General features: G+C 41.7%; 3 protein-coding genes and 1 long non-coding RNA gene across 6 annotated transcripts; 2 read left to right on the top strand and 2 right to left on the bottom strand.

Annotated features, from left to right (window-relative positions):
* Positions 1-49,818: 49,818 nt before the first annotated feature.
* On the bottom strand, positions 49,819-143,841 carry C8H8orf34 (chromosome 8 C8orf34 homolog). 2 transcript variants are annotated; one of them, XM_035125357.3, is made up of 14 exons: positions 143,345-143,841; positions 122,901-123,048; positions 120,300-120,431; positions 117,172-117,300; positions 111,611-111,639; positions 110,185-110,354; positions 107,143-107,309; positions 98,193-98,328; positions 80,963-81,048; positions 77,518-77,591; positions 64,464-64,584; positions 60,766-61,262; positions 57,420-57,510; positions 49,819-50,806 (listed from the first exon to the last, which is right to left on the bottom strand). In XM_035125357.3, the coding sequence occupies exons 1-14, from the start codon at positions 143,411-143,413 to the stop codon at positions 50,799-50,801; spliced, it is 1,857 nt and encodes a 618-aa protein (XP_034981248.1). In that variant the 5' UTR covers positions 143,414-143,841; the 3' UTR covers positions 49,819-50,798. The 2 variants fall into 2 exon arrangements, with proteins under 2 accessions (XP_034981248.1, XP_060133746.1); XM_060277763.2 differs by lacking the exon at positions 49,819-50,806 and having other exon boundaries at positions 57,382-57,510.
* On the top strand, positions 143,211-175,859 carry LOC148684856 (uncharacterized). Its single transcript, XR_015951510.1, has 3 exons — positions 143,211-143,377; positions 149,491-149,550; positions 175,699-175,859. It is a non-coding gene; the product is annotated as an uncharacterized LOC148684856 (long non-coding RNA).
* LOC148684857 (uncharacterized) lies at positions 153,143-170,734 on the top strand. Its single transcript, XM_088675993.1, has 2 exons — positions 153,143-154,325; positions 170,727-170,734. The coding sequence occupies exons 1-2, from the start codon at positions 153,287-153,289 to the stop codon at positions 170,732-170,734; spliced, it is 1,047 nt and encodes a 348-aa protein (XP_088532119.1). The 5' UTR covers positions 153,143-153,286.
* Positions 169,386-272,209, bottom strand: PREX2 (phosphatidylinositol-3,4,5-trisphosphate dependent Rac exchange factor 2). Of its 2 annotated transcripts, none has more exons than XM_035125053.3 (40): positions 271,519-272,209; positions 244,594-244,665; positions 244,374-244,496; positions 243,512-243,616; positions 240,867-240,968; positions 239,540-239,701; positions 229,856-229,989; positions 229,351-229,454; positions 227,614-227,763; positions 224,294-224,438; positions 222,018-222,118; positions 220,020-220,123; positions 219,577-219,626; positions 219,258-219,333; positions 218,353-218,425; positions 217,520-217,662; positions 216,981-217,073; positions 216,174-216,322; positions 215,407-215,492; positions 213,972-214,117; positions 211,986-212,103; positions 211,238-211,422; positions 209,124-209,285; positions 205,107-205,329; positions 203,682-203,889; positions 199,335-199,514; positions 198,626-198,720; positions 197,600-197,682; positions 196,949-197,039; positions 195,390-195,518; positions 191,924-191,965; positions 190,759-190,976; positions 189,537-189,639; positions 188,449-188,592; positions 186,021-186,135; positions 179,469-179,535; positions 176,850-177,040; positions 174,239-174,341; positions 173,172-173,239; positions 169,386-171,938 (listed from the first exon to the last, which is right to left on the bottom strand). In XM_035125053.3, exons 1-40 carry the CDS (start codon positions 271,657-271,659, stop codon positions 171,893-171,895), a joined length of 4,830 nt encoding a protein of 1,609 aa, XP_034980944.3. In that variant the 5' UTR covers positions 271,660-272,209; the 3' UTR covers positions 169,386-171,892. The 2 variants fall into 2 exon arrangements, with proteins under 2 accessions (XP_034980944.3, XP_034980945.3); XM_035125054.3 differs by having other exon boundaries at positions 213,981-214,117.
* Positions 272,210-288,358: the final 16,149 nt, after the last annotated feature.

Raw genomic sequence — 288,358 nt, 5'->3', positions numbered from 1 at the left:
ATTAGATTTAGGATTAGGAATTAATGGGGGTCCTTGTCACAATAGCGGCTCGATGAGGGGTCCTCGAGAAAATTTTGTTGGGAACCCCTGCCTTAGCCTATTGTACACCTGACCTTTCACAGTTCCTAAGACTACCATGGCTCCTTGGTATAGTTATACAAACTGTCGACCATATAGAACAAAATGAAAATATCCCCAAGTATTACTGCAGTCTTTCTCAGAGAAAGGCAGGGAGAATAGCAAAGGTCAAGGATGGGTTGGGGAAAATATGACATGGTATGATCAGACCACCGTGGGGAAATGTTGTGCAATGTTTTTAGAGTCATGTTTGCATTACTTTCGGACGTTCCACTGGTTTTCTTTAGTCACTTTATTTTCAATGCTGATGAAGTCTTCCCAGAAGTGACAGTGGTTGGGTGGGTTTTTTTACCCTTCAAATGTATCCGGTTATAACCATTCTTGCCAGTGACCACACTTTCCATTTTGTTTTGCAGGAAAATGAGATTTACGATTAAATTTGGTTTTTCCAAATGCTCATTGTCTGACAGACTGTAAACTGAAGAAAATGTGTACTTAAATGAAGGTGGAAGGAAGAACATTTTGACGTATTTTTCACAGAAGACCACAGCTTGTTTAGAAGCCCAGTCACATTTCTCCTTTTGGTTGACATTTTTATTTGGATTTATAGCTATACAAATAGTCTGTCTTAATGAAAAGACTTAGCTTGGGTTAACAAAAAATTCCTTTGACCATTTCTGCTCAGAACAACATTGTGAAGTGGTTTGTGGTTATTTCATTGTGAGACATACTGGTAGCAACCTGGTTTTCACAATCAAATCTTAGCCTAAGCACAATCTCTGTGCACCAGCACATGTCCTGTTGCATCAGCAGGCTGAAGACCATAAAGTAGAAGGAGATGGTGGAAGAAACCCGTGAACATCAAAATGAGGGTGTAGAGCAGGCATAGGCAACCTTGGCTCTCCAGATGTTTTGGAACTACAACTCCCATGATCCCTGACCCCTGTTAGCTTGGGATCATGGGAGTTGTAGTTCAAAACATCTGGAGAGCCAAGGTTGCCTATGCCTGGTGCAGAGTAACCATTCTAAAGTTTTTGTGCAGTGTCATAAAAGTTGACCCTGATCATTGCAGTTTTTCATAAGATTTTGGCTAGTTTCGAAAATCTAAGATTTGTGACCAGTAGTTGAAAATGGAACAATGAGCATTCTGATTACAGTGGTACCTCTGGTTAAGAACTTAATTTATTCTGGAGGTCCGTTCTTAACCTGAAACTGTTTTTAACCTGAGACACCACTTCAGCTAATGGGGCCTCCTGCTACCGCCGCGCCGCCAGAGCACGATTTCTGTTCTCATCCTGAAGCAAAGTTCTTAACCTGAGGTACTATTTCTGGGTTAGCAGAGTCTGTAACCTGAAGCGTTTGTAACCTGAAGTGTTTGTAACCCAAGGTACCACTGTAAATTACTTGGATACAGGACTTTTATCCCTTTGGTTCCTAAGTTTGCTTTCTGATCTAAGTGCTAAGATACCTCACTATGCGCCATTCTGCTAAACCAATAGAAGGGCAGAGCCAGTTCTAGTTACTGTGGAGCAGCATTGCCTTCATGCCCTTTTTAAAGGCTTCTGGCTGGCCACAATGGGAAATAGGATGACGAGGGTAGACCTTTAGTCTGATTCAGTAGGCTATTCACAGTAGCTAGGTTCACACACTTGGCCAAAACATTGGACAGAAAAGTATTCCAGGGACACAGGTAGGGACAGACAAATCTGTCAACTTCAGGTTCTCCCCCTTTTTCATTTTTTCCAATGTTAAATTCAGTTCTTCACACTTCCACATCTGTTTGCATTTTTTAAAAAAGAAATTCAACAAATTAATTGTCTTAACATTTAGGATTGCAGTGCAGATTTTGAAAAGATTATGGACAGGGGAATGTAGTGTTATAATAAAAACATTAGAATAACTACACACAGAGCAGTGCAACAGAGAAACTAAATACGGTAACACCCTCCAAAAAAGGTATGTCTGTTGTGAAATGTTTCAGCTGAGCTGAGCTTCTAAACAAAATTCCAGATATTTCTCAATTGCCTCATTGTGTTTACAGTATTAGAGACCACATCATTCCAGCACCCTTCTGTTGTGGAAGGTAATATAGTAGCATATTTAGTGTATGACAAACTGCAGTTGAGATAAACATCAACTCCCTCCAATGAGAGGAAGGAAATAGGTTTATATGTTTAACTTAGATTGCTTTTAGACAACCTGTTTATTGAGTATTCATCCTGATTTGTTTGCAAAGAGATTAGATGATGTTGGCTGCTTAATGAGCATTCATTCATATTTGTTTGCGGAGAAGTTAGACAATGGGCTTGTCAACATTTGAGCATTATTTAGCTATTAAGCCACTTTACCCCCATTCGAATTAGATCATAGTAGTCCACACCCACAGGTACTTGAATCTGTATAAGAGGAGAAATTTCAATCTCCCCCATTTATATCAGTAGGCATTCTCTTTTGTGCTTGTTACAGGTAGGTAGCCGTGTTGGTCTGGATTGAAGTAAAATAAAAAAAATTCCTTCAGTAGCACCTTAAAGACCAACTAAGTTTTTATTTTGGTATGAGCTTTCGTGTGCATGCACACTTCTTCTGAAGAAGTGTGCATGCACACGAAAGCTCATACCAAAATAAAAACTTAGTTGGTCTTTAAGGTGCTACTGAAGGAATTTTCTTTTGTGCTTGTCCCCACCTTCTAATGTGTTTATTCTATTATGCCAATTTAGCACCAACAGGGCATGCAGAGAGATTGCTGCACACACACTGTTGGGCCATAGTAAATTTGCTTGTGCAGTTTCCTGGTTTTGTGCAAATCTGAGGGATCAAAAGAAAGGCCAGAAACGTTACAAGCATAGCCAGAAAAGAAAAGAAAGCACTGAGTAAGTAGTGGGAATGGAAAGGGGAACAGCAGATTGTGACAATTGATCCATGTACCCCAAAACACCAACAAAATTATCTGAAACTCAAGTGGAGAAATTTGGAGCCTGGTTTTCCCCAAATTGCATAAACCCGACTTGTCAGGCAAAGCACTGAGATTTATGTTGTTTGAGGGCAACGTTGTGTGGACTACACAAATTAAATGGGGACTCAAAACAGCTGCAAGCACACAGTAACCTCTGGTGTGGACAACCCCATCAAGCCAGTGTTAACCCACACTTTCCAGTGCATTTTCTTATTACTCTCCTTATCACAAAAAGTACATTCTTTGGGGAAAGAGGGTTTGTTAAATCAATTTTAATTACACAACCTGAATTTGCTGGTATGTGATTGAATCCCATACAGCAACAGTCTGGAAATGTCCACAGCCTTAAGAATAATAATTGATTTCAGGATACACATTCCTCTGTCAGAAATAATTATTTAGAAATAAGAAGTCTTCTCTCTTCTAGGCTATACATAAATAACCAAAAGGAAATTGCCTTTCTTGTTTTCCTGGGGGGAAAGGACATCTTTTTATGATGCTTCAGGTACAACTTGTTCCCTTTTAGAGTGGGAAAGCTTACCCTCCCCCATTGCTTTATGATTCTTTTTCTTTTTCATCAATTGGAAATCTTAAAAAACAAAAACCAGTATCTTCCATTGCATAGCTAGGTTTGCAAAGCAAGCATAGTAAGTATAAAACACCCCCACCCCATTCATGCCACTGATTTCCAAGCAGTGTAAGGGAAAAACAAACACACGCTCATGGCATGGTAGGATTCTGCTACGTAAAATTGGGTTTAAATTGCTAGCTAAACACCATTGCAAGGATCAAAAGCGGCCTCAACAGTAACAGCAGCTCTGTTATTTTGAAATTTCCTTGCTTGTAAACTTCAGACAAAACCTCTTTTTGTTTATTGATCTGAACATTTTAACAGGAAACAGGAGTTCAGGCACTAAAAAGCAACTTTTCCCTCCCCCAACATAAATTTTGCCATTGTGTGGTGATTGACAGCCATCCCACTGTCTATAAACAATCCACAAACCTCCCAAATTGACCATTCAGACCCTGTGCCCAACATTTAAACACTGAGCAGTTTTGCGCTCAATAAAATTCCTTCTCATTTCACCCTGGGTTGCCATGTCTCTTCAAACACAGACAGAAAAGCAGTGCTCTGTGTCCGACAGATTTTAATTTTCAGTCCTCATCCGTTCGTACAATGTAGACACAGTCAAACAAACCCTACCCACAGCCTAGCAACGTGTGGTTTAAACAGTCTATGTGTATGAGCTGCAGGGATCAAGGCCTGGACCTGTTCACACATGAATAAAGAAGATTAAGATTTCCTTTCAAAGACGTGAAGCTTTTTGACAGCCAGTGTCAACAGTGCTGTCTGCCTCTCAATGTGAAACAGTCTTCTATCACAGGTTCCCACAGGGAGGTCCTGCTTATTAGCATGCTTTACACTTCCATTCCTTGTCAGTGTTTAATTTAAGAATAAGGGTGCAAAGTTTTGCAAACTCTTACTTACCCACAAAGAAAGGATAACTTACTAGAAACACTGAAAGGAAATATCAGCTAATACGAACACCTACTGAGTGTATTCTTAGTAGAGGATAATATGAGGGTAGAGAAGGAGGCAGGAGAATGATGGATACAGCAGTGGTTTCTATTACCTAAACTACACCCGCAACTTTAATGATTAAAGCAAATCTTTTCCTGTAGGGCTGGCTCTGTGAAGCACCGGTGATACAGGCAACCAGATCCTAAACGCAATTGTCTGTGTTTATTAAATGTGGTCAGCACTGCAGACAACACTGTATATCTTAGTGGATATACTGCTGTGGCACAGCTAGTGCATGACATATACTAACAAAGAAACGGACAGGATCCGACTCCCCTGCCCTTCTCCTCCTCCCATGCCAGTGTGGTGTAGTGGTTAAGAGCGGTGGACTCGTAATCTGGGGAACCGGGTTCGCGTCCCTGCTCTTCCACATGCAGCTGCTGGGTGACCTTGGGATAGTCACACTTTTGAAGTCTCTCAGCACCACTCACCTCACAGAGTGTTTGTTGTGGGGGAGGAAGGGAAAGGAGAATGTTAGCCGCTTTGAGACTCCTTCGGGTAGTGATAAAGCGGGATATCAAATCCAAACAACTCTTCTTCTTCTTCTTCTTCTTCTTCTTCTTCTTCTTCTTCTTCTTCTTCTTCTTCTTCTTCTTCTTCTTCTTCTTCTTCCCATGCAGAGGCACAAGGCGCTGCCATGTATACGTAGGAAAATATTCCTTAGTGGTATCAGCCCCTTGTACCACATGGGGTGCAGTTCTGAAGTTTTCTGGACTGGGGGACTTTCAGAGGTCGCAAATGACAGCCACGTGAATGGAAGGAGGACCCAAGGAAAGCCCCAAGAATGAGTGGAATATATGACTTATTACAAAACAGAGAAAAACATATAGGGAAGTTGCTGTGCAAGTAAAAGGTTGACCAGACTGTTCAAACTAGACTGGCAACCTACAGGTTAACATCAGAAGGTGGTAAGGAAAGAAGGATCCTGATACCAAATATGGGGAGGGGAATGCAATAGATGCTGAACAGACATGTGTGGGGCTAAATTAGGTTACAGAGATTAGACAAATAAGCAGTGCTGGCAATGAGCAGCGTGGCCAACTTGCCTGAGGATTAGGGAAACTGAAAGCTTAAAGCAGAGAAGAAAAGAGAAGAAGCAGAGCACAGATGTTCCTTCTCCTAGATCTGAGGCGGGAAATGAAACTTATTTTTCAAGGGAAGAGGCTTGTAGGTTGTCTTTAGGTGCCAGGCCTCCAGGGTGGTGATCTGTAATGGGAACTGGGGTGTGGAGGTAGTGGAGCCCTACAGGTCCTCTGAACCCTGTAGACCTCCACATGTTGTTGGACTCCAGCTTTCATCATCCCCAGCCACCCCTGCCTTAAGCAGCAGGAAAGACTTGAAGGGGAGGTTGATGAGCCTTTGTAATCCCTTAGGTCACTTAATAAGCCATGTACAAAATTGCATAAACTGAAGGAGGAAGGGAACACTGGGGGTGATAAGAGCTGGTGCAGTTTGGAGTGGAGCGGTCTAGTTAGTAGGGAATCCACAAGAATTTAACACTGAGGTTTTGGAAAGATAATCCTTGAATTTGGTCACCTAGGCAAGTTGTTTAGCTACAACGAAGGGGGAGAAAGGTTCTGTATTGAAGGGGGGAGAGTCTAAACTTGTGTGCCAGAAAATTGAGGTTTCTTGCCATACATTATGAGATAAGTGCAAAGGGATGTAGTGTGCAGATATCTATTGGAGGTATCTAAGCTTGTTACGCTCAGGAGTGTTAATGTGTCTGCTGGTCATTAAAGTTCTTCAGGAATGCCCTTAGGGCTCTATGTAGATCAAACAAGGACGTCCCAGGGATGACTTAATACAAAACCAGATCTTGGTTCTACGTGCCCAAACTTTTGCTTTGCACCCTTTCCCAGGGAACATGGACATTTATGGAGTCAAGATTCTATGGTTGTACAGAAACCATTTCCTTTGGTACCAAGAATTCAGAACCAATCCATTTGCATCTGGAATTTGGGTTTAGGTCTTAGAGGCTAGGTAGAAGATAGGATGCCTTGGCAGGGTTGAGCACCGCCATCACCCTTTTACGGAATTAAGGATAAAATTCATCCTATCAGGCAATTTTCCATTGGTGTCCCTCATGCATCATCAATAAATATATTTATTTCCAATTTTCAGGAAAGCTTCAATAGTTCAGCTTGAAGTTGTTTTTGTTCCCTTGTGGCAAAAGTGGCCTGCTAACTAACAGAATATTCACTAAACAGGATGAAGGAAAAATTTGAATTATCTATGCTTGCTAGAAGCAAACAAGATAAGGAAGGTTAATTAGGATTACATGGCTCAAAACTGAGAGGTTCAAAGAACTTTAAGTGGAGCTAAATGCTATTGTCTTAGAAATAAAATACCTCAGGGATATGTAATAGATAACTGCCTACTTGAAGTTACAGGTAGGTAGCCGTGTTGGTCTGAGTCGAAACAAAATTAAAAAATTCCTTCAGTAGCACCTTAAAGACCAACTAAGTTTTTATTTTGGTATGAGCTTTCATGTGCATGCACACTTCTTCAGATCCCCATCTGAAGCTCATACCAAAATAAAAACTTATTTGGTCTTTAAGGTGCTACTGAAGGAATTTTTTAATTTTGCCTAATTGAACACACTGAATTGTAGAATAGGTGATTTCATAATCTGAGTAGGATCATTGACTGAAATCAATAAAGTTACATTGAAGTTTTAAAGCTGAAATCCTAAATGCAAGTTTCACAGGTCTCAGCAGACATTTCTTCTGACTAAAGGTATATAGATAGGACTGCACTGTAAATTGTAGAGATTAAATTCATGAAAAGAGAAGATTCTGGTTTGTTTTCTGTTCTTCGAATTAAAAGATATTTTTGCAAAATTAGAGTACGATGAGTCAGTATTTATTTCTGTCAAATATGTGATTGTGCACACTAGAGTTATAATTTATAACATATTTGGTTAAGGTCACAAAGATTCATATTTGCTTAGCAGAAATAAATGTCATCTCGAGTTTTAATCTCCTAATGTTAAGTTTGTCTAGACATCCAGAGAGAAAAAAGTGAGTAAGTCAGAGCAAAGAGAGAAATAAACAGAGAGGGTGTACAAATACAACAGACATATCTGGATTTTATTCTCTCCAGTGTTATTTATAGGTGTTCATTTCAGGCAGAACATTACATTCTAGTTGTGTTGGTGGCAGGCCTATAAATAAAGTGACATTTAAATCATGAAAGCAAAGTGCAAAGAAATCTGCTACTTTATTATTATTACTATGAGGGGGTAAATGATTGTGTAAATAGCAAAACATTGTCTAGAGGGAAGTACTTTCTTAAAAAATATATGTGTTTTTTATTACTTTTCTTTAAAATGTGTTTTTCAAATCTGGAATTAAATCTGTAGCACACCCTTTTGAAGAAAAATATGACCACACTTGTATCTTCCTGCAGTTTTGGTTTTACATGGCTACAATTGTTAAGTCCAAATCAGAGGGGGAAAACCAAAGAAATGTTTGACCAAACTGCGGGAGGCAGTGGAAGACAGGAGTGCCTGGCGTGCTCTGGTTCATGGGGTCAGTAATAGTCGGACACAACTCAACGACTAAACAACAACAATGTTTGGAAGGCTAATAATGTTTAACAACAAGAAACAGGTAGAAAGTATATTTTAGGATGACCAGCACATGGTAATTGCAATGTGCTCTACCTGGGGCTACCTTTGAAGGTGACCCAGAAACTACAATTAATCCAGAATGTGGCTGCTAGACTGGTGACTAGGAGCAACTGCTAGGACCGTATCACACCAGTCCTAAAAGACCTACATTGGCTTCCAGTACGTTTCCGAGCACAATTCAAAGGGTTGGTGCTGACCTTTAAAGCCCTAAATGGCTTCAGCCCTGTATACCCGAAGAAGCATCTCCACTCTCATTGTTCAGCCTGGACACTGAGGTCCAGCTCTGAGGGCATTCTTGTGGTTCCTTCACTGCGAGAAATGAAGTTACATGGAATAAGGCAGAGGGCCTTCTTGGTAGTGGCACCCATCCGCCCGGTGGAACACCCTCCCATCAGATGACAAAGAGATAACCAATTATACATCCTTCCATAGACATCTGAAGGCAGCCCTGCATTGGAAATCTTTTAGTGTCAGATGTGTTGTATGTTTCCTTTATATTCTGTTGGAAGCCGCCCAGAGTGGCTGGGACAGCTCAGATGGGTGGGGTACAAGTAATAAATTATTATTACTATTATGATTATGATCTAGAATCACTACAATTAAAATAACCCCAAATGATGGCCAGTTCATAAACTACCCAAAGAAGTTTATGTGTGGCAGAATACATACAAGGCGTGGGCATAGTATATAATTACTCCAATTCAAGAAAGTGCTCTGTGTCCTTCCAAACAGCTAATACCCCACTGACCAGCTGTCTCTCCACTCCCCTGCACTGGCCTGTGTACACTGAATAGACTTTGTGGACAGGCTCTACATACACATAAAGCTTATCTTGCCTGTGTGCTCCATATAGACATTCCTGTGCCATGGAACACACAGTTCCCCAGACAGGCAAATGCCTGCTGTGTACCTCCATGGTGGCTAGGCACAAGGTCTATTCTATGTGCATAAGTCAGAATAAGAGAAGCAGGTGCAAATTGCTCAGCATGCATTCTGTAAGCATGGCCTGTTGCATGAACAGGAGAGAAAACACCACTTTTTTCAGCTAAGGCCTTGTTAAATGTTAAGGTTTTTTGAGAGAAAAACATTTTGCCAAAGAAAATACTTTTAATGAAGCACTCAGCGTGAAAAGGTAGTGAGGCTTTAAAGACTTTAAGGGCTGAATCTTCAGAGACCTACAAGTTAGCAAAATGACTTCCATATGTAATCTCTTTGAATTAAAAAGAAAACTGTTCTGACCACATGAATAACTCTACTTAAATGTGAGCATCACTCAATTCTGATGGCATAGGCAAAGCTGGTCTACTTTTATCTCCTTCAGACTTTTTCAAGACTGAGATTAGGGATGGGTGGACCCTGTAGTTTCCAATCCCCAAATAATCTGGATCTGCTGCTTTTGCCAGAAACGCACTGTATATCTGGAAATAGGTGTTTTCATTCTGTATTTTGAGGTCAACAAGTTTTTAGGGGACAGAGAAATTCTTGAGCTCCCCTGCTCACTTTTTCAACACCTGTTCACTACTTGTTTACCTAATAACCTGCTGATTTAGTGCCTTCATGAGAATGTGATCCTTAAACATCAGCTATCTGGTATTGAATATAACATAATAGCACTACTTAGCAAATTGAGTCTGAAACATGTCAATGTCATAAGGCCAAATTCAGAATGAGGACATGCTACAGTGATAAACCTTGCCCTCCCTTGAAGAAGTGGACACTCCCAGTACCTTTCAACCTGAATAACCGCAGAACAAAATTTGTGCTTTTATTGGATTCTGAAAGTTTTTGCTAAATGTGCCCCGATTTGGCTCAATTCTGGAAATAATCCAGTTGTTCTTCATCATTTCCAAACTGGGAGCCCTTCACTAGGCTCAGGCTACAGCTTCCACTACCAAATCAGAGGTGGTTGGTGGTTGCAGCGATGGTGTGCTGGATTTCCCAATGTCACTATTCTATTATGTCAGGGGTGGCCAACTCCCAAGTGACTGCAATCTACTCACAGAGTTAAAAACTGGCAGTGATCTACCCCCTTTTGTGGGGGGGGGGGGTTTTCAGGTCAAAGTTGAGCTTTTTTTAGGAACAAAAGCCGTTTTGGGGGTTTCAGATGAAAGAATCGTTGAACTCTTTTTTAGGGAGGGGAAACCCCATTTTGGGGGGGTGTAGGGAGAAAATGTTGAGCTTTTTTTAGCTGAGCCAAAGTTGTTGAGCTTCTATGGGGGGAGCCAGTGATCTACCAGTGATCTACCACAGACGTCCAGTGATCTATCGGTAGATCACGATCTACCTGTTGGACGTGTCTGTATTATGTCATTTAGCAATGTCTGGCACACCATGAGGTTTCCATCCAAACAGAGAGAGAAGGGCTTATCCATCGTCCATCTGATCAGGAGTGACAGCAATGTTGGCAGATTGCATAGGCCTAGGCTGTGAATGTCAGTCATCACTACTACTGCTCTCACCATGTTGGCACTGGTCCCAGGCCTGGCAAGCCAAGATAGGTCTATGATGCCATCAGCCTACATCAGTAAACTAGGTCTCAACCAAGGAAACATAAGGAGACATTCTGGACCCTTTCCAGACCATTTCTGTACTTCAAGCACACTCCCTATGAGTTCTTCCAAAGTCTCTATGGGTGGTCTTCAGAATCCCTTGCCAAAATCCTCCCCCCTTTTTTCTTCCCTTTTCACAAAATCCCTAAATATGAGTATTTAAACCTACATCTTTACTAATACAGTGAGAAACCTACATCCAAATCTGAGTATTCATGAGTCTGCCTAGTGTTGTAAATGCCACATTCATATGACAAGATTAGGTGGGCACAAATGTTGCAGTTCTTCCGAATGGAAACTTCATTATCATTATTAAATAATCTGACTAACATGCTATGGAGAGCAATAGGATATGCACAGGAAAGGATGTACTGGTACTTACAAGTAGCCTTCTAGTTGCTGTTTTTGCTATAAATAGGAATGGGTCAAAATTCAAGGTTGATTGCTGGCATGGTTTCAAATAATGAAGAATGTCATATAGTGGGGGACTATTGAAACTGGTCTTAAAGCATTGTATTGTAAATGAGTAGGATCTGTTATTTGGTAGCAAGTGTTAACATTTACATTATTGTAATTTTATATTGGATATTGGGGTGTGTGGGGTGTTAGGGGAGGAGGGGTAGTACCTCTGGTGGTAGACACGCTGTGCTTCTTCTGGGGTAGTTTGTTCACCTTTGGTCCCCATCCTGCACTCAGCTCTCCCCTGTGGCTCCTAGAAGTTGTCAGCATGTGACAGCAGCCAGACCCCTGTAAATGGCTTTGACTGGCTGGATAAACCAGGTGAGAGTAGCCAATGGGTCTCAACTCTCAGTGAGTTAGGGACTTCCCCTGCATGCGAAGACAGGCTCCAGTGGATTGAGCAGTGGAATGAGTGGGTCCAAGGAGAAAGATAAGATAAGATATCTTTATTGTCATTGTCCCCTTGCGGGAACAACGAAATTACTCGGTTGCTACATCTCTGCATGTGCTGTAGAAGAAAGTGAGGGACAGGTGCGGCCATCAACCTAGGAAGGTAGCCCATCTACAAGAAGGAAAACTCTACACAGTTCAGAGGCAGAGTTCAGTGCCTGATACAGCAGATCTTTCAGCAAAGCTGATGGAATGAGCCCTGCTTCTGATAGAATGGCTGCCCCCAGGTGACACTTGAGGGGCAGGAAGCCTGGCTTCCAACCAGAGAATGACTTACCAGGGGACCTGTTTTTACTTTCCATCAAAGCTTTTAGGGAGGGATAGGGAAAATATAAATCAGAACCTGATCTATGCCTTTTCTGTCTTGCAAAAGCAACTTTCAGGGCCTCTGGTTCCAAGAGTAGCTTGAGAACCATGACTAGCTGGAGATGGTTCCTGTCCATATCCTGAATCAAGCTTTGCCCTCAGCAGCTCTTCCCTGACTCACTTGGAACGCTGGTTGGTGGACAGACACAGGGTGGTCCAGTGATGGTTACTGGCTGAGCAATAAGGACTGGAGATTAGAGATTAGCATGTTATGACTCAATGATAAATCAACTTGTGGCTGCTTCTACAAGGTGTGATGACGTTCCTGAAAAGGGGACATGGGTTTTTGTGACCATTACTGTAATTGTTAAATGCTCGGAGTCCTCCATCACTGAGCCCCTGAAGGTTTTTGTAACTCATTCTGAAACCATTCTGAAAGCCTTGATTCATCTTCCAAACCCAATGTCAAACAGGAAAGCAGAGAGAAATTGTGGGCACATGAACAGGGAGCTTAATTTCAGAACATGATATGTAAGGCTGTACAAAACCTTTACTGCTTAGATGGTGGGGAACTTGAGGCCTGTGTCTTATATGCTCTCTAGAGCATGAGTGAAATTGTAAGTGCCTTAACCCCTCTCTTAAATTAAAGGGGTTTTGATCCTAGTATATATACTGTTAGTAAGTAGAGAAGTTCTCCATAACTACATCATGGTTAAGGAATTACCTTCCTTGGAGTCATGCCAAAGCCCAATCATCTTCTACTGGAAACTGTACAAGAACTTTGTGGTATTGAATAGTTTTAGTAATTTATATTTTGGCATTATTATATTCTACCTAAATTAACTGTTCTGTACCCTCTAGGTAGGCTGACTTATATTAAGAAATTTTTCAGATTCCAAATATTCTGACTCCATACCAGAAAACTCCAGAATGTTTTGCTCTATTTAAGATGTGCCTGAGTTATTTTTAAGGCAACTGAGCTGCAATGGAGGAAAGTATGGGCCGGTTTTTAAAACAACTTCCTGACCATTCATGTATGCCGTGGGCTCAAAAGATTGTCCTGCCTCATCAACATGGTGAATTTTGAGCTACAATCCAATACACATTTAAATGTGTAAACATGTGTAAATGTATAAACTGAGAATTACGGTATACACACTTATCGGGAAGTAAGTGCGACTGAACTTGGGTGTTTTTTTTATAGTAGACTTATGCCCTTGCCCTGTTAGGCCACTTTCTAGTTACACTGATGAGCCAACAATGTGTCCTTTTACAACACTTTATTTTCATGGATTAGATAGCTATTTACCACTAAGGGGTCTGGAGCTAAACTTGTGGTGAGACTGCAAGTGACCGTGGATGTAGGCAAGAGCTCCAGCAATGTTGATTTCATCATGCTATGAATGCAGTATTCCTTGTACAAGCAAGCCTAGTCCCACAAAATTTACATTGCCTAATTTCCTGTAGCAACACTATGATTTCATCAACTCTCTTTTCAAAGTTCCTGAAATGAAAGAGGATTCATAGGCTGGTGACAGAACTTTCACATGAGATGATCCAACACCTGGATCAATGCGTCTGCAAATAGTTAACAACATTCAGTCTGAAGCCTTGTTCCCAGTTTTTAATGTCATGTGTAGCCATTCCAAGGTTCCCTTCGCCTTAATGTGCCTGACTTCAAACATAGCTTACTTTGGCAGCTCTAAAACATCTGCTCAGAATAGTGTGGGAATGCTTTAAACTGAGGTTCCAAAAATTATGTTTAGTTCAGATTTAATAAGGAAATCATTTAAGTTGGTGAAATAATACTCAGACATTGGAAACACATTTCATGAAGATCAACAATTACATTATGGAAATTATTTACTTACTGCATTGTCCCCTTGTCTGCACAAATATGTTTTATAATAAAGTATAGATTTAGTGCATAATAAACATGCCTAACACAACTGGTTCTGCAATGAACCACTTATTGGCATTTTATAGTAATACACTTGAGAAATATCAACGAATGGAAATATAAACAACTGTGAATGCTTTGAATTTATTCATGATTTTGAAAGCTTGCTGCAGAACTGTAGTGGCATTCTCTACCATTCATTCCATCATTTGGCAACTGGACCCAAACATCTGGATAGTGCCTAGCACTGTGTATGTCCCATGCCAAACCACCAGAGGGCTCAGATCTCTGCTCCATTGAATAAACAAGTTCTCACACCCATAACATGGTAAAGAATTGAAAGACTTAAGATATGCCAGCTTTGGAAGAGTCCCGATTCCATTCCAAAGCTGCTCATAAAACATGCTTGTGCTGTTTTGTTAATATTCCCAAAATAGAATGTGAATGTAACAATTAGAACTGCAACATCTTTTTTACTTGTTGAAATAACCCGTTGAGTAAGTCAGCATATGCTGACAGCGCTAAATTAACTAAAATGAGAGATGTTAAACCTGAATTATCTAAAAGCCATTCCCTGACCTCCATGCTATTATCAAAGCTAATCACTGGGGAAGACAGGAAGGTGGGTGGTGTGACCTCCTGTTTCACTTTCAATACATCAACAACAGCTTTAGACACTCTCATAGACTTCTGTCATGGCTCTGGAGTCAGATTACTCATCTTCAGGGGCAAAGGGCAAGGATGCTGAAGCAGAAGTGGAAGGGCATTCAGGGCTACCCAATAAGCACTCTCAGGTGAGGCCAATGCACACACCCCATTCAGATCCGGCACTGCCATCTTCTGACTCAGAGAGCTCCGCTGCAGAAGACCCAGGAAGACATGAGGCTCACCTGCTCCATCACAGTCCAGAAGATTACTGGGCCCTTGCCTCTTGCAACACAGGTGGTTCTAACAATTAGGTGGCTCCTGTTACTACTGCTCAGCGCCTACTTGTTCTTTACTGGAGTAACTTCAGAGCTCTGTGTTCCACACAGAGCAGTTTGAGCCTTTGTCTTAACTCCTGTGTGAACCCTGCCTGAACCTTCTTTGTATCCTGTCTGAGACTCATCCCGCCTTGTCTTGCTGCACAGCTGCCACATTAGGACCTAGTGCTGCAGGGCATGTAGAAAGAGATTGCAGGTGTGTGTGTGTGTGTGTGTGTGTGTGTGTGTGTGTGTCCAGTTCACCTGAACTGAACAGCTGCTATATATCCTCTGACCATCTGCAATAGTAGTACAACAGAGCAGCAAAATTAGCTCAGCAGTGTCCTTTGGTTATAGGTTGAAGTGTTGTTGCAGAGAATGAGGCACTGGGCTGTGCTATCAACATCTTTGGTCCAAAACATTTAGCACCATAGCTAACTAGAAATCATGTTCATAGGATTGCAGCAGAGCAGAAAACATATGCTCAGGGAACAAGGAACTGTTAGGGCCAGACAGAATGGCAGAATGCTACCTTGATTATTTTCATCATACATCAAACTATGTTCCTGTGTGATGGAGCATGAAAGTTGGGGTTATTTCTTACCACCAAAAAACTAACACAACTTTATGCAAAAAGGAAGAAAGACATTGATTTTAAAATCAATGTTATTTAAGATGGTGGCCATAATGCTGAATAGATTTTAAATATTATGCACAATTTGAGCATTCCCAATTTTCATGCATTTCTACCTTTTAAACTTAGGTATAATCATAAATGATTCAAAAAAAATTCTGGGCTGTTATCTAATTTTAATCATATTGTTATGGCAGGTATTAATCCATTCTTTGCAAAGCTGCTTGCTTGCCCGCAAAGGATGATCAGTTGCTGTTTCTTCAAGGGAAGGGAAGGGAAGTTACTCTCAAGGGATATGCTGCCACCTGCAAAAGAGTCTACTTGTATCTAATATGATCTGCTTTTACATTGGCAAATAAAGCAAATATACTGTTGGCCTTTGGAGCACAAACTCTGAAGCACTTGCCCTGGAACTTCCCACTCCCTGGAAGTGGACAGCATATAGCAGTACTGTACTGTTGACACCATTGATTTGAGTGAATACAGTTGTACCTCGGAAGTTGAACAGAATCCGTTCCAGAAGTTCCGTTCGACTCCTGAAACATTCGACTTCCAAAGTGCATCTTCTGATTGGCTGCAGGAAGTTCCTGCAGTAAATCGGAAGCCAGGGAAGCCCCGTTGGACATTCAGCTTCCAAAAGAATGTTCGGAAACAGAAACGCTCACTTCCGGTTTTCGATCGTTCAGGAGCCGGAACGTTCAACTCCCAAGGCATTTGGGGGCCGGGGTACAACTGTATATTGTTCTGTAGAGTTCTCGGTGACAATGTTCTGCCTCAAGTCTTATTTGTGAAAGTTATTTTGATGGTGCATAGTGGCTGGAGAAGGGGACGACAGAGGACGAGATGGTTGGACAGTGTTCTCGAAGCTACAAACATGAGTTTGACCAAACTGCGGGAGGCAGTGCAAGACAGGAGTGCCTGGCGTGCTATGGTCCATGGGGTCACGAAGAGTCGGACACGACTAAACGACTAAACAACAACAACAGTGGCTGGAGAAGTTAATTCACCCACTTTCATTATTTCTTTACTGTAAAACCTGTAGTTAAAAGGACCCATTTCATTTTGTACTAGATATATACCTCTATATCTGCCATGTGATGTACCATGATACAGAGCGTGAGCTCACACCTGCATTGCTGCCACTCAACAACATGAAGTGACGACTTGTACATGTGAAACAGTCACCTCACATAAAACACCACCCAAAGAGGTTTTCATATCAGCGGTCCTTTCTTGAGGCACAGAATTTGGTTGTAATGAGTCCCAAGATGCTTTCCTAAAAGACATGTACGCTGTGAAAAGTGATGTTTGCAAGCAACAAGTAGGTGGTACACTCACAATGAAAGTCTGAAGCAGATGTTTCTGTTTAAAAGGTCAGAAGGTCTAGAGTCCAATAGTAGAAGTGAATATTTCAACTGCTCTGCATTTGGTTTCCCCACACACCAGCAGGCAGACATCATGTCACACGCTGATTTTTATCACCTCTGTGTGCCTATTCGGTATACTTTAGTCATTCACAAGCTTTCTGAGTTTCACCCAGAAAGCTGATGTCATTTTTCCACAGTTTATGGGAGAAAGGCCTGAAATTTCAGACAGCAAAATTATAATGGGTTTATACTTCCCCTGTATCGAGATACAGCAACCCCTTTGAAAAGCTAACACTGTCCCAGTCATTCCTAAATGACCTGCTGCAGCAAACCGTAAATGCTTATGGTGGGGAGGGCTGGAAGGCTACAGCTGCATGACAATAATGTAACTGCTCAAAATGAAAAAAAAAATGAAAATTGGTGTTACAGTAACAGAATCAGGCCTTTCTCTGGGTGTCTCAGCAGGTGAAGTGACGCCGGTAGCTAGTAGAACAGCTTTTCCATGGTGGCCTTCAGAGAGGCTCAAATGATGTCTACTTGGTTATTATTTTGATACTAAACAAATAACTTTTTTCTTTGCTTTCTCAGGCCTTTTACGTCATTTTAAAGGTAAAGGTAAAGGGACCCCTGACCATTAGGTCCAGTCGTGACCGACTCTGGGGTTGCGTGCTCATCTCGCATTATCGGCCGAGGGAGCCGGCGTATAGCTTCCAGGTCATGTGGCCAGCATGACAAAGCCGCTTCTGGAGAACCAGAACAGCACATGGAAACGCCGTTTACCTTCCCGCTGTAGCGGTTCCTATTTATCTACTTGCATTTTGACGTGCTTTCGAACTGCTAGGTTGGCAGGAGCTGGGACCAAGCAACGGGAGCTCACCCCGTCACAGGGATTCGAACTGCCGACCTTCTGATCAGCAAGCCCTAGGCTCAGTGGTTTAACCACAGCGCCACCTGGGTCCATTACGTCATTTTACCCTCTCTTAAATTTGTTTTAGTCTGCTTTTTTTGTTTCTTTTGAGATTTATGCTGCATCATATCTGTATCATTCCAGTGTCTGAAATTCCAAAATATACACTAACCCACCTCAGAACGTTTTATAAGACTGTAGCCTACAAAAGCTGTACATAAATAACTTTTTTTAAAAAGTTTTTTATATATAAAAAAATCACAAGCAGTAGAGATAGGATTTTTTTAAGTACCTTAGAAATTGTCCATGTTCAACAAGTTTGTGTAAATAATTTTGACATTTGAATTGGCACTTTCTTTATTCCACAAATGCCTTTGAAGATGGGCTGTTTGAGAGAAGGTGGCGCTGTGGGTTAAACCACAGAACCTAGGGCTTGCCGATCAGAAGGTCAGTGGTTCGAATCCCCGCGACAGTGTGAGCTCCCGTTGCTCGGTCCCAGCTCCTGCCAACCTAGCAGTTCAAAAGCACGTCAACGTGCAAGTAGATAAATAGGTACCGCTACAGCAGGAAGGTAAACGGCGTTTCCGTGTGCTGCTCTGATTTGCCAGAAGTGGCTTTGTCATGCTGGCCACATGACCTGGAAGCTGTAGCCTCGGCCAATAACACGAGATGTGTGCCACAACCCCAGAGTTGCCTTTACCTATCTACTTCTTCAGGGCCGTCTTAAGCATATCGGGCACCCTGGCGCCGTGGTGCGAAGATCACTCTGCCCCCCCACCCCGTTTCCCACCACAGCTGTCTGGTGGGCGCCGTGCACAGCGCTGCTGCAGCAGGCACAGCCGCGCGGCGCCCCCTGGCGGCCGGTGCCCTGGCGCCCTGCGCCACCCAGCCTTCCCTTAGAGCCGGACCTGTACTTCTTACATTCTTATGTACAAACATAGTGGTGGGATTTACCTAACCAGCCTTGTTAAGACTCCGCAAAGACTTGCTCAGTGTGGCTTTCTCCTCTGAATAGCATCTGGTGATGTGTTTTCCTTTGTGCTGCTGATCAGCTGCCCTGCAACCTTTGGGCTCAACTGCATCTTTACCTGCTCACACATGATGTCAGGTGTAGGATAGGTGGGGGGGGGCTTGGATAAAATGGTCTAGCACAGAGATTTCCAAACAGTCGTGACATGTTAGTGTGTCGCCTGCAGTGTGGAGGTGTGTCATGCAAACGCTCCCCACGCTCCTGCAAAGGGGTTTGTTTAACCTCTGGTTTGCTAGTAAAGTTGAATGTCACAAAATGATGCATGTCTAAAAAGTGTGCCACCGACATGAAAAGTTTGGACAGCTCTGGTCTAGCAGGACAAATGGTGAAGCCTGGCAGGCCTAATTAAACCTGTGGGTCAGAGGGTCCCCACTTATTGGTGTACTAGGATACCAAAATACAAATGCTTTAAATGCAACAGAGCAAAGTATAGCAAAAATGTTGCTTACAGTATAGAAATATGCAGTGTGTTGGTTTATTTGTGCTCTTTTGCCTTGTAGTTGCAATTAGAGTTTTGGTTCCCACATGGTGTTCCCAGCAGAAATCTATTTAGTTGAGGGTACATTTTTCTGTTCATGATATATGATATTGAAGAACAAAACAGAAAGAAAAACGACAATGTAGTTTCTACAGTCATTACAGACACAGGAAATATAAATTAATAGCATTTGGCTTTTGTCCTAACAAAACATTTGGCTAAGACAGATAATAACGTTATGAAAGTCAGCGATTTTAGTGTAACCAGATCTCCCAACTGCAGAAGAAAGACTCTGTTAAGCTCCAAGACCACAATCCTAAATATATGGCAAATCTTACGATCCCATGGGAGCAAATGAGACTTCACTGGAGTAAGTATTCAAATGAGACTGGATGTGGAAAACAAATACATAGGCTAACCTATGGATTCACTACATGAATCACCTTACTTTGGGTGGCCTTCATTGTCCATTTCACATGACAATTATGCATATAGTGGACACCTTCAGGCTTAGATTGTGATCTCACCCACTGTCCCTACCCCATCAAAAGTTGAATAGAGCCTGTGATTAGCTCTGTGTAATCAGGAAACCTGCACAAATTTTCATAGGCTCTTTTCAGACCTTCAGCTCAACATGCAGAGAGGTATTGAGGATAGCAAATTATTCTGCTTCTCTTTTCACACATTCAGGGAAAGGGCTATTAAGACTGCGCATGGAAAAGCAGTTTACAGCATCATTGTATCACATAAAATATGATAAAAGCACTCTGAGCAAAAACAACAACAAAAGAGTGGAGCAAGCTACTGTATTCAAAAGAAGCCACCCAGAAATTAGCCTCTCCATTAGAACATAGATCTGTTATCTATGCAAACCTTTCCTCAAACTGCAGGCCATGGTAAATTTGGGGAGCTATCACTGCGACACAGGAATCCAGAGGGGAAAACACCCACCCTCTTCTCCTGCCGCCTCAAAAATAATCCCCTTTTCCTAATGGGTTTCTAAGTAAGGAGAGCCTTCCAGCCTACGTGGCCTGGTACCTTCAGAAACTCTAGGCTGTCCCCCAGGAATAACCTCTTGCCTCCAGTAAAGGGTCTCCCTCAGTTGGATTCCCCCACTGTAGAAGTTTGCCCTATGCACTCTGGCAACTTCTTGGCACCTCAGGTTACCCTTCTAAGCCTCCTCCATGTAACTCCAGGACACAAACTGCCACCTCCCTGCCTGAGGTGAGTTTTGCCCTCTCTTGAGTCACCACGGCTGTGAGTCCTGGTACCTCGCTGGAAAAATAAAGACGGACCTCTTGTTGGCAAAAACAGAGATGAAGTTTTATTGTGTTAAAAACATAAGTGATTCTTTAACGTGTCATTTATTAATTAGCTTTGTTCCAGTTGTACAAAATAAACTCAGTCAAACATTTAACTTTAAGTTTTCCTATCCTCTTAACTGTCTTCATATAAGCCACCACATAACATCACCTCACACCTTCCTCCCTCTCCCTCCTAACTCACCAAACCGACACTCCCTCCTTTCAAACCGGGCACAGTCCCGCCCCCATCAGAGTTCTATGCCAGTCAGGCTGGAGGTGGGTTAACTCTTTGCCAGCCGGGCAGAAATAAACATTTTAAAAGTGCTTCAATTTGTCACATATCTCCCCCACCACAAAGACATTGCGTCGGCTTGCTCTTAACTAACTAGAGCAATGCCAAAGCAATGGGCTTGGGGTTAAAAATACTTCAATGCATTCTATAACATTCATATTACAAAGTCAACTAAATTAACATCTCATAAACTTGTACACAGATAAACCATGTTTGGCATGTGTCAGACTATAATGCCTAAGCACAAATGTTCTGCTAGGGTTATTACCGTTTCATATAATAATTTGCACCATCCTATACCTCTCAAAAATACCTGGATAAGGCGTCCGCTATGATGTTTTCCTTCCCACTTATGTGTTTGACATCAAAAGTGTAATCCTGTAACTGCATGCTCCACCTGACTAACTTACTGTTGTTACCCTTCATTTGGTTTAACCATTTCAGTGGTGAGTGATCGGTATATAGGGTAAACTTTCGGCCCCACAGGTAAGGCTTCAGTTTACCTACGGACCACAAAATCGCTAGGCATTCGAGTTCTATGGTAGAGAGGTGCTTTTCCCTCTCTAACAGCTTCCGGCTGATATATAACACTGGGTGTAAAAAACCTCCTTCTCCCTCCTGTGCCAGTACTGCACCTAAACCAACACCTGATGCGTCCGTCATTAAATTAAAAGGACAAAAGAAATCAGGTGCTTTTAAAATGGGCTCTGTCATCAGAGCAGCCTTTAAAAGTTCAAAAGCTTGTTGACACTGTGTGGTCCAGATAATCTTGTCCGGGCGACTTTTCTTCGTGCAGTCACTCAACACAGCCGCGTGAGTGCTGAACTGGGGAATAAAACGCCTATAATAACCTATAGCTCCTATAAAGGCACGCACCTGCTTCTTAGTTTTGGGAGCCGGCCAGCTTCTGATGGCTTCCACTTTGTTAGTATCTGGCCTGATCACTCCCCCTCCGAGAACATGGCCTAAGTATTTAACCTGTCTTTTCCCCATCTGACACTTAGCCGCTTTTACAGTTAAACCTGCCGCTTTTATCCTCTGGAAAACCACACTTAGGTGTTGTAAGTGATCTCTCCACGATGGGCTAAATACCGCTATGTCGTCAATGTAAGCAAGGGCGAACGTTTGCAGACCCCTTAGCATCCTATCGATGAGTCGCTGGAACGTGGCTGCCGCGTTCTTTAATCCAAAAGGCAACACTTTAAATTCAAACAACCCATCTCTAGTGATGAAAGCGGTTTTGGGCTTGTCTAAGGGATCCATTTCCACTTGCCAGTACCCTTTTGTTAAGTCAAGTGTAGATATATAATTGGCTTTTCCTATGGTCTCAACCAAGTCGTCCACCCGTGGCATGGGGTAAACGTCCGGCACGGTCACCTGGTTCAACTTTCTGAAGTCTACACAGGGACGAAAGGTATTGTCTGGCTTCCTGACCAAGAGCAGGGGCGATGACCAGGGGCTGTAAGAGGGCTCAATCAATCCCAGTGCAAGCATCTCCCTGATCTCTGAAGAGACCAAGTCGGCGTGCTCCCCCGTCACTCTGTAAGGAGGGGTAGCTATGGGTCTTGCTTCCCCCGTATCTATTTTATGAGTTGCTAGGTTGGTCCTCCCTGGGATGTTTGAGAAGATCTGAGCAAACTGAGCAAGGACTATTTTTAACTGCTCCTTTTGCTCTGGGGTCAGACCTTCGTCGAATGACACCTCTGCTAGAGTTGTGCCCTTACTTAGCTCTCCCCACCCAGTTAAATGAATCCCTTGGGTCACCTTCCCCTTTACTTGTAACACCAACTTATTTCTGTCAAAATAAGGCTTAAGTAAATTTACATGAAAGTTTTTACATCGGTTCCCTTCCCCATCTAACTCTACCAAATAGTTCACCGCAGATATCCTCTCGACCACTTTGAAGGGACCGTCCCACGACATCTCCAACTTCTTTCGACGTCTTGTTCTTAACGCGAGCACACTGTCACCAGGCTGGAAAGTTCTGTCTCTTGCGTCTGCATCATACCACTGCTTCTGTCGACGCTGTGCCTGTTGCAAGTTGTGAGCAGCTTGCTCCCGTAGCTCTTGAAGGTCGCTCTGCAGCTCCTGTAGATACGTCACAACATCAGGGCTGTCGATCTGCTCCTCCCCTGACCACGCTGCTTTCATCAAGTCTAGGGGTCCTCGTGGCTGTCGTCCAAATAGGAGTTCAAAAGGACTGAACCCTGTGCTCTCCTGCGGCACTTCGCGATAACCAAATAGGAAGTGTTGCAGCCTCTCATCCCAGTCGTTAGGATGATTGATGGAATAGGTTTTTAGCATCCGGCTCAGGGTCGAATTAAATTTCTCCGTCAAGCCATTCGACTGTGGATGATAAGCCGTAGTTTTAACATGCTTAATCCCACAAAGAGTTAAAAGCTCTTCCATGGTCTTGGACGTGAAGGATGTCCCTAAATCTGTTATAATTTCTTTGGGGAATCCCAGCCTTAAGAATACCGACATGAGGGCTTTTGCTACAGTCTTGGAATCAATGTCCTTTAGAGGTATTGCTTCTGGATAGCGCGTAGCATAATCCACTAGGCATAAAATAAATTTATTCCCCCTTTTTGTAACTCTGGAGATAGGCCCGAGGATGTCCACTCCTACTCTGGAAAAGGGCTCAGTAATTACAGGAATAGACTGTAACAAGCCTCGCGTTTTGTCCGCTCTTTTGCCTGCTTTTTGGCAGATCACACAGGACTTGCAATACTCTTTGATGTCCTTGCCCATCCCAGGCCAGTAAAATCTTGCTTGGATTCTATCACTAGTCTTTCTAATGCCTAGATGCGCTGCTGAGGGTGCGTTGTGTGCCATTTGTAGCACTTGCAACCGGTAAGCTCTTGGCAACACTAACTGTTTCTTCCTTTCCCAAACAGCAGCAGTTTTCCTCCTCCTAGAAATTCTATACAGTCTTCCCTCAATGGTGGTAAATAAGCAGGGGTTTTCCACAGTTACTTCTGCAGTAGGACTTTGTGCTTTACCCCACAGCTCTTTTATAGTTTCATCCTCTTTTTGATCACTCAAGAATTGGGCACCGTGCTCCTGGACCACTGGCACGCTAATCAGCCCTTCATCCTCACCAGGCTCTATGGGTGACTCTATAACTGCAGGAGGATTACTCTCAGTGACTTGAGACTGTGACCTAGTTATCACTTGAATACGGTGCTTCTGACTAGCTAGGTCATTCCCTATTAAAAAGGGTACCTCCAATTCATTTAGGATTCCTACTCTCCACTTGCCACAAAATCCTTTGTAGGTAATATCAACTTCAGCTAATGGTACTTCAAAATGTGGGCCCCATATGCCTTTTAAACTATAGGACTGACCCTTGAGGTACTGCTCCTTTGGAACAAATTGTGATTTGACAAGTGAGACTTCTGCTCCTGTGTCCCTCAAACCTAAAAAAGACTGACCATTTAATTCAATTGGCTCCATGTAATCTTGGTTGCACTCCTGCTCAGCCCTCCAGACCTGTAAGACCTTAGAAGTAGTCTCAGCTGGACTGTCCGCTTTCTCTGAGCCTTCTGTCTGAGGCGAGCTATTTTCCTGTGACTGCATTACCAGTTTTACTTGTTTAGCTGCAGTAGGTGTAGTTTGCGACTTAACCAGCAGGGGGCACCTGGCACGTACATGGCCCTCACGATTACAGAAAAAACAAGTGATTTTCTTAGACCCTGTCTTGTCAGAAATTGGTTCCCTGACAGGAAAATTTTCTTGTCTGTCTTTATTTTCTCTGTTTCTCCATGGATTACCCTTCTGTGTGTGTTTTGGGAATGCTATTTCATTGAAATCTCCTTGTAGTTCGTCTAAGACCTCAGCAACCCGTGCCACAGTTTTCAGTTTTTTATCCCTCAAGAACCAACGTAAATTGCTAGGGATTTGCTTAAAAAATTGTTCTAAACAAATTAATTGTTTTAACTCATCAAAGTCCTTCACTCCACTCCCTTGAATCCATCTGTCAAGTAATTTATCTAAGCGGCTAGCTAGTTGGGCATAAGTCTCTTTATGTTCCTTTTTTGCCTCACGAAAAGCCTTTCTGCTTTGTTCAGCTGTGAGTCCACATCGAACCCTGACCCTTTGCTTAAATACTTGGTAACTTGACAGCTCTTCTTCCCTCAGGTCAGCATAAATTTCACTTAGTATCCCACAAATTTGAGGCCTTAAATAAAGCATCCAGTTCTCCTCAGGTATTTGAAATTCCACACAAACGCGTTCGAAGGTAAATAGAAACGATTCGACATTATCGTCTTTTCCAAATTTGGGGAACCTTTTTAAATTAATTGAGGTACTATCATTATTAACTGGGCTCTGAGTTAATTCTGATCTCAAACGTATCTCTTCAAGCTTCATTCTGTCCTGTTCTAATTGTACCCTTAACCTCTCTGACTGCATTCTCTCCTCAGCTTCAATTCTAGCTTTTTCCCTCTCACTTTCAGCTTCAATCCTAGCTCTTTCTCTCTCACTTTCAGATGCTATCTTTTCCCTCTCAACTTCAATTCGGGCCATCTCAATTCGTAGTTTCATCAGTTCTACCTCAGAACCTGGGCTTCCCTCAGCCCCTTCCGTTCTTTCATCTCCTTTTGCCTCTCTGGGTTTTCTTACGTGAGTCATTTTCCTCACAGGAAAATCCTGACAGACTCAAACCAAACTAGGCGCGTGAGCTTTTAATTTCGATCACGACGCTGCCACCAAAAATGTGACGACCCTGGTCCCACTCTACCTTACTATCACTGCGACACAGGAATCCAGAGGGGAAAACACCCACCCTCTTCTCCTGCCGCCTCAAAAATAATCCCCTTTTCCTAATGGGTTTCTAAGTAAGGAGAGCCTTCCAGCCTACGTGGCCTGGTACCTTCAGAAACTCTAGGCTGTCCCCCAGGAATAACCTCTTGCCTCCAGTAAAGGGTCTCCCTCAGTTGGATTCCCCCACTGTAGAAGTTTGCCCTATGCACTCTGGCAACTTCTTGGCACCTCAGGTTACCCTTCTAAGCCTCCTCCGTGTAACTTCAGGACACAAACCACCACCTCCCTGCCTGAGGTGAGTTTTGCCCTCTCTTGAGTCACCACGGCTGTGAGTCCTGGTACCTCGCTGGAAAAATAAAGACGGACCTCTTGTTGGCAAAAACAGAGATGAAGTTTTATTGTGTTAAAAACATAAGTGATTCTTTAACGTGTCATTTATTAATTAGCTTTGTTCCAGTTGTACAAAATAAACTCAGTCAAACATTTAACTTTAAGTTTTCCTATCCTCTTAACTGTCTTCATATAAGCCACCACATAACATCACCTCACACCTTCCTCCCTCTCCCTCCTAACTCACCAAACCGACACTCCCTCCTTTCAAACCGGGCACAGTCCCGCCCCCATCAGAGTTCTATGCCAGTCAGGCTGGAGGTGGGTTAACTCTTTGCCAGCCGGGCAGAAATAAACATTTTAAAAGTGCTTCAATTTGTCACACCATGGTAAATTTGGGGAGCTTGCTTCAGAGATGCCCAAAAGCTACTATGGATGGCCATAAACACCTTTCCTAGGTACTGAAGAACATTTGAGCTCTTCCCCAAATTTACAGGAGATTTCTTCTTTGGATAACATCTATCTTGGTTACAGCAAATAACAGGTGGGACTCTGGAATAAGGAATTAACTAGTTATCTGTTTAATCTCCCATGCATTTAAGAGAAAATGGTTTATTTTGGCAGACAAAGGAAAATAAAATACTGACACATAAGTCCACCGCATTAAGGCCACCCAAGATTAGTAATTTTATGCTGGTACTGCATTTTCTATTAATTTAATACTATCTAAGATACAAAGATGAGTTAAGAAGTGTTCAAAATCCTGCAGCAATCCTATTTCAGCATTCTAGATGGTTTAAAGTTAATCATTAAAATCCAATAAAACACATCTGAGACAGAAAACAATCATGATAAGTAATGCTGGCAACATTTCAGAATCTTTTTCTTACAGTCTATTAATAAATAAATTCTAGAGTTTAAAGCTAATGAGTCCTGAATTTCAATAAAACTGTGTGGTCCTATATTGGAAAATCCATGTCTGGCACCCTGACCACGAAGTTTACATAAGCTTTCTGGCAACATCAGTGTAACATCCCTACAATGCTAGTGTGGTTCAACAACTGCTGTATTTGAGATGTTCCATCCCTGCAAATTATTTGCCTATCCAGTAAATCTTAGGACTGAGTTACATATTTCTTGCAGTCCATTACTACAGAATCTGTAAGCAGAGCAGTGGAAGGATCACACAGGTTATAAAACTTAATCCCCTGTTAAGGACAAGTGTCTTTGACATATGGGGTGCTGCAAAGTTCCATCTTGCCTTCAAACATCTATATCAAACTGACGGGGCGTGCAGAAATTGGTGCTGCTCCTTCATGATCACCTCCCCTACAGGGAAGCATATGGTGAAAGAGTAGGAGTCTGCACCTGCAGGATCAAATGCTCTGCTTATCAGTGAATCATGTGCCACCTTCCCTCCAGAGAAGAACCCTCACAAAGCAGCAGCAACCTGCCCTCCGTAGGATGGAACTGCCTGCTTACCAGCTGGTAAGCAGAGCGTTCCATCCAGTGTGGTGCTGATCTTCGGTAAGCACCTTCCTTGCAGGGAAGGCCCTTGTGAAGGAACACCACCATGCATGGTGCTGCTCCAGGGGGCAGAGCATCAGGTGGGTGGGCAGGAAAGCTCGTGCACACCCCACACCCAAGCTCTCATCCAAGCTCTCATCCCTGCATCCAAAGGCATTCATCCATGCCTTGTCCTTGGAAGGCACAGCTAGTCAAGTAGGTCTCCCTTTCACAGTTTCTCCTTCTTCCCACCCAAGACCCACCTCTCCTTCCTGCCTGGCACCCCATCCCCTTACCTGACCTCCTGTCAGGTGAGTCACTGCTGCTTCCCAGGAGGAAGAGGGGCACCACTGAGATAGTTAGCAGGTCAGTGCAGTGCTAACCCCTTTGCCTTCAACCTTGAGTTAATCTCATCTACTCCAACCAAATGTTTGCTTTAAAAAGTTATCATTTACGGATAGTCCACCACATCATACCGGAATCTATTTCAGTGCTCTGCCAGTGCCACCCATTCTTTCAGGAGTCACTGTTTGAGACCCTTCTTTCATGCATTGTACAATGAAAACAGTAACGACCCTACTGCTGTTCACGAGCAATAGACACGTTTGTATACTAAGTGCTGAAAAGAGAAAACACATCTCCCATCTGAAGCTTCAAGAAGTTAAGTGTCTTGGCAGCTGTCTAGTGAGTCTGGCCCAGTTATAATAACCTGCTGCAAACATGTACTAAGTGGCATGAAAATGACCATTATAGGCCCCGGGGAGCTTGTAAAGTTTGCTGATATTCACAGAATTTCCAGTGCATATATTAAATTTCTCCTCCTTGCCTGCCCTCAATATTATAGCCAACCTAAATAAAATAAAATTCTCAAAACCCTAAAGGAAATTCCCAGCAAGATGAACAATTCCATACACTTCTGTACATGTATAACCACTAAGAACTGCAGGTCATCAGATAATGTTGGGCTGCGATGACGTGCAACTCAATTACTCTTAAAGCACAGCAAAAGTTTGAGAGCAAACTTCTTTATCTCAACTATCATTCAAAGACTTTCCCACAGTTTTCTGCACTGAAAACGAACCATCAGAGAGTTCACAGATGTTTCACAGACATTTAAGTTTATTGCCAAGGTCAGCATTTCTGTTCCACATCATATTGAGGAAGGTGGTGCATATATTGCGTTTCTACATGCTCAAGTGATGCAAGGGACTTATATCAGGAATGGCAGAGTTTGTGAAACTGGTAAGTGTCAAGTCAAAGTTGATCAAAACTGCCTTGCCTGTCTCATAAGAGCAGTGAATGGAGCGTCAGTTTTCCCCCTGTGACAGAGTCACATTCAGATGTGTCACATTTATGTTGAACAAATATACTTTTGTGCGATAAGATTTGAAAGAGTTTGTAAGATCTGCCAAACTATTTAATTTCTTTCTTATGAATGTCACATGGTGACAACTAAGGATTTGAGCATGCTTGTTACTTAGCTATGCTGGAGGAAAGATAAGGTGTTAAAAACCTTCCTAAACCCTCCATGGGCAATTACGAAAGGGGTAGTGAAAAAAAAGGGAAGGGAAACTTTATCCAGAGCTTAGCTCCTGCAGAAATAAATTTCTCCTTCAGCGATTTCTGTATTATGCACATATAACAGACAGATAGCTATCCTGATGTGAGAATATCAAACAAGATTTCTCTTACCTCCTGCCTCCATTAGTGTTCCGGGGAGAAGTTCTTGTTTCCATCCAAGCTTCACAAGGGGAAGATGCTCAAGATGCCAGATCACCTGACAGCATGATCTGGAAGACAGGAATCAAAGCTCTTCTACATCTAGAAGCTGTTGCAAGCTGCAAGTTGGGAGTCCATGTAACACCCATCTACTGGATCCTTTTGGAGCCATAGGCTTCCCCAGATTCTCATAATCCAAGTTAGTTGAAATCAGACTGGACTTTATGGTTCCTCCCATCCCTGCAAATAATTAATTAAGCTGCATTATTGTATTATGTAACACACACACACACACACACACACAAACATGGAGAACAACATACAGGTTGTATTGTCAAGCAGGGAATGGCTAATCTGACAGAATACATTGGAAAGTTTGATATATTGCTGGGAAGAGAGAGTACAGTGGTACCTCGGTTTAAGTACACAATTGGTTCTGGAAGTCTGTACTTAACCTGAAGCGTACTTAACCTGAAGCAAACTTTCCCATTGAAAGTAATGGAAAGTGGATTAATCCGTTCCAGACGGGTCCGCGGAGTACTTAAACTGAAAGTACTCAAACCGAAGCGTACTTAAACCGAGGTATGACTATAATGAGACAGCCCATTGCAGCATCGTTATTTTTATTATTCATTAAATTTCTATACCTCCTTTCATTCAAGGATCACAGGGTGGTTTACAGTAATAAAAACACAAAAATACACACCATAGTAACAAACAAAAACAATAACCCTGCCACACACAATTTAAAAGGCCATAGATGGTTTAATTATCCAAATACCTGGGAGAAGAGGAATGTTTTTGTTGGCGTCTAAAGATATGCCCCTTTCCACAGGCGTATAAAGGAGAAAATGGTAAGGTGGGTGTTGAATGGCAATGAGATAGCAAAATACAGTCAGTGATAATTTCAGCTTAAATGTATGTTCAATAAGCATTTTACACAGTAGCAGGCTGGTGGTAATTAAGCACATAGGAAATTGTTTTGGGTGCAAATCAACCATAATTCTTGGGTTTGGCAAAAGTTAGAAATAATGAAGGTTTGACTAAACTCTGCCAAACATGGTAACCTCTGGATTCAGAACAAAATGAAAAAATTCCTTCGAGTAGCACCTTAGAGACCAACTAAGTTTGTCATTAGTTGGTCTCTAAGGTGCTACTCGAAGGATTTTTTTTTTGTTTTTGTTTCGACTATGTCAGACCAACACGGCTACCTACCTGTAACTAGAACTCTAGATTCAGTTTAGGCTTATGAGCCAGGGCAGTTTGGCAGAACTAGCTGAGCATGGCTGGTGATGGCCAGGCATTAGCCCATCAAGGAACCCATTAACAGGGCAGAGAACACAAAGGTTTAGGATTTCAGTCTGAATTATGTAGGCTGGAGGAAATAGTTTTGTAGCAAAATAAATGTCTGGGCTAAAAAGAAAAACTCCAGCAGCGGTGAGAAAACAAAGGGTGTTTATTCTTAGCAATCTCTCACTGTCTCTCACACTCTCATCCTCTGTCATCCCCTTCTCCTTGTGCCCTCCATCTTTCCCAACATCAGGGTCTTTTCTAGGGAGTCTTCTTCTCATGAGGTGGCCAAAGTACTGGAGCCTCAGCTTCACGATCTGTCCTTCTGTTGAGCACTCAGGGCTGATTTCCTTCAGAATGGATAAGTTTGATCTCCTTGCAGTCCATGGGACTCTCAAGAGTCTCCTCCAGCATCATAATTCAAAAGCATCAATTCTTCTGCGATCAGCCTTCTTTATGGTCCAGCTCTCACTTCTATACATCACTACTGGGAAACCCATAGCTTTAACTCTATGGACCTTTGTCGGCAAGGTGATGTCTCTGCTTTTTAAGATGCTGTCTAGGTTTGTCACTGCATTAGTTTCGTGACTGCTGTCACCATCTGCAGTGATCATGGAACTCAAGAAAGTAAAATCTCTCACTGCCTCCATTTCTTCTCCTTATATTTGCCAGTGGCCATGATCTTAGTCTTTTTGGTGTTGAGCTTCAGACTATATTTTGCACTCTCCTCTTTCACCCTCATTAAAAGGTTCCTTAACTCCTCCTCACTTTCTGCCATCAAGGTTGTGTCATCTGCATATCTGAGGTTGTTTATATTTCTTCCGGCAATCCTAATTCTGCTAATATACATAGCTGTTATCTGTTAAAGCAATACATATGCATAAAGCTCCTCCAATCTAAAGTTACAGCACAATACTAATTATACCATGTATGGTCTTTCCTTCATTACCTATTCATTAGGCAAGGAAATAAAGGACTCTCTCTTGTCAAATGTAGACACTTAAGAATGTTGTTTACAACCTTGGGAGTAAAGCTGCTCCTAGCACAAGATAAGGCACAAGGCCTCTAGCCTGGCTAGTTAGCTGAGCTTATAGGTCTCTATGTGCATCAGTTTCACTGGGTTAGCAGCGAGAGGGGGAGGAAGGGGAGGAGAACACCATGTGAGCTGCCTGTGACAGGCTATAACAAAGAGACACAGAGCATGGATGATTTCTCTGCTTTTAGACTCACCCTGCTGCACCTATGGGAAGAGCAAGTGACAGGATGTAATGCTGGGATTTTCCCCCATCTAGACTTGGGTTGTAAAAGGTAAAGGGACATCTCGCATTATTGGCTGAGGGAGCCGGCGTACAGCTCCCAGGTCATGTGGCCAGCATGACTAAACCGCTTCTGGTGAACCAGAGCAGCACACGGAAATGCCGTTTACCTTCCCGCTTGGAAGGTATTTATAAACCATATATCCTAAGAACACCACAGACTCTTCTGTGGCTTGTTTTTCCAAATGGAAACTGACCCTGGGTTTAGAACGTGTGGGACCCATGGAATCTTGGGCTGCTGGGGAGATTGGGAAGGCATGTAACATCATAGAGCATGAGACCATGGGTCCATATAGTTTGGCATTGTCTATACTGTACAAAGTTCCTTGCAGTTGCTATCCAGGGAACCTTGGATCTTCTTCATCCAAAGCAAATACTCTACCAATGAGCATTTTCTGTTTCCCTGAGACAGCTGTCTCTTAAGTTCTAACAGTGCAATCCTGTGTACATGTCTATGCAGAAGCAAGCCCCTTTGAGTTCGGTGGGGCGTACATGAAAGTATGTACAGTATAGGATTGCAGATTAAGTTATACTGTCAAGGCAACTAATGAAATGCTAAAGTTTGTGTTGTGGTTCTTCGGCAATAGGGGATTACCACCTTAGCCAGTGTTTGTTCTAGTTTAAAAAGGTGTAATTTGAGAAGGAAAAGGACAAGGGCTTTCCTGATATCCTGTGTCCAAGGACTCCCGAAAGCCAACCCTGATTGTTATCATGGCTACTAGTAGCTGCTCATAGCCTTATCCTTCATGCCTACTAAAAAAAGATGTTGAAGGGTTCTGCTTTGGAGCCGAAAATCCCTGAGACAGCCCCAATTCCCCTCACCTCCAAGGTAGAGTATTTGGGTATGTGGGTCTTTAATTAGATTTCCTCCAGCCATGATGATGTAATGCAAGCCACAGAATTGTCAGCAATGAAGTGTGCGCAGACTGAAAGGCAACAGTGTACATGACATCATTATAATAAATTAACAGCAACATAAACCAAACCATGCCAGTTTATGAAATGAATGAATGACAGGACTCTTATTTTTGTAGCTCCCGGACTCGTTTCTAATTTACAGCTAATTTCTAAATATAGTTATTAAACTTCAGCAACATGTCTAGCCATACTTCTAAGCACGTTAGTGCAGACATTTCACGCAAATTAACTGAACAATTCCAATAACAATTTTAGTGAAGGGATTAAATGTTGCTTTCAGTAATGGAACAGTGCACTGTTTCGTAGCTGCCTGGTGTAACAGGTTTAACAAAGAAGAACCCTCAATGTACATTTTCAGGGCTGGTCCAACCATTAGGCATAGAGAGAAAGAGAGGCCGCCATCTCAGGCAGCTAAATCCGAGTGTCATGGAAAGGGCCGTACCATCTACCTTATCTCTCTTGGCCCGCTTTTCAGCAGGCAGTAAAAAAAATTTATTAGAGTCAGGGTTTGCAATGCTTGGATAACTTTATATGCGGGCATGCTGAAGAATACTTTGAACTTTTGGGACTTGTGATGTTTTAGATGGTTCTGCATTTTCAAGACGTCTAGTTTTTGCTTTTTAATGAGTTATATTGTGCGATTTTTTTGTAAGCCACTTAATACTTTGATATGTAGCTTGCCCACTTCTGAGAATCTGGTTTTAAAAAAACTTTTTAACTTTGAATTTTATTGACACTTTAAATGCGTATTTTATGTTCTTTGTACACCACTTAGTTTTATTTACAACTGAGTGGTAAACAAATCCTGTCAAATAAATTCAAAGTGCTACCTGCTTTTAGTATCTTTCTTATGTGTTCATTTTGCATATTTCTTTTTTAAAAAATCACCTTCCATTTTTGTTATATGTTTTAATGAAGCTGTGTCTTATAATTCTTAAGTATATAAATATTAATAAATAAACTGACCTGGCATCATTTTAGGAGAAGGATTGGGTATAGTGAAGTGTAGGTGGGTTCAAGCACGACACGAGGCGTAGATTCAGCTCAAAATGACATTGCAGGAACAGAACTGGCAAACAGGGGCACTTGGCCCCAGTATATATACCTTAAGCCAGCCTAGGCAAAACACACACCCCCGCCTGTGAAAGGTCACCTTAATGCTGCAATTAGTGAATCACAGCACTGGCCCTATCTCAGCAGGGATTGGTTGCCTGCCAGCTACTAACAATGTCATTGGAGGGTTTTAGAATCTGCTCTGTCTTTTGTTATGCAGATGCAGCTCCTGAGCTCCAGGCCTCAACCTGCATGGAATGCATGCAGCCTGGCTTCAGCCTACCATTGCCTGCATATGTAACATACAGAAATGCTTTAAACATGACTAAATAAATTATACTGTTGAAATATACAAGTGAGATACAGTAAAGGAGTCTATAAAAACATACCTACCTACATAGCATTCAGAAAATCAGAAAATGCTGGCAAAATTTGATTTTTGTCATCGTAACAAGGGCATAGGTTTTCTTTACAGTGACAGACATACAGTCGTACCTCTAGCCATGAATGCTGCGGGTTGTGTACAACACAGGTTACGAACACGCTGAACTGGAAGTAACGGAATGGGTTACTTCCGGGTTCGATGGTTCGCAGAAGCGTCGAATGACGTCATGCGCAGAAGCACCGAATCGCGACCCACGCGTGCACAGAAGCACAGACATGGGTTGCGTACTGCTCATGTTGCAAATAAGGCTCCGGAACGGATCCTGTTCACAACCAGAGGTACCACTGTAATTTAAAGGTTTGTTTCCCAATGGAATTAATGGTTCTCCGGATTTCATAAACGCTGTAGCCTTCCAGAAGGGAGATCCATGCTCAAATGCAGGCTTCTACCTACAGATTCCCATGTTAGAGCAAGTCACAGTACAGATTAGAATCACAGAACTGTAGAGTTGGGAGGCACCACAAGGATCATCTAGTCCAAGCATCCCCAAACTGCAGCCCTCCAGATGTTTTGGCCTACAACTCCCATGATCCCTAGCTAAGAGGACCAGTGGTCAGGGATGTTGGGAATTGTAGTCCAAAACATCTGGAGGGCCAAAGTTTGGGGGTGCCTGATCTAGTCCAACCCCTGCAATGCAGGAATCTTTTTGCCCAAGGTAGGGTTTGAACACACAACTCTGTGATTAAGAGTCCCTTGCTTTTCCAACTGAGCTACCCCCCTGCACATTCCCCATATATTGCATGTATATCCATCTGAACGTGGAGCGATATTTGTGGATCAAGTTCTGCGCTTGCTGTTGGAACTGAATCCACGTTAGCATTGTATGTTGTGGAAAGAGACATGAAGCTCACTTGTGTGATCTTGGGCATATTAAGAACACAAGAAGAGCCTGCTGCATAAGGTCCATGGTCCATCTAGTCCAGCATCCTGTTCTCACAATGGTCCACCAGAAGCCTATGGGAAACTCACAAGCAAAACCCAAGCACGAGCTCACTCTTCCTTCCTGTGGTTTCCCTCAAGTGGCATTCAGAAGCATTAGTGCTTTTGACTGTGAAGGCACAGCATAGCCACCCTGGCTGGCATTATGCTGCATGAATTTGACTACCCCCTTTTTTTTTTGAAGCCATCCGAGTTGGTGACCCTCACTGCCTCCTTTTATTCTTTTTCTCAGTCTAACCCACCTCAAGAGGCTTGTTGTGAATATAAAATGGTTGGAGGGAGAACCATCTTAATATTTCACAGTTAGAAAATTAAGACATTGCAGAAGCAAAATAGTAAAGTTATTAGTTAAGCCTGTTGATTACAGCCCCCCTTCTCTCCAGGCCAAGCCTAGTCAACCAAGAGGAATAACATTTTGTTTTAAGATGCCAAGTACCAACAAGTTTCTCTACTTACTCCTTTATAACTTTATGAATATCACAGTTTAATTACTTAGTGCTCTTGCCAAGGTTTTCCTCCCTGTGTCAGTTTGCAAAACAACAAAACGAGGGGGGGGGGAAATAGGATGGTTTGTGAAATGCAGCTACTGTCTGTTCTATATTTTTAAGTAAACTTGTGCCAAAAAAAGAAACTCAAGCAGAGCCAGAAAGTCTGTATGAAATCATTTATTACCCTGCAAAATATGTACTGAAGAGAAATTAAATCCTGAACTTTCACTAATCTGTAATGTGGCTCCCTACATGAACAAATTTATTGTTCATGGGCCAGCACTCAAAATGTAATTAATTCCAATTTATAAAATATGCTTTGATCATAATTATTACATATATTAATGCATCATAATCATTTCTTTAGGGAAGTAAGTCATCCACCCCTTCTTTTTCTTCCTAGGTGAGGTTTTAGGTGGGCAGGTTGTTGGAGGGGGGGTGGGCGCTGGAGGGAATCAGGTAGCGTCCAAGTTAGGATGGTGTGACTTTGCAAGTGTGAACATGGAAGGCCATAAATCTTCAGCAACTCAGATCAGGCATTCCCTGCCTTTACCACTGATGAAATTCAGATCTCCAAGGGGTTAAAGCCAGAAAGCCTGGTTTCAATCCACCATTATAAGGCAGGAAAAACATGGATCGCACTAAAGATGATGAGATCAGGCTTCTAAATGCTTTCATGTATTGCACAACATTAAATATTCTAACTATTGTGGTTTTTAAAGATATAAATTCAATGTGTCTGCCTTGGCTTTGAAAGTAACATAGAAGCTTGTTGCAGTTCTGGCGGGTGGAGACAAAATGCTAACACAGCAGCAGCAGCAGAGGAAACACACAAACACACACACATTTTACAGCCTGATCCTAGCCATACTTGGTCAGAGATAAATTCAACTGAGTTCAATGGAGCTTACTTCTTTGGGGTTCAATGCTCTACTGATATGCTTTGGTGGAAGACCCACTGTATTGGTGGAATGTCAGGTATGTTGCTGCCATGACAGATAGGGTGGTAAAATATTCTGCCAGCACAGCTGTTCTGCCAGTGAAGGCATGTCAGCGGATTGACTGCCAAAGGGCAGAATCAAGGATGGGACATGAGCAACACACCAATGCTATATCATATGATGCCCTTAAATCCACAGCTGTGCCCACATTAGTGGCACAACTTTTCATCAACATAACAATTTTACCTCCCACTGGCTTCCATGAGTAGAGGGGAAATAAAAAAATAACCACCCTCACATTGACCGTCAGCCCTATCACCAGGGCAGAGCATGGGATATGGTGTAACTCAGCACCCAATGACAGCACACCACTGCTAGTATGTAAAACACGTACAGGGAGACCAGACATTTGATGACAGAGCCTGCAGCATGAGGCTGTAACTTCCTTGACTCTTGACATTCACCCTTAGATCTCACAAGGTTTGAAATGGAGAAAGTGTGCTTTGCACACAACAGCCTGTTTTGAGAATGCACACAGGGACTTGAGCCTTGCTAACTGTTCTCTGCCTAGAACAGGCATGGCCAAACTTGGCCTTCCAGCTGTTTTGGGACTACAACTCCCATCACTCCTAGCTAACAGAACCAGTGGTCAGGGATGATTGGAATTTTAGTCCCCAAACAGCTGGAAGGCCAGGTTTGGCCATGCCTGGCCTAGAACATCACTGCGGAACTCCAAACACAAATCTGTAGCTTCAAACTCTTCCTCTTCCTCCTGGAAGAGCTCCCAGCTCCATTCCTTCCCCACTGCAGGCACCAAGAAAGGTTCCTAATAGAAATGGGAACCTGGGCTTGTCTGAGCTGTATTATTCTTATCACTGTCCCATCCTTGCCTGCAACAGCTGGGAGCAAGGTTCTACACACAGAGAGTGCACTCATCCTCACATGCAGGTAAGCTGTGTAGTAATAAGATTGCAGCCCATTTAACTTAAAAATTAAAAATTTGTAATATATGAGACATTTTAAAAGTTCAAATAAAAGTACTTTATATTACCATAAAGGCAGTTCAAATAGCCATCAAGTTGCAAGTATGACTGATGGCAAACTTTTCAGCACCCACTTTAAAAAAAATGGCTTCTTTACTTGGGTCTTTGGTAGAAACAATTCATTAAGTACCGTATTGTTGATTGGTCACCCACTGTACTGTAGTTTGTGTGATACTTCCATTAATGTTTACATTTGTTTTAAATTTTACTGTTTTGATGCGTGTAAACCACTCTGGGACCATATCAAATGAAAAGTAGGTTAGAAATTGGATGAATGAATGAATGAATGAATGAATACAGTAAATAATGCATTCCAAATTCCCAGTTCAACCCTGTTGTTTCCTCATTGGCATTTCACACAGCTAAGGCGAATTCCTACAACCTTGGTTTTAACTCACTTGTTTCAATGCTGGTCTCCAAAAGTAGGTGGTGCTCTCTAAAATTCATATAAAATAGGCAGCGTTCACTTTTGAAAAAAGAAAAAGGGAGCAACCATGTGGGAGTGATTCTGGGGTTGATGTCGGCAAGCCGCATCAAGCCTGGCAGGAGAGCTGTCAAATGTAAAAGGTTATCGCGTGCAATGCTGGCAAGCCACATTGTACGTCAGTATAAGCACACACGTATCTATAGGTTGGGTCATTGGGACAGAGCAGGGCAGCAGGTCACCACAGGACTGGGCAGAGGTGGGGGGAACAGGATGAAACTGGTTTGGGCAGGTTATAACAGGGGAAGCAGGTCCAAGCCAGAGAGGTTGAACCCAGGTCGGGAGGAAAACAATGGAATGGGGTGGAGGTTTTGGGAGGCTAGCAGCAGTCACAAGATTGAGGGGAGGGGGATGTGTAAAGAGCGCACATGTGACAGGGAGGTGTTTATGGGATACGTGAGGATCAGGCACTTCCCTTATGGAGGGAAAACTGGGTGTTGGCAGGATGTGACACATGGGGAAGTTCCACCTTTTCTGGGATGTCCTGGCTGTCATTGGAGGAAGACTGCACTGGTTGTTAATGATTTACTTGGTGACAAAATCTCAATAAAAGGGGGCTCCTGCTTTTGCTCTGGGTCACCCCCGGAATATACTACCTTTGTGTTGCGTCTTGTTTGCCACCTCAACACAACCACAGACCTGTTGAGCTAATCTTTACTTTAACTATGAGACTTTGAATCTAACAAAGAAATTCTGCATCTAATTGGGTGGGAAATCAAATAGGAATATATGCCTTTCCTTCTGTCTTGACAAGAGAAGAATCAATTTTGAGGGCGTGGATAAGTTGTATAGAAATAGTTTGGAACAATTAACACTGCCTGACTTCACATGTTCCATTGACAGTGCTTAAAACCAAGGAGCCAGACTTTATAATCTGTTTGCGGAACAGATGAGAGTATAATGTCGGTATCATTTTAATTACTATAAAGACAAGAATTAACTGGAAAGTGTTAAAAAGCCATGTCTGGCTGTGACGATAGCATATGTTAATGCCTTTTCATTTTGGAAGGTGGGGGGTCTCTGCAATATTTTCTGTATTCAGATAGAATGTCTCCTTTTTTCAAGCTATCTGAAGGGTATTTCAAATTCCGGAATCTGCTTGAAATCTATTCCTGCTCCAACCACCTGTGGTTCTGTCATTTGTTCTACCAAAGAAAAGCAGGAGGCCCTAAGTGACCTGATCAAGGTATAAACTGACTGATATATTTAATTCTGACGTGTTGGGGACTATTGGAATTTATCTCAAACTCTACCTGGGCCATGTTTAAGCCTTTGGGGCCAATAAACATTAAATCCATCCTCAAAAGCAATGGCTTATCTGCTTGGCTTTGATATTTATGTAGGCAGTGGCTTGGTACTTGAATCATGAGACATAAAAATTAGGTTTTCTATTTTTATTGGATAAGATTACTTTCTTGAAGAAAGACAAAATAAAGGGTGACCTCCTCAGAAACGTCTACTAAAGTTGACAAAAAACATACAGCATACTGAAATCACTTGATTTTTAAATGCCTGAAATATATTTTACTTGCATATGTTCAAGTACTGTTCGTTCTCTCTCTCACTCTCACTCTCTCTCTCTCACTCTCTCTCTCACACACACACAAAATGTTTGCTATATACAATTCTGTACAACACCACATAGACAAGTATTAATATGAACCTGCAGACATGTACAGCAGAGGGGTAGGAACTACAACTCTCATCAACCCTGACCAAGACTTGTAGTTTCTGTGCCACTTTCAAAGGCAGCTTTATGTACAGTCCTATACACTGAAGAAGTCTAATCAGGAAGTTACCAGCGCACAAACAAATGAAGCCATTATCCCCATCCAGATGTCAAAGTGGCAGGACACCAAGGAAAGGGAAGAGGATTCTGGTGAGGGGTGTTACTGGGACAAGCTGAAAATGAAGGAGAGGTTGGGGACTCAGAAGGTACTCACATCAGAGAATGTCAGTGGGGCAGCTGATGTTTCACAGGAGCCAGAAGTGGACCCATCGCCAGAACCAGAGGTGCCCCAGTCTCCACAAACACAGCAAGCTCTGAGGCATCAGGAACAGCAGGGGGTGCCCTCTAAGAGGCTGAGGCAGGCAAAAGAACACAGCCCAGCTTACTAGTTGACCAGGTGGAGATCATGGGACTCATTAGGACTGGGAGGAGGTTTGTGGCCACTCAGCTTGATTAAGCTCAGGGCAGGTGAGGGTCACATGATTTGTTAAGTGGAGAGACACCAGCTACTCAGCTGAAGCAAGCTCAGGTGCGCCAAACAAGTTTGGGAGGGGGGGAAGGGAAGCAAGCTGTGTCTGCTCAGCTTTCACTGTTGATTGACCACAGCTTGGCTATTTCAGGAACTCCACTGGACTACAATTTTGGAACTGATCCTAGGATTCCAACCTTCTGCAGAGGTTGGGATCTGGCCTTACAGTTTGACTTCAAACCTTTCTCATTGCATTGGACCTGACCTGTATTTGACCATTGGACTGTGTGAGTTTTCTCTAGTGTTGCCCTTGGGGCTGTGTGCACAATCAGAACTTACCTCAGAGTCTGCTGGGGTTGACGACACCTGATGAGCTAACGGATGAAAGTAACAGAAGGCACTTCATGCCATGGATGCCATTTGTGACTCCACTGACCATTTGGAATTCAAGAGTACCCCCAAGATTCATACCTGTCCCTTCATGGAATGTGTAAATTCATCCAGAACAGGGTTCTTTCCTTTCACCTGCACAGAGGAACCACCCACTACAATTGTCTGAGTCTTACCTACATTAAGCTATGGTTTGCTGGCTCTAATCCAGTCCATTGATGAGGCCAGTCATATGAAATTCAATAGCACGTTTTCGTAAAGAAGAGGCAAAGCTGAGGCTTATGTATGCCTTTATTTTATTTCAAGCTGAAAAAGCATCCCTACCCCAATCCACAGGACCCCCCCCCCCGTTCACCTAATGTAGTCCCTGGTGGGTCCATTGACCACAATGAGGTGAAAATCTCTACCCCACAGGTAAAACCTTGCCTCCATTTCTCATGCTGACTGCAGCATGCCAGCAGAGTTTTGATGTCAGGAATGGAGTCAGACGCAGATAAGTCACCGATGCAAGTGCAGTTAACTCTTTATTCAAATAAACCAAAATACAGTTCAGGTGTAGTGGTCTCAGCAAGCCTTCCTGGTAGGCTGATGACATAGTTGTGAGGACTAAAGATTCCTGCCTTCTCATCCCTAAGGAACCTCCGCTCCTGGGTTTCTCACATGCAGTCTCAAAACTACATCTGAGCACAACCAACCTCTGTTCTGCTCTTTCCATTTCTCTGTGTGTTATTAGAGACGGGGCGGGGGGAAGAGGAGAGTTGGTTGCAGCAGGAGGGGGATTCTTCAGCAGCCTGTCTCCACTCTGGTCTTGGTCACCCTCCCCTTCAGCCTCAGAGTCAATCTGAACTGCTCTCTGCCACAGCATCCAGCCAGGCCATTTGGATGAGGTGGTTTCTCTGTTATGGAATCTCCCTACCATTACCACAGAGTTGCTCTCTAACAGTGCCTGCACTGTGCAAGTTATACTGGATGTGGGCCTGCTTTAGCTCTATAACAAAATTAAACAATTAAAATACTTTAGTAATATTTTACAAAGAGGCTTTTAAACAAGATTTTATTCCTGCTACCAGCCAAAGCATGTTTCAAGCAACACGGGGTCAAAACAAGGCTCCATCTCTTATAAGTCAGTATCACGCAATGAGGTTTGAGAACCCAGAGCTCTGTCCTAAAGGACTCCAGAATGATTTAATTACCAGTCCTTTTCATGATCCATCAATATGCCATACTGCAGCATCGCTGGTCTTAGTGAAGCCCCCTGGGAACAAGGTTTACCACTCCGTGTGTGACTGCCATGGATTTTGAACAAAGTAGGGGGTGAGAAGTGCCATATGGTGAATATTAAATGGAGGTTTCTGGGCCATAAATCAAATACAGTGTTTGTTGTCATCGCTAGAGTTATGCAACGGCTTTTTGCAAGGGTCAGAGGCTGCTGCTTGTGTTGTTTCTCCACTGGCCTGAATCACCAGCTCATTTCTCAGCCTCTCATACAAAAATGCAAAGGGGGAAAAATCAGTGGTAGAGAATGCCAGATGAATGATGTTATCATGCTACTTGTCTGCAAAATCCAATGTCATCCCATATGGACCCTTTCAAGATTTCTTTCAAAAGCCTTAGGATTGCCCAAAAATTCTAGACAAAGTATTTACTCGGCAGATAAATCTCTGTTTATTTCAATTAAAGTTCTTGCATGAACACTACTGAATTGCATAAGGCCACCCTCATCAGAAATGCATGGTTCGTCCCTCAGATCTGCTGCTTGCCCCCAACTCCACCCCACTTTTCAGCTTAAGCATGTATGTCAATGATGGGGGGCATTTGGGCTCTGTGGGCAAGATCCTTACCAGGCCACAAATGAAACTGCACCAGTGGACGGGCCTTGCTCCAGAAAATTCAAAATGAAGAACTTACATATATTTATCCACCTATCAAATATATACACATGCACGGACACACACTAAACATTTGCCATCACTATGAGCCACTTACTTGGAAGTCAATTGTATTCTTTCAGAATAAACAGCCTGTGAACTGCAAGTCAGTATGATCTTATAAGCTGAGCATACATATTATTGTCTTTTAGCAGGGTGAAGTATTTGCAGTGTCCATCTTTTCTTGAATTTTTTTGATGATGATGTAATGGGAATTCTTTTTCTCTCTTTTCTACAGTTATCCCTCAATTATTTCTCCCACACAGAGCAGCTAATGGCTGAATCCTTCCGGTGTAGATTTTACGGCATCACCTTTGAGATCCTTTGGGAGCTTAAAAGTCTTGGTACACAATAGGTTTAGAGGAACTGCTTGCAACAGGAACTCATCAGGTCTACCACAAAACCTCATTACTTGAAAGCTTTCAAAAGGGTGACACATCTTGTAATAAAATGTGGAAATGAGCTACCTTTGCATGAACCTGCCAAAAAGCAATTACATGCTTGCATTACCACAATTAAGCATTTATCTTATCCTCTAATTGCTCCAAACCAAACCCATGACCAAAAAATGGGAAGGAAATGTTCAAAAATGTGAGGTGTGCTAGCAGTACCGATCTTCTGTGATTTGCTTGGATATTTGGTATTAGTTATGCACATGAATAATATAGTGGTTCAAGAACAGATCAGATATTTAAGCAAAGACGTATTTTTGGATCTGGGGGTCAACTCATCCAGCTCATCCATTAAGCATAGTGAAGATCTGCCCACCCACTAAAAGGCATATTGCCTCAAACACACAAAAAAGTATTTGGAACAGCACACAGGGCCAAGATAGGATGAAAGAAAATTTAAAGAACTTCAGTAACTTTCTCTCCACTAGATTGAGTGCTTCCCCCATTTGTTATCACTTTGTGTTACAATGCACATGGAGGGTAGTCATGTGTGTTTACCCAATGTATGTTGAGCTGCCTTCCATGAGATGCCCTGAGAAAACTTGGTTTTTATTTGTGATGTATGTGGTAGTGAAGGAATGCACCACATAAGGAGTTGTCTTCTTTGCCCTGTGATGGGAGTCCACACTTTTAAAGTTTCACATGTGATTCCACAAAAAGCACTTGTTTACACAAGCTTCTTCTGTGCTTGACTTTAACACAATGACTAATCGGGGGAAGAGGGTTGCCGCATGCCTCATGGATCATAATTCAGTCATTAGCATCCCTACTGAGGGGTCTGTGGAGCTTTATGACAGGATATAAAGCCCAAAATAATAATAAAAATAGAGGAACACTAGTATCTATCATCTATCAACTATTATTATAATTATTAAAATTTGTATTCCACCCTATACCCGTAGATCTCAGGGCGGTTAACAACAATTAGATCCCTGCTGGATCAGACAAAACAACCATCTAGTCTATCATCCTGTTCTTAACATGGCCAACCAACTGCATTTCCCACTTATGGTCCACAGAAACTGGTAACAGAAGGAAAGAACGTGGCCTTAAAGGAGCTGTGTGAAATGGCCCAAGGCATGCAAAGCTTTCGCCAAATGGATAGTAATTGCTCCTTCAACCTCTTGAGGCCGGAAAGATATAGGATGGTATCCAATTAATATACCTACCATAGTTATGTTTGTGAATTTTAACGGGTCTAATAGAATATAAAGGTAAAGGGTAAAGGGACCCCTGACCATTAGGTCCAGTCGTGACCGACTCTGGGGTTGCGTGCTCATCTCGCATTATTGGCCGAGGGAGCCGGCGTACAGCTTCCAGGTCATGTGGCCAGGATGACAAAGCCGCTTCTGGCAAACCAGAGCAGCACATGGAAACGCCGTTTACCTTCCCGCTGTAGCGGTTCCTATTTATCTACTTGCACTTTGACGTGCTTTCGAACTGCTAGGTTGGCAGGAGCTGGGACCAAGCAACGGGAGCTCACCCCGTCACAGGGATTCGAACCGCCGACCTTCTGATCAGCAAGCCCTAGGCTCAGTGGTTTAACCACAGCGCCACCTGGGTCCCTGTATATAATAGAATCCTATATAATAATGTCCAAGATGTCCCTGCGTCCAAGCTGTCCCGTGTGTCCCTGGGTCACTGCGCATGTGCCCCAGTGATACAGGGATTGGACAGCAGAGACTGCGCGCGCGCGCACTCTCCCCCCACTCTGCCTCCTCCAACCGCCGCTCCCGCCGGACACCGCCTCACTGCAGGGCACGTCAGGAAAGCGAGGGTGGAGGCCGGCGAAGGCCTCCTCACAACCCTCCCTGGCCGTGAGGAGCGGCGGTTGGAGGAGGCGGGGGGGAGAGTGCGCGCGTCCTTCCTGTCGGCGGCTGTGGGAGAGAAACGGAGGAGGAGAAAGCAGCGCTTTCTCCTCCTCCGTTCCTGTCCCCCTGCCGCCGACAGCAAGGACAGGTCCCAGGGTTCGGAGAAGCGCTGCGCAAGCGCTTCTCCGAACCCTGGGATGTCTGCTTCCTGTCGGCGGCTGCGGGAGAGGAACGGAGGAGGAGAAAGCAGCGCTTTCTCCTCCTCCGTTCCTGTCCCCCTGCCGCCGACAGCAAGGACAGGTCCCAGGGTTCGGAGAAGCGCTGCGCAAGCGCTTCTCCGAACCCTGGGATGTCTGCTTCCTGTCGGCGGCTGCGGGAGAGAAACGGAGGAGGAGAAAGCAGCGCTTTCTCCTCCTCCGTTCCTGTCCCCCTGCCGCCGACAGCAAGGACAGGTCCCAGGGTTCGGAGAAGCGCTGCGCAAGCGCTTCTCCGAACCCTGGGATGTCTGCTTCCTGTCGGCGGCTGCGGGAGAGAAACGGAGGAGGAGAAAGCAGCGCTTTCTCCTCCTCCGTTCCTGTCCCCCTGCCGCCGACAGCAAGGACAGGTCCCAGGGTTCGGAGAAGCGCTGCGCAAGCGCTTCTCCGAACCCTGGGATGTCTGCTTCCTGTCGGCGGCTGCGGGAGAGGAACGGAGGAGGAGAAAGCAGCGCTTTCTCCTCCTCCGTTCCTGTCCCCCTGCCGCCGACAGCAAGGACAGGTCCCAGGGTTCGGAGAAGCGCTGCGCAAGCGCTTCTCCGAACCCTGGGATGTCTGCTTCCTGTCGGCGGCTGCGGGAGAGAAACGGAGGAGGAGAAAGCAGCGCTTTCTCCTCCTCCGTTCCTGTCCCCCTGCCGCCGACAGCAAGGACAGGTCCCAGGGTTCGGAGAAGCGCTGCGCAAGCGCTTCTCCGAACCCTGGGATGTCTGCTTCCTGTCGGCGGCTGCGGGAGAGGAACGGAGGAGGAGAAAGCAGCGCTTTCTCCTCCTCCGTTCCTGTCCCCCTGCCGCCGACAGCAAGGACAGGTCCCAGGGTTCGGAGAAGCGCTGCGCAAGCGCTTCTCCGAACCCTGGGATGTCTGCTTCCTGTCGGCGGCTGCGGGAGAGAAACGGAGGAGGAGAAAGCAGCGCTTTCTCCTCCTCCGTTCCTGTCCCCCTGCCGCCGACAGCAAGGACAGGTCCCAGGGTTCGGAGAAGCGCTGCGCAAGCGCTTCTCCGAACCCTGGGATGTCTGCTTCCTGTCGGCGGCTGCGGGAGAGAAACGGAGGAGGAGAAAGCAGCGCTTTCTCCTCCTCCGTTCCTGTCCCCCTGCCGCCGACAGCAAGGACAGGTCCCAGGGTTCGGAGAAGCGCTGCGCAAGCGCTTCTCCGAACCCTGGGATGTCTGCTTCCTGTCGGCGGCTGCGGGAGAGAAACGGAGGAGGAGAAAGCAGCGCTTTCTCCTCCTCCGTTTCTGTCCCCTGCCGCCGACAGCAAGGACAGGTCCCAGGGTTCGGAGAAGCGCTGCGCAAGCGCTTCTCCGAACCCTGGGATGTCTGCTTCCTGTCGGCGGCTGCGGGAGAGAAACGGAGGAGGAGAAAGCAGCGCTTTCTCCTCCTCCGTTCCTGTCCCCCTGCCGCCGACAGCAAGGACAGGTCCCAGGGTTCGGAGAAGCGCTGCGCAAGCGCTTCTCCGAACCCTGGGATGTCTGCTTCCTGTCGGCGGCTGCGGGAGAGGAACGGAGGAGGAGAAAGCAGCGCTTTCTCCTCCTCCGTTCCTGTCCCCCTGCCGCCGACAGCAAGGACAGGTCCCAGGGTTCGGAGAAGCGCTGCGCAAGCGCTTCTCCGAACCCTGGGATGTCTGCTTCCTGTCGGCGGCTGCGGGAGAGAAACGGAGGAGGAGAAAGCAGCGCTTTCTCCTCCTCCGTTCCTGTCCCCCTGCCGCCGACAGCAAGGACAGGTCCCAGGGTTCGGAGAAGCGCTGCGCAAGCGCTTCTCCGAACCCTGGGATGTCTGCTTCCTGTCGGCGGCTGCGGGAGAGAAACGGAGGAGGAGAAAGCAGCGCTTTCTCCTCCTCCGTTCCTGTCCCCCTGCCGCCGACAGCAAGGACAGGTCCCAGGGTTCGGAGAAGCGCTGCGCAAGCGCTTCTCCGAACCCTGGGATGTCTGCTTCCTGTCGGCGGCTGCGGGAGAGAAACGGAGGAGGAGAAAGCAGCGCTTTCTCCTCCTCCGTTTCTGTCCCCTGCCGCCGACAGCAAGGACAGGTCCCAGGGTTCGGAGAAGCGCTGCGCAAGCGCTTCTCCGAACCCTGGGATGTCTGCTTCCTGTCGGCGGCTGCGGGAGAGAAACGGAGGAGGAGAAAGCAGCGCTTTCTCCTCCTCCGTTCCTGTCCCCCTGCCGTCGACAGCAAGGACAGGTCCCAGGGTTCGGAGAAGCGCTGCGCAAGCGCTTCTCTGAACCCTGGGATGTCTGCTTCCTGTCGGCGGCTGCGGGAAAGGAACGGAGCAGGAGAAAGCAGCGCTTTCTCCTCCTCCGTTCCTGTCCCCCTGCCATCGACAGCAAGGACAGGTCCCAGGGTTCGGAGAAGCGCTGTACAAGCGCCTCTCCGAACTCCAGGATGTTCTAGCGCCCGTTATTAAACGGGCTGAAATACACTAGTATACTAATAGAATATACTGTTCTATTATTAAGTATAGCTCCACATGTACAGTTTTTTTTTTTAAAAAAAGGACAAGAGACAATGCCTCGCTGCTTTACCACTTAATGAAAAAAACACATGATATATGGAACTTACTTCTTGCTATAATCTGCTTTGGGAAGGAAAATTACATCACCCTCCGAATAACCCTAAACTGTGAATAGGAAATTATGGCTGAGACCGATGCTAATATATTTCCCCAAGCACTTATATGTTCAGATGCTCCAGGCAATTCCCTCAGCTGTTTTCAACAACAAGATAAGGGTAAGGGAAGGGGATTTAAATTAGATGAGCTGTTTGTCCAGCTGCACTCCTATCGCAGATAACAATGCTCCGGACACTATAAAGCGGCGTCACTAAAGGGAATAGCAACAAGGAACAGCTCTGGAATTTGAGCAAAGGGCCTATACCTGTTAAAACTGAAATTGTGAGCACTTAGGTGTTGGATTACACACATCAACAGGAAGAGAATGATGACCGCAGGCACTTTGGGAGAGATCTGGCGTGTGTATACCAGGCCCCGAGGAGCATTCTTTGGCAACATTTTGAAATTAACTCAGTAATTCCTCAGGTACTCTAGATGCAGTTGTGATGACTGAAGGAAAGAGGCATGATAAGACATTTACCTTATCTGTCATTCCTTCTAATATGTGATAGGTACACAATTTAAAATAAGCATCCTAGAAACTAGAGGAAATTATCACCGGCTGTCATTCAGGGTGATTAGGAATGTCATCCTTTTCCATTATAACCTGCAAGGGTGACTTGACATACACAATGTCTTGCTTTTCCTTAAGGGTAAAGCTGAGTGACATACAGGCCGTATGTGGTTTCGGAAGTATTTTGTGTAGTCTTTGGCCTCCTCTTAGGATCATTGTTTTCGTGTTTTTAGCCCCTGTGGTTGCAGAAATCCATTTACCTGAGAATCAAAAACGAACAAGCAAATAGGTGGCCAAATTCAATGTGTCCTTGAAAGACGCATTACATACTATGAGACAGGCATCCAGCTCTCAGTGGTAGAACTGTAAGAAAGATAAAAAGAAGATGTGAATGAACAGCACAGAGGATATATTGTTTTCAACCTTATGAGGTTGTTGGGTTTTAACAACATGTGATTCTACTGCTCTGAAAGCAGAAATCCTCAATTCAGAAAACTGTTTCTATTTTTACCAGAAGGAGGGTTTGCACTTCTGTCACAGACTGAAGGATCAGGGAGTCACTAAATGTAGGCAAGGCTGGCTGCTTCAGTAGATGTTTCCATCCACAAACACTGGTTGATACTGCGCTTGTTCACGTTACGCACCTTTGGACCTTAGGGTGAAGGGCAGGAAATAAATTAACAATAAAAAAACAACCCCCTTGCAATCCATTAATACTAAGGATAAAAATTGATAGCACTGCATCTCTTGCCTAACAGAAATGTTGGAATTTTATCCTCCTTAACATTCCGTATTGACCCGAATATAAGCCGCACCTGCAAATAAGACACACCTTTAAAAGTTAACAGGGGGGAAGACAATACCCGGGCTGCTTCCTGGGGGGGGGGGGGAGCCGTAAGGTCGCAAATATAAGCCATACTCGAACTTTTCACAGTCAAAATTTGGAGGGAAAAAAGTGAGGCTTATATTTGGGCCAATACGGTACATCCATTGGCATCAGTAAAAATGTGGAAAGGTCAGGAGTGTAGCAGGAAGCATTGTAATGATCTAGAAAGGCATTACTGTCTCTACCAGTATACAGTATTGTATTTTTTTTAAAAAAAAGGTCATAAAGCCCATTATAAAATGCACTCTCCAAGGAAACTCATCCGGTGCCAATATTGCTATACTTTCCCCATCCTCAACAACATTTTTTAATTCACTCAGGCATTTTAAATTTACGTAGTTGCCTGCTATCAATATATCTTAATATGTTATCTGCTGCTGGTAGTTTGGTTGCATGATGTTGCATTGTATGCTTGTCCTAGGCCAGGGGGTAGTTAATGTGCCTTCAGATGTTGTGGGCTACAATTCGCATAAGCCTCAGCCGGCATGACCAACAATCAGTCTAATGACACCTGGGGGGCACCATGTTGGCTGCCCCTAATTTATGCTGTTGTAAACCACCTTGGAATCTAGATAAAATAAATACATTTTATTTGAATGCTCTCTCCATGATTACTAGCTTTCAGAATAAAAACAGAAACGAAACAAAAAGCTCATATTCTCAGTATATTTGTGATAGGAATTTCATTTTATTTCTTCAATAATCTGACAATGTATATCAATTGTAACAGCAGGCAACTTTATTATGTGGTTATGGCTGAGAAACAGAAGGCACTAAACCAAACCCATGCTTAACAGAATAAATAGCTTAAATTAATGCACCAAATGCAATCATTCTGACAGCTCTTTCATTTGAAATCTTCGCAGAAATATCATACCCAGATCCAGAATAGTCAACTTGTTTCACACACAAACACTTATAGTAAACTGTCAAATGCTTAAGCCATTTAGGATATGAGTAAAGAATATTTCATTTGTGCATGCTGCATTCCACATTATTTCACTTAGTAGTCTGTTTATTTTGTAAAGGATTTAATTAGAACTCAGTAAAAGCAATGTGAAACGTTAGGCCTTTGTGAGTACACATGCACACAAACACATGTAAAGAAAACCACACGTGCCCCACAGCCCATTCCTTCCTTCCTTCCTATTGTCTCAGCAAATTTCTACCGTGTTTATGAGTGAAAAGCCAACCATCCGTGACATTTGAATGTTGTATACAGTATACATATCGGCAGATGTGGCTAAATACTTTAAAAGTTTATTGATTTAAAAATGAGGAAAGTTTAGAAAAATATAAGGAGTAGAAAACCTTAGTCAAGTTATATGCATAAAATCTTTTAAGGTAAACCTTCTTTTCATCAGGCAAAGTTTTATATATCAAATTAAGAGGGGTATAAATAAAATACATTATATTACGGACTATGTATTAAAAAGTGACTGTTAACCACCTTTACCTAAGGCCATTGTACAATAAGATAGATGTGAGGTTAGTGCATTTTAGCATACACACATTAAAATAATTCCACTTACGTTCTGTTGAATTTATAAAAATAAGCTTTTATTATACACAATCAGTGAAAAGAACTTTTCACTTGCAGGTTATATAATTATGAGAAACCATTCTTCATTATTTCCACCGAATTTGTTCACAAACCTGGAAAACAATGAAAGAAAGAATAGTTAGAAACAACATACTTGAAAAGAAACAGGAGAAAATTAGTGTGAGCATCTTTTGTAAGGGTATTCTTACTGGTAATGAGTAGTGAGAACATGAAATACATAAATGTAGCTTAAATGAAGTTACACACAGTGATAAGGGATTATTGCCACTTTAAGAAATGTATTGCACAGGAAGATGTTCTAGCCCTGATCAATAACTCTCATGATGAAGCAAGGATCTTCATGGCCAGAACCTAGACAGTATGGAAGTCAGGTCAAATTTCCATGTGCGGGAACAAGCAATCCTTATGTGCTTGTGTAAATCTAAAGTAAGCAGAAGTTTATGTTTTAAGGATTAGGATAGGAATAGGGAAATTGTGGCTCTTCAGATGATGATGAATTTCAACTCCCATCAGCCCTAGCCAGCACAGCCAGTCATGAGGGATGATGGGAGTTGCAGCCTATTATTATTATTATTATTATTATTATTATTATTATTATTATTATTATTTCTATACTCACCTTCATCTGAGGATCATAGGACAGTTTACAATATAAAAACAAAAACAATACAAAAACAGTAACTCTTCTCACACACACTTAAACAGGCCATAGTTTGTTTAATCAGCCAAAGACCTGGGAGAAGAGGGCAAGGTGTTTTCCACTCTGGGCTCAAAGGCTGAGTGCGCACATGTACCAGTGAGGGTGGTTTTAGTATGTTATGTAAAGAGTAACTACAAACCCAATGATGGATAGAAGGAAGATTGGCATGATTTGTCGTTCAATATTCACTTGTTGACTGCCACGCTATTTGAGTGCCAAAGCTAACAAAACAGTTTTTAAAGTAAGAACATATGAACGGTGCAGGTTTACTGAAAATTGGCATCTCATTTGGCTTTGCATTTCTGACACAATCACTTTTATTAAGACTAAGTAAAGACTTCAAAAATGAGTGGTGCAATAATTACTATGTTTTAGACTTAACTCTGCATATTCCTTTTCTGCTAAGTTTATAAATGAGGTCCACAAAAGATTTAAAATTTCACAGTATACAGGAAAGTGTAATCTCTCCTGAATACTCGGAATACCATTGTGAATGTTTATTTGAATGTAAGAGAGTCCTTTTAAGTCTAAACGAGAAGTTAAACATTTATATCCAGCATGGTTTATCTTGGCATTTCCTATGAAGGATATTCAGTGTTGGCATCAGGATAAATTAGGGAATCCCCCTATCATAGCTCCGAAATGGAAAGTCTTGTTTGCATTCACAATTTCACTGCACATTTAGATAAAATAGTTCAGTTAATTTGCTTTTAGCTATATTTGTTTAAATGGAAAAGCACTTATCACCTAACTTTTTATTGCATAGGTTACCAAAACTGAATGATTACACTGCTTATTCGGAGAGCATGACAGTTACAATACCAATGTTAAATGGCCCCAAACCTAAAAACATACCTTTAACAACTTCTATGTTCAGGTTATGCTGACAGTTTGTAAAGTACAGTCCTGCTAAGAAAACCATCCTGTACTTGAAAAGTCTGCAGCTGTGTTTTCCTCCTTTCACAAATGCCATTTATTTCACAGCTGAGCTAAAACTTACAGTTCCACCCCCTCCCCAAATAAATACAAATAAAATAATTGCAACTCAGAATACTTTTTAGGCAATTTTGTGAACTTTTGCAACAATGTCTGTTTATTTACTTTGTCTTCCACTCTTCCCTCAATGATACAACTGCATAGCCAATCTGATTTGTTATGTCGCATTGCTATGCAATCTCATTCACATATTTTCCCTCATTGTGTAGTATCAGCCAATTGACAAATGCAGGCAGGAGGAAGCAGGGGGAAGGGAATGACACCAAAGAAGGAACAGCAATTGCAATTGCAGAGTATTTGAGGCATCTATAATTCTACCTCACTTGTTTTCATAAGTAACGCAAAAAGGTTTATCACAACAAATCATGACAAATACATGATGGAAATAATTTGCAGTTTATAGCTATATTTCAAGCATTAAAATCTTAAGGACCAATTAACATGGTACAGTGGTGCCTCGCAAGACGAATTTAATTCGTTCTGTGAGTCAATTCTATGGGAAACCGCGATTCACTAGACAAATTTTTCACAAAACAAATTCGTCTAGCAAGGCAAGCTCCGCTCGAAAAATCTCTTTGTTAAACGAAAAATTAGTCTTACAGGGCATTCGTCTAGCGAGGCACCACTGCACTTTGTATATGCCAAGATTCATGTTCTTGTTTTCACTGCATTAAGTTTGTGGTGAAACAATACTCTGATGGCTTCAAAATGAGTAGGTCAGCCATCGGCCCTTAATGAGTTGAATCAAGGGACATTTGAGTGCATGTGTCAGAAATGAGAAGAGGTCAGTTTTTCAGGTGGAGATGTAGTGTAGCTATTCATCATTTTATCACATGCCCATTCCAATGGGCCAACCCACATCTCAATATGCACAAAGGTCCTTAATCAAAACACACCTGAAGTCCATATGTATCTGTCTACTGAAAAGGACAAGAGATGTTGTCATCAATGAATGGAGTAAAAAACAACCCTAAATTTGGTATATCCACACTAATTCAGTTTAACTTTCCTGACTTTAATTTGAGTTCACAAAAGGGTCTACAGCCTTGAATTTCATACTAAAATGGAAATAAAAAATTGAAATTCAGATTTTGCCAGCCTGGTTCATGCTATATGATCTGTGGTCCTCATTCTGACAGGAATCTCAGAATTAGGTATGCAAAAATACACCACTGCTAATCATAAAAAAAATCCTTCCAGTAGCACCTTAGAGACCACCTTAGAGGTCTCTAAGGTGCTACTGGAAGGGGAATTTTTTTTTTTGTTTCGACTACGTCAGACCAACACAGCTACATACCTGTAACAATACAAATAAATGTATCTGAATCTGAAAACTCTGAATTCTTTTGAGCAAAAGCTTTCTGGTTTACATATCATGCTCATTTGATAAACCTTTCCACCATGTTGTTTTCCCAATGATGCATACGGTGGTTTAGGCTTCTCTGTGAAACACTGAACAAAACTGCTATTGAATTATTTAAATTTGTAAAAAAAAAAAAAGGTAGGATTTTCAGTTCCACTTGTTCCATTCAGAGCTTCCTATCCCTGGACCATACACACTGACCTGGGAGCAGTGCTTTTTTCAGGGGGTACTCAAGGATACTCAGTATCAGCACCTCTTTTTTTGTTGTAAGTTCCATCGAACTCAATGGGGAATACTTCTAATGAGATATGCATCAGATTGCACTGTAAATTTCCCAGTACAACGTTCATCAAATAATTTTTTGATAAATGAAGTTCTTTCATCTCAGCTGGTCAGGTGATAAAAAACTATCTATAAAAAGCATTAGACTACTGTGATACCCTCTTTCCTAATACCTGTGCAGCTGGTGTAATTTTCTTTCACCATCCAAAATTAGCTTTACACCTGGGCAGTTATTATCTTGAAGAAGTTGAAGAATGTAGTAAATATTAGCTGCATGTAATTTATTAAAAGCTGCGTCAAAGGACACCTGTTGTTGTTGTGAAGATTAATTCTACAGCTCTTCTGCTCACAGTCATAAATTATGAAGTTTCATTCCTCTTGGCACTAAATCACACACAGTGTCCATGAAGATTTCTAATGCATTAACTTTCCTCTCACACAGCCAAATTAAATTAGGCTGGTCTTTACATGGTTGGGCCTTTTACCTGCACTGCACACTGGGAATTGGCACTGTAAACGATGCCAGGCCTTTTACTGGCTCTCCGCTTTACAGACATTTCAACACCTGGGTGTTGGCAGCCTGTTGGCAGCCTGCATTTTCCAGGAGTTGCCCTTCACTTGTAAGATTGGCTACAGCAACTACATTCCAAAACCAGATGGTTGCCATTACCCCATATAATTATTTTTTAAAGACTTATTCCTTTAACCAATTTGCCAGTCTCAGATGTCACATACAGTACAATATTGCTTAGATCAAACATTTTTGTTCTCCTCCAATGGTTAAAATAGTACAAAGAACAACCTACTTCATGCAGCAAAAGATAGGTAACTATGAAAGTTGATATATGGGTTTAGATCAAGATGCTAGTCTGTTGCGCCCTTAGAATATCTGCAAGAAGGTAGCCATTATTTTAATTACAGAGTTTTGACCCCTCTCTGCTTTGCATGTTACAGGTTTAAGCTAAAGTAAACAGTTTTTACTCATGAAAGCAAAAAGCAGATTTTAAAATTACAATTCAGTGGACTGAACTAATTTAGTAACATGGTGTTGGTAGTTGCGTTAGTAACATGAATGTTAGTTCTCTCTCAAAAGCCCAAATTAATTGGTTGCCTTATTATCGTCTCTATTTGTCTTTAACATCTGTTAATTTAACATGTGCAGATTTATTCCAAGAATTCACAATGAAACAAATAAGAATTTTAGATATATAGTGAGCAACAAAATGAGCTGACGCAAAGTTGTAGTTCCTAGTTGTTAAAATTAAAAGGTTCAGGAGATTTTCCTATATTTTAAACTAAATCTAAAATAAAATCTAGACCAGTTTCACGTGGCTTTTCTTCCAGACATGTCCAGGGACTACAGGACTATGGTGATATCTGGGGATGGGTGTTAGCTTCACAAAACTCTAGGAATTCATTTTTCTCAGGTGATGGTTGACAGTGTCTGTCTGCCAGTAACGTGGTTATGAGGTAATTTTAATCTGTTCTAGTAATTTAACTTTTGTACGTTCTAAAGTATGGTTGTCGTTTTTGTGATTTTATTATCTTATCTTTGTGTAAACCACTTAGATGTTGCTACAATTATTGATGAAATAAATTGATTTATGGAATTGGCTTCCACTCCCCCTGCAGCCCTGCACACTCCACAAATCTGCTCTGAATTTTGGGGAGTGTGCTAGGCTAAAGAGAGAGGAGAAAAAAGGGAAGTCCTGCTGGGTAAACGGATGGTTGATAAACGAATAGCTAGACCGACAAACAAACATTTTGTACCCCTTCTATCTGACTCTCAGCAACTAACACCTAGTGATGATCCACTGGTGTGAAATCAACCCTGGAAAGAAAATGTACATCTGTAGCATGTACTCTAATGTAGATTATTCTAACTGCAGGCTGGATTGAAAGGTTCCTTTGATTTCAGAGGAAAACTTTCTCCATCAGGAAGTATTTTGACCTAGCTTAATGTCTGAAATGTACAGCATGACATTCTGAAATGATGTGAACATGCAGGTCCTAACAGATCACACATGTAAATGTTCTATGGATAGTTCTGTGAGTCGATTAGGACTCTATCTAATGTAGTAATCCATTTCACATCTCAGAAAAGTGACAAGGGCAACTCATTTCCAGGTAACTTCCTTGTGTAATAGCACTTTGTGAGCATCAGATTTTGGGTCTGACCTGGCCTCTTGGGCAAGATGTACAGGAAGGGCAAAAGAACTCCAATTCACTATCAGAAATAAGTTAAATATTATTTAGAGCTTGATGTCCTAAATTTACAAAATAAAAAAATTCCTTCAGTAGCACCTTAAAGACCAACTAAGTTTATATTTTGGTATGAGCTTTCGTGCATGCACACGAAAGCTCATACCAAAATATAAACTTAGTTGGTCTTTAAGGTGCTACTGAAGGAATTTTTTTATTTTGCTTCGACTCAGACCAACACGGCTACCTACCTGTAACTAAATTTACAAGTTACGATAAAAAGAATTATATTGTGGTTGTCATATTGATGTAAACAAGTAACAGCTCAATGGTTTTCTCCCCTCTCAATTTTTCCACAAGTCTGATTCTTCTTACTTCAATATGTATTGTTTAAATGGTTTCAGTTCTACGCACAAGGTACTGCAGAGCACCTGGTTAAACAGCCTGCTCCAGTGTAGCCATAAAATCTAAAATAGTTTAGGAAATGACACACATTTTCACCCTGGCAGATTACAAACTACTGTGATCTTTTTAAAAGCAACTGTCAGAGCAATTCACATTTCCAGCAAGATTATTTATGTTTACTTGCCACCATATATAATTTGTTGTAGCCTCAGCATGTGGAGGGAAACTAGCAGATACTACTTGTCTTAACTTCCATTATTTAGGATCCTTAACCCAGTAAGATGTCTATGTCACACCCTTGAGCTGGAGCTGTGAAATATGTTCATGGCACAACAAGAATTATTCAAGCAAGCAAAGTTTTTAAAGCTGGGACTATAGTCTTCTCTCTCTCTCTTTAGGACAGCACTCCAGGATGCTTGGTATCTGGTTGTGTTACTACACTCATTCAACAGAGATTTTGGCTTGGCACAACTTTTTATCCCTGGTTTCTGCATGTAGCACACATTGATAAGAGATGAATTAACATGTTAAGCTTTGTAGTATGGTAAGCAGGGAGCATAACCTACAAGCACTTTCAGCCCTACGGTAATATAGCTGAGATCCCATCAATAAAATCCATCATTCTTCACTCCTATAGGCAAATCATAACTAAACCTGTTAGAAATAAAAAGTAGTTTGCAGAACACCTATTTTGTGAAAATATGGTGCCTACTCCAAGCTGCCAACAATTTATATCAAACAAGGAGCAACCTCTTACGTTTATCTAGATCTGCTTCCACTCCTTCGCTTTCATTGTCGCTTGGTAAAATCCAAGGCTGGTGGGCAAGTTGAAGTTGTAAGAATTCATCCTGTAACAAAAATAATGGTTGGAGAAGGAATAAGAATTAGGGCTGCAATGTTTCTTTCAATTATACACAAACAGATTTAAAAAATTAAAGATGAAATTCAAAAAGTTCTCCTGATTAATTGGGTATCATTTTGGAAGGGGTCTCTTTCTGCCCTTTTTATGTTGTAGTTGTCAATCCCATGAGTTATGTGCTAGAATGGAGGGTCAGAGCTGAGTGTGCTGTAGGCACTGTGGGTTCTAGGCTCCTTGGAAGACCCAACTTCACAAGGAAAAAAAGCTGATGGCTTCAGTCCCAAAACCAAGGCCTAGACATCACACCACTTCTTCCAAGGAAGCTGGAAAGTTGCAATTCTGTGGATTTTCTTGGGAAGAGGTTCTATTGAAGTCAGCGAAGTTAACAAATAGCCAGAAACCGATGATTTTATGCACATGCAAATTTAACCAATCCAAAACTCAGTTGATTCATCTATGATTTCTTTAATCGTGTGACAATTCTAGCAAAACTGACACATAGAAGGATTGTCTCTGTGTAGAAAAGTAGCAAATAAATGAATCTTGATATACAATGAACAGATGTAAGCTGTAATAAAATCCAGACTTCTTGCAGCAAAATAACCCCCCCGTTTTTAAATTGCTTGCAGATCAGGGAGGACATGATTTCACACAGAGAGGCATTGATGTAATTTTAACACAGGATTCATAGGAGGATGGCTTCCTGGACACTTTTGTTTGGAAGTATGTTGTTTGGGCTGCTGTTGCTGTGCTGGAAATTAGCCAACAAGTGAAACCCAGCACATAAGAAAGTTTACTGTGCTGAATAAATATTTGGTCAATAAAAAAGGGTAGTAATGTTTTGAGACTCACAAGGCTCTTCTTTGGAGAAGTCACAAGACAGAGGCTCAGTGTGATCTGCATTTGAAAAGGCAAAGGGCCCAACTCCACGTGACCTCCCAATGTTGGCTATTTTTGAAAGAAAAAGCAACTACTGTATGCAACACCAAATTATGCAAAAAACAAAATCAAAAAATGGGCCAAGTCTTGCGGGAACTTGCAACTAACCTACACCAGGCAAATAAGGTCACTGGAATGTATTAAAGTTGTTTCCCACGGCAGCTGAAGTTGTTTCCCATTGAGTTGAATGGGATCTATTAGTAATGACATAAGTTGGGTTCCAAAGACTTCAATGGGAACTAAGTTCAGCTTATTTAATTAAGACATAACCCACTTCAGAAAGGCTGTTTATAAAGCATCTTGTTGGGAAGTCCCATACAACCTGACAGTCTCTCTGTCCCTCCCAAACATCAACATAAGAGCTATTGCAGACTCCAAGAAATACTGTCCCAAAGAGATTCGGCATTCAGTTGTCACACTTCATAAAGGCTAAGAGTTTGATCCTCAAACCTATTTGTCTCAATTGATAATCCACTTGTAGAAAGGCCTGAAGATCTAAAAGACTAAATGTGTATATATGTGAATGTAGGAAAGGATTTAAAAACTTGATTTATTCATCCTGTAGCAATAATAAAAATATTTATCTACGTTACATTGCTTGGTTTGATTTTGAAATGAGCTGGTAATACAACACACCTGCACATTTGCTACAGCATAATCCCTGCCAATAGAAACGCAGGCATGTGTACAAGAACTAAGATCATCAAGCAACTTATAATTCTTTCAGACAGAACTCCAAAACTAAAATTTTGCACTTTTTACAAAAAGAACTACACAGATGACATGTTAACCGTTGCCAAATTCTTTAAGCCTCTTTGCCTGTTTAGAAAAAAAATGCCTGCTTATAACATGGTCACTCCCGTAAGGACAGGAAGAGCTTTAAAGATATCACTGAACAGAAATGGAACAGAAAATGTTCTAGCATTCATTCTTCGAACACTGCACATTTTATAATTTGGCAAAAAACATTTTTTTAAAAAAATACGGATTTAACATTGAATCTTAGCTACCAAGTATCCCGTTTTTGCGGGAAACCCCCGGATTTTAATCCGTTTCCCGCTGTTCTCCCGAATGGAGAAAAATCCCGGAAATTTCCCCGGATTTCCTACCTGCCAGGGAGCCTCCATTTTGGGTGCCGCTCTTCCCATGTGTGGGCACCGGAATTGGGCAGAGCGGCACCGGAAGTCGTTTCTACGCATGCCCAGTGGCCATCTTGGTGGTGGCTGCATGGCGGTGGCCATCTTGGCGACGGCCGCCGCCATGCGGCCACCACCAAGATGGCCGCCAGGCACACATGGGAAGAGCGGCCCTGGAAGTTGCTTCTATGCAACGTCGGGTGCCGCACTGCTGCTGATCCCGCATTTTTCAGCGGGAGACTTGGCAGGTATGCGTTGAATTACTAAGCAAATTGTGACAGATTCATGGACTGCTGAGGATAAAACTCCTTTACTGAAGCTCCACACCTACCTGAATCAATTAAATAAAGTGCATCCCAGCCATATTCAATCTTTTGTGGGTTATTGGTGCAATAGGGCAATATCCCAGTCTCATACAATGGATGGGAAAGGACAAGTTTGTTTCCCTACTACACAAATGGTACCTGAGATCCACAGACACGCAAATTCACAAAACAAAATTCTCTGTGGAATTCTACTTGTGAGCAAAAAGGAGGTACAGTATGTAAATCCTTCTCCCAATTTGCTTTCCAAGTATGAAATATAAATCTCAATTTTTTTCTTTTAGGAGTGTTAATACCACTCTGAACATGCAACATTTGCCATTAACTCTTGTCATAACATGAAAAGAGCCTGCTCAACTAGGACAGTGGTCCATTGAATTCAGCATCATGTTCTCACAGTGGCTAAGCTGAAGCCTATGGAAGCAGATTTTGCTATCTTCCCTTTCCACACACACCCCAGCTCCTAGTGCCACCTCCCACAGTTATTTCAAAAAAAAAATACCCCAACCCACTGGAGCCGATTTTCAGTGAGTAAGAGGGCTAAAGAAAGAAATCTGCAAAAAATGCCTTCCTTCAATATAAACCTCTGTCAATAGAGAAATAAATACATGCTTATGCACATGTGTGCACACACAGACTAGATATATAATTAAAGCAACTTGAACACCACTATGAACAAGGTGTTGGATCTATTGTCAAACATTATATGATAATATATGGGCAATATACGAATAGTCAACTGATTTCAATAGGTCAGCTCTGAGTATAACTTACCTGGATGTACACAGGATTCAGATTTACTGATAATTTTTGCTTTGCTTTCAAATATATATATATAAAACTTACTTCGGACAAACTGCTTCTTTGAGTGACGTTTCCTAGAGTGTCTCCGCTTGTTTCCAGGAGCCCTGAGGGAGTGGTGATGGTCCTCCCAAGTTGGTTCTTTGATATTAAAGACCGGCTTCTCTGCATACTAACGACTCCTTCCTTGTTTCCTTGGTTGCTAGGGGAAAGAGGTATTTGCAACAAAGCATTTGGGGCTGCAGGCCTGTTTGCTGGAGCTGGGAGCACAGAAGACCTGTTGGTCTGTGGAGATTGAGGCCTACTGTTTGTGACACTGGAGACCTGTAGTCTATTGTTGCTGGATAATGGTGGTGATTTGTTTCTTTGAAGCTGGAGCTGAATATCTTTCCCAGTCAGACTTGGCACTTGTGGTCCTGAATCCTGGCTTGGTGGAACTTTAAAATTTCCTTGGTGATCTAGTGCAAGTAAATTAGTTTGTTGGCTACTGGTATTCCGCAATAGTCTTCCTTCTTCCCACAGCGCAAGGTCCTTTGCGATGTCTGCACAGACACAAAAGTAACACAATATAACAAGAATTGAAATCCCTGTATCCTATTGATCACCATGTTTATTCGAACTTGAGGATATAGTTTATTTATTACTCTAATACTAGGGAACTTGGATTCATATCAGCAAGGGACTTACTAAGCGGTTTCTGGCAAGCCACTTTTTTGGACCCATTCCTCACAATCATTTCTGATACAGTGAAACCTCTACAAGCGGATGTCATATTCTGCCAGGGAAAAAGGTGGATATAACTAAATTAATAAATAATAATAATAATAATAATAATAATAATAATAATAATAATAATACAGTAATAGTAATAGTAATATTCTGATGGTAATCTAAGCAATCTGGTATGGAATAGGATTCTACTGCAGTATATGCTGCCACAACCCACATGATGGGTTGCAATATCACTACGCAAGACAGCATTCATAAAAATTACCATCTTGAAATTTTACAGACATCAGCACATCCCTAAAGAATCTCTTCTTTGTCATGATTTGGTGAGTGCCAGACTTCTCTAAATTCCTAGGTCCAGTAGGTGTTAGAATTTAATCAAGGCTTGGGGAGTTAAACTGGATGCTACACTCTTAATCCCTGGATGCTTCCTGTGTTCAGTGGGAGATGGGCCTTTATGAGAACAAAGGAAAGCCAGACTGAAAACAGGTGGGACCTCTCCTCCAGCTCTGAGATAGTTAGAAGAACTAAAGCCAGAGTTTGGTGTAGAGTTGGCTGTGATGTGACCTGGAGAAAAAAAAGGTTGCAGGCTGGTAAAGACAGCAAGCTGGAGGGAGCGTCAGAGCACAATGATTGATTTCTGTTTGAATCCAAGGCTGCGGCTATGGCAATCACTGGTTTAATGGACATCTGTGCTTAATTTAATAAAAAGGTAAGAACAGGTATTGCTATTGTTGCTATAATATTAAAATAATTGAGTGGAGAAAATGATGCCATCAATGATTTTTTAAAAAAATGATTTTGCTTGCATTAAGCTTTTATTTTTTTTCTTTTCTTTAAAAAAATTAATACATATCACTTCACTTCACAATTTGGAGACTACCTGTTTAAATTGTCTAGGTCAATAGATGACAATGCGAATGCCATAACTTAAACCAAATGTGGAATGAGCTCTCCCACAATTAAATTAACCTGTGTTTTTGCAAATGACTGGGTTCATTGACTTATCTACGGTGAATAAGAAGGTATGTTGGAAAACTGATATATGCTGTTTATGTTTCAATGAGAGTTCAATGAACATCATAACTTTGGCCCAAGATGCTATCTAAAAAAACTGATTGGTTCTGCTGATAAGCAAAGCATTTCAATCATTTCTCCACAGCTAATTTAAAATTTTCCACTACAAAATGGTTTTCATTTATTTAGCATAGAATATATATGTTGATTTTGAACATCAGCTTTTCCCAACGGAAGAAAGGAAGTGTTTTAAAAGAGAATATAGTGCCACCAAATATTTTGATGTATTTGGCATATTAATTTATTTAAGAAAGTTCTTATTAGTGGCATATAAATTGAAATAGACATAGACATAGAATATCAAATGGGACTATGAAAGGTCTCTGCAGGTAATAAGCTTGGGAAGTTGATGGATGCCTCACAATTAACCAGAGCCTAGCACTTGGTGATCTGAAGGATGTCTACCTATTTACCTATCTACCTTTCTGGACTTGATTGCTAGCGGTAGCAGTTGGTGGGATGCTACTGTTCTCCCAGCTTCCATAGATAACACGATTCTGACACTTACTGGGAGAAGATGGGAAAGGCGTGGGGAGCTTGGCATTGCACAGACATGTGATGGCAAGAGTGGTGGATTGGCTCCACCACACTGCACAGCTCAGAGCTCCCCATGCCTCCCCATACAGTGTGGGCCAGTAGCATGCTGTGTTTGGAAGCCAGGAGAGCAGCAGCAGCAGCAGCAGCATCTCCACTGGCCACTACTGGTTACTAAGGTAATGTCTAAACAGCAGAGCTTTCCATCCTGAATATCTTGATGGGCGGAAGCAGGAGGCAAATGGTATTGGTAGGTGACATAGACAAAGCGGGGAGGAGCATCACTAATTAAACCTCATCCTTATATGGTGAACACTGGGGTGAAGTGACGATGAGCAATGAAATTGAATGGGCCAACAAAGACATGTTCAAATAACCAAGTAAACCTTCTTGGGTGCTTCTAGCCACTAGGCAGCTATCCCTCAGATCTGTGCCCTGTGGAGCACTTGAAGTAATAGTGGGACCCCACCCCTCTGCCAGCTTATATACCGTCCCCTGATGGGTTGCGCGCCTGCAACCTGAGACTTCTCCTGCACGGAGGTGTGCCTCCTGCCCACACTCTTGGGAGCCCCACCTGTCCCAGACATCATGCTATTAGTGGATGATTTCAACGCTTATTTTTGCCCCATGCAAAAAGCATCCATAGCTCAGTGGCAGAGCTTTGCAAGCAGAATGTCCCAGGTCCAATCCCCAGCATCTCCAGGTAGGGCTGACAAGGACTCCTGCATGAAACCCTGAAGAACAGCTGCTACGTAGTCAAAACTGAGCTAGGTGAGCCAGTGGTCTGACCTGGTATAAGGCAGCTTCTGGTGTTCCTGTCCAAAGCTTCATGTTTAGAACTGGGATAAAGTTTGACTGTGGAAACTAAGGATGAGGAACTGGGATCAGTTCTCTTCTGGACCTTGGTGGTACTGGATAGTGGAAGACCATCTTTGGACAAGAAGATTCCACTTGGCCTGTTTCCTTGACAATCAAGAGTTTCTTTCCTTTATGGACCTAATCTTGTGACCCTTTCACTGTGACTATTCACTACAAGTAATTACTGAAAGACTAGGCACCTAAGGATTCTTCAGATTGTAGGTACCATGTGATGGATTCTGGAGCCATTTGGGAAGATTTATACAGTGCTGTTTTTAGCAGTAATAACAATAATTCACTAGCACTGAATGTTACTGAGCTATGGAAACAAATGTGTAAGGAAGCTGTCCAGATATATTTTGATTACGATCTACAGGCAAGCCTCAATGTCTGTCTTAAAATGAGTATTTGTTGACTCAAAGTACAGTAACGAAGATTGGGAAAAGAAAAACCACCCCTGTTAACACCTTATTGTTCAATCCACTAAAATCTGTCCTGAAATTTCTTCCCCAAGCAAATGCTAGGGTTTATGCCACTATACCTACCAGCAAGGTGTTTTTCCATGGTTTGAAGTTCTTTTGCAGCCAATGAATCTTTCAATAGCTTCTGGCTTTGGGAGTCTCCACTGCTGGAACTCATAATGTCTAGATCCCAAACTGGTTGATTCTGGCATGAAAGAAAAAAAAAGCAGGGAGAATGCTAAAATGTTTTTGTACACTTATTAAAAATGGTAGTTACCAAGCATCAAAACGGCACATTCTTTTAATTACATAATTGAGACAGTCTGGTACTGCTTACCTGTATAGAGAATGGTACAAACTATGGCAGCATACTGGGCCAAAATTTGAAATGGTTTATACTCTCTGTGATCCCACTGACTTCAGTGAAAGTGCATTTAGTTTAAGTCAGCATCAACTTGGCCTCAATATCTATATAATTCATCACCTCTGGGGACAAAACAGCATTTTTGCTGTTTTGTATCATTGCAACAAAATATAAAAATAAAATATTCCTTTCAGATGGAACTAGTTGTGATGCCCTTACTGTACTTTGGAAGGACTGTTGGCAACAAAAGTCATTTGGTTATTGAACACTGCAGTGTTCAGAATTATATTTTGGGGAAGATTGTCAGCTAACTTTTAAAAGTTGTTTCATGAGAAACCATGAAGTAAACTTGTTAGTTTCTTTTTACATTCAAAGAAGATAACAAAAAACATATGACCAGATGTGGAATACCGTTAAAACAAGAAGCCTATAGGTTAATTAAAGTAGAAATTATCTATCCGTTAGAGCACAATTTATTTTATTTATTACATTCATATCTTTCACTCTCTCCAAAGATATCTTGAGGAAGTGTACATGGTGTCCCATCCATTTTATTCTCAAAACAATCCTATATGGTAGTTCTGGCTGAAAAGTGTCTGACTAGCCCACATGGTCAAATGGCCAAGTAGAATTTGAACCTTGGTCTCCCCATTCTTAGTCAGACACTTTAATCACTGCATCATGCAGAGACTAATAAAAATAATCTTTAAAAAACCTTAGCATGAAAGAAGTAAATACAAGTCACAGATATATTTGTTAATACATTTTTTGGGTTTCTAAGAAATGTGTTCACAACAAATGAACACAATACCATGAAATTATATGCCTATACATAAATCACACTTTCCCCCCCTTAAAGAACCCCAAAGCCTTTTGTTTAGCCATAAACACATAAGCTGCTGTGTTTATGCAAAAACATTTAAACTGTGAAGCTCCACGTTAGCACAGGAAAGAAAATCTGGCTGCATTTAAATATCACATCAATCAACTTTATAAAAGTGGCTGAAGATTATATCTGGCGTATTTCCTTACTAATGCAGAATTTGGGATGAGAGTGTTCCAACTGACTTTGCAAAATGTATCCCTACAGCAGAATGGTTTAACTTCGGAAAGCTCTATTTTTGTCCCCACATTTAGTATTCAGTCCTCAAATCATTAAATCATGCAAACAGAAAAGCTAAAAACATACCCACACACATACAACCCTGTGTATTTCACATACTGTTAGACTCTTGTATCTGCAAACACATGTTGTCATTATAATTTCAGATGTGTAACTAGGTCCACTGACATCTGGTGAGGGAAAGTGTTCCCGAAGAGGAAGTGGGGCATAGGTGGCGCTGTGGTTAAACCACTGAGCCTAGGGCTTGCTGATCAGAAGGTCAGCAGTTCGAATCCCCGCAACAGGGTGAGGTCCTGTTGCTCGGTCCCGGCTCCTGCAAACCTAGCAGTTCAAAAGTGCAAGTAGATAAATAGGTACCGCTCCAGCGGGAAGGTTAACGGTGTTTCCGTGCGCTGGCTGCTCTGGTTTCGGTTTTCCATTGTGCCAGAAGCGGTTTAGTCATGCTGGCCACATGACCCGGAAAAACTGTCTGCAGACAAACACCAGCTCTCTCGGCCTGTAAAGTGAGATGAGTGCCGCAACCCCAGAGTCGTCTGCGACTGGACTTAACTGTCAGGGGTCATTTACTTTTACCTTTGTATGTCTGAAAGCGGTGCCATCTTTACTCCCAACCAAATGGCTTTATATAGTATAGGAAACAAGTAAGACAATGGTTTCTGTCCGATAATTTTGTGTGTCAGCATCCAAACCTACAACCAAGAGGTACATTATCCTTTTCAAGTGTTTTGCTAGCAGCAGCGGCTTACAAGGGGGGCAGTGGCATTATCCCGGCAGCACTGCACTCATTTGCCTAGCAGCAGTGGCTCATGAGCGGGCAGCAGCAGTGGCATCTTCACCCTACCAGCCACCCCTGGATCAATTCTGCTGTAAGGCAATATCCTGCCCAGGCAGGCATCTCACAGGTACAGCCTGTTTCTTTGTTGCTACACTCCTCTGGAAGTTGTGTCCCCATGGGGACTAGAGAATACGAAGTGGCCCTAGTGTTCCTTCTTACTGCTCCCCAGCATGAATGAAAGGGCCCCTTCCTGCAAAGGCTACACTCTGCCCAAACACAGAGTAAATGTCTATCTCCCCCTCTTTTAAGATGGGGCACTGCAGAGTCCTGTTCCAAAGAACTTTCCAGATTCTGTCCTTTGTGGCACCCTCTCAGGGTTTGCCCAACTAGTACAAATAGCCAAGTGACAGCTCAACCTAAAAGTGTGGGCAAAGTTAGCAGGTGCAGCTTCCCTCAAACACCTGAAGGTTAGGAACTGGCTTGCAGAGAGGTAAGAAGCAGGTGCAGAAGTGGCATGTGTGTCTGCTTTTCACACCTGCTGTGCAATATCCAAGGTGGGACTCACATGCAACCCCAACAGTGAGATATGGAAATCGTAAGTGCATCTGCTACTGATGCACATCTGCACTGCATGAGAAACGCAACAGGCAGATACACAAGTATCTGCTTCTTGGAACTGACAGCAGTCTCTCTAAAGACTGGTTTAGAAAGCTATGTAGCAACCTAGGACTTCATGAAGTTCTGTCACTCATTCTAGCTTCAAAGCCTTTTTCTGCTCACCCTCTGAGTTGTCAGTGCACCTAGAAACACTGGTTGTGAGCCTAAAAGGCTTCTTTAACTTTCCTTCCCTGCATTATAGCAGTTTCCCCCACAGATCAGGTAGACTGGGCAGAGCACAATCATTAGTAGGTGCCAGACCACTTAAAAACTGACTCCACAGTGACATCTGGCGATCAGACTGAGGTTCTCCAGCCTCTGCTGATAATAACATTGAAGACAATGAATACTGTAAATAATACACTAAATGACTTGGAGAAACTCTTCGGTACTTGTCAGAGGGCCTGGTATGGCTACTCTAGAGTAACGACTCCAGCATGGTCTTTTAAGGTTTTTATTAAGTGCTGATTATTTACAGTGTTCAGAGCAGTAAAAATGCATCCTTAAGGTGAGGTGTCTGAACTCCCGAATGGCGATTGGCGCGTTTTCTTCCAGCACCACAGCTTTGGCAGACCCAACCTCTTCCCCCTACGTTTGCGTCGCAATTCGGGAGTTGGGGGAATTGGCCTCCCCCCTGTGCGTCCAACTTCCTGTCCCACCTGCGGCCTGGGCTCCACAACCTTGCCTGAGCCTCGGACACCACTTCCTGACTCTCCGCTGGAGGCAGAGCTCTCCTTACTCTCTCCCGCGCTTGGGGATGGGCTGGAACTTAAGATGGGAGGGACTTCCCTGTATCCCTCGTCCCTCACAGTACTGATGGCAGTCAGTTAGGTTTCCTTCCTGTGAAATATTGTCCCGTCTGCAAATGGTGAAATTCCAGAGATGGTAACATGTCAAACAAACTTCTTGGGGAACTGATCAGTGAAGAAATACTAGTTCCTGAAAGATTTCAACGAATATGTCATACACTTAGGACACACGTGATAGCTCTATGTTACTGCCATGTGTGTGTGTGTGTGTGTGTGTGTGTGTGTGTGTGTGTGTGTGTGCAACAAACTCATGTTTCTGCTTCCTACCTCATAAATATGGCCTGTAATACCATAGCTTGTCATTAGTTTTCCAAATGCTTGGGCATGACTGATGACATTTAGCACAACATGCAGCTACAGGAAAACTGTAGCAGTTATTTGTCTGCTTTCTCCATAAAGTCTTGATGTTTGAAAAAACAAAATCTTTAATGGCAGACAAGGCTATCAATGGCTACTAACCATAATGTCTATGTAAGGCTTAACCCTACCTGAGCTTTACCTAGTGCCCTTAATCCACAAATCTTCCCCAGTAGAGGAGACAACAAATATGTCCACAGACTTCCCAGCTACCATATAAGCATTAAGCATGACTTTTGATCATGCAGCCATGAATACACATTGAACAGAAACTCTTGTGAGTTCTGTTTGGGTAGCCAGGTGTGGTTACTGCACTCTTCCCTGACAATGCAAGTATACAGGGCAGTCAAAATGGCACCACTTCTCATATTATGCATGGTTTTTCTTAGTGCAAATATCATCACATTTATTTTCTTGAAATAAAGGCCATAGCCCCACATAGCCCCAATTGATTACTACAGCCCTGCTGCTTTCCAGAGGCTTTGGCACCAAAACCAACAATTGGGAGATGAACCAAGAGAAACAAAACATAGCTGCATGTACAAGCAAACTTAGAATCATAGAATTGTAGAGCTTGAGGGTCATCTTCTTCCATGATGTCTTGTACTTACCATACACCTCAGAATTTTGCAAATCTTTCCCACGAAGTGTGCTTTAATTATACTGTGATGCTACATTAGGTATTCTGGAAATGCATGGGAAGTTTAATATGTTGGGAAGCTTTGCAGCTCTGGCTGCTGCTGCCAGATAAGCCTGCGGACTTGGAAATGGATGGGCAGCATGGATAGGAAAGTTGGTTTTCAATCAGAGAAGTCAAAGTTGGAAACAGAATTGTTAGCACCCAAACCAAAAACACTTTCCAGAATGTATAAATTACTGCTGGAGTGGCATACGAAAGATGAACAAACAAAGAATGTTATGATGTTGTGGACAAAGGATGTGGGTCACAATATTATGATGGAAGATTGGGAAAAATTATGGAAACAGAATTTAAAGTTTACTGCGTGTAGTCTTTTGAGAGAGAATATAATGAAAATGATGTATAGATGGTACCTTACACCAGTAAAACTGGCTAAGATTTATCATAACAAAGATAACAAATGTTGGAAATGTAGGAAAGAGGAAGGCTCATTTTATCACATGTGGTGGACTTGCCCATTAGTAAAAGATTTCTGGGGGGAAAATTATAATGAACTAAAGAGAGTGTTGAAAAACACATTCAGTAAGAAACCAGAATCTTTTCTATTGGGTATAGTCGGGGGAGAGATTCCTAAGAAAAATGTCAACTTTTTTATGTATGCCACAACGGCGGCAAGAGGTTTGCTAGCTAAGAACTGGAAATCTCATGAACTACCAACAGTGGATGAATGGCAAATGAAGATGATGGAGTACATGGAAATGGCTGAGATGACCGGAAGAATTCGTGACCGGGGAGAAGAAGCGACAGAAGAAGAGTGGAAAGATTTTAAAACCTATTTGAAAAAATATGCAAAAATTGTATATTAAGATTAGATTTAGAATTGTATAGAACCTGAGGATTTAGAGTATAAGTGAAGTACATAGAAAGGATAGATGGGAAATTCTAAGAAATTTATATAAAAATGCATTGTAAATTGCTAAAAGATAAAAATGAAATGAAGAGCAGATGGAGGGAACTCGAGGAGGTCCCTATATATAATGTTAAAGAAATTTGGATTTGGATTTAGATGTTTGTTTTTTTCCTTTATTGCTATGTTATTGTATTTTAATGTGTCTTATTGTTTTTTAAGTTGTTGATTTTTCTTCTTTTTCTGTTTGTAAATTAATAAAAATCATTATTAAAAAAAAAGGAAATGGATGGCCTAAGCAAGCACTGGCCGAGGGCCTTTTGGCGGTTACCTTATTGCGAGAAGCAAAGTTATAGGGAATCAGGTAGAGGGCCTTCTCGGTAATGGCTCCCGTCCTGTGGAACACCCTCCCATCAGATGTCAAAGGAATAAACAACTATCTGATGTTTAGAAGACATCTGAAGGCAGCCCTGTTTAGGGAAGTTTTTTTAATGACTGATATTTTAATGTATTTTTAATCTCCGGTTGGAAGCCACGCAGAGTGGCTGGGAAACCCAGCCATATGGGCGGGGTATAAGTATCATCATCATCATCATCATCATTATTACTATCTGTGGACTCTGCCAGGCTGCTTGGGCCCTGGGCATTTCTGACCTTGTTTATATTGTGTTTTTAAAGCGTCCTTTCTCACTTGTTCATAATTCTCTTTGATATTATTGCTATTATTTGCTTTAGTTAGTGAAGCAAAATATAGACCAACCTATATGCAGCACCATATTAACCAAATACCCCAAGATATGGTGGTGGAATTTTATACTACTTACCTAGAAATTCTGTTTGCTGCAGTGTTTTTGTTTCGTTTAAAAATGTTAATAATTCCAATATATAAATCTAGGGCACTTTCGTTCTTAATATTTGGACTATACCAGCATGGCCCTACAGCTTTTTGTATCTCAGACAATGACTTAGTCAAACACAGTTAATATTAAAATCAATTACACATTGGCAGTTCTTTTTTAATTGTGACCTTGATGTTACTGGCATTTTTATTTCATTGTAATGACCTTTGGCTATACACAATAAAACTGTGACCGGCTGAGTCGTAATAATTTTCAGACAAAGGAAATTATTAAAGCGTTCTTGTCCATGTTACTTTTGGAACTGGGTTTCAGCCACTCTTACCTAAGATTGAACTGAGGCAAGGCCCCAGCTATCGCAGCAGTGGAAAACTGTTCTCAAGCAATATATCTAAGATGTATCTGCCAGCAGCTGAGGTCAGCCACATGTCGGTTTAAAAGTTTCCCCCCATGTCTTCATTATTTTTTCACTTACATTATATTTATTTTTGTCTTTACTCAAGTTACTACATATAAATTCTTCCTGGCATGAACATTAACAGAAAGGAAAGACCCAAATTCAATCATTACTTATCTTGTTCTTTACATTTTTGGAAAATACTGTAAGAGGGTAGGGGAAAGGAAACATGCCTGGACACCAGCATATTAAGAAACAAGATCAACTATCACTTGTGTCTAGTTTCAGCATTGCATCTGACCAGACACAAGTGATTTTTTTGATCTTCCATTTAGGAAAGATGCAAAACTGAAACACATTAAAACACATTAAAACTATCACAAATCTCAGGGCCAAAATTTGCATGACTGGTGAGGTTTCTTCAAAGGTGTGCTCAATTAAACAGCATAAGCGATTTCAGTTTTAGTATACCCAAAAGCAAATCGAATGATACTGGCTTTGTTCACTAAAGTAGGTTGTTCCTCAATCAATACATTCCCTTTTATTTTAATGGCTCTTTATTGTAACAAATGCTAGCTATAGCTGAGTTGACTAGTCCTTATTCCCCCAGGACTATAACATAAACTTGAATCTGCCAAATTGGGGAATCTGATGCAGTTGTTCTGGCTTACAAAGCTGTGTTCCCAATAATATATGTCCCATTGGCTTTACCTGGTTTTCCAGAGCTGGGGTTTTGTCACTCAGTACTTCTACAACCCTGATGTTGGGAAAGACTGAGGGCACTGGGAGAAGGGGACGACAGAGGACGAGATGGTTGGACAGTGTTCTCAAAGCTACGAACATGAGTTTGACCAAACTGCGGGAGGCAGTGGAAGACAGGAGTGCCTGGCGTGCTATGGTCCATGGGGTCACGAAGGGTCGGACACGACTAAACGACTAAACAACACCAACTTCTACACCAGAAAGCAACTTCTAGTTCAAGAATAGTCAACTAGGTCCTTTTAACAGTTACTATATCCCAAGGAAAAAACCTGATCACTGGGCTAGTCACTCCTTTAAATAGTGACGTTGCTCTCATCTTTCTTGGGTGATTGTTAATCTTGAAGGTTTAATCTGCTTTCTGGAAACAGAGGTGTTCTAAAGCAAGAGGCTGCAGAAAATTCATGGAAAGGTCTAAGCTCTGTTTCTTCATTTTCCCTGTAGTGTTATATTTTATGTAATTTAACTACTGTACATAAAAGCTAATGCAAACCATTGATGGTGCACAGACTGGTATTAACACAGTAGAATCCTGTGAGATTATGGAGGAGCTAGTTGTGGCGGATTAGTGCCTGATGAGGATTCCGGTGTGTTGGGGGTTAAACTATCCCTCCAATGATAGGCAGTTCTCCAGGAGGCGGAACTAGACTGTGTTTGAAAACAAAAGAGGGATAACGGTTAGTAGGAGTCAGTTGGTGGGAGAGGAGTTGGTTGGGGAAGGTGGAGAGTGAGATAGTGAGGAGTGGGAGGTTAGGTTTTGGAGGGATTAAATGCTCTAAAAAGACTGTGTCCTATAATGAAAGGAATGCACTATAAGTTACCAGTGAAATCCATGTTCTCAAGTTAATAAATAAAGTTAAATGTGCTTAAACATTAATTGACTCCAGCAGTGTGTCAGTTCCTCTAGTTGTGTGACTAAGAAGAGAACCAAGCTTCCCTGGGGTCAGGAAAGGAAGCTAGTTCAAAGTACTTCTGACAAACTAAGGGCTGGTCAGTGAAGCCAAGAAAGCCACAAAGTGGCCCGAGGGAGAGGCTAACCAGAGCAGTAGGGATCCATGAGAGGGAAAACCGCACTGGTAGTAAGGTGGTGAGAGGCTTTGGAAAAAGTGCCCTGAGGTAACCTAGAGCCAAGCCCTATCTTTTGTGAAACTGGAGGTTTAATCCCGTTTTTGCTGAAAGCACAGTGGGAACCACTGTCTGTGTGTTAGAGACTCGTTGACCTTCACACTAGTCTGCTTGCTCTAGCTCACACTGAAACAATAAACTATGGTTTATTGCTGCAGGAATGAGATTCAGATGCCTAGCCAGCTAACATAAGGTTAGCAATGCCAGCTGGGACAATTGGGAAGGCTGACTAGACACATGGGACTAGATTCAGCACTAATCCTTTGGGGGCAGGACCATCAAAACTATTAACAACAGCCATCTGTTAGGTGTTGCACACATGGTTCCAAATGAAGTACCACAAGTCACTGCATAGATACCGAGATGTAGCATGTGAAAACAGCACCATATGGGGACAGGTATTCAAACGTTTTTGCAGCATAGTACTTTTTATAATTCTTATACGAGAACAAGTAACATATTGTGTGCTTTCTGGGGATGATTTTATCCTTAGAACTTCTCTCCCAATGACATTTCAGAGGTGCATAAGCATGCTTTTCATTTCTCAGACAAGGCTAATGTGAAGCTTGCAATGACCAATGTCAGACTGAAAATAACAATTCAGGAAAACAACTAAAAAAGGTGCCAAGATGAAATGTATCTCAGTGATACTGATGCCAGTAAAATCTGGAAATTGCTATTTAGCAATCAGCTCCTGTCAAAATTACATACAAATTAATTTGGCTGAACTTTTCATTTTTCCAGTTTCAGTTTCAACTTTATGAAATGATTCCATGTCAAAAAAAGAATGGATTTCAGAGGTCCCTAGTAAGCAGTTGAACAATCCTCATCTACTCAAGATGAAATGGAAATATTTGTCACAGACTTCAGAACATGGTTAAACATTTCCGTGTTCCTGTGAATCTGTCTCTCTCATTAATCCTGCCTGAGGGGGATATAAGAAGACTGATAACTTTCCAAGCAACTAATGAAATACTCTGCATGCAGGGCTATTCACGTCATTCATTTTCCTCTTAGAGTTCACCAACTGTTCACTCTTTTTGCTCCATGAGCTTTTTCCAGGGACATGTTGCAAACGATTCAAGTTTTTTCATGTAATCTAAAAATAATAATCCTCCTCAGAGCTTTGTTGCAATATTGACAGCTATTTTTAATCCCTATGTCCAACATTAAGGTCCGTTCTACTTGAAATGCCATGTAATTGAAATTACAAGCTTTCTGCTCTGTATAGCAGGCAGCATGCCAGCACATTTTTACGCCAAAATCATACTGAGCTAGTCCTTCCCAAACCATGATTCATGCTGATGCAGACAGGGAAAACCTACACAAATGGCTGCATGTAATAAGACAGAAGCAATGCTTTTGTTTTTAAGAACTGGTAATTCTGAGATTGACAATCTTACGTTATTGCCGAAGATAGCATAGGTTCAAATACAGTGCTGATTTTCATAAAGAGTGGCCCTTTTACTAATAGTGTTGTATACATTTAAGATAGAAAGATACATATTCTATTTGGTATAGAAAAGAAGGCCAGGAATCTAAATAAGAAGTCTTTAGTAGGTTTTTGGGGGGGTTGCCTTAGAGGCATTAGCAAAGCCAATGAACGCTTGTCATAGCTTCCTTTACAAATCCTCATGACACAAAGGGAAATTATATGGTAGAATCATCTAAAAAGTTGTAAATGGTCTATTTTGGTGAAACATAATATTTGCTCTTCATTTCCCAATGCAAATACAGTGGAACCTCGGTTTATGAACACCTCGGTTTACGAATTTTCGGTTTATGAACACTGCGGACCCACCTGGAACAGATTAATTCACTTTCCATTACTTTTAATGGGAAAGTTCGCTTCAGTTTATGAACGCTTCAGTTTATGAACAGACTTCCGGAACCAATTACACCCATGCTTCGGGTTAAGTGCGCTTCAGTTTGAGTACTCCGCGGATCCGTCTGGAATGGATTAATCCACTTTCCATTACTTTCAATGGGAAAGTTTGCTTTAGTTTATGAACGCTTCAGTTTAAGTACTCCGTGGGCAGTCTGGAACGGATTAATTCACTTTCCATTACTTTCAATGGGAAATTTTGCTCCAGTTTATGAACGCTTCAGTTTATGAACAGACTTCTGGAACCAATTGTGTTCATAAACCGAGGTACCACTGTAGTCACTACATTTCCAATTAGTACCACTTCTCTGATTGTCCCATTCTCTGCCATCCTCTGCCCTTTCCAGAGCCACAAAGAACACAACCAGTTTTCATCTTCCCCCCATCCTAAATCCTCATTTTTCCTCAGCTGAGTTTCAAGCAGGCATGATACTCAAAACAATGGAAACTTTAGGAAAAAGAAAAACTATCAAGAGATAAATTGATATTAAATTGTTTTGAAGCGACAGGAAGACACATCATATGCTGTCTTGTAGATGCCACTAGCGTATTTGAAAACCCAGAATGACCCCTTCAACTCTTGACTTCCAGAATTTACAGGATCATTGCACTGCTGAAATCAGCACTTGGCTGAGACTGTACTCTGTGTTCTTTCCAGATGTGAATGTCTGCGGCTGAAGAAATATGAAAGGGTAGAACACAAAAAATTTATCCCAAGATGCTGAAAAAGAAAAGACTTGGTTTGATGTTTCAGAGAAGGTTTTAAAGTAGGTTACTTCACAGATAACATCCTTATTCATACATTAGCAACCCAAGCTAAAAGCAGATATAGAAAACAAAAGCACATGCACCAAATTACAAATAAAGCATAAAAAATAATACAGCTGGTAAACCTAAGGACAGTAAGCTATTTATGTGCCAACAAAGAAAAGACAGTTTGTATAAAGGAAGGAACAGTGCCACCAGGAAAAAGAAATAATAATGGAACTTTGAAACTGTGGGTCAAAACAGACAAATCATGGGAGTTTCATAAATTGGATATCCCAACACTTACATTTCATTTCAGAGGTACCTAGGAACATCCCTTAACTAGACTGGAGATGCAGCACTGGAAGAAGAAAGAGTACAATCTTTCTACCTATGTCATTTCTCTGCTCTGAATTGCCACCCAACAGCAGAAGATACAGAGATTTCCACAGTGTGACTAATAGTAATGGGGTGGGTGATTTAGATCAAGAAAATGACATATGGCAGGGAAAGGGCTTCTGTTTGCCGCTCCCATTTAATTTTGAGAATTCTCCCATGGCTGCTTGTTGAACCAAAAACAGTGGGAATCTGATCATAGTTCTCCTGCATCTCATCTATTGTGGTCTGGTAACAAAAAAACAGAAAACATAAACTTAAGTAACAATGGGAGTTGGGCAGAATAGGAGTTAGAAGTAAATTAAGAGTTATGAACAAAAAACCATGAAGATTTATTTATTTCATTACGGTAGAGCATTTTTACCCTGCTCTTCATCTAAAATGGCACTCAGCACAGCTTATTAAAATCACAAGTGAGGCATATCGTATATATTCCACAAGTGACAAATGCCCCATTTTCTTTTTAACCGATGCGGAACAATATGCTTTGGACTCAAATTTTGCACTACATTGCAAAATAACCTTGACTGAAGTTGCATCGTTCATGGATAAAAGTTCGCAAGCGCTTAAGCTTTTCCGTGATGTTAACAAGTGTGAGGAGGTTATGCTGTTATATAAACTCATTTTAAGAAATGAATGTCAGTACATTTATTTGATTTAGTTTCTGAAAATCAAGGGAGGCTGAAATGAGTACAAGATGTGCCATTAAAACTTGCTTTCTTGGTTGTAATAAAACACCTTATGAAAAACAGTACCTATTTTTGTGGAGAACAAGCCACTGCACACTCTTGCACAAGCCAACAAAAACAGATTATGCGATTTAGTTTGACAGAGGTTAACCCTATCATAGCTATACTTACATCAAAATATAGTATTAAAAATATAGCATATGATCCAGCCAGTTCAGTATTTTTAAGGTGGATTCATTTCAGTTGCAGAGTAAAGCAGGTGCCTAACACGCCTCCTATTACAGGATTTTAAAGTGCTTACCTTTGTCTTGATTCTGCCAATATATCTTTAAAATTACATATTAAAAATTAACTTTAAAAATCCTGAGCTCTTGGAAAACTGAAAGTACATGTTTATACATAAACACTGACATTTATACATGCTGAATATTCTGGTTGACACTGAAAACTTGAACCAACTAATTGGTTAAATGTGATTCATATTCTAGTCCAGCGCTCAGGGAATGTGATATGCAAACCTCCAGTATGCCCTTCAGTTTCATGCCAAATGTATTTAAGTTAATCTAGAAAAACGGAGGGTTTATTTGTGTTTATTTACAGAATTTGTGACCATAAAACTGAAGACAGCATATATAGGGTCCTTATTCTTACCTGCTCTGCTCCTTGGAGTACATCCTCCAATTCATCACTGCTTTCCATTGAAATTTCTGCTCCAGGCACTGATGCTGTTTTAAAAGATGGGGGAAAAACCAATAAAGAATAATGAACATTTTTTATTATTGTGCACTCCCCGCACACCAACTGCAGCTGTGGAGATGAGATCAGAAGCATCTGCTTCTGGGTTTAAACTAATCATAGCTCCCCATTAGGTTTGAACTCAGGGAAGTGTGGCTAGTTTGTGTTTAGTGAAAAGACCAGTATTGTACATTATGGTTTGAAGCTGGCTTGTTTCAATCAACTGAAGCTAAGCCAACCACATTGATTCCAAGTGCTGATATCACAGGGAACTCTGGTTTGTTTAATACTGGAAATGAAAGGTCCGATCTCCCTTTTGCAGCCATGCCAGGAGAGGGGAGGAAAGAGTACACAAAAGAAAGAGTATCCTGTTGTAATAAACCTCAGTTTCAGCTGATCTAGGCTTGGCATGACTTAGTTAAAACTGGGTTGCCAAATAAGTCTCCTCTGTTAATGAAAGCTTCTTTAAATAACTTCATAGCTGTGTGAGTGATTTCTTGACTTCTCAACTAAGAAATAATTCACAGTAGCATTGGAGGTGGCGGCAGGGCACCAACAGTGCCATCCCAATAGCCACAATGCATTGACCCAGACACAGAAGGGATGGGGAGGGAGCTGTGGTAGCATCATCCTCGTTCTGGAAAATGCAGCTCTGCTGCCCTTGCACACTGCTGCTGAATATTTGGGCAAATACCATTGATTTGTGTCAGTTGACCCCAAATCTGCATTTGCTAACCTTTGCATATATTTGTAACTTGCATTCATTGCTCAATGTGGAAAAGTGGCAAATTTCCAATAAAATATCAGACGGCAGAACAGCATTGTGAATGCAAGATTTACTACAATATGGAAGACATTAGGCTTCAAACCTTTTTAAAATATGTGATAAACACTTATCCCACCACATCACGGTGCGCAGTGTTCAGTGATAATGAAAAAATGTTGTGGGAAAGTCATTTTAAAGACCTTTCTGTTTCACGCATAGTTATTTTAACACAGCCTATATATTGCCATCCATGCATTGCCTTATTAACTGGGGCCAGTTTGCTTTGTTTTGCCACATGATGAGCAAATAGCTTTGCTCAGGAGTGGTAACACTGTTAATCCATAAATAATTGCTATTTTCAGAAAATACTGTTGTACTGACTTATGTTCTGATGAAGCAATTATTATCTATGAATAGCAGACTGAAACCATGTAATCCAGAACTAATTATTATGCAAGTATTTATATATATCTACATATAATTTTAATTAAAAAACTGACCCACTGGCTATGTGTTACATTAAACACGTGGACCAACAAATGTTTGCATAACTTGCATTAACTATTGACATAATATATTATGCAGATATTTATTGCAAGTCATAGTTCACATGGTAATAATATACTGGACCCCAAAATTTGTTGATTGGACGCAACATTAATTTTAATGTTAAATTACGAAAGGTGAAACAACACCTTTAATATTTATACTACCTGACACAGAGTCTGCATCATGGCCATTACATCATGGTCCAGTGTTACTCCAAGGCGGACTCTGATTTAGATTACCATAAAGTCACTTATGGTACATTTTGAATTATGGTGCTGGAGGAGACTCTTGAGAGTCTCATGGACTGCAAGAAGATCAAACCTATCCATTCTTAAGGAAATCAGCCCTGAGTGCTCCCTGGAAGGACAGACCGTGAAGCTGAGGCTCCAATACTTTGGCCACCTCATGAGAAGAGAAGAATCCTTGGAAAAGACCCTGATGTTGGGAAAGATTGAGGGCACTAGGAGAAGGGGACGACAGAGGACAAGATGGTTGGACAGTGTTCTCGAAGCTACGAACATGAGTTTGACCAAACTGCGGGAGGCAGTGCAAGACAGGAGTGCCTGGTGTGCTATGGTCCATGGGGTCATGAAGTGTCGGACACGACTAAACGACTAAACAACAACAACAAAGTCACTTAACTCTTTGTGCCCCTTTCTAAACCATCCGGGCCTGAGGAAGTGTTCCCTCATCATCTGAAGACTCCCCTGTAACTTCTCCTGTTTCATAGCTATCTAGGAAAATGTGACCGCAGAATAAGTTACAGGCTTTTTAAGGACTGCATGACAGCTCTCCTAGGGGAGAGGAGGCACTGGAAGGGAAAGCCTCACGAGACTTCTTAAGTCTTCAGATGACCCTGATCCTTTGTTGAGGAAACATCACCATAATGGTTTCTGTTATTGTTAATAATAATTCCCTACCATTCATCAGCAGGTCCCAGGGCAGGTTACAACAATTTAAAATTCAGTATGAAGAACATTTAAAACAATTAAAGTAACAGAAATATCATGAATCCTGGAAACACATGTCTCAGTGTCAGGGTAACATGCATCTCAGGGTAAAGAGATGCATCCTCAGTGTTTACTAAAAGCTGCTTAGTGAGTAGCACCTTTGTGGGGAGAGAATTCCATAGTTGATGGAAGTTTATTAGTTCTGGGCAGCTCCATGTACAGCACATTGCAACAATCCAATCTGGGATTACCAGAGGATGGAGTACTGTGGTCGAGTCCTCTCTGCCCAAAAGGAGACGTATCTGAACAGCTCCAGTTAGAACTGGAAATAGGCAGGCCTATTCTTCCAAACCTTAGTCAGCAAGGTTCACTGGGAGCTGCCCAGGCCAGCACTTCTCCCACAAGCCCCCAGCAGACCAGTTTAGATAGTCGGAACTTCATGGAACTCCCCTCCCTCATAACACTCATTGAGTTGTGAACTCCATAGGAATATTCCTTACACTGAATCAGATCAGCAGCTATCAGGATTTCAGACAGGGTTCTTTCCCAATCCTACCTGGAGAGGCTAGAGACTGAACCTGGAACTTTTGCATGCAAAGCAGATGTTCTGCTCCTACTGAGCTTCAGCACTTCCCAGTTCTGGATTTTTAGCTAATTCATAAAGAACAAACTGCCACAGGAGAGGTTTTTTGAGTGTAATCACATTGTGCCTGCTAACCAAGTTATACATCATTATCCAAACAGCAGAGATAAGCACTTTAATTCTGCAAAGCCTCAGCATTGTGCTGTTGTCTTCAAAAAGCAGAGTTGCATCAGCGTTTTCCACACAGTGTTAAGTCTAATCTCAACAGGGAGTGGAGTGTGAACAGAAGTGAGAGCAAAGAAAACAAACTTAAATAGCAAGGAACAGGGTCTGATGAGCTAAATTTCTTTCCACACATTACTATAATTTGGTAAGTGAAAAAGGAATTTGCCTCCCACCAAAATTGGTCTTAAAAAGTTTCCCAGCAGATATTCTCGAATGTGCTTTTATCAGTATGTATTGAGTCGTTCAGATTATTCCATGCGAGGTAGCATAGCTCTTTCAAGAACTTACCGACAGATTGTGGTACTTCTTGCTCAAGAGTCTGAGACGCAACAGATACATCCTCTGTTCTTTCTGCCAAGTTATCCCCTTGCAGTCTAGGAAGATTGAAATGGAAACAATTTGAAGTTATATGGAACATTCCACTGATTAATGCACAAGACAACTGGACAGCTGCCAGCTTGCACTGCTAAGCACCACTAGGAGGCTGACGCCCTTACAAATGTGTTGAAAGATCCTGGGGCTGGAGGCTGCTGGCTGATAATTTAGTGCCTTACAGGCATGCAGCTGCTAATGGTGCCCAACATGGGCTGCTGATACTTTGGCTTGTATCTGCAGTGGAAACTATTATTTTATTTATTAAATTTATATACCGCCCTTCATCCAAGGATCCAAGATATGAACTGCGGCAGCACTCTCCATACCTCCAGTAAGGGCTCTGGGTCCTCCTTCTCTCACACAGGTGCTCTGTGGTAGAAGCTAGTAGCCACCCAGTAAAACCTCTCAAAGCCACCATCGAGTCTGTACCTTACCACGTAATTCATTGAAAACATTAGTTGCACAAAGTGTATCTTTTAAAACATTAATTATTAATATTCCTATCAAAAATACGTATTTGAGACTAGCTAGCAATTTCTTTCTAAGGACTTTGGGAGGTTTTGTTTGTTTGTTTTTGATAAGCGATAACTTATCAAAGCTGCTCCATCTACAGCTGCTATGGAAATGGCTGGTGTGACTGAGCTCCATTCACAGCCCACCAGAGGTTAGCAGTGGGATGACAGCTTTGGGAGCTGGGCGAGAGATCTGCCTCTTACCAAAGCTGGCCCCAGCATACCAAGCACTGTTAATCTCCTGTGCCTCCTGCCTGGAGCTGATTCAAGTTCTAGGCAAGCGGTACAGATAAAGGTTCTCTTTAACCTCTCCAAGGTATGCGCTGACTAAGCTCTGTTCATCTCTATCTTCATGACTGCTGCACTGAGCAAGACTGGTTGGTTAACGTATTTGTTCAGTCTCAATGATTTTGCTAAACCATTTCTGAGACTAAACTAACATTCCCCAATTCCTCATGGCTTACTGGCTGGGATGTTCCCAGCTAATTTTTAGGTAGCAAACACTCGGTGTATGGGTGCAGATTCATGCTCATGGAAGATAGGGTTAAAGGACTGAAAGCTGGAGTGGATGAGCTGCTGATTTGCAAAGTACTAAAATATCACACATTTAGACCACATAGGAAAGAGAACTTAAGTAGAAAAGATTTCTTATCCACAGTTTTGAAAAGCTTTATTCACAGTCACAGTATTTTCTAAGGCTCAGTAAATATTGAAGTTAGCTGAGCAATAGCAAGCCTGTAGCTTCTTCTTGTTTTTGTGTGTGTGTGTGTGTGTGTGTGTGTGTGTGTGTGTGTATATATATATATATATATATATATATATATATATATATATATATATATATATTCTTGGCATCTGTTCTTTTTTCAAAAAAGCTGTGCTTTTTATAAATGTAGCTGTTAATTACAAATGGAATTCATAGTCTTTAAAAAAATGTATAATGTATTTCAGGAATGCCGGAAATATCCAACCTCATAGGTGGGCTTCTCTCTACAGTGCCAAATTACTTGGCAGTGATTTCAGTAATATAGAATAAGAAAGATTGGTCAAAGACAAATATGCCTTGTTCCCCCCCCCCCCTCACACACACACATGAAATGGAAAAGAGGACATAGAAGACACATATCTACACTGGATGGGTGCAGATACTAACTAAAATCAGGCCCGGTGACACACAGAAACATGAGTTCGGCAGCTGCTGAGAGCCCACAGCCACCTCCTTCCAGTCTCCTCTTCCCCAGATGTGAGTTTTTGTTTCCTCAATTCATGCCACAACTGGCACTAACACATTCTTGGATGTCCAAGACTGTCCAAGACTTCCGGTCTGCCACGCCGGCTAAAGAAGACGCAGGGACTGCGAGCTCCGCAGTCCCCGGCATCGCGGAGGGGGGGGGAATTCCACGGGGCGCGCGGATTCCCCGCAAGAACCTTGGGAAGGGCGTCCCGAGGGCTCAAGGTCCGGCAGGCTCCGTGGGGCGATTCCTCTGCTGCCCGGAGACTCAGTAGAGTCTCCGAGAGCCAGCGGAGTGGAGTCGCGGGAGCCATTTTTGGACGACATCGTTACCTCCGGTTTAGCGAAGCCCTGAGTCTTCTACCGGGCAGCGGCAGATTCTCCCAAGAAAATAAAGGACTTTACAAAGTAAGTGAAATCTTCATTGGGACTTTTTGGATTTTAAAATCAACAATTTGGAAAATTGGAAGAGATTTAAAAACGGGAGCCGATCTCTTCCTAATGGCTAATTAAGAGGCGCATTAAATATTCCAAAGCCAAAGCTGAAAAAGACACTTTGTTCTTAGTACCCGAAAGAAACAAAGACCTTTTACTCCTTCTCAAACCCCGGCGCCGGCACCCCCTGAGGAACAGCAAGTACGTTAAGGGGAAAAATTTTGACAGCTGTCAAAGCTGTCAAAACTGCTAAAAGACAATAAAAATTTGTAAAAATTCGTTGAGAGTTTAACCGGCTGTAAGATCTTATTAAAAGAGAAGCATTTGGACTTAAGAGACGATTTATTGTGGAAAAGTTAAAGACAATGGAAGGAACAGCCAAGATGGAGGAAAGCGTGTGTGAATGGAAATTTCCAGTGTGCTCTGTCTCCTAATCTCCTGCCTGTTTGTGGTTAGAAGGAATGAAAACAAGGTATTCACCAAGCTTCCAAGAGGCTGTTTTGAACTATTTAGAGACTCTGAAGGACATCCATAAGACATTGCAACACTCCAGTCTAATATGTTCAGAGACTTTGGTTCAAGATCAGGACTCAGAGGATAATGTTGAAAGCCAGCTTGAGATTAAAGAACAAGAAGTGAAACTGAGGTGGATTATAAAAAAGATGACTTGGAGGAAGAACAACAAAGACTTGGAAAAGAAAAAGACTGCCGCAAGGAACAACAAGATGAAATAAAAACCCAAGAAAAGAAGGCCTCTGGAGAGACTGAAATTTGGGGATGGGCAATAGAGGGAAAGGAAAGGCAGAAGGAGGGGGGGGACAAAGGCCTGGATTTGGAAGTGGGAAAGAATTGGTGTGGGGTGAGAATTTTAGTTAAAAGGTACTTTCTGAAATGTTGGCCTTTTAAAGGAATGTTGATCCAAGGGGGGGGGGAAGGCACCGGGAGGGGGAAGGAGAGTCAATAGATATAAAATTGAAATTTCTGGAGGGAGGTTGAAGAGTGGTTTTGGAAACAAATTTTAGATTTGTATTAACATTTTTGTGTTTAGATGAGTGTATGGGTAGAGGGCCGACTTCCCTCCTCTCTTTGCTCAGAAGCAGCTAGTGGCAGGGGGTGCTCTGAGGGGGGAGGAGGGGGCGGAGGGAAGCCCAGACACAAAAATGGAACCTTTGAAGTGCTGCGCCCCGCAGGTTCCTCTTGTGGCAGGAGGGGACTTGGGGAGGGGCAGTATGAAGAAGGAGGAGGATTGAGTGAATATTATAAGGATAAGATTTGGAATTGGGGTAGAAAATCCGCCATAATCAATTAGAGAAGTTTAGAAAACCAGGAAGAAGAGAATCGAGGAAGTCATAAAGACAATGTTAAGAAAATAAGAAGTGGGAATTTTTATTTTTGTTTTTTCTTTTTTGTGTGCGTGCTGTGTTTTAAGGGTTGTGTTAAAGGAGCAGCTGGGGGAAAACCAATCCTCAGAACCCCTCCACCCCTGTCCTTTCAGTGGCAGGGAGGGGATGAGGGGGGAGGGGGAGGTCAAACCCAGCCTTACAATGGACCCCTCTGATTCTCAACGCCCACGGGTACTACTGGTGGCAGAAGTGGACTTGTGGGGGGAGGGAAATTGGAGGGACAGATCATATTTTGTGTGTTTTGTTTGTTTTGTTTCTATAAAAAAAACAATAAAAATTATTATATATATAAAAAAAGACTGAACTTCCTATCTTTCCTCCTAAGCCTGATCCCCTTGTACGCTTTCTTTATCCACAGGCACCCTCTTGAACATGCACAGAGCCTTGGCTTTATCTTTGCCTCCTCTCTGCAAATTTCTGTTCTTTGAACTAGATTGTCTCACCTTGGCTTCTTCTAGGGAAGGGCAAGGCTGTCAGTTAAGGTTTCTCTGAGTTGCTTTCTCTCAGTAAAGCAACCAAGCTTTAAAAGAAGATTAAACGAATTCATGAAGATTTCCCACATTATTTTCATTTTTGTATGCATTACTTGGCTGAAAACTGTATTGCAGAATTCAGAGAAGTGTCAATTTCAAAAGCTAGCTGTGTTTTGGTTCTTGTATTGGTTTGGAAAGTGCAAATTAGACAGGTTTGCCTTTCAATGCCAGGTGAACAGAATTTCTCCCCTGCCCCATGTCTCTTCACACCTATCCAACACTCAGCTGCTAAAATAATTTGCCGCTGGACCCTCATTGCTCCACCATGCAAGCATGGAACTAGTGGGATATGAGCATTTTAAACCCCAGTGTGATGCTCCATCTTAAATCCCTACACTGGCTTCCTAAATCCAACACTAGCTCCTTGCCCTTACCTTCAAAAACCATTCATAGCCTTGCACCCATCTGATACATCCACACTTATATCCTGATATATCCCTGCCTGTGATCTTCATTATTCCAGCTCTAAGCACATGCTTCTAGCTCCCACCATTTCACCCTTGCTGCACTGTATGCTTGGAACTACCTTCTCAGGATCAGAGATTTCACCTCTCCAACTTTACTCTTTCTCAAAACCCACTTTTCAGTGAAGCCTATGGCTGGTTCCCATGCCCTACTGTAATTTCTTCTCTTCTTACTCCTTCCTCCCTCAGCAATCAGACTGATGAGTGCTATACCAGCTTCCTCTTCTAAGGCTTCTTCAAAGGTATCTAACCCAGAGATTACCAGAACACAGACAACAATAGGTAGGCTACTATCTGGGCCATCAGTTGAAGTTGATAGAAGGCACTCAATGCCACTGGGGCCAGTTATGTCTCAAGTGACAGGAATAGATCCAGAAGTACCCGCAAGTGATGTACATGCTTCTGGTAAGATAAAAATGTAAAATGAAGAACTGAATCCTTATCTATGTCACACAGGTGGTATCAAGGCCACATTTTCTTTTTTCTTTTCAATTTTAAACATGGTTTTATGTGAACAACAAGTATATAAAAGTGTATCAAATTACTTGTTTTACTTTCTGCAGCCACTCCTAAAAATGTTCATGAAATGACATCAGAGTTGGAAACAGACAATTGTTTTGTGGAATTAACTATAGGCTTTCTTTTTTGTGTGCTTTCTGATAAAACCTCATCAATTTCACTCCTCTGATAACTTTTAATATAGAATACTATCTGGGAACTGTAAGTAATTACTCATTACAGCCTGAAGCTCTAGGGAAGTCAGTTGCTAATTCTATAGCAGATTATCACAATATGAAAGAATGTTCATTTAAAGTTTGGCAATAGTTTCCACATCTTGCAGAGTTTTAGAAATGTGAGACACAATCCATCTGGAACATCTACATAACTTCTTTTTTCCCAGTGCCCATAATCATAAAACATAAATATGTTAGCATAGCGTGAATTTCATATTGTATTTCCTGAAATGGTTTTCAATGTGCTGAGCTCGTTCCTGTACATATTCAATGATAACTAAGAACAACAGCCACTTTTGATTCACCAATGAAGAAGCACAACACATGAGTTTAGTGATGCCCAATGTGTGTAGTCCTTTGAGTTGAAATACAAATTTCTGTGGTTTAAAATTCCCATCTTCAAGTACTTCCAAGTCTAGCTCAGGTTTTAATCTGAGCCAGAGAAGGATGTCTCCTTTTACCACCTCTCTGCTCCTCTCCCCTTCCCTATAGCAATGTCTCAGGCATCTCTGGAACATGTAATTTTCCTAAAGCACCAGCTACTGTTCCCCTCCTCCTCCTCCTCCTCCTCCTCCTCCTCCTCCTCCTCCTCCTCTTAGTTACCCTATTGCATCTTTATTTTCTCATCCCAACCCATTGCCACCTCAAATTCCCTGCTGTCCCTTACATCTCAAGAGAACAAGCAAAAAAAAAAAAAAAAACCCACCTAAGTGGCTTCCTTGATTTTGCTGCAGACCACGGTAGGCATGGGAAAGGTTTGGCCATGGCAGGACCATCACAAAACACTTTTGTCAGCAGCCACACTATCATTTCCAAGACTCCACTCTCTTTACTCCTACCTGTGCTAGTCACAGATCAGTCACCGATTTGAGCACTGGAACCTACTAAGTATACCAAAAGGTGCCCCCCTTCTAGCTCATCCCACTGCATTGAATTGTTGTTGTTTAGTCGTTTAGTCGTGTCTGACTCTTCGTGACCCCATGGACCATAGCACGCCAGGCACTCCTGTCTTGCACTGCCTCCCGCAGTTTGGTCAAAATCATGTTCGTAGCTTCGAGAACACTGTCCAACCATCTCGTCCTCTGTCGTCCCCTTCTACCATCCTTCAAATTTATGCCTATCTTATTTTAGTTTTGTTAATGCAATGTGATGGCCCAAGACTAGGCTCCCCATGCTATCAGAGAAGGGATCCAATGGCAAAGGGTGTGGAAGACTGGGTTTAGGAGCCATCTGAGGAAAAAGCCTCCAAAGCAACCAGCCTATAGGATGCTCCCATGGAGGGGAAGCTCCATCCACTCTGCATGAGGAGGTAGTCTTACTTCCTTCCTGTGACTCAAAAGACTCATTCCTTTGGAAGTGTTCACTCCACCGCTGTAAGACATTCACCTTCCTGGGGGACTATTTGAGGCCATAGTTGATTCTAGAGACTATTGGTGGAGCAACATTTCAAGCACTGTTTCCTTAAATTGCATCTAGTTTAACCTTGAAACCAGCTCCCACAATGTGCTGTCCATGGTCCTGACCACCACAGTCTATCCTAGACTCTTGCTGCAAACTTCTGTAGGCTCCAGCCTATAACAAGACGCTTAGATTAACCTTATACAAAACTACCTGAGAGTAAGCCTCATTGAACTGAACAGGGCTTACTTCTGAATAGACATATATGGGATTGTGCTCCTAAGCACATATTTAGGGAATGCTCAGCCATGCAAGAACTGTACAGTATTGAGCCAGGAGTCACCCAGATTTTGAAGGATATACATATGTGTTGGCTTAGTTTTGGAAGTCTGATTTTTCACATTATACTGGGTTTTAAAATATACATTCCCCACTAGTTTACTTAGAAAAAGGATCATCTATTATTTACAGACTACTTACTATAGTAAATGTTGCTATAGGCCACATACTATAGCAATAGCCACAAATAAAACTTTAAGGCCTCAATATTATCTGAATATGAAATACAGTGGTACATTGGTTCTCAAATTTCATCTGTTCTGGGAGTCCATTCGACTCCGAAGCAGTTTGAAAACCAAGGCACAGCTTCCGATTGGCTACAGGAGCTTCCTGCACTCAATTGGAAGCTGTGGAAGCCACGTTGGACATTTGCTTCCAAAAAATATTCACAAACCGGAACACTCACTTCCAGGTTTGTGGTGTGTGGGACCCGAATTGTTTGGGAGCCAAGCCATTCAACTACCAAGGTACCAGTGTACTAACCTTTCTAGGTTCCAGATGTTGGTACGTACAAAATTTCTACTGAAGACTAAAGATTCTCTTTCATTTGATAGGTTATTCAGCCTAACAAATGTCACTGCTACAAAATACTGTGTCAACAATCCTGTAAACATTTACCTTTGAGTTAAATGAAAATACTTATAAGTAGACATGCATAGGGTTTTACAGCACATTACACTTTTTTCTGTGATTAGTAAAGATAGATAAACATGGAATTACCCTCTAGAAACAAAACAAAACAAAAAAAACCACACGTGGCATAAAGTGACTTAGAAGTGCACTGAATTTTGGCATGGGTGAATTTTCTACCCCAGCTAATGTTAGCAGACTGGGTTAGTAAAAACAACAAACAACAAACTATCGCTTTTCCACAGAAAAACAGTCAGAGACAGGCCACCAAAGAGCACTGGAGTCAAATACTGTAATACAAATGATCATGCTTCTCTTGAGAAGCTTGCTTACTTGTTACAGGCAAATATATAGCCTGGTTAAGGAATTAAGGGTTTTTTGTTGTTGTTTGAAAATAAGTTTCATTTTCTATTTTAGATAGAAAAGAAAAATCTCAGCCTCCTCTGAAACATACCACTAGTGAAAAGTAAACAAAATCTTACTGGAAGTCCTTTATAAATTGCTTCTGATACAAACCAGTGACAGTTGTAATCTGCTATTAAAACAAGCCAATAATAGTAGACTGGTTCTTAGCATTCCAAGCCAGAAAAGTGGGGGCAGATAGAAAACAGCATTTGTATGAGACACATCTCTTCTTTCCCACTGCATCTTTATAAAGCCATGCGGAGGAAGTATCCACACATTCTTCTCTTGTTTCCCCCTCCATCCAATAGCTAGCATTAGTATTAGAATTAACGTCCTATGTAATGGAACTATTCAACCTTTTCTTTAATTCAGCCTGTGTCTGACCTGTCATGTCTGCTGAAAACATATATCAACATTGCCTTAAAATTCCAAAAGGAACATTTTTTTCTTTCTAAACTGCTGTTTAACATCCTTCTAAATTACTGCACACACATGGAGCCAATTCATTTTCTGTTGCTCCAGCAGGTAAGACCTGTACCAAGAGGTTGAAATTACAAGAGAGGGGATTTCAGCTCAACATTAGGAAGAGCTTCCTGTCAGTAGAACGTTCAATAGTGGAAAAGACTGCTGCAGAAGGTGTTGAACTCACCTTCATTAGAGTTTTCTAAGTCACAGGAATGATTGCGAGTCGATGACCCGCCCCCCATGTGGAGTAAATAAGACACAAGGACACGTGATTTTAGGTTAATGGGCAAAAGAGGGTCACAACTTTATTGATTACGGCATGTGAGTGGTATTGGCTTAGGCACTGGATGGGAACACGACACATGACTCCACCCCAACCGGTGTGGAGTCACTTTAGGGTTAACAAACAGTGGGAGGATCTTGTTGATGCAAATACAACTGGAAGCTTCCCCTGACGTCCCCAGGGGTCATGCCATGGCCCTAACCCCATCATGACATCGGACAGGATCCACGGCTGCTGGATCCCTTTAACGGGATACCCAAAGGAAGTAGGTGATGGCCACAACCTGCCCTCCGACACAGAACACAGATACATCACATATTGAATAATCCAATGCCTAACTGCCAATACCAAAAGTTGTGATGAATTGCTATGAGGTAGGCGAAAAAACCAAGAGGCTGGTGCCAATTTGCCACATGGATAAAAAAAAAACTCCTACCAGGCCCCTTGGACAACCAAGGTGACCAACCGAAGTCCATAGCAAGGTCAAAGCAAAGCAAAGCCTAAAGGGAGGGAGGACGGGAGATCTGATGCAAGCAGGAAGCGGGGTACGAAAATTCCCGCAGCCATGGCCGCTTAAATGCAGCCAGACTCCGCCCCCCAGCAAGCCCTATTGACCGGCTGAGGGGCTTAATGCGGCAGCTGGACGGGGCTAATGCAGGGGGTGAACACGCCCCACTGCAAGCGCGGGAAACGGTTCCCGCTCGCAACCCCTCCCCTCCGGGAAGGAGAAGTCTTGTCACCTATTAGCGATGCTTTAGCAGTGAAACTGGACTTTCGAGTCCCTTCCAACTCAATGATTCTATAATCAAGTAGCCTTTTGCTTGGTAAGCAATTTCTCTTTAATTGAGACAATAAAGAAGTTTATTGAAAACTTCTTATATGATGATGGTTTATTAATTTATATATCATTTAATACCAAAGTAGTCTTCTAAGTAGTTTACAAAAAACTGAAATAAACAATTGCACAAGCATTAAAATATAAACATCCATAATTAAGATTGCTGTACCATGTACAGATCGAAAACATAGGAATGGGTTAAATTTCTGAGCAGCTCACAGTCATGACTAGTGTTGGGAACTACAATTTCCAGGGTGCAATATAAGGCACAATAAGCTTGCATATGCTAATGTAAGCCAGAAGATAACTTTTGAAAGCAGCCGACTGGTTTTCTCTAAATATTCAATGAAGTTAGTAATGTGAACACCAAGCTAATTCCACACCGAGCCAAATTACAGCAAAGAAACCTATGTAACTGCAGTGGAACAAATTCCTGTTTTTGCCACTACAGTAACCAAATCAATACAACCAAACTGTAAAGACGCACTGCTAAAAACCGATGCAACACCTGTGTAAACATGTCTCACCTCAAAACTTGTTTTGCTTCCTGTGTTCTCCATCCTTTGTTATTGATAACATAAATCATTCAAAAATGTATCATCTTCAGTTTCATTATATGAATGAGCTGGTGATTTTTCTATGTTAGTATCTTTACCAATACACCTGCTTGCCCATATTTGTTTGTAATTTGCTTTAAACTGTTTTTAATGCTGGATGTCATATTGTTGTAACCCTGGGACCTCATGGCAAAGGGTGGCTATACTGATGATGATTTTTAGTCACTTACAAATTATTTAAGGGCACGTATGCTATCAATTTTGTTTCCGAATCCCTACAACATTTCAATGTATCAGACTACAATGCTTTAATACCTGAGGAAACGTCATACATTGAAATTTTCAGGAGGAAACCTTTTCTGCGAGGGGTTTTTCTTGCATTTTCAAAAGCTATGAAATGTGATTGCTTGTGTATCTAAATTAAAAGACATTGCAACCATTCCTCCAAAGCACCAAAAGTGATAATAATACATTTTCCCAGAGCACAGAATCTGTAAAGAATCATAATTATCAGATGTTTTCCCAAGATCAGGAATTATTCCATTCTAGGGCAATCTTTTATCTGATGCTTGCTTAAAGTCATTATCTCACTTTAGAAAAATAATTTCCTGCAATTGGCTACAATTTCCGACTTTAACAAGACAGGAAAATCAAGTTAGTACAAAAACTGACCTTCTGTCTACTCACAGGTAACAAAATAATTTTGTGTAAATTCACCTTGCTAAGCTGTTATGTTAAGTATACTTTCTACTGAATTAAATGTTAATATTTGGGACTGAAGGATCTATCTGCTAAATTTAAAAGACCTGCAATTATTTGGGAAAAGGGGAAAGGAAAAGAACATATTTAAGATATACATTCATACCTCTGGATACAAATTCTGCGGGTTGCGTACAACATGGGTTACGAACGCGCCGAACCCGGAAGTAACGGAACGGGTTACTTCCGGGTTTGGCGGTTTGCGCATGTGCAGAAGCATCAAATGACATCATGCGCATGCGCAGAAGTGCCAAATCATTACCCGTGCGTGCGCAGAAGCACAGACGCGGGGTGCATACTGCTCATGTTGCAAACAGGGCTCCAGAATGGATCCTGTTCGCAACCAGAGGTACCACTATACCTCTATAAAATATGGTCAGGTACCGACTTCAACATCACAAACATATTAACATGTAAAGAAAGGAATTCAAACTAATTCCTTTTCACGTGTACTTTAAAATAAATTTCTAAACGTTTTCTGTCATACAATTAACTTATCTTTACTGAAGAGTTGTAACCCTCCCTGGGACCTTAGGGTGAAGGTGATAAATAAAATTACAACAACAACAACAACAACAACAACAATGTATTAGATTCTGCTTCAGAAACAGATGCATTGCTTATAAATGGAAGAGAGTGGTAATACTGCATTGAAAACTCCCCCATTTTATCTATGAAGTTCTAAATCTATTCTATCTATTCCCCATTCTATCTATGAAGAATGCCGACAAAGGTCCGTATAGTTAAAGCTATGGTTTTCCCAGTAGTGATGTATGGAAGTGAGAGCTGGACCATAAAGAAGGCTGATCGCCGAAGAATTGATGCTTTTGAATTATGGTGCTGGAGGAGACTCTTGAGAGTCCCATGGACTGCAAGAAGATCAAACCTATCCATTCTTAAGGAAATCAGCCCTGAGTGCTCCCTGGAAGGACAGATCGTGAAGCTCAGGCTCCAATACTTTGGCCACCTCATGAGAAGAGAAGAATCCTTGGAAAAGACCCTGATGTTGGGAAAGATTGAGGGCACTAGGAGAAGGGGACGACAGAGGACAAGATGGTTGGACAGTGTTCTCGAAGCTACGAACATGAGTTTGACCAAATTGCGGGAGGCAGTGCAAGACAGGAGTGCCTGGCGTGCTATGGTCCATGGGGTCACGAAGAGTCGGACACGACTAAACGACTAAACAACAACAACAACATCTATGAAGAATACTATTTGTGTAATACACAGTGCATTAAGTCACAGTCCCATACATAGTTGGTCAATATTAAAGTGTGGTTGTGGTTTAAAAGCACGAAACCAAAAAAATACCAAAGAGGCAACGGAACAAACATTTTGATACTTTCTTTACAAAATTAGGCAAACAGGATTCTTGGATTGTCCTCTTAGCAATAATTGCATGTGTCAAAGCAAACAGAAAACACCTGCAGACATTTGTTTTTTAAAGGACTAGAACAACTTTAAAACAGACTCAGTAGGAAGATATAATCTCTTAATAGATTATGCAACAGAAGGACAATTAAGACTGCAGTTATTCCTCCTTTTCCTTCACAGAGAGAGCAATTCCTTTTGACAGACTCTATAACTCTTTAACAGAGAATGTTTTGATTATCACATCAACTTTTTTTCAATGTTGTTTCTGGATTTACTCAGTGGGAAAATGTGGTCAACTAGGGAAATTCTATGCCCCATGAGATTTTGCTTAAGCTGGAACATAAATCTCCTGTCTTATGTTGTTTGTTTCCCATGACAAAGCTAGGGTTTTGGAAATAATGAGACTTAGCCATTTCTTTCACAAGGGGAAATTCACAGGGAGTTCACCATGAAATTGATTTAGCAGCATGGGATTCAAAACGATAGTAGTTCTTGGTTTATTGCACACATTTTTCATTTAGGCACTATTCAGTAAATAGCACTACTGAAACCTAACGGGTTATAAGTGTAAGTAAGTGTAAGTAACTGTGTGTTATAGATTTACTGTCTACCCTACATTTGATTGAAAATGTGTTCACTAAATTTGATGTACATTTAGGCCATACAGGCGAATCCTCTATTTGTTTTTTCAGAAGTATGCTCCACAGAAGTCAACAGGACTTTTTTTTTTCAGAGAAGGAGGTATTAACAAACCTTTTATTTGCTTCATAATCCACTGAACTCATGAATTCCTTCACATTTTCATGTCACCAGGAGGCTTCCAATAAAGATTTGTGTGACATTTAGCCATCTATTATGAAGCCAAGGTGCAAGTGATGGTAATTATACATGCATCACAGAGTGCTGCTACAAAGATTGCACAGGAAATTATACAGCATGCTAGCTAGCTCAAGAATTTTGTTGTGATTGGATACATCTCATTTCCATAACATGTTTAGTGTTGTTGATTTTTTTTACTTGTGATTTATCTAGTTCCAGATCCAAGTATTTTCAAAGCTTACCAACAAACTTGGCATACATATAGTAGTCTTCTTATAATTTCATTCAGATAATATAATTTGTGACTGTGTGATCTAAGGAATTCTATGCATTTTGAAATTACACATAACTCATACTTTTGTATAAAGTTGCAAGCAGAAATTGTATAAAGTTGCAAGCAGAAATTGTGGGTTCAACAAAAAGTGTTTTGTTCCCAAGTATCTATTGGCAAGAGATGCAAGAAAGAGATTTGCCACAGTGAGAATGCAAGTCAAATTCATAAAAAATTCCCCTAAGACCTTGTAACCCACCTTGAACATGTTGGATGCGATACTCAACTAGACCCATCAAAATTAATAAAACTAGCATAGTCATGTTCATTAATTTCAGTGGATCTGCTCTGAGTAAAACCAATTTAAACATCACTTAGCACTTTATAAATACTCCCAAAATGTAAAACAGAAAATCTGCTCCATGTATTTTTTATAGTTATAGGTAATCTATGGTCATCCTCTCACCTAGGTTGCAGAACTTACCTTAAGATTTATCTGTGAATTGTTATTTATAACCTGCCCTTCATCTATACAGTCATACCTCGGTTTAAGTACGCTTCGGTTTGAGTACTTTCAGTTTAAGTACTCTGCGGACCCGTCTGGAACGGATTAATCCACTTTCCATTACTTACAATGAGAAAGTTTGCTTCAGGTTAAGTACGCTTCAGGTTAAGTACGGACTTCCGGAACCAATTACACTCATACCTCGGGTTAAGTACGCTTCAGGTTGAGTACTCTGTGGACCCGTCTGGAACGGATTAATCCACTTTCCATTACTTTCAATGGGAAAGTTCGCTTCAGGTTAAGTATGCTTCAGGTTAAGTACAGACTTCCGGAACCAATTGTGTACTTAAACCGAGGTACCACTGTACAAGAATGGGATACAACATATAAAAATACACAATAGAATCATAGATTGAAAGGTACCCTGGGGATCATCTAGTCTAATCTCCTGCAATGCAAGACTATGCAGCTGTCCCATATGGGGATCGAACCTGTATCCTTGGTGTTATCAGCACCATGCTCTAACCAACTGAGCTATCACACTACAATAAAACCATAAAATTCATTTTAACCAATAGGAGCAGCTGAAAACACAGGATAAGGTAACCCTAATGCCAATTAACTAACCACTGAGAATGCTTGGGCAAAACAAGTATGTCTTAACTTGATAAAAGTAGCAACATCATCCACAGTTTTGAGGCGGGGACCATAGCTGCCAAGTTATCCCTTATTTTAAGGGATTTTCCCTTATGCTGAATAGGCTTCCTCGCAAGAAAAGGGAAAACTTGGCAGCTATGGCGGGGACAGTCCACAAGTAGGGTGCCACTGTAAAGAAAGCTTTCTCGTGTGACACCACAAAGCACAGCTCACACAATGGTGGAGAAGAAACTCATTCAACAAACTTAAGGCACAGACAGGATGATAGAGGGAATCCTTCAGATATTTGAGTCCCATGACATTTTTCATGTTTTTTTACACTTTTTTCATGTTTTTTACACTTTTTTCCATGTTTTTTTTTACACTTTTCTGTGTTTTTTTTACACTTTTTCATTTTTTTAAACACTTTTTCATGTTTTTTAGTCTGTATTCAACAGATATCCCTCATCTGTTAAGGTCATCTGATGACCTAAACAGGCCATACGGATCTCAGGGCACTGCATTACTCAAAGAGTCGGTGATTACAGAACAGAAGATACTTCAAGTAATTACACTTAGCAATTGCCACCTAACAGTAGCATCATACACATATCGCCACTGTGCAATGGGATGGAGAGTATATATCATATGATCCAAAAAAAAAAGGTTTATAAATAGAGCAAGTTCTAATTCAGTTATAAATTCTGCTTCTTCTGCAGTCAAGTCCCTGACCCACACTGTAAAAAGGACAAATCCTCACCTCATTTAATCAGGGCAAATTCTGGGGCAGCAGTCAAGGCTAGACAAAGCTCAGAGTTTAACAAATAGATAATTCTGCCATCTGAGGGCAGTCAGGTTTTGTCATGCTATTTGGTTGATTGGGCAGATGAGGCTTAGCATTTTGTTCCATTTGATTTAGCAAAAGACGGACAGAATAGTCTTTTGGTGTAATCAAGAGAGGACTAAGTATCAGCGGTGACAGCTATGGGTCAGGGATGTAAAACCGCATCTTGATTTATATTGCAGGGTTTAAATCTTAAATGGTGGGGGAGATTTCTCTAACAATGACAGCACTACATTATGATTCTACACGCAAGGGCATGGGGGTATTTCTGGAAGTGTTTTTCAATCAGCATCTCCAAGCAGGCAGCCGTCAAAAAGTGGCAGCCTCAAATCAAAGAGGATGAAGTTTAAAAACAGGACTGGAACATGCTCAAATTTCATCCTGATGCCATCACAGGTTCCCTTTATTTAAAGGTATTTAACTTTATCTGCACAAGGTATTTAACTTTAAAGGTATTTAACTTTAAAGGTATTTAACTTTATCTGCACAAGGAGGGCACAAGGAGAAGGGGATGACAGAGGACAAGGTGGCTGGACAGTGTTCTTGAAGCTATAAACATGAGTTTGACCAAACTGCAGGAAGCAGTGGAAGACAGGAGTGCCTGGCGTGCTCTGGTCCATGGGGTCACGAAGAGTCGGACGCAACTAAACGACTAAACAACAGCAACTTTATCTGAAGTACCACAATAGAATAGCCAGCAGCAGAAGTCAAGAAGTTGGAACTGTCCCACCCACCCTGCAAATAATGTTCTTGCTAATCACTTAAGTGATTGAGTTGGCTAGTTTTGTCACATGAAATTCCTTTTCAAAAACGAGTCTTCATTTTAAAAAAAATATCAAAGGGCTTGCAGTTATTATTGCCTTCTTAGTTGATTTGGGTGCTTTGCTTTTTTTTGCTCTCATACTGTAGATGGGAAAAAATAACTTCCAAATCCAGAAAGATTCCATATTGATTAGGTTCCTTCCAGAAGGATAGGATTATGAAGTGTTAAAAGGCAACTGTATGAAATCCCCCCCCCCAAACACACATGCAACTGAATCTTAATTTACACAGGTGAATTTTGAAGCCATAAATACCCTGGATCATCTTTGAAAAGCCACAGAAATTCAGGTACGGTAACTAATCAAATTCAGAGAAAGAAAAGTGAAAATAGTTCCAAGCTGCGGCATATAGCTGATAAGTATGTGAAACAATTTGGTACATTGTTAGTGTGAATGGTGTCATGTGCAAAAGAAACTTGAGCAATCCTGTTCAAATCCACAAATCAAGTCAAATGGTAGACAGAAAAATGTGTTAATAGTCCATGCTAAGAGGGAAAGATCTCTGGCTTGCCAAAGGCTCTATTCAACCCCAACTACTCCTTCTTATGAATTTGCCAAGTCCTAAGACCTGATAAAGATTCCACTCAAGATTTAATTTTAATTAAGAAAGCCTCCTCTTTCAACAAAACACCAGACATGACTGTTTCTCAAAGCTGGAGCCAGCAGCTGTGGCTTCTCTGTCTAGAATTTAGGATTATTAAATTAATTTCTAATGTCACTGAAAGTCAGGGATAAAAAGAACGGTCCCCCTATCCAAATTTAAGATTAAAAAATGTATCCTGGGCTTTCTTTTAGATAGCTGGGTGAAACTGTTGCAAATTCCAATCTGCCATAAGCATTTGCCCCTGGGGAAGCACAAAGAAACAAACAAAAATCTTATTATTTACCTGGCACACCTAGCACAGATGTTCAATGTGACCTTGGCTTGTGGTTCAGCTGTATGTGTGCTTCGGGTTTGGTTAAATTTGCTCCCAGAAGAAATGACACTGGTTACCCCTTCCATTCTTAAATCATCAAGATCCTCTGCAAATTAAAAAAAAGCAAGTATATCACTAAGTAAATGTTTGCAATAATATATTTGTTTTAGAAACATATAAATGGCAGCTTCAGCCGTGAAGCTTACTGGGTGACCTTGGGCCAGTCACTTTGTACCAAAAACCTCACAGGGTTGTTGCAAGGATAAACAGAGGAATAACCATGCACACTGCCTTGAGCTCTTTCCAGGGAAGGTGAGAGAAGGTAATAAAATAAAAAATAAATTAAAATTTCCCATTCACCATTAGTTTGTCAGCCTGTTGTGAAAGACAATTATTTAACGTGAGGCAAGGATCAGGTTGGTAGGGAATCTTTAAAACCACAAGCATGGAATGCCCTCCACCCACCCACCAGTCAAAGCAATATGCAATAATGCAGATATATGTGGGTGAAGGAAATAATGCAATGTATGGACAATAATGAAAATATGTATGTTGGGGTTGTCACAAAGGCACCCAACTCCTACATGCATACATGCTGGTAGGTGATTCTTAGGGGTACAGGGCATCTGAAGGGCTCTCTGCCAGGTTAAAGGTTGCAGATTCTCCAAGTATTCTTCTGTCTTTCCCTCCTTTGTATTTATCATCCCTTCCAGGCAACATTCCAGAGGACAGATGCTAGTACAGGGCAAGGCCAGAAGCAAAAGTGGATGGAACAGCAAATGCTTATTTACGCACACATTCTTCTCTATTCTTCGCCAAGGCAAGCAAGAAGCTTTAACAGAGTTAAAGGATACATTCAATACAAGCAAGGACACTTGAGGAGGCTGCAAAGCAGGGCAGGGGTGAGGTGTGGCCAGAGGATAGCCCAGGTGGAGAAGCCAAGTCCCCATTTGGTTGCTGGGGGGCTGAGGTTCCCTATCCATGATCTAGCACATCCTAACGAAGCATTATAGGAGGAAAAGGTACACACTCAGAAGAGTATGCAGATCTATGTGATATTATTTTAGAGGCATCATTTTGGGGTTGGCAAAAAGCATGCCTGTTTTGTAAATTATACTGGTTTCTGAAAAACCAGCCAAAGTTCACAGGAGATTGTTTGTCATATGTTTCTTCAATAAAACTCCACTGTAAACACATTTGTGCTTGCTTTGTGTGTAGGAGGGAAAGGGGGAATCTGTGTGTCATATTCAACTACCATATTTTAAGAAATTGTTGCCGATAAACAAACACTGAATTCATTACGGCTGGCATATTGTTGAGGTAGCCGATTTTTTTTCAGACACATGGCTATATAGTGTAGCTGTTTATATAGTGTTAAATTAAATTTTGGCCTAGCCTTGAATGCCTCACTCGTATTTCTTTATGTCTTCATAGTTTACTCAACTAGTTTCTTGTTGAGTCAACTTTTGCTAGTTTGCCAAAAGTCTGCTGATGCATGCCATTTCCACTCTAAAAATAGCAAGGTAGGGCAAATCTTGAAATTAATCAAACAGTAACCATCTGTAAGATCAACAGTAATTTATACTCAACAATACAGAGGATTGTTTTAAATGATTTCATGCTATTAAATTAGGAGTTATATAGAGGTGCACTTTATAAATCTTAAACTGTAATATTTTAAGGTACTCAAAGCCTAGGAGCCAAAGGGGGTTACCTTAGGTAAGCTCAATAACTTAAATATACATACAGGGATTTTTGGGGGGGAGTGAGGAGGACATAACTAAACAGTAGATCCCTATGCCTCATCACAAATGGCTTTTTAAAATGTTTTCAATTTTGAAAGTGGTTTGTTATGTTGCATGGAGTGATTGTACTCAAGAAAGGTAAGTTAACCTCCTTGAGCACACATAATTACTTGTGCGGTTCTCTAGATCTAAACCACTATGTCGCTGGTAATTTAAATATCACAGAACCTTTCAGAAGGACCAAATTGAAAATAAGAAAATGCTTCTATGAAGAAAATAGAAATGGATATACAGTGGAACTTTGGTTGTCGAACACTTCAGAAGCCAAACAATTTGGAACCTGAACGCTGACAACCCGGAAGTGAATGCTTCCGTTTTTGAATGAAAAACGAGGTGCGTTTTTCATTCCACCCTCACATTGAATTTGCAGCCAGCCCATTGATCCTTGGTTTTCCAACTTTTCGGAAGCCCAACGGTCTTTCAGAATGGATTAAGTTCGAAAACCGAGGTTCCACTATATAACACTTAATACAGTATTCTTCAGTTTGAAGGCTTAAAATCTTAGAGAATGCTAGTGATAAGAAACTCCTTCTATGAACATTTACTGATAATCAGTGAGTCAAAACAAGCATGGTAAAGTCACAGAATACATCTAGCTGAACTTTGCACCCTAAGAACCATTACATCTGTGTATGTTTTGGTCTAGCCACTAGCCTGCTTTGCACTAAGCCAGATTCCTCAGTCTTTCTCTACAGTTGTAAAAAAAAACACTGGCTTAGTATGTCATCCAAACCCAGACTCGTGGTTAAACTTTCTGAATGCTAACCACAAGCAGTAACTAGGAACAAACTTTGGTTGCAGCTCATGGTTAGGCTGTAGGGAAGTTAACCATGAGCCTGGATTCACAGAACACACTAAACCAAACTTGGTCAACACATAGCAGAAACAAATAGGACCAGTGAGGAGCAAAGTAGCATGGTTTGGCTTATCATGACATACAAACAAGGCCAGTGAATTAATTCTATCTCTTCCTTTTTTAAAGCAAAAGCTAACTTGACTAATTTACAAGCTTATGTCAAGCTTATCCTAGCAAATTCAAAGGATGAATAAACCATTTATGTATTGGAAAGATGCATAGATTTGCTTCATGACTGTGAGGGGCAAATGTCAAGGAAATGAGCCAAGAACACATGTGCAGATATATCCATATAGTTAGTAAGACTTAATTCATGAATCAGGATGAGCTCTGTTTATTTTTGGATCTGCCTGCTTTGAACTAACTAAATAAAATGTTAAACTTAAAAGGAATGAGGACAAGAATATTAAAATGAAACTTTACAATTATCAGTGTGTAGTAGCATCAAGGAAACAGATACTTAAAGGGGCTTATTCGTCCATTTCTACAGAACTAACAATAACATTAAGAGCTGCAATTCTACTGTGATTAATAACTATATAAACACATACAGCCCCACATGGCAAAACCATGATTTAAACTATTTCTGTTCACATGGACAAGCTAGTTTTACAAAGTAAATTTGAATCTGAATATTTAATTGCATTGTATATTTATTCCTTGTTTTTGCAATGCACTTTTACATTTTTGAATATACTTTTTGTTATGCACTCCAATTTTTGAGAAAAGTTAAATAAAGTTAATAAACTGGAAAATTATAAAAAAGAAAGAAAAGAAAAGAAATTGCATTGAAAGATACACATTCTGGTTATTCTTCCAAGGCTTGGAAGTGTTTTTGTTTTTGTTTCAATAAAACAACACAGCTTTTTGTTCAAGGAGCTATATCTTATATTTCTTGCACAGAACTAATTTTTAGTAAGATCCTTTTCGCACATCTGTTTGGTTAAGATTTATGGATCTCCATAAAGAGAATACATTAGTGCCCTCAAGTGGCAACAACCTAATGCTGGAAATAAAGCTTCTATAACAAAATGTTAGCCTGTAATAGTATTAAGACACTTGATTGAGTAAAAAATATTTTGAAATACGAATAGTGAACAACAGCCAAAATAAATAAATAAACAAGGATGCAAGGATGCACATTTACCTGGGAGTAAGTCACACTGAACCAGCTTACTTTGCTGTAGACATGTATAGGATTGCTGCCTATTTCCCCCTGGACATTTAAAGAACAAAAGTTGCTACTGATCTTAACATTTCTAAAGGACACAGTGTCTTGACATATAGGTCATTTGCTATAAAGAAAAGACAAATATTGCAAGGTATGAACAACCTATAACCATCAAAATTATTTAATCCTCATTCTCTGAAAAGTATTACAATAGAAGAAACCTTCTGAAAAGCTGATAAATTCCAGTAATTATTCTGAAAGCATAACCATAGGGGAGACTAAAGTCACCACCAGTGGACTCACTAGAGACAAGCATAGCTGTTGCATTTCTTTAGAGAAACTATAATGTTTCTTTGTCATTCGGAGCACTATTTTAGTATTATTATGATGTTTCCATTCAGCCTTCCATGCATTGTTGAAAACCAAGGGAAAGGGACACAATAGTGGGCTTAGATGTCATGGGAGAAAGGGCAGCGCTGTGGTCTAAACCACAGAGCCATGGGCTTGCTGATCAGAAGGTCGGTGGTTCGAATCCCTGCGACGGGGTGAGCTCCCGTTGCTCAGTCCCAGCTCCTGCCAACCTAGTAGTTCAAAAGCACGTCAAAGTGCAAGTAGATAAATAGGTACCGCTACAGCGGAACAATAATCGCTTTAAAAACGCCTCCTAGTTTAAGGATCAAGGAATTTGGGATCCGCAGAGTAATCCCTCATGATTCCAAAGGGTTGTGAGACAAGCTGAACAACAAAAGGAGTTTGGGGAATAAATGTGGCCGCGTCTGCTGAGGGACACAATGGCAGTCCCACCCACTTTTGTGCAGCTGTGGAAACCGCCTGCTCCAGCCAATTCTCAGCTGTGGCCCAAGGAAGCAGAGGATGAACCACGGCCTCTGCAAATCCACCCCACAAAGGCTGCTTGCCAAACGCTTCCCACAAAATGACGGAACCACTGACTGAGACAAATGTCAGAAGCAAGGACAAGTAGACAGAGGAAAAGATAAGCTGAGGAGAACGGAGGACATGACATTTCAAAATGTACACGCTCCCTAGTGGCACATGGGGTTGAAAAGTTGTTGAAACACACAGGCTAACTGAGCACCCAAGTGTCTTTGACTGCAAACAGGGTTGGACTGGAGGGCAGGATGACTCCTCCCCCTGGAGAAGATGTGAAAGGTTTTCTGGAAACTTCCTGTCAGGTCCAGTGGGAGGAGTCATCCCTGCGACCAACTGTATGCCATTGACAACAGGCCTGCAGCCAATGTGAATTTTCTCAGTAAAACTTCACTGTAACAGAACTGGACTACTCTGAATTCAATCTAATTCAAGAATGCAAAGGGCATTTTTAATCCAATTTGTGTTCTGGAAAATGGGCTCCATTTGTTTTCAGAGATTAGTCCCAAATGCAGCCTTCATAAGCATTTTGAAATAGGGCTTACTTTAGAAATGTTAATATATCAGAACCAACTACAGCCAAAACTCCCATTAAGGTAACTGAAAACTCTGTTTCCAGCATTATTATAGAGTTTGCCTTACTAAAACAGTGATCCTCAAAGTGCTACACTGGCACAAGCCCCATTCATTTCTATAAAGCTTCTGCTTCAGTGAGAATTTTTAGAAGTGACAGCAGATTGTCTGCTGTGATTTATAGCTGCCAGGTCTTAACCATTCACTGTGGAATTAGAGAAACATCTGCGGTGAGTTGAGCTTGGGGAAAATGAGGATCTTTTCTGTTCTGTTCAGTGGAAATTTACTCTTTGTTGCCACATTCCAACAGAGAGGACAGCATCTGGATTTTAAACCACCTGGGCAAGCACCATGTTACCTCTAGGCTCCATATTATGCATAGCACCTAGCATTGTGGTACATGATAAATCTATGTGGTGGTACTTGTGGAGCAATTAAGAGCAGGCTTCTTGCGACAATCATAACATGAAAGCTGGCCTTACATTCAGATGGGAATGGCAACACTAAAAGATAGGGCATGATAGAAGAGATGCAAGGAGTGGGTTAGTGGGTGGGAATAACAGGTAGCAAAATGCCCAGAATAGACAAGATGGTGATGGTTTGGAAAGGATTTATGGGCAAAGTGGGTTTTGATTAGGAATTTTAAGAGGCTTAATCCAGACATAAGGAACAGAATGGCAGAAAACACATGTGAAAGTCAGAAATAAAGGTGGCCAACAGCAGATGAGTATGAACAAAGAACAGATAGCTTTTTGGTATAGGACTTACTGCTGTCCTTTGTGGAGGGTGGGGAGGGGGAGGGGAGGGTTATAGAGCCCACAGCTGTCCTCAGGGGGGCAGTGGGATCAGATTCCGATAGCTGGTGCTTCTCTGGTGAGATACTGTTCTATCTCCAACTTCCCCCTTTGGGGGTGGAGATGTGGGACAAGTAGTGCATTACTACCTAACAGACATAACTAGAAAATATTAGACTTACACACCGTGCCATTCTAGAATAGAATAGAATCATAGAGTTCGAAGAGACCACAAGGGCCATCCAGTCCAACCCCCTGCCAAGCAGGAAACACCATATATAATCATAGGATTCTGACTTGAGGCTGGCAGTATTCCTGTGCTTTTAACAGGTGCTTACAGCAGAAATCCAGAAGGGGAAACCTTTTCATCAGAGTTGGAATTGAATTAGAATTTTATTCTGTTTGGAACTAGCTACACCTCCCCCCCCCAACTTCTCTGCTGCATTTTTTGTAAGTTGTGATGGAAATAGTCTGATCTTAGGTACACAACAACCCAGCTTATAGTAATTCATGAATAGTAATAATAAGCAGAGTCTTGTTACCTTTAACCATATTTTGCTTATCAGGGCTAAAAATACAGATTTTCAGTAGTGAATGCCAGTTCTAATAATCTAATTTAAATACTGAGTTTGCTAGTTCAACATTCATATTCACGTGAACTCCTGAATATCTGATTATGTTGCAGCTTTACAACTCCCTCTTCCCTTGGGCCACTTGCTCTTGAATATAATAGGCTGGTTTCTTTCTAATTAGGTTTATCTCCGTGGATTTTGTGCCAGAATAAGACAAGTTGCTAATGTGCGGCAAAATCCTATACAATTTCACTTAGAAGTAAGTCCTTCTGTTCAGAGATCCATGGGATTTACTTCTAGATAAATGCTCACCGCAACCTTACAGCACAACTCTGTACACATTTGCCAGAAGTAAAGCCCAGTGTGTTCAAGAAACTTACCTTTTAAAAAAGTGTATGTAGGATAACAGCCTTAACCTCTTTTCATGTAGCCTTTCTACACAAGAGTACAGAACACTTATTAAGTTGGAGGAACTGGACATGGAGGGATCAATGAAGTGATCAATCTCTCAAAAGGGCAGTGATTCTGATTACAACTTACTTGGTTAACCGTAAAATTGTCTTCTGTATAAACGCAAACCATTCAATCAATCAATCAATCAATCAATCTTGTCATTCCTTCAGTAACTTTTAGTTCTCTCCTCACCCACTCCTACCTTTATTCCTCCTCCTTAGAGAAACCTTTGTGAGGTAGGGATAGGCTGAGAGAGACTGACTAACCCAACGTCACCCAATGGGTTTAATTGGCTGAATGATAATTTGAATCCAGGTCTCCCCTATTCTTGTCTAACACTCTAACCACTGTGGCACACTGGCTCCAACAACAGTATATGAGAAGTGGGGGGGGGGCTTAAAAAAAAAGACTTCAGTTTGTGGTCTAAACTAGCAGCTTCCACATTACACAGAAAAAAGGACTCAACAGATGTCTCACATTAAATCTGGCATCAATGTGCCACAAATACAACAATTACTAAAACTCGTTATAATGTGCTAATTAAAACCATGGCATAAATAACCTTGAATATATCTTCTGAACATATTTAAAATGCACACTTCCAACAAAGTAAAATAAAGGGAGGGGGCAGTGAGAAACCCAAACTATTGTTTTAAAGGAATATTTTTTTAAAAAATTAAATTAAATATTTAAAAATATTTAAAAGGAACAGGATTAAAGAAATGGGAAGGTATCATAGCTCAGTGACAAAACACATGTGTTTGCATACAGATTCAATTTTCTTCCATCTCTAGATAAAAAGGATGAGGTAGGAGGTTATGCAAGAGACATCTACTGTACTGAGACCTTGGAAAGTTGCTGCAAATCAGAGTAGATTGGCAGCCTTCAGCGTTTTCAGGTTCAGGACCCACTTTTAATTCAAACATACATTTGGGGATCTATTTCTTAATCTTTTACCATATATATTCATGGTGCTAGTGCTCCTGTTGTGACCCACCTTGGATCAGGCCATGACTCACTAGTGGTCTCAACTAGTGGAGCAGACAATACTGGGATAGAAGAACAATAGGTCTTAGTATAATGCAATTTCCTGTGCTTCTAAGAGATTCTTCAGCTATGGCTACATACGTTGTTCACTAACTTGTATAATCCAATGTCATTAAAAAATTGTGCGAGACATTCCAGTTAAACTGTATAAATGAAACCACAGGGGGAGGAATGCACATTAATTCAACCAAATACATATTGTTAGAATATTGCCTTTAGGAAGACTAACAGAGCACCATATTCTTTTAGCAGCAGCCAAGGCTAGGCAAGCAGCTGACAGCGTGGAAACAAATCATTTGAACGAGTAAGGGAAGGGCTAAAATTAGTGTGACATTGTAGGAAAATGGGTGACTTCCTAATGATGGAAGGCAACACAGTAACGACAGAGGTGAAAGAAGGAAAATAAAGTCTAGCTCTGGATTCTTTTTTGGGTTACTTTGCTTAAGTCTATCCTTTCGGCCCATATATTTATTTGAAATAGCCCCAACATTTAAAAAAATGAATGTTATGACATCATCTAAAGAGCTGAGGGCAATAATTTCCTGTCTTGTTTTCACACTGGGATTTTTCCAAGAACACAAAGCATGTAGTCATGTCCCCATGTGTGATACAGCCTTATAAAGAAAGTAAGCTTTCAGTGACACTGGGTTTTTTGCACAATAGGCATCAATCATTATATTACAGGAGGGGCAGAGTAAATGCAGCAATGGCAAAAACCACATTTGAACTCGCTCCGTGAGTGAATTAAGCTTTTAAATTACCCAGCAGTTCCATAGCATCATCTTCATTGTCAATATCTTCTTCTGTTACTGAGGGAGCTGTGCTTTGTACAGAATCAAACGAATCCTGAGAGAGCATGGCAGCGAGAAGCTTCTTATGTTGCTGCTGCTGATGTTTCAATCCTTTAGTCTTTGGTTCCATCTTTAAACTAGAAGAAAAAAGAATTGCCTCTTTGATTTGTCAGTCTCTCCATGAGAGCACCTAGGTTGTCCATTGACATCTCGGGAGAATTCATAATTTTATCTTACCAAAACAATTTACCGTGGCCAACATAAGATAATACATATGAAGAAGCCGACTTGCAGGCAGGCTGCTATGTCCACATAGTAGGGAACCACAAGCATAATTTCAATCCATAATTTCATACTTATTCCATAATTTCATATATTGATGATGATGATGATATGAACATTCTATAGCTTTTGAAATGTGTTTGTGGCAGGGAGGGTTATTGGTTTGTTTCTGTTCTTGGTTTCTTTAATGTATTTTCTGTTGTCATTTTGTATTTTTATGTTGTGAACCGGCCAGTGATCTTCAGGTGAAAGGCGGTATACAAATTTAATAAATAATAATATAATAATAATCCAGAATGTAGACAATGTCAGTGTGAGGACTGTGTGAATTTTAGTCTGGTCTTCCCCAACTCAGTGCCCTCCAAACATTGAGACTCCAACTCCTATCAGCTCCAGCTAGTATGGTCGATGGTCAAAGATGATGGGAGACATCAGTTTGGGAAAGGCTACTTAAGTCAGTAGATGGCACTAGACTTAGTTGGATCTGAGATGAGCCAGACTTTTACTTTTCTTGTTGGGGAGAGACCATAAAGTTCTTCTCTGTTTCCTAACCAGCATGCCCTCCAAGTCTTAAGGTAAAGGTAAAGGGACGCCTGGCCATTAGGTCCAGTCGTGACCGACTCTGGGGTTGCGGCGCTCATCTCGCATTATTGGCCGAGGAAGCTGGCGTACAGCTTCCAGGTCATGTGGTCAGCACAACAAAGCCGCTTCTGGCAAACCAGAGCAGCACACGAAAACACCGTTTGCCTTCCCGCCAGAGTGGTACCTATTTATCTACTTGCACTTTGACGTGCTTTCGAACTGCTAGGTTGGCAGGAGCTGGGACCGAGCAACGGGAGCTCACCCCATCGTGGGGATTCGAACCGCCGACCTCCTGATCAGCAAGCCCTAGGCTCTGTGGTTTAACCCACAGCACCACCAGTAAACTCAGATCACTTTTGGGGGGGTGGGGTTGGATAGAGTTGGTATATACAGGTTACCATAAACATAGCTTGAACAGGTTGATCTGCTAAGCATTTTTTAAAAACCTGCTTTTAAATGCCTCTAACTACAAGTTCTGTCTGATTAATTTCTCAAATGAGAAACCTGCATATATACTGTTTGTGTTTTATAGCGCTGCAAACAATGGAACGGAAAGATGGAATCCATATGAACCCTTCCACTCATGGAAAGCCTCCTTATCGTCATATGTGTGAAAGGAAATGTTTGCATCTAACAGAGGAAGTTTTTAAAGGAACAGTAGTTGAAGCGTTTACTTTTGGGACAAAATAACTCCAATATATAACACATAACATGTAACATGTACTCATAATGAGATCCAACAAAAGGGTTCCATGTTGAAATCCACAGGTCCTGCAACAATTTTATCTATTCCACAGAGCTACAATTTAAACCAGCCTTTCTCAACCTTCACTAATAATAATAATAATAATAATAATAATAATAATAATAATAATAATACCGTAATAATAATGTATTTATATGCCACCCATCTGACTGGGTTGCCCCAGACACTTTGGGCAGCTTCTCCAAATGTTCTTGAACTACAGCCCCCAACCCCTGGCCCCACCGGCTAGGAATGATAGGAGTTGTAGTCCAATAACATCTGGGGACTCAAGGTTGAGAAAGGCTGATTTAAACTGTTTCAGGAATGCAGGCCCATGTTAGCAGATAAAACAGAAAAAGTAAAACACTGCTAGGAATAATAGCTTCAGTCTATTTCATTCTTGCATCATCAGACAACTCTTCTTGAAGAAACTATATAGTAAAATTTGTGGGCATATATTCATTTTGCCCTAATATAGTCTTAGGAGGCCAGCTATTTATCTACTCTTCCCCAGAACCCAATTTTTGCACCTTCAGCAGATACCACTGTGCTAATACCAAGTTTCAGCCACATTCAGCCACAATCAAACCATAGCAAATGAAAACCCATTGAGGCAGAGAAGGTTCAGCATCCAAATTGTTGTACACAGTATTCATAAGGAGTTAATAAAATGAACATTCACATTTTTCACTACAGCTGTGTCTTCAACAGCCCTTCAGCTCCCACTCCTGACAAACCACCAAATTGCCTTTTAAGCTCCCAATAATGTACTGTTAAAATTGATGTAAAAACATTCTCCATCACACTTAACATTTAAAATGATCTGACAATGTTAATAAATTAGCACTTTATTAGTACTTGAAAGAAAGATTATTTGCAAGTAGTAGAGTTACTAAACTAAAGGCTAAATAATTAAGTTGAATTAAATAACCATCTAATCAGATGGTATTATATGTTGCAATCATGTAAACACTGTAATTAATTAATACTTTAATAATTAATTAAATTGAATTAACTCCTGGATACATGATGTGTTACTCTGAGATGACATGCATTTAATCAGTTGCTATACAAAGACACCTGTGCAGGTCTAAATAGGTACCTGATTTGAACTATATGCAGAGTTGATAATATTGCTATCTTGGTTCTTCTACAGAATTCCAAACAAAATACGTAAAGTGAAATATTTTTCTGACCTAATTTTAGTGCATGTGGCGAACTGCCTTACATAGAGCTCATTATAAAATGTAAGTTTTATTGACCCTCATGCAACCCATGATTTCATGCAGACACTAGTCTAATTTATGTAGCTAGAGAAGCTAAACTCAAGTTGTTGTATTAAGATAACCAATAAGGGGACCATTTTAGATGTTCAAGTATTCGATAAGACCAGCAAAGTTTACCTTCCTCCAGGACTGCTGCTATCTTCACTATCCCATTGTTCCATTTTGCTTCTTGGTATTGGAGGTTGCAGCATTTCGGCAGCCAATGGGTCTGCATCGTTCTCTTCTCGGCCAACCCATTCTCCAACAACACGGGGGCGTAAAAGGGGAGCATTAAAGGCTGCTGCGTCCTAGATAGGGGAAATGATACTTTGGCTGCTTTTTTATTCTCATTCTCTCCCTAGAACGTTTATATATTGCTTAATGGCAACCGTCTCTTAATGATTGATACACATCAAGCTCAACAAATACAATGGAGAAAAAATTGTTTGAAACTAACTATAAAAAATCTTCAGTATGCACTGAAAGTTCAAAAGCAAGGGAGCCTGTCTGATTTTAGCATTTAAATGCAAGCTTAGAATAATAGAGTTACACTGGAAGGGTAAATAGGCTTCTTCTAATGCCCCTGGAAGAAGAAAAAAGAGTGTCTATGATGTAATTTATATAGGTAAAGGTAAAGGGACCCCTGACCATTAGGTCCAGTCGTGACCGACTCTGGCCGAGGGAGGTGGCGTATAGCTTCCAGGTCATGTGACCAGCATGACAAAGCCGCTTCTGGCGAACCAGAGCAGCACATGGAAACGCCATTTACCTTCCTGCTGTAGCGGTTCCTATTTATCTACTTGCATTTTGACATGCTTTCGAACTGCTAGGTTGGCAGGAGCTGGGACCGAGCAACGGGAGCTCACCCCGTCGCGGGGATTCGAACCGCTGACCTTCTGATCAGCAAGCCCTAGGCTCAGTGGTTTAACCCACAGTGCCACCTGTGTATATATATATATTCTGAGCTCTGGGTGCAGTATTGCACGTAAGATTTCAGATTAAAACTGCAGAGTGGAGGGAAAGGATAACCTTTTTCTGCCTCCCCACTTCCAGCTATTCTCCGAAGACTGGAGAAGAGTCCTTCTTAAGAATATTAGGGGGTGGGCAGGGGAAGGACTAGAGCATGCAAAAAGTGAACATAATCTTTTAGCTGCAGTTCATTCATTTTCAGCTTTGTAATCTTGTCTTGTTAATAAAAAAAGTGTGCCTAGACCAGGCATCCCCAAACTTTGGCCCTCCAGATGTTTTGGACTACAATTCCAATCATCCCTGACCACTGGTCCTATTAGCTAGGGATCATGGGAGTTGTGGGCCAAAACATCTGGAGGGCCGCAATTTGGGGGTGCCTGGCCTAGACATTCCATTGTTGCGACCATAACCTAGATTTAAGGTGTCATTTAGCTCCTAGCTTTCATATCTCAGTTTCTAACACTGCACTAATGGTATGCATGCCTTATCATATCTGTTCCAGATGGTTGTTATTTGTGTGCCTTCATTGCTTCAATGTAAAGACACTCAGAAGCACACACAGAAATTGCATCATTTAACAAGGCAGAGCCCTTACCTTATCAATCTCATCAGAAATGGCAATGCCTACAAATAAAAGAAGAACACAGTTGGAGTGTATTTTAAAAGCAAATTAATAAACCACACTACGTACTATTTTCTTGCATATCTCATGCCCTCTGTGTAAAACTAAGGAGCTGTGGGGAGGGTTTTTTTTGGGGGGGGGATATTTTAAGAAGATAAACAATCATGCAAAAGTGTTTCTCCACTTCTTTCTTTCTTTCTTTCTTTCTTTCTTTCTTTCTTTCTTTCTTTCTTTCTTTCTTTCTTTCTTTGCTGCTGTTTTATTTCAGGAAGATAATGGGCTACAAGTTAAAGCTGCCGGCTCCCTTGAATGTTCCGCAGAGAGAAAGAGAGAGAGAGAGAATGCAGGAAGATATGGGCTGCAAGTTAATGAAAGCAAGACTCTCCAGAGCTCTCCTGAATGTTCTTCAAGTCGCCCCAGAGTGCAATGGCATACTGTCTAGTCAAGTTGTGTGGGATCAATTTCAATCTGTTACCTCCGAGGATGTGGACAGGCTGCTTGGACGAGTGAAACCAACCACCTGTCTCCTTGATCCTTGCCCATCCTGGCTTATAAAAGCTAGCCGGGAAGGGCTGGGCGATGGGCTTCGCGGGTTGGTGAATGCTTCTCTCTGTGAGGGAGCCTTCCCAGACCCGCTGAAAGAGGCGGTTATTAAACCGCTTCTTAAAAAACCATCTTTAGATGCGGCCAACATGGCCAACTATCGCCCAGTCTCAAATCTTCCATTCCTGGGCAAGGTGATTGAGCGAGTGGTTGCTGAACAACTCCAGGAACGCCTGGAAGAAGCGGACCATTTGGATCCCTTCCAGTCGGGATTCATGCATGCTCTAGTTATCTCTCGCATGCTCTAGTTATCTCTCGTTTGGACTACTGCTATGCACTCTATGTGGGGCTACCTTTGAAGGTGACCCGGAAACTACAACTAACCCAGAATGCGGCAGCTAGACTGGTGACTGGGAGCGGCCGCCGAGACCACATAACACCGGTCCTGAAAGACCTACATTGGCTCCCAGTACATTTCCGAGCACAATTCAAAGTGTTGGTGCTGACCTTTAAAGCCCTAAATGGCATCGGTCCAGTATACCTGAAGGAGTGTCTCCACCCCCATCATTCTGCCCAGACACTGAGGTCCAGCGCCGAGGGCCTTCTGGCGGTTCCCTCGCTACGAGAAGCCAAGTTACAGGAAACCAGGCAGAGGGCCTTCTCGGTAGTGGCACCCACCCTGTGGAATGCCCTCCCACCAGACCTTTAGAAGGCATCTCAAGGCAGCCCTGTTTAGGGAAGCTTTTAATGTTTGATGGATTTCTGTATTTTAATACTTTGTTGGAAGCCGCCCAGAGTGGCTGGGGGAACCCGGCCAGATGGGCGGGGCATAAATAATAATTATTATTATTATTATTATTATTATTATTATTATTATTATTATTATTATTATTACCAATGGTTTAACATTACATGTGTGAGCCTCAGGGCTTACATGCCCTCGCTTCCCTTCCCTTTGTTCGTCATGCTCACAAGACTGAGATTGGAAGCTTTTGCTTATTGTTTTCTAACCTCATTTACTCATTATGTCTGAACCTGAACAATCTATATAGTCTCAACTATGGTTTATGGGAACGTGCTTACAATCCTGGCTTGTTTCTCTAAACCAGGGGTTGCCAACCCGGTCCCTACTGCCCACTAGTGGGCGTTTCAGGATTCTACTGCAAAAGCTGAATCCTCCTTCCATCGAGCACTGGTAGGCGGTAAGGAAATTTTACCATCAAGAAAGATGCATTAGTGGGTGGTAGGTATAAAAAGGTTAACTACCCCTGCTCTAAACCATGGTTAACCACTAGCCACAGTTCTCAGCTTGGATCAGAACAGCAACTGCAGTTAGTTGAAAATGGAAGCAAGAGCTTCTAATCTTCTCCACATGGTGCCACCAGAGGAGAAGAGGGTGGGTATAAACTCAAGGTTTATCCAGGTACATTATTGTAGTGCAAACCCCACAGCAGTTACAGTACCTTCCTTCCCTTTCCTTCATAGAAACTTCAGCTAGATAAAAAGTCCTTATGGGATCAAAATAACACATCCTAACATCTTTCCTCTAAACATTAAAAATGCATGCATAGTATCAATACAGTATAAGTTTGTTAAACACACTAGACAAATGTTGGCTTCCTATTTTCTTAAAAGTTTTTCAAAACTGCCAATACATTGACCATTTTTCCTCAGTCTATATGACTTCCTTTTATTGACTTCTGTGTGGAAAAAAGCATAACGTACTGCAGAGTACAGTAATTAACATTTTATGAACACATCAATGTGTGTGTGTGGAAATACTAGCCATTAATGGATTTTTTTCCACTCTGCAGTTACAAAGTACATACATATCGAACAAAATACACTTTGCTTCCAGCAGATAATCTGTTTTTAATCCTGTAGAGATTAATTTAGGAATGAAAGAACATCCCGGCATCTCTAGTTGTGTGGGTGTTTGCAGGAGCTAGAAAACAGAAGCAAGCTCCAAAGACTTAATTTAGCTCACTCTTCACTCAGACAGCTGCTCGCTACAGCTACGAAGAGAGACAAAACCACCCTACTCAATCTTGATTTGGTACATCTACAAATATGATGTACCCCTTGAAAATTTATTTAAGGAATTTATATACCCCCACTTTTCACCATATGTCTCAAAGTGGCTTACAAAAACAAAATTCAAAACATAAGGAAATAAATTGTTAGGACAGAATTCATGGTACAAAGAGCTGCTAAAACAAAACTACTTTAACCTGATGTCTGAAGCTTAGCAGGGATACAGTGCCTGCCTTGAGTTCTAATGCGAGGGAATTCCATAAAGTTGGACCCATTACACTGAAGGCATGTCTCCTCATTGAATAATGCTTCTGGTCCATAGGGTCTAGAGAGCTCCTCCATCTGATCTCATGGAATGGAGTGTCCTAGTACAGGGCACAGCTGACTTGAAACTCTGAACAGGAGCACACTACGCTAAAAGGTTTTGTTGCAGGTCCTATTTGTGCCAATTATTATATTTATCCCTTTCTAATTTGACATGGAATCAGGACTTACAACTAGTTTACTCCTGTGTGGCACCCTTCCTGACAAAATAAAAATCTTATTCCTTCATATCAATTGGATATATGTGATGTCATCACTGAAAGGACCTCAAGTGGCAATTTTAGCTCTTGTGGATCATAAACTGAATATCTGGAATTCAAGACTATTCAACAGATAATAATAATTCCCTATTCTTTTTTATAGGCTTATTTGACAGTTCCCATCCACTCATATTGTAGGCTTGTAGGTTAGATCCACATCACTGTCTGACCAATAAAGTATAAACCACAGAGCCTTTATTTCTTAGTTCGTGATCTTTTACTTGGCTCCCAGACAGCTATTTCTTTCAAATAAGTGCAGGAAGAGTGTGCTACCACAATTTTAATGTAACCCAGGTGACTTCTAATCACAATGGTGGAAAAGAAGGCACTGTTGCCTTTACTGGTTTCCTTTCAGATATCTCAATTAAACAAATTCTCTTGGTGTTTATTGCACTTGAAACAAGAAGTCTATGGCAATGCATTTTTCTGAATTTCCAGCAGATGGCCTTACTAAAGATCCCATGCTTTTAACAGCTGAATTAAATGCCTTTAACTGTTGAATTAAACATGTTGGTTTTGATACACCACAGCTGGTGTATCTTTCAGAGCGAGTTTAGCTTATGTGAGTAAAACGGAACCATGCTCATTCTGCACAGTACAGTTGCACTGACTTTAGAATTGGTTTACTCTACACCCAAATAACAGCAGCATTTACCCAGTTTCTAGAACAGGGCAGCTGGTCATGTCCTTGGAGAAACATATATGTACAAAATAGTGCAATCTACATTTAATGGAAATGCAGGAAGATATAGTGAAGCAGCTCCTTAAGAATGGAGCACAGACCTCATTACCTCTACTGAGATATCTCAGTATCTCTACACTATTGAGTAAAAAGAAACCCCTTTATAAGTAGAAACCCAAGGCAGTATCTGGCAAAAGGACAAATTTGGACACAGTTCGTCTTCTAACAACGTAATTCTTCCTCCTAGTACAGTATTTGAAAGGGACAATAGTGACTCAAATCAATACAAATTTAGGAATTCATATTTCACTATGGAATTTAGGGTTCATTGTGTATGTGTATGCATAAGCACATATATAAATGTCATAAACAAACAAACAAACAAACAAATGTGTGCATAGCTGTCACTAATGATTAATATTATAAACTTTATGGCAACGACAGCTGCAAGGACTAAAAGGTATTGCAGGAAGACACCGAAGAGCAGTAAAATGGTATGGAAAATTATAATACTCTATGTACTCTAAATATTTACATTGTTGATATGTTTGTTACATGAGCTTTCTTTGCCAGGGTAACAGAACGCTGGCATAGAGGCTGGGAGTGGGGTCTTAGAAATATTTGGCCTACGTACCAATTCCCACCCACCATCCATTTCCACCTCTCCAATGAACCATTCTGTCACCATATGTCAGCTGATATGTTGGAATATACTCCACAGTGGTGGCAAATATCCAAGATCCACTGGCACAGGCACTGGTTTGTGTCCTAGCCAGTGGGAATGGGGCAAAGGAATGAACAAAAGAAAACAGATCTCAGGTAAGCATGTTTTTTCATTCCAAATACTGTAAATGTGCTTAGGATCAGGGTGTCAATCTCAGGCAGCATTTTGATTTTGTTCATTATGTAATGGACAAAACAAATTGAATTATTTGATCAAAAATGGTATCACTTAGCAAACACAACACAGATTAGACTTTTTTTAAATAGCTCGCCTTAAAATGTATTGAAACTGTATATTAAAATGTCAGTCACAGAAATTTACACTGAAGGCATACACTTGTGAAATTGACAGAGCGATGAACATAAAGCAAGGAAATTCTAAATAATCTGTTGGCTTACTATATTTCAATTACAGTGTACTACAGGGCCACTCAAGGGTGGGTAACCAACCATTCAGTAAGTCATATTAACTATTTCCGAAAAATATGCAAACATGGAAAACTGAATTACATTTGGCAATCACTTCCTGAGATATGTTCAGGAAGTGATTGCCAATAATTCAGTTGGGTACTATAATCATAAAAATGTGCATTTTATTATCAAATGAAAAGGCATGTCATTGTTTCCTGAAACTGAAATACAAAGCTCTTAGTGCGCTGCATTTTCTGGCATCTGTTCAGGTTTCCAATTTTTAAAAATGAATAAAAGCAAGCAATACATCTTTGAACATTTTCAACTGTGCTTCAAATAGTGCATACGCAACACTTATTCAAACTTAATCCTTCCCTACAGGCACCATAAACTATATTTTAAATGAGTTTTTGAAGATTTGGTTTGAAGAACCTGGGATCATAGGCAAAATGCATTTAGTAGTTATGCCTAATCTGTGCTCTTGCAACCAAGACCAGCCGCGTGCCTATTTCAGGACATGGCTGACACGCACATAACATCAGCATTAATCAACTTACTTCGAGAAAGATTCTCCAGGGCTTTACCCAGCTTCTTACTTTCTTGAAGAATATGGTTCAATTCATCAAAATCATGATGCTCTGATTTTGTCCTCCAGTCCCATTTGGGATGTTCTGCTGATCTTGGCACTAAAGTAAAATAGAGTATATTTTTCTTATTTCATATTAGAAAAAATTGATAATAATGAGCCTGCATGGAAGACACAACTTTCCCAATGCTACCAAAGTCTTCCCCAAACTTGCTTCATCATGATTTTAATTATCACGCAGCTTTATTTCTATCAAAACTGATTTTGCAGTCATCGCTTTTACCTACAGTGCCCTGGTAACAACAGAATGTGATCATTTAGTGTCACTTTCAAGGGACCCACTCTCAGGAAACCGAGTCAATGTTAGCACAGGGAGTAGTAGCAGGCCTATTGCCAGGGATGGGCAGGCTGGGCACTGTCCCTTTCACTGCCTTCCCGGACCTTCAGATGCTTTTGGCAGTGGGCAGCAGTGTCGCTTTTGAACGTAAGCACTACATTCCTATCTGCCCTACCTTGCCATGGATGATGGCCATCACTGGCACTGTGCCAAGGACTTCTGCAAGTCTTGAAGTGGCTCTGAATGGTGGCTCCTTTCAAAAGATTTGGGATTTCTTAAATGACTCCAGTGGTGCAGATAGGGAAAGTGTTTCTGCAGCTCCCTTCCCACCCCGGTGGTAGGGGAGACGGAAAATCAGCCTTCATACAACATTTTAATTATATATTTCCCCCTCCTTCCACAAAGTTCCCCATACATACAAAATAATAATAATCCGCCAGTAAGAACGAGACCAGTTTCATTGTTTATGTCTGCTATCACTATAGGAATTTCTTATGGGAGATAAGAATAAGAATTAGGGAAATTCCTTAGTAATACTCTCGACCTTCACTGGCTTTATAGTCACCATTTATTTTAAATCACAATTTCCATTTAAAATCAGAATAGAAGCTAGCTAAACCCCCTGTCCTATTACCTGAGTTATCATTATCTCCTAATACCCAGCATGCAAAGCAAGTAACTATAAGTACACCAGATTTGTCATGGTTTATGTATAATGTTCTTTTAGATTTCCCCCTCATAACAAAATTGCTCTCAATTTATAACAAAAATGTACTTGCTCATGTTATCCCTTTTTGATTCCCTCCCCTCAAATATTTAAATAGCCATTCAGTAACTCCTATTCCCCTGCCCCAAATTCTGTTGGCATTCATTACACTAAAATGGCAAATGAGCACATTTGTGTTATACAGTGGAGTCGGAAGATACATAAAGGGAGAAAAATGTCAGTGTTGTGAAGCTGATGGTATAATCTTAATTTAACGCAGCCAAACAAATATGTCATGCTCCTAGATACCTCAAAATAGGTACAGAATGTCTGTATGCATAGCAGATGCACAAATGAATCATGTAAGGTGTACTGCAGTGTTACAAGTGTAAAAAGGTAAGGTAAAGGTAGTAAAGGACCCCTGGACGGTTAAGTCCAGTCAAAGGCGACTATGGGGTTATGGTGCTCAATTAGCTTTCAGGCCAAGGAAGCCACTGTTTGTCCACAGACAGCTTTCCGGGTCACGTGGCCAGCATTACTAAACCGCTTCTGGCGCAACGGAACACCGTGACAGAAGCCAGAGTGCACGGAAATGCCATTTACCTTCCTTTTGCTGCAGTACCTATTTATCTACTTGCACTGGTGTGCTTTCGAACTACTAGGCTGGCAGGAGCTGAGACAGATCAATGTGAGCTCAGCCCATCGCAGGGATTTGAACCGCCAACCTTTAGACCACAGCGTCTCTGTGATGCATCACAAGTGTGAAGTACGTCTGCAATACACTTTTTAAAAGCAGCTGCTGAGTTGTGTTGCCTTACACAATTCACTTTTAAACCAGTGTGTCACAGGACACGACACACATTATTATGTTTATCCAACGCCGAGTTGTTCATTGCCAAAATCACATCTACAGCACAAAGTAAGTTTTTTTAAAGGTGATAATGCACTCCTTCTCACAGAGGACCTCAGCAATTACAGTTAAGGGAACACTACAGAGAATTCTGTGGCCAATTCCCAGGGTTCTCTAGCAGAAAAAAACACCATTCTACCAATATCACTATCAGCTTATGATTTAAAAGGAGAATCCAGTTTAGTTTTTTTATGCTGGAGGCAGGACTCAGGATAAAAATGCTGCTCCCATATCCTATATAGTCACAGAATTAGAATCAACTAAGAGATCATGTAATCCTATCCCTATCACCAAAACAGAATTCTATACTTGTGTGTGGGTGTGTATCACACACACACGAGAGAGAGAGAGAGAGAGAGAGAGAGAGAGAGAGAGAGAGAGAGAGAGAGAGAGAGAGTGTAAAGCTGCAAGCGGCCTCTGCCCAATTTTCAATCTGTGTTGCTCCTACCACGGCAGTCACAGATCAGTTTTTTTCTGAGTCTCCTTGGGGAGAATGCAGGTAGCTGCAATGTGGAAAAGAGGGCAGGAAAGTCCTATGGTGAAAACAGACTTCAACTTCCACAACTCTGGACCCAGCCCATGATTTTTCTCAATAGCAATCCAATAGTCCCACAGTCAAACATAGCTATATATTTAGTTATTTTATGTTGCCATATTTATAGGTTTAGTACTGGGTATTTGGAATCTATGCAATGAAAGGAATAACCTTTTACCACCATTCCTACATACTGTAAATCCGGTACTACTTTTACAAACAATTACAAATTTATCTAGCGGCTGTAGAGTAAGATTTCCTCCTAAACATTTTATTTTAAAACTGAATATTTTATCATGCTCATTATTTTCCCTTCTCAAATATACATATTTCTTCAACCATAAATTGTTTCTACACAAGACAATATCATGCAGGAAACAAATGAAATAAAACTGAATATGACACATATAATGTTTTAAAACAAATTATGTACATATGAAATCATAATATTATGACAAGCAACCCATATTTGAAATAAGAGTTTTTCATATTGACACATTTAAACTTAAAAGTGCAAGCCCCAGTTTGGGTCATATTTCATTTCTTAAGAATCAAAAGGTAAAAGTTTGAAGAAATCATTCATTATTAAATATGCTGTACATTTTCCTTACAAGATTTGGACTCTGGTGATGGGGGCGAAATGTTGGATACTGCAAGGTCACTCTTTGATTTTTTAGGCTTCTTTGCATTTGTCTGCCAGGGTTTATCGTAGCTTCTGAAATCTCTTCTTGTTCCTTTATTTTCTATTGGGAGAAGAAATAAGATTGTATTTGCTTAGTAAGTTTTTTTTTCCTTTAGGCAAATATGTAAAATATAGCTTGATAAAAACAAACTCATTCAAAATAAGGTATACTGTAAAATATGCATGTAGATTGTGGCTCAGTTCACTTGTGTTAATGTGTGCACTTCCAGAAAGGAGACTGTGGCCACTTTACTCCTCCTCTGGTCAGCCATGTACTGCACTGCAAAGGAAACACATGAACATTTTGATATATATATATATATATATATATATAGAAAAGTAGCTACAGGAGGCTGTCTGACCGGTCAGAGCAACAACAAAGGAGGGTGCTTCTTAACCTCTTCCCTCTTTTCCAAAATCACCATTCCAAAGGTGTATTTCCTTTTACAGGGGAAAAGACAAGGGTCCCATATCTTTTCACCCAACACACACATAAGCCACTTAGGAGGAGGCAGACAAAGTCTTCAACATCAGTGGTACCTCAGGTTAAGTACTTAACTGGTTCCGGAAGTCCGTACTTAAACTGAAGCGTACTTAAACTGAAGTGAACTTTCCCATTGAAAGTAATGGAAAGTGCATTAATCCATTCCAGGCGATGAAAAACACCCCCTAAAACAGCAATTTAACACGAATTTTACTGTCTAATGAGACGTACTGTACTATAAAAAAAATAAGACAGTATTGTAGATGGAAAAAATTAACATTTACAGTGGTACCTCGGGTTAAGTACTTAATTGGTTCTGCGGTGCCATTCTCATCCCGAAAAGTACTTAATCCAAGTGGCGATAGCGCACGTGCGCGAAGCACCAATAGAGCACTTCTGCGCATGCGTGAAGCACGCAGCTCACTTCTGTGCATGCGCGCGTGGCAGAACCCAGAAGTAAACACTTCCGGGTCCGCAGAGTACTTAAACTGAAAGTACTCAAACTGAAGCATACTTAAACCGAGGTATGACTGTACACCGATTCCACCACTTAAACTAGCAGCTTCCTGTAAAAGAAGACTAGGTGAGAGAAGCAGGAGACCGAGGGTGCTTCCAAACAATTTGCTTATTGACCATTCATCCTGATTTGTTTACAGGGAGATTAGATGATGCTGCATCAAACAAGGGTTAGCCCATACCTTCCAGGGCATTTCCCCATCTTTCGTTATTGGAAGAAGTCCAATGTTTGGGGGGGAAGCATGTTTGTTGCACAGGACCTCCTGATCAACAATAATTGTGCAGCCTGAATTTGCCAATGTGTGACTGAATCCCACCTAAAAAAAATGAGTCTGGAAGCACTCTGGAGTTGGAATGGTGGGAAGTGTCATAGTGAGTGGCAGGTGGGAGGAGTTAGTAGAGAAGGACAGGAAGAAGAGGTAAAAGGTCGTTTGTTAAGACAGTTGGTGGTGAAAAGCAGAGTAGGACGTGTCAAGTGAATTTATCAGGTAGCAAAAAAATTCCCTACTCTTTATTGACCACATGTTCCTGGTTGTTATGATCCCTAAATAAATACAATACCTAGCTGTTCAAATATTTGATATGTTCTGATCCAGGTATATTCCAAAGTAAAATGTCTCACTCCACATTCTTGCCTTCATTTGCACAGTCAAGCAAATTTAAGAAGAGTCCTACCACTTAGTAAGTGGTAGCAATGTTTACCTATACATTTATGATGAGTCTGTATCCAAGGGGCAAGCTGGGCTACCAGACAGCTAGTTACCCTGGCTTACCCAGTGATTTCTAGGGACCAGAGCTCCAGGGATGTCACACTCCCACAGCTGCTTTTCCGTAAAAAGCAAAGCATCAGGCACTGTTCATGAAATGACTGCATACCTAATTTGGTTCTGAATGAAGATAAAATTTTACAGTTGGGAGGACTAGGAATTTCTGGCATCCAAGAATCTCGTCAACAATGCACTATATAAATAAAATATCATTACAGAATAATAATAAATAATAACATGTACTATATAAATGTTTAGCAGTGTTAATCTAGGAAAACATGGATACAAAGCCTAACTCAACAAAAAGCTTACAATGTGACCTGGGCACAATCAGTCATGCACAACCAAATCTACATCCAAAGACTATTGTGATGAGAATATGGGATAACCCCATGCACAAGTCTGAGTTCCCTGTGCATTAAATTAAATTAAATTAAATTAAATTAAATTAAATTAATATATGAGCATTGTTGTACCACAGTCTTCCCCAGCCTGGTGCTGCTGGATTACCATTTCCATCGCTGACCTCTGATCATTGGCTATGCTGACCGGGACTAATGAGAATTGCAGTCTGAAACATCCGGAGGGCACCAGGTTGGGTGGGGAATGACTGTTGGTTGGTACTTACTGAGAATTCCCTAACATAGCTGCCAAGTTTTCCCTTTTCTCGCGAGGAAGCCTATTCAGCATAATGGAATATCCCTTTAAAAAAGAGATAACTTGGCAGCTATGTTCCCTAACATACAATTATTTTTCTACATACCTGAAGTTTCACTTTCTGCCCAGAGAGCAGCAGATCCAGACAGTGTCCTCTGAAGCTGACTACGACTTCCCTGTTTGGACTGGAGGTGGTCAATGAGAAATGGGATTGGATGATCCGGAGTCTCTGTTATCAGCTTGGTCATCAGTTCCTTAAAATCATAAAATCAAAGAAGTATTTTAAAAAATCACCTTGTGATGGCAGGTGATTGAAATATAATTAATAAGCGCACATTAATCAAAGCCTATTTTAGAGGAGATTGTGGGTGATATCCAACACCATTTGTGAAAGGAGCAGAACTTGCTTGTGTAACAGAACTTCCTCTCCATGCAAGTCTGTTCTGTGAGTTCCCCCAACCTTCTAGAGCAAATTGTGGGCGGGGGCCTGTGGTGATATTGCCCCTTTAAGACTGGTTTATGGGAATGGGTTAGAAGCTCAGATTGAGATTGAATCCCGACAAGACAGAAGTACTGTTTGTGGGGGACAGGAGGCGGGCAGGTGTGGAGGACTCCCTGGTCCTGAATGGGGTAACTGTGCCCCTGAAGGACCAGGTGCCCATCCTGGGAGTCATTTTGGACTCACAGCTGTCCATGGAGGCGCAGGTCAATTCTGTGTCCAGGGCAGCTGTTTATCAGCTCCATCTGGTACGCAGGCTGAGACCCTACCTGCCCGCGGACTGTCTCGCCAGAGTGGTGCATGCTCTAGTTATCTCCCGCTTGGAGTACTGCAATGCGCTCTACGTGGGGCTACCTTTGAAGGTGACCCGGAAACTACAGCTAACCCAGAATGCGGCAGCTAGACTGGTGACTGGGAGTGGCCGCCGAGACCACATAACACCGGTCCTGAAAGACCTACATTGGCTCCCAGTACGTTTCCGAGCACAATTCAAAGTGTTGGTGCTGACCTTTACAGCCCTAAACGGCCTTGGTCCAGTATACCTGAAGGAGCATCTCCTCCCCATCGTTCTGCCCGGACACTGAGGTCCAGTGCCGAGGGCCTCCTGGCGGTTCCCTCGCTACGAGAAGCTAAGTTACAGGGAACCAGGCAGAGGGCCTTCTCGGTAGTGGCACCCACCCTGTGGAATGAGCTCCCACCAGAGGTCAAAGAGAACAACAATTACCAGACCTTTAGAAGGCATCTTAAGGCAGCCCTATTTAGGGAAGCTTTTAATGTTTGATGGATTTCTGTATTTTAATGTTTTGTTGGAAGCCGCCCAGAGTGGCTGGGGGAACCCGGCCAGATGGACGGGGTATAAATAATAAATATATTATTATTATTATTATTATTATTATTATTATTATTATTATTAATGAGATCACATATAGCTGTCTCCCATTAAGGCTTCAAGGGAATTGGGTGGAAGAGGTGAACGCCCATGGTCTAAGTTCCCATAAAACCTGGATTGGTGGGAGCTCTCGCCAGCCAGCGGTCAGCGTTTATTTGGGCTTTTGGCAGCATCTTGTTCCATTGCTCAGCCTACGAGATTTAAGTGTAAGCTTTTACGTTAATTAGCTGGATAAGTTAGTGTTTGTTGTTTTCATATTTTCTGAGCTGTTTTAATCCGTGTAATTATTTGGAGTTTTGCACTCTTGTAGGGTTTTGTTTTAGTAAAGTCTGTGTATGGTTTTATGAAGTTTGGTCTGGTCTGAGTTCCTGAACCCTTTAATTTTGACCATGTTTTTTGGAGCAAGGGTCATCCATCACAGGGCCCAAGGAGTTGGGAGAGGTGGGTGGGGAGTTCTGAAGCTTAAGTGTAAGTTCTTGCACAAACAGGATGATTCAGTTGGAGACAACCCATTGGTTTTTGAATATGCTATCTTGTTCATAAAAACCTTTGATGAATTGCATGTGTATAATATGATCTTTACTTTGGACCAAACTACATATTACAAACAGCATCTTTGTGGGTAAAGGCAGTTGTGAGGATACTTGGTGTGGTCCTGATCTGGACCCAAAGTGTGATACAAGACTGCACAGTTCTTTCAAAAGGTGAGCACAGGGCCCGGCCCTACAGCTCCGGCCACCCGCCGCGCTGGGAAACAGGGCAGGGAGGGGGCGCCGGAGGGATCCGTCGCACCACGGCGCCAAATATACTTAAGACTGCCCTGGTGAGCAGACTTTTTTTTATAAAAGAGAGAGAAAGAAGAAGAAGAAGAAGGGTTTGGATTTGATATCCCACTTTATCACTACCCTAAGGAGTCTCAAAGCGGCTAACATTCTCCTTTCCCTTCCTTCCCCACAACAAACACTCTGTGAGGTGAGTGAGGCTGAGAGACTTCAGAGAAGTGTGACTAGCCCAAGGTCACCCAGCAGCTGCATGTGGAGGAGCGGAGACACAAACCCGGTTCCCCAGATTACGGGTCTACTGCTCTTAACCACTACACCACACGTAATCCACGGTTTGGCCCTTAGCCTGCTATCCTTTATGCAATTACCTCTGAGTAAGCCCCATTGAACTCAGAAGAATTTAGAAATAACTTAACATAGGATTGCACCTAGGCAATATATCCCCTGGCTCTTGCAGAGTGTTGTGATTATGAACATATGAACATGAAGTTTAAAATCAAGTGTAAAGTATTCCTTTTTCTTTCCACAAGGCAAATACTACTTCTTTGGTGACCCATTCTTATAAATCATCTCTGAACTACAGATCCTGCACACAGATTTTTGTGTGCACAGAGTTAAAGAAAAGTTTGGACTACAGCCAATAAGTTAATCACACAATTTTGATAATCTGGAAACTGCTGCACTGGATTCAGCAGCTCAGGTGGTGGGAGTGGTGATAATTTACAAGACAGTTTAATATACAGCAATATGAGCCCAAGTAATCAGGGGAATGGCGTGGGCTGATTTTGTGGGCTTTAGATGACAGGCATGTGCGGGTGCAAGATAAATGGCAACAGGAGTGTGTTCATTAATCTTTGCCACCTTCATTGTGCGCAAACGAGCGAATAAGAACCAGTGTGATTGCCATATTGATCTGTAGGCTAACTAGTAACTCATTTACTATTCCTCTCAAGTTTTTATTTTCTATTGCAAGTTGGAAATAAAGCCAGTGCTTACAATCTTTTCTTTAAAAGCGTGACATACATTTCCAGTCACTTTCTAAATGTATTTTTCTCTCACTTCCCGCAACCCACAGTTATGTTGTCTTCTTTCCCACCCACCTCCAAGATTCTCCGTCTTTTTCCTTATGCAAATGTACACTGATAGCACATGATAAAGAATAATATAAAACAAATATAAAAAGTACGTACAGACTGAAATGTTGGTATTCCACTAAAATAAAATAAAAACAACCATTTCACCAAGTTGCAGTAAACAGAGATGTGGAGAGAGTTACCAATTGTCATCTGGCTCCTTTTCTCTTCCTGCGCTGTCATCTATCTATGAGGAGCCATTCTGCCTGACTGCAGCAGAGGGAGAAGTGGTCTCACATCGGCTCAGCTGAGACCAGCTGCCTTTGAGCTCTTTTGCTCCATTACAACTAGTCATTATAATAATATACAAGAAGTGGGGCCCTGCTCCGCTTATGTCTATTAGAGTGTAAGCCTACGGGCAGGGACTGCCTTGTTTTTTAGTCTCTATTCGGCAACTGAAAATTCTATGTACTTCATGAATCAACTAAAATAATATATATTTCAACCATGAAGTAGACATGTTCTCCCTCCCCCGCCACTGCCCCCAAAAGCCAGTATTTAAATGCATGAAGACAAATTAAACTACTGGATTTCTTATAGCATAATTCCACCATAGTGTACAAAAACACTTGATATGGTTTTACATTGAAAAGTGGGATACAGAATGTGTAAGATAAATATAATACACACACACACACACACACACACACACACACACACACTTTACAGGCAACTGGTAATGTACATACATTGTCTACAAATAGGCTGCACCCCGCAATATGGGAATTTAGGGAAAATTTTATTTACTAGGGGTTGCCCCCTGCTCACTCTGCTCACCATAGCTGCCAAGTTATCCCTTTTTTAAAGGGATTTTCCCTTATGCTGAATAGGCTTCCTCACGAGAAAAGGGAAAACTTGGCAGCTATGCTGCTCACCCAAGCAACTCACCCTTTGCTTTTCATCTCACCCAAGCCACCCCTCTGCACTTCCCTTTGACCTCACCAACCATCTTCTCGTTACTCTGGGCCATTGTTGGCTTCAGCCCTGCTGCCTGGCCCCTCCCCCTCTCAGTAACCAGCAGCGACTCAGCTGCCAGGTGGTCAGGGGAGCACCACTGCCCCATCACGCTATCTGTTATTGTTTACTTTGAGAGCTAAGCTTAGTTTTACCTTGTATGGGGGGGGGTAGACAAATCCCACGTCTCTAGCAACTTTATGAACTTTCACAATGTTGTAGGATTTACAGAAAGGGCAATGTCATATTAACAATCAATACTACCATGTAACATCTCATTGGAACGGATCCCCCAAGGTTCCATTGCTGGGGCTTCTCTGTGATGCTACGCTCTCCCAACCACCTCCTTAACATAGCAGTTCAATGTTCCATTACCATTCAGTTGGTTAATGTACCCTTGAAGTTGCATTAAAATTTTACAAAGGTAGTTATATAACTTCCTTCATCTGGGACAGAAAAAAATAATCTACAAATGAAATAACTAACTGGGTATCTTTCAGACTCAATGTACAAAATGTTCAGGGTAATCTTTTTGCCCTCTATCAGCAACAACCCGGCAGCTTCGCTGTACCTGCCCTCATTAAAGCAGAAAGGATTCGCTTCTGAATTCTTTACTTGCCAATTTATTACTCTGAATAGTAACGTAATCTTCATCAGCACTCCTTCTCCCTTGATTTTCCTCATTGGTGTCATTCACATATTTGATTTTTCTTTTCTCAAAACCACCACCCACATGCTTTTTAAAGGGACTGCATTATTCTGCAAATTGGTTTCTGAGTTACCTCCTTTTACTTCTTTCATAAATGTGACATTTTCCAGTACTCTAATCTTGCCTCTTTTGGATGTTTTTCTTTTCCAACATCCATACATAGCTGTGGCACTATTAAGAAACCTACTAAATTCATACCTGCTCACAAAGGCTTTACCTTTGCAAAGGACCTCTTTGCTTACAGGCTATTGAAATAGAGTTCAACATTTCATTTACAGTAGGTCTTTTTTAAAAGCTATAAAATGGTCTACCTCCAGCCCATTTACCATTCCTTTTATTGTTTTCCAGGTAAGCAAATGCAATGATAAAGTGCAGTCTCAGCATTCACTGCATTTCCCCAGCCTAGGAAGCAGAGTTGTGTGTTGTGGATGCTTAGTTCGTGTGCTCTCTCTCTATATATATCTCTCACACACAGCAGGAAAAAAGAGGAAATTATCTCAGACTGGGGCAGCCACAGCACACCAGTATGTTTCTCTGATGAAGAACATAGCAATGTGTTATGCTTGCTGCCTCTCCAGTCTGACCTTCTTTCTCTTATAAAAGAGAAACAGAGAAACAGACAAAGAGCACTTGGGGCCGGGGTTAATCAAATGCTTCTTTCCTTCTTGCTTTAAGAGAAGGGCATCTGTAAAGGTCTCTGCCAGTTCTTATTTCCAGAAGGCAGTGAGCTAGCGCCGCTACAGCAGAAGTACAGCAGAGCATATCATGCCACTAATGGCAGTTGCCAGTTCCATTTCAGAAGTTGTAAACATGCGATCAAGCTTTATTCCCCACTCGCATCTAAGATTTCAGGGTTTTTCTCTCCTCCATAATTAAATCTGTAGGACAATCGTTTGGCAGGTTCTTGAAACGAATCCATGAAAATATGGGTTCTAGACAGCTGCTGTTTCCAGATCATCTTCAAGGCTAGCCCTACATAGAGCACATTATGGTAGTCAAGGTAGGAAGTGACTAAAGTGTGCAAAACTGTGGCCAGCCTATCTCGTTTCAGGAATGGCCATAGCTGGCAAACCAACCACAGCTGGAAATAGGAACTCCTAGTGACAAAGGTCACATGTACCTCAAGTGACGAAGTTGAGTCCAGGAGCACCACTACACTACTATGTATCTGATATTTCAAGTGGAGTACAACTTGCTCTAGAACAGGCCAACTGCCCCACTTGCCAGACATGAGAACTATCCATCAGGAGAGCTTCATTCTTGTCAGGATTCAGTTTCAGTCTACTGGCTTCCATCCAACCCATTACCACTTCCAGGCACTGGTTCAACAAGAACACAGCTTCATCAGGTTCAGGTGGTATATAGAGTGGTAAAGCTGAGCTTCGCCAGCAAAAATTGTACTGAGCTCCAAATCTCCTGATGACTGCATATAGCTTCTTAGATTGCTTCATATACGATAGATGTTGAATAGCATTGGCGATAACATGGGACAAGACCCCCAGCAAAACTGTCATGTGGTCAAGCAGAAGTCTTCCAGTGGTGTTATCTGAAGGTAACCCTACAGTTAGAAGCAGAACCAATGTATCACTGAGCTCCAACCCCAAACACTCTAACAGGATACCATGCTCTTCAAAGGCGTGGTATCCTTATCAGTATCAAAAGGCACTGGATATCAAGAAGAATCAAGAGGATTGCACACCCTATGTCTCTCTCCCAATACAACTCATCAATCATCATGTTTCGATACCAAAATCAGGCCAGAAGCCAGACTGTAATGATTCAAGACCATCTGTTTCATGTAAGTACTTCTGCAATTCACAGCTATCACACTCTTTATAATAGCATTGCACCAAAAGGGGGCATTAGCAATTGGCTGGTAAGTCTTTAAATAAAGACGTATCTACCTTCTCCTGCATTGAGGCATTTGCCATCTCCAGGCCCCTATATCTTTACAAGTCAGGACGGACAGAGATTGAGAGCATGTAGAGCAGTTGACCAACTCCCTACAAGTGTCTTCACTTTACCTTCAAGCCACAGTAAGTGAAACTGATCCCAAAGAACAGGACCAGATGGCTCTCTAGACATGTCATCAGAGACTATATTAATAGTAGTGTCAAGGTCAGAGCAAAGACAAGCAACGTTATCCTTGAAATGCCTTGCAGATTTGTTGCAGTAGGCTCCAGAGGGTTCTGCTGTTACTGGCTGTGATCCAGAACTCACAAGCTTCTTTACCACTCTGAAAAGCTCTGCCAGATGCAAGTACTGCCACCACCGCCACACAGTAGGTACAATTATGTGCTCTTATTTGTGTTTTATCACTGTCAGTGTGAGACTTCTGCCACTTGAGCTTGAGCCATCACCCAACTTGTTTCATTGTTCTAAGCTCACTGGAAAACCAAGGCATACCTTGGGCTGTGCAGTGCAAGAAAGAGCACATAGGGGCAATGGTAGCCCTGGGCCTGCCCATCTCACCATTTTATAGTGGGATCAGAGCTTCATTGGGAATATCAGACATGCCAACCAGTAAGTATTCAGGGATGAACCATCCCTGCAGTCACCTTCAAATCAAACCTCATCTGGAAGTGATCTACCCATGATGACAGTGTTACAATCGCACACATCCAACTACGGAACCATACCCAATCCACTCTGGAAAAGAATCAGAACAGGAATGTAACCTGCAGCACATGTTGAGCTAGTGATGTACGAAAACAGCCACATGATTCTCATTGCAGGCATGAAGTCCCAATTTGATCCTATCAAGACAGCTTCGGAATATATGTCCTACAATAAAATCACTTCACTTGGGGAGTTCTCCTATATATCATCCCTAAAACTGTCTCTGTCAATTCTGACAGGAAGGCATTTAGGCAGTAGGGTGGGTGACACACCAACAAGTTATCTGTTCAGTTTCCCCAGCTAAACACCAGGTACAAACCCCCAGGTGCAGTGGCTTCCTGACAGGAGACATAATTTGTTTTGTATAAATGGCAGCAACTCCCGCAGCCCTTCAGCCTATGTTAGTGCTTCACTAAGTATCCAGAGTCATTGATTTCCTGCAGTATTTTTTTCTGCCTCACAGAAATATTTACTGCTTGATCCTATAACCCATAACACCAGTTTTATACTGACAGCGGGGCCATATCATATAAACAATTGTTATGCTTGCAAGTGGTCTCTCTTACAGATCAACAAGGCAATGTAAAGGCCACCATAATGCAGTACTGTGTTTTTTAAAAAGAAGCATTGTGGGTTGTAGAGGATTTATGTAGCTTCTTCTCAAAAACCATCTTCTCAGAAGTTCTTCAAAAACCAGTAACCTACTTTACTTGGAAGTAAGTCCCACTGAGTTCAATGACGCTGACTTCATTAGTTAAGTGGATTGAGTCTAAGTGGATATAGGATTGAGCCATTTCATAAACAAAAAAGAAATATTAAGCTTATGGCTTCCATATACTAATTAAAAAATTACCACAGACATAGTCCCATCTCTCTCACACATTTTGTTTCCAAAAAATAATCTCAGGTGCAAGTGATAAATCAAGAAAGACTTAAAATGTAAATTGTTTCAGAACTGAATTGCACATTAGAAATAAAACCTCATTAATTCTACAATAAGAAAACCAATAGCAATTCAGGTGAATATTGCAGACTTCTCCTCCTCTTTAAGTGTTTCATTGATTTCCATTTTCATGAGGTTAAAAAAAGCCAACTATCCTTTTAAAAATTCAGGTCCTACTCATTCAGTGAATAGGAGGTTAGGAAGACAAAGAGGCATGGTAAAAATAAGATGTCCTGGATTCTGCCTGCCATCTTCTTGTATCTCAGCCTTAAATACATTTAAATACATTTATTCTTGTATCTCAGCCTTAAATACATTTATTCAAATCCAAAGCTATTATACAATATATGCACAGGACCTACTGCAGCAATAAAACTGCTAGCACATTTGCATAGCTGCCAAGTTTTCCCTTTTCTCGCGAGGAAGCCTATTCAGCATAAGGGAAAAGCCCTTTTAAAAAGGGATAACTTGGCAGCTATGCATTTGCATAGCTAAGCAGGGTCCGATATGGTTTCAAATTGGATGAGAGATTGCATGTTGAGATTCCTGTATTGCAGAGAGCTGGACTTAGATGACCCTAGGGGTCCTTCCAACTCTACAATTCTATTCTATGATTCTATGACCTCTGTGTGAACAGGGCTGCTTCAATTATGGGAACTAAATCCCAGAAAGCTGCCTTATATTGAGTCATACCATTGCTCTATCTAAATCAGTATATTGTGCACACCTAACAGGCTCACACCTAATGCTAAACCATGGTTTAGTGGTATGCACATGATTCTCTGCGACAGTGAGTGAGTGCTGCACCCTCCTCTTACCCCTGGCTGGGAAAAGTTTTGCTTTACATGGTTCCTGGCTTCTTTTTAAACATAAAGCAATACTAGTTTAAAACTAATTTCAGCATCATAACCTATGGTATGAAATTGCCTTAGTTTGCAATTGGTTAGAGAGTGTTTTAAAACAAGATTCCTGGTTAAAATCCAGGAACGGGTTGAAGTGAAACTGAATTGTGGCTTATTTGCCTTCTCAGCAGACTGGGAAGACTAGAAAGGAGAGAGGAGCGTTCAGATATGTTCCTGCACAGAATGCTAAATCAAGGTTTAGTGGCAGAGGCTTTCCAGTGGTTTAGACAGATATCTTTCCTAGCCCTGCTAGGAAATGCCAAGGATTGAACCTAGAACTTGTCATGCAAAGCACAAGCTCTATACTTGCTACAGCTCCTTCCTTTGCTGTGAGTACACAGTACAGCCTTGATACAGAATATTCCTCAATGCTGAAGCGAACACAGCAGCTCTCACCTAAGTGGGACTTTATGCACCAACAACAAAGGTACTGGATCAAAGCTACTGCTTGCAAGAAAGTCCAGATGATTTCTAAAGATTGTTTCCACATAGGTAGAAACCTCAGCCTAAGCTGATACTGTTTTATTTATACATTGGAATGCTTAAGTAATTATTTTAATTTAAAACACACAAATCCCATTATGACTAAAAGCTTGTTCAGATATTCTTGGTTTATTGCAAACTTCATGCAAACTGTATGAAGTTGCAGGGAGCTAAGTTGCAAAGGTAGGAAAGCTTAGCACCCTCACCTTGTTATTTATGCATTATTGGACAAAACAGATAGAGAGAGAGAGAGAGAGAGAGCGCAATATGGGCGGTCTTAAGCATATATCTGCTGGCCTAGCAATGCAAATTCTGTTGTTGGTGAAAAGGTGGATGGCCTGATTTCTATATAGGTGCTGAGTGAGCAGCTCCCTTCAATAATACCCCTAGGTTCATCTTGATTCTAAGTATACTTCAGAAATATGAAATGCACTATACCAGTATTAAAAAAGAGGATTTAGAAGCCTTGCTTCACCCCAATCCAAAGTATATATGAAACAGAAAACAGCAATATCAAATCTCTTCAGCACTAAAAACTGCTGCAGTAGAAAATTTAGCTGTGTGCAGTTTTCTACTGTGATTGCACAAAGCCTTTTTAGATTCTGTCTCGTTTTTCAAAAAACCAACAACTGAAAGCTCTGTTTTTAAGAACGTACACCTTAACACAAAACATGGTAAAAGTTAACACTGTAAAATGCCTTAGTGGTTTTAAATAAATATATTTTTTTGATATTGAACTATAGCAACAGTTCCCCTTTATGCTGGCTCTGGTGAGTTTTTTTTTTTTTTATGTGCCATACAGCCTGTTTTTGTTGTTTTATTCCAATTCCTTTAATTGTTATGATTGTTTTATTTTGTTCTTTGAATGCTTTTAGCTGCTTTGAACACTCTTATATTGGAAAGGCAGCATAGAAGTCATTTTCATTAATAAATAGAATGCTACCTTTCTTAACAAGTCCAAGTAAGCTGCCATAACAGCCTATTGCTAAGGAAAAAATACTGTAATACATGCTTACATATTTCTTAACTATAAAATAAGCCCACAACTTACACACATTTAACTTGTGTGCATTCAGCTTTATGCGTGTGGAAAACAAATTAAAAGGGAGCGGAATTCTGGGGGAAATTACTTTGGCAATCCCCTCCACCTTTGAACCCAATGCTGTACACAATTTTTGCTTTAGGTGCAACCTCCAGAATGTAACCCTTGCATAAATTGTTGGCTTACTGTATCTTAAAATGTTACATAGTTTATTAAGAAGACATTATGCTGCAGCCCTATGCATATTTATTTACACATCAATAAAGCCTACTGGGATTTAGGGCCAAACTAGAAATTATTAGAAATGTGTGCTTATTTCAAAAAAATACAAATAGTAGCCATGGGAAGGTGTGTGTATAAAGGTAAAGGTAAAGGGACCCCTGACCATTAGGTCCAGTCGTGACCGACTCTGGGGTTGCGCGCTCATCTCGCATTATTGGCCGAGGGAGCCGGCGTATAGCTTCCAGGTCATGTGGCCAGCATGACAAAGCCGCTTCTGGCAAACCAGAGCAGCACATGGAAACGCCGTTTACCTTCCCGCTGTAGCGGTTCCTATTTATCTACTTGCATTTTGACGTGCTTTCGAACTGCTAGGTTGGCAGGAGCTGGGACCAAGCAACGGGAGCTCACCCTGTCACAGGTATTCGAACCACCGACCTTCTGATCGGCAAGCCCTAGGCTCAGTGGGATTTAGGGCCAAACTAGAAATTATTAGAAATGTGTGCTTATTTCAAAAAAAAATACAAATAGTAGCCATGGGAAGGTGTGTGCATAATAATTACTGAGGACTCAACTACATTAGTAAAAATACTAAAAATGCATTATAATACTGCGACACCAGATGGCGCTGTAGAGCTGAAATGCAACTCAATTGTATTTTCAATTGTGAGATTTACAACTTTTTTGCAGAGCATTTTCCTAACCCCTCCAAAAATCAAAGAAAAAAGGAGCCAGAAATCTGACTTAACGTCACAGTATTTGGAAATAAACTGCAACCAGATCAGGCTTACTTCTGAGCAGGCATGATTAGGCTCCGACTGCCTCAATAGGATTTTTATACACCACATTTTTGTGTATAGTGTATAGTGTATAAGACGCACTATGCACTATCCGTGTATATGATGACCCCTTATTTTAAACTTCAATAATTTAGGAAAAAAATATAGTCTTATACACGGGAAAATATGGTATACTGTATACATATTTGAATTCCTGACTTTGAGCGTGACTAGAATGCATAGTTTTCATTACCATATGGGGAAACTCTAATATTAGACTGTTACCCAAAAGCCAAAGCCTGTAGTCTTAGAATGACATGGAAATTCATTTTCAGAGAGACGTAAGATACTATTTCCTATTAGCAGAACCTACATTTCATCAAGGATCTATACAGCAGAGAATCTGTAGTCAAAACTAATTATATTGATTTAGCAATCAGGAAAGATCATTGCAGACAAAATTACTGATCTCAGTCATAATTCCCTTTTCCCGCAGGTGAGGAAATCTGCTTTTTCACAGGACGTAATCACAGACATAAATCTGTCAGGTTAACTATTTGACAGCTGTATAGCTTTGTGAAATATTATCCTAAGAACTACTGGAACGAATGTATGTATTTGCATTGCTTCATGTCATTTGGATACACTGTGTTTTGTTATTCCAGCCTTTGACTGAGGGCATCTTACCTTCAAACTAGTACTGTAGCTCTAGTCACCATATGCAAATGCAACATGTGAACCAAATCAGTGACCACAGATATAATCAGGGGAGGGGGGTGTATTTGATACTGTTTTAATCATTCTGCCTCCATGTCACAGTTTTTCCAGCTTCCAGCTGGAGTAAAATGTACAATATGGTTACCCTGACCAGAATAAACATCAGGATATTCTTTGTACTACAGGCAGTTTTGGAGACAGGAAAAAAAAGAATGAAGGGAATCAGATTTTGGAGATTATGCAAATGCAGATAGGCTTGGACTACCGGTATGTTCACTTTCTTTGTAGAAATGATGACACATGAGAAACTGTGGAGCATGGATTTCGAATTGGGGTAGAAACCACAGAGTACTGTACAGTATGTCTCTGTTCCACATTTTGGGTATCAAGGATGCCTTTAAAAAGGCGTTTCACATATCTAAGCATCTGCATGCATATTGGGACCCAGAACCATAGCAGGGGCCCCAAATATATCTTCATGAGTATATGTAGTCAATATGTTACATGTTTGCCATGAGAAACAGTGGTGTACACACATGGAACACATTTGCTGTGTAAAATAAGACCTGCCACCAGAACCCCATGTCTCGGAAACAAGCTGTGCCCATATTGCCCAACTTCCAGTCATCATTACGTACAATGAATGTGCCATGCGATTAATGCTTCATGCTTACTCTCTAAGTGTCCCCACAGATGGTTTTATCCATTCTCCATGGCATACAACATTTCCTCCTGGTAACGGGAACAGGTTCTGATTCTGCAGTTTCCTTGTAGCATGCATGCATCACTTTCATGTTAACTCAAGGAGGAAAATGCAATCTCCTCTCACGCCCCCCCCCCCATAAGGTTTTAAAAGACTATGTGTACGCATGACTATGAGAACCCAAACATTGTGAGGAGACACCCCGGATTGAAGAGATTCAAGAGAAAATAGACAAACAGTGAACCAGAACCATGCCAGGACAAAGTACTGTACAGACCAGACCTCAAAAAAGGGCAAGAAATCAAGGTGTAACACGCATCGTTAAGAACAGAGCATTTTACACAGGTGACAAAACTGTTATAATACAAAATACTGTGGAAAGAACATGTACAGTCTAGAATTCTATTTGTGCCCCCCCCCCAAAAAAATGTAGCTCAAGATGCACACCAGGTTACAGGCATAAGAAAGCCCTCCAAATAACACTTTTGAGCTCACAAACGTTGAAAACAAATTCTTCAACCAGTATAAAAGATTAGGGAAATAGTCTTCATAACATTTTTTAAAGTTTGCACAGATTTGAAAGTCCCTTCGAGTAAGGAAAATGAACCCTGTCACTTTTGTTTAGTCATTCCCGGAATGGTGATCCTAAATGCAGTTGCAGCAAAAGAGACAGTCCAAGAAAGAACTTGATGTCCGAAAGAGCTCATTATGTGATTAGATAATACATAACCAGTAAAAGTGAAGCACAGCAAAAAAAGGAAAAAAGCCTAATTCTAAACATCAATCAAGCCTCTGATTAGGGAATCTAGGTTAGGATGTATGGCCAAAATGCCTAAATCTATAAGGCACATGTAAAAACCAACTGACACATATGCCAGGACACAGCTTTGCTACTGTTTACTTCTCAAAATAAACATTCATTCTGAATTTTTCCTTCCTTAAAAGCCCCTTGTCTTCTTCTACTCCATTTCCCTCTGCTTTTCTTAGTTACAGGTCCTCTATACAGTGGTACCTTGGGTTGCAGACCCAATCCGGGTCTGCAGTTCCCGGGGTGCCATTCACACCCCAAAAAGTCCGCAACCCAAGCGGCGATAGAGCGCATGTGCAAAAGAGCGCTTCTGTGCATGCATGAAGCGTGCAGAACGCTTCTGCGCATGTGCATGCGGCGGAACCTGGAAGTAAACACTTCTGGGTCCACCGCGTTTACAAACTGGAAAAATGTAAGCCACAGCGGACGCAACCCAAGGTATGACTGTACTGCCATTAAGTCAGATTTCTGACTCCTTTTTTTCTTTGATTTTTGGAGGGGTATGGAAGACAATACTTACCAGAGTTCTCCATCAGGTTGGAAACCACACGTGAAGATTTCCCAGAATGCCACCTTCTGAGGCATTCCCCCCCCCCCGAATAATAATAGGGCCATCTACCATCAACTGTGTGAGGAAGATTTCAGGAGAGAGGGAGGCAGGTAAAGACCACTTCAGAGCATGATCCTGCTGGACTTCCCAGCCACAAGATCATTCTAACCAGTGCTACTTTTCCAAGAGCTTTCCTTTTAGTAATGAGATACACTGGAGACTGCAGTGTCTTTAGGATATATGGTTTATTTACACATATATACTTATATCCTGGGACGCGGGTGGCGCTGTGGGTTAAACCACAGAGCCTAGGGCTTGCCGATCAGAAGGTTGGCGGTTCGAATCCCCGCAACGGAGTGAGCTCCCTTTGCTCAGTCCCAGCTCCTGCCAACCTAGCAGTTCAAAAGCACGTCAAAGTGCAAATAGATAAATAGGTACCGCTACAGTGGGAAGGTAAACAGCATTTCCATGCACTGCTCTGGTTCGCCAGAAGTTGCTTAGTCATGCTGGCCACATGACCTGGAAGCTGTACGCCGGCTCCCTCGGCCAATAGAGCGAGATGAGCGCTGCAACCCCAGAGTCGGTCACGACTGGACCTTATGGTCAGGGGTCCCTTTACCCTTTACCTTTTACTTATATCCTTAATACCCTAAGAGAGTCTTGCTTCTCCCATAGCCACAGCCTTGGATACAAACACAAATCAGATAGGTGGGGTTACTGGGTATAAATAATAAGTTGTTGTTGTTGTTGTTGTTAAATCAGGCGTGCCTCTGACCCCCTGGCTTCCTAGCCTGCTGCTTGCTTCCAGCTTCTAGCTCAGGTAACTCTCAACTCTGCCCTTTGTCTTTCTACCAGCAAGTTGAGGGACGGGCACTCATTCATTTGTCATCTGGCACAGAGCTACTTCCTTTCTTACCCATACTTAGAGGACCATTACCAAGATACTTGTCTGGCTATTTCCACAATTAGAATCTTTGCTTAGATTTTACCACTTGCTGGATCCAGGAATTACCTAGAAGGCGCTCAGGCATACAGTACCCAATGTCAGCCTAATGTCAGTAGTGATGGGGTGGAGCTGCTCTCCCAGCACTGGTGTTGCTTCCACTATTATATCCATGCAACCCCAACCTTGCCGCCACCTGAACTCCTTCCAGGTTAGCAGCAGTGACACCACTGTTTGGAGGGTGGCTCCACCCCACTAATGCCTAATGCAACCTTTAAAATGCATAAATAAACACATTGTTCACAAACGATGCCTTATGAGGAACGGCTTAGGGAGCTGGGTATGTTTAGCCTGGAGAAGAGAAGGTTAAGGGGTGATATGATAGCCATGTTCAAATATATGAAAGGATGCCATATGGAGGAGGGAGAAAGATTGTTTTCTGCTGCTCCAGAGAAGCGGACACGGAGCAATCGATTCAAACTACAAGAAAGAAGATTCCACCTAAACATTAGGAATAACTTCCTGACAGTAAGAGCTGTTCGGCAGTGGAATTTGCTACCAAGGAGTGTGGTGGAGTCTCCTTCTTTGGAGATCTTTAAGCAGAGGCTTGACAGGCATATGTCAAGAATGCTTTGATGGTGTTTCCTGCTTGGCAGGGGGTTGGACTGGATGACCCTTTTGGTCTATTCCAACTCTATGATTCTATGATTACCTAGCATTTTCTGACAAAACTAGGCCCAGTCAGTTAGAATAAGAAATTGGGCTTGAGGACAAAAAATCAGAATCGTGTTTGGAACAAACTTTACCACTGCTTTGCAGGTTATGGTATTTTAAAAGAAAAATACCACCCCCATGAAAAATCAATTTCAGCCAATACACTAGTAAAATTAAGAATGTGTTTTACCAGCCATCCAGCTATTTCTTGGGCATATTATGGAAAGAAATTATCCTTAAATACTATATTTTTCATCTTTACTAAAGTGCATTTGTATTGCCCTAATGGCCGGGTTTGTTTGGGGTAGCTTAGCGCAGATTTCCTTTCCAAACCATGCAATTAAATATATATTGTTTGCAGTTTAGAATGTACTTTGTACTTTAATTAGATGCAGGAAAAGCATTGTTAATATAAGCTCACCACCATGAACATTTTGAATAAACTGACACTCATTAATGAGTCAGCTGGCAAACAAGCTTGCACACTACAGTATCCTTGTACATATTAAAAGTAAGAAAAGGCATAAGATTTCCTGTGAAACAAGCACAAGGGGGGGGGCAGAACTAAAAATATGATAATCAAAAATGTATTTTTCTTACCAATGTACTGGGTTTCCTTTCTACAATAATAGCTAATGTTAACTTCTATTAAAATTTTATTATTTCTTAAAATGCTGCCACCTTAACAAATTTGGGGTATTTTGTTTTTAAAAAATCATGCTGCATTGTATTATGCTTAGCCATTTTTAAATATTTCTCTAGAACAGACTGCTGCATTCTGAGTGTCTCAGAGAAAAATTTGCATTCAAAAGCTTGAATCTCAGTTCCATTTCAGTAGGTAAAATCTGAATATATATATTGTCACCTGCAAAAAGAACCTGATCTTTGCCATTTTCAAAACTTGCAATATTTTTAGAACATGTATCTTCAAACACTTTGGGGTATTTGTTCTACATCACAATCCTAGACATACCTACTCAGAAGTAGAACAAATTAAAAAATTAAAAAAATGTCCAGTGGCACCTTTCATGTGCATGTATAAGCTTTCATGTGCTTTCATGTGCATGCACACTTCTTCAGATTGCACCAGACCAACACGGCTACCTACCTGAATCTACTCAGAAGTAAGTTACTTTGAATTAAATGGGATTCACTCCTAGGTAAATGTATTAAAGGAGGGCTGCCTTAAAGTATAGTCCACTTTCCCCGAAGAAATACATGAGACCCTTGCATCATTTTAACCATCCCCATATGCATAAAACCACAATGGTCTTGTTATTTTACTTGATGTCTACACCACTTGAACTTTTCATTCACTAACAGAAGTCAATAACCATATCTGCTCTTTTACAGAAATCAATGGCATTTCCCCTAAACATAACTATATTTCTCATGATGCATTTTTGGCTTAGTCGTCTCCTCAGGAAGACGATAAACACTAGTTTGGTGAGCGGCAGAAACCAAGTAACTAAAAATGTTGTTATTAAGCCAAAGTTGGCAGATTCGAAACTGAAATAAATATGAATCTTGGGGTGGGGAGGCAATAGCTGTACTTTCTAGAGAAGTAGGACATGTTTGAGGGTTCCCACTATACAGCCATCTTATGAGCTCCCTCCTTAATCAGTAGCCCCACCCCAGCAGACTTACCTACTGCTGGACTGGAGGTGGCAGTGCTAATGTTTCAGGCTAAAGTGGGCAGCTGCGAACTGCCTACCATTTTAGTTATCCACAATACCCATGAACTACGGTAGCATCACTCTGGGGCATTTGCAAAATCAAAATCATCACCACCATGTACAATTAAAATGGCTCACATACCCAGCTGCCTGGCCCAGAGGGCCATATTAAAAGTGGTTAACATGTTTGGAGTCTATAAAGGAATATTAGAAGACTGTTCATGATTCTGTGAAACACTTCATAGAGCTGGAATAGTGCACTGGTTACGGATCTGGGCCAGCAACAACCTGGTTAAATCTCAATTCCTAACCCTGTCTACTTAGCACTAACTAAGCCCTTCTGAATTCAATAGGGCTTTGCCAGGTAAGTGGAATTAGGATTGCTGCCTTAACACTGAACATTAAGACTGCTGCAACTAGTGAAGAATGTCTCTGGTTGGACACATACTGTATTACACTGGCCTTGAAAGATCTGAACTGATTGCCAATTAGTTACTGAGTCCAATTTTAGGTGTTTATGTTGACACAGTAAGTCCTAAACAATCAAGAGCCCAGATTTCTGAAGGAGTTTCTCTTGCCATATTGACCTACCCAGTTGTTAAGTTCAGCTGTGGAGACCCTGCTGGTGCTGTTGCCACCCTCAGTTGTGATGGCACATCACGAGAGGCCTTTATCTGTGGTAGCCTTCAGGCTGTGGAATGATCTCCCCTCTGAGGCGCCATCTTGCACCATCAATGTATGCTTTTCAACCCTTTGTCAAGATTCACCTCTTTACCCAGGACTTTGATGGAGTGGATGTCTAAAAGCATATTTGCTTTAAAATGTTACAGGAAAATTTGGCCAGCCCTTTCTTTATAGATGTTTATATCAAAGCAAAACCTATAGAGAAATGCTGCAACCTGTGGAGAACAAACAGAATAATTGCAAATGCAGAAGGACATAAAGAAATAAAGCCTTAAAACGCTCCAATGGGACAGGTCACTTTTTATAACTATCCTCTCTCTTTTTAAAAATCTGCTTTGTGCTTCCAGTAAATCCTGAATTAATCTTTCGCGTGGTATTTTTGTTTCAGATCAGTCAAAAGAAGATAATAGCTCTGGTGTTATCTATGCTGGCGTGCGCAGCATGCTTAAGTCCTCAGCTATCCTCCGGTTTGCTCTCAGAGCACAGCAATACTGCTTTTGCATTATATCCTAAAGCAAACACTCCCATGTGCTGAGTCTGCATGTGGAGCCCTCACCAGTTCTCCTGTCCAGAGAGACTCTAGAACACTCTCCATCCCTCACATTGACATGACAGGGAGGGTGAAGCACAGCAGCCTCGGGCTGCCTTCCGTGCCTGGGCAGTGCAAAGTCACTCTCTGACCCTGTGCCCTGGCAACTAACAGGACACTTTCTGCCCTCAATTTGCTTGCACAGAGCCAGGCAGTAATCCACAAAAGGCTGGACTATGCACAGCCTAAAGGTGACAGATGATTCCAACTCAGTCCAGTTTTGCTGACTCTCAGCAAGCGTAGTGACAGAAAAGAATAATCAAGGAATGCCTTCAATGGAACCAACTGTCTCTCTCTACACACGTGACTGCTCAGTTTTAGTGTATGAAATATCAGACCCATATGAAGAGAAGAGGAAGGAGAGTTGCAAAGAGATATGTGCAAGTGGTAATATATACATACGAAGCACATGCAACAGAGAACATGTATCTAGGCAAAGGAGCTCGGTAAAAAGAAAAAAATAAAACTATGTAGGATGAAAGAATGTGTATCAGTGGGAAAGATAAAAAAAGAGAACAGGTCAAATCCAGAACATGTGGATTAATAGCAAGAGAACAGTAAAAGGCAAGAGAAAGGGCGCACACATATATGGATGCAGTTAAGCAAAGAGATAGCATTAACATCTGAGAAAGACTTGTGTGCCTGCCAGAAAGAGAAAACGTGCAAGAAGGTTGCCTGAGTCGTTGGTGAGCAGGGCTTTTTATCCTTAACAGGTGCACACCAGAAAGAATACTAAATGCAGCAGCACAGTAGGGAGGAGAGAAGTTGCTCTTGGTATGATATAATTCTGTGCAATTCTCAAGAGAACAGGAGCAGGACCCTAAACTGAAAACGGGTGGGGGCGAAGGGAGAGTTTGGAACAGAGGAAAAAGAAGAGCGTGCGTGAGAGAGGGAAACAGGAGGCACAGGTGAATTCTCTGAGGTGAAGCATACCTGCATGCAACCTACAGCGAGGTACACACACACACGCGTAAGCAGGTAGTCCCGCTCGCGGGCGCTCGGCCATCAGATCGGTCACTCACTTGTTCCTGGTGTGCCTTGCAATTTCAATTGAAGGCGAGGCTGAAAGTTAACTCGGCGTGACCCGCGCGCGCATTTGCCCAGGCGGATGGCGCGCGCGCAGGGCGGCTGGTGCTACCGAAAGGAGCCGAGCGCCCCGGGCTCGGTGCAAGCCAAGGGAGCCCAGCCGGTGGCCCGAAGCCGCCCGCCTTACCTCGAATAGGGGCCCGATCTTGTTCTTCTCCAGGTAGGCTTGAATCCTGTTCTGCTGGTGAGACGCCATCAGATTCAGCTGCCGCCCGGGGCGAGGAGCTGGCGTGGCCGTGTTGTTGTTGCTGCTGCTCCTGCTGCTGCTGCTTCAGCGACTCCCGAGGTCCCCTTTTGCTCTGAAGCAAAAAGAGGAGGGAGGGAAGGAGGGAGGAGCCGGCGGGACAGAGACGGAGAGACCGGCGTGGAGAGGTCCGGCGGACGGCGCAAACTCGGCTCCCTAGAAGGCAGCCCGTGCGTCAGAGCCGAGCCGAGCCCAGGCTGCGAGGCGAGAAAAGGCTGGGGTCTTTTCCTCCATGGAGTGTGCCGGGTGCTTGGAGGGAGGCGGCGGGAGCAGCCCTGGTGCGAGCGCTGCCTTGCTGGCTCGACAGACACTCGTTCCTTGGTTACAGGGAGCGGAGCCGCGGCTCCAGCTCAAGACGCCTCGCCAAGCTTCGCCTCCCTAGCGACAGCGCCTCTCGCAAAGCCAATGGCAACGGCGCTGCTCTTTCCCAAGCGCGGCCAGACGAGGGAGCCGCTTCCCTCGCCAAGGAGGAAAACTGTTTCCTAGGCGGCGTGGCGAAAATGTGGGGAAGCCATAGAGGGGATGCGGGAAGGGGGCGCGCGGTGGGATGGCATGCACGGAGGTGGGCGCTTCCGAGTCTACAACACGTGTTCGGTGTCACTTGTGAAAACGCTTTCGGACGCCAGAAACACGCGTGTTGTTTTTTATTCTCTACAGCCCTTTTGGCCGTTGCAGACAACCCCGGGAAAGCTACAAAGCATTGAGGACGAACATTCCTCCTCATATTCAACCTGAATCTCATTCTAAAATATATATTATTATTTACTTATTTTGGAGGTTCTGAGATACTGAAGAGGGGTAGAAATTTTGGAGAACTATGCAAGTGTCGTAACAGTCCGTGAAGAAGCATCTTCGTTAAATAATAATAGTCTTTAACAGATCCATGTTAGCTTATTTTCCATAAATAATCACCTGTCCTCAACCATTTGCGCCACAGGGTCTTTTCAGGAGTACATGGCATTCCCCCCCACACACACACACAACTGAAGCCACACAGCCCCAATAGGAATGTTTAATAGCCCTTCTGGAATATGCTGACATGAGTCCCCTGTCACACCTGAAGGGGCTGCCATCAATCACGCTACTCCATTGGCATCTGAAGAAGTGTGCATGCAAACAAAAGCTCATACCAATAACAAACTTAGTTGGTCTCTAAGGTGCTACTGGAAGGAATTTTTTTAAAATTTGTTTCGACTATGGTAGACCTGTAACTAGAACTACTCCATTAAAAAGTCACTCCCAAGGACTATTCAAGTGTGTGGGCCTAAAACCTATATGGCACGGGCGGGCAAGGTACACAGTCCCTCCTGAAAAATATGATGGGAGCCACGTGTCAGTTATAGGGTGGGGTCAAAGGGAAAAGGGGACAGAACAATGAATGCAACTCTTAACTTGGTAAAGTCAATTCCAGCTATACAATTGTCAGAGGTTTCTATACCCATCCAGGTGAGCAAGAGGCAGTTTCACAGTTTCAGTACAGAATAAGTACTCAAGGAGGGTGCAGAGGAAGGGCATTCAGGAGTGTGGCCTGGAGAGCGGATGTGTGGCCCACATAGTACTGAGGGCTGGATAGAGAGACCCCCTGGGATTCCCCACCCTAGCTTTTAAGGCTGGGGCTTTGGCAGAGGCAGCCAGTAATATTTCGACTTTGCAGAGCTGCAGTTTTTAACCTTGCCGCTTTCCTCACAATAGGACTTGCACAGCACTTATTTAGGAAAGTGCCATTACACAGGTGCAGAGTGCAATTATCTCCTGCTCTTCCTCTTAAAAAGAGAATCAGTTATTATTATTTTCGGCACATCCATGGACAGGAAAAGAGCTTCCATGTAAGAGGGCCTAAATATGGTTTTCAGGCAAGATTGATTATATATCTCTCACTTAGAAATTAAGCCATACCATATCAGTTTTTGAATTCATGTATTGCTCACTGGAAGGACAGATCCTGAAGCTGAGGCTCCAATACTTTGGCCACCTCATGAGAAGAGAAGACTCCCTGGAAAAGACCCTGATGCTGGGAAATACTGAGGGCACAAGGAGAAGGGGACGACAGAGGATGAGATGGTTGGACAGTGTTCTCGAAGCTACGAACATGAGTCTGAGCAAACTGTGGGAGGCAGTGGAAGACAGGAGTGCCTGGCGTGCTCTGGTCCATGGGGTCACGAAGAGTCGGACACAACTGACTAAACAGCATTGTTTATACCTACACATCTATTGCCGAAAAACTAAGCACATAAAGTATGAGGAACACTTGCTTCTAGTTGTATGCAGTTTTCCTCGCACCCATAATCTACTTAACTATTCAATATCCAGAACACTTTTTTCCCTCTGAATTAAAATAACAAAGTATTCCAACAGTAAACCACAAAAAGGAAATAAATGTTGTTTCATTTCAGTCAGGGCACATCAGAGCGCATCAGAAAATATTTGCAATGCATAGCTGCCCTGCAAACGTGCAGTAATAATCTCAGCTCATGAGTAGAGTTCATTACACCAGACTAATCATAATCAACCTTTTCTTGTCTGAGATTTGGGATAATATCTTCCAAATACTAAACTAAACCATAAAAAAGCTCCTCGAAGTAGGGAACTTCTTGTTGCTTTTCTGGCTTTCAGAGAAACATCTCTGAACATTCTCAGAGTCAATGTATGAATCTTATACTAATGCCACCACGTAGAGCTGTTTTTGAAGCAGTTGGTACTCATCCCGTGGCTGTGCTGGACGGGCCTCATAACAACAGATGGAGTAAGAGCTTTCCTAATAGGGCAGACTTTCCAACAACCCACTTTGTCACATCCTTTTTCTGCTTAGAGACACATGAGGGAGATCTCTTTGCATTTTGATTAGGATTGGCTGAGTGGTACAGAGAGCTGATTAGTGAAGAGAACTGAAGGTTGGCGGAAATGCTTCTATAGTCCAAAAGAAGTATATAGTGTGTGTGTGGAACAGGAAAGAGTGTGTGGCTTTGAGATTTTGAGGAGCACCTTTTTTTAATTGCTTGACATTTTTGGGAGGAGGTGTGTGCCCCAGTAGTTCTAGTGGACCAGCACCCACTGGGCAATCGGTATAGGTTTTTAAAAATAAAAATAAAAAACACAACCATGTGGGCCCCCTCAGAAATAAATCTCATTGAGTTCAGTGGGGCTTACTTTCAGATCCATGTCTTTGGGATTGCAGCCTTAAGGTACCATCCAAACCCACATCCTCTGCCCAACTGGCAGAGCCACCTCTACAGCTTACCCATTCACGGGGATAGAAATAGGAGAAGGGGCAGAACCATTTGTCCAGATCCATGTGCCAGTGGATCTGGATCGGGCCTGTTGGCATCAGGCAACAGCAGCAAGATTGGAATGAGATTCAGTGGATCCCAGGCTGACTCATCGCCACGCTTGGAACATGAGTGGAAGAGAGGGATTGGTTCCAATGAAGTGATGCTTGCATCACTCTGTTGGTGGGATTCTGGATCAGCCAGCAGAGCTGAATGGGGCAGCACCTCTGTTCAATCCAAAGCCCCCATAGCCAGGTCTAAGAGGTGTTTGGATTGCTCTGTTAGGGTTGGAACCAGACTTCCAGTGCAGTCCTAACCATGTGTACTCACAAATGAGTCCTGCTGAATTCAGTGGTGCTCACATCAGGGTAAGTGGGATTAGGATTTCATGCTTAGAGTTAGTCCCATTGATTTCAGTTAATAAGATATAAGCATAAAGTCTGTATCCAACTCTTAGTGTATTAAGTTAATTTTAGTTCTTGCAACCTTTGAAGCTTCTAAGTTGATTGAGAGTAGAGTCTTGAGAGTAATCTTGAAAACCCAATATTCTATCTACTGAATTACATGAGCTCTTAAACCCATTTAGTTGTGTTTTCATAAGTTGTGGCTATTCTGATAATGTTTATAGAGTTTCAGAAGTGTCTCGTGCATCTTTGAACTGTATGGTACATTAAAAAATACTGAGGAGTCACCATTTCCGTTTATGGGGCTATAATGAACCCTCAGTCATCACAGGAAAATCAGAACTAGATTTAAAGACTTGAGTGCCTAATAAAATACGTGTTCTGTAGAAAAAAATGATTGTGTAAGCACTGGAAGAAAAAGAAATTGAAGTGATAATTTGGCTTTCTGCAAAGGACACAAATATGAAGTGCCAAGTCATTCTATTCTGATTACAAGTTGATCCATATGCTATGTATAGAACTTCTTTTTCCAGATTCATTTGGGTATCTGAAACATATTTCATTGTATCAAGTTCAATTGCTGTAAGTACTGTAATGTAAACAGACAATAAGGGATGCTAAAAAGAATTTAAGGAGAATGTTGCTAAAAACACAAAGAGAAACAATAAAAAAGTTTCTCAATACAATGGATGTGTGCGACACATTCTTTGCCTTTTATTGAAAATAAATTAAATTCCCTGCAATCTTACAGAACTCTCCTACTTTGCTGTATCTTTAAAGATCAATGTTCTAATACCTCCTAAAATTACTTCAAATTATAGATTGGTGTAAACTCAATACAAAAAAGGTCCTCAAACATAATTCTGAAATGACCATAAATTTCTGTTCCTTTGTCAACGTTGATGTCATGGAGAATTGCCCAGATTAAACCTTAATCAAAGCCCATTCTTTCTCATAGTACTATATATCCAGTCAAATGTGTTCATAAATGAAACATATTGAAGCCTTCCAAACATAACTAAGATAAATGGCTTGACTCCTGCCTCTTATTATTTTCCAAATACAGAGTTGGAAGGATCAGAAAAACATGGTAGAAGTTTTTAGATATGAAAGAAAAAACCCAGTACATTCCAGGGCTGATCCATTGGGTGACATCATTATGAATCAATAAAATGGATGCACATAGCACATTGCATTCAAAGCTATTGGTTGTGGGCAGAGCAAGCCTGCTCCATATTAAATATATATATAGTAGTTTGAGAGAAATTAGAGAAGATATTATGACTCTTTCCAAATTATATAGTTCTTCATAAATTAGTGAGCCTTATTTCCATATTTTTAAAGACCATGATCTTTAGCTTTCATTTCTAGTCTCTCTGGATACCCTTCCAGCAATAAATGGCAGAAATATCAAAGAACAAGAAGATGGGGGCAAGATGGTCCTTTTATTGAAGGTGGAGTAAACTATTGGCTCAAAGGTACATTTCCCATTCAGTTTACTGAATTCACTACAGAATTGAGGATTGGAATAGCTCTGCTAAACTTTATAGGGAGTATTTGCTCTAGCCATTTGGAGATGTTACGAAGTAAGTACCAGAGTTCCAGGTTTCAGCCCCCATTCCCCATGTAGAACTACAAAAGTTCATATTTCATGGTTCTACATGGAGATGGGAGGCTGAAATTTGGACCTTTGGTTTTTACATAGTAGTAACCAAGCCAACTGGATGGAGCAAATTCATACCACCTATTAAGCCACTAGAGGGGGCATGTGTACAGTTACACATTCCTGTCTACAAAATACAGTATTAGAAACTTACCACAATCAAGCATTCTGCCTTGACCAACTTTAGCGCTTGTGTTTCTCCTTACAGCAGGCCACAGTTCAGAACTGCATTGCATAATTGAAACCTGTGATATGAGGGACTTCTTTTGTTTAGTAAGGGAATAGTCTATTTATGCAGAATATATGTAGACATTGATATTTTGGGGTACAGAAGAAAATGAAAATTTTCTGTGCATACATTACCTATGATCATGCTCTAGGTCTACAGAAATAATAACTGACCAGTTTTAGAAATGCTTAATTGTGCACTTAATTGTGCTAGTAGTACACAGCTTTGAAAAACGAATAGTGGTTTTTGAAGGCTCAGCTTGCAGATCATTCAGAAATATATTATTTCAGAGTTTGCTTCCCCCCCCCATCATATCACATTACAATTCTATGTGCTAGCAAATAAGTGTTTTTAATGAAATACTTAATTTGGACACTAGCATATCATTATAACACAGAAGTAATCTGCTAGGATTTTAAACTGGTCTTTGTTCTTTTCACTGATTGATAACTCATTTTATCTCAAAGGTTCAAGAAGAACCCCCCTGCCCCACTTCACGTGCCAATGCAGACCAGAAGTTCCTGCAGGTACTATTTCATATATATTTTTAATGCTACAGTTACTAATTGCATGAATATTCTATACCTGCTTTCCCCCTTAAGAGTGTAAGAATTATTGCCAATGGCTTTTGAAATATACTCGGAGTCGAGAGTGAATTTCATGCTCTTTATTCAGCTCATAGTCATCAAGGAGGAGAAGAGAAGACGAATGGCTCTTTTCCCAAAACCATCTGCTTATATACATTATTTACACAATGGGCCTTGCGTGATTGGCTACTTCAGGGCTACACCTGTGGGCCAATTATATTGTGGATTGACTTCTGCCTGCAGCCTGATTGGCTGCTCCTACAGGCCAATCAGGTAGCAGATTCACTTCTGCCAGCCGCCTGATTGGCTGCTCCAGCAGGCCAATCAGGTTGCGGATTCACTTCCACCTGGAGTTGGATTGGGTAGCTCCCGCTGATTCTGAATCCTATTGTTCTAGGATTCAGCTCAGTACATAACACCCCTCCCCTCTAAGTTCCAGTCCTGCCCGGGAAGTTGCATTCGTAGTCCCCAAGGTCTGCTGGCCGCCTCCGTGTGCGTTGTGGCCTGGGGTGTTCCTTGGTCAGGGGTTCTGGTTCTGGCTCGTGTTCCGAGGCTGCTGGCTGTGCCGGGGCTGTCTGGTCTGGCGCCACTGAACCACTAGGTTGTGACTCTGGTTCCGGTGTCCTTCCAGCCTCGGGGCGCCCCTCTGTGCCTGCTGCTTCTGCTTCCCCTGCCCACCCCTCTCGCTCTACAGGCCTCACTGCCCTGCTGTCCCCTTGGGACCCCTCTGTCCCGCTCTCCTCCTGGGTTCCTCCTGGGAATCGTCGCCGTAGCTGGTCGCAGTGGCGGCGCCAACATTGCCCCCCTTCCGTTAGTACCTCGTACGACACGGGACCGGTCACCTTGGTGACTGTGGCGGGTACCCATGCTGGGCCTGCCCCAAAATTCTTTGCATACATTGGGTCCTGGGCCACAAATGTCCGGGGGTTCCTGCCTTTCCCCACCACTACCTCATCCAAAGTCTCCAAGATGGCGCCGAGGCAAGTTCTCTCTGAGTCCCGCTTATGTGAGTAAGAGCATCTTTTAACAAATACGCCGATAAAGAAGTGCAGGGCAGAAATAATTACCAACCTCCTTCCCTTATCACCAACAAGACTCCGACAAGATCTTTGAAAGACTCTGGGAGTTGTTTGAAGAGCTCGTAAATTCTCCTCCTCCGCAGTTCCATAGCCTCCATAGCTTCCCAGACTAACGCTGGACTCCTTAAATTAGCCTATATCATTCTGAGTCAGCTATGGTTCTAACAAGACAGTGTTATAAGGAACTGGGTATATCACCTCTATATCCTGAGGAAAGCCTTTTAAGAAAAAAGCAGACCAAAATTCCAACTTTTTTTCAATCAAAAGGGGAAGGATTAAAAAACCCAGTAGACCCCCACCCACACGAATGGTCTTTGGATCATGCTTGGAACAGGTGGGAGGAAACACCAAATGATAAAGTGGCTGAAACAGACCTGGCAACGGAGTTGCAACAAGCAGCGTTAGCAAATAAGAGCCTCGTCGCCCACTCAGATCATGAACCACCTCAGGAGCAGGGGCCTTTAAGTGGAAACCCTGATTCTGGACTAAATGTGCCCAGTTCACCTCCCTCACAGGAATGGGATAAACAGCAAGGCAACATCGGATTACAATTCACGCACAGCCACTTTTACCTTCTGTCTGGGATGTATGAAGACTTGTTTAGAAACTATTCTTCACAGATAAATAAAGACCTGAAGCTGATAAAAAACTTTCTATCAGAAAGCCTGAGCCTGCTTGCTACCTTAATTGAACTAATTAAGAGACAAGAAAGGCCTCCACCTCATGAATCAAATAATAATATATCCAATGATAATAAATGCCAGTCAGGCACTGAAGTCACGGAAATTAACTCCTCTACACCTCGACAGAAGGAAAGTCCCCTTGTGGTCAGGAAACTGTCCTTAAAGAGAAAGCGACAGGTACAAAAAAAGAAAAAGCCCAAGAATATCAAAATGGGCCGCCGCTCCGGAAAATTGTACTACCAGACCAGGAAAATGAACTTCCCAAAGCTCTTCAAATTGCTGGAGGACTCAATAACAAACAACCCTTCCACAATAACGAAGAAAACTGTCCAAAAGCCAAGCTCTTCAACAAAACACTCTCTGGCCGTGCTACAAAACAGTATAGAACCTACACTGCTACCAAGCGATGACTCTGAAAAACAAAAGGACCCCTCGACGCTTAAGCAAACAAGTTTACATAAGATGTCCGAAGGAATCATTGCCCATTCAAATCAATCCAAAAAGGTGTGTGATAAATTAATCCAAAATGGCTGGAATTTAATTTTAAACAAGCATAAACTTGTTTTTACAATCCCACACAATAATAGAAACTTCCTAATGTACAACCACAGGGAAAGTAACTTTCGGACGAAAATTGACCTTGCTATTGGGGGCTTTATGAGATTAGACAATATTAGAAAGGTAACATTTCTCTCAAATGATAAGTTATACAGCAGGGCAGTGGTGACTTTTAAAGACTGGATGGCAGTTAAGCAAGTATTATCAAACAGAGATAAATTCCTGAAGTCTGGACTGCGGATAAATCGCCTTTTTGAAAACATTGGAGCTCCCTCACCAGTTTTAGAGAACTACAAGTCTGGCAGATCCAACATTGGTTCTACAGAGTCTAGCAGTATGGCAAATCTTAAGTCTTCACAATCAGACACAGTTATAGCCTACACCCGGGAGGTCAAGCTCCCCAAAACTCAAATATCTATTAACAAGCCCAGCAAGGTGGAAAATCCTAAGCCACCACAGCCAGACATTACAAAAAATGAAACCCGCCTCCAGGATAATCCTAAATCACCACACCCAGTCACTGTTAAAACCCATCTCCATGAGAATAAGCCCCCCAAACCCCAAACATCATTTAGCAAGGAAGGAAATGATTTTATTCTAAAGAATGGGCAATGCCTGATGGCCAATCTAGAGCAACTTCAGCAGTCTCAGGATACACTGATCGATGAACTCTCGGCCCTAAGAAAACATATTTTCCTTCTAGCTCCTCCGGCCCCTTTGGATTATTATTACGCCAATCACAAAACAAAGCCCCTATCTAATGAGGAGTGGTTGGCATGTCAATACCTGACCCCGGAAGAAATGGGCCCCCCAACACTTCCTTCAACACCAAAATTGACAACACACCAAGTTGAACTGGTGCAGCCTAGGCCTGGAAATGGTTCAGTCTTTGTGGACAAACTTGGCACTTTAGAAACCATTCAGGCAGAAGACTGACACAGGAACCCAGGGGACGGGTGCCTTGATGGACAAACTGTGCACTTTAATTTAATCCGGGATGTGGCGGGAGGGGCTATACTTATACCTATTGGAGATGTCTGTCCATCCGATTCTACATATCATCATTATATCCTTCCTATTCAAGAGACTGGGCCTAGGGCAGATCTGTTATTGAAGGGACATCACTCCTTTGGGGAGGACGCTGACACGGGGCTAGGGATCACCACTGTCGATGGGCGAGGGAGGTATGGTGGTGGGGGTAGATTTCACAGACGAAGGGTTTTGAGATGTGGTGATGCTCGAATCCCTTCCAATCTACGCCCCATCCCGAGGGACGAGGGTAGGGTGAGCAGGGATTATCCACCTCCGTCACTGGTGTTGTGCAATGCCAGGTCCATAGGCAATAAAACCGCCACTATGCGAGACTTTTTTATCTCACTGGGGGTTGACCTGGCTTGTGTGACGGAGACCTGGGTACGTGAAGGTGAAGTAGTTGCATTACATGAAATAACACCCCCTGGGTTCTCCATCCTCCACCAGTCACGGACTGTGGGTCGGGGGGGAGGGGTGGCGTTGTTAATCCGGGAGGATTGCTCTTTCAGGGCTCTGCCATCACCATCAATCACCGGCATTGAATGTGTTGGCCTAGTGTGGGGCACCAAGGAGGGCTTGGCTGTCTGGCTGGTGTACCGACCACCCAGCGCACCAGCAGCCACCCTGTCGGACCTGTTGGAGGTGGTGGCCGGCTGGGCCTTGGAGTTCCCTAACTTATTGGTTTTGGGGGACTTCAACATCCATGCTGATGCCACCCCCTCCTCACGGGTTCCGGACCTGGTGTCTTCCATGGCGACATTAGGGCTCTCCCAGTTTGTTTTGGGTCCCACACACCAAGCAGGCCACACGCTGGATTTGATTTTTGGTGCAGGTATAGATGTGATCATGTCCCCAATTATGGAAGTGCCATGGTCTGATCACTACGCTCTGAAAGCCAGGATTGACTTACCGCCTCTGCCCCGCTTGGGTGGTGAGCCGATTTGGGCTCGTCCGCGAAGGCTGATGGATCCTGATAGATTCCGTCAGGCTTTACGGGACCCTGCTCCCCCTGGTGGCTCGTTAAATGAGCTGGTCGAGAACTGGAATAACCGGCTCTTGGCGGCCATTGATGAGATCGCACCTAAGCGCCCTCTGCAACCCCGCCGAAACCGGGCCCCTTGGTTCACCGAGGAACTTCGGAAAATGAAGCGGGACCTCAGACGGCTTGAGCGAGTATGGCGGCATACTCGCGACGGAGCCTCAAGAACATCTTATAGGTCGCTTATGAAAACCTACGAGATGGCGGTGAAAACCACAAAGAAGTCTTACTTCTCAGCTTCCATCGCATCCGCTAGCTCTCGCCCGGCACAACTTTTTCGAACAATCAGGTCTCTAACAACCCTTGAGGATCAGTCAAATTTAGGTACTAATTCGACCCATAGCTGTGAGGCATTTGCGAGCTTTTTTGCGGAGAAAGTCTTGACACTTCGCCGTGACCTTTCTGCCAATTTTGATACAATAGCGGAACTAGAGGCCCCTCGACTGTCTTCGAGTTTAGTATTGGACCATTTCGACCACATACTCCCCGCTGATGTAGACAGATTCCTCCAGGCTGGGAGGCCCACCACTTGCTCCCTAGACCCCTGCCCGTCCTGGCTGATTAGAGCGTGTCCAGACGAGGTACGGGGCCCCCTGGTTGAGATTATCAACTTGTCTCTCAGTTCAGGGACTTTCCCAGAGGAGTTGAAGGAAGCAGTGGTGCGTCCGCTCTTAAAGAAAGCATCGTCAGATCCGCTAGATCTATCCAATTATCGCCCTGTTTCAAATCTTCCATACTTGGGTAAGATAATTGAAAGAGCGGTTGCCGAACAGCTCGGTAGGTTTCTGGATGAAACATTGGCTTTAGATCCATTCCAGTCCGGCTTTCGTCCCGGCCACGGGACCGAGACAGCACTGGTCGCCCTAACAGATGACCTCCGTAAACAGCTGGATCAAGGCGGGTCGGGGCTGCTGATTCTTCTAGATCTGTCAGCCGCCTTCGACATGGTCGATTATGAGCTTTTAGACCACCGCCTTGCCGACGTGGGGATTCAGGGTACAGTCCAACAATGGCTGCGTTCCTTTATCTCAGGTCGGGGACAGAGGGTGGCGCTAGGGAGGGGGTTGTCACCGCGGCACTCCTTGGTGTGTGGAGTCCCGCAAGGTGCAATCCTTTCCCCAATGCTTTTTAATATCTTCATGCGCCCCCTTGCCCAGATTGTCCGGAGTTTTGGGCTGGGTTGTCATCAATATGCTGATGACACCCAGATTTATCTGTTGATGGATGACCGTCCTGCCTCGGCCCCGGACACATTGACCAAGTGCCTGGAAGCTGTTGCTGGATGGCTACGTGGGAGTCGGCTGAAGCTAAATCCTTCGAAGACAGAGGTCCTCTGGCTGGGTCGGGATGACATGGGGCGGGGGGGCCAACTTCCATCTTTCGCTGGGGCCCAATTAGTGTCAGCCCCTTCTGTCAAGAGCTTGGGGGTAACCTTGGATGCCTCCCTTTCCATGGAGGCACAGGTTGCAACCACAGCCAAGGTGGCATTTTTCCATCTCCGCCGCATTAAGCAGTTGGTCCCCTATCTCTCTCAACCTGATCTAGCCACAGTGATCCATGCGATGGTCACCTCTAGGCTTGATTATTGTAATTCGCTCTACGCGGGGCTGCCCTTGAAACTGACCCAGAAACTCCAGCGGGTGCAGAATGCCGCGGCGAGGCTCCTTACGGGGTCCCGGCTGCGGGATCATATTCATCCAGTGCTTTACCAACTGCACTGGCTCCCGGTGGAGTACAGGATCAGGTTCAAGGTGCTGGTTTTGACCTTTAAAGCCTTATGCGGCTTAGGACCCTCGTACCTACGGGACCGCCTCTCCTGGTATGACCCACAGAGGACATTACGGTCCACAAATAATAACATATTGGAGATCCCGAGTCACAAGGTGGCTAGGCTGGCCTCGACCAGGACCAGGGCCTTCTCAGTACTGGCCCCGACCTGGTGGAACGCTCTGTCCCAGGAGACTAGGGCCCTGCGGGATTTGTCATCTTTTCGTAGGGCCTGCAAGACAGAGCTGTTTCGTTTGGCCTTCGGACTGACGCAGTCTGACCCCACGGTTACCCTCCCCTAAGGTTTTATTTATAATGGTTTTATCTTATTCGTAGATTTTTAATTTTAAAATTGAATTTTAACATTGTATTATTCTGTTGTTTTAACTGAAATGTTTCTTTTATATTTGTGTTGATATTATTTGTTGTTAGCCGCCCTGAGCCCGGTCTTGACTGGGAAGGGCGGGGTATAAATAAAAATTATTATTATTATTATTATTATTATCCTGAGCTCTGTCGGGGTGAAGTCGGTCCAGTCTAGTTGCAAGGCGCCGGCCCATGAGTAGTTCAGCTGGGCTCCGGCCCGTCGTTGTGCTTGGGGTGCTGTGCTGTGCTAGAAGAAATGCGGCAAGGTGGTATTCCCAGTCCCCTTGTGTTATGCGGCGGAGGCTGTCCTTGGTGGTCCGCACCATGCGCTCCGCTTGGCCATTGGTGGCAGGGTGGAATGGTGCTGAGCGGATGTGGCGGATGGCGTTCTGCGCTGTGAAGGTCTGGAACTCCTCTGACGTGAATGCGGTTCCATTGTCCGAGACGAGGGTGTCAGGGAGCCCGTGGGTTGCAAACAGCTTACGTAGTACCCGGATGGCTGCCGCCGTAGAAGTGGACGGTACCAGTGCGACCTCCAGCCATTTGGTGTAGGAATCCACCACTATGAAGAATGTTTTTCCCTGGAAGGGGCCAGCGAAGTCCACGTGCAAGCGTGACCATGGATGTCGGGCGGACTCCCAGGGCTGGACTGGGGCCCTTGGGGGATCCGGGCGGGATTCTTGGCAGGTCTGGCAGTGTTGGACCCAGGCCTCTATCTCTCTGTCAATCCCCGGCCACCACACATAACTCCTGGCAAGGGCCTTCATCCTCACTACCCCTGGGTGTGTCTCGTGTAGGGCTGTGAGGACCCTTTTGCGGAGGGGCTGGGGAACAACGACCCTGCTTCCCCATAACAGGCACCCCTTGTGGGCCGACAGTTCATGTTTGCAGTTTGTGTAGCCAGCGAATTCTGGCCCGGGGCTGCTGCTGGGCCATCCTCGCCACACCCAGTCCAGGACCCGGGAGATGACCCTATCTTTTGTGGAATGGTGCGCAACTTCTTGTGCCTGAATGGGTCGGTCGGGGAGCAGCTCCAGGGTCATAACCTCTTGCGCAGGCGCTGGGTCGGGGCCTGTTTCTGGTAGTGGTAGCCTGCTGAGTGCGTCTGCGTGGCCCATCGCCTTCCCAGGGCGGTGGATTAGTGCATACTGGTAGCCGGCAAGGAAAATTGACCACCTGAGGACACGTGGAGACAACACTTGGGGGGTCTGCTTCTCGGGGGCAAACAGGCCAAGCAACGGCTTGTGGTCAGTCACTATGGTAAAGGGCCGCCCGTACAAGAAATCATGGAATTTTTTTACGCCCTTCACGATTGCCAGACCCTCCTTGTCAATCTGTGAGTAGTTTCGTTCGGCTGCAGCAAGCGTCTGGGAGAAGTATGCCACCGGCACCTCTCTTCCATCCGGGAGTTGGTGTCCCAGGACAGCGCCGATGCCATAGGGAGAGGCGTCGCATGCCAGCACCACTGGCAGCCTCTCGTCGAAGTGTGCCAAGACCGAGTTCGAGACGAGCAAGTCCTTGACTGCCTGGAATGCGGCCCTTTGTCGCTGGCCCCACACCCAAGGGGCCCTTTTATCTAGGAGTCTGTGTAGGGGCTCCGCTACCGCTGCCTTATGGGGAAGGAAGGCATGGTAAAAGTTCAATAGTCCCAAGAATGACTGAAGTTCGGGCTTGCTCTTGGGCGCTGGGGCCTCACAAATGGCCCGTACCTTGTCACCGGTTGGATGGACCCCTTCTGCGTCCACCTTAAATCCCAGAAAGTCCACCTGCGGCACTCCCAGTAAACACTTTTCCCGCTTCACCTTGAGGCCCGCCGTCTGGAAACGGTGCAGGACGGAGCGGAGGCGGTCCTCAAATTCCTCTGGTGTGGGCCCGGCGATCAGTACATCATCGAAGAAGGGGGTGACGCCAGGAATCCCTTTAAGGAGAGAGTCCATTAGATTCTGGAATATGCCTGGTGCCACGCTAACGCCAAATTGCAGCCGCTTTACTCTGAATGCCCCTCTGTGCGTCACAATCGTCTGAGCCTCTGCTGTGGCTTCGTCCACAGGCAACTGTTGATACGCTTGGGCCAAGTCCAGTTTGCCAAAGATTTTTGACCCAGCCAGGGTGGCGAGGACATGGCTGACCACTGGCACTGGGTATGCATGGGCCGTGAGAGCCTTGTTTATGGTGCATTTGTAGTCTGCACAGATGCGGACCGAACCGTTAGGCTTGACGGGTGTGACAATTGGAGTTTCCCAGGGGGCGTTGGGCACCGGCTCCAGCACTCCTTGCTCCACGAGCCGGTCCAATTCCTCGTCTATGCGGGGTTTCAGGGCGAACGGGACCCGGCGGGCCTTGTGCCTGATGGGTCGTACAGCGGGGTCTAGCTGTAGGGCAATGGGGGGTCCTGTATATCGTCCCAATGCCCCATCGAAAACCCCTGGAAACTCTTTGCATATGGCGTCCACGTCCACTTGTAAGCTAGTGCGGTTCACCCCGGTAACGGCTAGCCCCAGAGGTCCAAACCATGCCAGTCCCAGTAAGCTAACGTAGGGGCCCTTAACTACCAGCAAGTCCAATTGTTGCTTTCGCCCTCGATATTGCACCCTGAAGGTCCCCACCCCCATTGTAGGGACCTTACGTTTCTGGAAGTCCCGGAGGGTGAATGGGGCCGGCCTTAGTTTGGGACCCCCATTAGGGCACAGTTCCCTTAATGTTCGGGCCGAGATTATGGATAGAGTTGAACCCGTGTCCAGCTCCATGCGGCATGGGGCTCCCTCTATCTGTACCTCTATATAAATTTTCTCTGTGCTGGGATGGGGCAACTGGAATACCTGGTAGTCCGTGATCTCCGTCGAGTTGCCTTGGTGCATGGTGCCGTGTGACCTGGGGCTCCTGGATCGGTCATCTGATGCTTGTCGACGGGTGAGTCGAGCCCGACACACCCGGGCGATGTGTCCCAATTTTCTGCACTGCCTGCACTCTGCGTTGCGGAAACGACAGGTCCTCCTCTCGTGGTTCTCCCCGCAGCTTGCACAGTTCCCTCCTTCTCGTCGAGGCTGCTGTGGTGTGTGTGCTGCTTGAGTGCGCCGCTGTACTCGGTGTACTTCCTCCCTGTCAGATTCGGATTCGTCGGTGAGGTCTTCGTGGTAGACCCTCGGTTGGGATGGCGGGGCCGGTCGTGCCTCTTGCGTTGACCTCTCGGCGGCTTCGGTTGCCAGGGCTTCCTCCAGAGCAATCTGGAACGTGAGGTCTTTTTTGGCGTAGAGGCGTCGTTGCAACATCTCGTCCCTCAGGCCACCGACGAGGCGGTCACGAAGCATGTTCTCCAACTCTGAGAAGTTGCATAACCGGGCGGCTTGGCGGAGGGAGGTCACAAACCCAGTTATGGTTTCCCCTGGGGCTTGCCGCTTTGCGTAGAAGGCATTTCGGCAAGCTACCACCGAGGGCTGTGGTGAAAAGTGCTCCTTCAGCCGTTCCATTATTGTTTTGTAAGAGACGGTAGCGACATCTCTAGGTGCAAGGAGAGCCCGGGCGATTTCAAACGTCTCCTCTCCACAGACGCTGAAGAATGTCGCCCTCTTCATGGCATCGTTGGTGACTTCTTTCGCTTGCAGGAGGAAGTTGAAACGGGCGGCGTACCCTTCCCAGTCTCCTGATGCTGGTTTGAATGGCAAGAAGCTGCTGTCGGTTGCCATTCTGGGTTCCTTGGGTCCTGGAGCTGAAGCCTGGATGCACGGTGCGATGCAGCGGTGCAGCAGGTGGCGGTGCTGTGGTGCAGTGCGTGGTGGCGGTCAGCTCAGCAGGATCCCACCTTCGTCGCCAGTGAAATATACTCGGAGTCGAGAGTGAATTTCATGCTCTTTATTCAGCTCATATTCATCAAGGAGAAGAAGAGAAGACGAATGGCTCTTTTCCCAAAACCATCTGCTTATATACATTATTTACACAATGGGCCTTGCGTGATTGGCTACTTCAGGGCTACACCTGTGGGCCAATTATATTGTGGATTGACTTCTGCCTGCAGCCTGATTGGCTGCTCCTACAGGCCAATCAGGTAGCAGATTCACTTCTGCCAGCCGCCTGATTGGCTGCTCCAGCAGGCCAATCAGGTTGCGGATTCACTTCCACCTGGAGTTGGATTGGGTAGCTCCCGCTGATTCTGAATCCTATTGTTCTAGGATTCAGCTCAGTACATAACAGCTTTCTTGCTGGTTTCATTTTATTTGTACCAATAAAGCAGAATGTGGATTAATTACTGTTTTAACAAGGTTTGAGAATTGGAATTAATTATTAGTTCTTTGCAGGCAGCTTTCATAGCAACATGATACACAGTTTCTAATAAATTTAGAATGAAATCAGCTTTCTTTCTTTTTTTATTGAGGCACTCTAGTCAGCCCATCTGGCAGAGTTCAGAGTTATATGTCATTCTCCCTAGTAATAAAGTATGAAAAAGTTGAGTTTCTCCTCGATTCTTTTTTCCCCTGCTGAACTCAGGCATGTATATTTTATTGTTTCGGGAAGGTCTATTGCTCAGTTTTAAGTACTTCATTTAAATCATGACTGGGGAACTATCAGGACCAAGAGTCAAATGCTCTCCTCAGAGTCTCTCTCGCTGGTCCTCAGAATCCTACTCTGCCACTCCCTTGACTGGTTTTGCCTAGCTGGAACGCGTTCTTGAACTGTGATCATGTCTGTTGCTTGCCTGGCCGGGTGGGTGTCTAGAAACCTGTGATGTTTTTGTGACTGTCATATAATAGCCTGTTGTGCACAGATAAAACTCTGGCCATGTCCACCCTGGCATGCAACCCTGGAAGGTTGCCCATGACAGAATGTGGACCTCAGGCTAAAAAACTTTCCACACTCCTAATTTCGCGCTTAAAGTCTGTACATACCTATGCAGATGGATTAACTGAGATAGGTACTTAAGGAAACAACAACTGTAGCACATATGGCATTATAAGAGGGATACTGTAGGTGTATTTTTGGATTTGATTATTGATGCTAAATTCAGAGAGAGCTAGAAAAATGAACAGGTATGCCTGTTAATATTTTTATAGTGAAAGGGACAAAATGCACCAGCTGAGATTGCATTTGAAAAATAAAATGGACAAAAATTAATGGAAGCAGAAGCAACATATGAATTACTGGTTTAACTATAAAATGAAAAATGGGAGTAATGATGTGTAGGAATTATGCAGGGCAGAACAGATTTGTCTACTTCAAGGGTGGGGAAAACATAATGGAATAGGGAAAAGAAAATAGTGGGCTTGGTTATATGATTATTGTCAAGAGCTCTGCATGATGCAGTGCTGCCAGTCAAAATAGCAGGGGATAGGCATAAAAGATTTGGTAGCTGAGCTATGCTTACAAAGAAAGAGGGGGGAAATGGATGAGGTGACTACCTGACACTAAAAGCATATGGAATTTTATATCATGAGTCTAATATATTTTCTCCTTGAAAGACTGATTAGAACCATAACAATATAGGTGGCTTTCAAGTCAGCTTTGGAAAATTTGTCTGTGTTCTAAAATTCAGTATGGAAAGCTTCTGCTTCAATAAGCTTCTGGCATCTGTTAATAAAAAGGTCAACAAACTGAGCTTTGGTACAGGGAATTATTATTAATAAGATTTATTTGTATAATATTAATTTATTTGGAACTTTAGAGTCTACTTTATAGGCCCAGGTGACCCCCAAAGTAGATTACAGTAATCCTCAGAATAAAATACGTAAAATCATAATTTTCACTGTTTATTATTATTTAAATGTTTACACTATACAAAAATAGGAAACAAATCTGTCCACATTTGGATGACTTATCAGTTACAAAATCAGTTTTTCTGAAAGGTTTTTTTTTCTAATCACAGAAGGGTTACTGCCATGGTTATCTAAAAAAATACCAGGCAATTCTGTGAAAACCTAGGGATAATAATAATAATAATAATAATAATAATAATAATAATAATAAATTTAATTTATACACCACCCTATACCCGGAGGTCTCAGGGCAGTTCATAGAATAAAATCAAAATATAAAACCACTCAATACATAATCAAAATAAAAGCAACAACCTAATATCCCCTCCCCCCCCAAAAAAAACCCCACATTTTAAAAGGGCGTAGAATGTCAATCAAATCAACCAAAGGCCTGGTTAAAAAGGAACTTTATTGCCTGGCCCCTAAAGGTGTATAATGAAGGTGCCAGGTGAACCTGGAGTTTTCCACAGATGGGGAACCACTGCAGAGAAGGCCCATTCTTGTGTTGCCAGCCTCTGGACCTCTCAAGGAGGAGGCACACAAAGAAGTGCCTCAGAAGGTGATCTCAGGGTCTGGGTAGGTTCATATGGAAAGAGGCAATCCTTGAGGTATTGCGGTCCTGATCTGTTTAAGGCTTTATAGGTCAAAACCAGCACTTTGAATTGGGCCCAGAAACTAATTGGTAGCTAGTGCAGTTGGACCAGGATCGGTGTAATATGCTCAACCTGGCTGCTGAATTTTGCACTAGCTGAAGTTTCCGAACCGTCTTCAGAGGCAGCCCTACGTATAACGTATTGCAGTAATCTAACCTTGCGGTTACCAGAGCATAGACAACAGTAGTTAGGCTATCCCTGTCCAGATAGGGCCGGGGTGTAGCTGGGCCACGAGCCGAAGCTGATGGAAGGCACTCTGGGCCACTGAGGCTACCTGAGCCTTGAGCGACAGCAAAGGATGCAGGAGTACCCCCAAGCTACAAACCTGCTCCTTCAGAGGAAGTGTAACCCCATCAAGAGCAGACCATCTCCCACCCATCCGGTCTAGGAAACTACTCAGTAACAGTGCCTTAGTCTTATCTGGATTGAGTTTCAGTTTGTTGGCTCTCATCCAGTCCATTACCAAGGCAAGACACTGGTCCAGCACTTCCACTGTCTCACCAGCAGATGTAAAGGAGAAATGGAGCTGAGTGTCATTAGCATACTGCTGACAATGTACTCCAAACCTCCAGAGAACCCCATCCAGCAATTTCATGTAGATGTTAACCAACGTTGGGGATAGGATTGATTTCCACATTGCAGAACCCCACATTGAAGGTTCCATGGGACCTTCTCCAAGCAACACCCTCAGGGAATGACCATATAAGTAGAACTGTCACCCACCCCTAGTTCGGATAGTCACAAGTTCAAAAGGATACCATGGTTGATGGTATTGAAAGCCACTGATAAAGTAATTGCTTGGTCATTTCTCAGAAGTTCACTAAAAATTGGGGCTGGCAGGCATGTCTGGGATGCCTGATTCAGCCTGAGAATTGCATCTTTAAAGTTTAGGGACTTTAGGGACTATAAAGAAGGTGGTCCTTAAGATATCTTTGTCCCAAACTTTGTAGAGCTTTAAAAGTCAATATAAGCACAGTGAAATTCACCCATAAATGAACTGTTTGTGTAGTTCTCTAAGAACACCTGACATACATTTTCTGTGATAAGATCCAGTAGCAGCTTCCTGGCCTCTGTATCCTTAGCTTTTAAAAGTACCTCCCTCCCCCCCTCTCCCCCTCTCCCCTGCTTCCAACCCAGCAAACAGAAGCCATTGAAGACAGCTCTTTCCAGTCAGCTGGCCTAAGGCCAAAATACATTCCTCAATGGACTGCCCAAAGATAGCAGGGAGAAAAAAACCAAGACCTTTACTGTCACAGTACTGAGACTTTGTTGCTGTCCCACATATATTATTCTAGTCACCTCTGTTTTGTACTAATTTAACATTAAATCTCTTCTGCTGTGCTGTTACCCTTTCTTCCACTCTTGATTGAAGAGACCCTTTTGGAGCTTTCAGTCTACTTGGGATTTCTCCTAGTTTGCCCTTATCTGCAAAGTTGGCTTTCTCGTCCTCTACTTTTATTCCATATAATTCATGGAAAAAAATCACTGGGGTGCCAACAGATATTCTTCAGGACCCATAATGTTTATCATGGACTCTTAGAATTATATAGTTGGAAGAGACCCCAAGGGTCATCTTGTCTAACCCCCTGCAAGGCAGAAATCTCAACATGTGGTCTCCCATCCAATTTGAAACCATTCTGGATGTTGCTTAGCTTTGCAAACATGCTAGTAGGTTTATTGCAGCGCTGCTCTTTTCTCCATAGAAAAACTATATACTTGTCCTTTCTCCTCCTTATTTTTTTTAACCCATTAAGGTTCCTTAATGAAATCTGCCATCTTATGCAGCTACTGAATATTTTGGGGGTAACAGACTTACCAAAAGCTTTTTGACAAAGTCACACAAATGTAAGAAAAGGCTAAAATCATGTACAACATTCGTGCATAAATAGAACATTTGTTTTCCATCCCCCAAATCGCAGTACAGTGAGGACATGTGGTACAACTAAACACTTCCCACCATTTGATATTAATCCTGCTCCACGGTCATATGAGAAGGGAAACATTTCCTGCACACATTTCCATTTCTGTATAGTATCTTCAGAATGCAGAGTATATTTTCTGTGTGTGCCCATGAAAAACCTCTTGTTAATTAGGAGGTCAAGAAGTTACACGGTATTTGAAGATGATAAATACTTCAGTACTTTCATCTTCAAGAATTTCAATTATTGCATATGTAAATTTTTGGCCTGGGGAACAGGTATAATAAAATTATGGAATACTAGATTTTTTAAATTATGGAATTATGGAATACAAGGCGGGTGCCACTACCGAGAAGGCCCTCTGCCATGTTCCCTGTAACTTCATTAGGCTTTTAGGGTGATTCCCTCTTTAAGCACACCCCAAGGGTTTTCATACTCATGCAAACCTTGGAATTCTCCCATGCCTGCTTATATTTCCCTCCTGTGCATCGATGGTGCCACTTTGTCCCACCTCTGAACTTTACAGTATTTCCAAAGGAGGAGGAAGTGATGATCAGAAGATCATCGTAATACTGGGAGAGTAGGTAATGAAAGTGTAGGTGACATTCAGTTTTGGTAACTACCGTGTTTCCCCCTTTTTAAGGCGTAGTCATAAAATAAGCCATAGCAGCATTTCTAAGCATTTGAGAAATATAAACCGTACCCCGAAAATAAGCCATAGTGATAGGCGCTGTGCGGAAGAGATCACTGAGCTCCCCGAGTCAGCAGCAGCAACGCCGGCCGCAGCAGTGTTTGCTGAGTCCTTTCTTGCTTTTGGGACTTGGTTACTGTGCTGGCTTGGGATGGTGTGTGTGCAATTGCTGTTGCTGCTTCGTGTTTTTCAGCTGGATTCTCTGGGTTCTAAGCACTTTCCCCCGTTTGTTTGTGAAGCAGCACTCGGCTGCAGCCCCTGCCTCTCCCGACGGCTGCATGAATGCGAGGCTGGAGTTGATCGCTATCTCCTTTTCCATTTCTTTTGTCTTTGAGCACCCGGCCCCGCCCCCTCTCCCCTTCGTGGAATGAAGAACAGAGTTTTAGCAGCATTTCCTCATTATAAAAAAAAGGTCAGGAACTTTTACTTTAACCTCAAAAATGGGATATTTCCTCTCTCTAAAAACAACTCTGACCTGAACACCAATAAAACGGGGGTAGATCACCTCCAGTTTATAAATCCGCAAGTAGATCGCAGTCTCTTGGAAGTTGGGCTCTATACTTTGGCTGATTGCAAGCCTTTGCATCTTTAAAAAACAAAAACCATGCGCTTCTCAGTCTTAATTTTCCTTTAATTCATCCCCCTATACCCTCCTCCAACCATTGTCTCCTTCCATTCCTTACCCCCCTCCCTCTCTCCCCACTTCCCTCACTCCTGTGCGATCTCATTTAGTCATATACTTGCTTTTTCTGTTGTGTTGTCTATTTTATATTTAATATTATTACCCTTTATGATGTTATTTTTCCCCTTGCGATAATTATTTATTTTTTATCTTTAACTAACTTTCCTTTCCATATTTTTCCATATATAACTCAACACTTTCCCATTCCTTCTTAACTCTTTGGATAGAGTGCCCCCCCCATTATTGTTGTTAATTTTACAATTCCTGGATTTTTTATGGAACCGAACAGCTCGGGTGCTTCAGAATGTGCCTTCTGTTGCTACAGGGCTATGGGGCTTCACTATTTGACCCCCCACCCCAGGTTGGGATTTTTAAAGTAGTTCTGTGGGTCCCAGGGCACAGAATCACCCCGATCCTTTCCTTTGTCTAAACAGACCTCTTCCCCCCTGACTTTGGAAGGCTGTGCTTCAAGGGTGATACCAGGGGTTTTTTAAGACCTGCGCCTCTTAAGGATTGTTACGGTCCATAACTTCCATTGCTTTCTACAGGGTTGGGGGTTTAAAGCACTGCCACCCCCACCCCACCCTGCAGGCGCTCGGAACTGGCAGCGCCAACAACGCGCCCAGCAATGTGCAGAAGAGAGCACCGAGCATCCTGAGCCAGTGGGTCCCAGTTGTACCAGCACTTTTTTAAAAAAAAAAAGACACCCCCTGAAAATAAGCCACTGTGTGTTTTTTTGAGGGAAAAAAGTTATAAGACGGTGTCTTAAAAAAGGGGAAACACGGTATGGCTATTCTTGCACACTAGCATCTCAATCCTATGCTTTAGCTCTGGTATATGCTTGCATGATTGGTGTGATCCCACCAAGACTCTGTTAATTTCAGAGGATGTTAGCATAACAGCCACAATCAAGAGAAGTTGTCTGCACAGTTCTCACCTCCACATAGCATCACATCAGGCTCCTTATGAAGTGAAGAAAACAGCTTGAAAATTCATAATGAGAGGCATTAGGGAAGAGAGAGAACAAACACCTCGTGTGGCATATATACAGTCTCTTGCATAAATGGACTCTCTGGATCATAGCCAATGTGATTTTGACTGAAGGGCAAGCATTCTTGTTGAACTATGTGAATGCGCTTTATATGCAGTATAAAGGCTCTTAAGAACCCTGATTGTAGAACAGCGCTACCACTTCACCATCATTTAACATGTATAAAAACCTAAATTGCACTAGGCTCTGTACAGGAATAAAAGTAAACAAGTTCCTGCCCACAGGATCATAATCATAACATTTCAATATATTTCATTATAGAAGACGATGCTTTGATAACTCCTTGGGTTCATTATTCTCATTCCACCCACAAAATGGGATTAAAAACCCAGTGGTGCAAAAACTGTATAGATAAGTTATAGAACAATCCTACACTTGCATTATGCTGGGCCAGGGGGTGATGGTGATAAGAGATACACCACAATTATGCCAGTGGAACAGCTGCTGTATTCAGTGTGTGCTTAGCCCAGCAGGGGAAGAGGAAAATGTATTACCAGGAAATACAAAAACAATGTAGACAAAGGGATGCACATCCTGGAATCTGCATCCATCAGGGCAAACATACAACAAGGCCCGCACACCATCAACACACAGAGGAAGCCAATGAACTTACTTCAAGACCCATACTGTTTATCATAGAACTGTAGAGTTGGAAGGGATCCCAAGGGTCATCTAGTCCAAGCCCCTGCAATGCAGAAATCTCAACTAGATCATACATGGCAGGTGGCCAGCCAGCCAAACTGTGCTTAAAAACCTCAATGGAAGGACACCTGAGGGAGTCCATTCAGCTGTTGAACAGCTCTTACTATCAGAAAGTTCTTCCTGATGTTTAGTCGGGATTTCCTCTCTTGTAACTGGAATCCATTGGTTCGGGTCCTGGCCTCCATGTGACAGCCCTTTAGATACTTGAAGATAGCTGTTCTATCTCCTCTTTCCCAGGCTAAACATACCCAATCCCTCAACTGTTCCTCGTAAAACTTGGTTTCCAGACCCTTGATCATCTTGGTCACCCTCCTCTGCACATGTTCCAGCTTGTCAATGTCATGGTGAGCAAGTATATCTAGGTGGGGCCCCTCAGGCAGGTGGTAATGATTAGTCCCCAAAGCAGGAGTGTGTGATGGGGCTGGCTGGTTGCCAGCATTCCCCAGCCCCTGTAAATCTTTGAGTTAACCTGCCAGGGGAGAGAGAACATGCTGTGTATTAGACTTGCTGTTTGATGTTCTGTAGCTGGGGCCAGAGAAGAAGCCAATAAAGCCTGATAACCCATTTGGTGCCTGCATGTGATTGAGCTTGGAGGGAGGACTCAGGAAAGCGACACCCTCCTTAAATTTTGGCACCCAGAACTGGACACAGAACTCGCATGTGTGGTCTTGACTATGGCAGATTTGACTGACCTGACTTGGTATAAAGTCTTTACTTGTTACAGCGAATTGACAAAAGGTCTCTAATTAACACATTTGTGAGGTATAAATTGTTGCTTTGTTTCAATGGGCCCAATGTTCACCCTTGCCTTAAGTGTTAATAATTCTCTTCTTTAAAATGTTCATTGATCTGTAAAGATACTGTTCTAAAGAAAATATCTCCTCTTATCTCTCATATATATATATATATATATATATATATATATATATATATATATATATAGTTTAATAAAACATGTCACTTTATCACAGTGATGGACAAGATTTCAGAATATTGGGTTGGCATAATGACGTCCTCTGAGCTTTCAATTACACAGAAGGCAGATAGCAATACAGTGGTACCTCGGTTTAAGTACACAATTGGTTCCGGAAGTCTGTACTTAACCTGAAGCGTACTAAACCTGAAGCAAACTTTCCCATTGAAAGTAATGGAAAGTGGATTAATCCGTTCCAGATGGGCCCGCGGAGTACTCAACCTGAAGCATACTTAATCCGAAGTATGAGTGTAATTGGTTCTGGAAGTCCGTACTTAACCTGAAGCGAACTCTCCCATTGAAAGTAATGTAAAGTGGATTAATCCATTCCAGAAAGGTCCGCGGAGTACTTAAACTGAAAGTACTCAAACCGAGGCGTACTTAGACCGAGGTATGACTGTAGTATGAACAAGTGATTAGGATTCTATAAGCGCTTTTCTTTCAAACCTAATTAAATGTCATCTAGAGTTGATAGCAGAATGCTGGGGTAGGAGCTGCAAGCTTTGAATGCTGCCTGGTCATTTATCTTCTAATCTAAGCAATATGTGGAATTGCAATGGACTCCCCATACTTCGGGAGATACAGCACACTTTAAAAAAAAAAGCATGTACAAGTCAGCAATTTTTATTTTGAAGGAAAAACAGCCCCACTGGGCCCCTGTTTTGATTGTGCCCCTGATGCAGCTTAGAGCTCTGTGAAAGTTGTGCACCAAATATTGCCCTTCCCAACTGCTAGTTGTCTTCAAAGTTGCTAAAAAGCATGAAAAGCAAAAGTAAACAAAGTTACATATGCATTGGTGCTATATAAATAAGTAATTATAAAAAGAACAGCTCAGGTTATACATATGAAAAGTTTATTATTGTTTGGTGCTATTCCATACTTTTTATTTAGACTTAAAACATTCAGATATCTAATAAAAAAGAGAATGATATTCAGTATTGGTCATACTCTGAGTAGGCCCATTGAAATCAATGGACTTTCTCCAAGTATGAATAACACTGGATATCACCTGGAATTTGTTACACTGTAAGTGATGATGATATGATGGACACAAAGATATACATAGAAAAATAATTTGATTCAAATCCATACTAAGAGGAGATTTCATTTTTATTTACCAATGTCATATCAGAAAAGTTGAAGTATATGGCTACAAGTATGGGAGATTTAAAAGAAACTAGTGATAATACTTTGTAGTTTTCTTTACATATGTATACTTTTTTTAAAAAAAGCAGCAATGTTCTAGATTTCTTACTGAGTAATTAAAAAAATATATTCTCACTTTGCAAAAAGTAGTACTGCAAGAATGAGCAAAAAAAATGAAAACAACTAACTCCTCCCCTCCCCCCAAAGGACACATAAGTTTACTGGATTTCTTACACTATATACATGATGCTACGGACTAATAGTGCTGCTATATTCTTTAAAAATTGGTAGGAATATATGATAGTAATGATATGCTGAGTCACCAATATGAGTTCAGTAGAAATATGTTCCAGGCACTATCAGAATATACTAAATTGTGCTTTTGAACTGTAGTAGCAACCATCCTGTCTAAAAGGCAGGATTTCGGTTCTAAGCCAAGATTCCTAAGATGAAGTGAAATTTATAGCCCAGTCTGATAAATGATGACTAATATGATTTTGCAGTGGACAATTTGAAATTACTCTTAAATTTTAGAACCCGAATGCTCCAAATATATACCCTAGATACATTTAAAACATAAAGTTCAGTATTTTAGAAGGGATAATACAGTTCAGAAAGTGAATTCTGCATGTTACATATTGTTGAAGTAAACAATTAGCTGCTTACTATATAATACAATCATACTACCCTATTATGGCTGCCGCTTCAGTGACTAAATTCCTGGGGTACTTCTGAGTAGACATATAGTCTAGCCTCTCCCTGATAGTGGTCAGCCAGATCAATTTTGCCTTAGGGTGTGGGATATTTTTAACATTAATTTTATAATCAGGCAAGCTGTTAATCCTCTGCTTTTCTAGATGATATATATTTTATTGTGAAATTTGTCTATTTTGCTATATCTTCTCTGTTTTTCTTTTCACTGTCACTCTATCCCATGGTTGATTGCAACACAAATTTGATGTCATTTCTGACATAAATTTATGTATGCTGTCAGTAAACTTTAATTTTCAAAATGTTTGCTTTTCTTTTAGGATACTGATACTACATAATTTGCCAGGTAGTTTAAAGAAAGATTAGAGACCTCTAATAGTTGATAGAACTTTTTTGTATTCTTATGTAATTCACACTCTTATCTTTTACATGGAAGTACAAAAATATAAACGATTGCATGTTCTCAGATTCAGAATTTTCAAAAATCCCTTATGCCATGGAGTTCACTATCACAGGAAACACTCTTGTCAGTGGTTCCTGAATAATTACCGTATTAAGGAGTCTAATTAATGGAATCTTGCAACTCTTCAGAATCCACCTGTCACTTCTAGCATCTGATCTCAATGTGAAAGAAACTGAGCATCTCATGCTGAATATCACTTATTGTCAAGTCATGGAAAGTAAACACAACATTCCTGTATCTAACACCCATGTATTAGGAATAATGCTTTTCACATAATCCATTTGCAATCCTCTACAATCATCTACCATCACCATCCCTTTCTCAAATCTATTATAGGAGGCATGTTTCTCCTGTAACCGTGAAGTGGAATGCCAGAAATCTTTCCCCCAGTGCAGTCTTTGTGCTTCAGATAAAACCCATTATAAGGTATGATATTCGTGTCCCACTTTGCAGGTTTAGAAAAGCAGGAACACGAATTCACTTGTACTTTTTCTACTCCTATTAGCATTCAAGTCTGCTTTTAGTATGTAACCGTATCTTCAGCAAAATGGTAATTTCAAGTATAGCTCCAACTTACAGTATTATAATATTGGGGGTGGACGCAATTATCTGTGCAAGAAACTGCAAAAGTATAGCGTAACAACTTGAAACTAGTATTATTTTATCTTCCTCTGAATCAAAACTTTTTGAAAGGGTCTTTTTATAGTGGTTTTTCCATTCTGTGTTATAGCTTTGTGTTCATACAGTTACCAGTGTTTAAGTGGGTGATTGGCACTGTTGAAGCAACCACCTAAAATGCAGACTTATTCCAGTGTAAATGTCCTAAATGTTACTTCACCAAGCAAGCAGATCAGATCTTGGGATCTGCTTTTTCCAGTAATAGTTGTTCCTCAATAGCTAAGCCATATTTAAGATAAAGCACTGCTGTATCTGGAACTACACGCTGTTGTTCATCGAGACACATTCTAGGGAATACTAGTGTCATGGAAGCTGGAATTTTGATCATTTCTCCAATAGGAATCTTTACTCTTCTCCAACAGGAGGTGGTGGTTGACACAGTTTGTATAGCCTGCCAAAAACAAAGAACAATTATAAAAGTGCTTGTGTTTTGTGAAAGTGTCTAAAACAGGCATCCCCAAACTTCAGCCCTCCAGATGTTTTGGACTACAATTCCCATCATCCCTGACCACTGGTCCTGTTAGCAAGGCATCATGGGACTTGTAGGCCAAAACATCTGGAGGGGCGCAGTTTGGAGATGCCTGGTCTAAAACATTTAAACTTTCTACTAACGACTAGGCCCCCAACCTGTCCAATATTTTGCCTGACCAAAGGTGGCAACTCTAGTTCAAATGAGTATCTGGAATAAAAGAAAATATATGTTTAGCTCATGAAAATATGCTCCAATCTAGGCAGGTCGCACCTGAGCTTTCGAAAGAGTTCATTCAAAAGATCCATGCCCAGTCAATTGCAAGGGGAAGACCGCCAAAGTATAGAATCTCATGAGTTGCCACAGTTGGGACAAGACATATATATAAATATGTTAATAATGTTCAGTGTAAAACTAATTATGCACATTCCAACTCTGCCTCCAGCAGGAGGCTGGTATGAACCAAAACATTTATAAACATTTACATTTATAACAAAAGGGAGAGAACTGACCATTCACTTGGCAAACACATTTAAATGTTTCCAGAGAAAAATAAACAACCCCCAAGGTAATAGGCTCTTAAATACGACTCCAGGGATCAAAGGAATTTCACCCAGCTCCTAGATCAGTCCAATCAGGATATTTTCCTAAACTGGATACAACTATATTACAATGGCTTTGTAATAATCAAGCACTCCGCCAGAATTGACATTTGTGGTCTAAACCACAGAGCCTAGGGCTTGCCAATCAGAAGGTTGGCAGTTCGAATCCCCGCAACGGGGTGAGCTCCCGTTGTTCGGTCCCTGTTCCTGCCAACCTAACAGTTCAAAAGCACGTCAAAGTGCAAGTAGATAAATAGGTAAACGGCATTTCCATGTGGAAAAACTGTCTGCGGACAAACGCAGCTCGCTCAGCCAATAGAGCGAGATGAGCAACGCACCCTCAAGAGTTGTCCGCGACTGGACCTAATGGTCAGGGGTATCATTACCTTTACCTAACTGCATAAGCTCCAAAAGTATGGATGTCACTAAGAAACAAACAAAAAAACACCCTGTACTTCAATATCAATAAAAGTGTGGTCTGGGTAAAGTATTTTACAGAAACTGGAGAAATGATAGCCTTGGTTACAGGCCATTGATTGCAATGTTTTGTTACCTTGGAGCAGATGGTGGTGTTCGGTCCCTAACTCCTAAATTCTTGGCAGTGTTCTGCACTCTTGCTCCCTGTAAGACAGAAAAATGATTGTGCTTCTAATAGAGTTATTCCTTAGAAAATGGGGAGGGGGCTCTCCACCAGGACATTTACAGGGTTATTCATTTAAACAAAATGGTCAAATATAGGATACCTAAACAATAATTTTGTCCTTGCTGATTCGGAAATAGAAGATACCCCTAATCAGCAGTAAGTAACTGAAGAGTTGTTTGTGGCTTCAGAAAATATAATCAAATAAGGTGATTTCAAATAAGTTCCCACTGCACTTTCAGTTTCTAAAGGCAGAATTCTGACCAAACATTCAAAACCCTGGAGAGGTTCAAAGAATGGTCAGCACCTGTGCTATCCATAATGCTTTAATTCCTCATAAAATGTAAAATGTAACAAATTCAAAAAATATATACCAAAGTTATCGGAAAAACTACAAGGTAGATGGCAATTAAAGATCAAAACAGACGCATCCATCGCTGTGCTGTAAATGTTATGTTTTATGTTTTGACTATCTCAAGGTCATGCTGAGCTAGGAGAGATAAATTCATGTGCTCAGAGAGCTGGGCATTCTTACTTTCATTTTGTATCTCACATCTTGCAGTTCTTTCTCTGCAAGTGGGTTTGGATTTTTATTTTATTTTTTGTAACGAAGCCGAGACACGCTGGGGGAGAAGTGGCACTACTATCAGTGCTGCTTTGGTGCACAATTGTGCCGATTTTGAGTGAGATCTCGCCACAAATGGGCATAATCTTGCTTGAAATCGGCACCACTTATTTGCCAAGGTGATGGGGCAGCAGTGGGCCCCTTTGGATTGATGGCCATGGCTCTAACCACCTGCCTTGGCTGAGAAATCCCGGGTTCCCAGGCCCAGTCCTGTTCAACCTGCATATGCTTTAAATATTAATGTTGTACTTTCAAATGGATAGAATTGCTTTCCAAGGCCAATAATCCAACTTGGGGGGGGGACTGAGCATTGGGTAGCGAAAATGTAACCTATCAAAGCAATAAAAAAGCCTACTTGTTTGCGCATCACATCTGTAGCTTGCAGAATATAGCGAGGAGGTAGGCCATGACTCCGAGCAAGAATTATAGCCTGTTCCAGAGTGACACTCAGAGTGCACCTGCAATACAAAATCAGATAAATGCAGGAGAGATCAAGTTTTATTGCGTTCTAGTTCTCTGTATAAAAATGTGTAGTCATGTTGGTCCATTAGAACAAAAATCCAAAGCTGCAGTAGGATAATGTATTTATTAGGTCCAACCAAAAAAGTCGAAGTAGTGAGTAGCCTTTCTTTCTAGTTCTACAGAACTCTTCTTACCATCTAGAACAGTGGTCCTCAACCTTGGGCCTCCAGATGTTTTGAGATTACAATTCCCATTATCCCTGACTACTGGTCCTGCTAGCTAGGGATCATGGGAGTTGTAGGCCAAAAACATCTGGAGGCCCAAGGTTGAGGACCACTGATCTAGAACACACACAAGGGAGGTGCTGATTCCGGAGCAAAACATACAAGCCCCGCCCACCAGATACCAAGCACTCTACTATTTGAATTAGGCTCGAGTGTTTTTCATGCAGTTTTATGATGCAAACATGTTGAAACTGCACCACATGAAAATCAAAAGTCTGTCTGAAACTTCCTATCGAATTTAAAGAGAAATTTTATCAGTTTTTTCTCAAATAGGTAAAACTCAAATTTATAGAACATATTTTGGATTTTCATTTGAGAAGGCAAATTTGTGCCTAGATAATCCAAGCCTACTGCTCTTATCCGCTGGGCAACACATATTCTTCAATCTGATGAATATTTACTTAGTGGTAAATTAAACTGAGCTTAATTCTATTGTAAATTGTTGTGATCTGCTGCAGGGTGGGATGGCATTCTTTGCTTGCAAGGCAGCTAGAAACCAACCAACTAGGGGAACTAGGATTGTAATTGTGGCCTCAAAATCCCAAAACAGAAGATTCTCCCTCTTTAGGATTATGCTAATTTTAATAAATGATGGTGAATTTACATAAATGATTAATTTGTATACATTATAGTAAATATGTTTCATATAGCACTCTGAAGGTTAATAAGTACATTTATTTTCTTTCTGGTGTGATCCTATTCAGATGATACACTTGATTGCTATACATGTCTGTCTGGAGAGATACAGGATTTGTTGCTTTAATGTAAAATTGGAAAATGTACTGTAATAAAAATCAAAGCAAAAATAATTGCTAACTTTTCAGAAGCTCAAATATTAGCTCTGATACTGGAATGCAAATAAATCTTTCAAGCATTTTTAGCTTAGTGCTGTTAAGTACAGTTCAATTTGGACTCTGTGGAAGAAATAACAGACAAAAGAGCCACTCTCCACACCAAACTGAAAGATAGCTAGGACATGGATTTGTATTTAACTAAAATGAAAAGCTGATAACATAATTTGTTGCCAATGGTCGTTTTCTGTGAACTGCATTTATTCTCTCTCTTATAGAATGCATAGGATTGTTAAGTCCATTCAACATTTGATCCTGAATGACCTGGGTTCTGTGACTGTCTCCATGTTGGAATCCGTATGCACAAGTAAAGCAGCCCCCTTGAGGTTAACACCAATCACGCATTGGCTGGGAAGTGTCCGCAGTGCGCATCAAAGAGGTGAGGGTCACTGTGCATGTTTCCACTTGCCCTTTTGTACATTCAGACTGAACATCTGAAGAGGGCTTTAAAGTTCTTAACCTCAGCAGGTCATGTAGATTTCAGAAGATTATAAATTTCTTACTGCTTTGAGAACACTTGCATTACTCTAAAAATAAGGTCTTTTATTTTAGCGTTTGGTTTTATTTCCACGTATTTTCAAAAAATGCCCTACCATCTGCTACTTACTCATTCTGTTCTCTTGGTTGGGTTTTGCTAATTAGTGACCTTTAAATAAATTTGTTCTTTATTCATGAGAAAAGTCAAAACCACTCAAGATTTAATACAAAAGGCAGAGAAAGCAGACTAAGTTTAGATTCTTAAAACCAGTGCTTTTCTTCTGGGGGTACGCATACCCCTAAATATTTTGTGAATATTTGTAATTTGTCCATTTACTGTATTTATTTTTCCCAATTTGAACTATAAAATGGTACCCCTAAACATTTTCTTTCTCTCTTTTTTTTTTTTTAGAAAAAAGGCACTGCTTAAAACTGCCTGTTGGGTTCTCACTTCTGAGCTGTCCTCACATGCCAGTCCACAAAATGGCTTATGTTCCTCTTAGACCAGTAGGAGGCACGCATCTAGGAAGCATTGTGGTATACCTAGAAGCAGCATCCATTTAATTTTTGTTATGTAATCTCTCTCTTACTCAAGTGAAACCCAGCTTGCAGTGTGGCACCCAAGACAAATCTAGGCAATGTTATTAGTTATTCAAGAGCAACACCAGAGTAGAGTAGTTCACAAGGAGATAGCGCTCAACCACATTTGGGACAGCAACATGTTTAATATATATAAGATAGTGTTACATATTCTTATGCTAAGCCACCTCACAGTCAGTTACACGAGCTGTACACACATGTTCAGTTCTGAATAAAAAAGGTTTCAATAAATCATTATTATTGGAACTGGGTGACAATAGCAGCAATCAAGAATAGTGATAAATTACCATACCGGTGAACTCCACTATTGCACATAATGATATGGCAAGCTCCAAGTCTGCTACAGAGTTCTGAAGAGACTGACAGCAGTCCAACTCCTGAAGCACTGCATGCTGTGTAAGCACAGGATGCTGTGCGCTTCGATCTTATGAATGACACCATCAGTCGGTAAAGTTCATCCAGACAATTGATGGGCCGCATCAGCTGCAAGTAAGTGACAATGCTGCTGTCATTAATATATTCTCACTGCCTCAAGAAGAAAGTAATGAATTCTAAGTTCATCAAAAACCAAACTGTTATTTCTCTTAATGACATGAGAATCAATAAATTCAGAGCATAGGTACCATGGCATCCTGAAGACAGCCTTTTTTGTCCTTCATGTAGAAGATAAGTAACTTTAGGTCCCATTACAGTGGTACCTCGGTTGTTGAACGTAATCCGTTCCAGAAGATGGTTTGACTTCCAAAACATTCGACAACCGAATTGAGGCGCAAAGGGAGAATTTCAATTTCAATGGTGAAAATTGAAAAACACGCAGCAGAAACCGTTCGACTTCCAAGAAGCATTCGAAAACTGAAACGTTCGGCTTCCGAGACACTCGAAAACCAAGGTACCACTGTACCAGGACAAAGTTGTAGCTGGCCCCTTAGCAATTATGTAACAAAAGCAGCTTTTGTTCTTTAATTAGACAATTAAAGGAAATTAACAGTGGAAACTTTTTAAATAGGCAGATTACACTTTCTAGTGAAACAAAGAAAGGAAATGGAACTAATGAATTGTCATACTTACAATAGAGATTTTTTCCCCTGAAAACTCTCTCTTATATTCACAATCTCAAGGAAGACAGGGTTGTAGCTCCAGAGAGCTCTACTGATTTCTGCTGCTAACAGTTCCTTTAGTGGGGTAGGAGAGCGGGGGGGGGGGGAATACAACTCTCAAAACAGCTGGAGGACTGAGTTTGGGGGTGCCTGTGGTAGACAAATCTAAAAAGCCTGGGACACAAATTTTCACGGTCCTCTAACAACTATGACGGCTCATTTACCAGAAGTAATGTATTTAGCATTAACTCTGGAAGTGTATGTTCGATTCTGGCCAAACTGAGCCTCCTAGAGCCTTTGTGTCCCAGGCTTTTTAGACTTATCTACCATGTACTATCTGAAACCAAAGGCGTTGCCAGACTTGAAATATATTAGCATTCTTTTCAGCTCTTCTACCCCACTACTTCTGTCCTTTCTATTCTATTTGCGTGTTCAGACCTTTAAACCTCCCCCTTAAATTCACATAAGACTCAAATTTTTTGTTTGGTTTTCGGCAGAATTTAGGCCACAACTTTATTGATTACAGTGAGTGGTTGCATAGGCTCTGGTTCGACTAGCTCCCTAACCCGTGGCAGGTAGCGCTGACCCAGAGCTCCATTGTAGGTCAGCCTAGTGTGAACACCTGGAATGGCAGAAAGCCGGGGACATGCTATGTCCACCACCCAGATGTCCCCCTGGACTCAGGCATGGGCACAACCCCTCACAGGGTTGACCAAACCATTGAGTCCCTGGATTCCTTTAACAGAATACCCCTTCGCATAGGGATGAGAGCTGTTCCCCCATCCCTATCACCTGAACCAGAGCCTGTCCGCAACCTTACAAGTTGTGACGATTTGCAACGAGGCAGGCGAAACCCAAATGGCACTAGCCAATCAGCCATGTTTGGAAAATTCATGCCGTGCCCCTGTCCCAATGACAGACGACACATGACGGCATAGCAAGGTCAAGCACGCAAGCCCTAAAAGTAGGGAGAGGTTGGCGGGTGTTCCAATGCACTGATCAAAAGAGGAAGCTCTGAGTCATGTGCATTGGCATTTTAGCTAGCGTCCCATTGGTCAGATTAAACCCAGCATCAAGGGACCTACCAATAGGGTGTTGTGGCTATCCAATCGTACCCACCCACAACACAAGGGTTTGGTTGCCAGGTCTCACTGCAACACGTGCCCTCTTTGAGGGAGGGCACAATTTCTGATGCTTGTGCCTCCTGTTTTATGCTTTAAGGTTCATGCATATGCACCTGCCGAAAACAGCCACTTATAAAGGTGTCGTCTTACTAGTTTACAAAAGTAAGTTTATGCTCTGCCTCCATGATTAGAAGCTGTTTAGTTTTGAATACCAGTTGCTAGAAATTGCAGGATGAAAAAGTGCTCTTGTGCTTGGATGCTGCTTGCAGGCTTCATGTAGGCATCTGGTTGGCCACTGTGAGAACAGGATACTGGACTAAATGGGCCATTGGCCTGAACCAGCAGGCTTTCCTTATGTTCTTAAGTCAGCCATTCTATGTATAAACATGGGCACATGTGCCCATCTACAGATAAAACAAATATGGCAGCAGCAGCACTGGAAGGTATGGTATAGTTGAGTGAGCTCTGCATTGTGAGTAACCTAAATCTCTGAAACATAAGAAACTTCCTGATAAGGACCCTAAGGAGTAGGTTCCCCTCCTTCATATGATTAGTCCAGTTTTTAAGCTTAGAATGTCTCAAGAAATACAATGTTTTTCTTGTGGACAATGTGCATTGCACTATTGCTCTTAAGGAATACCTAATTTGGATGATGAAACAGTTTAATTAACACATCCTTATTTCGTTTACCTTATCTATATAAGCAGCTTTTGATGTTGAATTAGGTGGAAGATTTGACTTGTCCAGGTAAAATGCCCTGAAAAAAAATAAACATCTACAATGGGTTAATTGTTCAAGAGCTTTTATAATGTACTTTTAAAGCAAAAACCTTTAGCCTCTTTGTGGCATTTTTAAAGCATCCACAACACAAAGAACCATCATGCAAATTAGTGATGGGCAAATGTTAATTTAATGCAACCCTCCCTTGAAACTTATTGTGAAAAATATTAATAATTTTGAGGCAAGCTGTCCTGAAAATTAAATGTACCCCACCATATGGTGCAAGCCAAAGCTTTCATTAATATAAAATATGCTAACCCGTGGAAACAGACTTAGTTAAAAGTTGTAGAATGAGAAAATCTTAGTTTGCATTACAAAAGCAATTCTTTAGAATATATGACCTTTACAGGGTCATGTTTACAGCAGCTTGCATAAGATCTACTGCAATTAGTAATAGTCTGGAAAAGTAGATCATGAATGGCTATGGGTAGTTCAGGACCCAAGTTCAAATACTTTACTTTCAGTTGAACAAGTGAAGAGCACTTTTTATTATTTGATAGGTCTTGATTTTATGGTCTACAAAATAACCATGATGGAATCAGTCAACACCAAACATAGCACCCAGGGAGCTATGCAGATTCTGGAGTGTGCTATCTCCTTCCTTCCATTTGTGTTTGTTGTGCTTATGAGGAGAATAAAAGGATTTGAACCCTGCCTGTATGGATGCCTGGGGACTAGCTCTAGCACAGTAATTGCTAGCATGCTTCACTAGCTGGTTGAGTTCGGGTGGGAGGATACTGTGGTGTCATATTGCAATTTCTGTGTGCAGTGATGCCAGGGCTGTGATTATGTTTTTCCCCCTGTGTCACAAGTTTTTAGTTATTTCCATGTGTGGGCAGAATGCATATATTGAGTACAGTATATTAGTAGCATCACAAGCCACAAGCTGCCACTGGTGGTGTTCCATTGGACTACACTCGTGCTTGTCTCTCTCTTTTTTAACACTCTTTTGGTATTTGTAAAGAATGTGTTGTTCCTATCTCTTCCTGGGCTGAGCATGCATTGTATTTGGCAGCCATTTTACCAGCAAAGCAGAAACATTTATCTATTTCCTGTGGAATACAAATATAGGACAGTTCAGCCCTTGCACCAGATTGGTTTTCAGAGTGTAATTTACGTGAACATGAAATAATACTACCAAGTATTATTATTATTTATTAAGTTTGTATACCACCCTTCAGCCAAAGACCTCAGGGTGGTTCAAACCATAAAAATACAAAATAAAAGTGAAATGCATAACAAAAACAACACAAACTGATAACCCGCCCTCCTACAAACACATTAAAAGTGTTAATCAGCCCAAGGCCTGGTTGAAGAGGAATGTTTTCATCTGGCACCTAAAGTAGCTGACACTTGTAGAAAATTTGAAAGTACTATACTTGTATAGCTTTTTGCAATATGATCTTCTGTATTTCTGAGAACACGGTGAGCTGAGGACAGCATACAAATTTCCAAAGTACTTCACTTAATTACTAAATGCCTGTTTAGGACCTTAATCAAATGTTATGAGGAAAGCTAATGGAAAACTTGGAGTAATGCCCAAAGTGAGGCAGTATTTTCTAATCTACCTAGAGTGACAAGTGTGAAATCAGAATACTTACTCCATGAGTAGGCAAACTAAGGCCCATTGGCCGGATCCGGCCCAATTGCCTTCTAAATCTGGCCTGCGGATGGTCCAGGAATCAGCGTGGTTTACATGAGTAGAATGTGTGCTTTTATTTAAAAATGCATCTCTGGGTTATTTGTGGGGCATAGGAATTTGTTCTTTTTCCCCAAAAAATATAGTCCGGCCCACCACAAGGTCTGAGGGACAGTGGACCGGACCCCTGCTGAAAAAGTGTGCTGACCCCTGAATTACTCAATGTGCAGAAAATATTAGCTTTGCCATTCTGAAAATGTGGGAGAATTATTTTTTTTAAGAAAAAGGTAGAAATTATATAGGAGTAAGGCTCATTTCAGTCTGAATGAGAATTATTGTTGTTGTTATGGGAACATGCTTTACACATAACAATATAAGGTTTAAAGCTGCCATTTGATGTTTGGAACAAATCATAGTTTCCACATTGTATTTGAATACAAGAGATTGGTTTGTTGAAATCACGTATAACTATACAGCAACCAGGATCAAATGGTAATTAGGTCTAAACTTATCTAAATCATGCACCATAGAAAACAAGGTCAGGGAACTAAAAAGTCAGGAAGTCCAATAAATGAACATACGAGATCCAGTTGAATTCCAAATATGGTTATAGTTTAAAACACACACACACACACACACACATTCTGAAATGGAGCATATAAGCTCACATAAAAGGTAAAGGGACCCCTGACCATTAGGTCCAGTCATGACCGACTCTGGGGTTGCGGCGCTCATCTCGCGTTATTGGCCGAGGGAGCCGGCGTACAGCTTCCAGGTCATGTGGCCAGCATGACAAAGCCGCTTCCGGCGAACCAGAACAGCACACGGAAACGCCGTTTGCCCTCCCGCTGTAGCAGTACCTATTTATCTACTTGCATTTTGACATAATCTCTCCTTTTTATTATAATATACTTTTTAATTTCTACCTCATTCCCTATGTATTCTGCATGCTTTATCTTTTGTAATATAGCTTCATTGACCTATTTGCATGGTCACAGCAAGCAAATTGAAGGTCTAATGACTGCTAATTTGTTGTGAATAAAAATGTCATTAACTCTTTTTTATATTTCACTATAGTACTCCATTGATCATATATGTTAACACAGAATTGTAGACTTCTTGAATTATGAAATATTAAATTTGTGGTGTTATTTGGAAGCAACATGTTTATTGTGTATTCTGAATTTTTAAACACAAATTAAAGCTGGCTATTGTTAGAATTATCATTGGTGTAGTTGTCATACTGTACCCCTGCTTAACTCTGAAAAGTGAAGAAAAGGGGAAAATACTAGAGGACAAAATACTTATTTGTCCTCACAAAGAAGATGGAGTTACTATGTGAGCTTTCTCAGTATCTCTACCGTTTAGATAAGAAAGAGGGTTTGGGAAATCCCTAGAACAGGGAGAAGTCCTATTGGACAGGCAGAAGCCCTTTGCCAACCAGATGACTTTGGTAGATATAGCCCAACCTTTTCACCTGTGTTGTTGCTGCTAAAATTCTATTAAAATATATCAACTAAAGCCATTTCAGGCTGCGTTAATAAGAGACAGGAAGAAATTTTCAATAAGAAATATACATGGCAGACATACTACAATCATTTTGTAGTATGATTGGGAAATGCTGTTTTAGACTTCTAAACCTTATTTTTCTTACACAAGGATGACTTCCTTGTAAGAAATAAAAGGACTGCAAAATTCCATTAAAAATATTTATTTGAATAAATGCAAATGGCTGTTAAGCAAATCAGGTTTGCTTTCAGCTGAAAAGCATATGTTTCATAAATTTGAAGTTGTAATTAACCATTCCTGGTTGAAAGCAATTCATTTATCAATTTTGCTCTAGTGCACAACTGGAGAATTCAAATTGTCAAAAGACGCGTGTGGATAGGGAGCTATTAGCAGGGGATTTGTTTTCTGTAAATGAGTTCACACAAAATATTATTCAAATGGATTGCATCATATGCTTGGGAAGGACAGCATTCCTTTCCACAGAAGAATGCAGAACAATGGCCATGGGAAAGCATTTTCCACCATTTTTTAAACAGCTTGTATAAGATACAGTTCTGAATCTACTACCCAAAATTACATGGTAGTTACTCAGGTACATTCCATGTTTGGAGGCCCTGGGTAGACTGCAGGCAGGTCACCTGTCAGCCTACGATAATGTAGCTGCATATGATGTGCCCAAACTTCTTACCTACATTAATTCTGCTGCTCCTGGTGTGTGCATAAGTAAGGCAGTGACAACCAGGCAGTTTGGGCATGCAGCCCAGCGCTCTGATCAGTTCTGCTGCTGGGGTCCCCACACAAGTGCCCTTGTTATAGCCAGGCTCTCCTGGTGAGTATTGGAGGAGCTGAAAACAGGGCTGCCACAATTAAGATGGTAGGGCTGGAAAGTATTGGCATGCAGCCTGGAGCATTGCCCTCCAAGTTCTTGCTGGCTGCCATGGCTGTGGTAAAGAGGATGGGCTAATATGGCACATGCGGAGCCAGGCCCATAAGAGAAAAGATAAAATCAGATGTAAAGAGCAAGAGATATTAAAAAAATAAAACTTTATTTCGTTTTAGAATTGATTTATGGTAATGCATTACTACTGTATTTCTCCCTTTCACCTAATTCCCAAGATTATGAAGAGATTAACTGATCTAATCAAAAGCTCCTGTAATTATACAATGTTGATAGTGCTATGCTTAAATTTTTGCTAATGTATCACTAAGTTCCCCATAGCTCTTAATAACTGCTGAGCTTTCATATATACCGCAATAAAGGTGTTTAAAAATCTTTGCTGACTTAATTACTTTATCCCTTTTGAGCAGCATCTTTCCATCAGCAAAACATAAGGTCAGGGTAAATTTACACCATTAACCTCTCCCAACTTGAAAACAGAAAATCAGCATACCATTTTTCTTGCACAAAATGCCAAGGAAACAGAACTAGTACAGTAAAGTCTAATTATAAAACACAACAGCAATCTGGCTGAAAGTTTGACAAGAATATATAGAGCCATTAAAATGAGACTAGGGCAGATGCTAAAAGATTTATCTGCACCTTTCTAAATTCTCAAGGTAAGTAGTTTCCTGACTATTACCATGCCTTAGCTGATTGTATCACCCTGGTATTTCACCTAGTACACAGTGTGTTCCTTATTGGCTACCAAGTATATGTTGAAATCTGGAGCAAATGGGAAGTGAGGAATTTCACGGCTTTTATTGTCTCTTCAGAAGCAGCATGGTGTGCATTGGAATGGAATTAGGTCAGTTGGGTTTGGAAGAATGTCCCATCTTGTAGATGCTTAAATCTGCAGCCTAGTTAACTTAGTCTTGTCTCCTGTTTTCCTTCAGAACAATTGGCAAACTACTTGTATTGGTTTATATTAAAATTATAGAGGATCATAATGTTTAGGAAGCTTGAAATGAACATCAGGTACATGTGCTTCTCCCTTCCCTTGCCCCACCTCTCCACTCCTCCTGTGCTGGCTTCAGCAAGGAAACCCTGGTGGTGTTCTAACTCAAGTTCCCTATTATGCCGAAAATGGGGAACCCTGGTTTAATATTTCAGCAATTTCTTACCTGCCCTTTACCACAAAATCCCAGTGGTAATTGCAACCATATAATTATATGGGGTTATTATCCACTTTTCTCCGAAACTGCTTCACCGATTGTGTTCAAATTTGAACACAACATCCAAAGTGAATGTCCGAAGGCTCTTATAAGGTTTTCAAAGACAGGTGCCACACCTCTGCCAGGTGAAACCCAAAAACCCCAATGTTCCAGAACACACCACTCAGCCGAAAGTGCATGCTGGGAAATAGAACCTTCCCTCTCAACAGCACCTCAGCTGTTGTTTACATACTAGGCCGAAGCCTTTACAGACTAGGCCGAATGGAGGTACTGACTCGCCTGGGTGGGGATTGGGGGGAGGACGGTATGGGATAGGTCAGGATACGGTGGGGCCAGTCACAGGGATGACCCGGGGTGGGGGGAAAGAGGGGGCGTGATACGTCATGGGACAGGACGGAGGGGGGGATCACAGATAAAACCCGGGGATGGGGGAAGGAGGGGGCGGGATACGTCATGGATCGGCACAGGGTGGGGGCAGTCACAGGGATTAGCCACGGCAATGTGTGGCAGGGCCAGCAATCATACAATATTAAAATATAACAAAACAATTTAGAACAAACCAAAGAATGTACATCAGACAACAGGCATGGTCTCTTAACAAGGATATTAAGATATGAACTGATTCAGTACAAGAGGGGAATGTACATGTAGGGCTGGTGCTCATTCCCTTTGTAAACTACAGTTTATTTATGAAGTTGGAGCATTACATCCAAACCATCTTTCTGCATATGAGTACAAACACTTGCAAGAAACCCTACAGAATGTTAAGTATTATTTTTAATAAACAAATTAGTCAAACTAGTTGCATTTAAGATAATGATGTTGCTGCTGCTATTTATACAGGGCTATCAGTATGCATAGTGCTTTCCGGAGACTAGAGAACAGTTCCCTGGTGCAAAGAGTTTCCAGTCTAAAATTTGCAAAGCAGAGGAAGGGGTGGCAATATGCATTTATTCAGTTGCACATGCTTAGGCTGAGTTGCAATAGGGCATGGGAGTCATACTGACTTTAATTTAGGTATTCCTACCTGAACTAATTTGTAGGTCATGTTGATACCAATGCATATTAATAATAGTTTGCAATCCTAAAAGATGCTTGTGCTTAGAGAGCCGCTAAATAGGACTTCACTTTCCCTTGTTTCAAGAGTGTGAGTCAAATAGGAGTTCTTGGATAAGACACATATAGATAAGCAGTTACCTTACCTGAGTTTTTGGTTATACTGTTTCACTTTTTCCAATGAAGCTGCATTAATCTGGGCTTGAAATTCTTCTACTGATACATTGTCCCTGTAATAATAGCCTTCCATGCTTTCTAGGGCTACAAAAGAAAATAAATATGAGTATCGATATGATTCTCTATATGATTCTTTTCTTCCGATTAAAATATGTCTAATATATGCTGAATCCCCCTGAATGGATCCCTTTGATCTGGAACCCTGAACAGTCAGGATCTCATATCATGGGAGCTGCCTATGTGTTTTTGGCAGACTCTGCAGACATGCCTCCTATAGATGGGTGGCTGTGGAATTAATTCTGAGAGTGCAGCAATAGGTTCAGTGCCATAGTCCCACTGTCTCTTTCATGTGATTTCTAATTTCTGTACTGTTTCTGTCACTGCAATTAGAAGGAACCATTTCAATTTATTCTTCAAGTATTGGCAATGCTCCTTACACATCCAGCTAGGTATGCATAGGATTGCAGTCTTAATCTTTAGTCATTGCTGAGTCTTTACCTACTCATTTAACGAGAACTTATGCAAATCTAAAGCTGATAAAATTAGAACTTAATAGGTGAGTAATCTCATTATTACATTGAAATTGGAACACATTAACTGACATTTGAGGGAAGGAGCATATTAATAAAAGATTTTGCAATTAGGAATCGCACCACTTTGATAATATAAAATTTTGAGGACTTGTCCCTCTAGGGAACAACTTGAAAATGTTCCCAATAAACAAAATTTTGTTGAAAACAGCATGTGGGTTCACAGCCTTAACTGTATACTGAATATTAATTCTGCTAAAAGTTCTTTAAATGGCCAGTTAATAAATAATTCATTTATTGCCCAACCCCTTGCGTGCTTTAAAAGTTCTTAGCTTTGTTTCTGTACAAAAGATAGTTAGTGATGTTGGTCAAATTATATACCTCTATCCTTGCATTAGATTCATAACTAGTGCATGGGACCATACAACCTACAAAGACAGAGGTGCTTATTCAATAATCCTGGAACAGGGGTCAGTTTAAAGGCATTTTCTTTTTCCATTTCAGCAAGAGTAGAAAATGACAGCATATAATAACTCCAAATCTAAATCCAACTCTAGTCATAGTTAATCCCTAGACAGGAATGCACGTCTTCACACGCATTCATCTAGTTCAATGAGGTCCAGATATTTACTGCAATGTGTATCATATAATTATAGAATTGTAAGTCTCTACCAGAGGGACCCAGGTGGCGCTGTGGGTTAAACCACAGAGTCTAGGGCTTGCTGATCAGAAGGTCGGCGGTTCGAATCCCTGCAACGGGGTGAGCTCCCGTTGCTCGGTCCCAGCTCCTGCCAACCTAGCAGTTCAAAAGCACATCAAAGTGCAAGTAGATAAATAGGGACCGCTACGGCAGGAAGGTAAATGGCGTTTCCGTGCGCTGCTCTGGTTCGCCAGAAGCAGCTTTGTCATGCTGGCCACATGACCCGGAAGCTGTCTGCGGACAAACACCAGCTCCCTCGGCCTATAGAGCGAGATGAGCGCCGCAACCCCAGAGTCAGACACGACTGAACCTGATGGTCAGGGGGCCCCCTTTACCTAAGTCTCTACCAGAGAAGAATGGCAAACCAAACTGATTGACTATGCCGAGATGGCAAAGCTGACTGGAAAACTCAGAAACAAGGAGGATAAAAATGTTATAAAAGAATGGAAACAATTACTTAGGAGACCACTGTAAGCAGAGGGAAACAAGAGCAGGATTTTGATTCACTTGTAGTGTAAAAAATCACTAAGGGCAGTATGGTTTGCTATAAAAATTGGAGTACGGATGAATATGCAGGTGTAGATGTTTAAAATGAGACCCTATGGAGGGGATGGAGGGGAAGTCTTGAGATTTAGAGAATCTCTTTATACTGATATGTTTTTATAGTTTATGTTTATTTGTACTTTGTATTTGTAAAACCAATAAAAATGATTTCAAAAATATATAATAATTATTATAGAATTGTAGAGTTGGATGAAACCACAAGGGTCATCTAGTCCAACCCCTGTGCAAAATAGGAATCTTTCACCCAACGTAGGGCTTGAACCCAAAGCCCTGAGATTAAGAGTCTCATGCTCTTTCAGATGAGCTAATCGCAGCAGAACATCCAATATTGGATGTTCATCCACACCAACTACTGGGTATTGTTTGTTTGAGTTGGGTTTTTTTTTGCAGTCTGTAAATATATAACAAGTTCAAACTTTCAAGGCAGTGTCCAAATAGCTGGAAGTGAACAACAACAACAAAAATTAACATCAAAGCTTGCATCAGGTTGTAGTCATGCACAATGCACAATTAGCATCACACAAAAATAACATGACTTCCTACAGAATGTTTGAGAAGACTACCATAGGAACATAGGAATGCTTGAGAAGACTGCCAGGATACCTTGTGCAAAGAGGACGGGGTAAATTTTAAATCCTCCACCATTCTTCAGTCTTTGAGGAAGCTGTTCAAAATGGTAACTATTAAGATAAAAGTAAACTTTCAAGGCTTGCCGGCTTCCTTCTGCTTGATATGTGATTGGCATATCTAAAAAAGAAAAGAAAAATGTTACAGTTTTATCAAATGCTAACACCCGTTCAGTATTTTTGCTACAAAAAGCTTCAAGTACTGTAAGAAAACATTAACTGAGCCAACATTTCTCATACTGGAGAAGTGGGAAAGGAGCTGTGTGTGAGAGAAGAAGGCCAGGGTTGTATGGTGGTTAAATGTTGGACTAGATCTGGGGAAACCCAGGTTCAAATCCCCTCTTGCCATGAAGCTCACTAGATGGCCCTGAACCAGTCACTATCTCTTAGCCCAGGCATCCCCAAACTTCGGCCCTCCAGATGTTTTGGACTACAATTCCCATCTTCCCCGACCACTGGTCTGTTAGCTAGGGATCATGGGAGTTGTAGGCCAAAACATCTGGAGGGCCGCAGTTTGGGGGTATCTGTCTTAGCCTAACCTACGTCACAAGATTGGTGGAAGGATGATATGGGGGTGGGGAGTACCATATAGGCTGCCTTGAACTCATTGTTCACACACACCTGGCTCCTAGCCCATTTTCAGTCTGTTGGATTCCCTTCAGGCCCTGGTCCCAGGGACTTGGCCTCCACAGCACATACATACACCTCTTTGGGCTGTCTATAGTTATCATAATTAGCATTAATATTGGTGCACACATGACATTGCACCATTGTTAAGTTAAAGGAAGGAGAAGGGCAGGGATCACCGATAATAGGAAAGTTGGGTAATTTCAGTAGTATGTGAAAGCCACAAGTTCCATTCACCTAACAATGTTTATAAAATTTGGACCTGGGCATCTGCACTGGGTCTTAAGACTAAAATTATATTCATTCCAAAGCTCTATAAACCATTCCACATGCAGGTGATATGATACAATTTAGAAAATATAAAGCTTCTATGCATTTATACTATACTATATTTTAAAGTAGCAATGGAAAGACGAACATTTATTTTATAATACTCACTTGCAACTAGAGGCTCTTGTTCAGATTGTTTAAAAGAAAATGTAACTTTCTCCAGGTCAAACAATGCAACCAATGTGTCTTCTAGCATAGCTTGTTCATCAGCCTGAAATATATATTTATATATATATATATAGAGAGAGAGAGAGAGAGAGAGAGAGAGAGAGAGAGAGAGTCTACTAAAGATACTTGATTGATGTATATCATTATTAACATTAACTGCAGGTGGTCACATCCTGTTTCAGTAGTTAACCCAATTAACTGATGAGTGCATGAAGATTGATGTATTTCTATTGACTTTGCACTCCATTATCTGCTGTCAAAAGATGACTGTTAGCAAGGATGAAATATAGCAGGTTAATTTACCATTTGCTATGTTGATTGTGGACTTTAATCTTATCAAATTGTAATCGTGTCTCGTGCAAATGAGTAAGCTCAGAAATTCTGCACAACAAGCTATGCTTAAATGCTTAAAATGTTTTTTGTGTTACAGTATTTAATACTTTTAAAATGCAACTGTGTATTAATGTGGCTTATAAAATAAAATGTAATATTCTCAGTGCACTTTATTGAACAAGGGGAGCATTCCTCCAGAACTTTGCCAGAAAGTAAAACTTACAGTAGCTATAACAGAAATCAAATAATCTGATTCTGAGTAATTATATTTTCTGATACCTTCCCTAGCTTATCAGCATGTTGATTAGCAAAATATAAATTTGCTTTATATTCAGCTTCTTGTTGAAGCCAGAAGCATTAAATAAAATCACCAGAAGAACAGAGATATTTTATCCTTGATACATGTAATCTACACAGACATTTGTAGCTTCCTCAAATGTACATTTAAAAAATAAACAAAAACCAAACACAAATTGATCACAATGCTTAAATAAGCACATCTACTCCTGAGGCCCCTCAGGATGGTTGCTGTTTGATTGGGTTTGGCTCCAGGATTCCAGTGGAAACCAAATGTTATTAATGCAAATTAGAGAAAAAAATAAGTAAAGTATGCAAAGCCTTTCCTTTGCCTATTGGTTCAATGTGTCAGCTTCCTGAAGAATACAGAGCCATTTGAATTAAATTTAGCACTTACAGTATATTTTTAGAAATAGTATAGGTTTTAGAAAACACACTATGAGCTTCTGGACACATGCTAATTCCAGATGCCATTGGTCAGGACAATAAGAACATTACACAGAATGGCGCAGCTGCGCACAGGAACTCTCACCAGATTTGGCGACAACAGTGACTGGAAGTGAAGGAGGACACCGGCACTGGATATCTGTTCCAACCATCTTCTGCTGGCCTCTTGTGTCTCTATTTCACACTCTTTGTTATTGTCAAACATCTGATTTAAGGCAGTCATTAACTGTTCTGAAAAAGCGCAAACTGTGGCCACCAGACTTTGGCAAAAGACCATGTCTCGCCTGAGCTGTATCTTACTATCTGTGAAGGGCACAATGAAGGGGAAAAATAAATAAGGAGAAATAAATAAACTATAAAGAAAATGCACAATGAATTGTGTCTCTCCTTCAAGAAGCAGTGCCATTATTTTCTTGGGCAAAATGTGACATTATACACAGTAGCGGCTGTCATGTGTGACAGCACAATGTCATATATGCTTCACGATCTTTGTAGATTACAGCAAAAGTTTTGACTCAGAACAATAAATAATTTAGTTATCAGATGCCACTGCATCACTTGGCACTGGCAACTATATTAGGATTCTGAAGAAGAGCAAGGAAGTCAACTATAGTTCACATTGGTGCTTCTTTTCTACCAACTTTCATTAAAAATTGCCAAATAAGTTGGGTGTCCCATGTGTTCAGTCTATAGATTGATCCCTGATAAGTCATCACTATGTCCTGTCCTGTATAGGCCTGTATATCTCAGCCTCCCCCAACCCCTTCTTTAAAAAGAAAAAAGAAAAAAAAGATGTATTTTAGTGTATCTAGGACAGGCATCTGCGGCCCTCCAGATGTTTTGGCCTACAACTCCCATGATCCCTAGCTAAGAGGACCAGTGGTCGGGGAAGATGGGAATTGTTCAAAACATCTGGAGGGCCGAAGTTTGGGGGTGCCTGATCTAGGACCTTATCTTACTCTTCTTGGTCCTAATTTCTTTTGTTAAATTTTTCACTAGCTCCCCCATTTGTAAGTATCACCCTTTATCAGACTTGACTGATACTTCTTCACGCTCTTCATCAGTTAGGGAAGGGGAAAATCACATTTAATATATTCACTTCACTTAATATGGACCACTCAATTTCTATGTTCCATTTTCTTCCATCTTTATGAGTACCCTTTGAGCTCATGAAAATATAACAAATATTCTTGGGGAGACTCAGGCAACTGCTTTGAATAGAAATACTGAAATGAATTCATTAAAATTACCTGTATATTCAAGGAGTGCCAAGAGGGCCCTTGCTTTCACCTCTGGGGAAGAAAAGGACAGACACGTAAGCCAAAATCCTGTTTTGGACTCAGATTTGACCACACTTTGCCCTTCTTTCTATTGATTTCTTCCAATCTTCTAATTATACATCTTCTGAATAATCATGCTTATTGTATTCATTTTCCAAATTAAATAATAAAATAGCAATATATGCTAAACAGGTTAGCTGACTACTGAATTTCTAGTAAGCTTTGAATATGCGAATTTGTAGTTATATGAGCATGGGAATTCATATTCTGCAGTACAATCCAACCTATGACTACTCAAAAATAAGCCACATTCAGTTCCATGGCAAGGTAAGTGTCCATACGATTACAGCCTAGCCTTCTAGTTCAACAGTTTTAGAAGTTGGCATTTGTTTCTTTCAATCATTTCTTAGAAGCTACATGAAGATTTAAAAAAAAGGGTAAATCTTAATATTGGTTTTTTAATTAACTACATTGATTTCTAGGAATTCTATTCTATACAGCAATTGATGCATTTGCAGTGTTGACTATGTCATGTTGAACTGATTCCTGTTCTCATCCCAAATTCATGCCTAAAGATTCCCAGTGAAGCTGGAATTCTGCTAGAATTTGCATTTGGCTCACTAAGTATATCTAATTAAAGGTAAAGGGGCCCCTGACCATCAGGTCCAGTCGTGTCCGACTCTGGGGTTGCGGCGCTCATCTCACTCTATAGGCCGAGGGAGCCGGCGCTTGTCCGCAGACAGCTTCCAGGTCATGTGGCCAGCATGACAAAGCTGCTTCTGGCAAACCAGAGCAGCGCACGGAAACGCCATTTACCTTCCCGCCGGAGCGATCCCTATTTATCTACTTGCACTTTGATGTTCTTTCGAACTGCTAGGTGGGCAAGAGCTGGGACCGAGCAACGGGAGCTCACCCCATAGCAGGGATTCGAACCGCCAACCTTTTGATCAGCAAGCCCTAGACTCTGTGGTTTAACCCACAGCCCCACTAGGATCCCTTTTTAAAAAAAGGACTCTCATATCCAAGTCAAAAAAATTCCTTCAGTAGCACCTTAAAGACCAACTAAGTTTATATTTTGGTATGAGCTTTCGTGTGCATGCACACTTCTTCAGATACACTGAAGTGTGCATGCACACGAAAGCTCATACCAAAATATAAACTTAGTTGGTCTTTAAGGTGCTACTGAAGGAATTTTTTTATTTTGCTTCGACTCAGACCAACACGGCTACCTACCTGTAACTATATCCAAGTCAGTTTTCCAAATATACCCTTTTTCTTTATTCCTTAATCTGTCACTCATATACTCTGTGCTTACTGGTTCCAGCCTCTCTCACTCCTGGATTCATGAATGTCCAGGTTCTATGCTTATTTATTAGAAAATTATGCTGCTTTATATAATAAAAAATCCTAAGCAGTTTGCATAAAAACAAGAATAACACAAGAATAACCATCAAAACATTCCCTAAAGATAAAAACCAAACAAAAAGTATGCATCACAGATAAGACTGAGCAATGTACCAAACAGAATAAAAATGTATGAGTCAGAGTACACAAAATATATAGTTTAAAGAGGCATTAAAAAGTTATTAATGCATCTGCCTCACAAATTACCCAAGGGAGTACATTCCAGAATGTGGACGCTACCACTGAAAAGGCCTGCTTCTGCATTGTCAAGAAGTGATAAATTGTTTGGAAGATCTTAAAAAGCTCAGTTTGATCTATATAGAGGAAAGCAGACTGTGGCTTATCCTGGCCCCAAGTTTAGAACTTTACATACCAACAAAACATTAAACTTGCTCTCTAGCAGCTTTCGCTTCCAAATGAGACTCAAGAGTAGTCAGTTTGCCAACGTATGGACAGCCAAATTATCCCTGTAATTGAATGGTCATAGTTGGCAGAGCAATTGAAGCTGGTAAGGTGTATTCTGAGCCACGGAGGTCACCCAGACCTGTAGAGTCAGTGATGGATCTAGGAGCATCCCAAAACTATGCACCTGCTGTTTCAGAGGAGCTATAACCCCATCAAGAGCAGGTGCGCACCCCAACTGTGAGACTTGGGAATTGCCTGTCCATTGGGTCTCCCATCAGGATTCAGTTGCTGCTTTTTAGCATTCCTCCTGCCCGTGGCTGCATCAATGCCCTGTTTTAGGGCATGCATGGCCTCTCTTGATTCAGATGTTACATAGAAATGCTGGGTGTCATCAGCATATTCGTGACACCTTGCCTCAAATTAACTATGATTTAAAACACTATCCTTCTGCCATCACAATCAGCAGAACTTCTCATTAATATCTAGCTACAATTTCAGTGAACCAATGCAACTGCCAAATGCATACCGAAATGCACACCAGGCAGCTTAATTAATCATCCTTATCTGTCCCTGGTCACATTACAAGTCTTTTTAAAATTCATCTGCTGGCCTTGAATATATTTCACATTCAATTAAACATTTTCACCTATTTCCAAAGGAAACTAAGTAGCTCTGGTCCATTTTTGTAGGACAGCTTTTGTTGTGTATTTCTAATAATCTCCTTTCTATCTAAGTGAACAAACCAAGTGAAATCTTAGAAAAATCATGGTATGAATAGAATGAATTTTCTATTTTTATCCTCATTATTCACTACTAAAATCAATTAAAGAGCAGTGAATATTTTAATATTACATCTATGTTTAATCACCAATCATCATTTAATTTGGTATTCTGCATACACACTATAAAAAACTATGACCAAAAGCCCACTGGCCCCTGATTTTCATCGTAGATTACTTTAGTTAACTTCCATAACAAATCAGCAAACTTTCAATCACAGCATACTTGGTTCACCAAAATGAGTTTAGATGCTAGTCAAAAGAGATTTTCTGCTCTCTGTTTGGGTATTTGCAAATTCTAGATGCAGCTCAGGAGACATTAAGTATATTCAAATTTAAGTTAAAATACTGATAATGGATTATGCTTACAATGCGCAGAAAGATGCAGCTTTTATTAAACAGGAATTTGGACATGTTAGCCAACTATGCTGAGATTTTTCCTTTATCTACAAAGTGACTGCAGGCAGGATGGGGTGAACTAGCAAGAGAAAACCAATAATCAAGAAGACCTTGTAGAGGCTACTGCTACAGCTCAAGCACAAGATATTACTGATGGCTTCTCCAGAGTAGTCCTACCTACTAGTTCCTTGCAGTCACCAGGCGGGATGACTGGAGAAACTGATATCATAGCTCATGAATTATCCACATTGCATCAAAGAAGGCAATGATGACTCAAATTTCTGAACACAGGTGTAGGGTCTCCCATTAGCAACATTAGTCTCCATTGACTCGGCTAGTCAGGCTACTGGTATTTTTTTTGGAATATACATTATTCCTCAAAAGATTCTATAAATCTCAGAAGCTCTATCTCAGAAGTATGACAAAACTATCTATGATAAATGAGTTACCTTCAACAAGTTTTCTGATGTTTTGGGAAAGGTTTTGGACACTGCTAGGGAGATTCCAGGGATCTTGTTTGATGTGAAGTCTCAGTCTCTTTGGGCAGCTGAGTTTAGGTCCAATCTCTTGCTGAAACTCTGATCAAAAGCAAAATTACTTCTTTAATTTGTTATCATTTTATTTTGCTCCATAAGTATAGTGAACTTAAATATTGAAGGCGAGCCTTCAGATTCATTTCCTTGAGTAAAGACCTATTGTATTTAATTCTCTGAATAAACATTTTCATTCAACACCAGCACTAATTTAATTGGGCATAAATAGAATGCAACACTTCATAATATTTTTCCTAATAATAATAATAATTTATTATTTATACCCCGCCCATCTGGCTGGGTTTCCCCAGCCACTCTGGGCGACTTCCAACTGAATATTAAAAACAATACAGCATCAAACATTAAAAACTTCCCTAAACAGGGCCACCTTCAGTTGTCTTTTAAAAGTAAAATAGTTGCTTATTGCCTTGACATCTGCTGGGAGGGTGTTCCACAGGGCAGGCGCCACTACCGAGAAGGCCCTCTGCCTGGTTCCCTGTAACCTCACTTCTTGCAGTGAGGGAACCGCCAGAAGGCCCTCGGCGCTGGACCTCAGTGGACGATGGGGGTGGAGACACTCCTTCAGGTATATAGGACCGAGGCTGTTTAGGGCTTTAAAGGTCAGCACCAACACTTTGAATTGTGCTCGTAAACGTACTGGGAGCCAATGAACAGGGGCGTAGCAAGGGGGCAATGGGGCGGGCCGCCCCATGTGCCACCCTGGAGGGGGGTGACACTCAGCACGCCCCCCGTGAGCGAGCAGCCAGCCGCTGCCCGGTAAAAAGCCTCGCTCCGTGGCTGGCTGCTCGCTCACTTGCTTGGCCGGCGTGCGCTTTGCTTCTTCCTGCTTGGGCGGAGGCGAGGGGCGGCCGCTGACCCCCCCTCCCTGGCCCGCCCCTGGCCCAGGAACAAGGGCGCACCAAGTAGGTGAGCATGTGCTATACGGAGCGACGCTGTGCATGCACTGTATGGAGCGACGCTGCACATGCGCCATACGGAGCAGGTTGCTGCTCCGAGTGCCCGAGTGGCTAGCTACCCCGGTGCCAATGAAGATCTTTCAGGACCGGTGTTATATGGTCTTTTAAAAGATCAGTATGAACACAATCTTAATAAAACAATTAGAACTCCAATTCTAAAAGTTTATTAATTGACAGTTTTACATTGTTTAAGATGTTGTATGAAAATGGTTGGACAAATAAAAGCATTGCCATGTGAGTGTTCTTGGCAAGAGCATTCAAAAACAGGGAAGGTCCTCTCCCTAGTTATCACCCTCCTAACTTCAGAAGGTAGCAGAACACAGAGGACAGTCTCAGAGAACCATCTTGAAATTCAGGCTGTTTCATGTGACAGAATAGGACCCTTTAATATTATTTCATATTAAAAAATATTCTGTTTTTTAACTCCAGTGCTATATTAACAGGTGTATCTATCTTCTGTTTCTGTTTGAAACCCCATTGACTGCCATACTTGCTTACCTTGCAAGCTTCGACCTGGTGTGAAGAACTTTGTCTGCTCAAAAGCTCTTGCCACTGCTGGTCCTTTAAGTAGATTGATAATTGAATCTACCTGTAGATGGTGAAAACGTAACTAGCTTTTTAAAAAAAGTTTATGTTGGATCCATCAAGACAAACATAAAATGTAAGTGCATGTTTTACCTTTGAGACAAATAGAAGCTTTGGAATAAGATCAAGAATATGAATATGGAAAGGGTGAAATGCCTCTCTGACAGTGCCACAGTTGTAATCTGACCCCATACTCCATTACTGCTTTTAACTTTAAAATGTTAGGTTTCCTGGGAACATGTACTAAGTCAGACCACATTGGTCCAACTAGCTGGACTGGCAGTGACCCTCTAGGATTTCAGACTTGAGTCTTTTCCCAACCCTACCTAGAGATGCTAGGGACCTTTTGCATGCAAAGCAGGCTCATGCCTAAGAATACATTCTGGAGAAGAATAAATATCTAAGGCACAGCATTTGAAATAACGATGCAAGCCAGAAAGAGAGGGGAAATTGCTACAGATAATTTTCACAATGCATCCCTGTATAGTCTCATTTTATTAGAAGATAGCACTGTTTTTGCACCGCAAAAAAATCATAGAATCATAGATGGTAATAATTCAATACCTGACCAAAAAGATGCTCCAGACAACCATGGAGTTTGTCCTGCTTGTCATGAGAGATGCGTATACTTAAAGGAAGTTCATCACCTATTAAAACAATATTTGAAATTATTATGGGCTTTTGAATTTAACAGACTGTACAAACCTTACACGTGGATCACTTTGTTGCACAGAAAAGCCATACAGTATGTTACATTAGGGGACTAATATTGCTGCCATATGCTATGGCACTGCTTGTGCTTCCAGGACAGGGTATTCTAAAGGTGAAATGACCATCTCATTCCTTTTCTACTACAGCTGCTTTCCTTTTAGCTTTCCTCACAGTTTTATTGAAGCTAATTGCAGTCCATCTAGTCCATTTCATTCCTCATCCCAGTTCTTGAAATGTCAGGGCTTTGTGGGGGAAGGTGGTAAAACTTGCTATTTCTCAACATCTTTCACTTTTAACTAGTAATGACTGAGTATTTCAATGGCCTGGCAGAGGAAGAAAAGAGGAGTTGTTTGTTTGATTTAAGAAAGAAGAAGAAGAAATCCTGAAATGGCAAAGCAATGGTAAATGTCAGGTGTTAAAGCGTTGTATGGCTGTTCTATGCTTGAGTGTTGGAAATGTTGAGTTCTCAGCATCTAACTAAGGTAACTTTGAAGCACAGGGAATTGAGGTTGCACTCATTACTGAATCGGGAGCTTTGCACTGACAACACTGGCCTTCGTTCTTTGTTCACTGTTCTCAAGCCATTGGTGGTAGTGGTGAGGAGATTAAGATGATTCTTGCAGCCAGCCTAATTTTCACATACCGGTAAGTATTTTGCAAGATCAAAGGACAACACTTCCTACAGATTCACTTTATTTGCATCAGAAATTGAAGCATCTGTAGAGCTAACTGAAGCATGCATTAAAGCAAAAAGAAAGACAAACATTCTTTTCATCTACTTCAGAAGGGAAGTAGACAAACCCATCTAGTTAACAAATCGCATACAATTTCCTTTAACAAAGTACATTTGGTGCGGGTGTGGGGGGGTCACAAAATTACCTGAATCCATTTCATCACTGTGAAAAAAGGAACTGCATTGACTACTGGAAATACTGGTAAAAGATGCACTAGAATTTCTATTGCTGTTGCAATCACTGAATAGAGAAAAGAAAACACATTATAAATCCTCTTGGAACATTTATATTTAAACAGCAGCTTTTCCATCCTTTTATCTTTTTCTCTTGACCAAGCACCTCTTTACAGTTCCTAACCTAAGTTATGCAGGCTGTACATTTTGTGAGCAAGAAAGCTCAACATTTTAAAATTGAACCGAATAATACCAAAGGCCACGATCCAACAGAGTTTAAGCTAAGTGAGCTTCAGTCCATTGAAATAAACAAATCAAATGTCTGTTAATTATAACACTATATCACATCTTTTTTATTAAGTGTTCTTTTAACCATACAAAGTTTTTAAGTAACAACAAAATGCTTGTCATTGGTATGAGCTTTCGTGTGCATGCACACTTCTTCAGATACCTGCATGCATGCACACAATATGTGCATGCACACGAAAGCTCATACCAATGACAAACTTAGTTGGTCTCTAAAGTGCTACTGGAAGGAATTTTTTTATTTTGTTTCGACTATGGCAGACCAACATGGCTAGCTACCTGTAAGCAAAATGTTTGAACAGCTTTATATGCACCAACAACTGAATACATGATTCATTCATTATTCTCTTATCCTTGATGGAGGTAGGAGTTTACCTGTATGAATCCCGGTTGCTAATGGTGTCATGGCCAGAATCTTCTTGTTCATCAGCTGCTACACTGAAACAGACCTTTTTCTCATTTCGTTCTCCTTTTTCGCTATCACTGTCTGTTGGTGTTAATGGCTCGTGGTTTTTTCGTTCTGATTGTGGAGAGTATGTTATTGAAGAAAGGAGGCTGAAATGGGATAAATTCAGCTACTGTAAGTAAGGATTGTTTTTATTTTTGAAAAACAGTAATGCCACAAATACAGTATGAAAACTAGCATATGCCAAAGTGGACATGGTACTGTCCTAAAATTCAGCAGAATTATAAGATATAAATAATAATAATCAGTATGGCTTAGCTCACACCGCATCTAATCAAGCACACTCAACTTAAGACAGGAACCACTGTCCAAATCATTGTTAGGTTAGTCCTTCTTATAGAAGCTTTGACAGTAATTGTGTACCTGGATCAGCAGGTTAGGCTCCAGCAGATCTGCAGCTGAGTTAGGTGGTTCTTGGTGTAGCTGGGCTATGCCAATTTGACTCCCTCATTCTCAGCTCAGCCAGAGAGATCGGTGTATCTGCCCCATCCCCACACAGCTTGCTGAGCTGAGCCCAGCAGATCATAAGATGGTGTAAACACTGAAAAAGTGGCCAGGGGCATAGTGTGGGTGGGACCAAGGGCAAGGGTATAGGCTGCTTCCTAAGCCTGTTCAACTTGGCCATGTGTCCTAGCAACCTGGCATAAATCAAGCTGACAGAAAGGGTGGTGTAACTCAGACACTATTCTAAAGGCTTCTTTTCCCTCTGCCAGACTTGGGCAGCACTAGTCTCACTCCTGAATGGAAGTTGGATCTGGTGTGACTCTGTGCCAGCTTAATTTACATCATCTTGCTTTATGCCAGCTTCTTGTGCATAGGATTGTTTCCTTAATGTATCAATATAGAATTAGAGGACCAAGGTACAATAGTCTCTAGGATAAACTAATTTTAGTAAATGCAGCTAGTATGATTATGTGAGAACAACAGTGACACAATCCAATGATTATTCTTACAACCCAATGGGTGTGTGTGCCTCAACTGCTTAGTGACATACCACAAAAGGAAATTGTGCATTCATAATAAATGCAAACAGATTTTTTTCTAAATTAAATGAAAGGCATACAATTTTTCCATAATTTAGGGGCTTAGCAATATATGCATTAAGGTGCACTGCTACAGTTAGACACTGCCATCTTTCCATCTACGGTGATTAAACAATGCATGAAATCCTGAAACAAACTTATCAGACTCAAAAAGTGGAAGCATAAACAGCAGCACTCAAGCCCTCCAAGCACTCAGCTGCTATATTCAAATTTTACAGTCTTGGCATCAGTAGTAGGAAAGGAATGTTCATCACCATTTCGCATAAAGCAGCAAAAGGAAATAGCCCAGGGGCAATGTAAGTGTTACCGGTATTCTTATTAGCACAAATGTACCTATGCATCTTATTGTGCATCAGTGCAAATTTTAGCATTTAATCACGAAACTCTTGCATGATGGGCAATAAAATTTATTGGAAATAATCATTTTTGCCAAGTACTACTCTGTGGCAGGGAGGAATCAAGTACTTCTTACAAATAATGTAAGAAGTACTTACATTATTCTACTTACAGCAGAAACAGAGCACAAATAGGATGTAAAATAGGATTACAAAGTATTGCCTGCTCTGGTTGCTAGTTGCTCTCCTGTGGAGAGGTCCCTGGGACCTTGTGCATCCTGTATACATTGGTCTAATGATACTAGGGTGTGATAGAACTCCAGAAACTAGGCATTGTGTAAATTGATACTGACAGCCAGACAATCCTGGCCTCATTTTTCCTATTCTTCCACAGAGATTTAAAAATAGGCTTCTGGGTATCCTGTTTCCTGTACAAAACTGCTTTCTTTCAGAACAATTAAATGCGGGCAGCCTATAAGCCCATAAGGAATAATGATAAGAAGCCTGAGAATTCTAAGTATTAAAAAGTTTGTACCCTTTGTTCAATCTGTACATCTTAAATATGATTTTCTACTGGTTCACTTTATACAGAATTCTTTTACAATATAAATACTTTATGTAAGATTCTCTTGTGTATTGTTAACGTTTGCAACTATGTGACTCACACAATTTATGTTTTCTTAATTATATCATTTTTACTCCAGCATGAAAAAAATAGGAAAGTTACTGGTGCTACATCACAGAAGTCTAGAGAACAGAAAAGAAATGACAGTGAGAGTTACCAAGTAAAAAAGCTACTGAAATAATAACTGAGACTGAAAATGTAAATATTGATCAAAAGAGATTGATGATTTTAAAGAAAGTATAACAACTTTCCCCTGTTTCACTCTGTGGCTATTTCACTCTGTGATATTTCAGCTTTATAATGTATTTATTCATAAATGAAATGTGAACAGTTCAATATATCATCTGAAAAAAATACAAATTATTTGAAATTGTGTTGCAACTCTTGGAAAAAGATGTACATAAATATGTCAGTGAATGTGTTCGTTCGACTTTTTGTTCATCAATTTCAGTTATAAAAGCAATTGCACTGGTCCAGTATTTATGATTAATTGGGAAAGTTGTGTTTATTTAAAACGAATCTTTTTCAGTAGAGGAGCTATCACTGAAACCTTTCGCCTAAGGAAGTCAGTCAGTCACCACTGACTTTTAGGAGGTTAGTTTAAACCCATTTAATCAGGAAGATGTTAATGTTATGGAGTGTGGGGGGGGGGAGATAGGGCTACTATTCAGGGCTGGCCCAAGACATATTTTGGCTTGAGGCAAAGATAAATTTGGCACCTTTCTCCATTCCAGATAAAGAAGCTAACTGGACTGACAGCTGAATCTTAATTCAACATTGCTGATGAGGTAGTGTGGACCACCACACCCGAGGCAGAGAGGCAGGTTTTTTTGGGGGGGGGGGGAGGACACACCACATCCTCCTGTCCCAACTCAGGGGAATGGCTGAGGCGCTTAAGAGAAACAGCAAGGGGGAGGGGAGATTATTGCCTCTTTCTTGTTTCTATTTATTATGTATTTAGTGTCTTTATATTGTGATTTTATGTTGTGAACCACCCTGAGACCTGTGGGTATAGTAAAGGTAAAGGGACCCCTGACCATTAGGTCCAATCGTGACCGACTCTGGGGTTGCGGCGCTCATCTTGCTTTAAGGGAGCTGGCGTTTGTCCGCAGACAGCTTCCGGGTCATGTGGCCAGCATGACAAAGCTGCTTCTGGAGAACCAGAGCAGCACACGGAAACGCCATTTACCTTCCCGCTTGGAGCAGTACCTATTTATCTACTTGCACTTTGACGTGCTTTTGAACTGCTAGGTTGGCAGGAGCTGGGACCGAGCAACGGGAGCTCACCCCGTCGCGGGGCTTCGAACCACCGACCTTCTGATCGGCAAGCCCTAGGCTCTGTGGTTGAACCCACAGCGCCACCTGGGTAGAGGGAAGTATACAAATGTACAGTAATTAATATACTACTACCACTAGTACTACTACTGGCCACATGACCTGGAAGCTGTACGCTGGCTGCCTTGGGCAATAAAGCGAGATGAGCACCACAACCCCAGAATCTGTCACGACTGGACCTAATGGTCAGGGGTCCCTTTACCTTTAGTACTACTACTACTACTAATAATAATAATAATAATAATATCCCCCAGCATCTGCCACTTGAAGCGGTTGCCTCACTTTGCCTAATTGTTGGGACATTCCTGCTTCTGTTTTTTTTAAATAAAAAAATCTTATATTTAATACGGTAACATTTTGCTGTGGTTTTTATTATATCACATTGTATTATTTTAAATTGCCGGCTGCTTAAAGAGGTCATGTGAGCAGTATGTACATCTTAGAAATAATTAAATAGGATTTAATCCACCCCGCCTTATACCCTTTGCTATCATTTTCTGCCAATTTTATATTGATTTTTTAATATTGATTTTAGGGAACTGCATTGTTCCAACGGCCTTTATCCTTTTACCCCTTGACTTATATGAATGTGCCAATGAGTCAGATCATCTAACTCACTTCTGTCTATTCTAGCTTAAAGAAGCTCTCCAAGGTCTCAGGCTGAGGTACTTTCCAGCCATGCTTCCAAAATCTATCTATCTATCTATCTATCTATCTATCTATCTATCTATCTGTCTATGAAGTGCCAGGTATCTAACCCAAGATGTGCAGCACATGAAAAAATCTACCACCACTGAGCTATAGCCCTCACAGAAAAGTCCAATACATAGGCTAAGATACAATGTTAGGAAGGGCTCATTTAAAAGCAAATTTATGTCTTAATGTCCAAAATCCCTACATTCCATATATTTTACTTACTCGTCTATTTGAGAAACACAGTTTTCCACCTCTTTTAGTGCAGCTTGCAGTTTGCACAACAGTTTCTGATAGACATCTTGTGTTTCCAGATCCTCTTCTTTTAACAGATACCTCAAACCATGGCCATCTTGTTGACCCAAGGAGTGTCCCGATGGAGCTGCCATAGTGGTAATTGTATGCTGTACATAAACCATGGGACTCAGTTTACCTGGGCAGGAAGGAAATAATATAAAATGCATAAGTAGGTTATCAGGTATGTTAGTCTCTGTAGTTGTAGCTCACTTATTTTGAACCATAGCAGATAATACATTTTTCATGAATCCAGTTAATAATCACACTGAGTTTTTTAAAAGTTTTTTTATACATTCAACAAAGGAGCTATTTGATATTGAAAATCCAACTATGCATAACAATCCATTTTTATTTTTATTTTGCAAATTGCTTGCTAGTGAAACATTAGTTCTGTTATTCAAGGGTTGTAAAAGTCTGTTTAAATAGCCCAAGCACTGAAGGATCAAACATTTTGGCAAAATCTGCCAGTGCCTAACTGGTTATTAGTTTGCTTTATGCTAAGAAAATAAAAGAAAATGATTAAGAAAATGGCAGCTTTTGATACCATACACTATGGTATCCTCCTGAATCAGCTGTGTGGGATGGCTATTGAGGGCACTGTTTTGCAGTGGTTTCACTGCTACCTAGAGGATCATGTCCAGAAAGTAGCATTGGGAGACTGTGTTTCAGCTACATGGTCTTTGCACTATGGTGTACCACAATGTCATGTCTTGTCCTCAACGTTGTTTAACAAATATATGAAATCACCGTGCGGTCATTAGGAGTTTGGGGGCAAAGTGTCAACAATTTGCTGATGACACACAGCTGTACTTCTCCATAACATGTGAGTCGGGGCAGCTGTGTATAATCTGGACTGTGCTTTGTGTGCAGTAGTGGGCTGGATGAGGGGCAATAAACTCAGCTTGAACCATGAGAAGATGAAGGTGCCATAGATTAGTAGTTCCTGTATCTGGAAGATTGAGCAGTTGCCTGTTCTGGGTGGGGTTGCTCTCCCTTTGAAAGAACAGGCTCAGAGTTTGGCGGTGCTCTTGGATCCAGTTCTGTCACTGGGAATTTATGAGTAGCTAGGAGTGCCTTTTACCAGCTGTGGCTGATATGTCAGCTATGGCCATGCTTGGGACAGGGAGGGTCTGGCCATGGTGATCCATGCATTGGTAACCTCAAGGCTTGATTTCTGGAACATGCTCTATGTGGAATTACCTGGCTGCTGCAAAATGCTGCAGTTGATGTTGATGGGGACAGACTATCGCCGGCGTTTCTTGAACACACTAGCATGGGCTCAAATGTTGAGGGGTAGTTTTCAGATAGGTAGGTAGAGGAAGGTAGATAGCTAGAGCTCATATTGAAGCTTACCTTGGTCAGTGTGTTTGTTTTCTTTTTCATGGGAATGATGTTTTCTGCTCTCTAGCTGAACACCAAAAGCACTGCCAACTGACGTTGAAGTTTTAGGATATGAGACTTCCATCACATTGATATGGCAGTTAGTTGGGCAGAAGTCACTGCTGTGCAGTGGTGAAATCTTTGACTTTGCTTGCTTGAAGGTAGGCCAAGCTCGGTTTTTTAGCACCCGTGAAAACTGCAGGGGGAGGGTAGAGTATATTAGCAACTACTAAAAGGTTTAAATATAGTTAGCTCTATTTATTTTTCAGGTATGAGGAAAATTCTCTCTCACGCACTTTAGTATTCCCCAGCCTGATAGGTGGAACTGAACTGAAGTTTGACTTCTTGAAATAGAACAATGTTCTTTCTCTGTGTCCATGCCTAACCTCATATTGCTTTTTACAGGAGAAGAGAGGAAGAAGATTGCAGGTGAGTCCAAGTGCTAATTCTATTATTCTAATCACTAACTATGGGAACAATAGTTCGAAAAGCAATTAAAAGCAAAATGAATAATCCTGTGGCAGCCTAAGACAGAATGAACCCTTATCCTATTTCATTAATTTAGATATTTTTATTTATTTTATTTTACTTTTTTACTTTTATATTATTTTAAATTCTATTTTATTTTACTTTTTTATTTTACTCTACATCAAGTTGGCGTATCTGGTTCTCCCACTCCTCATTTAATCCCTACAACAATCCTGTGAGGTAAAGACAGTGACTGGCCCACCGTCACTCAGGGAGCTTTTCATGGCTGAGCGGAAATTTGACCCCTGTCCTAGTCCAACACTCTAACTACACCACACCAGCTTCCTGCCTTTCCAGGAAAATCCCCAAAAGGCAGTTTATAATCAGTCTTAAAACAATACAAGAAAAGAACAGCTATATAAAGTCAGACATGATTCGCTGGGTGGGGTAGAATTGCTGTGCTAGCTGGTAATCTAGAGCATTTGCAGTGACCTTCCACATTGCATCAGGCCTCTACCTCCCAGTAAGCAATAGTGAACAGTTCTGCCCCACTCATCAAATCACTTGTAGAAAGATAAGAATTAATCAACAGGCAAAACAAGCAACAAACAAACCATTCAGGGACAACGATTTTTTTAAACAGGAGGCTTGATGTGAATCTCATGGAGGTAATTGCTGAAGTAGCCCCAGCTGGCTCCCCTAGGGACCAATCAATTGATATTTTGGTACCCACATAGCATAGCCTAGGAATGCAGACTTTTAATTCTAACCAAAGTAGGTACCTTTTCTTGCAGATCAATAGGCACAGTGCACTCCTACACCCACAAACAAAAACACACATTTATGCTCCTGTGTGCAGCTTTGGTTTTCAATAAAATCAACAGGTTATTGAGTCTGTACAATAATTTTTTTCTATATTGTGTGTAACGTTGATAATATTTCTATCCAAGTAGGTTTGTGTGGATATATTAAACTTAAACACGTGAAACTGCAACAAGGAAGAAACAAGGGCACTTAAATAGGAAGAACGGCAGTATAGTCAAACCTTGGTTGTCGAACGTAATCCATTCTGGAAGACCGTTTGACTCCCTAAATGTTTGACAACTGAGGCGTGGCTTCCAATTGGTTGCAAGAGCTTCTTGCACTCAAGCGGAAGCTGCGTCGGATGTTTGAGTTCCAAAGAATGTTCAAAAACTGGAGCATTTACTTCCGGGTTCTTGGTGTTCAGGAGCCAAAATGTTCGAAAATGGAGCCATTTGGGAACTGATGTTTGACTGTACGTTTTTCACATTTAAATCTCCCACACATTGTCTCCCATAGGTGCCAAATGGCTAGTTACAACTTAAGTCAAACGTAAGTTCCACATTTCTTTTCATGCATGTGTTGGAAAAAGTGGGGACTATTACCCAGGCCTTAAAACTTCTCTGAGAAATAATGAGATAATAATAAGCACTGCAGGAAGCCACTGCATTTCTGTTTATAGATTTCAAACTTTCACAATGAAGCTAACAGCACACTTTTGTTACTATGGTTACATTAACCTCCCTAAAAGAAAGGCATAGCTATTCTTGGAATGAAACAGGTTACTAATAGCCATCAAGAACAGTAAACATTTTTGAAACGGCAAATTTGCAACATGATTATGGATTTCGGAAAGGTCTTATCTGAGAAGTTGATGAATATGTGGGTTTATAATAAGATAATGTATCAGGTATAGTAATTATATATGCCTTCCTCTTGTGGTTGTGCCAATGTACTTCCTCCTGACCTAGTATGATCTTGCTATTCTAATCCTGGAAACTGTACATCACATTAAATTCTTGTAAAGTAGGCAAGCAATATGAAAAGCATAATGTATTTGGCTACATTGAATTTCTGACTGAGCAGTTAAAATGCCCACCTGAGGCAGTCAAGTAAGGTGAATAGACAGGCAGACAGACAGACAGACAGACTGACCATAGCTGCCAAGTACCCCGTTTTCCCCGGGAAACCCCGTTTTTTCTTACCTTTTCCCAGCGGTCCCCCGTATCACTTCATCTCCCATTATTCTCCCTTATATTCTCCTGCCGGCGGCCATTTTTTTTCTGATTTGCCCATCTATGGACTCCGAAAATGGCCGGTGCTGTCTATGCATGTCCGAAAGTGCATAGACAGGACTTCCGGTGTCAGCGGTGGCCATTTTTTGTGCCCATAGATGGGCAGAGCGACACCGGAAGTTGCGTCTACGTACTTCCGGACATGCGTTGATGCGACTTTCGAAGCCGGTGGTGGCCATTTTTTGTGCCCAAAGATGGACAAAGCGACACCAGAAGTTGCGTCTATGCAACTTCTGGTGTCACGCGGCTGCCAGTCCCGGATTCTGCAGTCCGGGACTTGGCAGGTATGAGACTGACAGGGTTTAATGAATGGATTGCTAGCTATATTTATTTAGACCATGAAATGTTTTTGGATCATTTATTCTAAAGTCAAGTGGTGGAGTGTTAAACTCTATCTATCTATCTATCTATCTATCTATCTATCTATCTATCTATCTATCTATCTATCTCCACTTGCAAATTGGAACATTTGCTTGCCAGGTTCCAGTTTAAAAATATCATTTTAGTTCATAAAACAAAAGACCCAGTTTCAAAGTACAAATGTAAAATTCTAATGTGTGTATAATTCTTGCAAAATGCAAGCAAAATAAAGGATCACGAGGGCAGGGGTGGGGAAACCCCTTTTGGCCAGAGGGCTGGGTCAAATAGCGGCCAACCCTCTACAGGCCGCGTTTGAGGGACATGCTTTCAGCACTGTTTAGATTTGACGCCAAATGCAAGCTGCGCTGATTCTGGACCCAGTCAGCAGGGATCAGCCCACTCAGGAGCTCCAGACAGGAGCTCCCAAATGGATCTGCTTCTGTGTGAAAGCAGCAGGACTTGCATTCGGCACTAACTAAACAGCAGCGAATAGAAGCCATGGCTGCAATGGAACATTATCATAAGTACATTCTTGGGTTCCTGATTCTTTCTTTGCAGCCACAACTTTACTTGTCCATGCCTTCCATCATATCACATCAGGTGAATGACCTGTCAGTGTGGTCAGCCCAAAACAGTCTGTTGAGCAGAACTGGGAGGTCTGGCAAATCTAACTAGGCCTGTAGGTCAGGTTGCTGCGGTTGATCTTCTATCTCCTATCCATTGTTCAAAGGGGGAATGGATAAAATGAATATTTGAAACAGCATAATTAACAAGATAATAAAATATTATTATAAGCATAGACATTTTTCTGTATTATGGCTGATTATTTCTTTTTCTTTAGCATCTTTAATGTGCATGACATCTCACAAAGTGGACAGGTACCTGACCTTTTATTTCACATAGAATTTGACCTAGGGGAGACAACAGAGGAAGGAGAGGGGGGAAACGTAGGAGTAAACAGTGGGAGAGCTAATATTTCAGTTATACATATTTAGTTCCAGCTGAGTGTTTTTAATTTCTAAACAAAGTCAGTAAATTTCCCCAATTTTTTTTTTTTGCTCCTTACCTTTTTATAACTAGTGATCCTTCTGCAAATGTGCTCAATTTTCTCAGTGCAAGTGGCACTGAATTTACTCTGAAGTTCAGTGGGGATCACTTCATTTAAACTATTTAGACTATTACAGTTTTGCACAAATTGCTCATCACTTTTTGCTAAAGCTTCGAGAATCTGTGAGTAAGACAAAAGCGGTGGATTGTGTTGGTGTTAAAAAGACTGCCATTAGATATCAGTGTAAACAAACAAGTAATGCAGGACAATAAACATTTTTTCTTGCAGACGATATTTCTTTTCAGATTTAAGTATGCTGCTTGTCAGCAGTAGCTCCCAGATACTGAGCTGCAATTTAATTTATTTGTTTGATTCATTTCTATGCCACTTTCTATATGCCTTGCCTGCCTTCCTTAAGCACTAGTCAACTTCTTCCTCTTCCTCCTCTCAATTCCTTTGTCCCTGTGAGCTGGAACCTGATTACCTTAACACCCTGCCCTTGTCATATTTGTATTGTTTAAAACAAACCCCAAGCTCGTTACAATTATAAATAAAAGAGAACATGTCAAAGGAAAAGTGAATTTTTAAACCTCCTTTCTCAACCCTGAACAGAGGTTTTAATTGTAGGCTAGAGGCTTACAAAGCTCATTGGCTGTCATTAACCAGTCCTCCCTTCACAATAACTTGGCAATATTGTTTGAAGCAGAACAAATCCAGGATACAGGCTCCAGATCCTATATACAACTGCAAAATCTACAAAATCAGAAAGCCTAATAAATTAATTTATGCTATGTGAAATAATAATCTTTTATTTATGTTTTTATTGGAATTTGGTAAAAGTCAAAGTAATTGGGAATTTACTAATCACCCAATTTTTTTGCACACATTTTAATTATAGTCATAGCTTATTATAGTCGCCCTAGAACTGAAGAAGTTAAGTTCATGTAATGATAGACATAAAGCTTTTAAACTCTTACTTTCTGAATCAGCACAGTAATTAAAGGTTTCTAATTGCTTGTAAGAGTTTAATTTTCTGCAGGTTTAATTAATAATGCAAAACATACCTGCAAACGTAATCCCTTGGTTATAACTACAAAGACTGTGGTTAAACCATTACTAAGACTTCTGCACCCTCTTCTTGATTTTCAAATTATTATATTTTTAGCAGCTCTAAAATATTACATTGCTATATGGTTTCCTATTTTTTTTAAAAAATAAGCTGCTTATTAATTAGGCTTCATAGCTTTGGAGAAAAGAAATCCACGAGGAATACTATATCCAACACTCAAACACAGCTACCCTTCCATTGTTTCACATTACTTCTACTTGCTACAAGGTGACTTACCAAGCAATCCTCTGGTTCAAGGGATACAGCAGAGGTGGGTATACCTTCCCCCTCCCTATTGATGGCTTTCACTGGGTAGCCTTGGGCCAGTCAGCGTAACCTACCTCTGGATGGTAACGACTGGACAAAGTGAAGGTGCCTTGTGCACCTAGTTCCAGGAAAAAATTAACTCACTTCTTCACCCAGAATGCAAACGACTTTTTTTTTACAGGGTCTGGCCTGCTATCTGAGTGACATTTCATAACAAAAAACATGGGCAGAGTATTTCTGGAGCATTCTGACTTCAGTTAATTAACTGTCATGCCAGAGGGCTTTCTCCCCCTCCTTGTATATTGTATTTCCACATTTATTACATAGTTTTAATTTATAATTATTAGTTAATATTTCTGTGTGAATGGTTTTGTGGTGTTTGCTCAAAAGGCAACATGAATATACAATAATTAAATAAATGGATTCCTGGAAAAACTGTATATCTCCCTTTAAAAAAAAAAAAACTTTTGTGGGATATGGAGAATGGTTGGAAAGGTAGCGAACGTTTCACTTCTTCAGCATTTGTTGTTTTGAGTTTAGAAGCTCAATTTATGACTACACTATGACTTAATTTTCTTTCTGGGTGAATGACCACAATTCCTGACCATCAATAGGACACAGGCCACTGGTAAAGAATACACTTGAGATTAAATTACAATAATCATATCCATAAATCATATTCATAAATAGGGTGTGCTGCTTCAGTGATCAAAGGAACAATAAAGAACTAAACAAATAAATATTTTATGTTTCATACCTTTGCAGTCAAGCTGAAAAAGCCCTTTGGTTCAATCATCTTTTCCAAAACATGGCATTTTATTCCCGCTGTGCTGTCATACTCGTAAACTACACCATATTCCAGGTGAACATTATCAACAGTTAGACTGACATGGTCCTTCCGCCCATCAATTATTGCCATAGTATTAAATTTGTCAATTACTTCTAAAAACAAATTCAAAAATCAAATTGCTTTGAATCCTAGTATGCTTACTAAACTAACCAATATGCCTAACTTAACTAATTTACTAAATAAACACCTTTCAGTTTGTTAAATTAATGATTGAACAGGGTGAGTCAGGTTGTGGTGCAGATACTATGTCTGTGAAACATGGTTCATTTGTTGTAGAGGGATTTTAAAAATATTATTGGCAAACGAAAGCTGTAATCACAGTAACAGACAACTAAAATATGAGTATGCCTTGCTGTTATTCTATGGGCACAATCCAATATGAAAATAAGCATGCTTAGGCAATCTTCTGAAGGCCTCATTCTAGATTATCACATCATAAGGAACTTTTTGCGTATTGCATTCAAAAGATAAAAAATATACTATGATAGCAGATACGTAATAGTTAAGAAAACCATGCCATCAAGCAATAACTGCACTTTATCTTGTACTTTGAATTACATTATACAAACAGGTGAAAATTGTGCTTGCTTTGTTAAGGGTAACATCCAAAGCTCACCTTTATTTTGCTTAATAACAAAGAAACAATTGATCCTACCTTCTACTTTGCAGTCAAATGCATCTCCTCCATCTTCTCCCAAGGGTTTGGAGTTTGTTCTTTGCAGATCTTCCTGGGCACTCTCAACACTGTTATATACCCACTGAATAGAATCTTGCTATAGGAAAGTAATAACAATGATGAAAGTTTACACACACACACACACAAACATATTAGCCTTACCAGAAAAACCGTGTTTTTATTATAGCTGAACCAAGAAGGAGATTTGGTATTTTACATTTTTAAGTCCACTAAGCACACACATCCTTTTTTCCCCTCCTTTTTTTTTTTAAAGTGAGAAACTCAAAAGAGGACAAACGTGCAGAAGAGATTCTTGTTGTGGAATTCCCTCCCAAGAGAGGTTAGATTAGTTCCTTCATTGTTATCCTTCCACAGGAAGGCTGATTCAGACAGGCCTCTGAAAATTAAGGTACAGACAATGCTGATCACTGGGATGCTGTCAGGGTAAACCATTTTACTTGCTGGTTTTAAATGTTTTGGTTATTTTAATTATTGTTTTTAGCTAGTTTGCTTTTATTACTTTATATTTTATAATTTAACAATGTGCTTTTAAATGTGGTAAATTGCCCTGAATCCCAGCTTGGGAGAAAGGCAGGATATAAATATATTAAATAAATAATAGAAAGCTGTTGCTTGCTGGGTGTTCACCACAAAAATTAACAGATGAGAGAGAGGAAAGTGTGGTTTTAAATTGCATTCACTGTAGCAAGACCAGGTCACTTCGTCATTTGTTTTACTTCAAAATTTGTTCCCAGACATGTAGAACTTTGCTGGACTGCCAATCAAAAAGTGAATCCATCCAAAAAAATGCTAATTAATTTATTTAATATATTTGAAATCAATCTCATGCTGACTTACTGAAACATTACATCCCCCATAGAAGCTTATATCACCCGCACTTAAATGCAGCTGGATGAACCACAAAAATAGCTTGTGTTCTGGTAGAATTGAAAACATAGCCTCTAAAGGGAAACATGTGGGATGAAATGAAAGTTAAGCAAGAACAGCAAAAAATAATAATACAGTTTTTGCACATTGCTCCCTCCCATAAACGAGAGCTTAAACTTATTTGTCTTTCACGATCATTGCAATTATATTCATGAAGAATTCAAAATACATTTTATTTACCAGATGAGGTTTAAATCGGAACTCCATTCATATTTTATAAAAGATGCATCATAACAAATGGTATGTTTTAAATCTTTATTTTATATTACAACACCCTGTTGCCAAAACTGTCAACACAAATCTCCTGAAAATTCGTATATAATAGTGAAAACAAAGAAGATAATATCTCAGAGTATTAAATTTAAATATTGCTTATCTTGAGCAGCTGTCAGTAGGGTACATTCACCAAAGTAAAGCAGGACTGTTTGGATACATATTTATTCGGTTCTTCAGAAAATACCCTGGGAACCAGTGCCCTTGTAGGATTCTCAAGATCATCAGTATCATAGTCATTTTTTACCAATATAAAGCTGTTCAGAAGTGCAATAAGTTTTGTTTAACTACTGTTCAAACAAAACCTATTGCACTTCACTGGAGCTTTATGACCAGACTTTGTCTTATCTCTAATAATTCTTCTTTGGAAAGATTACTTAAAAGGCTACTGGAGAGCGTATTTGACACTAGGTCAAATTTCTTTATATCCCTTGCCTTTTTTTAGCTCAGTTTTTCACACTGCATGTGCAGCATTAGAGGCTCAGCTGTAGATAATTTTCCCTGAATGCTGGAAAGGAGTAAAACATTCACAATATTATCCCTACATCCTGTTCCAAAACTTTTATTTAAAAGTTGGTCCCCTTTGATTTAAGCAGAACTCAGTTCTAATGCGTGGTTCGAATTAGATTAGAGAACAGCTTTAGAAAAATTGACTATTATTTGTTTTTTAACATTCATTTGCCAAGGAATGGAAGCAAACTGTATTTTTTTGTTTAAGTAGCATAACAATAAATAAGTAAGCACCATCTTTACATGCATCGGACGTCTGTATTTCCTGCAGGCTGTGACATGGGCAATAACACTTGCATGAGTTTCTTTGCTGACATTAATCCCATTCACTTTAATGATGCATTGTCCAGGGTGGAGGCCAGCAGCTGCTGCTACAGTTCCTTGAAAAAAGTTAGAAAAATTGCCAAGTTAGAAATTTCCTTCTTAGGAAAAAAAAATGTTTGGTTTTATAGTTGCTTGTTTATTCAAGAACATGTTAAATTAAACCAACACAGAATATGTACAAGGTACTTTACATGAGAATTCCCCCCCCCAATAAATGGTTTGTGTGATCTATTTTGATAAGGTTATCAACTTGGTGGGAACAGGACACATCTGGAATTAGTAGCCAATAAAGCAGGTCAATAAAGCTGACGAACAATGGTGGCCATGCATCCAATGATGAATCTAAACACAACAGCACCACTTGTACTTAGAAATATACTGGTATTTTGTTGTTGCTGCCCCTTTTGCCCATTTATTTATACCTATCCTAATCCTAAACTTGTTAATCTGGAACTTGTTTATTGGAAAACCTAAATTCAGGTATGCAGGTATGTTTATCTGTCCTGACCTCATGAAGGAGTCAGATACAGTGAAAGTCACAGGGCTCAAAGGCTTCTTAAGAGTGGATCTCAATGCATCAAATCATGGCAGCTCAGCAGAATATAAAGAAATACCATGGTTTGTCTTAAAAGGGATCCCTGACCATTAGGTCCAGTCGCGGACGACTCTGGGGTTGCGGCGCTCATCTTGCTTTACTGGCCGAGGGAGCCGGCATACAGCTTCCGGGTCATGTGGCCAGCATGACTAAGCCGCTTCTGGCGAACCAGAGCAGCACGCGGAAACACCGTTTACCTTCCCGCTGGAATGGTACTTGTTTATCTACTTGCACTTTGACGTACTTTCGAACTGCTAGGTTGGCAGGAGCAGGGACCGAGCAACGGGAGCTCACCCCATCCTGGGGATTCGAACCGCCAGCCTTCTGATCGGCAAGCCCTAGGCTCTGTGGTTTAACCCACAGCGCCACTCGCGTCCCATGGTTTGTCTTACCTATGATCTAAAAAAGCTCATCAGTGTTGGCTTATTGTTCATAGATTGCTGCTGGGAAACAAACAGTGAGTCTGGGTTCAGATGACGTGCTCACAATGTAGTGTTGCCATGAGCAGAGAGGAGCAAAGCAGGGACCTCTGAGCAGCATGCACCAGTCTGCTGCTCATGCATGTTAAAACCATAGTTAAACATTAGCTATGGTTTAATATGGTGTGTGAAAACCACTATAATCTTCTTTCATCACTACTATTCATAGCAAAACAACTATCAAAGCAAACACCCATCAAGTATTGATCATATGACTCAGCCATATATCTAAAGTAATTCCATCTACAGCTTTCTATATCCCTCTGCCTACCTCTTCCAACAGCATGGACAACAGAAGGACCAAAGCCTCGTATTTGAAATCCAAGGCCATCCACAGAGTCGGGGATCTTCACTGTCCTGAGTACAAGAGAACGTATGGGTGGAATGTCCAAAACCAGTGTGCTTATTACATTTATCAATTTTTACACAGAATATAGCAATTTACTAATAATAAAACTATAACTATAAAATTATTATTATTATTTAAAATTCTACTAAATTCTCAAACAATGAATTACACATGAAGCTTAGCTTTTGAGAAGGGGGAATAAGCACTGATGAAAATAAAATATTATTATTATTATTATACCCCACCCCATCTGACAGGGGTTCGCCCAACAGAGGACTAAAAACAGAATAAAACTTCAAAAATTAAAAACTTCCCTAATAATCAAGGAACACTGCTTATTCCAGAAAATGCCCTCTTCACATGTTTAACCTATTGAATATTTATTTGGTGTTGACAAAATGTTAAAAAACAAAACAGAAAGAGATACTTAATCACATTTTCTGATATATTGATACATTATTATTTATTATCGATTCATAGTCTCATCATTATCATTATCAACAACACTAGATATTCCTTACAAATAATTTAAATTACTTAAATTCTTGTAAGTCCTTTCACCCATTAACCTTTACCCCCTATTCTGATCATTAAAATTTGGCAAAAGAGTGTTTCCTCTTTCCTTTTGTATCTGCATGCCTTTGCAACACACCCTGTTCACAATTTACCAAACCAAAGTAACAACTTACTCCCTGGGTTTTGTGCTCACAAGTACCCTGAGGGGCTTTCTGCTGCTTAAACATGCTTTCAGAAAGTTATCCACTTCACTGAAGGGTCTCAGAAAAACTAGGTCACCATTAATGGCAAAGATCTTTTTCCCAACTTCCAGACCTGCCATCTAGGTAAGAAAAGATAAGACATGCACAATTGTTTTAACAGAACTAGTGATGTACTAATTTCCTTTACACAAAGGAAGATGCTGAAATGCTTGCCATGTGAGAGTATGCCCTTAGCTATGAAATCTACACAATCCACATTATTTCCGGAGGTCAAAGAAAAATCTCTATTTTGTAAATTTAGAATTACTGTATTGGAAGAATCACTTTGTTATTTATAATATTTATGCAGCCTTGACAGTAGTGACCAAAAAGTTTAAATTATTCCATATTACCTATCTTGACTCACCTTTTTTCCATTTATCGAAAACCACTTTGCTTTATAGAGATATGCATTTGAAAGCACAGAACTTACTGAATATTTAGGTTTGTAGATACAGCTCAGAAACATACAGAAGCCCAACAGTACCTTCAAAATATTAATTCTTTTGACTGAAAACCTGAACTGCTGTATTACAGAAGCCATTCACATCCAGTCAGTTTCATCTGGCAAAGAAAGTGCATACAGCTTCAAGGCTCTGTAATAAATGGAACTACTCAGGGAATATTTCTCAGTTTATTCAAAAGTTAAGAATTTGAATGAAGCCAGAATAACAACCTTGTATTGACAGGAATGTCTGTGAAGTAAAATAATCATGGTTATAAATTAGCATGTATTACCTCAGCATTTGATCCCTTCTCCACTATTTTAATAATTGGCACTTTGTTTTTGTCTTCCAAGCCAAAACCATAGCTTCCTTCAGTTGATTTAATCTGTAAAAGGGAAATGGTTTGACACATATTGGAAAAAATATTTAAAATACATTTAAATTAGAAAATGAGGTGCAATCAAGTGAGACTGAATCTTGACAAAATGGAGGTCCTGCCTGTTGGAGGAGCAAACACATAGCTTGGGTGTTTTCCTTGTTCAAGCATTGTTACTAGAAGCCAAAGTGGTGTCACTGTCATTTAGTGTAAGGTTACCAGACGTCCCCATTTCCTGGGGACAGTCCCCGGATTTACAAATCAGTCCCCCTACAAAATCAATTGAAGTTGAAAAGTGTCCCTGGATTCATTGGAAAAAAAATCTGGTAACCTTAATTTAGTGTCTATTCCAGCCACACTGGTTTGCCAACTATCAAGTGTACATTAAATAATATGTGTATACGTACACACATGCATTAATACATGCACATGCTTCATTTTAAAAAAAATCTTACCAGCAGTGATTTGGCTATTACATTTTCCACTACTTTTAGATCATGTTTCATGAGTCTGTGCTTCATGTCTGAGCCTTCCATTTCTTCATCAGCAAAAAAACGAAAGAGAAGTGGTTCATCTTTAAACTCACTTTTTTCCAGCACTGTTTGATATAAAAATAATATTATTTTTCTGTGATGGCACAAACTCATTTTGCTATTGATATTCTGATTTTGCTTAAGCATGTACAAGTGAAACAACCACATATTACTTCCCTGTGCCCCCTTTCTCTCTTGTTTCCCCTATGTCAAATTCTAGATTTTATGCTCCTCACAGCAGAGACCTGACCTGCATGTTCTAAAACTCCAGAAATACTTCAGTGATGGAAAACGTATTTTTGCACATAAATCAACAATGGAGGAATTCTGTGTTTGTGGCATTTTGTACTGTTGACCACATTAGCTATCTGTGGCATGCTTTGGAACATACCCACCCATAAGAAAACACAAGGTATACCATGCAAAAGTTTACGTAGGATAAATATTACCTTTATTACATTGGTGGCTCAAACATGTGAGCCACATTGTTCCAGGTACAGGAAAAAATATTTTGCTTCACAAGCCTTACATTATTGATGGCCACCAAGCCTGGGCATTACTCTTCTTTGGCCATGCAATACTGAGACACAAAAGTACTGTATCTCATAGGTGAGGGTTTTCAGTAGTAAAACACAAGGAGGGGGAAAGTGTGGCCTTCCTATCATCCATGGCCATCTTGCTGATGGAAGCTGGAGTATCTGGTTCAAGAGTTCGAGACTTACAAATTAAGGAATACTTGAATGAAAATTGCATACCGTGGTGCATAAATCCATTGTCACAAAGTGCTATTCCAAAGATCATTGCTTCTTCTCTTGTCCTACAATCTCCCTATTAATAAATAATATGTACCTCAATGTAAATATCACAGGCAACAATTCTAAATCAGGAAAAACAATCATCACTTTTGCAGCATGTACAAAAAGTGGGTTGCATATAAATCCATTGTTTTAGAAGCCTTGTATCGGTCCTAGAGTGTTACTGATAAAAAGTAGATATCTCTGTTGGGGAACAATAACCTTTATTAACATACTTATTTTGGATGGTATCCAATGCTGCACAAGTGGAATAGTCTTCTGTTTCTGTGGTGATTTCACCATGGCCCCTGCAGCCGCCTACATGGCTCCAAAATCTCCATGTGGACAGCTGCAGTGTTGGGGGAAGAGAACAGTGAAGTCTCCTGGCAGAACTGGAAGTCCATTCTACTCAGAGCACAAATAGTGTTGGGTACAAAAAAAAAATCAACTTACAAAAACTGAAGGCAACAAAATAATGACATTTCAAAAAGACTAAAACCCCAACACATTCATGTTCCCACCAAAAGGCAAAGGAGAGAGCAGAAATAAATCCATAGGGGGATGCGCCTCCTTATAAGGGTCCCACGAAGGGAGGCAGGTCAAAAATCTTGTCCCCTAGTGGTCCAGCACAGAACTCTGCCCATGCAGCACTGGAAACAATCCAATAAAAGGGGAACAGGATGGGCATCAGCATTGTACTGTGGCCCTGGTAGTTTCCCAATGATGCCAGACACTGATGTTGGCCTTGAGGTGTATATAGAGCTACAAGTTAATTTATACATCATAGGAAAATCTGTATTGATAATAGCAGTTAGTAGACATTCCATTTGCTAATCAAGGCTATGTGCTTCAGAGCATTTTCTTACCTGTGCAATTAGCCAGTCTATCAATTTATTAGCCATGACTATAGATTTGTAGGTTCTTAGATGGTAATCTTTATCTCTAAGGAAATAAAACATACAAAATAATTCAATCCGAAATTGACATATTTGGCATTTATTGAATATCACACATAACATATCCCATGATTAAGCCAACAGATTGCCATTGTCACAGTTGTTCCCTGTTGCAACAAGTCCACCTTACTCTCCATCACCAACACATTAATCAATCTTTTGCCCTGCCTATGTGGGGAGCAACTACTATCTAACATTCTGAAGCAAAAGCTCTGAAAACAAGACCTACCTTACCACAGGAGTAAACAGGCTGTGCAGGCGACAGTATAATCTTACACCCTGTTAAGAGATATAAACAGGTTTAATGCTAAACCGATGTTCAAATACAAAACAGCAACCAATAAGCACTTGTTCAAAACCAGTTAATCCAAACTAATACTGGGTTGGATCCAACCTTAGTCATGTTTAGAGTACACCTCTGTAGGTATAGTAGATTCAAAACACATTGGTGGACCACGGAAATTTTATTTTTAAAAAAGCTAGATTGCTTTTAGAATGCTAGAAAGGTAGACAAATTTAAAATTTCAATCGGCCTACTGAATAGACTCAACTCTGAGCATGAGCAAGCCTGAGGCTAATCCACATTCTGAATCGTCCCAGAGTCGTCCGCGACTGGACCTAATGGTCAGGGGTCCCTTTACCTTTACCTTTATGACATTATAAGGTTTATACCTTGGAAATTACATCCTGCATTTCACTTCTCGGATAGTATGTGCCATCATCATAACGGAATCTGTAGAGCATATGTTCAGGCTTGAAGTGATGTTTGTCAGTAACTAAAGCAAAGGCAAACATAAAAGACAGATGAAAAAAATCAAATGCTTTATCACCCAAGATGTATGTTCTCAGAACCGTCTCTATTTCTGTTACTCTAATTTGCTTAAACTATTTTTGATACTGAATTTTAAATTCTTGTAACCCACCCTAAGACCTGCTGGTGAAACCTTATATGGTTGCATTTCAGTTAGTTTTCTGCCATGTTCCCAGATTCCTTTTATTCAGAATCCATTAGTATATACAGTCGGATCTCTGAAGTTGATTGATTGATTCACCTCTAATATTGAAAGAAATTAAGTGGTATGAAACTCCCCATTGTAGTTATAGGCTGGTATTTATCAACTTGCCTTCCATATCAGCAGAGGAAAATGCTTTTTCTTAAAAGGCAGCTGTGCTTGCTTGCTTGCTTGCTTACTAATTAATGGCTTGAAGCAAGCTTTCCAAGAGGAATTTTGGGGGGTTGGGGAGTGTGTGAGTGCATACTTGCATTCATTAGTTGTGATTATGACATATTAAGGAAAACAAGCAAAAAATAATGCCTGCAATTTCTGTAATAGGTCTGAGTTTATTTAGTTTTTAGCAAACAATACTTAATGCAGTGTGCATGTATAATAATACTAATTATTTTTTCCTTAAAATGTATAATTAAAGTTGGGCGTTTGTAATGTGAACCTGACTCCTTCACAAACACACGTCCTTTCTCAATTGAAGAGCAGATGGTTCATTCAACTTTATTTTAAGAATTCTATTCCTGTGGACAACACAGCTGGGTCTACTTGGTAATAAAAGTAATATGTCTGGCTCAAACTTCTATGTTCTGTCTAAAGTAATGACTCCATCAAAACAGCCGATAAAATATTCATTAAATTTCTATTGGGTCAATCTAGGATTGAATTCTGATTATAATTTAAAAGGAAAGTTATTTCTTTAAACAAAAATTTTATATAGTATATTTAAATATAGTCTGACATAAGAAATTATTATACACTTCCAACAAAGTACAGTATATGAATTATTATACAAATTCAGAATTTTCTCGGTGTTATTGCTTTATTTTATGCACATCCAAACATCATTCCCTCCCTCTTTTGCTTTAATTGTCCACTGAGTACAATCAATTTAAATAAGATGTAATCCTGATACCGGCAATAGACATTTTGGGTTATTTGATAAAAAGTCACATTAGGTTTAATTAAGTAGATAATGAAGGGAAAACTACAAGGTGAAGCAGATTAGAAATTGTGCAATAACTGAACATAAGGAAACTGCTGTTGCAAAATGCAATCAACAACATGTCCGACTGATACGTGATCCGAGCATGCATGCACAGCACTGAACCTAGAAGTGACCCTAAAATGTCACTGAAAGGTCGGAACAGGGGTGGGGCAGGGTGGAATGCTTTACGCAGGTCCCACCAACACTTGTGGGGGTCTAGAACATATCCCCCGCCCAAACATGGATTGCCTGTATGCATTTTTTCATCCTGTCTAGAGAAAACCTCCTCTATTAGTAAGGTGTCAATAAACAACGTAGCATATTTGTAGTAGATTTCTATCCAGCATTTCCTAACTATCACCAGGCAATAGAGAAACATATCCATTGTTAGCAAACTCCGATTGTCTTTTTTTAAAAAATTCCTTCCAGTAGCACCTTAGAGACCAACTAAGTTTGTCATAGGTATGAGCTTTCGTGTGCATGCTATCAACAAGCCTCCCGCCATAGCATTTCACCAGCCTTCAATTCTACACTAACTATTATTGAGAGCTGTACTTAAGTCATCTATGAGGAATCTTGGATCTTATCCTTGTTATTCCAAATGCGAGGTAGCTGTCTCCATGTGATATACATGGAGACAGTTACCTTCACATACTTGAGGGGAGGGGGTATAATTACCATGGTGTATAATGCCATTCTCTAGTAAAGCCTGGCCAAGATGAACACCTTCTTCGGGTCTGTGGATCTCCCCAATTTCCAACATCCAGGATACAAACTCACTAGTTAGGGGAAAAACAAAGAATTATTTTAGCATATTTTAACATTAAAATGGCAGAAAAATAATGACTTCAAATGAATCAAGATTGCTATGGAAGCAACAAAGCTTGGTTTGGTTTTTAAATTTACTATTCAAGAATTCATACAACTCCTCCACAAATCTAGATCCCTTGTTCCCTTCAGCAACAAGCTATGATATAGATAAGGATATAGCATAGCTGCCAAGTTATCCCTTTTTTACAGGGATTTTCCCTTATGCTGAATAGGCTTCCTCGCGAGAAAAGCGAAAACTTGGCAGCTATGGGATATAGGAACATGGCACTATGAACTATGAAAAGAATCTAGCACACAGATTAGTGTGGGTTATCTCATTAACTTGGATAAGTGTAGTTTGCTGTCATTCAGTTTTCATTTTATGCTGTTTTTGTTTTGATTGTTCAATTCTTGAGGCAGCAATAAAACTGCTAGCACATTTGCAAAGCTAAGCAGGGTCCAGTATGGAGCCTCCTAAAAGATATTTATGAAGTAACCAAAACCTGGCTCTTTCACTTTCAGAGCTGCCACCACCTGAAGTATCTAGTGTGTGCATTGCTGCACATAAATAGCCTTCAGTTCCCTGGAGCAATGTATATTGATAACATGCCACAACTCCAGGGGAGATTATACAGAGAAAAAAACATGGCTGCCCTCACGCCCCCATACAATTTCCTTGAGAGTCATGTCATCAGTATATGTCGCTTCAGGGAAAGTGAAGGCTTTAAGTGCAGCAATGCACATACCAGCTACTTCAGACTTGCTGTTCTGAATGTAAAAAAGAAGAAAGCCAGCCTACAGCCGCATCATCATAACTATTTTTAAGAGACTCCAACACACTCAGCCACATAACTGTGGAATTGATACAGTGTGTAGATTCTGAACTGAACCCACATCTGATCCACACTTCAGTCAGGGAGGTGCAGAGCAGGTAATTGCTTCAAAATTCATGTTTACTGAATTCTTCCTCCAGCCAAATGAAGTTTAGCCACCTCCAAGTAAAGTGCTAAAGCCCAAGAGCCTGTAGTTGGTGAATGTATTTGGTTAATGCCTGGCTCTTATGCATCTTCTAGACTCTATAATTTTAGAGGGTCAGCCTTCCAAAGAAATCTCTAGTTGCACGTTTGGGGGCTTCCAAACTATCACTGTTTTCAGATGGGATTCTACCACATACCTGCAAATTCAGATCGTGCAATTAAAGCTTATATGGAGTTCTTGGACAACAAACCCACTTCCCCAAAGGATTGAACTTTTTGAAACAAGGATAGGGACACAAATTTAAGTGGAAATTGTAGGATAGCACTTTCTTTTACACAGTTAATGTAAAGGTAAGTACATTAAACATCAACCTTGGTTTATGTGTAAAAGAAATTTCTATGTTGTCTAGCTTCCCTGCGAATGAATCGGAGTGAATGTTTATTAAGGAACCAGTGTCATCTAATCTGCCTGCAGATTAGTGTTTAATAAACAGGTAATCTCAACTTGAAATGCTCTTTGCTCCTAGCCCTTGAGACCTGCATAGAGAAACTTCAGCCTGGCACCTTCAGCAAAAATCTGGGAGGCTGAAAGAAGGGCTCCTGTCAGTTTTTGTTATTCTGCCTGCTGCCTGCTGGATTAGACTAAATTTTAGTCTAGTCTAAATTTTAATCTAATCTAAATTTAGTCTAATCTAAATTTTAGTCTAATCTAAGTTTTATCCTGTTCTCCATTGGCCATCCAGATAGCTATGGGAAGTGCCCAAGCAGGACATTGGCACAGGGCAATTGTCATAGAACTGTAGAGTTGGAAGGGACCCTTAGAAGCATCTAGTCCACCCCCTGCAATGCAGGAATCTCAACTGAAGAATCCATTATTTTGGGTGCATGAAATAAAATGGTGATTTCAACTTCAATATTTCGGAGGCAACAGGTGGACATTTACATACACAAATTGTACTAATTTGTCTCATAAATATTCTATCTTAAAGAACTATCATGTCTGCTGACTTACATAATCATTTAAGAACCATTTGGTTAGCTAACATAGGAATCCATGTTTCATAGATATAGCCCTCTTGATTTCTTCTTAACTAACTAGAATGGCAAAGACTAGCTAAAACAAGGTTTCAGTCAAGTGAAACCCAAAATAGAAATAGAAACACATACCTTCCAAGAAAGCATTTTGGGAAAGTGGTTAATTTTCTCTTCCGGTCTTTGATCAAATTTCCTTGTCTGCACATCATTTTGTAAAGTTTTTCTCCTTGTTCAGAGATCATCATCCAAGTATCTTGTTCCACACCTAGTTTTAGTCCTGAAAAACAAAAACAAAGTTATTTTTTTTATTTGAAATGTTTCCAGGTTTTTGTAACTGTGGATTTATCAGATACAAACATACATATTAGCTATAAGATATAGGTTCTTTGGCTTTTATAACAAAACTGGAATGGTAATGTTATTGAGAGTGGCATTTGAACCATTTCCAACAAAGTGATATATGCAATCAATTTTTGTGTATATAAAAAGAAATAGTGCAATGCCCAAGAGGTTCTCTAAGGCCTTGCATTTTCAGTTGTAAAGACTTCATAACAAAGTAAGAGGGGCCTGCTGGATCAAGCCAATGGCCAATCAAGTCCAACATCCTATTATCACAGTGGTGAACCAGATTCTTGTGAGAAGCACATAAGCAGGAGCTTAACCCTCCTGTGGTTTCCAGCCACTGGTATTCAGATCTCAGACAGCTGATCTGGGCAGGATCCCTGCCAAATGCAATAATGGCTACAGTCTTTTCAGTCATCACCATTCAACAGTGAACTCATCTCACAGTGATTCTAAAAGTCCAAAAGGGCTGAGTACCAGTCTACCTGTGGGTTCGCCAGGAAAACCAGAAAATAGCTACAGTACCAGCTTGTCAAAATTAGATAATGAGGGAAGGGTCAGAAGTTCATAATCAAATAAAAACAGTACAAACAAAACCTGGTATCAGCTTCTGTTATGAAAGAATCACCTTTGCAAACTACAGCCTAGCTACTATATTTCTTGACTTTCTGCTACTGCAAGGACTTTTAGCTGTGCAGTGGAAATTCTCCACCCTCCTCTCCCTGCACAAGCCCTGAATCTTCTCTGGAGAAGCCCCAAAACAGATTTAGGGGTCATGTGGGGTTGAGCAGAAGAGAGGACAGGGAATTTCCATTGCACATCTAAAAGTCCTTGCTCTAGTACTTAACCTGAAGTGTACTTAACCCGAAGCATGGGTGTAATTGGTTCCGGAAGTCTGCTCATAAACTGAAGCGTTCATAAACTGAAGCAAACTTTCCCATTGAAAGTAATGGAAAGTGAATTAATCCATTCCAGATGGGTCTGCGGTGTTCGTAAACCGAAAATTCGTAAACCGAGGTTCCACTGTATAAATCTGTTAAATATAGATTTAATTTTCCACAGTTTTTAAATTCCAAACTTGGAAATTGTGTCACATGCCCAATGGCATAATTGGGAGCAGAAAAGGGGCCCAAACATTTCCCCTGAATGCCTCACCCATGAACTGTCACCCCTTCCCTTCATCCCAAATTCATTTGTCAGTGGTGGCAGCACCATGAACAACCAGGTCTCCTTTGTTCCCTAATGCCTAGAATACTGAAAAGGCTGAACTGCAGGGACCATGATACATTTAGTTTTCTAGGGCACCTGGGTAATTAGTAGGGATGTGGACAGAGCATGTTCCAGGTTTCTTTGCACCTGGGATGCTGTTAAATATACTCTTAACAGTGCGAGGAGACCTGGGTCATGTGGTTTCCAGGATGCCTGATAGTTCTACTGACTACTCAAATACCATGGGGAGACAATCCTTGCTGATTTGAACATTTCAGAAGCTCAGCTTACATTCCAAGTGGAATAACTCTGCAAGGAAGTGGCACTTGGTTCTTAATACAGCTGAGTAATACAAGCAGGAGAAATTTTAAACCAGATAGAAGAAGACTTTATTTATTTGTTTGTTTATTTATTTATTTATTTATAAAAGTATTTCTATACTGCCACATCATGTTGTACATGCTGTACATGTTAAAACACAAAAACACCATTAATTTTTTTTTAAATGTAATTATTCTTTAAGGTTACTGGCTAATCAAAAGTAAGCATTAAATATCTGCAAAGGACTGAAAGTTAAAAGCGAGAAAATTAGGGAAATGACATCCTCATCACTTAAAAAACACAAGGGCAGGGATATGAGAGATCATATGCCTTCCCCTCATCTCCCTTCCTTTTTTCAAGTAACAGCATTTAAGATCACAAGATCTTTACTTCAGAAAGTCAGCTGAATTTCCTTTCCAGTTATCCATGTGCAAACATTTCAATTCGTTTGCATCCAGGGAAGTGAGCAGAATTTTGGTCAATGCTGTCGTATGAAGCAAACAAAGGAATTAAAATTTGTCTTTATTCACGTTGAATGGAATGCTGTTTACTGCTACTTTTAGCAAAAGCATTTGAATTGTTGCAAACTGTGCTGTTTATGAATCATCGGCAATTCTGCTTGCAATTAAGGCATCCTGCTTTGTAAAAGAGGTGTTTACACAGATGTTTCAGTTATAGTTAGCAGGAGATGGCAGGAAAAAAAATAAAGGTTGTAAATATAAGAATTATTTGAGAGATGTTTCAAAAGCTTCTGTCTTGAGAACTGATGTGATAGATCATCCTGCTCTTACTGTCTTGTTTTTGCCAAAGTCTTTCTCCAGTGTCTTGATTCCTTTCTATACAGTGGCTTCTTTGTGCATTAAACCCACAGTACTCACACAAGCCTCATGGGAGACCCAAAACACATTCCTTCACCTAATGTTGCCATTGATGGATGATCCAAACACCTTTCATTATAGTGGCACCTCAACTGCAGGGAAATCATGGTTCCCCAGGACTTTGTAGGTGGAATTTGCTGATAAAATTCAACAACTTCCTATTCAAGCATTTCTGTTGCTCCTATAATTGTTGTGTGTCCAGGCACCTATTGATTGCTGCTTAAGAAACCATTGTTATACAGTAGCAAATGCTGATGTATTTTGAAACCATTCAAAAATTTAGAGGACTCTATTTCCTTTTCCTTTTTTCAGTTTTGAGACAAAATACTCCAAGCTTTACAAGTTGAGAAAGAGCCTTCATGTAGTCTTCTATATCCACCCCCCTCCCATGCTACATTGCCCCATCATCTCATGAATGTGTGTTCCTATTCTATCTCCTATTATTTTCTAAATAGGCAGGGGGCAACATGAATGGCGAATGGAAGAAAGGAATCTCCAACATATTTTTTGGTAAGAATGCCAGCTCAGATCCCCAAAGGAAGCAGAATAAAGTGTGTCAATTAAGGCATGAAAGAAATAATGGGGGTTGAATTCTACTTGGCTCAGGCTGAGGAAATCCTCAGATAGGAGACACAAAGCCAATTCTCCTCCAAGTGTGATGTTGCCTAGAAATAACCCACAATTTGACATTTATGCTCTCACCTTTTCTCCTTTCTCTTTCTTTCAGGATAGCTTCCAGCCATTCTTGCTTTTCTTCAGGTGTTTTAGCCATACACACAAACCATTTATTCTTTGCTGTGTTGTGTATCTTCCAACCATTGAGAACTATGTGACCACTGCTGTGATAATCAGCTAGAAAAAGGTAACACAAAGGAAACTTTGGAGGATGTGCATGAATGCTTTGCAAGTAAACCCTCTGGGCCACACAAAGTATTTTCTGATTACCCCCAACACTACTGGCACATACACTGCCCTCCTTTAAAATAATCAATAGAGTCCTCAGATTTTATTATCTACCTCAACACCAAACAATCAATGTGGGAGATAAACTTCTCCCTGAGAGTGAAATGTGAAATACATTTATCAAGGGTTGTATCCAACTAAGTTAGAGCAGAAACATTGAAATTAACGTTAGTCATTGTCCATTAAGTTCAATAGAGGCCATGTTGGATACAACCCAAAGACACTCTCACAATGAATCTTGGCATATAAGAACGTTGCAATTGATGATCAGCTAATGTCATTTAGAGGAAGATGTCCACTGAGGCAAGATATACTGTCCAAACATGCAAAGTATGGCATAAAATTCTGATTTTGTTGCAATTCCTCATCATCTTTGCTTATGATGCAGACATAGTATTTAACAGCACAGGCAGATCTGGGCTGCTGTTGTGGTTTCCCAATGCTAAGAAACACCTATTGATGGACAGTTCAAATAATAAAATAGACTTTACGGGGTCTGAAACAGCTAAGTGCCCCACTAGATGCTTAATGAATGTTTTCTCCTCAGAGTGTACTACCACTAACTAATTATACTGCCTCAGCACAGCAGCGCATAGAATAGACTACATGCCTTTGTTTAACTCTTCTTATTTTTATAATCTTTATTTAATTTCTGCTAACTATTGCCAAATGGGACGCGGGTGGAGCTGTGGTCTAAACCACAGAGCCTAGGGCTTGCCAATCAGAAGGTCAGCGGTTCGAATCCCCGAGACGGGATGAGCTCCCATTGTTTGGCCCAAGCTCCTGCCCTCCTAACAGTTCGAAAGCACGTCAAACTGCAAGTAGATAAATAGGTACCGCTGGTTTGCCAGAAGCAGCTTACTCATGCTAACCACATGACCCGGAAGCTGAACACCGGCTCCCTCAGCCAATAAAGTGAGATGAGCGCCGCAACCCCAGAGTCGTCCGTGACTGGACCTAATGGTCAGGGGTCCCTCTACCCTTTACCTTTACTGCCAAATTACTGCATTAATGGACTGCTAGAAGACCAAACCTATCCATTCTTAAGGAAATCAGCCCTGAGTGCTCCCTGGAAGGACAGATCGTGAAACTGAGGCTCCAATACTTTGGCCACCTCATGAGAAGAGAAGAATCCTTGGAAAAGACCCTGATGTTGGGAAAGATTGAGGGCACTAGGAGAAGGGGACGACAGAGGACAAGATGGTTGGACAGTTTTCTCGAAGCTACGAACATGAGTTTGACCAAACTGCGGGAGGCAGTGCAAGACAGGAGTGCCTGGCGTGCTATGGTCCATGGGGTCACGAAGAGTCGGACACGACTAAACGACTAAACAACAACTGCATTAATATTAAACCTATATAGATTACTGCAAATATAAAGAAATGCAAAACCAACAGAATAGCTCAAAAAGAAGATGCATTTATATTTAGTTACAACAACCATTTTAGATTATCTCCTTGGTTCGGATGCACATACCGGTGCCATCATCTACATTCTCGACTTCCATCACCTCTGTGTTTATTCTGCCCCGGAAGAGATAACGATGGCCTTCTGTTGATGCTTTGCTGTTCTTCAGTCGTCTTATGGTGAGGGGGGGGGAGAGCAATGTTCAAACATTGACTTTGCTATTTTTACTCCAGAATCATCACGACTATTAATCATTATTACCAATTAATTATATTACAGGTGCAACAAATCTTTTTTTAAGGGCTACTGTCCATCTCTGTATGCTGTGATTAAAAAAAATTATAATAAAGTTAAGCTTGAAAAGACAGGCAAGAAGGTTACCTTGCAGACCTATTGTTCCCCCACCCCAAATCTTTAAGTGTAGTTGCTTTGCATTCTACAGAGTGTATAATTTCAAAAATTAAATGCATATATTAACATTAAAGTAGCTAAATCAAAAGATCAGAAATATTTTTAACATTAAAATCTACATCATTTTGTTACATGGTATCAGTCTTCAGTGCATGTTTCTTACCTGTGTTTTCTTTTGCAGTAGACCAGAAGGTTGTCAAAAAGAAAAAACACCCGTTCCTGAATATTTCCTGCAGATATTTTCAGCAAAACTCCATACATCAGCATTTCTGTGCACGTGTCTGTGATGTTAGATCCCTACCCAAGAAACATATTTTTAAAAAATTTATTGGATCCTAAAGGCTGGTAGAGATTGGCAAAACCAAGATAGATAGAATTTGGGACCGGTTTACCCACAAGATTGCCTTACCCCATATTTGCCCACTTGACTGCTTCAATCGGCAGAATTGGCACTTTCACAGGTGCCATATAACACACTGCATATGTAAGAACTTCGGAATTCCCTGCCTATTGATATTAGCCAGGCACCTTCACTGTACTCTTTTCAGGGCCTTCTGAAAACATTCCTGTTTAGACAAGCCTACCCAGATATTTAGAAAGCTTATAAGAGTTTTAATTTGTTTTAGTCTATTCTATTGTGGTTTTAACTTTCTGTACGTTTTAAATTATGGTGTAAATTCTTTAGTGATAGTGTCATTGTTTTATATTTTTGTAAACTACTCTGATGTTTTTCCTACATATTTCATCCCCCCCCAAAAAAAAAAGTTTTCAAGGCAGTTTTTGCACAAAAAAGGCAACCTAATTTGCAGATTATAATCAAGAAAGCAAAATAACACACTTTATTGCAAATATTGGGGGGGCAATGGTTTTTGGCCAGAACTCTTCCTTTGCTACCAAATCTTGGTTGAAGAATTTTGCTTCCCTCTAAATCTAATGACTGGCTTTCAGTATTGAGTTTCCCCTTAAACTGTTCTCATACATAAGAAGATTGCTGCCCGGGGATCCTTTGGGAGGAAGGATAAGATATAAAATTAACTAATTAAGTAATTATATGATGTCAGGTTATTTGCTCTTGACTGGCACACCATGCTACTTTGGGAACATGAAAACTTGTACTACACCCCTAAACATATTTCCTTGGCTATAAGCATGAACGATATCAATGGAACCTGCTTTAAGGTAAAATAAGCTGAGGGCTAGAATGTTAGTAATTATGCGTGGTTCAGAATGTATTTGTACAAGTCAGAACTATGCTGAATTAGGAACTAGAACATCTAGCATAATTAATTTATTGGCTGAGCAAAATAATTTCTTTAAAAGGCACTCTAAAGAATAGGTAAAAAACCAATAAATTAATGTGCTTTCGCAGCTAGTTATTTGCACTTCGTTATATGTGCCTAATAAGTGCAGTACATGGACCATCAAATACCATGAAGATGATTCATGCTACTGTGTCCTTTGAGACGTATCTACAGATCAAAAATGAGATATCCATGATCTGAAACCTATCAATAAAAATGACTGTAACAGAATACAACATATTCTCTAATTAACTTGCTGGCTAGAAAACAATTGTGTTTGAGTTACTTCATGCAGTCTCAGGGGTTTCTTCTCTTGTGAATCCAAAAACGTTACTACCTATTTTTCAAACAGCTGAGATCCTGCTATATGAAAATCATCTCAGATAAGCTGTACTTTGATAAGCATATTGAATTTAGCATTGTAATATGATTTTTAATAAAAATTAATTGAAGTTTTAAAGACTGTATTCTTTTTTTAAAAAAAGTCTGTATTCCCACAATTTTTTAATTGTCAGCAACACAAGATTAGCTTATGAAACTTTTGTGTAGGAATGCAAGTCATGCTTTGATCCTCCATCAGATGCTAAAAATAGTCCTCTTCCCAGCTAAGCAATGTGCTAAACATTTTCTTCTGACAGAAAATCTCTAACAAGTGTGCTTCTCTGTTCTTAAGCATTGTAGCAAACCAGATGTTTAGTTAATTAAACCAGCTCTTGCAGTGTAGAAGAATTTATTGCAAAGAAGCCTCCTAAAACTGGCTAGCTTTTTCAGAAACCATTTAAATTCAGAGAGTTTGAAGTGGAAAACTATCATATGAAGAAAAAGTCTTCCTTTACTGGGTATTAACTTGTAACTAAAACATACCTTCAAATCTGATTACTAATATAGGGCTGGATGTGACATCACCTTACTGAAAAACTATCATTATCCAACATTATGTTCCTGCTACAAAACATAGGAAGCTACTCTGAGCTGAAGCAACCAGCTCAAAGCTCTTTGCACACTGAGCTTCTCAGGTAGACTTGAGGTTGAACAACAGGTTTGATAACCCATTTTCCTCCCAAGGTAAGGGAAAGTGACCTCATTAAGCCTGGCAAGACAGCTTACTCTTACCCCTTCTGGCACTAATCTGACTTATGTTGGTAATACGAGGCTGATTGCCCCATAATAACTGTGAGGGACAGGGGATATCGCGAAGTCCCTCCCCTCCTAAGTTCAAGCCAATCCCCGAGCACAGGGGGAAGCAGAGAGAGTTCCGATTCCAGTGGGGAAGCAGGAAGTCGTGTCCGAGGCTCAGGCAAGGTAGAGGAGCCAGGGTCCCAGGTGGGACAGGAAGGGGCGAATAAGGGCGGGAGACCCATCCCCCCAACTCCGGAATTACGCAGAAAGAGGAGGGGAAAGAGGATGGGTCTGCCAAAGCTTTTGTGTTGGAGAAAGACGCGCCAAAAGCCATTAGGAGGTTCTGAAACCGACTGACAACATCACTCCGTGTAAATAGCAATGACTTGAGCACTGTAAATACGCAGCACCAATAAAAGAATAAAATGCAGAGCTGCGTAGCGTCGTTACTCTGAAGTAGTCCACTCCGGCCACTGTGACAGCAACCTCCTAATCCTTTTTGGGCTACTTTGGAGTTGCCGGGATGAGCGTGTCAGAGGCGGAGAAATGGCGGCAGATCGCGGAGCAAGCCCAGCAAGAACTGCAACAGCTGTCGCTGCAGGCGCAGGGGGAATTGAAGGCAGCTAAAGAGGAGACTAAGAAGGTCCAGGACGACCGGCTACAACTTGCGGAACAGGTGAGAGCGCTTCAGGAAAAAGAGCAGCAATTAAGGGCGGTGGCGGTAGACCTCCAAAACAAGCTGGATGCAGAGAAAAACAAGGCGGGAGGGGCACCCCAAGTCCAAGTGCTGCCAGGAAGGAGAGCCGGGACCCTAGTAAGCAAGTTCAATGGAGACCCGAGGGAATTTCAGGGCTTTGAGACTGAGATTGTGTATGCTCTTGAGCTGCACCACGATGAGTTCCCTGATGATGAGCACAGGGTAGCGTTTATTGTGGAGCACCTTACCGGGGCAGCCAGGGAGTGGCTAAGACCGTTAATTGCAACAAGGAATCCTTGCATGAAGAATGTCAAACTATTTCTAGAAGGTTTGAAAACGATGTATTCGTCCGATAGTCATATGGATCAGACTAAGGAGGAACTTCATAATTTACGCCAAGGAAATATGACAGTTCGCGCGTATTGGGCGAAATTCACCATGCTGGTGCACAGATTGGGGTGGGAACTTGAGTCCCCCCCAATGCAAGCGGCGTTCTACTTGGGGTTGCATGAGGAGGTGAAGGATGAGCTCTCGAGAGGTCCAAAGCCCAGTAATATGGATCAGCTGAGCAAAGCGGCTCTGGCGGTGGGGGTGAGACAGGAATCCCGGTGGAGCGACAAGCAAGCAACGCGCGCAAAGCGGGCTTGGTTCCCACGGTCGCAGGAGAAGCCACTCCCCCAACAACCCTTTCAAGCCACGCCTGGGGCCAGTCAGGACCAGGAACCCATGCAGATTGATAGCGCGCGCGCGCGGGCTTTTCAAACCCCAGCGGCGCCAAGACGCAAGGAGGGAAGGGGTGGGAATTGCTTTCTCTGCAACTCCCCCCAGCATCTCGTCAGAGACTGCCCACATCGCAGGGAGTGGCAAGGAAAGGCGGGAACGGTTGTGCCCTCCCCCACTGACGCAGCACCACAGCAGGGAAACGGGAAAGCCTGGCTGCAGGAGACAAGGGGCGGCAGCCAGGCACAGTCAGCAGACAACAGCCCCAGCCCACCCACCCGCACAGAGAGGAGCAGAGCCAGCCCACCCCTCCCAGAGCAGGAGTGGTTCTAGAAGTGACGCTCACGCTTCCAAATGGCTATCCCCTGACAGTCCTCGCCCTAATTGACAGTGGGGCGTCAGCGAACTTCTTCTCGAGAAACTTTGCAGAAGAGCACCAGATCCAGCTTCTGCAGCTGGATTTTCCTCTGCACGTGGCAACCATTGACGGCAGAGAGCTGCTGGGAGGGGCCATCACGCATCAAACCCCCCCCATGAGAATGACGGTTGGAAGGCACTCAGAGACACTGGCATTCAACGTCACCACCATCTCAGACCCCCCCATCGTTTTGGGCATGAGCTGGCTGGCGCGCCATGACCCCTCCATAAGTTGGCACCAGAGATGCATCACTTTTGGATCGGACTTTTGCCTGGAACATTGCATGCAGCACCAACCAGGGGAGGGGCCTCCGATAGCCACGGTGGCCACCATGCACGTCAAAGGGGGTGAAGCGATACCCAAGCCGTACTGGGACCTGCAGGAGGTCTTCAGCGAAGCGGAGTCCGACCACCTACCCCCACACAGGCCTTTTGACTGCCAGATCAACCTGGTGCCAGGGGCAACTATACCCCCAGCCAAGCTGTACGGCATGTCAGACCAGGAACTGGAAGATCTGCGCGCTTTCATCGACAAGAACCTCAAGCGGGGGTTCATCAGAGAAAGCAAGGCAGCAGGGGGCAGCCCGGTCTTCTGGGTGGACAAGAAAGACACGCAACAGCGCCGTCTTGTGGTGGATTTTAGACGCCTGAATTCAGTGACAGAGCCAGTGGCTTTCCCCATGCCCAGAGTGGATGATCTCCTGACAGCGGCACGCAGGGGCAAGATTTTCACCAAGCTAGACCTGAGGGGGGCGTACAACTTGATCAGGATCCGGGAAGGCGATGAATGGAAAACCACGATGTTCACGCCTCTGGGCTCTTTTGAATATCTGGTGATGCCCTTCGGGTTGCAAGGGGGCTCAGCATGCTTCCAGGCCTTCATGCACCACGTCCTGGGGTCCCTCCTCTTCAGGAAATGCTTGGTCTTCCTGGATGACATCCTTATTTACTCCAACGACCCAGTGCAGCACGTGAAAGATGTCAGGGAGGTGTTGCAGCGCCTGAAGGAGAACCACCTGTATGTGAAGCTGGAGAAGTGCAAGTTTCACACCAAGGAGGTGGACTTCCTGGGCTACAAGCTGTCAGACAAGGGGCTGGCGATGGACAAGGACAAGGTGCAGGCCATCCTGGACTGGCACAGCCCCAGGACTCGCAAAGATGCCCAACGCCTACTAGGCTTCGCCAACTTCTACAGGAAGTTCATCAAGAACTTCTCTCGCGTTACGGCTCCCATCACTGACTGCCTGAGAGGCAAGCAGAAGTTCAGGTGGACACCAGAGGCGCAAGCAGCGTTTGAAAGCCTCAAGAGGGTGTTCGCCTCAGACCAGAACCTGTTCCACGTGGTTCAGGACGCGCCCCTACGCGTGGAGACAGATGCTTCTGATAAAGCTGTGGGCGCCATTTTGTTGCAACTGGACGCCAACCGAGAGTGGAGACCCTGTGCCTTCTTCTCCAGGAAATTGACTCAGCCAGAGCGAAACTACACAGTGTTTGATCGGGAACTTCTGGCGATCCACGCTGCGTTCCAGCACTGGAGACACTTCCTGGTGGGCGCCAAGCACCCCATCCAGGTGTGCACAGACCACAAGAACCTGGAGTTCTGGAGAACTGCCAGGGTGCTCAACCAGCGGCAGATACGGTGGGCAGAGTTCTTCTCGAACTTCAACTTCTCCATACACTACATCCCGGGAGAGCAGAATGTCAGGGCGGATGCCCTCTCCCGCAAGCCAGAATACATGGAGGAGGAGGCGCCACCGGCACCCAGGCACATTTTCCCCCCGTCAGCATGGTCCTGCGGAGCAGCAGTGGTGAGCGAGGCAGAACTCACAGCACTGACGGCAGCGGATGAATTTGCCAACCGCATCTGCAGAGAACTGAGAAGGGGGGGGGAGCAGGCAAAAGACTTTGCAGAACGCAGGGGGCTGCTTTTCTACAAGGGTGCACTGTACCTGCCCACCACCCAGCTTAGACGTACGGTCCTCAAGCAGATGCACGACAACCCAACGGCGGGTCATTTTGGGAGGGACAAAACCACTCACCTAGTCATGAGACACTTCTGGTGGCCAGGGGTGCGGGAAGATGTTCGAGACTATGTACGGGGCTGTGACACCTGCCAGCGGGCAAAGGTGGTCAGAGCAGCGCCACCGGGATTGCTGGAGCCCTTAGCCACGCCACACAGGCCGTGGGAAGTGGTGTCCATGGACTTCATCACAGATCTGCCTTCTTCCAGGGGCAAGACCGCAGTGTTGGTGGTGGTGGACCTCATGTCCAAAATGTGCCACTTTATACCGTGTGCCAGGGCGGTCTCGGCAGAAGAGACAGCCAAACTGTTTGTGGATCACGTATTCAGACTGCATGGATTACCCTTAAGGGTTATTTCGGATCGTGGCCGCCAATTTGTTTCCAGGTTCTGGCGGCGGCTCATGAACCTCCTGCAGGTGGAGGTCAGCTTGTCGACGGCTAGACACCCGCAGACCAATGGACAGGCGGAGAGGGTCAACGCCATTCTGCAGCAGTACCTGAGATGCTACGTCAGCCAGAGGCAAACGGACTGGGTGGATCGCCTGCCACTGGCAGAATTTGCCTACAACAATGCGGTGCACGTCTCCACAGGGGTGTCGCCCTTTAAGGCCAATTACGGGCGTGACCTCAGATCTTTCCCTGAGAGGGAGGGGGAGGAGGAGGAGGAGGGCCCACAGGCTGAGGATTGGGCAGAGGAACTGGAGACGGTGCACCAGCAGCTCAGAGAACACTTGGAGAGAGCCAAGGAAGCGTACAAGAGGGGGGCAGATCGCCACAGGCGACCGGGGGAGGTCATTAGGATGGGGGACAAAGTTTGGTTGTCCTCGGAGGGCCTTCCCATCAGAGGGCGATGCAAAAAGCTGGCGCCCAGAAGGTTGGGCCCCTTCACGGTCACGCAACAGGTCAACCCGGTGGCATACAGGCTGGCACTGCCAGAGGACATGAGGGTGCACCCAGTGTTTCATAGATCGCTGCTGTCACCGTACAGGGAAAGCAGCAGGCTCAGAGACAGCGAACAAACCCCTGAGGGAGGGGGGGAGAGGGAAGGCAGGGAGCAACTCAATGAGGCCACAGCCATCCTGGATTCAAGGTGGGGGGTGGGGGGCCTGGAGTACCTCATGGCATGGGAGGATGCTCCACCGTCCCAGAATGAATGGGTCCCAGCCACTCAGATACAGGAGGAATTCCTGGTAGAAGAATTTCACGCCCTTTTTCCCCATAGACCCAAGCCCTGGCACATGGAAAGGGAGGGGGAGGGGGAGGAAGCACGGGAGAGCAGTTCACCATGGCGCTGGGAAGCGGAGTTTGAGGAACCAGAGGATGAGGTATGGGTGTCACCGAGATCCACCCAGTCAGAGGAAGGAGCAGATTGGCAGAACATTTTTACCCCCACCAGCTCTGACGCCACAGACTTTTTGGGATTCCCGTCCTCCCAGGCGGAAGGGGGGGGCTTGCAGGACTGGGGGGAGGTGTTCACACCAACGGGCTCGGAAAGCACTGAGTTCTTAGGCTTCCAGTCGTCACCGACACCTGGGGGGGACCTGGGGAGGGGTGAAGGAGAGCTTGGGAGGGGGGTGGATGTGAGGGACAGGGGATATCGCGAAGTCCCTCCCCTCCTAAGTTCAAGCCAATCCCCGAGCACAGGGGGAAGCAGAGAGAGTTCCGATTCCAGTGGGGAAGCAGGAAGTCGTGTCCGAGGCTCAGGCAAGGTAGAGGAGCCAGGGTCCCAGGTGGGACAGGAAGGGGCGAATAAGGGCGGGAGACCCATCCCCCCAACTCCGGAATTACGCAGAAAGAGGAGGGGAAAGAGGATGGGTCTGCCAAAGCTTTTGTGTTGGAGAAAGACGCGCCAAAAGCCATTAGGAGGTTCTGAAACCGACTGACAACATCACTCCGTGTAAATAGCAATGACTTGAGCACTGTAAATACGCAGCACCAATAAAAGAATAAAATGCAGAGCTGCGTAGCGTCGTTACTCTGAAGTAGTCCACTCCGGCCACTGTGACAATAACTAATACGTGTTTTGATTTGAACATAGGAACACAGGAATAAAGATAGAAGTAGATTATACTGTGAATACTTGGCTACTGCCAAAAGCAGTAACATCAAGTAAATCTCAGTTCACAACGGCAATGTGAGTTTTCCTAACCACACTCTTTTTCCTTAGGATCAGGGAATGCCTCAGTGCATTGGTATCACATCACATGCTTTCTGTGACTAAACCTTATCAAGGGATGGGGAAAAGAAATAATAATAATAAAATAATAATAATAATTTATTATTTATACCCCGCCCATCTGGCTGGGTTTCCCCAGCCACTCTGGGCGGCTTACAACAGAAAAAATGAAATAAAACAATTAAACATTAAAAGCCTCCCTAAACAGGGCTGCCTTCAGATGTCTTCTAAAAATCTGGTAGCTATTTTTCTCTTTGACATCTGATGGGAGGGCATTCCACAGGGCGGGCGCCACCACCGAGAAGGCCCTCTGCCTGGTTCCCTGCAACTTGGCTTCTCGCAACGAGGGAACCGTCAGAAGGCCCTCGGTACTGGACCTCAGTGTCCGGGCAGAACGATGGGGGTGGAGACGCTCCTTCAGGTATACTGGACCGAGGCCATTTAGGGCTTTAAAGGTCAGCACCAACACTTTGAACTGTGCTCGGAAACGTACTGGGAGCCAACGTAGATCTTTCAAGTATTGGGTGACTGCATTTGTCACCAACCATCCAGTACCCATATTGTACAGAAGGGCTCATGCTATAAAGGAAAAGGCAGGGAATCCATACTGAAATCCACAACCCATCTTCTGATCCTTCATCCCAACCCTCTTAATTTCAGCTAAGCCCTGCTGCATCAGGCTAAAGGCCCATCTAGCCCATAATCTCACAGTGGCCTACCAGGTGCCTACGGGAAGACCACAAGCAGGACCTGAGCACAAAAACAGTCTCCCCACTCGTGATTCACAGTAATCCGTAATCAGAGACATACCATCTCCATCAATGGAGGGGGAAGATAGCCAATGTGGCTAAAGGTAAGGGACACCCTCATTCTCCTGAAATTCAAGCACCCACCCAAAGTGTTCCATTGACAGGTAAGAGAAGGAAGTTGAGACATAGTAGTAATCATAATGGGAAGGGTGGTGGAGAAAAGAATCAGGATGCTCCCTTACATGGGTTTCCCTACCATAACACTTGTTTCTCCATTTGTCCTGAAAGAGACAGGGTAGTGAAAGGGAATCTCATCTTAATCCCACCCTCTGCCTCGCCCACTGAAAAATATAGGTGGTGTCTGCTTGCGATGGTTTTGGGGCAACAGTCAAAAGAGACCCTCCTGCTGCCTTGCCCAATCCCCAAATTTCTGTTATTAATCTTACAGACAAGAACTCACCCAGTTCGCAAGTATAATATTATTCCTACTATCAGGGAATAGGACAAAGCATTTTATTCTAATTGTGAGTTATGGATTGTTCCCAATATGTCACAAAATGTACCGAGCTGAATATAAATCAGGCACCATGTGCAGACATCTAAATGCCTCCCACATCTGATAAAATGACAAAATTTGTGACATTACCTCCCATCCTTCAATGTGAGACTGCCATTCTTCTAAAACCTCTAATTTTTCCATCTGTCTCTTGGCCTCATTTATGTTGGAGCAGACAGCTTTCATGGCTTGGAGAGCTTCCATTAAGGCTGCGTAGTCACTGTGTTTTTTGGGAGTGCGCTTTATCAACTCCTTTTTAAAAAAAATTAAAATAAAACAATTAATCCCTGCACTTTCACAATAATGAAAACCAATTCCTGCACTTTCACTGCTCATCATTTCACTGTTGGGGAAGAACCATAGCTCAGTGGCAGAACATCTATTTTGGACATAGAAGATCCTAGGTTCAGTCCTCATCATCTCCTGTTAGGGATGGGAGAGGTACCTGCATAAAACTCTGGGGAGCTGCTGCCAATCGTTGACTAGATGGGCCAATAGTCTGACCATAAGGCAGATTCCTATGTTCCTATTATTGGAGACAAGCTGTAGTGTCATGCACACTTACTTGGGAGCAAGTCTCACTGAATCCAGAAAGATTCATAGGAATGAACAATGAAACTGATAGGGATACTAAAACTAAATATTAGGCATTAGTACCCTTTTTTATTAAATCTATGCTTAATTCTCCCATTCAGTTCTCTCAAGGGACTTCCCCAACTCCTTCCCTGGACTAAGTAGCACACACCAGTCCATAGCATACTGCAGGATTGGGATTTCAGGGGCTCCACAAATATGCAGCATGGAAAAAGGGAAATGCTAGCCCCATTCTTCAGAGATGCTGATAGCAGGGAATGGAGACAAGCTCCTGGCAAACAATGGGAGGGAACTACATCCAGCAGTAGATATGCTTAAGAGAGGAAGGAAGCAGGGTTTCTCCTAAGCAGTCTTCTCTAATCTGTTACCCTCCAGATATTTGGGACTTCAACTTTCATCAGCCACAGCCAATCTATCACAGCTGTTGTCAACTCCCCCAGTCCAAACATGGAACCTGTCAGTCACAAAGCAGTTCCTCGCAGCGGCACTACTCTCTCCAACCTTCCCCCAGCTGGGGACAAAGATGCGAACTGCTAGAATGATCCCAATGTTGCCTGCCTGCTAGAGTTTCACACTTGTTCTTTATATCCCTTCACCTAAAGGATTCTGCAGGCATAACATGGATTAATGGATCGGATCCAAAGTAAACTTCTATCAAGCACAATAGGGGAAAATGTGAAATGATAAGTCTCATTTGCTTTAGGAAAAGGATTGTCATTACTTAACATCAAACAGAATTTAACAAAGAAATTAAGTTTCAGTATAAAATATATAAAGTATATATTTTCAGTATAAAATATTCTAAGCAACAAAAAATGCATACCTTCAGAAGAAGTGGATACTTGCATATTCTCTGGATTGGTGTTACTAAATAACCTTCCAATGGTACATCAGTATTCTTCCGTCCTCCTAACAACATGCAGTTCTAGAAAGGAATTGAAACACTTAATTCTTTTGGAAGTAACTTCTCCATTGTCAATATTATGCTTCTAGATTTTGCTTGACTGTTCAGTTTTCAGATGGTTTCACTGGGTGGCAATGCCTTTTATCAAATTCCCTTTATTAGCAGGCTGCAAACATTCCTCTGTTATTATGGCCAAAGTTGCCACATAAGAACATGAGCCTTTTGGATCAGGCCAGTGGTTCATCTAGTTCAGCATCCTGTTTCCACAGTTTTCTGAGAAGAACTTACAGTTTGCATTCACCCAGACCTTTCCTCACTTTTATTTGAGCCATCGCCCAGCTTATTTCATCACCCTAAACCAGGGGTTCCCAACCTGCGGCCCATGAGCCGGAAGTAGTAGTGCCGGAAGTGGCCATGGAGGCCGTGTATCCGGCCCATGAGCTGCCCCCGAACCGAGCCGCCCACTCAGCGAATCCCCGTGAGCTGCGCAGTGCGGCGCGGGGACTCTCTTCCGTGGCTCCGGAAATTGCTTCTGCGCATGCCCGGATGCCAAAAGTCGTGTCTGCGCATGTCCGCGGTGCCGGAAATCACTTCTGCACATGCCCAGATGCTAAAAATAGCTTCTGCACAGGTGCTATTTCCACGTCTGGGCATGCGCAGAAGCAATTTCCGGCGCTGCGGACATGCGCAGAAGCAATTTCTGGCATCACGCTGTGCCGGTCCAGCCCATGGAGGATCTCCACGGGAGTGATCCAGCCCATGCCCATTAAGCCTTGCTGACCCTTGTCCTAAGCTCTACAGCAGGCATCCCCAAACTTCGGCCCTCCAGATGTTTTGGACTACAATTCCCATCTTCCCCAACCACTGGTCCTGTTAGCTAGGGATCATGGGAGTTGTAGGTCAAAACATCTGGAGGGCTGCAGTTTGGGGGTGCAGTTTGGTCAGACTCATGTTTGTAGCTTCGAGAACACTGTCCAACCATCTCGTCTCTGTCGTCTCCTTCTCCTTGTGCCCTCAATCTTTCGCATGATACAGTAATGACTACTAACTTAGCTGGAAATGTCATGTAGGTGAGTTTCTATCAATGGATTTTATCAAATGTTGTATATCACCCTCAGAACCTTTGAATTAAAGGGTAGATACATTATTAATACTAAAGTGGTGATGGTGACGTCCAAAGGCAGTCTACACATACTAGATGATGGAGAAAAATGTCAGGGCAGGAGGAGTTGATAGGGGGCACTGTCATGCAGTGGTTCCGCTCCTTCCTCCTGGGCCGTGTTCAGAAAGTGGTGGTGGGGGATGAGTGTTCGGAACCCGGGCTCTCACTTGTGGGGTGCCTCAGGGCTCTGTCCTCTCCCCCATGCTTTTTAACATCTACATGCAGCCGCTGGGAGAGATCATCAGGGGGTTTGGGCTGGGTGTCCATCAGTATGCTGATGATACCCAGCTCTACCTCTCTTTTAAATCAGAACCAGTGAAGGCGGTGAAGGTCCTGTGTGAGTGCTTGGAGGCGGTTGGAGGATGGATGGCGGCTAACAGATTGAGATTGAATCCTGACAAGACAGAAGTACTGTTTGTGGGGGACAGGAGGCGGGCGGGTGTGGAGGACTCCCTGGTCCTGAATGGGGTAACTGTGCCCCTGAAAGACCAGGTGCGCAGCCTGGGAGTCATTCTGGACTCACAGCTGTCCATGGAGGCGCAGGTCAATTCTGTGTCCAGGGCAGCTGTCTATCAGCTCCATCTGGTACGCAGGCTGAGACCCTACCTGCCTGCGGACTGTCTCGCCAGAGTGGTGCATGCTCTAGTTATCTCCCGCTTGGACTACTGCAATGTGCTCTACGTGGGGCTACCTCTGAAGGTGACCCAGAAACTACAACTAATCCAGAATGCAGCAGCTAGACTGGTGACTGGGAGCAGCCGCCGAGACCACATAACACCGGTCTTGAAAGATCTACATTGGCTCCCAGTACGTTTCCGAGCACAGTTCAAAGTGTTGGTGCTGACCTTTAAAGCCCTAAATGGCCTCGGTCCAGTATACCTGAAGGAGCGTCTCCACCACCATCGTTCTGCCCGGACACTGAGGTCCAGTACCGAGGGCCTTCTGGCGGTTCCCTCATTGCGAGAAGCCAAGTTGCAGGGAACCAGGCAGAGGGCCTTCTCGGTAGTGGCGCCCGCCCTGTGGAACGCCGTCCCATCAGATGTCAAAGAGAAAAACAGCTACCAGATTTTTAGAAGACATCTGAAGGCAGCCCTGTTTAGGGGGGCTTTTAATGTTTAATAGATTATTTTATTTCATTTTTCTGTTGGAAGCCGCCCAGAGTGGCTGGGGAAACCCAGCCAGATGGGCGGGGTATAAATAATAAAATTATTATTATTATTTATGAACTTTATTGGAGTCACCTGGTTGGTGACAAAATGGACCTTTGGTCTGACCTACCAGGGCTCTTCAATTCTTTCTGCCCTTAAAACAGGCAAATATTTCACTTTTGACAATAACTGTTATCAATTGATCAGTTTAAACAAAAGACTTAGGTACAGAATACAAATAAATATTAGCTTACCAGTAGAAAAGCCCGTACTGTTCTTATTTTGTTAAGCTCAAGCAGAAGCTTTTGTGCCTTCTCATGGTTACTACAGTATTCATCATAGATCCGAAATTTGTCTTTCTGTGGGGAGGGGGGCAGTTTATATTAGTCATTTGGTCCCCAGGTTTGCTTTTTAACTTTTTGAGTAAACATTTTTAAAGGCTTAAGTTACATATATAAAACAAATACCTGAACTCAATTAGGTAAGTAAGTAAATAAAACTATAAAATACAAACACATTACGCCCAATACTGAAAAACTAACCACAGACAAAACCCGACAGGAAGAATTAGTGCTCAATTTCATTTAAGTGTCGGCTTCATAGTTCAGTTCAAGTAGTTTTTGTGCTCTCTCACTGATTCTAAACCCAGTGCAGCGTGAATACTAGATGTAACTGCAAAACTGCATTTTTGGCAGAATTACAAGGTAGCACTTCATGCCAAGGAATACATCACACAGACTGCCACTCATTTCCATAGCAAATGCGCTTTAATGTAAAATGCTTTTTGCACCTGACTGAAAAAAATTAAATCTATTTCTTTAAATGTGGTAAATCATTATAATCAATGTATGCTAAAGGGTACCTTGATGGGGGGAAAACACGCAGTGCATCGTGCTATCTACAAAATGAACACTGAAACTGTAAGGTTTTCCTTTTTCGCTGTGACTCTTGCTTCCAAGTGTCCTGAAAAGACCTTTAATTATGCAATCAAGTCTGTTTTTGTCCTCAGTGTGAAGTGTACATGAGCTACCATGCCAGAATTCTTTTTTTTTTAAGCTGGGCTGAAGAAGAGAAAATCAATTAAATATGAAGCTTATATTATTAAAGTTGACATACAAAGTGAAGGAAGCAGGCTCCCACTTCTTGTTGGGCATTGGGTTCAGGATGTAGACATTCTTCAATACTAGACAGGAAGTCCTTGTGCGCTTCAAGAATATCTTCAATGTTTGAGAACAATGTCTGTAAACAAGAAGCCCAGAGAATCAATCAATGAATGAATGAATGAATGAAAAGAAATAAACTACAATACATAAAATGAGAGTAAATAACAACTAACCTTAACTGTTTCTTCCGTAACATTTTTATCAACCTTGGAAAAAGCCCATTGCATTATTCTGTGAAGGAACGCCTTGGGAGAGAAGGAGAAAAATAAAAATAAAGAAACTTTAAGGTAAAGAAGTGTTGTTTTGAGATCCAGCGTGGTTTAGTGGTTAGAGTGTCAGTCTAGGGCCTGGGAGACCAGGCTTCAAATCCCCACTTGGCCATGAAGCTCACTGGGTGGGCTTGGCTTAGTCACTGCCTCTCAGCCTAACCTACCTCATGGGGTTGTTCTGGGGATTAAATGAAAAGGGAGAGAACCATTCATACTACCTTGAGCTGCTTGCATAAAAAGGTGGGATAGAAATACAGTAAGTAAATAAGTAAATTACCATGTTAGTCTATAGCAGCAAAAATACATTTTTTTCCAAAAAACAATATTATTATAATTCGCTCTTCATCAAATTATTGGTGTCAGTAGTACAAAGAGAACTGAGAAGGTGGCGCACTATACCACTGATACCAGTAAAGTTAACAAAATGAGAACTGAAGAACACAAATGCATGTCTCAAGAGAGTTTCAAACATGAATTAATAATTTATTGGCAAAACATGGTAATAGGGGGAAACCATGTATTAAAAAGGGGGGTAATGAACCATAATGTGATAAATGGAAGGCTGAAGCTGCCCTCAATCAAGTGCAGACACTTCTTCCATAGCATAAGCCAGCGTTTCTCAACCGCTGTTCCGCGGCACACTAGTGTGCCGCGAGACGCTGGCTGGTGTGCCACGACGTGCGGCGACGAGAAGGGCGATTTGCATTGTCACGTGCCTGGCGGCCGCCAATAAATTACACTGACCCGCCGGAAAGCAATATTTCTCCTCCTCTTTCCCAAAGCTCAGTGCAAACGAGCCTGGCGGCCGCCAATACTTGACACTAACCCGCCGGAAAGCAATATTTCTCCTCCTCTTTCCCAAAGCTCAGTGCAAACGAGCCTGGCGGCCGCCAATGCACAGCACTAACCCGCTGGAAAGCAATATTTGGCAAGTGTTTCTTACAGTCATAATTATAAAATAGGGCGGCACAGAGTTAAATTTTTTAACTTTTTAAATGGTGGTGTGCCTCGTGATTTTTTTCATGGAACAAGTGTGCCGTGGCCCAAAAAAGGTTGAGAAACACTGGCATAAGCAGCAACTATTTTCTCCCAAATAAACATGACTTGTATTAGAATGTTAAGCATACGGTCCATTTTATTATCCAGTTGTGGATAAGTTAGGCAGCAAGGGTTGCAGTAGCTTCCACAATCTAATTACTCTTTTGTTCCCCTGTTGTCACAGGCTTCCAGACAACAGTTTCATAATCACACACCCTTGAGTGGGGGACAACGACACACAATTGTTCAAGTCTCACCTCCAAGTATTTTATGCATGTGGGGGGGAAAGTAGGAAAACAGAAGCCAAACTATGTATATATGTTGAAAGGGACAACCTAGTCAGGGGTGAGGAACTTCAGGCCAGCAAACTACATGCATCCCTAGACCTCAGTGGTTTTACTTCACAGCCTCCTTGAGTGTTTTAGCTTGGCTGGAATATGTCCTTGATCTCTGACTCTTGCTTGCTGAACAGAATATAGAAAGTAGCCTACTTAACAAAGGTAGAATTTTAACTCATGAGACCCTTAGGCTGAAGAAGGTTCTTCACACTTGGCCTTGTCCGCCACAAAAGTGCTCACAATAGGTGCTCACATAGAGCAGACATCTACTATGGAGCACCAACAAAATATATGCATTTGTGCAGTACAAACATGACCTCTGTTTGCATGACTTTAAAACATCAGGTAGGAACACTGACAGCCAGATGCTGAATATTGAAATGAACCTATATTTGAAATTGATGGTCTAGATAACTGTACTAGGGACACAGTTGATCTTTAAAACAGCAATGTCGCTGGAATCCTAAAGAGCATATTTTTCATATCTGTGCAGGCATTTTATGATATATACTTACGGTATCTTCTAAGACAGTTAAGATGTATACTATATCATAAATTAGGAACAAGACAGAATAAGTAGATAGCTTTAGCAGCATGACAAATGTGGAAGAGCTTACAGAAGCCCTATCAATTTATGAGAGGTGCCTGGGCATCAATGATGGAAAGGTGCAATACAGACACAAACTTCCTAACTGTTAATCATTTTCTCTTATGTTGCCAGAACACTTTCTCTCTCCCTCTCTCTGGTTTGTGTGTTGTCCTTCATCACAGTTTTCATAAGAGACCATCTAATTCTACAACAGAGGATTTCATATAATGGAAGTGTGGTAGGTGACTGCTTCCTTCTCCTGCAACATAATAATATTATTGGCTTGTATTCTGAGAAACACAAGAAGGGAAATCGTGGAAGGGCGTTTCCTCCCCACCCCCTTGCAGTCACCAGTGCCCTCCCACAAAACCCACTTCAGGGGGTCAGGGCATGGGGAACAGGACATGGTGGTTCCTGAGAGGGGGTGGAATGTGTAACCCTTCTTCATTTCACGCTATTATTAATTCTTATGAAAACATAAAATATACCTGCTCTATAAGTTCAACATGTTTACAAAACATTTGCCTGCATAGATGCTCAATGCTTATTTTTCCAAATGTGTTAGGGTGGAGTCCTAAATTATATTTTCTATTTGTTGTAACTCACCCTGGGATCTCATGGTGAAGGGCAGGTGATAAATCATATAAACAAGCAAGCAAATAATAAAATGGGGCTGGGGACTGACTGTGGTTGATCTGCCTCATCCAGTGGCCTTTCCGGTTCTCTCCAGCAGAGCAGAAGTGAAGATGGAGCAACACTCTTGTGCTCTTCTTTCTCCCTCCATTATTATTTTTAATTACAAATTTCCCTTCCATTAAAACTACACCAGCTCCAGGGGGCTAGAAAGACATACCCTCCGATCTACCCTAACAAATCCCACTTTTCAATGTAAGGCAAGGTTCATGGAAGTTTCAACATTGGCAGAGAGTGGCATCTGACATCAGATCTCCCTGTTCAAGGCTGGTGCTGAAGAAGTGTGCATGCACATGAAAGCTCATACCAATAACAAACTTAGTTGGTCTCTAAGGTGCTACTGGAAGGAAATATTTTTTACGTATTTTGTTTCAAGGCTGGTGCTGTTTTTGCTCTCAGAGAGGAAGGATTCAATGGTAGGGAGGTCCTGAGAGAATGCCCTCTCAAAGACCATAGGATTAGAGGGCTAATTTAAATAAAAGTTTGTAAGTAAACAAGCTTTACATTTATAATCAACTGCTTTATTTAACCTACATTCCTGACACTAATTTATAGATGCTGAAATACATAAACATTTGGCTTAGCAACAGATTTTACATAAATTACCAGTGCCACATTCATTACTTTGAAGCCCCACCTTAAAATGTAGCAGCCTACCTTTAAGTCACTAAAGCTTATGCTTTAGGATACAGTATTCACAATACTGGTATTCTAATCTCTTCTGCCTGTTTTCAGCTAATTTCAGTTTTGGAAGACGATTAAAGATAGCACTATAAATGATTGTACTAGGAGCGCAAACAACCCAATTGTAATGCTATTTGCATCCTTCAAAAATAAAAAAGCTTATTTTTATGTCCTGTCCCCTGATTAAAGGGTTATTACTGGTATTATGGATCATTCAAAAAAATTAACCTTTTCTGAAACTAAAGTCAGATGAAGCAAGTTACATCCCCATGGTGCTAACAAATATGTGGTTCTGCCCTAGACAGTAGAAACATTGCATAATTTTATTAAGAAACGGGAAACAGGTCAGCTGTGTTTGGAAGTAATGCTAAACCACAGTTTAGAATTACAACATTGACCTTGGTCTCTCTTCACCCCCCACCCTGGCTTGTTCACAACTACAAGGCAATTGGAAGTTTCTGTGGGATATAACCAGCCTCATATAACCAACATATTTAACTCTAATTAATGCATGAAAGGGTTAAGACCATAGAGCAAGCTGCCCTGCCAGGCTTAGCTAGGCCTTACCCCATCACCTTTGGAGGAAGGGTTACCAAACTCTTTGTTCTTTCTCTTTCACCTTATGAACACTTTAACTAAGGATGCCTAAGCTGGATGTTCCAAGCTTAGAGTGTGTGACTTTAGCAAGCCACTTTTGTGTTTCTACCATTTACTTCCTTTTACCAAAGCAACAGTTTCCACTTCCTTTTTAGAATAACAGAGTTTAGCAGTTTAGGTTCCAGACTGTAAGCACATCAGAACTATAAAACGTGGAATAGAATTTTCAGTTTTCTATTTATGGAACTGAAAATCTCACTTTTAAGTCTTTTGAGCATCTCTTTGGCTCTGACATAACAAAGCCACTAATGCAATTCAAGAATGATATATGGATAATAACTGCTTTTCAACAGTTACGATACATCTACACCAGAAAATCATTAAATACCAATTTATATTTTGTGAGATTGTTTAGGCAGATAGATAATTTTCTTGCTGAACATGAACAAAATCTTAAAGTCAGTCGTCTAACATGGAATACTAAAGATAATAACCATAATGTGGAAACAGATTTATGTTGCTATGAAAAAAACAGAACCAATTGGGTTTTTACCTGGTTGCACATTTCATATTCAAAAAAAACCTCTGACCAAGTACATATTTTTGCCTTTCACATTTTCTCTCTCTTATTTTTTCAACAAAGCTTTGGAAATGTAGTTACTTTCTTTATTATCGTAATGCTTTTAATGAAAATTTAAAGACCAAGTTTAGATAAATACACATATATTCATATTATATTCCAAACCCTATCTGTGTTCCTTGAATCATTTGGATGTCAGTTGTGTTTACTAACCCATCAGGCAGTATAAATATTTGTATAGATTCTTAATTTGTGTTTAACAGCTTTGATGCATGTTAGATGCAAAGCATATACCGTACATACAATATACTATTGAGAGAATTGATGCACTTCCTTCTGTTTCTGCATATAACACATACTTTTTCAGACAGTTTTTACAGAAGAACTGGAAAATGACTCCTCCTGTAGTTTTTCTTCCTATGTCAATTAACCTGTGCCAGCAACAGAGACAGAAGCCAATCATGCTGCTATTTGATACTGAACAAAAAGACTCTTTTCTCAGTAAGTCACCAGCTGGATGAACACCTGTTTCCCCTACTTGGCTGGAGTGGATGGCACTAAAAGAAATAAACAACCCACCATCCCAGAACAGAACTACTGCCTGCTTCTATTAAAAAAAAAAACCCCTTCAAGTTCTAAAGTGCAGACTGGGAAAATTGCTACTCAAGGACCACATCCATCCCTTGGTCTAATTTAGGGTTACCATACATCTGGATTTTCCTGGACATGTCAGGGATTCCAATGGTAGATTCTGGGGGGAATTTCGGGAAATTATTCAAATGTCCAGATTTTTGAAATCCCCCCTCCAATAAAAGCTCAACAACTTTCTGTGCTTTTCCTTGAAATATGGCAACCTTAGTAATTTCAGTAATTGATGCTTTTGAATTATGGTGCTGGGGGAGACTCTTGAGAGTCCCATGGACTGCAAGAAGATCAAACCTATCCATTCTTAAGGAAATCAGCCCTGAGTGCTCCCTGGAAGGACAGATCGTGAAGCTGAGGCTCCAATACTTTGGCCACCTCATGAGAAGAGAAGAATCCTTGGAAAAGACCCTGATGTTGGGAAAGATTGAGGGCACTAGGAGAAGGGGACGACAGAGGACAAGATGGTTGGACAGTGTTCTCGAAGCTACGAACATGAGTTTGACCAAACTGCGGGAGGCAGTGCAAGACAGGAGTGCCTGGCGTGCTATGGTCCATGGGGTCACGAAGAGTCGGACACGACTAAACGACTAAACAACAACAAAACAACAAAGTAATTTCATACTATTGTCAAGGAAGCAGAGGGGAAACAGAGAGGGTGGTGAAGAGAGAGAGAAGTTGAGTGCTCATCCAGTTTTGGTTCATGCTCTGTCCACTGCTGGCATAACCCTCCCCCTTCAGATTGCCCTCAATAGAATGTGGCCCCAAACAGGGGGGGGGAGATTCCCCACTCTTGTTACTCTTCAAGCATCCTTCCCATTGCACCCCCAAACAGCAATCTATTTCAATTCCATAGGAGAGAAAAGTCCTTTTTCTAATATAACACATACATCATGCTATACTCCATATTGTTGTGGGGCAGTTGTGTCTAACACATTTGAACCAACTGTTCCTGGGGTCGCACTACACCTGGGGTTGTTTCCTGCTACTCAGTCATATTTAATCCTGGTTTGCTTCTGGTGAACTGGTCAGAGAAAGTTCCAAAACAACTCCTCTCCGAGTTAGGCAGTTTCATTTGCAAATTATCATTGCAAACACAACTCTTAACATGGCAACACACAACACAAATACACACAAACTCCCATTGAAGCACATTTTATGAGCCTGGCTATAGATAATAGAATTTTAATGTATTTTGAGTGCCTGCCAAATTTGATAATTCCAGTGTGATAATTTGTACATTTTCTGCAGCCTGATATTGGCTTATGTTTATGGTTGTGTCTATAAAGTAGACGCCTGTTCTAAAATGCTTCAGGAAAGCTTTAAGAGAAGGGGGCTATTCAAATTGTGATATAGCTGTAATTTCATTTATTGCTTCCAAAAATACGAATTAAGTACTCTTCCATTGTCTCCTGAAACAGGCAGATGCCAACCACCACTTCAGCACCTATGTAATTTCATTCCATTGAAATAATTGAAACAAAAAAAAATTCCTTCCAGTAGCACCTTAGAGACCAACTAAGTTTGTCATTGGTATGAGCTTTCGTGTGCATGCACACTTCTTCAGATTGTAATAATTGTAAACCTTATCATTACAACTTTCTTATACTATTCCGATTTTTTCTTGGTTCCATGAACCAAGAGAGATCAAGATCCATTTTTCATCCAGGATTTTATAAGTTTTCATTGAAATCCAAGATATCAGCAGAACAGAGAGCAGAGGAGGAAGGGAGGAAAGAAGTATGGATGGACAGACAGACAAACTTGGTTAAATTTTGTTTTGTGGAAGTTTTTAAGGGTTGATGTTTTTATTATGTTTTTAGATATGTTGTAAGCTGCCCAGAGCTGCTGGGGAAACCCAGCCAGATGGTTGGGGGAAAATAATAAAAATTACTGTATTGTTGTTGTTTATTAAAATCTTGCATTCTGCTTAAACCACCTGGATGAATGCTAGAACTGCTTTTTTATTTCTCTCTCTCTCTCTTGTCTATTGGCTTGTTCAAAATTACAACCTTGGATAATCCTCATTTTTGTGTGCAATGTAATTCCTTCTGGGACACAATATCCATTTTATTTTATTTCTAAACAGTTTACAATTAAACACATCCTGCCTATGTTTTGCATCTGCTGGTAAGAAAAATAAATCCTGTATTCTGCACACCTGGATGAATTTTAAAAACAGATTATTTTAAAAATATCACTATTTTTATAGTGATTTATTAAAAGCAACAACCTTAGCTAATCCACATTTTATTTTCAACTAATTCTTCATGAACAGCTCAAAATGAAAAGGTGATTCCATGCTGTGCCTTTTCAGAGAGCAGCTTCCACAGGGAAATATATATTACTGAGATGCTTTGGCTTTTCCAGGTGTATGTTAAATAATCTAGGATAAGAGGTGGGAATGCTGCCAGCTTCTCAGTTAAAACCTTTTCATAAGTGTGCTTGTTTGCCTGGGTGGACGATGGAGTGATGGAGGGGATACATAGAAAAATGTGACTTTTGCATGGCTGGAATGCAGCCCAATGTACAAAGGTAACAGCCATATTCATTTATCTGCCCACTTTTTCCTCTGCCCTCACCCACCACTGGCATGCAGGCCCCAGAAGACTGTTTGCAAGGAAATGTGGACCTTAGGTGAAAAAGGTCTCTCACTTGCCACCTCGCACCACATGAATCTGCCTAAATTCTAAGGCCGCCTTCTTGAGAAAAGGCATTCCCAGTTCTAGCAGACTGCGTATGGAATGCTTTTCCCCTAGGCGTTTTTCCTCGTGACAAATCCCAAGACTTTCTAGTCCTGGGTGAATGCTTTTTCACTTACGGTAGCTGTGCTTTTTATCATGTTTATTAGATCTGTTTTGTCAGGGGGCCACCAGGGGTCGGCAGAGAGCCCAGCCGGGAAGCGTCGGGCCTCCAGGATGTTCCCAGCTCAGAGCACCACTCAGAGTGGTGCTGAGGCTGAGGAACTGGCAGGGGGGCTGCCAGCACAGAACGTCTGAACAGAGCACTGTGGAAGGGGAGGTGTCAGTGACCCGAGAGCCTGGTCAGCAGTTGAGTAGTTCAGGAGGGAAGGGGACAACCGTCCTTCCTTCTCCCTAGCAACACAGGGGAGAAAGCGACGGGTAGAGAGGAGGCGCCTTAGGACACCAATGCTACTCTACGGTACTGGAGGCGGTCCCGAAAACAGCCACTTCCGGATTCTGACTCAGACTGAAACAGCCATGGACATTTTCGCTCTGACCTGTACATACCGTAGCTGTAAATAAAGCCTTGTAGATATTACTCAAGGTGGTGGTGTGTCGTGACTCGTGGGAAGCACCCACGGCACCTTCACACATTTTGCTGCTGCTGCTATTTTATCCTGCATTGCTGCTTTTTATGTGATTGTTGAGGTTTTTATGTGATTGTTGAGGTTTGATTCCTAATACTGGCCTGGCTTAAAGAGGTGGGGAAATTCCACAAATATATACTCCTAGTTAGTTATACAACAAAACTCTGGTTTATATAACAATATTTCATTCATTACCCACCGAGAGCCCAAGACAGCTCACTCTCCACCTCCATAATCACCACACTGTCAGCTGTGTAGTTGTATGCAGTGTAAGTAACTGAATTTGATCACAATTTCTTTCTTTTTTTTCTTTTGTCTGGGAGCACAGAATGTGTCCACGTATTGTTTCTGCTCTTTCTGATAGGTATTGTGAGGTCACGGAAGTGGGATGACCCATTTCTTTCTGAGGCACAGCAAGACTTGTCCAACCATATAAAGAAAAATATCTTACCCCAAACACATTTGCCAGCTGTTAACTGCAAACCTTAAAGACACATTTCTTTCCCTGTTATTCTTAAGGAACAGACAAAAAGGAAGCAAACATAATTTCCTGGCTGTAGAAAAAAAAAGGAGTTCACCCTGGGAACAAAGGAGGGTGGAGATCTCAACACACTTTTTGTTCCTATGAAACAGATTTAAATGGTTGCAAACCCCTGGACTGACAACACACAGTTTCTGAGAACTGACCTTCTCTCTGATAACCGTGAGATACACAATCTTAGCAGATAAATGGAATAAAGAAATCTCATGTGGAGATGCAGAAACAAGGCCAAAATTTACCTCCATAGGAGTACAATAGCATTAGAACAGTTTCTTGGATGAAGAGTACATTAGCAGTATGAAACTGCATGTGTGTTTCAGTGAAGACTGTTACTTAAAAGAGACAATAACTGGCTGCAGGATAAAGTGCAGTCTCTTCCCTCCAAAGCTATTTTTTTTAGAGAGAACAATATATGCCTGAAAAATTCTGATAGTTTTTTGGTATTACTATGCTGATGCCATTTTAATATGCAGGTGCTAATGGCCAGATATTGGTCAGAGTAACTTTCTGCCACATTTATGTCCAAGCAGAATTGTCAACATGAACTTAGTCTGCTATTCCCACTCACAACAGCTGTTTTCACTGAGATATACAGATGTTGGCATCGGAAATTTCTAATGCCCTTTTAAGGGTCAAGCTAGATGTTACCTTGGAAAACATGTTGTTGCAACCCCGTTTTTGTGGGTAGGAAAACGGCCACATATAGAGGAGGATTGGACATCAGGAAGGAGTGTGGGAAGGTGGATCCACCCCAGCCAGCCCCAACCCGCTTCATGTAGACTCACTTCTAGTTTTGGAAACTGGCTAGGGAAAAACATTCAAATCTGCTTGGATGAGAAACATTTGCAAAGGAGAATCAGTAGGCTGAGGAAAAATGACTTTCCCCTCCAAGCGCCCTATATTAGCATTATGAGGAAGAAATGGGTATGTTTCTTTCATAACATCTAGTGTGATGCTGATGAGTATTACAGACTAAACAGAAATGTTGCAGGTAAGGTTTTGGCCCCTGCCTGATGTAGCATTTGGTGCTTATACCATAACTGTTTTGAACAGAACAGTAACCACGTGTATGTGGAGACGGACCCAAAGAAATATGGGAAACTGCTTTTTAGGAAGTCAGATTATTTGTACATCAAGTCTACTATTTTCTACTCTTGGCTGGTAAGGGCTTTTCGGGGTCTCAGGTCCCAGGGAAGTCACATGGATAGCCACTTTCAATGTGAGTAAGTGCACTCTCACAATCACTTCAAAATGTCTATGGCACCACAAAAATGACACACAATATTTCATTTGACTCATATGACATCACAGTCAGGAAACATTGATTTGGCTGATCTCCTCTTGCAGAAAAGAATGACAAGGCGATGAACAAAGTTTGATCAATGCCGAAGCAGTAGGTTAATTCTTTTAACAGTATGTGAAGCTGCATAATGCACATGCCATTGACTTAATTAATATCAAACTAAGTTTTAATAGATATCCCATCTTAAGCCATCTGTGAAAATAAGTATTTCACAACTATTTAGATGCAAGCTGGTGGCCAAACAAAAAGTGTTCAGGGATCTCAACTGTGCTGTGTGGACACTTACAAAATAATACATAGCTCTGAATTACAGTAAGAAATAATTTATACCTGGTTCAAATATCATAATGGTTTTTCCATGCACAAGTTCTTGCCAAAGCATGTTTTCAGTATATATGGTTTTTAAATTATTGTAATGTATGTATTGCAGAAAAAAATCCCTGCAATAAATTGAATGACAAGAGTCATTGATAAATCATAGCCATCGTGCTCTGTATTGATGCCATGAGAGAGGATGGTGACCATTCCAGTCCCTTGGCAAAGAAAAGATTTGCTCGAGGGTGTTTCTTCTCTTTGAACTACTGTAAATTGTGAGCACAAAATTAAATTTTCTACTGAAATATTTGCACATATTTTATCACATTTTATTTCTCTCTATAGAAATTTTGTTTGCAATCCTACTGTCAGGATGCTGTCATCAGCTCCCAACTGGCTGCCCAGGAAAGTATAAAGACAAGGAAAAGTTTATTACTGTCCTTTTTATTTCAATCCTTACAGAGAGAGGCTATAATAAGGTTACCAGATGCCCCCGTTTCCTGGGGACAGTCCCCAGATTTACAAATCAGTCCCCTGACAAAATCCATCTATTTAGTAGGAAGTTGAAAAGTGTCCCCGGATTCATTGAAAAGTATCTGGTAACCTTACTACAGAACCCATCCTCTTGGATAATGGCGTTCTCCAAAGTGAATCTCTACCCCCACCCTGTCTCTCCCATCTCCTTATTCATCACTTCTACCAGTGCTGCTAAGTGCCCTCTGTCTTTGAGCACTTTGCTCTCCTAATTTAAGGCTGGCTCGGTTCTGAGAGATGAAGGGTCTGGAATGCTTTCTAATGGTACCATGTCAGCCAGCTGCTCCAGTTCTGCCTGCTCCTCCTCTCCCATTATTTCCCCTTCCCCCTTCATCTACCTCTGAGCTGTGACCTCCTGCAAACCACTGTTGTAAATCTATACTGTCTTCCTCTTCCTGCTTCCCGGGAGGTGGTCTCCACCATTCCTCCTCTGCCCAGTCCCTGACATCTATGCCCACTTTCCAGATAATAAGCCCCACAGATCTCAATGGGCTTTTTGAGTAGACAGGTATAGGATTGTGCTGTTTATTATCCTTAAACTAAATTGCCATTAAGTACAAAAATATTTTTCATAATGAATTTGATAATTAATAAAATCTCAGTAACTACTATTTAATGCGCTGTGGTTAAACCACTGAGCCTAGGGCTTGCTGATCAGAAGGTCGGCGGTTTGAATCCCTGTGACGGGGTGAGCTCCTGTTGCTTGGTCCCAGCTCCTGCCAACCTAGCAGTTCGAAAGCACGTCAAAATGCAAGTAGATAAATAGGAACCGCTACAGCGGGAAGGTAAACGGCGTTTCCATGTGCTGCTCTGGTTTGCCAGAAGCGGCTTTGTCATGCTGGCCACAGGACCTGGAAGCTATACGCCGGCTCCCTTGGCCAATAAAGTGAGATGAGCGCGCAACCCCAGAGTCGGTCACGACTGGACCGGTCAGGGGTCCCGTTACCTTTACCTTTTATGATTGAGATGAACTTTTGATTGTTAGAGATGCATTCTACTCCTTTAACAGTCACTCAGTAATGACTCTTCTTCACGTGTGAATAAGAAAATATTTCTTCTTGTGGTGTCCTGTAAACAGCTTTCCCATCATGCCATATTTTAGACCCCACATATTTTAGATCCCAGTCCTATATATATACATGGAACCCATTCATTTTAGTGGAACTCACTTCTATGCAATGGATCTTTAAAAGCGCATGGTTAGTTTTGCAAGTTCAGCATGGTTATTTAATCTTGTATAGTAGAAGTGGCAGTGCAATGCCAGTTGAGAGGAAGGGAAAGAGAGAAATTCCAATTAGCGAAAAAATGATGAAAGCTTCATTGAGTCTTGTGTACAAAATGTTCTGCATACCTCTAGTGAGTAACTATCATGGCCAATATGCTTAGCTAAGATGGAAGTATTGCACTTTAGTCTGAATGATTCAGCGCTTTTTTGTTTTCTCTCACCAATTATCTTCATACTCTGCAAACTGATTAAAATTTTGTACAACCATGAAATGTTTAACCAAATTTGGAACAATTATTCAGCATGTCTTTTTGAAAATCAAGTATCAGTCTTAAATTTAATAAGGCTTGTGCCCAATCTAGAGGTTTGTGCACTCTCAGATGTACAGACAGACCTCTTTCGTGCCCAGGTTTGGGAGGGAGGGGGCACCCAATTAACATTTGTATTTGTTTGCATGCATGAATGGGGTTCAGTTATCAATGGAAATGAAAGGCTTATGGCTGACAGAATAGCTTGTATGTCTCCATAAGCAATTGCTGAACATTCACCTGTATTTCTCCTCTCTTTTTAGCTAAATCTTCAGCAGCAGCAAGCAGCTTTCCTTTAAATGTTGCTACCCTACTAACTTGATAATCTTTGTTTCTTGCAAAATTTGTATCAAGGCTTCCCCACCCAGTCTTTTTTTTATTCCCTATTGGCATTTGAATCAGTACCTTGAGCTATGATAACAAAGCATGCAAGTGACACAGAAATAAATGTGGTTGGTTTATGGCTTTTCATTTATCTAAAACTAACTTTTACTTTTTTATTTAATTATTAGTAACTAATAGTTTTCATATTTTCCTTTAGACTGTTCAGACCATGCAAATCACTGATAGGCAGTGAAACTCCAGCAAGGTCCTATTTGACCTCAAAGATGTAGAAATGTTGTTAACTTATTTGAGTAGCTTGAATTTGCCACACAGCAGATAGGAAGAGATGGAGAGGCCACAAAAGAGCCTTGGTGGACCAGATACAGCCATTGGCTGGCATCAACATTATTTGTCACTCACCCGCTTACCAGGAATGAGTGTCCCTTATCCCCTGGCAAGAAACCTCACTGCCTCACTGTAACAGCCTTTCTCCAACAGAGCAGATAAGAAAAGAGACAGGTAGCATTTCTTCCTGTTTCTTATTCAAGCAAACTTCAGCTGAAGTGAGGCAGAACCCTGCCTCTCCCTCCAGCCCTCTGTGCCTACTAGAGTATGTGAGGGGGAGGTGGGGGCTTCTCTCACTTGCAGAAAGTTTTGGAAGAGGACAGAAACAGTTGGAGAAATGGCCAGCTGTTTCTGTCCTTCTCCAAAGCTTCTTCCAAGACCCCAGCTCTCACCTCATCATTCGGGCTTTGCTAGTGTGCTGAAGCAAATAGAGAACTTTGGGGAAGGAAAGTTGTTATTAAATAAAAGTCAGGAACAGCTTTGCCTCTTTCTTGAAACCTATAGCAAATACAGAGGCCTGGAAGGCAAGGTGAGGTCTTACAAGAAGTTTTGGAGAAGGACAAAAACAGTAGGAAAAACTGCTGTTTCGGTCCTCTGCTGACTTGTGGGAAACTATGGCAAAGGATAGAAGCAGCAGACATTTCTCCAAAGGTCCCGAAAACTTGTTTGTATAGTTCATTGGTTTTAATATCTGAAAACAGCCAATGAGTGTCTAACCTGGTAACCTGTGTAATAATTAATCTTTTATACTGTATACAGAATTATTTATGTGAGTGTGCATTATGGTTTCTATTTTGTTTTAACTCGATTTCTTACATTTTGTAACTGCTTAGGACTGAGGTTTGAGCTACTATAACTTGTGCCTTGACTTAGCTTCCCAGCATTGCTAAAAACTGCCAAAAGGTAGCCTCCGCATTGCTGTGCTAAAGATTTTAAAGAGCAGTGTGCTCTGCTTCCTACATTACACTAAAGTAGAGGCACAAGTTCTCCTTTCACTGGTAAATCAATTCTCAAAGGGGGTGCTATTATTGGGAACAAGGGAGCTCTATGGTGCTTGTTAGACTTGGACAAGAGCTGTTCTTTTCTTCTCTGTCCAGTTGTCTGTCAGGAAAGGAGGCCAGTGTCTCTAAGCCAGCCTCTAGCAGCTGTCCAAACACTACTACTTGCAAGTAGTGCATGGAATCTCTTAGAGTGTATACATGCAAATTGCCACAAAGGAGCAGCCAGCTACTCATGGGTTTCTCTACTTATACAGTGGTGGTTATCTTTGCTAGCACTGGGAATGTTGCTTTTGCTTCTCCAGAAATCCTATCAGTAGAATCTGGAAGATCACATTGATTATGTTATTGCTTACAAGTGCACTCTTATTGTATACACCAGTGGTTCTCAAACCTTTTGTAGTATTGAAACACCTCACATTAAACAAAATTTCTGAAGAATGCTTGCAGCAAAATCTTTTAAAATGATTTTTTTAAAAAGAGGGGAAGGAGTTGATTATTGGGAGAGCAAGCAAGGGAAGCCAACCAGACTGCAGCTTTTAAAAGAGCAATTTTGAAAAATGTTGCTGATTTGATTTCTCCTGATGGGAGAAGCCTTTGTTTTGTTTGTCATCCTTAATACTTTAGCTCTTATCAGAGAGAGTTCTTATCTCTCAGGCAGTGTTAAATGAGCAGTATATTTACGCATTGCCACCAGCCCAATGAAAGGTGCTAAGAGGGGGGGGGTGGAATTCCCATGACATACTGTATGTTTGAACAACACATTTAACCCAGTAGTGGCACATGCAGGGCGGCAATATTTACCTGGCTTCTCAGTGTGGCAAGTCACTGCTAGTTCCTGAGAGGGGGAGGGGGAGCCAGAAGATTGGATCTGCTGCTGAGCCCACATCCAGCTTCCCACAGCTTTGCTCCTTATGGTAACTAGCAGTAACTTGCACCATTGCAAAGTCAAGTAAGCAATGCCATGCTGCCCAGCCAGGCATTACTGATTTAACCCCTGGAAAGTGTGGTAAAGGAAGTAAAGAAGGAGAAGGGATTCCCAGGACAATTGCTTGAATGGTGCACTTAATCCCCATTATTGCAGCTCAGTAGTAATCACATGTTGTGCATGCTTGTTTGCCATTACACCTTTTTTCTTCATGGAAGCCCATGAAGTGCTTCTGGAGCAACGGGACACCATGATGGAAACCAGAGCACACGGAAACGCCGTTTACCTTCCCGCCGCAGTGGTACCTATTTATCTACTTGCAGTGGCATGTCATTCATTTTAAATGGTATATATTTTTTGAAAAGCTCAATCTCATAATCAGCATGAAGAATCAGAGGATTTCCAAAGAAAATTCCACTAATTTTAACCAGGTATAATGCAGATACTATAATCCATATAGACAGCTTCAATAGTTGTAGTTTAAAAGAAAAATGGTTTAATTGCCTGCATTTAAAAAACTCAGTCATAAAAAATGGACAGAGGAAGCCAAAGGGATGTGAGAGTCTAATTAGAAAACTATGCATAACAAACTCAAAAGTACATACTTGATAACATTGCAAATCCCAGTAATTGAAAGCTGACTCACTCTGAATACTATATTGCTCACTCCCCAATACTCACTCTAGATAACTCCCCTTTACCCCATTCAAAAATCCTATCAATTAGCTGGAAAGAAAAGTTTCATATTTTACCAAATCCTTATTAAGAGTGTACTGTGCTATTGCATCTAATTCAAAGAACAAACCATAGAGAAATGTATAATCTACATGGGAATTATAATTCAAGAAACAAAATATTTTCTGTCCAGAGTTGGATGTATTTCTGATATTTTATGTTATGGCCCTCTGCTCACTGAAGCAAATTGGCTGCTACAAATGAAAAGATTCTGCATCTAATCAGCAGCATGAATTTAGGTTGAAAACTGTTGTACAGGGACTTCTTTGAGGAGTCTGGGCTGACTGCCATCCTTGCATTTCTGAATGAAATTGCATGACCAATCCACCCACCTCTTTCCACCACCTCCCAAGATACCATTAAGGTCTTTTGCTGCTTCCTTTACTCAACGGACAGACCGAGTAACTGTTCTAGGATCTAGAAAGGCATTCAACATCTTCAAAATGATGAGTTACATGTCCACTCTCCCAGTGTTTAAGCACCTGTTTTCTGCATTACTATGGAACAAACTCTCCTTTACTTAAATAACTTGACAGTTAGCTACTATGTTGGTCTCTGTTCCAACAACACTAATCTTACTCTGTGGTCATATTATTTTATTCAAGTTACACTTGTAACTCAAATCTTCCATACAGTTCTGTGAGTTTATAAAATGTTTCAGCTCAGAAAGGGAAATCCCAGCAGCTCAAACTTCTCTTTTGTAACTTGTTATTGGCAGGATCAGCAGCTGCTGTAGTATTTATTCATCAGTCAGCTTCATTGTTCTAGTCCCCAATTCATATAACAGGAATCCTGCTACTGATGCCAGCAATTAGAATTCTACTTCATAGAAAGAAGCAAATCCATTGATCAGAATAGCATGGTTAAAACTCTACCTCTTCTCTTTGTATAACATCCTAGAACTTTATGAAGAAAATACATCCACTATCTTTATTTTTAACTACAGTATTATTGTCAGTTCCACGGATTTATAATCTGTTAAAGTTTTAGGTCTTGCCTCTGACAAAGCATCTGTAGCTTGATCAGTTCACTGGTAGCAAGTTATTATGTGGGAGTAGTGTTTCTACCTTCACCAATTATAAAACAGAACTGGAAACCTGAGTGCTACAGTTGGAAGAAGATAGGTGCCCTGAAGCTTTAAAAGCTACAAATACTGACCCTCCCCAGGGTCAACCAGCTCCAACTTTCTGAGTTCCATTCCTCCTCAGGATCCAACCATTCTCTTCATTGCATTACCACAGGACTCATGAAATCATGAGCTAAGCCATGGTTTGGCTCAGCATTACATCTGAACCCAGGCTCATGGTTTATCTCCCTGACACAAATCACAAGTGGTATGCCACACAACAAACCTTGGCTACAACTCATGGTTTGTCTGGAGCAACTTTGGATGCAACGCTAAGTCAAACCATGGCTTAACTCACAGTAATGCAGCAGCAGGTAGAAGTAAAAAAGGTAAGGGATTCCTTGACAGTTAAGTCCATTCAAAGGTGACTATGAGGTGTGGTGCTCATGGTTGCTTCAGGCCAAGGGAACCGGTCCACAGCTTTCCAGGTCATGTGACCAGCAGAACTAAACTGCTTCTGGTGCAACAGAACACCGTGACAGAAGCCAGAGCACATGGAAATACCATTTATCTTCCTACCACAGTGGTACCTATTTATCTACTTGCACAAGTATGCTTTCGAACTGCTAGGTTGGCAGAAACTGGGACAGAGCAACTAGAGCTCAGCCTGTAGGGCAGATTTGAATCAATGACCTTCTGATCAGCATACCCAACCATGGGAGGATCAAAGCAGTTGCAACCTTCTCTCTGGGAATCCACATTATGTTCAATGGGGCTAGTAACTGCACTGTTAATTTCATACAGTATTCATTCTTTTTGGATTTAATACTGTCACAGTCTTCACATGGTTCATGCATGTCTCATAATTTTTCATTCAAACTCCTAGTTTGCTTTCTCCCTATCTTTTTCTGTTTGCAAATTCTAATAAATTGAAAGATTAATCACCACATCCTGCATTTTCTACACTGAATAATACAAGTTGTAACAAGTTCAAAACATATGTCGCATTAAGTTACAACTTTCATATTCTCACTCAATTCATCACTTATTTTTGTTGAATTGCTAGTGAAAAAAAATCAAACTGCATAAATTTGACTTTGAACTTGTGCTTACTGGTAAATTAAAAAATGAATTGACATTGTGTAATATGTAGATGTGATGTGTTAAAATGTTTAATTATTACAACAAAATACTTCATTTACTACTCTTCTTGAGTGTCTGGAATTTTTAAAATGTTTGAAAGCTATTGGGTGAACTACAACAGTCTGAAAATAATTTCCTGCAAATGAAATGCATTCAATTTTCTTTTGTTTTCTTGCATGTACATCAAAAATAAGCATTCTACCTTATAAAGAATGCAGGTGGTGCTATTGATATTAAATTCTTAGTAACTAAGAAACCATTCACTGTTTTCCTCACTTTGTAACAGAGTAGACAAAAACAGCAGAAACTGGAAGTGAATGGCAGTGATTTTGACTTTCTATGGTAATTGTGTCTCAGCTTCCTTTTGACTTTATATGATGCATCAGCCATACAAGTGGTGTGTTAGAGAGCAGAGGAAAAGGAAATCGCACAACCTTATCAAAAAGCACAGCCAGCTGAAGTCTTTCCCCTTCCCATTAAAAAAATCCGGCAACACACTGTGCAGCTTTGTTAGCCATTATAAAGTCACAAATTACTATATATTTGATTAATACTTTTTCAATGAATAAAATACAAGCCATTTGGAAGTGAGATATGGAACACAGTTAAGATAACTGACATGCAAGAAATCTAAATTTAGATCCCTGGTTACCTTGTGTTGACATAGACTGGGGGTAAACTCGAGAGGTCAAGAAACACATTGCATTTCTTTAATTCAGTCGCCCATTTTTGTGTTAAAAATAGTGCCAAAGTGATTCCTCCAATATTGTGGGTTTCCTTCCTGCTCTGAACTTACTTTACCTTCTCAAGCTCCCCAATCCAGCACAGATAACATGTTTCACAGGTCAACATGCAGATCCTTCTATGCGTAATTCTGTGCATGCAACCTGCTGCTGGATGCGATGATCTGTAGATGAGGGTCCTTGAACAACACATCTCTGATTCCCTGCCTAAATATGTATACTACATCATAAGTACAAAACAGCAGAGGTTTCTGAGACCTCTTTCTCTTGAATCTAGTGATGAGCAAATTCCCTATAGCTTGACCTGGAACTGTGCTCAGCAAACAAGGCTTTGTTTTTAATCGAAAACAATGTGTGTGTTTTTCCTGAGGCGAGCTCTGAAGCTTGGCCCTCGTCATACAGAGTCATAATATCTTATTTCTCGCGTTTCTCTTTTTGTATAAGCACCTTGGACTTCGCTGCCCTCCCTCCCCATTCACCTAGCAGTGACAACATTCAGGACTTGATGGAAGGCCTCCCACCATAGTGTCAGGTGAACCAGCAGGAGCGGGTGCTTGCTAGAAACAGCCTCCATCCTTAAATGGCCTCGACCCTTGTAAGCTTTCAAAGGAACGCTATTTCCTGCAAGGGGGTTGTAGTTTCCTGTGCCTCCTGATTCAATGCACAAAGGTAGGTTTGCCTGGGAAGAAGGAAAAACTCACACGCAAGGCAGGCTAGCAGCCAGAGGAAAACACCATCACAAATCAAGGCAAACCTGAATTAAGAGCATAGGCACAGTCTGCTGGATCAGAGGCCCATCCACCCCAACATCCTGTTCTCACAATGCCTAACAATGTGAGAAACCAGGAAACAGGATTAGAGCACTCTCCCCTCCTGCAGTTTCCAGCAAGTGGCACCCAGGAGCACTGATGCCATCAACTGTGGAGTGAGAGCATAGCCATCATGGCCAGTAGACTTTGATAGCCCTCTCCTCCATGAATTTGTCTAATCCTCTTTGAAAGCCATCTTTGCTGGTAGTCCTCACTGCCTCCTGGGAGTTCCAGCATTGCATGAAGAAGTGCTTCCTTTTATCTGTACTTAATCTTCCAGCATTTAGCTTCATTGAATGTCTGCAAGCTCTAGTGTTAGGGGGGCGGGACTTTTATCTACTGTATTCACTTTCTCCATTCCATGCATAATTTTATACACTTATATCATGTCATCTCTTAGTCACCTTTTCTTGAAGCTAAAAAGTCCCAAACATTGCAACCTTTCTTCATAAGGGAGTAACTCCATCCCCTTGATAATTTTGGTTGAGGTGATGTGACCAGGACTGCACACAGTATTCCATAGATTTGTATAACAGAATTATGATACTGGAAGATTTATTTTCAATTCCTGTCCTAATGATCCCTAGCATGGAATTTGCCTTCTTCACGGCCACCATGCACTGGATCAAAACCTCCATTGAGCTACCTAAAGGTAAAGGTAAAGGGACCCCGACCATTAGGTCCAGTCATGACCGACTCTGGGTTTGTGGCGCTCATCTCGCATTATTGGCTGAGGGAGCCGGCGTACAGCTTCCAGGTCATGTGGCCAGCATGACTAAACCGCTTCTGGCAAACCAAAGCAGCACATCGAAACGCCGTTTACCTTCCCTCTGTAGCGGTACCTATTTATCTACTTGCACTTTGACGTGCTTTCGAACGAGGTTGGCAGGAGCTGGGACCGAGCAATGGGAGCTCACCAACGACCTTCTGATCAGCAAGCCCTAGGCTCAGTGGTTTAACCCACAGCGCCACCCACGTCCCATTTGAGCTACCTACTACAATCCAAAGTCTCGTTCCTGGTCTGTCACTGCTAATTCAGACCCCATCAGTGTACAGTATGTGTGAAATTAACATTCACTTTACACACTTTACACTTGTTTACATTAAATTGCATTTGCCATTTTACAACTCATTTACTCAGTTTAGCTAGGTCCTTTTGGAGCTCTTTGCAATCTTTTTGTCTTTTAACAACAATTTACTACCATCAGTAAACTTAGCTACCTCACTGCTCACTCCTAACTCTAGCTCAGGCATCCCCAAACTTCGGCCCTCCAGATGTTTTGGACTACAATTCCCATCTTTCCCGACCACTGGTCCTGTTAGCTAGGGATCATGGGAGTTGTAGGCCAAAACATCTGGAGGGCTGCAGCTTGGGGATGCCTGCTCTAGCTCATTTATGAACAAGTTAAAAAGCACAGGTCACAATACCGATGGGGGAGTTTCACTTTCTACTTCTCTGAGAACTATTCTTTGCTTCATGAAACTTAACCAATTTCTGATCCACAAGAGGACTTCTCTTATTCCTTGACTGCTAAGCTTACTCAGGAGTCTTTGGTGAGCTACTTTGCTGAAAGCTTTTTGGTAAGTCCAGGTATACTATGTTGACTGGATCACCTCTGTATAGTATAAGTTTATTGCCACTAGGTACATTTCAACAAGTGATCAATGGTTGACCTATTGAGACAGCAACTGACTACAGTGATCCAGTCAACAAACCTTCTGTTTTGTAGGTTACATGATTTTGACTCAAGAATAATATAGATTAATAATTGAATTCAAAGATTAAAATGTGAATAAGAAAAATAAGTTTGTCCAGTTAACAATGAAAATAACAATCCTAAAAATTATGAGATTTATATAAGAATAAATTTATAAAATGGATTAGCTGTTGTCTGCTGGTCCCATGTTTTAAATCTCCACATAAGCATTGTTAACAGCTCATTTATTGAGAAGGGTTTATACAGCTCCCTGACAGGGCTCCCAAAACAGACCTGTGGCAGGGCTTTTCCTAGGTCAAGAAGAATGAGAAAAGAATTAGATTGTACTAGACAGACAGACAAATATTCAGATAGATAGATAGGAACAACTGGGAACAACAATGTCTTTAAAGCAACACAGGAATGTTTTTCTGAGACAGACAGCTATTCCTCTAGAACTGCTGCCAGTTAATGTGAAATCTTATCATCTAAATTTTAGATATATGTATGTTACAGATATAGCTCTAAATCCTGGATGAGCATTTTTAACTTTTAGAGCTAAGACTTCAATGTTTACTTTATTTTTATTTCCTGTTTACTGTGTCTCGGGACTGGATGTGTGTTGATGTTATCATGCATTCAGCTTTTCAATCTAAGCAAGTCTTTGCTTTGAAGAGCCTTAATTACCTCCGGTATATTAATTCAAGAGTCATCGTCTCTGCCTTAGTATTGCAGCACAAGATGCTCTGAAAAACTTGACCTGCATTGAAGTCAATGGCCAAAGTTCAGTTGCAATCTGGAGAATCAGTATATAGTGGTGGCTGTATATAGTGGCCCCCACATAATTTGTCCAAATTCCATTGTCAGAGCCAAGATTGAAGTTGGAATTTCATTCTGATGCAAGAGAACAAGAATAAAAACTGGGGAATTAGAGAGGTTGGAAAGGCTCCATGATGAAAGTAGATAGGATCCTTCAAGGCAGGAAAATATACTGTAGGTACCAAAGGAAGACCTAGGGGCTCCATGAAAACAGTTCCTTTGATAAAAAGCTAGGTTTAACATGGAAATGTATATGACCATCAGAGAACTAGCGGTGTTCAGAACTATCTTTGTTCAGCAGCTACCAGAGCCCCTGTTTCAAAACCAGCAGGTCCCTGACATATCTTCTGAGATAATAACACTAGACTCAACAAAGAGCTGCTATATAACAGCAGAACAAATCAGAGGGCTGGGAAAGGTCTAGTTCAGTTGATCTGCTTATGAGTGAGCATCCTAAACTGGAATCATTCCTTATGTGTGTAATTCTACTTCTCTTTGTGTGTGGTCTCTTTGCGTGTGGTCACAAAAGACAAGTAGCAAAACCTTTGGGGGCAAATAGGGAAGGATCTCATATTCGGGGGAAATAAATAGGTGGTGCAAACATAGGGAGAGAAAGAGGTTCTGACCTTCCTTCTTTTATGCATGGTGTCCAAGTCAGATTGCTGTTTAGGTTTTTCTGTTCCTTCCCTGCCTTTGACCTTTCCTTGACTCTCCATCTTTCATACCTAATGATTTTTTTCAGACCAAATTATATGTTAGTGTGAGTGTGATCACTGATCCTTTGCATGGATCCTGCTTGGCTACTGGATTACCTTTGGGTTGTTTAACAAACTTCCTGTGGTTTCTAGTTTTGTCCCCTAAATGAGCTGAAATGTCATTGTCACTGTCTGGACCATGCAAAATATTTCCTGACTGGTTTAAATTTTTTTAAGATAGGCCCGAAGAATAAAAGTCTTTCAGCCTCTTGTAATGGGCAGTGCATCATCTGTTGTACAGAACAAACTTTTAGGAAACCCAAGTTCCTTTGAAGTTGTTGAACCACAGAGAAATCAGCAGTAGCCTGAAGATTAATTTCAAACATCAAAAAGAACAGCATATCAAATAATTTCTCTGCAGCTTCCCCAGAGTTCACTCACTTCAACAGAAATTTCAATTTTCTACACAATTTTTTTAAACCTAATGTAGTATTTATTATACACTTATACAAATCTACTGTGTGATCATACTTGGAATTGTGTACAGATATGGCCACCAAACCTCAAAAATGTGCTTGCGGAGATGGAAAATCTGCAGAAAAGGGCAACTAAAATGATCAAAGGGATGGAGCGACTTCCTCTGAGGAAAGGCAACTGTGTTTGCATCTCTTTTTTGCATAAACATATTTGTGGTGTATAAAACAACGCATGCTTTGAAGAAAGTGGAAAGAGAGACCTTTTCTTCCCTTCTATACTGGGAGCCAGGGTTATCCAGTGAAGCTAAACAGTGAATTTCATAGTGAATTCACACTTCCATAGTGAATTCACACAAGAAGATGTGGTGGTGACTATCAACATGGGTGGTTTTAAAGGCGATTATACAAATTAACAGATAAGGCTATCAATAGCTACTTGTAAGGATGGCTCCAGTACCAAAGGCAGCATGCTTCTGAACATTAGTTACTGGTATCACAAGTGGGAGCGCGCTACTACTGCACTCATCTCCTGCTTGCAGCTTCCCATAAGGATCTAGTTGGTCACTGTGGGAACACTATGTAGGACTAGATGGACATTTGGTCTGATCAGCGCTCTTCTTATGTCCGTGTTAACGCATTACTGTATGTATACGGTTTTGCACAACCTATGTACCCTGCGCCCTCCTAGCAATACTTGGCAGCTACTAGCACCCAAAGGAAAATGAATTGTAATCCTAGTTCTATGCATGTTTAAAGGTAAAGGTAAAGGGACCCTTGACCATAAGGTCCAGTCGTGACCGACTCTGGGGTTGCAGCGCTTATCTCACTTTATTGGCCAAGGGAGCCTGCGTACAGCTTCCAGGTCATGTGGCCAGCATGACAAAGCCGCTTCTGGCAAACCAGAGCAGCACACGGAAACGCCATTTACCTTCCCGTTGTAGTGGTACCTATTTATCTACTTGCACTTTGACGTGCTTTCGAACTGCTAGGTTGGCAGGAGCAGGGACCGAGCAACGGGAGCTCACCCCATCGCGGGGATTCGAACTGCCGACCTTCTGATCGGCCAGCCCTAGGCTCTGTGGTTTAAGCCACAGCGCCACCCGCGTCCCATTGTAATGAATTGTAATCCTATTCCTGTGCATGTTTACTCATTTCTAAATCCCACAGTGCTTAGTGGGACTTACTTTCATGTAAATGTGCACAGCATAGCAGCTGTAGTCTCACACTGAGATCAAGAAGAAAATGACAGACCAAGGCAACAATCCAAAAAACCCACTGTTGCAGAGGTCCTATGCATAAGAACGTCTAGGCCATCAGCACCACCATCCTTTCACATTTGTGTAATATTCATAAACTGTATTTTCAGGGAATTTGAATTTAATTTTTCATGTAATATTAGAACATCTTGAGTTTCCCCACCTAAAAAAACACTTCAGGGGTTCCCTGCAACAGAGTTCTGTTTCTTTGCAAGTTTCCACATTATCTAACTGATAGTGGAAGTTGATTCCAAGGTCCAGTTCACTAGGTCACGGTACTTGACCATCTGACCCAGTATTGTCTACTCTGACTGGCAGCAACTCTCTAGGGTATCACCTGAGGGCATTCAAGTCACTTGCTACCTATTTTCTTTTGCTTATTTATTTAAATGAATGCAAGGCCTGTGTTCTATTATTGAGCTATTGCCCCTCCTCATAAGAGGGCAGTAGGTAAACAAGGCATAGTTCTCTCACATTGGGACACTGCCCTGGACAAGCTTACATGCACACAAATCCCACTGGAATATATAGGCACTGCACACTTCCATTTTTTAGCTTGAAACTCCAGCTAGCCTGCACATATCCAAATCTTCACAGGTGAACCCAAAGATTGCACCACCATCACCCTCCGCAGCCTAAACTAAGATGTAATATTTGTGTCATCAGCTTCATTTTTCAGGAATGACCAACACTGTATGAAAAATACAGACAAAACAATATCTCAGGAGTTTTCAACTTGTTGATACTTTTTAAAGCAAATTCCAGGTGCATCAGATAAGGAGCAAAAAATACTTTAACAACTAGATTTTGTGTAAAACAGAAGCTGAATGACAAAACACAGTATACTATGTTACTTTGTGATATTTTACTTCATCATCTCTACTGTTGGTCTTCTTGCCAAAAGCCAAGCTGAGGATTTTCTCTTGCATGATAAAGTTCACAGATCTCAGAAAACTAAGCAGGAAGTTTGCTGTTTGAAAGATTTCCCCCTCAGGATGAGAAGGGGGAGAAGAGAAAGAAAAATGTGAGGGGTATTATGACAGGCACTCCACAAAACTAAGCAGACAACTTGAGATTTGTTTATCCCAAAAGCTTCTTAGGTGATGCTGCCAATAAATGTGTAAATTAGGCCAGGAGGCAATATAGAGATGTTTGCGTTTGTGATCCTTCACAGGAAGTTCTACCTTCCTTGTTTCTTTCAGAAGTCTGCTTCCTCCAAATGCAAAAGCTTCTTCTTTTACACTGAATTCGGCCCTAATATAAAAAGGTGTGTTACCTTTACAGCTGTGCAATTCATAGCCATTTCAATCATGGGTCACCAACTTATTACCAAAATAAAATTTTGAATAGAAGGATGTCAACGGGTGGGGAGAAGGGGCAAATGCTACATGTGGCTTTAATATTGAACAGCTGTTATAGATCAAGCATTCCCCCCCCCCACTTTTGCTTGTGTGCTCTCTCTCTCTCTCTCTCTCTTACCCCCTGCCAGAATACTGTGTTACAAGGATTATTGTAAATACAGAGACTGTGGCGCCTTAGGAGACGAAACTCTAAACTTCCAACAGTTAATATCCCCCCAAACGCCGTTCAACCAAATGTACCTGAGGCAAACAGCGCTCACTACTTTTCAACGTCTGTGCACACAGAGAGGAAGTTTGTTTGTTTGAAATGTTAGCTCCATCACCTCTTCAACACAAAAGCAACATGCTTAAAATCAGCTAAGGAAAATACATGCCACAAGAAACACACACACACCCATTTCTCCTCTAAGGAGGAAAAACCACAACATGGCTTTACAGAGAGACCTGGATCACCAGGAATTAGCCTCCTCTTCGGGGAGAAATATCAAATCTTGTCTTTTTTTCTACTTGGTCCCCAAAGCTTTTGAGTTCCTCCAGGAAAACCATTCCCTTCCCCCTCTTCTCTGTTGGCAAACTTGGCAAGGGGAAAAGATGGGGAGAGGGAGGGAGGGAGGAGAAGGCTGGTTGTTTGTGCACAAGAAGTCCAGGACGAGGCGGCCGAGGAGCCCCGCGCGAAGGCGAAGAAGCGTCGAGGGGGGGAGGGGCGGGCAACTCACCGACACGAGAAACTCTAGAGTGGCCACATAGTCGCGCTCCGTCTTCAGCAGCTCATTCAAAACGCACACCCGGAGGCGCAGCTGCTTCTCGGGGTCTTTCCCGCTCTCTCCTTTCCCTTCCCCTTTGCTTTCTTCGGTCATGGTTTCCTCTCCACCGCCACCCCCGTCCCCCGAAAGAAGCGCCTTCGAAACTTTCCTCCCCTCGGCTCCTTCTAGTGTTTGGCGAGGCGGCCGGCAGGACAAGGGGGGGGGGAGAGGCGGGGAAATTCCCTCAGGGGTTCAGAAAAGACCACAACAAAAGAGCCCGCTCCGTTCCATGGCGAGGCCGGAGCTCGCTTCTGCGGGCTCCCCTCACTATCCCAGCTGTGGAGGAGCCGCTTCGCTTCCTCCACCCCTCACCCCGCTGCAGCCTCTCTCTCTCTCTCTCTCTCGTCCTTTCCCGGTCAGGAAGAGGGACCCAGCCTGAAGGAAGTGCGAGTGGTCACCAGCTCTCGGCTCTCTTTGTATGACTGTGGGGAGATTTGGAGACTTCAAGCAGCAGCAGCAGCGCCTGGACATTAATCAAAAGCTTTGTATCCATGTGACTCCGAGCCCTTTCCCTCGCCTGCGCCAAATCTCAGCGAAAAGCAAAGGAAGCACAACCTTGGGAAATGGTTGCGTGCCAGCAACTGCTTGTTTCACACACAAGCTTGTGCGCTTTTGGAGTTTGTTTCGCGGCTAATTGGAGATCTCCCAGTTGAGAGGCTGCGGCTTTAAAATGTCCCAAACGAGCTAGACTGCTGAGATTCTGGCTCGGAGTTTGTTATTCTTTGTGTTTCACTGCCAGTCACGGGTCGTGCCTCCTACCCCCACATTCCCACTCACCCCCACATAAATATCATTTAAAATGCTAATGTATATATGTGTGTGTTTTGGTAAACGTACGCACACATGCATACAGTCACAGAGAACCTATAATTTGGGATTGCTGTACTGTATATAACAAATCTGGTTAGTATACAGCATCGTACATGCATCGCGCAATCAATTAGTTGAGGCATAGGGGCCAACTCCCTGGGGCTCTGGGTGCCCATCCACAAAATTCCCATTTGTGCACCCACAAATTTTGGTGTCAGGGCCATGCACACTGCATGGCACCCATGGCCCTTGGCACCCACGGTCATGGGGCCAAGCTGGCACTCCTGAGCTGAGGTATATGGCAATTTGCTGGTCTAAAACTGGATGTACCTCTCATGGCAGAAGCCACAACAAATAAGGAATTCATCTTATAATAGCAGTGCATCCATTTGTAAAAAGAAAAAAAGAGGAGCCTTGTGCAGATGACCAATTTAGGTACAGCCTACCTGTAGGGCTGGATCACACCTGTTGTCTCTTTTTCAGGTTGTGTTTTTACAGATCAATTACATTTGCACAGGGGACTATGCATGTACAGCCAAATGTATGTTGTCTGCCTCCATTGCTGTAGTGTAATGGAGCCTGTGTACATTCTGGTGTATGCTAATAGGTCCCTGTGCAAATGTAATTGATATGTAAAAAGCACAAGCTTAAAAAGAGACCATGCAGAGATTTCTGTAAACTAAGAAAATATTTAATAAAAATTAAAAATGAATAAATGTGTATGTTAGCAAAATTATAGCATCTCCTTCATTCTGATTACATGAGGTCATTGAAGCTCCACTCTGGCACCCTTGGCATTTTTAAAATATGCAGCTATTTAGTATACAGAATACAGATTTACTATTGCCCTGAACATGCTTCTAAAACACTGGATTCAAGTTTTCATTGAGATACTTACAATGGAACACTTCCCTGTGTTGTTATCCCATCAAGTGTATGTTGGTGAGCTAAAACTTTACTGACTCTTGCAATAGGAAGCAATGGAGGGACAGTTCAAAAGAAAGCTTGAGAGCCACCAGAGAAAAGGCCACAAAATAAGAACAGCAAACCCTCTGTTTTCTTTCCTTTTATGTGTATGGTTTAGAAAGCTCCATCACAAATTGTGTCATGAGCCCAGGGTACAGAGAAGCTACTGTCTCCTGTGAAGAAGAGGCGTTTTCCTGTAAAGATACCCAAATTGTATGTGTGTGTTTGTACTATAAATGCCTTTGACAGTACTTATCAAAGCATCCTGGATCATGCTGATTGCAAAAGAGAGTTTGTTTGATGTACATTAGGAGATTTTGTAGCGCTTGGACTAGGTTTTGAGAATGTTGATACTGTACTTCAGGCAGCATACAGGTGTTTCACATAAATTTAAAAAGTGACCAACGCAGTAACTTGAAGTTCAGATATTCTGATGTTTCCATTGCTTGCAATATCCTTGGGTTGCAAACACACCTATCATTGTAATTGTTTATTAATTGTCCTTCACCTATGTCTCAATGCAATGTTCAAAATATGGGAACTACTTGGAAGAAAATTATATTTCAATTGTTTAGTATTTCAGTACTTGACAGCCTATGTTGGTCCAAGTAATGCGGGCATTGGCCTATATTTAAAAATGTTTATATCCTTTCTTTAATAATGGATCCTGCAGTTTCTCAGTGTTAGGTCGCAATATTGATCTATTCCCCCCCCCATCTTGTTGATGCTCTCTTTGATTCACAAAACAAATAAATATTTTCTTAAAAATCAAATATGCCTATATTCCTATGTAACATGGATAAAATTTTATATGGGTGGATCCATATAAATATTTACCTCTACCTTCCTTTAGCTGAAGGCCCCAGACAAGTAGAGTTAAATTTTCATATAACCCCACCCACATTTGGTGGCAAACTTCATACGTATTACATGGTCTCCATCTGGTAAAGCTTTGCTGTGCCCTAGGAAAGTCTCCTTTTTCTGGATGTCTTTTTGGATTTACCCAGATGCTGAATCCAAAGGTCTTTGCAAGGGAATGTCCCCTTCCTGCTACCCCTGCCATGTGGCTCAAAATCCTGCCTTGCCAGGAGCTGTCCAGCAAGTCAGTGATCTGGAAGTTTAGATAACAAGGGGAGCTGTCCAACAAGGAGTAACAGGAAGAACACCAACATTAGGTGTTGTTTCAGCACTAACTAGGCCCCAACTAAAAAACCTTAGAGTGTCGATCCCATTGGACCATTCTCAGTAAGCAACACTTTCCAGCCCCTGCTTCTTTGAAGCAATGGCTGCAACCCAGTGATGGGTTGTTAATAACTGTTAATAACAACAACTGTAACAGTATGTTTGGGTTTAACTTGTTTGGTTTAACTTGAACGGTTGTTTGAACTTTGTTTACCCTTCATCTCAGTTATCCTTCCATTATACATTTTATGCCCAGTGTCAGTGATGGTAAACGCCTCCTGAGAAATGTAAGAAATTTATCCCCAAGTTACTCCCCCTTCTCAAAAAACACTCACTTTCATGGGAGACCAACATGAAAGGAGGGTGGAGTTAGCACAGCCTGAGCTATCATCTGCTTCCTACCAGCAAGTGAGGGGGAGAAATATTGCTACTATTTTCCATCTGTTTACATGGTTATAATATGTTTTGAACATAACACTGAAACCATAGTTCAGCATTATGTGAATGAGCAGTGGTGCTCTTGCACTTTTTCACTTCCTTTGGTGCACTGGAAGCACTGCCTTTAATTTTAAAGTACCTAAAGTCCCCTCTGATGTCTGAACTGGAAGAACTGTGGTTAGTTTAAACCAGAGGTGGCCAATATGATGCTCTCCAGGTGTGTTGAATTCCAGCTCCCATCAGCCACAGATAGATGATAACCTTTATAACTGTACTTCAACAACAACTGGAGGGTTATTTTGGCTACCCTTGGTTTAAACTGGCGCTGTGGTTAAACCACTGAGCCTAGGGCTTGCTGATCAGAAGGTCAGCGGTTCGAATCCCTGTGACGGGGTGAGCTCCCGTTGCTTGGTCCCAGCTCCTGCCAACCTAGCAGTTCGAAAGCACGTCAAAATGCAAGTAGATAAATAGGTACCGCTACAGTGGGAAGGTAAACGGCATTTCCGTGTGCTGCTCTGGTTTGCCAGAAGTGGCTTTGTCATGCTGGCCACATGACCTGGAAGCTATACGCCGGCTCCCTCGGCCAATAATGCGAGATGAGCGCGCAACCCCAGAGTCGGTCACGACTGGACCTAATGGTCAGGGGTCCCTTTACCCTTTACCTTTACTTGTGTTAGCAAGTCAGTATCATAAACCATTACTTCCAACTTGTTTCAACAAACCATATTTTAAATTACCCACATTCTTCTACCCCAGTCCATAATGACAAACTCTGCTTAATTTAAAATAGGAACTGATAGTTTGTGGTCTCCTCATCAGGGTTACTAAAGACAAAAAGAGAGGGAGAAGAACACAAGCCTGAGGCTTGATACTGCTCATTCATGTAAAACTAAGCTATTGTTTAACATTAAAACCAAAATGGGGCTTTGTATTACAGATGCATTTCAGATTTATTGTAACTGATTTTGTAGCCTGACCAAGATAAATTCTGTCCTTTGAGAATGTTAGCTTTGCCCTGCAAGGGATACGTAACTGTTAATAGCAACATCTGTAACTGTATGTTTGGGTTTAACTTGTTTGGTTTAACTTGAATGGTTGGTTGAATTTTGTTTACTCTTCATCTCAGTTATTCTTCCATTATACATTTTATGCCAGAGACTCAATACACAGAATAAAACTGAAGATGAGAAGGAAAATTGATGCTTGGAAATAATGTGAAATAAACTTTTAGCCTTGTTGTAAAAAAAAAAAAAGGAATGACCAAAATATATTTATCAAAATATTTATGTTTTCACCAAAGTTATCTATGAATACAGTCTGGCACAAGTAAATGATTAACTCTCACTGATATTAATAGGATTTACTGTCAACAATTGTTTGATTAAGATTTGCCGTTCTATGAAGAGAAAGGTTTGCTCCATTATTGAAGGGGCAGATTCAATGGAGGCTTGTGCTGGAGGAAGTAGGGGAGGCAATTGATTTTCCCCTTTTCATAGAATCATACTCTAGAGTTGGAAGGGACCCCAAGGGCCGTCAGGTCTAACCCTCTGCAATGCAGGAGTCTCAACCTGTGGTTCCCCCCTCCAATCCAATCTGAAACCATACTGGACCCTGCTTAGCTTTGAAAATGTACTCAGAGTTTTATTGCTGCACCAGCCCCCAGGGCCACTTCCCATGCTGTCCTGGTGGGTCCCCCAATCCTCCAGAACATCTTTTTGGGATGCAAATACAACTGTAGGTGAATGAAGGATTGGTGGAAATAGCTGCCTCCTTTTCCTTCAGCAGGAGTATCCCATAAGAATTATCCCTAGATCCCGACCTCTTACTTTGTGAGTTACACCCACAGGTTTTACACCCCTCTATGTGCTGCAAAACCTTCCAGGTTTATAAAATAGTAAGTAATTTTAAAATTCTATATGATCATGGTTCTTCATGTTCCCCATGAGATGTCCAGAGGATGGCAACACAACAGACCTTTTCAGTAGTGGTTGCCTGCTTGTGGAATGCTCTCCACAGGAAGGCTCGCTTGGCACCTTCATTACATATTTTTAGGCAACAGGCAAAAACATTATGTAGCTTTTAATTATATGGATTGCCTTTTAGATTTTTCTTTGTTTTCTGTTATGCTGTGTCTCTCTGTGTGTGTGTTTATATATTGTAAATCGCTTTGAATTTCCTTGGCAAAAAAGTGACTTAGACATTTTAATAGTAAATAATAATACATTGAGGCATTAATTCCAATCACTGCTATTTGTCTATTACTTATGATCCCTACATTATGTATACTGAGGCTGGATTAATTTTGTCTTATAGTAAGAGTAAGAGCTTTGTATATATTACCATTTTTTTTAATTTTCAGATGGAAAGTGCACTTTTCTTGATATCACTCTTATTCCTGTAATATATTTTTAACATTTTACATTAGAATTACTTTAGCTGTAGGCAAAATATTTGCATAAACCTTTCAAATTCTTTGTCGCCATCTCTGGACTTAAAATGGGCTTCTTTCATTTTACTGCCTTTATTTGACTTTTTTCTTAATGTACAGGCAAACAGTTTTGAAAGGGAATGAAATATTTATAAATAAGATTAGCATAAGCTAGGATAAAAATTATAAAGGTTATCATCTCCAGCCATGCTAAAATAATACACAATTATACATACTTTGTAAGCTTTGTTGAAGCATACAATGTCAGCGTTTTCCATATTTTTAATAATATAACTACATGCATAATGTACAACAATATTTTAAAAGTTCAATTTACTCCAAATTGTGAATGCATCACATAAAAAAGATGCATTGAAAAATAAAAATCCTGTGATTTATTTTACCTTTTATGTGATTTGCTTGGTTAAGGTTGCAGTCCTATGCACATTTATGTGAATTCAATGGGACTTGCTTCTGAGTAGACAAGTATAAGATCATACTGTAAAACGCTTTTTACAGAAATCTACAGAAATAATTGAACACACTAGATTTTTCCATCTTATATTCAGATAAACTTAAATAATTTATTTAATATAAGATAGCAGGGCTTGGAAGAAAGGCAAGCTTTATTTAGTTCTACAAAGAACTGGCAAAAGATAGCATACCTTTGATACACCTGTTTCCCTTATTGTCGGTATGTTGAGACCTCAGTGCAAGCAAAATGCATGAATACAAGACTGTGCTCTATTTAATGGCTGCCTGTTTCACAGCACCCCACCCACAAAAGTGGGGAGACATGAAAGTAAGGCAACATTATATCCTTCCTTTGGGGAAAGCATCAGATTTTAAAAACAAAACATTCAATTTTATATTAAGTATGTGGCTAACACTGACCCAGTTTTATTCAAAACAGTTTGACTTTCGTGTCTCTACATCCTTACCAGAACAGTGGTCATCTGTCTTGTGATTTCCGAGGGAACTCCTGCTCAACACATGAATGATAAAGGCTGTTGTTCCTGTGTTGTTTCATGCAATCTAGAAAATAAAAGCTCATTCAGTACATAGTAATTGAGAATAAAAATGCTACTTGGTAAGATTCTGTGACAAAGTCTGGACCAGGCATCCCCAAACTGCGGCCCTCCAGATGTTTTGGCCTACAACCCCCATGAGCCCTAGCTAACAGGACCAGTGGTCAGGGATGATGGGAATTGTAGTCCAAAACATCTGGAGGGCCGAAGTTTGGGGATGCCTGGTCTGGACAAACCTGATAGTTCATATATTCAGCATATGGGTGGCAGGGAGTTCCCTATCCTCATCCTGGTAATTCAAGAGAAATGAATGAACAATGGGCAGCACTGGGAATTTGTAAAATGGGGATGTAGTGAAGGGTCCGGAGACTGAATTGGCTGCTTCACACACATAGTGGGTTGTCGTGCAGAAACATTAAAACACGGGATGGTGGGAGCAGGATCTTGCAAGAATACAAGATGCTTCAAGGAAATGGGTTTCAAGGTTTATAAACTAGATGCTAAGTTGATAAAAGATTGTACTCCAATAATAATCTCAGTTAAATGGATGGTTTTCTGCCCTGTAGCTCCCGATGAGCTCCATTCAGTTTGGCTGAAGGACTATCGTTCTACTATGACTCAGAACTGAAATAGACAAGTTACAGGAGATTCCCCCACCCCACCCCAAACTGCTATTAGTCCTGCTGGGGGAAAGGACAGGTCCGTGTGTATTGTCTCTTAATTAACCATGCCCCACCTCATAGAACTAATAGCAGTTCTGGGAAGGTGATTTTTTCTTGGGGAAATAGAACTGAGGGACATTAATGTACACTTCCAAGTGCCCCAATCTATTTGAGGGCTCCTATGACTGCTTTTGAGCTCAAATCAAAATGTCTGGTGATCCAATAATGCATCTCATCTGTTATCATCCTAAGAGAACTGCTATTCTGCAGAAACTTTCCTGTGAGCAAGCCTACTTGAACTCCACAGAGTTTACTTAGCAGGCATTCCACTATATCTTCACTGTCCAGAACTTGAGCTGTTTGCCACACACACACACACGTCATCGGGAAATCTGTGGTGTGAAATTAAACTCCAAAAAGATTCATGGAATTAAATACTCAACACACATTCTAATTCCCTTCGTAAATATATTTATTCTTCAGGTAGTGTGGAGCTTACACATCATTGCTAATTCACAGGGCTGCAGGTCTACCACTAAAATAATCATATTCCATTTGATTTTTCAGTGAATGTTTATCTACACCTACTGAATGCTGAGAATTAACAGTAATTTGCTGGAACCAGACTCACTATAGAAAAATGCATATAAAATTCTGTGTCCAGTTGTGAGGTGGAGGGGGTATATTGCTCCTTTTTCATTTCATTTTCATTCATTTAACTTATTAAATCACTTGTCATCTGAAGGTCTCCAAGCGACTTACAGCATGCATGCATATATATAAGTATATACCGGTATGGAAAAATACACATACACACACACCATATTTTTCCGTGGACTCAAAATTAAGAAAATGGGGGGAGTTGTTGAACTTTTTTGGGAGGATTGCCCAGAGTTGTTTGGGCTTTTTTTTTAGCCAAACCAGCAGTTTGCTCACATGCCTATTGCAGTTCAAATATGAAAGAAGCAAGGTATGAAGACACTCTAGCTGCCATAGTGTCTGCTTGCTTCTTCATGCTATTGAGTCCAGAACAATCACCCCCCTTCTTCCTGGTCGTGCAGAGCAAATGCAGCACAAGGACCATGCAGATTTTTGAAATTAACTTCCATAGTTAATTTTTCCAAGTCAGATAAAACATTCACAGATATCACAGCAGACTATAACCCACTTTAGGCTCCACAAAGTGTTCTTTATATTTATATTGGCAGGATCTCTGCTGCATTTCATGCCCAGAAAGCTAAACAAACAACATTTTCATAATGTTTTGGGGCGAGCAAAACTTCTTTAAAATTAAAATTAAAAAAAATTGCACAGTTTTATGGATTGTCAAGCTTTCATGCAATAATTACCATGGAGCCACCAGGAATGAACAGAGACATAGGATTCTTATCTCATTATACATGATCAAGCTTTCCTTAGCACCTCAGTCCTTGCTCTCCCCCCCCACAAGACCAATTGCAGTCATTAACAGTCGTTAACAGTCATCAACAGGTTTACCACTCCTATCAGCCCATCACCCATTCCCATCACCCCCACCCCCCACCCTCTGAATATGCATAAGGGTCTGGTGACTTCTGTCTCAGTGTATCTGATGAAGTGTGCATGCATACGAAAGCTCATACCAAAATAAAAACTTAGTTGGTCTTTAAGGTGCTACTGAAGGAATTTTTTAATGCAATAATTAATTATTGACAATACAGTTTTGCCATTTGGAATAAGATAAGATTATACACTGTTGTCAACAACAATAATTGGCCATCTGCAGCAGCAATCAACATGTTTTATATTTATTGCACATGGAGGACTCAGCTGAGCAATGCATCCAAGGATGCATAAAATAGTATTTCCTTGTACGGGGCTAGGAAAATGAAGCACAGATTAGAAAATTCTATGCTTTAAAAAAACTTACCATAAGGGATGAACCCATCAGCTATAGACAAAATCAAATATAGTTCCTAGCTGACTTTCCCCCAAAAAATCTATTACTTACACACTAGAAGAGTATTATGGCCTTCTGTCAAAATAATAAACTGAATTAATTCATCCAAACAAAGCAGGCTGTGCATAAACTATATTCTGCAGCCTCGTTTTTCATCAACTGCACGTTTTTTATTTCTTCCTTTTCTTGCAGTATCTTGAATATACACACCCTAGTTACTGTGAATAATTCATGCAGGACTTTAACATGAAAAGTACTTTATAATAGTGTTATTTGTCCCGAGAACAATAATTTAATGCAGATCAGTGCTATTTTACAGAGGAGATATACCAGTATGGACACCCAGTGGGTCTAGCAGTTAAACTAGATGTGGCATTAATTGAGTGAATACAATGAACATGCTCATTGTTAATGTAAATATAATTGTTAATGTAAATTCTCTATGTACTTTCTCCGTGAGAGGTCCAGAGGATGGCAACAAAAGAACGGTCCTTTTCTGCAGTGGCTCCCTGTTTGTGGAATGCTCTCACCAGGGAGACTAACCCGGCAACTTCATAACATATCTTTAGGCACCAGGCAGAAAAGTTTCTCTGTTGACCAGGCCTTTGGCTGATTAACATTCTGTGTTTGTGGGGGTGGGGTTATTGGTTTTATTTTATTATATATTTTGTGTTCTCGTTTTGTATTTTTATGTTGTGAACTGCCCTTTGATCTTTGAATGAAGGGTGGTATACACATTTAGTAAATAATAGCAATAATTATAAATAGCTTCCCTGTGAAGCAGCACTGGATCTGCGTCATGTAAGAAGTGGGGGACTCAACCCTTTCCCCCTATCATGGTCCCATTGAAACTATCCCCATGGAAAATTAGCACCAAGAAGGAAGCCTCTAGTGGCTTAAATGACAGTTAAAGAGGCAGGACCAGCACAAGAGACTGTGCTGTTGTCCCTACTTTTACTCCTTCTCTCCTACCTCTGGTGCCTCCCCTCCATGTCCTGCTGCCTCTGCCACCATCTCCCTCTAGCCCAGTGTTTCTCAACCTCGGGTCCCCCACCTGTTGTTGGACTACAATTCCCATCATCCCTGACCACTGTCCTGCTAGCTAGGGATGATGGGAGTTGTAGGCCAACAACAGCTGGGGACCCAAGGTTGAGAAACACTGCTCTAGCCCATCCAGTTCATGTCTATTTCCTTTTCCCTTTTTTTTTTTTGTACATTAGCGGCAGCAGTACTGGGTAGCTCTCTTCATCCGTGTTCAGAGGCCCTTTCACAGAGTGAGGTCAGGAAGGGAGCAGGAGGAGAGGCGTGGGCAGGAGCAGGAGCCTCCTGCTTCTCTGGGGCGTACAGAACTGACCTGGAAGCAAGGTGGGAGACCGAGGGACACCAATTCCCCACCTATCATGAACTGGCAGGCACTGAAGAAAGGGAAGAGGGATGTAGCCATGATTGTATACGCTGGGATAAGCTGGAGTTGGGGAAGGGGAGGTTTGGCACTTTGGAGATGCTCAATGGACATCAGAGGATGTCAAAGGGGCAGCCGACAGTTCACAGGAGACAGGGGAAGTAGACACCAGAACCAGAGGTGCCCCTTTCTCTGAAAACATGATGAGCAGGAAGTACACTTTAAGAGACGAGACTGAGCCAGGCAAGAGAGTACACCCCAGCTTCCTAGCTGATCAGGGGGAAATCATGGTGGTCATTCAGCTTGATTGAGTTTGGGGCAGGTGATGATCATATGCTTCATTAAGGGGACAGGCACAGCTTCTCGGCTAGAGCAAGCTCAGGTGCATCAAATAAAATTGGGAGGCATCAGAAGAAAAGCAAGGCGGAGACTTTGTGTCTACTCAACTTTCATTGTTGACGGACCATAACTTGACTGTTTCTGGAGCTCCACTGGACTTAGATTTTGGGACTCACTCTAGGATTCCAACTTCTTCAGAGACAGGAACTTGGCCTTACAGTTTGACTTTGAACTTTTCTCATTGCATTGGACATGAGCCTGTAATTGAACATTGGACTGTCTGACTACTTTCTAGCACTGCCCTTGGGACTATTAGCAATAGCTCTTTCTGCCTAGACTACGCTGCTCACTGTGTGCACTAACAGGGCTTAGCTCACGGTACACCAGCATTCAGGACACTACCTCACCCCTGTGCATCTGCTGTTTGTATCGGCTGTCACATTTCACTTCATGATTGGGCCAGCTCTGTTTGCAGGTACAATTTACAGTACATTGAGATCGGGGGGTGGGGGAGGTTAAACGCTTCCGGCTCATTCTTTATCGTTCCACTGTGGCTCAGGGGTCAAACATGACTGCTATTCATTTTATTTATTAACATCCATGCAACTAATGTCTCATCAGCTTTGACCTTAACCTTAGCTTCCTGTTAGCCAGAATTTTCTGTCTTTCCTGGAATTCTCTTAATGCAGGCACCCCCAAACTTTGGCCCTCCAGATGGTTTGGACTACAATTCCCATCATCCCTGACCACTGGTCCTCTTAGCTAGGGATCATGGGAGTTGTAGGCCAAAACATCTGGAGGGCCGCAGTTTGGGGATGCCTGTCTTAATGTGTCTCTCGGTCAGCTGTTTTCTAGGCTATGCTGCATTTGGAATTAGGATTGCTCTCATGTTAAGACTTTAGTGCATTTGCATCCAATTCCTGATTGTGAGGACAGGCTTCCTGAAAGCTGAAATACTTTACTGTAGTTATGTTTGCCTCATGAACCCACCTACAAATAATATTATAGCATTCATTTCACTTATGAAACCTGCCATGAATGGCACATAGAGCATGTCCATTCGACAGCTCATGCTGAGGCATGACATTTACGGTTCAGAATTCCTCCACAACTGGTAACATTAATTCGGACACCCTAACCTCAGTACATTGTCCTTTTAGTGCCATCAGCACCAGAATGTTTTAGCAGGAAACATCTCCTCTTACTCTAGGGGAATGTTGAGCCTAAAAAACAAAATTGCAGCAATTAGGATCAAGCATGTTTGAGCTTCAATCCAACTTTATTTGTCTCAAGAGAACTGTTTTTATTGTGCTTTGCATGTGCATTATTTCCCAGTGACTGCAACAGAAATAGACTATTTCCATGGAATTTTTGTTTCTACCACACCATTTATAACAGAAGTTTAAAGAGAGGCGATGCAAGAGGTATGCATCCAGTTCAGCCCATGAGGGAAGAATTACTCTGGCTTGTTGCTCCTCTATTCATGTGTTGTAGGCATGATTTCTGCCAACTTCCCACTCTGCAGTCCCTTGCACCATATCTCTTGCTATTCCCAGGAGTTCCGCATCTCCAGGAAAGGAATTTTCAGGGAGTTCAGAGAAAAGGAAGAGGCGGGAAAGCTCATTCCATGAGAGTGAACTCTGTTCTAGTTTAATTCATTTCCTCCATTCATATATGTTCACAAAACTAATATTTTCTCCATACAGAATTTGGTTGAGTTGACTATTTGATTTCTTCATTTTAGTACAGTGTATATACACAGATTGTATCATAATTACAGTCTTCATTCTGGTCTGTAAACATCAAGCCAGTCAGTTTAGCATCACTATTTTGTTAAGATGACAATTCTACAATGCAATCTTTCAGTGCCAAATGGATTTTTTAAAAAAAATTCCTGAAACATTTGGAAACTGGGTTGCTATTTTTACTTCTGCCAACAAATTTAGTGTATCTCGATAATTTTACAATTCTGTAAGACGGTTTAGTATTAATAATAACATGGTCTTCCATTGACCATGAGTAGAAGTCCGCATATAATGATCTGAACCTGGACCCTGACTTTGAACATGAGTCTGAGGGATCATTGAGCCAAACACTCCTGAAGGACCTGCCTTCTCTCCACTAGGAGCCCCCATCTAGTTCCTCCAGCAGAAGCCCAAAGACATCTTGGATAGTTAATCAATCAGGTACCGTAGGTAGATAACGTTAGATTGGAGGTGCAGAACCTTGGATAGCTCCAAACAGCCAACCTATTGGGACATGGTCTGGCACTCAAACTGAGGCAATTTTTTTTTGTCCCAGTCTCTGTTCCTGGAGTAAAGAGCCTTAAAGGGATAGTCCTCTGGCCTGGAGTCTAATACTGCATGAGGTCCTGCCTCTGACTTCTGCTTCTGCCATATACATTGCCTAAGCCAGGAAGCAAGAAATTCAAGTCATGAAGGCCCCAGTCTGGAGGGAGTATATGGCTCAGGAATTCTAGTTTAAAGGTCTCTGTCATAAGCAGTTCCTGGACGATAGGATCAGGCTCAAGCCCTGTATAAAGGCCTAGGTCTGGGTTTAACATCTCTGCAAATTGGTTACACTGTTGGTTCACTTTCTTGCCATAGTCTCAGTTGCTGGTTGCAGTCAGGATAATGTTGCAGATGGAGTGCATGAGGGTTGCAGGAGAGTGCTGTGTCAAAGGCTACCTAGTGGAACATAGGAATCTGCCTTATGTCCAACAAGTTGAGTATTGTCCATAGTGACTAGCAGAAGCTCTCCAGGTTTCAGAGGGGAATCTTTCCTAGTCCCTACATAATATTAGTATAAAATGTAGTAAGCTTGATAATAGTAGAGCACAGTAATCTTGATTTCTCAAAGTAATTAATAATTCAAGAAATTCCTCAAAAGAATTTGCTTGAATTAAAGGGAGGCATGAAACATAGAAAATCGGCAGGAGAGTACCTAAATATTTTCCCCAATATAAAGAAAAGATAGTTGGAGTAGATTTCCTTCAGTGAAGATATATCGTACTATGTTATTTCATAATATTATTTAAATATATTTAAATATTATAATAAATTCTATAATGGGAGCTAAGATGGCACTGTGATCGAGACTCTGCTGAATTTTGCTGGTTGCCATTTTTTATCAAATGTGCCAAGAACCCATTGTCCAATTTTCCAAAGATTTGACAGATCAGCTGAAATTGCTGCTGGTTTCCTCATTTGTATTCTTCAGGACCTGTTACAAGAACTGTGTTTCTTATTAGGAAGAGTATGGTGGTGTCCTTGCAGAATGGAAGCATGCTTTGTGTTTCAAAAGCTGCTGGAATTTTGACCAAAGTGAGAAAAAATTTTTTAAGGGGATAAATATTTCAAATAGATGACAAAAATTAACAAAATTCCAGAGTGCTGCTTCTGTAAATCAGACTTAATTGCAATATATAAATATGATTGCAGATTGGGCAGGAATCTGTGTTTAGAATCTGAAGTCAGCCCTGGTTCATACTGCATACTACTACTACATGGTGTGTGTGTGTGTGTCGTGGTTATATAGAAATATATATTCCATGCCTTTAACACAGTTGTGTTCCCAAGGCAGCTAATAGAAACATAATTAAAACAGCATACAGTATAAATGGTGTGCTGGTGGAAGAGAAGTACAAGAGGGCATTGTTCCCTTCCATAGGATTGTGTAGATTAGATTTGGGGAATCTCTGGCCCAGTGGCCAAATTTGGCTCAGCATGGCTCCCAATTTGGCCTGCCAGGCTATTCCTGGCAAACCATGCCCACCTACCCCACACCTGATGTCCTATGTGTTGTCAGGGTGGGGCAGGTACTGACATGGCTTCCAAGCAAGAATCTGGAATTTAAAGTTGGCCTTCAGTTCTTCCTTTGTTGGAGCAACACACACACTTCTCCTACCCACCAGCTGACAGAAGGTGGGAGTGCCTTTTGCTCCAGGAGCTGGAAGCAGTTTGCATTGAAACAAATGCTTTAAAAAGGATTTTAAAAACCTCCATTATAGCAGCAGTTTCAATGCCATGCAAACTTCTTCCAGCTCCTGGAGTAAGACACACTCCAATCACCCATCAGCTAACACTAGCAGGCAGCCTCTCACCCATCCACATGTTCTGCCACACCTGATGGGAGACCTGTTTACACATAGAGCTCAGCAGAGAGGAATCTCCACCTAAACCAACCAACACCTCTGCACATAGCTGCCAAGTCCCGGTTAGAAAAGTACGGGATCAGCAGTGCCGGCACCGGAAGTCGCTTCTACGCATGTCCAGACATGCGTAGAAGCAACTTCCGGTGCCGGCGCTGCACGATTTCCAGTGCCCAGACATGGGCAGAGTGACACCGGAAGAAATCTGGGGGAATTACGGGATATTTCGCCATTCGGGATGACAGTGGGAAACGGCTTTAAAAATTGGAGTTTCCTGGGGGAAACAGGAGACTTGGCAGCTATGCCTCTGCAGCTTTGAGAGCCTTAGATTGCTCTGATAAATGCTACATACATAAACTGGAAGTTTATTGTACCTCCAACCTTCCACACACTACCAAAGTCTTAGCTTGCTATGTAAATCTAAAAAATAGTAAATATTTGTAAATAGCAAATCAGCCTCCTCATTAAAATGCCCTGGATTATTTCTTGGAATCACTCAGAGTAGTTTCTGAACACATGGTGGTGATTTATCCTAAATATAAGCAATTGAAAGATGTGCTTTAATAATGGAATCACATAATTGTAGAGTTGGAAGGGACCATGAGGGTCATCTAGTCCAACCCCCTGCAATGCCTTAATGTATCTCCATTAGGTTAAGCTTAATGAATTCAGGCTGTGTAGTTTTATAGCTTTGGAAACTTGTGTCTCTCTCTTCCTCTCCCCTGCCTCTCTTAAATACTTAAGCTAGTGGTAGCATTTAAACAAGATGTTTCATCTTCAGTGTTTTAGAAGGATGCCTATTAGCAGGCCTTTACAAAGTTAGGAACATATTTTACCAATAACTTTTACATTGGTTTAATCAGTTGAAAGCATTCTGAGCAACCCAAGAAAGCAAAATAAAATCTAAATGCCTTCTTCCTCGAAAGCGTTCTAAGCACAATACTGTAGTACCTAAAATATCAGACGGCACCTTGGGAGGATATAGTTGTTGTTTTCCAAATGTTCCAGTAAACGGAAACTTGCAGATTAGTATACAGACGCAAGATAAAGTACTAAGGAGGTAACCATAGTAACTAAAAGAATGCTGTTGGGGAAATGCCAGTCATATTAGACTTGGTCAAGTTCATGAAAGTGATGTTTTTCCTCTTCCAAGAACATTCATTCACTAAATATACGATGCAATCTCAGTAACCTAAAGGGAAGTTGTTGGGGGTTTGTTTTGCTTTTTTAATTCAGTATAACATGCACCAGCCAGGAAAAAACCATTGTTAACTTAATGGGTGGGGAAATGCCATAGAGCTGTGTGAAAACACATTCCAAATACTTGGTTATTTATTTTCAAGTGGATACTTACCTACACAAGAGAGTCTAGACATACATCTCCCACCCAGATGCTTGCAGGGAGTGCA

The sequence above is a fragment of the Zootoca vivipara genome, chromosome 8, assembly GCF_965207765.1.
Source record: "Zootoca vivipara chromosome 8, rZooViv2.hap1.1, whole genome shotgun sequence".
In the NCBI taxonomy this organism is placed as follows: Eukaryota; Metazoa; Chordata; class Lepidosauria; order Squamata; family Lacertidae; genus Zootoca; species Zootoca vivipara.
The sequence above is the reverse complement of the archived record's forward strand: the minus strand, read 5'-3'. Positions and strand labels throughout refer to the sequence as shown.

What these genes read in the sequence shown, in the direction of transcription:
- PREX2 (XM_035125053.3), bottom strand. Translation starts at nt 271,659, where the DNA reads ATGACCGAAGAAAGCAAAGGGGAAGGGAAAGGAGAGAGCGGGAAAGAC. An exon ending in AGAAAGAGAAAGGAGAAAAG is followed by an intron (nt 224,439 to 227,613) that starts GTGAGAGCATAA and finishes TTTGTTTTTCAG; the next exon opens with GACTAAAACTAGGTGTGGAA. An exon ending in TGCAGGATGTAATTTCCAAG is followed by an intron (nt 219,627 to 220,019) that starts GTATAAACCTTA and finishes ATCTCTTAACAG; the next exon opens with GGTGTAAGATTATACTGTCG.
- C8H8orf34 (XM_060277763.2), bottom strand. Translation starts at nt 143,413, where the DNA reads ATGGCGTCTCACCAGCAGAACAGGATTCAAGCCTACCTGGAGAAGAAC. An exon ending in AGCAGCAGTCCTGGAGGAAG is followed by an intron (nt 107,310 to 110,184) that starts GTAAACTTTGCT and finishes TTTTTCTTCTAG; the next exon opens with TTTAAAGATGGAACCAAAGA. An exon ending in ATCTGTGCTAGGTGTGCCAG is followed by an intron (nt 81,049 to 98,192) that starts GTAAATAATAAG and finishes CAATCTTCCTAG; the next exon opens with ACTGCAAGGGGATAACTTGG.
- LOC148684857 (XM_088675993.1), top strand. Translation starts at nt 153,287, where the DNA reads ATGCGAGACTTTTTTATCTCACTGGGGGTTGACCTGGCTTGTGTGACG.